At 44.6% G+C, this 288,358-nt stretch overlaps 1 protein-coding gene and 1 long non-coding RNA gene across 4 annotated transcripts; one reads left to right on the plus strand and one right to left on the minus strand.

Moving 5' to 3' along the window:
* The first annotated feature begins 6,573 nt into the window (after positions 1-6,573).
* ESRRB (estrogen related receptor beta) lies at positions 6,574-177,146 on the plus strand. 3 transcript variants are annotated; one of them, XM_075129794.1, is made up of 8 exons: positions 6,574-6,902; positions 69,907-69,969; positions 122,150-122,559; positions 133,857-133,973; positions 149,435-149,545; positions 150,493-150,654; positions 162,514-162,783; positions 172,763-177,146. In XM_075129794.1, exons 2-8 carry the CDS (start codon positions 69,956-69,958, stop codon positions 173,005-173,007), a joined length of 1,329 nt encoding a protein of 442 aa, XP_074985895.1. In that variant the 5' UTR covers positions 6,574-6,902; positions 69,907-69,955; the 3' UTR covers positions 173,008-177,146. The 3 variants fall into 3 exon arrangements, with proteins under 3 accessions (XP_074985895.1, XP_048711530.1, XP_048711528.1); XM_048855573.2 differs by lacking the exon at positions 69,907-69,969; XM_048855571.2 differs by lacking the exons at positions 6,574-6,902; positions 69,907-69,969 and adding an exon at positions 62,936-63,293.
* Positions 108,775-122,297, minus strand: LOC142072564 (uncharacterized). Its single transcript, XR_012669006.1, has 4 exons — positions 122,189-122,297; positions 119,638-119,747; positions 110,105-110,179; positions 108,775-109,136 (listed from the first exon to the last, which is right to left on the minus strand). It is a non-coding gene; the product is annotated as an uncharacterized LOC142072564 (long non-coding RNA).
* Positions 177,147-288,358: the final 111,212 nt, after the last annotated feature.

Raw genomic sequence — 288,358 nt, forward strand, 5'->3', positions numbered from 1 at the left:
TACTGTATAGAGCTGAAAATGCAAGGGTGAACTTTGGGAAGGTAGAATTTAATTTCCTGAGATAACCTCAGTGTCTTGGCCTGATTCTAACACCCCAGTTGTTTGTAAAATGGGATCTTAAATACCAAAATAAAAATTACATGGTTTGACTTGTCTCATCCATAAACTAGCAGCTCCAGCAGCGCAGTTCCTGACTCCATGCTGATACTAGGGTTCACTACTGCCTTATTGAATCATTAACACCACTCCTTGTTCCGGATATTCTTTGGAGGTCTCCCAGTATGGACTGGCCTTGACCCTGCTTGGTATGGGAGATCTGACAAAATGTTGGTTTGAGGCAGTCTGAGCATGAATGCTGTTTTTGCCATCTCACTAGCCTTCAAGAACAGAAGAATGCTCACAGTATGACATATATAGGATTCTCCTTTTCTTTTATGAAACGCCCCGAGAGTGACGCTTTCTTAATTTTGATTAGGAGAGCGCAGCTTTAGCTCCGGATCAGAGATTCAGGAGAGGGCTCTGCCTTGGAGTAAGGGGAGAATGTTGAGAAGTTAGTGACTTTCCTAAGAGATTGGGCAAGGCAGGAAATTCTTGGCACTGCTTTAGAGATGAGCTTTGTGCCCTATGGCCCCCCACAAGAGACTTGCTTTAGATTCTTTCCTTTCCTTTTTTGGAAACCCAGGCAATTCATGCTGGTGACTTATCTCCTTCCATGGATTCATCTGATTATCGTTGATCAGGGAGCTTATTCTTTATGTGTATAAGGGCTGCGGAATTGGGCTTTTCCCAAGCAGACCTCAGAAAGCAGGCAAGTAATTTTGAGTCTCATTTATCTGTTGATTTTCAAGCTTTGTGGAGCTGGGGGACTCCTCCTGGAACTGTTTATTCCTTCATTAGCTAGAAATGGTGTTTGTAGCCAAGGAATGCCCTGCTTTAGGGCTCCCATAGAAGCTGGACTTTGCTTTTGGATGACTGTGACTTGTTAGAGTGTTTGTAGAGTGTGTGGGGAGGATCATTTTATTTCAGTATAAAAGCCCAATCTGAATTTGGAAGTTTATTTTAATCTCTGTGGTGGGCTGAACCAGAACTCCAGATCAAAGGGCCTTCATATATTCTGGAAGTTTGGATCTGGAGCCAAATGTAATGGCTGGGCCCATCGGTGACTGTTGTTTGTTGTTAGAGATGCTCTAAGGGAGTCTGTTCTCAAACAAACCAACCTAGGCAAGGGTACCACCATGTCCCTGGCTATTCAGCTCCTCCCTATTTCCTTTGGCACTAAAACTGGATTAAATCTCTGTCTTCCTCCCCCTTTTTCTGCTATCAACGTTAGTATGGATATTATTACAATAGGTGTTTGCTATAAAACTAGCCGTGCTCTCTCTCCCTCTCCCTGCCCCCAAGGTTATTGAGAACATGAAACAGTATTGCTAGTCTCAAGCTGACCTTATACAAATCTCAGACATACCAGCAGGCTATTAAGTGCCTAGTTAATGCTCTGTCTGCACAGGTGTGTACTTGTTGGTGCTATAAAGTAACAAATAAGTGCTGTAGGTGCTTCACAAGTACATATGTGTTTTCTATATATGATGATAACATCTGAGGCAGATGCCTTCCCCAAGGAGCAAATCTAGGAAGTGGACATTTAAACAATCATATAAACTCACTAACTTTTGTAGGCAGAGTCAATGCTTCAGAATTAAGTGTTTAGGAGGGATATTTAAATATATTGCAGTGTGTGATTGTCCTGCTGCTAATAAGCTTTAGATAGAGCCTCATACATTTTATTTCTGTACAAATTCAGACACATTGAAGTCTTTGAATACACTCCACTTAAGTACTAATATCTAACATGAGTACACTATACTGTGCGTACCGAACAGTGGATCACTAGTGTAATATTGGTGAACTCAACAGTACATAAATTGATAGTAGTATGATCAGGCACAAATACTCTTAAAGTCAATGGCAAAACTGCGATTGGACAGCCACAGTTAAAAATATTTGAGAATTAATAAAATATATTGAAACTAAAGAAGGAATAAAAGTCAAAACTGCATTGAGTCAGTGGTGTTATTTTCTCCAGTGGTACAAAGGACATTGCAAGGTGCAAGAATATCTCATGATTCTAGAGCTTGTTGGGAGAGTGCTGGACATGGAGTTTTATTCAGAGAACACCAAGAAAAGCCCTGTTGAGAATATAGATTACACAGAAAAATGCAAATTAATGTAATGTTAAGGTTACAGCATTAAAATTCTCCAAAGGTCAGGAAACACAATAGCTAGGCTTCCACTGGCATCAGCAACTCCACTGTCTTGTGCATCCTGTGTATGAGGAGTATATTTGAACAATCCAGTTAAACACAAAAACAGATCTGGAAAATACTCCATATTGGCAATGCACTCAAAATTATGTTGCTGTTGGAACCTCTACTTCTGCATTTCTGTCACGCTTAGTGGTGTTAACCAGGCAGCCTTGACATGGGTTTTTTTATTTTATTTTCTTTATATTTCTTCATAATAATGCTAGTATTTAAATGGTCCCAATTTGAAGGCTCTGAAGTTCACACCCCACTGAGGCTTATAGGATGATATCCCACCTATGCTGCAGTTTTTGGCTGGTGAGAGTTCTCTTGTAGATTGTTAAAATGACAACTGAATCTTCCCAATGGGAAAGTTTTTTTAAAAAAACTATTTTTGCTGCATTCTACAATTTTTTTTTAAAAAGATTGTGGATAGAATATCCTAAAACTATGGAATGATTTTTATTGATTTTTTTTTGTTGTAGTTGTACATCCTTATGTTTTCCCTGACATTAAAACAGGTGCGGTTACATTGGGCTCTGCTAAAATCATGGCAGATATGCTTAGCATGCATAGAAGTGATTTTTTGGGTGCTTGCTTTTTTCTACACACTCAGTTCAAAGGAAGATCCCAGCTGTCTGTCTCAGCCATCTTTCAAGCTTCATATATATTTGCTGTAGCCCTGTCTAAAGTATGATTACTTTTCTTTTTTAACATTGGAGGAAAAGTGTAGTATGTTTCATTCTTCCATAATAATTTACAAATGGCTGAAAGGGTTTTGCCCAATTAACCCTTGCTCCCTCCCAGCCACCCACCCACACACTTGCACTTTTCCTGCCCTCTGCCCCAAACCCCTCACCCTTGAGCAGAAGTCAATCACTGAAAATTTCATATACATAAATAATAGTTTTATGAGCCTGTGAAGCAGGAGTTTATAGTGGAAGCTGCTTTCAACTTTAACTACAGTAGGTACTAATGACAGGCACCTTTTAATAACAAATGCAACAGCAAATAACCAGTGAGAGAGACTGCTCAGATACAGTCCCTGTTTTCCAGATGGCAATACTCTAGACTAGGTGTTTGAAGAAAAATATATTAAACTTTATCCACTCTACAAGTAGCTTGTTTTTAAATATATTTTGAGGTGATTTTTTTTTTTTGCAGTCTTCTGGTCTCCTTTCTACAGTGTGTTGCAGTGGGTGTAAAGTCTATGTAGGATTTCCTCTACTATAGGGTTTCTACCCCTGTCTGTCCATGTCTCTGTGAGACTGCCTGACACAAATCATTTACTGCTGGAATGAAGAGGAGCTTCCACATAGAAGTTGACTGGGTCAGGGCCATGAGAGTTCTGTGACAAGAACCAGCTTCAGGCTCAGGAGTGTCTTTCCTGGGCCTCTGACTTCTTTCTCCCAAAGTATAACAACTAAATTCATGTGCTCTAGTAAAAGAGGAGATGAAGATTCAAAGAATTCTGGGCTCTGTTCAAGGCTGTGCCACTGTGTTGCTGAGACAGTGTGGGCAAATCTCTTGGTATCTCTGTGCCTCGGACTCCCTCTCCTCAATACAATATAGGGATGATAATACTGGCCTACCTTGCATGGGCCTTAATTAAGTAATGTTTGTAAAGGGTTTGGAGATAGGTGATATGGAAAGGCAAGGAACGAATTGGTTGCATTTTTATTTATTTGGTTCAGAATGTATACAACTAGAGTTGTATTAAGGTCAAACGTTTCAAAAATGGCCACTGGATTTGGGTACCGCACCTTGGCCTGATTTTCAGAAGTACTCAGCACTAAAAATTCCAGCTGAAGTCTGTAATAGGGTGGCCTGCCCCCTTTAAGGATAGACTTGAGACCAGTCAGCCTAGTTCAGTTAGTCCTGCCCTGTTATACCTGTGCAGGGTTGGACTTTAGAGGAAGACAGTCTGGAAGAGGGGGATTGGTGGGGGAAGCAGACCAGACACACTATCCTGCGGTAGGCAAGGAGCCTCGGTGGAGACAGGAGCCAATGAGAGACTGTAGCCTGTCTGAAACCCTGAGAGGGGAAAGTGTGTGCTAACCCGGGGGCGGTGAGAGTGAAAGCCAGAAACTTGGTCAGTGTTAGTACAGTTTGCAGCTGGGATTAGCCTGCAAAGAAGGAGGCTGGCAGCTGAGCCCAGCTGGGCTGAAGATTCAGTTGTTTTGCTATTTTCTGTTGGACTTCAACTGAAGGACTCCGAGGGCCTGGAAGGGGTTGGACTCTGTTAGATGGATTGGCTGGAGGCCAGGTCACTCCTATGGCCAGAGAAGACTCTGGGGAAACTGAGGAAAGGCTGCTACAATACCACTTCCACCCATGATGGGGTGGGTTGGAGTGGCATCTCTGAGACAGTCAGTGGGAGCCACGTACTCAACATCTCTCAAAATCTGACCCCAAGTCTCTCCCTTTAGGCACCCAAAATTAGAGCACATTCATGAAAATATGGTTGTGTTTTTGATGAAATTCAAGATTTGTTGTCCGTTCAGTTAGATATTGACTTGGTGTTCATCTCAGCAAAAATCAAAGGGCCAAATTCAGCTGAAAGGCATGGGTGCATCTCCATTGAAGTCAATGGCACTATACTAGGGCTGAATCTGGCACGCTGTTTATCATAATGCTAAGTATAGCACTTTTCATCTGTAGATACCAGAGTGCTTTACAATGGAGGTTAAGCATCATTATCGCTGCCTTATGGATGGGAAAACTGAAGCACAGAGCTCAACTAGCTCAAAATCACACAAGGCGCAGCTAGGAACAGAACCCATGTGTCCTGCACCCAGCCCACTGCTTCGTCCACTAGACCATGCTGCAAGAATTAGAATATTAGGGAAATGACATGACATATGTTTTTCATGAAATAAGAATTATAAGTCCTGCCCTCTTTACTCAGGGAAAAGGCCCATTGACTCCAAAGAATGCATTGCCTGTGTCGGCACTGAAAGATTTGGCCTTAAAGTAGGGAAACTGCTTTCAGTTATTTACATGAATAATCACCTGGTGTAACCTGAAACCTGGGCCATGCTGGTGTGTCTCCTAGGCTTATTTTGGGAAATCTCCCACCACTGCACTAGCACTGGTGCAACTTTATGGAAATAGTTGCAATAGTGTAGGTGGGACACTAATTTTTGAACATCATCTTACCTAACCCTGCTCAGAGGAAATCTAGATGACATGGTGGTAAAAGTTTTTGATGAGTGCTGGTACCTGGTTTTCACCACCAGAGCTGAACTGGTCCTTGTTACCACACTGTGTGAGACCCCCCCAAAATGTCTAATGTTGAGAAGATCATTATTCCCTTAGCTTTTCCTTCTGCCCTCTGTATCCCTCAATACACAGCTGCAGTTGCCACCCACCGGGCCATACCTTTGAGTCCAATTGGTATGGAGAGCTACATATCCCCCATGGAGGTCACTACTGATGTTAAACATCTGGGAGTCAGAGAAGGCTTGGAGAATAGTGCTAACAGCCACTTCCTACAGAAGCTTGAGACTTCAACTGATCTGCTGCTGAGACTGATTTGGGAGCAAGTAGAAGAAATCAGAAGTGTGAGAGGGGAAAAGCCCTGTAAAGTCCCATCTAGACCATCCCCACACTTACCAATGCGGGCCAGGCAGGATTGCTTGCTAACGTCCATCCTTAAGGGCTTTATCCAGTCATGCATACGTGTCCCAAAGAACGGGGCTCACCCCGTTCCGTGAAAGACAATTCCATAGCTACACACATAATCACTGGGAGGTTTTTCCAAATATTCAAGGACTTGATCAAACCCCAAACTCCTATACAAATTCCCCAAAGTTTAGTAACTTTTTACTCTGAGCTAACATTAGCCAACAGGGAATTCCTTGGTCTGGGGCTTCCTTTAAAAGTGGGAATTTTGTCAATATCCTGATGTTAGTTGTCAGGGAGTGTCCTGATCAAATGGTTCATGGAGAACAGTAACTTCATTCTCAAGCCCTGAACTCTTTGCAGAGTCCTTCAGGAAGCTGTCTAACCTTGCAGTTACTAACCCAGGTGTCAGCCCCAGTTTATTCTGCAGCAGGAATGCAAAGTTTCATGGAAAGAGTTTGGAATAAAACACAGTTCAGAACTGTACTCAGCTCACATTTTTTCTTGTCTTTTCTTTTTTAACTTCAAGGTGTAAAGGAGTCAAATCCAAGCCAGCATCTGTACTTTTCCTTTTCCTTCTTTTGGTACAGTGAATTTTGTTCACTTGCTTACATACCCAAAGTTGCTGTAATGCTGCTGTGGGGAAATGGTGACTGTGGGGGACTCCTCTCTGGGTGCAGTGCAGAGGTGAAAGTCCAGCTTTTGCTGCTTTCCTTAAGACCTATGGTGTGGTGGTGGTTTGTTGTGTGTTTTTTTTTTTTTTTTTTGTCAGCTGCCTGTTATATCAATCACAGAGCTGGGATCTATTTATAGGTTGGGACTCGGAGTACTGTGTCCTAGTCACAAAGAGGCAGAGACGCAGAGGGGACTGTCGGCTGGTGCAGGCAGAACCAAAAGATATTTAATCCGCAATTAGAAACACCTGAGGGCAAGGGAAATTCTGTTCCAGCCCAGAGCTTCTCTCTCAACCTGCAGCATGTAAGTACTTAACTTCTACCTTTTATTGTGTTTTGGATCCAAATGTCTCCCTGTACTAATCCTTTTATCTGGGCTTAAAATTATGGCAGCATCTCAATGTGATTTAAATTTTTTTTTCCTGTTTTCACACTGTCAAAGGAAGGTCAGAGTGATCCACAAGCAGGCAAGATGATTTCAGAACTTCATGTAAATCAGTCAGTTTCACTATTTGAATGTTGGGTTTTTTTCTTAAAACAAATGAAAGTTTGAGCAGAATGGGATTTGTTTTGGGAATGGAAATAGTCAGCTTTGCTGGTGTTCTGAAAAGGCCACTGTATAATGTAACTCTGCTTTAAGGGCTTACCAAGGACAGGTGATATTTCCCCACCGCTTGTATAAAAACCACATACTTGGAAACTTCAGCAACCAATTACTAAAAGAAAAAAACAACCATTCTCCCAACCACCCCCCAAATCCCCTAGTTTTGGCTCACACCTTCTCTAGCACACACACGAAAATGAAATTTTGTTTCACCAAAGGCGTTTGGCATTGAGCAGCTGACGTTTGCCTAATTTTAAAGGTCCCCAAACAATTTAATTTCGCAATAGAGGGGTGCAAGACTTTGAGAAGTCAGCACAGTGACAATCAAAGGAGGACTCCATTGTGTGAGGTATTTGCTTTAAGGTATCTAAAATGCAAAATAAAACTCATACAATTGGTGTGTATTTTGGTGTGGTTTTTGTTAAAGGAAAAAGTAGGAGAAGCTCTAATTACAAAGGTTTAAAAATGAATCTGAAACTAGTTTTTATTCATTATGTAAACATTTTTTTGGGTCAAAAAACGGAAATAATTGAAATCGTTTGTCTTGTTTCTTACTTTGGGCTCAAAGACTTGGGATTTTTGACGGTTTACTTTTAATATTTTTTTTAAAGGATAGAACAATCTTTATTACAAATGTATGTGGCTTCTTTGAAATTTCTTGCGTTTATAATGTGTCACGGGGGAAAAAAATCAAGATTACAATTTTTATTTTTGCTTTTCCAGTGTGGTACATTTTTGGTTATATACATTGTTCCCAAAGTACACTCTGGCAACTTTTTTTAGGACAGATATTTTAACATTTTGAAAGCAACAAAAAGAACACAAAATGGTTTGGTTTGAAATAATTTGGACTGAACAAACTTCTAATGAAAATATGAACAGAACAACGGGAGAGCTGCCTTTTGATTCAAGTATCAAGTACTAAGAAATAAAGTAGATTGGTGTGGTGGGATTGAGTGTGGAAGGTGACAAACAAGCCAGATCTCGCCCTATAAATATACATCATATAGAACTGTGGCTTTTTATTCAATGCAAATTTTACCATTCCCAAAGTCTTTGACTTGCGAGTGTATTTTTGTTTTCTTTTGGAACTTACTCCAAATTGTTACTTGCAAAGATTTAAACCGTCCATGTAATGACTGAAGCTAACGAACTGGAATTGTAGAGGCACAGCTTGCAGGACAACACTGATAAACATGTTGATTTTCCATAGGTTAGTAACGTTTAAAATAATTGCAACTCAAAGCTTCCTCCAAAAAAGCAAATCAAATAGAATTCTCAACTTGACAATGCTCAGTATAGAAAGCTTAGTTCTGACTGGTAAGATTTTTTCACTTTCTGTTGCTCTTTAATGTATTTTTTTTAATGTTTGTTTGACACAGTATTACATTTATTGTTTCTCTGTTTATTTCCCTTTATAGTTGAATTATTCAAATGAGAGCAGGTTATTCTAAAATGTATTGAAGAAATCAAAATTGTTGTTTTAGTTAAATAAAGAAGGTACTGTACAACTAGTTTTAGATCCTCTTAAAATTTTAAAATTAAAAAAGCAACCTCTTTCTCCACCATGCACGCAGCAAAAATCCAACATGCCTACATTCAGACATGACTGCAAATATCCATGATTAAACACTTCTGCAGAGATCCCAACATTCCTGAGCAAGTATTCCCAATAAACCCTCTATCTCTTTAGTCTTAAGGATTTTTGGAATATTTCTTGGCTGTGTCCATGAAACTGCTGGACTTTACTCCCTTTTTCGCTACAGTGGATCTTTTCTTGTACAATCTGCAGATTCTTTGTTTTGTTCTTGCATTTGGAAAAATTATCAAGTGCCTGCTGCTGTATAGCTTGTAGATCAATAGATTATGGGACATCTTTCTCTTTTATCTCTATGCATGGTTAGATAAATGATTGGAAAAAACTTTGATGCATTGTGTGGAAGAATGCAGCCTGTTATCATTTAGTTTCTGCTTCGCTAACAATTAATGTTATGTGGACTAAGCACCCATTAACCTCATCTCCTCCAAACTGATTCCTTAAATGTAATTTGTCATGGGCCTGTTTGTGATTTTTGAGGAATGAAAAATCTTGCTCATTACACCCTTTTCTGTTCATTTGACTGCAAAGTAATTGACACATACATTCTCTTTTTTGTTGTTGTGAAAAAATACTTCCTGGGAATTTTGAATAAACCTGTGCTAAACCGACTGTACAGGTGTCTGAAATGCAGCATACCAGGTGTATACCTGTAAATCTCTGCAAATTGGGAATAAACACCTGGGGGGAAACACTGTCCTTACTAAAACAATTCTACGCTGTTAGGGTCCTTCCTAATAACCCCCTGCCCAAAAGTCAGCAGCCAGTTAATAATTATTATGGAGCTATCTTTCTCTCCTTTTCTCTCTTCACCTGTACATCTGTCCAGCTATTTCTGATCCCTCTATTTTTACATTTCATTATGCTCATGTTTGCTCTCTCACTCGCTCTTTTTCTTTCCTGAAAACACATTTCTATCTGGCACAGAAAATAAACTCAGATTGCGGGTAGTTATGTTAATCTAATTCAATCCTCTGTGGGTTAGGAGTGAAATTCTAATAGTGGAGCTGTTGAGGGCTTTTTTGTTAATGGCTTGGGGATTACATTGAGTTAAAGGCTCATTTCCTAATCAAACAGAGAGGGAGAGAGTGACTCCGAATATTTATGAGTCTCCCAGCGCGAGTTAAACATTGAACTCCAAAGCAGGATTTCAGTGCCACAGAAAGAGTTAAAACCCCTTAGGGCTGCTATGGAAAAAAAAAAATGAAATCAGTTAAGCCATCAGCATTTTCAACTGCTGTACAACTTCAGTTCTGTAAGAAAAAATAATCATCTCACAAAGCTAAAATGGAAACTGTAGCAAGCTATTTAAAACAAAGTCAAGTGATGCTTCAGAACAGCTCTCTTGTAGGTAGGCAAGATATATGGAATGCATGCAGAGGCCTAATAGAAACTCCAAATAAATTCTCCACTAACGTATAGTTGGGTGGAGGGGCACATGTTTATGAGAAGAGGAAACTTTTATCCATTTCTAGAAGACTCGATTTAATGTTTTAATGGATTAGTTTTGGTCCCGTTTGTCTCATCGAGAATCCTTTTTGTTTTTTAAAAATGTGGATTGGTAAGCTCCAAAATTGTGCTGCCTCTGTAGACAGATTTGTTAGTGGGCCATATTTGACTCTTCAGGTTAGCAGGAGTCTTGGGTCAAATAGTATAGTTAAGAAATCAGAATCGCGGCCACAGGGACAAATCAATGTTTTGTTGATGGGTTCAGTACAAATGCTTAGATAGAGCCTTGTCCCTCTGAAGACAATAGGTGTTCTGATTGACTTCCGTGGGGTAGGACCCAACCCTATTTTGCTAAGTGTTGGTGTGTTGGAAAATAGGACAGAAGGGCACTGGCCTAGGTTGGGTGTGAAAACCAAACCTGCAAAGACTGAAGTGTAAGAAATGAGCTGGTGCTGTGAAAGTCTCTCTGCTCCCTTCGGCAGGGGTCTTTTAGTGTAGCAGGTGTGCTTCTTGGCTCTGACTACCAAATCACTTCTTCTCCGTGTGCCTCAGTTTCCCTAGCTGTAAAATAGGAATAATGATGCTGATCCATAATCTGAGATAGGTAGATGGAAAAACTTTATCTAAACGTTCATCCTATGACAAGCAGATAGATATTGAGCTGCGTTCAGCCCTGGTATAACTCTGTTGACCTCAGTGGCATTGTGCATGAGGTCTGAATTTGTCCTATTGTTTTTTGTTAAGATGAACCTCCAGCTTTATTAATCCAAGAGGTAAATATTTACTAAGGTGAAACCCGTGTCAGTATTTACCGTAAGTAACAATAAATCTTGAAGTTCATCCAAACGCTGCATTGATACATGTATTGTTTTATATATAATATATGTTCTGAATATATATATAACAATCATTCTCTTTGCCTTCTCCTGTGCCCTCCATAGTAGTGGCACCCAGGGAAGATCTACAGCAAAGTATTCCCTTCACAGCTTTGAGGCTGATTTCTGTGGCCAAACTGCATCCGGTAAAGTCTTAAATTTTCTTCTGTTCTCCCCATCACAGAACCCTTGCTTCTTGGCTGGTGCAGGAAGAGCTTCCCCTCCTGTTTCAATCTATTTTAATCCCTGCCTGGCAGTTTCTGTAAATGCAGGGGTTTACCATGGTGTCCTTTAACCAAAAATTTCTCTTCCTTTCTCCCTCCACTGCTGTGCAGCACTCTGTGGATGGCTTTCTGTCCTCCACCCCAGAGGTGGCTGCATTTCAGTGAAGCTGTGTATGTGTACATTTTGTGAAGAATTTAGAAATATGTATTGCCTTTCATCCTGAAGTGCTTCACAAAATACATACACAGCTCAACTGAAACCTTTACAGAACACACAGTGGCAGGGTACGTATGCCATATGTTACAGACTATTTTAAGAAAAATTATTGGGACTGGTTTTTATCTCTCCGCCTGTAAAGCCAAGTACTGTATTGCCATGAATCCAACTGTACAGGATTAAGAGGAAGCCATAACAATTGGAAAATGTCACAGTTGAACAGTCTGAAATCTCAAGATCTAGACGAAAGCACTGAGTGTCCCACTGGGAATTTCCCCTTTCAGTGGGATACCACTCCTGTTTGGTTAAACATCATCCTCTGGATGCAGAACAGAAGATGCCTAACCAGGGTCTAAGTCTCACATGTATCAGAGGGAAGTTTAATTGGCTCTTTATTTTCATTCATTAGAGGAGCCACTGCCATTTCCCTTCCCTTTACCATTTGCCCAGCAGTTGAGAGTTACAGCCTAGGTGTTTCACTGAGGAGTCATGTGATGCTCACAAAGCCAGGAGAGTGATGTTCATGGTGAGAAGAATTTCACCAGCATTAGGGCCTGGACAGATTACCTAGCTCAGCAAGCCAGCCTCCCCTTTTTGTTTGATCGCAATCCTCATTTCCTGCTTTGTCAACAAAAACCCTCAGTCCTCTCCTTCTCCAGATATGAATCCACTTGACTCTTGAACTCCTTTTACTCTAGTTGCATTTCTGTGTAGCTTTATATTGCACTTTTGCTCCCCTTCTTGGAGATTAGATTCGTACCCAAGTTTCCTTCCAGTTTCTCCCTTGTTGGAGTGTGCTCCTATAGTCCAATGCCCTTAACCAGGACCTACTGAGTTCTAATCACACCTCTAATACTGGTTTCAGAGTAACAGCCGTGTTAGTCTGTATTCGCAAAAAGAAAAGGAGTACTTGTGGCACCTTAAAGACTAACCAATTTATTTGAGCATGAGCTTTTGTGAGCTACAGCTCATACTGTCTCCCTGTACTGCCTGTGTCGAGTCCTTTCACTTCTGAGTTTGTTTGCCCATCTATAACATGGGATTAATACTCTTCCGCCTCCCAGGAAGGCTGTAAGGATGAACAAGGGCTTTGGAGGTGTAAAGCCCCATAGAAATGCTCAGCATTGTTGTTATACTCTGAGTTCTCCAGTGTGTTTTGCCTATTGTAACCGTTATCCCGTTTTGTGCCATACAGGACACATCCTTTTTCCTCTCTGCCTGACCTTTTTTCCCTTCCCACCTCCTCCCTTTCTACCTGGCAGTAAACCTCAATTTTGGATCTTTCTTTTTGAAGTGGCCCTGGTGCTGTGGCTCCCTGTAATGCTCACCTACCCCAGCTGTTGCTCCTGATGTCTCCTTTTATGAAATGTCAGCAGGAACTTTGGGAGTGTATTCATCCCTCCTGATGTCAAAGCAGCAGTCAGGCATAGGAAGGCTCTGAAACGGGTTTCTCTGAAGAGGTTAAATGATAGCAAATAAGGGCTCAGGTATCTCCTAAGGAATAAGGACTGTCTGAGAGAATTGATTACTTTGGCTTATTGATCCTTCAGGAAGTAGTTGGCACTGAAGTGACAGTGCTGTTCTTATCACTTTAGGGGATTCTGTACCAAAACCATCCTTCTCTTTGCTGAGGTCAGTGAGGAGAAAGTGCTACTCTTCTACTGGCTCTCCCTAGATATATGCCATCCTGGGCAGCCACACGCTTTGTTTCTTGTCTCTCTTTTTGTGAAGAAGCTCACAGGTGAAATGCGAGTGCTTATAAAGTGAAGGGCAGAGAGCAGGGCATAGCAAATGGATGGGCTGTGAAAGCATCTCTCCCACAGATTTGCTGAAGCATCTCAGTCCTAGCTTGCACACGGCACTGCTGGTGTGCCCCCGTTTTGACTTGCAGCCACCCCAGATACTCCTCCACCCAAATGACTTTCATTTGCAACCTAACACAAGAGCTGGATTCTTGTCTTCAGAGTTGAAAGGCCAGCACACTGATCATTGCGCCCCTTTCTCCTCTGTTCCCTCTCCTGTGCATGTACATGCACTGTCAACTTGTACCCCCTTTATTTCCGAATGTTCTCCTAGGGTTATAAAGAAACTCACTCAGGTCTCACACAACTGCCTATAGCTAGATTGGAAGGTTGTATGTGCTATTTGCAAAGACCCTGACTCTTGCAGAATCCTCTCCAAAACCAGAGGGTGCTTTAATCTAAAGTAAAGTGTTTTTGTACGCTGTCATACAGTTTCTCACTATACACTTTAAAAAAATCAATGTAATTGCCCTATATATTATGTCTCTGTATTTCGCTGTACAGTGTTGCCAGTTCTTCGATGTTATTGCAATATTGGATGTTTTACTTAAAACCTCAGCTCCTGGAGACTAGTGATTATGGGAACATCTCTGTTTTCGTTTTTTAAAAAAAGTTGCTAGCATCATTGTTGCAGAGAAAAGCTTGAAAACATGTTGCCCTCTGATTTTTGGGCCTTTAAGGTTCAAAACAAAACAACCTAACATCTATTTTAAAAAAATCTCTTGCCAATCTTGTGACTTTTTGGGGGGGAGGCAGCGGCTCATGATATTTGAATGTTTGGAGCTGGCAGTACTGCGTTTCCTAGAGCACACAGTACTGCACCATGGTTATAACATGTTAAGAAATGAATGAAAAACACTGCTCAATTCCATGTTGTGTTCTGCCCCTGCTCATTCCTTTGTATTTGTAAAGATTCCCACCTTGTGGCTGAGGCCATTGGTACAAGCCACAACGATTGATGTCGTCCTGTTTTTATTTATTCATTTAGATCAGGATCAGGGTCCTATTGCCCTGGGGACTGCACAAAGCCATAATAAAAGATGGAGTTGAGGGTCTTACATTCTGATTTTAAGAGGAGACACAACCAGAGGGTACAATAAACAAAGTGAAGGAACAAGAGAAGGTGGATGAGGGGAACAGTGAAAGGAAGACATGGTTATGTAGAATCACCTAGTTATTTTATTTCTAGTTCCTTTAGCGCCTCTGCTCTTTCTGCTAAACAAAGTGCTTTCCATGTTCTCTGTGTCCTTGTCCTGAGCTCTTACATGTGCCAACCCTGTTTTCCTATGCTACAGTGCTGCCTTTCCCCTTATTAACATCTCTGGGAGAGTAGTACATTGGTCATCACTTCGTATGCTAATAGCTGAATTACATGCATGTGTGATGTGCTGTTACACAGAGTTGCAACACATTAATCCTAGGGCAAAGCCTTATCTTTGTACTGGATTTTTTTTTTAAATACTGGTATAGTTCAAGCAGTGTACCTGCATCAGTGAACTCTTAGTATAGATGTGCTGCAGCAGTATAAACAGTACAGGGCCCCAGAGTGGGAATGGGGTGATGGTTATGCACAGACTGAGTTTAAGCTGAGTATACTTGTTCTTTCTCTGTCTTCCCCTTCTCCCCCACAACAGTGTGGGCTGAATCTAGATTGGCTGTTGCGAAGGTGTCTGGAGGGCACATGTATCCTGGGGCCCCATGTTAAATATTAACCATTTATAGGAATGGCTCAGAAGCATGAAGATGGTATGTTATAGCATTTTCTGTTATCTGTACCCATGTACAGATTACATGGCAGCCATGGGCTTCAGTCAGTGAAAAATGTCCCACTTCCATATTGCACAGGCCCACAGAAGGTTTGAAATTGAGGATTCAGTCACTTGATGGGTTTTCATCTTGTGGTCAAGGTGTATCGCTTTGCTGAATCACGCATCAGTGGAGTAATGTTGAATTAGCTGTGAACTACACTGTGTCAGCCAAGTGAACACCTATCCCTGAGCCTATCTTTATTCCCTGTAGCTTCAAGCATTACCTTCTGTTGCATGTTTCCTGCATGCAGGTGAGGGAGGGTGAAGCATAAAGATGTTCCTTTTAGCTGTAGCCCAGCCCAAGGCTCCTTTCAACATGGAGGGGAAGCGGGGTTCAGGGAGGGCAGATGAGCACAAGAGGTTCCACTCTTAAGAAAGGGAGCCTAAGCAGGAGAGAATTTGAAGGCCATGAACATTCACAGAATAAGTGTTCACAGGAAGCAACCTCTCATCCCACACCATTAGCATTTAGTGACTGTCTGTGTTGTAGATAGTAGCTCAGGGTCATGTGGTTTCCTCTTCCCCAGTGTAGCCAGCTGCCTTATTGCTATTAGCCTGTGTAAACTCAGAAGCTGAGCTCCTGCTCTTTTGCTGCTTACCATACATATTCTGTAAAACAGGAGTGTCTTGGGGCAGCTGAAAAAATTTACCTTCACAACCAAGGATTCAGCTGTGTGGTAAGAAGGTACCACTTCTAGACTCCTCTTGGGGGTTGGAGTAGGATGGGGATGGGATACCTGTTCTGTTCCCTCTGGGGGATGGGGAAGACTGGTGGTGCTTCTGTGGCTTTGAGGGGCAGCCAGGGTAGCGAGAGTATCTTTATGTGTGTGAAGGTCCCTCTCCTCTCCCTTCTAGGGCAGGGCAGTCGGGATTGTGTTTTCCATGCTGTTCCCAGCCCCTGAAAGTGTCACTCCTCTAAAATGACATTGCTGAGGCTACAGCGTGGATCAGGTATCAGTGAGCCAACTTTCAAGTGGTCCGTCTGGGAGGGCCATCACAGACCTGCTGCTCTGCGTAGCAGGGTATGGGGAGTTTTCCCAAATACTTGAGCACCTAATTCTGCTCCAGCCCTTGTCTTTCTTTGCTCTCATCCCCTGCTGAGTATGTGCATCAATAGCCCAACCTCAGGCACTGACCGAGCTCTTCATCTTCAAATTGCTTTACAGACAGTAAGGGCTGAATGGCCCCCTTCTCTCCTCTGCCTGGAGGGATGACGGTGGTAAGTGTCAACAGAATAGTGTACCCCCTCTGACTGCCTGGGACACCAGGGGAACTTCACTGGGTCTTCCCTCTGTGTTCTTTTGTAGAAGGGGCTAGAAACCAGCTGTCCTCCCTGGTTGATGCTCCATATTTCTGCTTGGGAGTTAATGCTGCTTTCCCAAGGGTTGCTTACTGCATAGCTCTAGGGTAGACTTTGGCCAATGGCAGCATGGCTTCTGAAGGAGGAGCTGGGTAGGACTAGATTTGCCCAAGGTAAGAGAAAGGTTAGATGAGGGCTACTCCAATCTCCCAGGCTTTTCTGTTTTGGGTTATGAAGCTCAGGCCTCCGGTTCTGTTCTGGACCTTGACTACTGAGACAAGCCACAAATCCAGCTATAAGCACTGTGAGGCCAGGCTTTAAAATGGGCCTATTAGAAGTGCATGCTTAAAACAAACTAGTTTCTCCAGTGACGCACTGTGGATGCATAGTTGTTCACTTCTCATACAAGTGCAATTGCAAGCACGAATGCTGTTTTTGTCTGTGCAAACAGATGCCCTTATGAATTTTACAGGTATAGTTTTAAAGGCCTTTTTGAAAACTGGGCCCTGTAAAGCACTGAAATAACTATGGAAAATAAATACATTTAATTTTATTGTCACAAAGTCTAATGCTAAAAACTAAAAATTCCACCAAGTAGATGAGGCCCCTGTAAAAAGGTGACCCGTTCACAATGCTCTCTATGCAAAATGCAGTGGTAATTGGGAAGAGTTTAGTGTCTTGGTGCTTAGTGCTGTGTGCTCTGTAAGTAGCTTAAGAGCACATTGTGGGAATAAGGCACCTCCTGAACTACTACTTTAACATGGTCTTCCTCAAAAGATCCTGGGGCGAGAAAAGGAGATTGGATGGGTCCAGAGTCTGAACTCTCCATTGATGCCTAGGCTGGGCGGCAGTCAGGAACAGCTAATTTCATTAGAAAAGAGAAATAACACTTTCAGAATGATTTGACTCCCCCTCCCCCCTTGGTGGTCCTTGATTGATTGTTACACTTACCTTGTATCTTGTTTCAAATTTAGATTTCAAGTTCTGTAGGGCAGGGACATTCTCTCCCCTTGTGTGTCTGTACAGTGCTTAGCACATCTGGGCCCTGATCCTGACTGGAATAAAAAGCTGAATCTTTAATGGTGTGTGATCTCCTGTTCGGAGTCCTCAAAGACCTGACACACTCCTGGCAGGTCAGGAGTGGTAGGGAGCCACACTACTATTTATACTCCATGCCAAGCCACAAACAGCACTGTCTCCCTTTTTCTGAGCCCAGCTGAAATGTCAGGTAAATGTGAATGCTGATTTGCTGTTGTACAAACACACATTTTTTAAAAGAGAAGATGTTCTACAGGCATGTCTTAAAATGCAACCAAGTGGGAGTTTGTGCTGCTGCTTTCCTGCTCATCTGGGAGCCCCTGCATCTCTGTTAAAAGCACGTTTCTGAGAAGAGAAGCCAAGCTGCTAATTTGTCAGTAGGACCTTATTTCTGGAATGCAGCGGTATTTCACCAGTGGAGGAGCTGTCCTGGAAACTTACAACACAAGGTCAGCTTCCTTCTTGTCTTGCTTGTATCTGTAGTGTTGTACCAATGCTGGATAACCTGCCCCCAAATAGCAAAGTTGAGGCACGAGCAGGTGGCATTAGACTGGATGATAACCTGCCCCCTTAAAACATCTGACCACCTTGACAAGGTGTCGTTGAAGCTATTGATTGTAGGAGCAGTGAGTAAAAGAAGCCTGTACATGTTTCCAGTGGAAATATGGTGGGGACCCTGCTACCACATAAACACACGCATGTCTGTGGGTGCGGGCAAAGGTGAGAGTGAGACCTAGAGGGGCTGGAGTAGCTGCTGCAGGGCCTGGGACTGGGTCGGGGAACAGCGAGAGAACCTAGAGGAGCTGGAACATGCCTGCAACTAGGACCCCTGGAGCCCTCCTTCCTAGCCTGGAGCCGCCGCCCAACTTCCTCCTCCTCCCCCTGCCAAGTCTCAGTACCTGTCCCTTCCCCACAAGTGAAGACATGGTGGCCCAGACTTCACCTTGGGCTGTACAAGCCTGCCCAAAACCTGAGCCCATGCTCCCATTCCTAGCCCATGATACTGAGGACTATGGGGCCCCAATCCCAGTTTGAGGCCTTTGGGTGCTACCATAATATAAATATTAACTATTATAATAATAATAATAAGAGGAAAAGAAGTGATCCTGGACGGATGAGAGAAGTTGTGGCACAGAGAGGCAGGGTTATGGAATTAACTGATTTACAACTACGGTCCTGTGATAAAGGTGACTTTAGTCTTATAACTAAAAGGAAAAAGTCTTTATTTTTTTTTTATTTTTTAGTGGTAAAGTCTCATTGACCACTGGCACATGTTCTGAAAAGTTTGAGTAAACAGAGCAGAACTTTTTAAAATATTTAATCTATTTTGCAGAGTTTCACCAGCCCAATGACATCACAAAACTCAAAACATGGATGAATTTTACTGACCAGTCTCAGTGGTTTTTTTTTTTTTAAATCCATGTGCTGCACAGCATTTAGCACTGTGATATCCAAGTGCTTTAGAAATGCTGATAGATTAGACAGATATTCTCATTGGCATAAACAGGCAATTTTTCCAGGGCAGAGATAGTGAAATATTTAAGAAATTGCCATTCTATGAAAACTAGCTGATGGAAAAATAGAGATGATGGATAATATATTCTCCAACAGCCCTTGTTGTAGGTGAATCCTTTAACTGACCGAAGCAAAGATACTGTGTGGCTTGTACACATTGCACTCTTTCAGATGACTGCTTTCTACAACAATTTCAAAGTGGCAAAATGAATATAAAGTCATAGGGTTTGTTTTCTCCGCCCCCCCCCCGGCCAGAAGGGACCACTGTGGTACTCTAGGCTGGCCTCTGCCATCACACAGGCCATAGAATTCATCCAGTAATTCCTGTATAACTTCTGGTTGTGCTAGAGCATATCTTCTAAAAAGACATTTCATTTTGATTTGAAGACTGCATGGGTATGCCTACACTTTGAGCTGAGGGTGTGATTCCCAGCTCGCGGTGGCATACTCATACTACCTCTCATTAAGCTGGCATGCTGGGTCTTGGATGGTACGTACTCAGGGCAGCTAGCATGTCCCGCCACTTGTGCTGTCATGGCTATATACTATTTTTAGCACGCTAGTGTAATGAGAGCTAGCTTGGTGATGTCTCCTTAAACCAGGAATCACATCCCCAGATCAAAGTGCAGATATGCCTCAAATGATGGAAATTCCAGCATGCCCGTAGGGAAATTGTTCCAGTGGTTAATTACCCTCCCTATAAAATTTGCACCTTAGTTCTAGTCTCAGATTTGTCTAGTTTCAGCTACAAGTTATAGGGTCTTGTGCCTTTTTCTGTTAAAGTTCCCTCTACTATCAGCAATCTTTCCCCCATGTAGGTACTTATAGGCTATGATCAAATCACCTCTTAAACTGCTCTTTGATTAAGCTCAATTGATTGAGCTTCTTAAATCTCTCACTGCACGGTGTTGGTTTCCAACTAGTGTTGGTGTGGTAAATGCCACTCATTCCATTTAATCCAATAATCTAGTGACCCCTCCATCTCTTTCATCTAAACTGTGTCTTCAGTTACTTGTACAAAAGAAGAAAAAATGTTTTAAAAAAGGGAAATATCCCAAATAAGACCTTGTTTAAGAAACCAATTGAGGTGACTAACTGGCAACAGTTCAGTGGCAAATCACATACTTTATAAAAGCCAAGGTCTTAAAAGCAAGGAAGTAAAGAGATAAGGACATTATACATTTTGCGCTGCCTATATAAATAACATATGCACATTATTCACACCAAGTAAAAAAAAATGCATATTAAACTACAACAGAACAACCTAACTCTGACCCTGAAAATGTGATTCTTTCATCAGTAAACTCAAAACATAAATCCTACACAAAGCCCTTCTGGAAAAAGAAACACAAACATTACAGGCCAGATTGCAGCTTTAAGCATTGCCCTGGATATAGGGGCAGTGCATAGCTGGGTAGCCTCAGGAAGAGCCCTGGGGAATAATTGTGACTCACAACTACTGGTTTCAGAGTAACAGCCGTGTTAGTCTGTATTCGCAAAAAGAAAAGGAGTACTTGTGGCACCTTAGAGACTAACCAATTTATTTGAGCATAAGCTTTCGTGAGCTACAGCTCACAGTGAGCTGTAGCTCACGAAAGCTTATGCTCAAATAAATTGGTTAGTCTCTAAGGTGCCACAAGTACTCCTTTTCTTTTTTCACAACTACTGTGCTCCCCTCCTTCTCCCAGTGAGGGAGAATTGGGAGGTAAGTTACTTGGCTCCATCTCACACTGCAGCTTGCTTGCTTTCTTCTCCTGTGCCTGGTCAACTCTTGCAGCACACCTGTGTATGTATGGAAAGTTCAGCAGGGGGTGGGGGGCAGGGGAAAGAGCTCCATTTCCTCCTCATCCACTTGCTCACAAGAAATAGATTTTTGGCCATTCAGCTTCTGCTTGTACCCTCCACCTTGCATGCCAGCTGTGATGCAAGCTACTGTCCTGTTGCCATGCAAGAGCAGTATATATGGGTGGGTGGGGGAGATTACTCCCCTTGGTAGTGTATTAGGGCCAGTCAAAAACCAACTGTGTGTGTGTGTGTGTGCGCATCCATTAATGACATCTATTGATCAATCTCCAATGCAGGTGCACGTACATTCATAATTTTATCATAAGTTGACACTTATTCCTCTTTTTATTAAATTACAGTTCATTAAAAGAACAATTGTAAATATTCTACTAAAAAAAATCAGTCAGCTGATAAACACATTGAACTGATGTTTCCCATTTAACCCATCCTTTAAAAGAAAATACTTAGATCCTGAAATGAAAATAGCCAGAATAATACATGTAAATGACCTGCATGCGTCAGACATACGGCTGTTGTGATGGAATAGGTCTTTCTTTGAATAACACGGTTCTGTTTATGATGTGTGCTGTGTAATACTTATGGAAGCTGATTTTCAGCTGGTATATGTCAGTGTAGCTATGCCAAATTACAGCAATTTAGGATCTGGCCCTTTATTTCCTTGCTTTTAAGTGCTTGGGTTTTGTACACGATATAGATAACTACATTGGTGTCAACTGTAACTGTTTAATGTTTTTTTCTATCTTTTGGAATATACATATGTGTAGGGGAAACATTCTAATAACTGATGTATAGGTGGAAAGCAGTAAAGGTCTAATGGTAGGTAATAATAGTGAGCAGCAAATAGGATCTGAGTTGGCACAGTGGCATGACACCCAAAAAATGAGAGAGAGAATTTTAGTCTTTGAATGGGATTTGTTTGTGCACACAGAAGCAGCACCTCATGGAGCCAGTGAGGTAGAATACTCCCTCTCCGTACAGCTCTGATAAAACTGCCAGTCTTTGCACTGCAATGGCAAAAAGATAGAGGAATCTTGGAGGGTAGTTAAAGAACAAAAATTGTAAGAGAGCTGGAGGGATTGCTCTATGAGGGAAAGATCAAAAGCATTAAATATGTAGAGTTTGGCTAAATGATGACTAAGGGGGAAATGTGAAAACTACCTATAGCGGTTTGAAGGATATTAATGCTGGAGCTGAGCAAACAGTGGGGGGAAACAGTCTGTGAATTTGAAAGGGATTTTCAGCTCAACTGTGTTTGCAACCCTTTTATGATCATGTTCTGCCAAGATTTTCACACTCAAGCTTTACTGAATGAATTCTCACAAAAGATATTAAGCATTTGAGCTAAAAAATATGTGCAAAAGTGAACTTTTAAATGTAGATTCAGTTTTAAAGTTTGCATTGTGTTTAATTACATAAGTCACCTAACTGGGTCTAGGTTAGTTTCATGAGTCACATGGTGAAAGAAACAATAGAGCACAAATTACTGCTCTGATAGTTAAATATACAATTTGAAAATTGTGCTCTTGGTTAGTTGCATATGTGTTGTGGTAGTGGTTTTGTTGCAGGGTTGAATAACTTATGTAACTGACCAACACAGCGTGAGTTGCAAATATTTGCAGTCAAATTTTCACAAACCACCCAAAACCAAGAATGACTGAAGAAATTCACTAATACTTTAGCATAACAAATAAACAGGTGGTGATAGTCTGTTCTGTTGCTGACAGGATGTTTTTTAATGAGTGTGATTTGTATGTTACTCTGTTACTTTTATAGACTTTTTTTTTATTTTTATCCACTGTCAAAGTGACTAGAACCTAGAGCAAGCGCTTTCTATGTATAATGATATTGCTATAGATGGTCTATGAGATGGGGTGTGTGTGTGTGTGAAATAAATGGAACAACTTCACAATCTGTTCTTGGACAATTCACAAAACAACATAGGAGAAATTATTTGTCACATTATTCTTTTAGCTTTAACAACAGAACAGTTGTTTATGGTCCAAAAAGCTGTAATTTACAGAATTGGGATAAACTTTAAGAGAAGGAAAATTCAGGCTGAATACTAGGAAAAATTTCTTACTAGTGGTGAAGTAATATCCAGGTAGAAGCTCCATTGTCCATTTAAAATTAAATTAATTTGTTGTCCATTTAAAATTAAATTGGACAGCAAAACATTGGAAAACTAGTTATAGGGCCCAGGGCTATACTGGGTAAGTGTCGGATGGACTATATGATCTGATAGGTTGTTTCCATCTCTAACTTCAGTGACTCTATGAATTAATAAGTATTTGTATAGAAGTTAGAGATGGGAAAGGCTTGTCTGGACATTAAGTGTGTTTCCCAGTTAATACGGGATTGATGTGTGCTGTCCAGTGAGTGATAGAAATACGCACTGAGCCATATAGATGCACATTTCAAGAAAATGCATCTCTGGAGCTGACTGTGTGTGTGTGTGTGTGTGTGTGTGTCGGGGGGGGCATGCACATACTGTACAGAGAAACTACAGGCTTTGACCTATGCAAACACACACCAAATTATAGCCTCCCATAAACAAATTAGCATGCTTAAAAGGTGAAAAGCGCTATAAAATTGTCTCCTCTGTTGTTTATAGTGTGAGTAGAGGATGCCTACATTGCAGAGGAGCTCACATTCCTCTCTCTCCCTCTCGAAATGGACGTGTGCTCCGTCCATTTCACCATTGTTCCTGCCAGCCCGGTCCCAGCAGGGGTTCCCTAATTAGCAATCTCTTCATTTCCAATCAAAGCACAAAGCGGCCCCAAAAGCCTCTCTTTATGAGGGAGCTGAGCAGCGGCTGGGGACGTGGAGTGGGATAATTGCCTTTGCCACTGGCAGCGGTAAGCAGCCTGGCTAATTCATTATTGTAATAACTTTGCTTGTCCTTGGGGAGGGGGGGTTAGGGTGGAGAGAAGTGAGCCTATTGTGAGCAGTGCTAGCTGAGGACAGGGGGAAAGGGAAGTCCAGCCAGAGTTCAGGTAGGATGGAAACAATTGGCTGGGAAGAGGAGACTATACCAGATGGGGTTTCTGTCCTCCAGCTCCTTAAGCAATCTCAGGAATTCGTTAATTTGTGGCATGATGGCCAGTACTCACTAAGATACAATGTTAACAGAACACCTATACTCTGTCCTTTGTAACATTCACAGAGACCACCACCCTAAAAAGTACACAGTGTGAGCAGGATCAGGATGCTGTGGAACTCAGTTATGATGGGAGAAAGGGTGAGGGAATGCCTCTGAGATCTGATAGAAACCTCAGATGTTTGAGACAGAACTAGAATGGCTGACCTGCCCGCCACCAGCAGTCTATGACACTAACGTAATCATGAGACTAAGTTTCTTCTCGTGTCAGGAAATCCTCCACCATGCTTCTCTAATGGACACTGGCTTGATATGCGTTACACACAGTGATGTAGTAGGGTTTTTTTAATAGTTTTTTCTAAAGTGTCTTTCACCATAATGTCTGTGATGCCTCCTGAGGCCCACAACTTTGTCTTCAGTGGAGCTGTGCCAATTTACAGTAGATACTGAGGGTCTGGCTCAGTGTGCAAAAAGCAAGCTTCAGGCACATGAAGAACTCCAGGAGGTCTAAAGCCAGCCTCATGCTGCAGGAGGCACTGTAGGCAATGGTGTAGGAGTGGTGGCTGTGGGGAGCTGCCTTCTGTTGCATGAAGGACTCTTCCTCACGTGCAGCACTGCACAGTCTGTTGGGGTTGGGTTTTTGACTTCCTAATGAAGCCTTAATTAGTAGCCCCTACTGTAAACAGGACACTGGGGTTGATGGGTCAGTGGCTTGAGCAGGTATGGCAAATCCTGTCTTCCCCCTAGGCCCTCTGATCCTTCCCGTTTACTCTTCCTCTTCAGTGTAGGTGGGGTGGCTCCTCTGTGACAATGCCCAGCAATTGTGTTAGTAGCAAGGAATACACAATCTTTATTGCTTTTATGATTCCTCTTCCTACTTTCTCCCAGCTATTGTTGTTTATAGTACAGCAGTGCCTAGGGGCCCCAGTGCAGGATTGGGGCCCCATTGTTCTGGGCAATGTACAAATAGACAGCCCCTGCCACAAAGCATGTACAATCTAAGTAGCTAAACTATTGATTTGGGGAAAGGTGTCCCTTGGGTAGATTGGCCAAAGGTGCTGGCAAGTAAATGAATAAACATTTGGCCAATCCACCTAATAAACAGATTTTCCTGCATCAATAGTCAGCCTAGTCCTGCACGAGTTGCTAAGTACGTTTCTGGTGGGATCAGTTGGATGGGATCTGTAGCTTACACCATCTCTAACTTCTCTGTTTTAGTATGTACAATTAGCCTCTTTGAAGCTGCTTTGCCTGCAGTTCCCTCTGTTAAAACCAAAGCAATGTCCTCTCGATGAGCCTGGCTGCTCTCAAGTAAAGAGCAAAGCCCCTCTACCCTGTATTGGGACAGGGTGGAGAGGATGCTTATGGCTGAGAAGAAAATATCTGCCTTTTGATTCCTGTGACCAGTGCTCTTGTCTTGCCAGCCTTGTGCTGGGTGGGTGCTACCTAACATAGTATAGATGACCTTGTTCAGGGAGTGGGAGGTTCTGAAGGTCTTGTGGGCATTTACAATGGGCTGAGAGTGCTGTGCCATCTCCAGACTTCCCAGTACTGCTTGCTCAGTACCATTCAATGTGCAACTCCTCTCCATCTAAGGGGTTGTTACAGCTACTCGTTTCCTATCCCCTCACACTCGAGCTGTCAGGACTAAAGTGTGGACCCAAAAAGAAGGATGCATTCCTAAAGAGCAGAAGCAATGATGGGAAAATTGCACCGCTCTCACTACTTAAATTATTCATGAACCACAGGAAGCTGAAGATAGATTAACAGCACGTGTTGATGAGACAAGTCAATGTGGGTCCCAAATGAGCTAGAAATGAGAAGTGTCTCCATTCCTGATTCTCCAGGACCTTCATGCTTTCTGTTGTGTCCTATCCCTTCTTTAACTGAGGTTTCATAGTGGTAGCTGTGTTAGTCTGTATCAGCAAAAACAACAAGGAGTACTTGTGGCACCTTAAATTTGTTAGTCTCTAAGGTGCCACAAGTACTCCTCGTTGCTTTAACTGAGGTTGACTCTCTCAATCAGCCAAACCTTTGAAAGTATATGTGGTGACACAGATGAGTGGGATAAGCATTCTCTTGTTGTTCGAGCAAACAACTGGGAGTCCGGGCTTCTGGGTTCTGTTCTGCCACTGACTGTGTCTGACCTTGGACAAGTCAATTCCTTCTTTGTGCCTTTCTTTCTTTGTAAAATGGGGATAATCTTGACCCACCTCCCTGGAGGATTGAGGCTCCGTGGCCGTGAAGTTCTTCGGGATCCTTTGGAAGAGGAGTTAGAGGCAATGTGAGATGCAGGAAGACATTCTGGACAGAGCCCAGTGGTGCAGCCTGACTGGATGCCAGGATGTAGGAAAAACTGGCTGAAAAGTGATGAACAGAACCTGTTTGGGGTCTCAAACTTCTCCCCCCCCACCCCTGCCACTTCAGTCTTCAAGCCAAAACTGTTGCATTGAAACAATCACTTGTGAAGAGGCTGGAAATCATGGCAATGGGCAGGAGAGGGAATATTAATGATCCAATTTCCAGGTGGGTTCCACTCCAAGGCCTCGCTAGGCGATGTGCATTTTTAATCATAACAAACCAGAATGAGAGGGAGTCATTTACAGTGAGGCAGTCCTGTGTCTGAAGCTGCAGAGTGTGATGTCATCTCACACCTCTGCCTGCTGCATAAAGGAGACTGTGCTCATAGGGGCTGCTGTACAGGATCTGAGATGGAGCACTTTCCAACAGGAACGTGACCGCTCCACACCGGGGCAGGCCTATGATAGAAATGACACCACAATCCAAACTGGACCATATGTCTAATAGAAACTGGATCTCTAATGGGAAAGGATCCCTGGGAAGAACCTTGGAAGAACCTTGAACCAGACTGAACCTCTGGGCAGAACCAGAGGGTCCCTTGAATTAGAGGGGAACCCCAGACAGAGTGGCCAGGGCTGAAAATTGGACCTGATCTGAAATGTGCAGGACCATGAACCAGAACAAGCCCTCCCTCAACAACCAGACAGTACCAAGAATCATAAGTCCTCCCTCAACAATGAATGAAACAGAATCCAGAGTGAACCAGCCCCCAAATTCCATGTCTTTCAGGAGCCCTTTCTTCATAGAATCCTAGAATATCAGGGTTGGAAGGGACCTCAGAAGGTCATCTAGTCCAACCCCCTGCTCAAAGCAGGACCAATCCCCAACTAAATCATCCCAGCCAGGGCTTTGTCAAGCCTGACCTTAAAAATCTCAAAGGAAGGAGATTCCACCACCTCCCTAGGTAACGTATTCTAGTGCTTCCCTACCCTCCTAGTGAAAGTATTTTCCTAATATCCAACCTAAACCACCCCCACTGCAACTTGAGACCATTACTCCTTGTTCTATAGTCTGCTACCACTGAGAAACAGTCTAGATCCATCTTCTTTGGAACCCCCTTTCAGGTAGTTGAAAGCTGCGATCAAATCCCCTCTCCTTCTTCTCTTCTGCAGACTAAACAATCCCAGTTCTCTCAGCCTCTCCTCATAAGTCATCCTTCCAGTCCCCTAATCATTTTTGTTGCCCTCTGCTGGACTCTTTCCAATTTTTCCACATCCTTCTTGCAGTGTGGGGCACAAAAATGGACACAGTACTCCAGATGAGGCCTAACCAATGTTAAATAGAGGGGAACGATCACGTCCCTCAATCTGCTGGCAATGCCTCTGCTTATGCAGCCCAAAATGCCATTAGCCTTCTTGGCAACAAGGGCAGACTGTTGACTCATATCCAGCTTCTCATCCACTGTAACCCATAGGTCCTTTTTTGTAGAACTGCTGCCTACCTATTCTGTCCCTAGTCTTTAGCAGTGCATGGGATTCTTCTGTCCTTAGTGCAGGACTCTGCACTTGTCTTTGTTGAACCTCATCAGATTTCTTTTCGCCGAATCCTCTCATTTGTCTAGGTCCCTCTGTATCCTATCCCTGCCCTCCAGCATATCTACCACTCCTCCCAGTTTAGTGTCATCTGCAAACTTGCTGAGGGTGCAGTCCATGCCATCCTCCAGATCGTTAATGAAGATATTGAACAAAACCAGCCCCAGGACCGACCCTTAGGGCACTCCACTTGATACCAGCTGCCAACTAGACATGGAGCCATTGATCACTACCGGTTGAGCCCGATGATCTATCCAGCTTTCTGTCCACCTTATAGTCCATTCATCCAGCCCATATTTCCACAGTATTCTTGCCAGCAAGTTAAAGGAGACCCTATCAAAAGCTTTGCTAAAATCAAGGAATAACACGTCCACGGCTTTCCCCTCCTCCACAGAGCCAGTTATCTCGTCATAGAAGGCAGTTAGATTAGTCAGGCATGACTTGCCCTTGGTGAATCCATGCTGACTGTTCCTGATCACTTTCCTCTCCTCTAAGTGTTTCAGAATTGATTCCTTGAGGACCTGCTCCATGATTTTTCCAGGGATTGAGGTGAGGCTGACTGGCCTGTAGTTCCCTGGATCCTCCTCCTTCCCTTTTTTAAAGATGGGCACTACATTAGCCTTTTTCCAATTGTCCAGGACCTCCCACAATCACCATGAGTTTTCAAAGATAATGGGCAATGGCTCTGCAATCACATCTGCCTACTCCTTTAGCACTCCCGGATGCAGCGCATCCGGCCCCATGGATTTGTGCTTGTCCAGCTTTTCTAAATAGTCCCGAACCACTTCTTTTTCCACAGAGGGCTAGTTGCCTCCTCCCCATGCTGTGCTGCCCAGTGCAGTAGTCTGGGAGCTGACCTTGTTCGTGAAGGCAGAGGCAAAAAAAGCAGTGAGTACAGTAGCTTTTTGCACATCCTCTGTCACTAGGTTGCCTCCCTCATTCAGTAAGGGGCCCACACTTTCCTGGACTTTCTTCTTGTTGCTAACATACCTGAAGAAACCCTTCTTGTTACTCTTAACATCTCTTGCTATCTGCAACTCCAAGTGTGATTTGGCCTTCCTGATTTCACTCCTGCATGCCTGAACAATATTTTTATACTCCTCCCTGGTCATTTGTCCAATCTTCCACTTCTTGTAAGCTTCTTTTTTGTGTTTAAGATCAGCAAGGATTTCACTGTTAAGCCAGGCTGGCTGCCTGCCATATTTACTGTTCTTTCTACACATCAGGATGGTTTGTTCCTGTAACCTCAATAAGGATTCTTGAAAATACAGTCAGCTCTCCTGGACTCCTTTTCCCGCTCATATTATTCTCCCAGGGGATCCTGCCCATCAGTTCCCTGAAGGAGTCAAAGTCTGCTTTTCTGAAGTCCAGGGTCCGTATTCTGCTGCTCTCCTTTCTTCCTTGTGTCAGGATCCTGAACTCGACCATCTCATGGTCCCTGCCTCCCAGGTTCCCATCCACTTTTGCTTCCCCTACTAATTCTTCCCGGTTTGTGAGCAGCAGGTCAAGAAGAGCTCTGCTGGAGACCCTTGCTGAGTTCTCTGCCAGACCAGGGACCATCTTGCTGCCTTGATGTTGGTTACACCAGGCCTTCTCAGCTTTGTCCACATAATTCCTGGAAAGTGGCTTCTCTGGTTTTCAGGGCGCACTAATTTTCAGTCTAACTGACCTACCCAGCAGGAATCTGTCTCATGACCAGTTTGTTTGACCCTTTCATTCCTAGAGGGGCAAGACTACTGAGGGAGTGTGGGAGAGCCTTTTAAGGTTCCCTCCCCCTTCCATCAGGTAACTTACCACTATTACTCTCCTTCAAGCCACAGAGGACTTGTACTGTCTTTCCTTTGGAGCCCATCTTCATGTGCTTAAGGTGGCCAGAGGGAGTTGCTGTTGGGAGACATTGGCCATGCACTTCACAGGGCTAAGCACTCTTTCTGCTGGTGTTTTGGTGTCTGTGTGCCAGGCCAGGTCTCCTGACATGCCCTTTACTTTCTGTTCCTACTGGGTTCCCATTCTGCCGTTCTGTTGGTTTCCAGGTTCCCCGCTACATGCTTTTGTATGGGCTCACTGAGCATAAGCCCCTTTGTCTCTAGGGTTAAACAGCTGGTAAGCCTTGGTCACCTTGGACTTCAGTTCAGTGGCTACGTCATTGTGTGCCCACCCATCATAAGTGGGGATGGAACTTAGGCCTTTCTGTTTCAAAAGTACAGGCCTACCTCTGCAGTGAAAAAGGAATCACCTTAGCTTTACCAGTGCAGGGTTTATGATGCACTGAAATAGTGGCTGTCATTCCACCTAGCAGAGGGCAGTGGTATCACTTCCCCACACATTAAACACTTCTATAGTTCAGAGGCTTTTGTAAAAGGGAACAACCTTCCACTTCACTTCCACCAACCCACACTTCCTCAGGTAGTAACAGGCCTTAAATCACCCATCACACTGGATGCTGAAAGCTGCCACTTTGTTGCCAATTCTTCATGCCAGTGGATCCAAGGCAGGGAGGAGGGCTAATAGATTTGTGTGTGCCCCTCATGTGACATCCCTTGCCGAGTTTGTTGCAAGGAGAAGAAAAGTGGAAGGGGTGGTTGGGTTTTGATGTTCCACTGCCTCCACTTATTAGTGAGTTGATCCCAGGGAAGCAGCAGATGAGACAAGGTGGAAAGAGGTGAAGGTGATTTGAGGAGGTGAAGAGCTGCTCTTCTGGTCATCATTCCACTAAGCCACAACATGGATGGTGTTAGTGAGTCTGGTCCCTGCTGACCCAGTCAATCCCTTTTCTATGGGCTGGGGGCTAGAATCCCACGCTGCTCTGCTTCCGGCACAAAAGCTGTTTCTTTAGGAAAAGGAGGTCCCTAAAGAACCCTGGTATCTGCAAAAGCAGAGCCTGGCAAAACCACATGCGCCTGCCACTGTACCAGGGAAAATACCAGCAGCTTACAGAATTTTTGCTTTTGAATAAATGTTATAGCATTCACTGGAGAGCTGCTTCCACCTGAGCAGAAAGTGAATGTGCTGAAATGGCCAGGGGCAAGGAGGTGCCCTGTAATATACCCACAGCAGCCACTGCTGCTGGTATGAGGGTTCTGGTTTGAGATGAGATGAGGGTTTATACATGCTATGTTCACGCAGCGAGTCCAGCCCTGAAAGGGGCATCCCTTCATACCCAGGGGCCATTCTTCCTCCTGCACAAAATATTTTTTGGGTTGAGGTGTTGAAAACCTAAATTGTCAAAGATTCATTTGTGTATGTGGGTATGAGAGAGAGTGATATGGGGGGCAGGTATTAAGAGAAGACAATCTTTCCCCCTTTAACAAGTGGATCTGATGAGAGAGTGAATGAAATGAACTGTTTTGAGCCCTTGTAGCTGCCAGCCAGATGCTGCCAGATGTGATTTTTATGATCACTTTTTAAGCAAGATGGATACAGCTTGCTGAGTAGGCAGGCATTTGTAATTGTCATCCAGGCAAAACTATTTACAGCAGCTGTGTGTGTGTGTGTGTGTGTGTGTGTGTCTGTCTATATGCCTGTGTTTGTGCATGCTCATGTATGCCTCTATTTCCATACTCTAGCCGCCTGCCTCTGATTTAAGGGCAGGTTTTATTCCCCAGCTGCCTCAGGGCTCCTCTTTTCTGATTGCATTAAAGTCTCTGTAATTCTCCCCTCATTAATGATTGGCATATTTTTACCTCTCACTAAAGGAGCTTGGAGGCAACTCCCGAGGGGCCCTGCTCTCCAAATGAAACAATTTCATCCTGCTCCAGAAACGCATTAAAAAGGGTTTGTCAGGATCTTATCGCTAGTTAGGGAAAGCTAATCAAATTACTCCTATTTATTAGCTGCTGCAGCAATGTGTCATTCCATCAAGTACAGGTAGTGGGACAGGCTGGGACCGTGCTGAGAGCTTCCCACAGCCAGTGCTCCTGCCTTTTACCTTACAGCACCTCCTGTTGGAAGAGCAGGGACTGGAGTAGCTGTGAGCTTTGCACACTTGTGCTCCAATTTCCGACCTTACACTGCCTCTTGCTGTGCCTAGAGTAGCTGTGGGTTCCCCACAGCCAATGTTCCTGCCTCTGACCTTGCAGCGCCTTCTGCTGGGCCTGGAGTAGTTGAGAGCTTCTATTGCCAGTGCTCTTGCCTCATATCTTAGAGTGCCCCCTATTGTGGGAACTGCAAGTGGAGTAGTTGTGAGCTCCTCCCTGTCAGGTCTGCTGCACTGTTCTCTGCAGCCCTTCCCCCTCCCCCCATTACTCTCCTCTTCCAGCAGTATCTGTGAACTCCATTATAATCAGTGCTTCTGCACTGTTCCCTCTGAAGCCAGTGGGTAACTTGGCACCTGACTGACCAATTCCTGCTGCCACTAACAGTTGCTGATTCTAATTGCGATGTGGGCTGTGGGATTTGGTTTTTGTCTGCATGTTAAACTCCGTGTTAGACCAGCACTAGTCACTTATTTTATAGTTTCTCAAAAAGAAAAGGAGTACTTGTGGCACATTAGAGACTAACAAATTTATTTGAGCATAAGCTTTCATGAGCTACAGCTCACTTCGTCGGATGCATGCAGTGGAAAATACAGTAGGGGAATCTTATATACACAGAACATGAAACAATGGGTGTTACCATCACTCTTGTTCTAGTGTCCGGTCACCATAGGTGGGGAAGGTGCTGGCTCATCAACTCACACCAGCCCCTGCTCAGCCCGGGCCGCCTTCTACCTGCATCTCGTGGGCAGGCAGGCTCTGCATCAGCGGCTGCAGCTCCTGTCCCAGCCCCAGAGCAGAGGGAGTACAGCTGGATGGAGGGATCCAGTAATGTGGAACGGATCCAGTAATGGGCTGGGGGGGAGGGTGGAAGAGCAGTGAGCGATGGAGGGAGCGGGGGGAGGGGCCTTGCAGGAAGAGGGGCCTTGCAGGAAGAGGTGGAGCAAGGGGAGGTTCCTGCACTCCTGCTGTAGTGTCCAGTTTTTAGACATTGACAGAGCTCTGAATGCAGAGCCCAGAACTAGAATAGCAGGGAGCGCTGCAGGTCAGGAGTGAGGGGTTTTAACAGAGCTGCGTGAACAGGAATAGCAGAGGATACCATGTCGCAAACCCCTAGCATTCAAAACCCAAGAGTTAGGCCTTGAAATATTACAAGTGGTGTAAAAATCATGAGATTGTCTTCTGCCTTTTTGCACCATTAGGTATCAAATTTTCAATTTTTTTCTCTGCAACCAGGGAGTCTAGAAAAATTGTTTATTTAAAGTATTAAAGCAGAGAATCTTGGATAATTGCCTGAGTCCAGGAGCGAGCATTTTACGAAACCCTTAAAGTATTGCTAGGCTTATGATGAAATTGCAGGAGTTGGCCACACTGAGGATGCCAAAGATTGGCAGAACAGAAGAGGTGAATATGAACTTTTAAAAGAATTCAAATTCCTACATATGCCCCACACGTAGTACACACTTTATTTCTCTTTCTCTGTCCGTCATATGCACACACTCAGTACGCTTGCACTTATAACCAAATAGATACACGCGTACATTCTTGCATGCAAATATTCCCTCATCCCAGTAAGAGTACACACATACACATACACTCAAAATGTTCATCTCTACATACACCCCAGGGGCACATCGGTTAAAACTTCAAGAAAATACAAAACAACTTGAATTCATGGTTTCTTATGGTCTTGAAACTGGAACCATTTTTTGCAACACAGTTTACTGAGCAGTGCAAATGTTTTGAGCAAGCAGGCTAATTTTCAAGTGAAAATGGGCCCATTTCCTTGTAAAAATGGCCTCGCTTTAAAAAATAAACATGAAGATAGCCATTTTGCTGAAATGTGTGTGAGTACAGTGGTATAGAATTCATGGTAATCATTTTGAATGGAAAAATTCACCATTTCATTTCAATTTCATATGCCCCAAATGCTGCTTTTAGAGGTGAATACAAATGCATACAATGAAATGGAAAAAAATTAAATAAAGAACTTCCTAAAATGAAAACTGCATTTCACACACTAGTAATACAAACACATGCTCCCCCCCCCGCCTCATTCTGCCACGGGTGTATGCTCATAGATGTTGCTTTCTCGCACATGCACTAACACAGGTTTCCTGTCTGAGTGCACTGAAGTTAAAAACATTCCAGTGCCCTGGCATTGTGGACCCTGACGTTTGTGGCTTGTGTAGGTGAGAGGAGTGCAGGTGACAAGCTATTATAACTCAAGTTGAATTCACTAAATGGTCTTATGAGTTGACCCTGAAGTGCTACCAGTCAGCAGGGACTCCCCAGGTGCTGTTTAGCGGGATTAGTGAGGGCTCTTTCGCATCGGCCCATACAGTAAGCCATGCTGCGGCATCCTCGTTATCCGGTGCAGTTCAAAAGGTAGCCTGGAGTGGTCCATCATGTCCCACAAAAGGCTGCATCGATTGGTCTGTCGGAGCATTTCCTGGGGTCCTTTATATCTCTCTGCCTCGTTGTCTGTAATGAAGAGGCCAAGTACTGGGCGAGTCCCAGACTCCTGACTGCTAGGATTTCTTCATCTTCTCATCAGGATTTTAATTAGACACGTCCGAGAGGGCAGCACGTGTGAGGGCGGGGGAGCTTTATCAAGCAGGCCACATCTTTAATTACTGTTTGCTGACAGATAACAAGGCGGGGGTGGGCACAGGTGAAGGGGGAGGCAGGAAAAGGACAGCAACCCCCAGAGTATCTGCTCAGCAAAGGAGAAGGCCTTTTTCACAAATCCTGGGGAAATCATGCCCCATTTGCCATGCTGCTTGCCTGCTGCCTGGGCTGAGGGAGCTGCCGTCTGGCTCCATTCTGAAGGGCTGTCTGGTTTGGCAGAATGGGTATGGATGATAAGTGATGGAGGGTCGGGGCACTCAGAAGGAAAAGTACAAGTTAAATTGGAGGGAAATAAAGAAATCTTCCTGGCTTGCTGCACAATAGCAGTTAAAATAGGGCCCTGCCACTGTTGTTCTGACTGACTTGATGGTTGACCACGTGCCCTCCCTGCCTTGGCCCTGGTCTACACTACGAGTTTAGGTCGAATTTAGCAGCGTTAGGTCAATTTAACCCTGCACCTGTCCACACGACCAAGCCTGTTTTGTCAACTTAAAGGGCTATTAAAATCGATTTCTGTACTCCTCCCCGGCAAGGGGAGTAGCGCTAAAATCGACCTCATTGGGTCGAATTTGGGGTAGTGTGGATGCAATTTGATGGTATTGGCCTCCAGGAGCTATCCCAAAGTGCTCCATTGTGGTCGCTCTGGACAGCACTCTCAATTCAGATGCATTGGCCAGGTAGACAGGAAAAGCCCCAGGAACTTTTGAATTTCATTTCCTGTTTGGCTAGCGTGACAAGCTGATCAGCACAGGTGACCATGGAGTCCCGTGACCATGAAGCGCAAAAGAGCTCCAGCATGAACCGAACGGGAGGTATTGGATCTGATCGCTGTATGGGGAGAAGAATCCGTGCAGGCAGAACTGCCTTCCAAAAGACAAAATGCCAATATATTTGCCAAAATCTCCAAGGGCATGATGGACAGAGGCTACAGCAGGGACACACAGCAGTGCCGTGTGAAAGTTAAGGAGCTGAGGCAAGCCTACCAAAAAACAAAGGATGCAAACGGTTGCTCTGGGTCAGAGCACCATACATGCGGCTTCTATGATGAGCTGCATGCAATTTTAGGGGGAGCCCCTACCACTTCCTCACCACTGTCCGTAGACACCTGCAAGGGGGGAGTCTCACGCAACAGGGATGAGGATTTTGTGGATGAAGAAGCGGAGGAGGAGGTTGAGGATAGCGCACAGCAGGCAAGCGGAAAATCCCTTCTCCCCGGCAGCCAGGAACTGTTCATCACCCTGGAGCCAATACCCTCCCAAGGCGGGCTCCCGGACCATGAAGCCGGAGAAGGCACCTCTGGTGAGTGTACCTTTGTAATATAATACAGGGTTTAAAAGCAAGTGTGTTTAATGATTAATTTGCCCTGAAGACTTGGGATGCATTCGTGGCCAGTGTAGCTACTGGAAAAGTCTGCTAACGTGTCTGGGGATGGAGTAGAAATCCTCCAGGGACATCTCTATGAAGCTCTCCTGGAGGTACTCTCTGTGTTAGCATCAGGAGAGTGATATCATTCATGGTCACCTGGTTGAAATATGGGAAATTTGTTTAAGGGGACATTCAGAGGTGCCCATTCCTGCTGGGCTGTTTGCCTTTGGCTGAAAAGAAATTATCCCCGCTGTTAGCTGTGCAGTGGGGGGCTGACAGGGGTCTTCCCTGATACTAGCCACGCTGTGGGGGTGTGTGTGTGAAGCGATCATCCCAGAGAATTGGGTGGCAGGGTGGTTTGGGCTGTGCTGCACATTCACCCTAAAACCGTAGCCCCTCCTTTTAAATGGCCGACCCAACGGGCTTTTCTTGGTATGGGAAAGGAGGGCGCTGCTGTTTGAAACTGTTCCCACATGTTATGAAGGTTGAAGAAGCCAAAACCCTTTGCCTTACCATGGCTGCCTGCAAGCCAAATTCTGTTGCCTAGCCAAGCGTGTGTGATGTCTCACACCAAACCGGCAGGTACTCAATTATAAGTGGCAAAATGTGACCTTGTACCAAAAGCACATGTGCTATGTAATGTGAATCGCTTGATTCAGTGTGAAATAGTCTTTCCTTTGTTCTCTAAAATGTATCTTTTTAAATACTACTCTCCCTTTTTTTTCCTCCCACAGCTGCAAATGTTTCTATGCTCCCCCTATCATCTCCGTCCCAGAGGCTAGCGCAGATTAGAAGGCGAAAAAAACGCACTCATGATTAAATGTCCTCATAGCTCATGCAGTCCTCCCGCACTGAAAGAGCTCAGCAGAATGCGTGGAGACAAACAATGGCAGAGTCCAGGAAAGCGTTAAATGAGTGCGATGAGAGGAGGGAGGATGCAATCCTGAGGCTAATGGGGGAGCAAAGTGGCATGCTCAGGCATCTTGTGGAGCTGCAGGAAAGGCAGCAGGAGCAGAGACTGCCGCTGCAGCCCCTGTATAACTGCCTGCCCTCCTCTCCAAGTTCCTCACCCAGATGCTCAAGAATGCAGGGGCAGAGGCTACGGGCACCCAGCCACTACACCCCAGAGGATTGCCCAAGCAACAGAAAGCTGGCATTCAATATGTTTTTTGAACTGTAGTGTGGCCTTGTCCTTCCTGCCTTCCCTCATCCACCACCCCACCAAATGCTTCCCTCCTCACCCACCCCTCCCAGGCTGCCTTGTGAGTTTTCCCCCTATTTGTGTGATGAATTAACAAAGAATGCATGATTTTGAAACAATAATGACTTTATTGCCTCTGAAAGTGGTGATTGAAGGGGGGAGGTTGGTTGGCTTACAGGGAAGTAGAGTCAACCAAGGGAGTGAGTTTTCATCAAGGAGAAACAAAGAGAACTGTCACACTGTAGCCTAGCAAGTCATGAAACTGGTTTTCAAAGCTTCTCTGATGAGCAGCGTGCCCAGCTGTGCTCTTCTAATCGCCATGGTGTCTGGCTGTGCGTAATTGGCTGCCAGGCAATTTGCCTCAACCTCCCACCCCGCCATAAACGTCTCCCCTTTACTCTCACAGATATTGTGGAGCACACAGCAAGCAGCAATAACAATGGGAACACTGGTTTCGCTGAGGTCTAACCAAGTCAGTAAACTGCGCCAGCGAGCTTTTAAACGCCCAAATGCACATTCTACCACCATTCTGCACTTGCTTTGCCTATAGTTGAACTGCTCCTGATTACTGTCCAGGCTGCCTGTGTATGGCTTCATGAGCCATGGCATTAAGGGGTAGGCTGGGTCCCCAAGGATAATTATAGGCATTTCAACATCCCCAACAGTAATTTTCTGGTCTGGGAAGTAAGTTCCTTCCTGCAGCTGATGAAACAGACCAGAGTTTCTGAAGATGGGAGCGTCATGTACCTTTCCTGGCCATCCCACGTTGATGTCGGTGAAACGTCTCTTGTGATCCACCAGGGCGTGCAGCACCATTGAAAAGTACCCCTTGCGGTTTATGTACTGGCTGCCAAGGTGGTCCGGTCCCAAGATAGGGATATACGTTCCATCTATCGCCGCATCACTGTTAGGGAACCCCATTGCAGCAAAGCCATCCACTATGACCTGCACATTTCCCAGAGTCACTACCCTTGATAGCAGCAGCTCGGTGATTGCGTTGGCTACTTGGATCACAGCAGTCCCCACAGTAGATTTACCCACTCCAGATTGATTCCTGACCAACCGGTAGCTCTCTGGCGTTGCAAGCTTCCAGAGGGCTATCGCCACTTGCTTCTCAACTATGAGGACTGCTCTCATCTTGGTATTCTTGCACTTCAGAGCAGGGGAATGCAAGTCACAAAGTTCCATGAAAGTGCCCTTACTCATGCAAAAGTTTCGCAGCCACTGGGAATCATCCCAGACCCACAATATTGTGCGGTCCCACCAGTCTGTGCTTGTTTCCTGGGCCCAGAGTCGGTGTTCCACGGCAGGAACCTGCCCCATTAGCACCATGATGTCCAAATTGCCAGGGCCTGTGCTTTGAGAGAAGTCTGTGTCCATGTCCTCATCCCTATCGTGATCGTGCTGTCATTGCCTACTCGCCTGTTTCTGCAGGTTCTGCACATACTGCAGGATAATGCACGAGGTGTTTACAATGCTCACAACAGCAGTGGTGAGCTGAGCAGGCTCCATGCTTGCCATGGTATGTTGTCTGCAGAGTTGTAGCGGAAACGGTGGATGACGACGATGGTTTAGTTGCCCTACTGCACTGGCTGCTGACAGCAGTATGGCAGTTGCACGGAAAAAAAGTGCAAAACGATTGTCTGCCGTTGTTTTCACGGAAGGAGGGACAACTGACGACGTACCCAAAACCACCTGCGACAATGTTTTTGCCCCATCAGGCATTGGGAGCTCAACCCAGCATTCCAATGGGCAGCGGAGACTCTGGGATAGCCATGATACTGTGGACGCGCTCCGCCGACTTAATGCACTTAGTGGGGGGACACACAATAGACTGTATAAAATCGCTTCCTAAAAATCGACTTCTATAAATTCGACCTAATTTTGTCGTGTAGACATACATTTGGATGACTCTGCTGGCTCCCCATTCACTTTAGGATTTGATGCAAAATCACTTTCCTTGGTTTTAAATCCTTCCAGTTGACTTTGCAGGCCTATCTGCTGCTTTCTCTGCTACTGCTTCTCATCCATCATAAACCGCTTCTCTGTCCCTTCATGGATGCGCTCCACTGCTGGTCTGAGAGCCTTCTCCTCTGCAGCTGAAGACACCTAGAACAGGCTCCCTGCAACTCTCCCTCATCTCCTCTCCTTCTGTTTTTAAATTCCATTTGCAGATGTCCCTTTTCTCGCTGGTCTCTGAATCCCCCTCTCCCTCCAGCTGGTATTTATTATCTAACTCTATAACACTGTGGTTTCCTGGATTGTTCTGTTCATTTGCTTTGTGTAATTATGCCCTGACTTTTTTGTGTTGTCTCAGGGCCTGCATTTTCCAGTTTGTTGATGCTGAGCCAGATGCACCTATGTACATGGTGGTGGTGCTGCTGTCTGGCTCATCCAGCCCCAGCCTATGAGGCCAGCATGTATGGGACCATCCCAGTGTGTCAGGTTAAATCTAGAACGGTGACCGTTTCTGCTTGAGCCACTCATTGACTGGAGGCTCAGCTGAATCACACCAATCTGGAGCCAGCTGATTGTTTCAAAAAACATGCCACCAGCCCTGTTCCATTTGGATCCAGTACAAGGCAGCACAGTGATTCCAAGGGATCAAAATGCTGCTGCCTTTCCCTGCAGTCAGTGCCAGGGCAGGCTTCCCCTTGACCCAGACAGACCCTGGCTGATCTGCACAGAGCAGAGCCTGAAGGATGTGCCCAGGATCAGCAAGGACTCAGTAATTGGACTGTTGTTCTTTCATTTTGCTACGCAGTAACAAGCAGATTATATAGCCCACATGCTATAGATTTCCTGTCATCCTTCATGAATCAAGCTCAACTGTCTTATTTACTGTCAGCTAGTGCCTGTGAATAACATCACCTGGGGATACACTCATGCACTTGTGCAAACACACAGTACAGAGCGGTCACATGCACCTTTGAGTTGTAATCCCCCTGTTCTCTCTCCCTCCCTTGTCTTCCTAACAAGACTTCATCAGAGAGAACAGCTCCTTCTTTTCCCATCTGTATGAAATGGGCAGTAACTTGCCTGTGACCAGGGCAGGTATTATAATGTTAAAAGAAAAATCTGTGATATCGCAATAGCATTGAGATCTAGATTGTAATTGCGTGAAAGTCAAAGAATTCAGTTAAGGTTCCTCTAGCCATTTTATCCCTGCCCTTTTGTGCCTGGACATTCCCTCGCTTGCCAGCCATGCGGCTAGATATCACTTCAAGTTCCCTGGAAGCAACATTTCTTACGAAAACTGGAAGGTTTTCATTGCTCATCAGAAAGGAAGGTGGACTTGTGGCTAAAATACCGTATTGGAAGTGAGGACCTTAGGCCTACTCCCAGGCTCCGCCCAGGGGTGGCACTAGACATTTCGCTGATCTTTGGGCACTGCTACCGCAGTGCAAATAGAGAATAATAATGACCCTTTCCCTCCTCCCTCCCCGAAAGGGTTTTCTTGGAAGTTTCTCAACAATTCAACTCTAGGCTGCAAACAAATGTGAGAAATCTGATCCCAAGAGAGAGAATTGTTTTGGGAAGTGTCTCCATCTCTCCTATGACTATATAATGAGAATCGGTAGTGCATCCTGGCAAGAATAATTAAAAATGGCAGGATCTGCTGTAGACACTATGGAATACCAAGAAGGAGGTAAATGAGTAAACATCCACTGCAGGATTAGCCTTGCGTATGAGGAATCCAGCCAGAAATTGAGCTGAGGACCTTGTGCATCCAAAAGCAGTCAGACTACCGACAGAGCGACAGGGTAGTCTGCTTCATCTCTCAGTAGTGGCCCTCTTGGTTACAACTCCTTTTCCTATTGTGTTTGTTTGTGAAGGCTGTGGTCAGAGGTTTGGAGAGCTGAAGTAGGCCTACTTGTAGTCTCAGGATTTGGTGGTTCTTGGGCAAATTAATAACTAAATAATTGAAATCTTGTGCTGAAAATGTGTATATACTTGCCTGTGTAACTGAGTCTGGGATAGGCATTGGATGAATTGGTATAGTTATGTGAAATAAACAAATACTGGAGCTTGTAAGATGGTATGTGGTACATAAAGAATGCATGTTCTAGACACTCCTTTTCCCCTTGGAGGTCTGCAGTACAAATACAGACCAAGCCAAACACTGTTAAGTCTTAAAAACTAAGACCAGCCTGTTTAAACAATCCAACTACTGCACCTTCAGTTGGAACTTCCATAAATTATTTGTCTTGGTATGCGCTTGTAAATTGGGCTGGTAGCACTGCCTTTTGTTAAGGTTGCCCAGGACTTACCTTTATAAGAGCCTATTTTCAGTGCCTTACTACTTTGCCAAACAAACTATTTGTACTGAAATTTTCCATGCCAGGTGTCTGCATCAGGCTGAATATTTTTGAAAAAAAATTCCACCAAAATGGTTCAGTCATAATACATGGTTTTGCAATTGTTTTTTAAAAAAAAATTGTGGTGATCTCTTCTTTGAAAACCACTGTTGCCCTAATGCTTTGGAGCCAGGGACTTGAATTTTGGCAGAGTTGGCCTTTGGGTCAGGTATGTGCCTTCTGCCATCCCCATGGAAATCTGCCCACATCTGGCCAAGTTACCAGCCCTTGAAAAAATGCAGTTAGTACCTGCTCAGTAGAGACGTCTTAGATTTACAGCAGCGAAATTCCCACAAATGCTCTGTCCATTCAGGGCTGAACCTGTCTCTCCCGTGCCCTCTATGAGCCCCCTTGCTATTACCAGACAACAGGAAGAAGGAAGCTGCTAAATGCAGAGGGGACAAGAATGCAGAGTGTTTGAGGGTGTGAGAGAATAGTTTGGGATAAGAAGCTGGGAGGGGCAGTAATTAGGGCTGGAGGGTGGGACAGAGAACATGGAACTGGGCATTGTGGGGTAAGGGGAAGAACTAGGACTGTCTGGGCAAAGACACAGTAAGAATCTTTATTTACATGATCAATCATAATCATAAGGCTGCACAGGCAACCTTATTTCTGGTATTTTGTAACTTTTGAGTGCTTGATTTTGCAACCTTAATAACATAAAATAATGTTATTTTAACATACTTGTGTGTGTAATACTATATCATTGAGTTTAATAGGTTAGGTGCTTGCTCTGCTTATGTGCTTAAGAATCATGTTGCCCCCAATCTATGCCATTAGAATATGTATTGCTGTTTCATGTAGTTGCATATCAGCTAGTTACATATGGACAAATTCCAATATCCTTACTCACACTGAGTGGAATCTGATTCTGTAAGTCACACTATTGAGGTACTCCTCTGCGTGAGTAAGGGTGGCAGAACAAGGCTCATAATTTCGCTACATGCAAACATTATTGAGAACCACACATTGCTGCTTTTAACAGGGTAATTACTCTTAATAAATTATTGGGGATACTCGTGAGCTTTTGTCAATCTGTTTTTTTTTAAATAGTTGTTACTGCTTGCAGCAAAATGCAAGACCAAAGAATGTCACTGGGGCATATGAAAACCTGGAGCTATGACCTGAAAATCTTCACTGTCATGTGGAGAAAAGCCTGGCAAACATTAATTTTCTTAGAGAGAATACAGAACTGTTCAGCACTCAAAATGCCTAACTTTGTGTAAATTGAAAAGGAGTACTTGTGGCACCTTAGAGACTAACCAGTTTATTTGAGCATAAGCTTTCGTGAGCTACAGCTCATTTCATCGGATGAAGTGAGCTGTAGCTCACGAAAGCTTATGCTCAAATAAATTGGTTAGTCTCTAAGGTGCCACAAGTACTCCTTTTCTTTTTGCGAATACAGACTAACACGGCTGTTACTCTGAAACCTGTCATTTGTGTAAATTGCATCTCTGCTTACTCGTTATGTACTTATTCAGAGATATGTGTCTCAGGGATGTATACTGTAATAATAAATGATAAAATGGGTGGTATTAAAATCTATTGATGTAGGTGTCTTATACTGTGCTGATCATTGTGGTATTTGAACCTAGCCTTTGCTGCTCTATGGTACTGTGGTGTTTGTGGAGTTTCCTAAACTTACGATGGAGAAAGTTCCACTTACTGACTATTGGCAACAATTACAAGTAGAAAATAACAATATTTGAACTGTTTGCTTCCATTTGATCTTGTAGGTGATGTTGATTTTAAAGGTTCTAGGCACCTTCTGTAAAATGCACTCTTCCTATATCCTTTCTCCTCCCCTTCCATTGCTCATTGTTTTACGTCTAACTTAGATTGTGTCATAGTTTAATCAGGATAGGAGCTTGTTAGCGCTTTACTGACACATACTAGCTAAGCACAATTCTAGGACTATATAAAACATCTTTCTTAACTAGAACTGTTGACATTTTTTAATATTGGTTAATTTTTGGAAAGTGCAAGTCATGTGCTGTGTCTCATTATTATTGAATGGTGGCAAATGCTCTCTTCCCTCCCATATTTTGTGGATGAATCAAATATGACTAAATAGATATTTTGTTTTAAATCCATTAAATTCTTGAGCACAAGAAATTCCAGGTTAACAGGTATGTTTCTGAGAATGGCATAAGCAGCCTAAAGGCCAAGTTAAGGTTGTGGGAAACTTGTATAATATCTGCCTGCACTGTGCCTCGTTCTCCCTTTAACCTGTGACTCCCTCTCTTTAAAAATTCCTTTAACACCTTTCCCCACTCTCATCCCTTCATCACCCACACACTATTTAAACTCGAAAAAAAATGAAAAGAATCAATCTAGTTCTTCAGTCAGGACAGAGTGAGAGGTGAAGGGGAGGATAGAAATAGTGGTGCCAAAATGCTCTGTAAATTGAAAGCTGCTGCTGAGCAGGAACTCTGGTGAGCATCCCTGCAGGCAGGCAGACAGCTAAGCACGGCATGGCACTCACAGACAAAGGAGAGAAGAAATAAACAGCAAACTATCTGCTCCTGCATTTGGTCAGACGGAAAGGAAAAAAAGTGAGTACCTTCAGGTGGGAGCCACCATCCACATGGGAGCACAAAATCTACAATTTCCCTCTGGGAGAAATAAAACCTGTTCATTAAAATAGTGTTCGGCCAGATCCTCAGCTGGTAAAAATCAATGTAGCTACATTGACTTAAAAGAGCAATGCTGCTTCGCACTGGCTCAGCATCCTGACCAGAATTTCTTGTCATTCTTTGTGGCCTTCCATGTATAGCTCTCAAAACATTTTACAAACATAATCATTGTCCCCCCTTCCCTTGCCTCCTCACAATATGAAGCAGGTCAGTATTATTTTACAGATAGGGAAACTGAGGCACAAAGGGGACTGACTTGTTCAGGCATTCTGACTTCCAGTGTTATTTCTAGCCACTAGACCTGCTACCTTTTTTAATGAGCTACAGTTTTGGAAATGAGTGGCAGAACTCTCCAAATCAGGGAAAGATGGTAAGGGGAAAAACATCATAAAGATGTAGTTACAAAATGCACAGTTGGGTCAGCACAGTGGGCATAGCTTGTCTTACAGACATGGCTATACTTACTGCACTGGCAAACTTGGTCACATCTGTTTTGAAAATATTGCCCATGGGCATCTCCCTCACTGTGGGGCACCTGGTCTTCTGGAGAACTGCATGGAGCGGGTAGACTGAGCCAGTGCAGTAACTGTGGGGGACGGAGCATTTCCTTGCCTCCATCCAGCTCCTTGTGGCAGCATGGACATAAGGTTGGGCCTTGGGCATTGTGGGAACTGCATGTGCTCAGAGGCTGAGTGTCTTGCTCTTTACAGATCTGTCAAGCAGAAAATGTTTGCTTGCTGCTTTGGATCCAGGACCTAGGTGAAAAGAATAAAAGTGATTTTAACCTCTGGTAGGAGGGAAATCATCTGACTGAGCAGGAGGCAGAGGACAAATGGGACCGTGCGATATGGAGGAGGGGAGATACACTGGTTTGAATTAATTAATTATTCAGCTTCTAATTTTTGGCTGCTCTGATTGCACAACTGTTAGAAATAAAGATTCTTTTCACTGTCTCAGTGAATCTGTGACATGGGATCGCGCTCTGTGACATTGGCTGTCTTTGAGATGGGCAGCACCCTCTAGTGGTCAAGGATATTCCAACACCTCCTGTGTCTGGCAGCCACAGTCCCAGCATGCTGGGTTTGGGCTATGTTGCATGGAGATTGCAGGGAGGCTCAGGTTAATTCCAGCTGGCTTTCAGGTTGCTGTTGCTACTGTGAAAGCCACAGCAGCTGGAGAAGAGGGAATAGGATCTGTCAGGGATGAAGGAGGGAAACAGAAGTTTGAAGAATACGTTCTCCCCTTCTTTCTCGGACTTTTGGGCCTCTGAATTTGTAGCCAACCCCTTTTCAAGCCTCTCTGCTCCTCTGGAAATGGATGTTAGGTGCTGTGCACTATCCATGCCACTTAGTCTGGCAGCTGCGCCTATCCAATGCCCCCATAATCCATCGCAGGGGACACACAAACCCAGTTCAGTTTTTGCTCATCCCAGGAGCTGTACCCAGAATCCATTGCTAGTGAGCACCAAAATCCAGTCTGGGAGGGCTGCATCCTGAGTCTATCCTCTTCCTCCTCTTTCCCCAAGGGCATATAAATCCATTCCACAGCTCTCACCAATCCAGGTTTGGTTCTTTTCCTTCTCCCAAGTGCCAGAGTCTGTATAGTCCATTGCAGGGAACACAGGAATTCAGATCAGGTTTCCCTTCTCCTTCCCCTAAGTGGATTAACAGGCTGAGGGGATAGTCTCTGCCTGCCTGACTCAATCTTCATTAGCTAACGTTTCACCAGCCGCAGTGACATCCTGAGCTGGGTGGTTATGTTTAATAGGAGTAGATTCTGGCCCCAGCCTCCATACTAGCAAAGGGCATTGGTCCCCCTCAGAAGATTTTCTTGAGGGCTGGGCCCTGCAACCATTCCTGGTATGGGCCTGGGGGCTGCTTCCCTGGGGAGCAGCCCCCATACCTTCTTGTATTATATTTTCACTGTAATAACTAATCTCTACAAGAGCCTGCTAGGTGAATCTGGCACTTAGGCCTCTACTGCTCACAGTGACATACCGATGTCATTGGAAACAGGGAAATCTTCCTGGTTTTTAGTGGGGGTTTTCTTGCTGTGGGAACTTCTCTCAAACATGGAAGGAACATGGGACTGTTCTGGTGCTCTCGGCTCTTATTATTAGGCTGTTACTTTTGGGCACCATTTCTCCAACAAGTGTTTCTACTGTCGATTCTAATGTGGTGACTCCCACCCCACTGTAAGCAAGTGACTGTCTCTATGCGGGCCCTCCCCCACTAGTCCCCTAGCTAATGCTGCTTTGTGGCTCCGGTTAAATTGATGCAACCCTTTTGTATGGACACTTTTATTTTGGTTCACAAGTGCCTTGTATCAACTGAACTGATTTCAGGTCCTTACCAATTTGAGCTAAGGGCTTATCTGCATGAATAAGTTGCACCAATGTAACTTAAATTGGTTTTAATCTAATATAGATAAGCAGTTCAACCCCCTGTGTGGACCCTCTTCAAACCCCCTCAGTTTGAGGGGTTTATTTTCGTTTATTATACCATTTCTCAGATAATCATGGTTTAAACTGAAATAATAGTTGCCTTTTGCACCAGTTTAACTAAATCAGTTTAAAATTGTACCTTACACTATACTCATTCAACTTTCTCATGTAGACCGGCCTGAGCGTAAGGAGAGTATGTTGTGGGAGAGGAGCATGGCTAATACTAGGTCCCACTGAAAGGCTACCAACCTGCTGCTGATCATTGTAGGTATGTCAGCCCCTTCTGGCAGAAGTCTCAGCCCTTGTTATGGGGAGACTAAACTCAGTGGGGTGGCCTCTCAGAGGAACTGACAACAGTAAAGCCTTCTGCTTGTTAAATGGATGTCATTGTGTTCAGTTTGGGTCTGATTACATTTCTGTTAAAATGAGGTGTAAGTCTAATATGAATGTTGTCATGACCTTTTAAAAATTCCAGTGCAAGGGTTTTTTGAAAAAACAAATGTTTCCCTTCCATTTTTGCAACGCAAACATTGCAGCAGGATGCTAGTGCATGGGAATCTGAAAGCAAGGTTAACTAGAAAATGGCCAGAAGCAAAAGCAAAGCTGTCTGTTTCTCTGTCCAACCTGGGAGAAAAACAAGAAGTAAACAAACCGCTCGATTGGAAACAGGATTTTAAAAACTATTTAGGCATGGGTGGCAGGTATAATAGGCTGGGGAAGGCTGTGCCTCCCCAAACAGCCCTGTGGGGCCCCGCCCATGTTCCGCTCTGTGGCCCCCTTTTCCCTTGGTCCCAGCCCAGGCAGGCTGCTTCTCTTCCAGGGAGACTGCTGGAGCTGGGACTTGAGGTGGCTCATGGCTGGGGCCGCCTAGCGCTGGGTGGGGTGGGGCACGGGTTGCGCTGCCCAGCGCTCCAGGACTGGGGCTGCGCCGCCCAGTGCTCTGGGGCTGGGGGGAGCGGGTGGGGGTTCTCTGGGGTTTGGGGAGGGAAGAAGGGTGGCAGGGCCTCAGGCAGAAGGGGTGGGCTGGGGGCTAGCCTCCCCAAGCCCGTGGTTCATCCACCGCCCATGTGTTTAGGATTTTATATCCTAAAACTGTTAGTAAGAAACATAAGGGATCAACCGACTATCCCTAACAATGTTTTTTAAACCACAAAATCTATTAACCCTGCCACCTAGGAACTGGGAATAGGCTTGCTATGGCATCATGGCCATTTCCAAACCCACAAGTCTTGGTATTCAAAGCAGCAAGACTGTGCAATTTCCAAGAGCGATCCCTGATTCTTTAGCATTCTAAGCTCAGCAGGGCAGAGACAGTCTCTGTGCCTGTCTCTTGTCCTCCAGGCCTGAGCAGGCTATCATCACATGATGAGCACAGAGTGAGAAACAAGGTTTATGTTGACACACCAACCCTACAGATGTGGCTGGTCCCTTCAGAAATGAATGGGTAGCAAAGGAGATGCCTCTGGAAGTACGAATAGAACAGATCTAATTGGATGTTGCCTCTCAGGGGGTCGGGAAGGTTTGTCCTCTCTTCCCCTTTCCCTTCCCTCTTGTGGCAGGCACAGGATTCTTTTTACTTCATTTCTTCCATTTGTAAATCAGTCCACTATATGGAACAAGATTGGGAGAGAAGCCCTATTCTTTGGGAAGAGGGGGAGGTCTGCATGGGTGAGTCCAAGAACATTAGGACTCTTGGAGGCCATCAGACTCTCTGGGGCCATCTTGGATCACCAGGTTTGATGATGATATCTCATTCCAGTAGTGCTTTCCTTTTCAAGGGATCCCAAATATCCAAACTATTGAGATGATTTTGCCCATCACTGAAATGAAGCCACTTCTGGACGGAATGCAGCAGCATTTAACAGCACACAGCAACCCTCTACAATAGTTCAAGATGGGGAGTGAAGGAGAATGTTGTATCCAATGAAAAGTGCTGGCAAAACTCAGGGAGGCAGAAGGGAATCACCAAGATTGAACAAGATGAGCTTTCCACCCATCATCCTTTATTTGCCAGGTGTGTGTCTGAAGTAGTAATTTACAGCCTTCCCCTTCCTCCTCAATGCATTACCTCCTTGCTAATGAATTACAGGCAGCCATAAAGCAGGACAGCATGGTATATCTTACCTACTACTATGTTCAAGTGTAAGGACCGGACTAGCCAAGTCCAGCCTGGTGGCTATTTTGAGTCTCTGCTCCACTCTAGTACCTCCCAATGGAAAAAAACCATGCTGCTTGATCTTCTCAGTGCCATGGTATATCCATGTCCCAGTGACTCTGCAGATGACATCAGAGTCAGATCACCCTGGGAACGCTGCGTCCCTATGACTCTGCTAGCGACATCAGAACTGTGTTGCTGTGAGGATTTGTGTCTCTGTAGCTCTTTTTTTCAGGTGAATTTATCACTGGTGAAAGGTGCCGTGCCAGATACAAGCGGGAACTTTCTGAATTTAGGAAATAACTCCTCCCCAGTCACTGATTTGGTGAAAGGGAAGGAAATTGCACTAGCAATTTCAGAGTTTTCAGGGCAAGAGAAACTCTTGATGTTTTTATTTTATTTTTTTTCCTAGTGTGTCCTAATGTTCCCTCCTGAGCGATTTTTGTACCCCTGCCCTGATATCTTGGTACACATGACAAAATCTGGGCTATTTAAGTATGAATTGGATCTAGGTGACGACTTGACCTGCTTTCTAAGCAGCTGGATCTGGTAGCTGATCACTCCCTGAGTTGCTTTGCCAGCTATGGACTGATTTGAGTGTGTCTGCTAGGAGTGTCAGGTCTTTGTCTTCTCATTGGCGTTCCCTCCATCAAACATGTCTATTAAACACTTGTCGAGTCCCTGAAGGCACTTGCTCTGTGTTTGAAGAGAAGCAGCCTAACCAAAAGCAAAGAGAAAAGCCCTTGTACTCAACCACAGTTGCTCTAAAGGGACTTAATTGAAAGCTAGTCAGAGCCTGCTGCGTATGCTGGGTGCCCAGAGCCCGTGTGTGCTGCATCCCTCAGGAGGCCTGTTTGATGCTTTCAGTGTCCTTTGCTATTTTCTCACTGAGACTCTGGCACAGCCTGTATCACCTGGGCACTCTGGACATGAATTGTGTTAACTTTCCTGAGACCCTGGCCTAGGGAAACCTCTGGAGGATTCCAAGCAGCTCCCCAGCCCTCCTAAACCTTCCCAAGTGGAAATGTCTGGCCCTGTGGGAAAGGGGCTTGATAAATAAATAATCCCCTCTGTCTCTCCTGATCAGCCCAAGAAGTTGAGATTGCCCCTGGGTGCCCAAATTGCTTTGTTTAAAATGGCTTTTAAAGCAATTTCACCCTTATCTGATGACCCAGCTCCTCCTCCTGAAAGAGCAATTGCTTCTTTAGGGAGAGTTTTTTGGATCTCGTCAGCAGTGTTAACCTAGGTGAAGCAGGGGGATATTTAATCAATTAACCCCTTCACTACTACTGGATCCTGTGTATACCTCACAGCCCCCATCAGTTTCCTATGGCAGCTGATCAGTAGAGTTGTGACTGGCAAGTGCTCATGCTGACCACACACAGTGTTCTGCTTAGTACTGATGTGCACAGTACCTTGCCACCCCCCACCATGTCCTAACCACTGCCAGTGGTCGAAATTCCTTTTCCTCTATACTGCGTGCTCCCCTTGTCTGTATGTGTTCAGTGTCCCCTCTTGGTTTCATTGAAGTTGGCATCTCAGCGAGTGCATTTGCCAATCACACAAGGAAATTGTTCCAGTAACGTTGGCTTAGCCTGGTAGCACCCAGGAGATGCAGAGCTCTGGTGCCATATCTCTCTCCCCTGGATATTGCAGCATGTAGCTAATTGTCACCCATTGTGTGAGAAGCTTGCGGGGCACATCTGAGGCTCTCAGGCAGCTCACAGATATTTAATTAATTAACTTCCACAGTGCTCTGTGATGGAAATGTTATACTCGCTATACTGTTGGAGAGAGTAAGGCACTGAGAGGTTAAATTACTTGTCCCAGGCCACACAGTAAATTAATGGCAGATTTAGGAATAGAACCCAGGAGTCCAGCTCCCAGCTCTAATGATGAGAGAACAAAAAATATTTGTGAGAGTTGTCCTGCTCAGTTGAAATAATGATAATACCCAGCTTTTATACAGCACTCTGCATCCATAGATCTCAAAGTGCTTTACAAAGGAGGTCAGTATCGTATCTCCATTTTACAGATGGGAAAACTGAAGCACAGGGAAGTGAAGTGATTTGCCTGAGGTCATCGAGCAGGCCAGTGGTATTGCTGGGAGTAGAACCCAAGTCTCCTCAGGTCAATCCAGTGCGCTATCCACTAAGCCACACAAAGTAAGCATTTGATAACTGACCCAAAAGGAGTCATTGCTACACTAAACTCTCAATATAACGCCCTTCACAATAGTGAACCTTGGGCTATAGTGAATGTGGTCCCTGGATCTCACCTCCAGCCCTGCCTGCTGTGGTGGGGGGCTGAGAGCTCCTCTGGCTGCAAGGGGGAGGGGGCTCCTCCAGTCTGGGGCTGCGGTGGGGGGCTGACAGGTCCTCCAGCCCCAATGCCGTGGATGGGACAAAATGCTCCTCTGCCCACGGGGCTGGCAGCAGAGTGCCCCTCTGGCCACGGGACTGGAGTAGCATTCCATCCCAGTGGCAAGCCCGGGGCTGGATGAGCACTGTCAGCACCTGCAGTGGCCCCAGGGCCAGAGGAGCTCTCTTTCTCTCCCCACTGCAGCCCCAAGGCCGGAGGAGCACTGTCCTGGCTGTGGCCCTGGGAGCCGCCTCCCCCACCCTCACTATCATTAACCCCTGGCTATACTGAACAAATGGCTTGGATCCTCAGGGGTTCTCAATAGCAAGGGTATACTGTAGTATCTTATATTAATGATACATACTCTGTGTGTGTGTGTGTGTGTGTAAATATATGATATAGTACACAGGGAGAAATAGTCCCTGCCCCAAAGAATTTACAGTCTAATCCCAAGGAGCATTTTCAGTGACTGCATTGGAATACAGACAGTCTAGGTCTAGGTATATCCCAGTAGAATGCATGTGCTTGGCTTCTGAATGTACTAGTTCTGTCTGCATAGGAAGAGCACACCTACCGTGCTGCTGAATGTGCTAGGTATGTTCAGATAGAACTCACTTTCTGTGCTCTGTAGTATGTCCCTGTGTTGTGCTGCCATATCGGGGGAATAGCTGTGTTGGGCTGCCTGCCTGGTGAAATTCCCCATGTTGTGCTGCCAAATGGATCCAATGCCTCTGGTTAGAATGCAGCTACCATGCTGCTGATCATGAAACAGAATGAGCAGATTCTGCATCTTGGTCATTAGCCCCGGTGCTATAGTAGCCACTGACCAAAAGTTTTGTTCTAACTGCTCTGCTTTGCTAATAAGATTGAGGCCCCTTCCTGTGCAATTATCACTGACATCGAAATGCAGGGTTTTATTATGGCACTCTGAGTCCTGCCCAAGGATTTTCCCCTGGATATACAGTCAGGGGTCTCCAAGTCACCACAATGGGACTAGTTTGCAGAATCCTAATTACATTTGAGGAAGTAATAAATGACTAGACAAATCTTTTCCAGTCTGTTCTGCTTATCCCCCAGCTCTCTGAGCTCACAAGAAAGAGAAGGTTTAACAAAGAGAAGTGATGGCCACACATTGCGGTGCCTCCCAGGGCATTGTAGAAGCACCTAGTGACACCTTACTCTTGGCGGGTGGCCCATCCTTGCCTGCTGGGCTGCTGATTGTACTAGCTATAGAACTACCTTATGTTCGTCTCCAGGCTGACTGTAAGAGATCTCCAAACAGGACACTTCTTCATAATTGTCTTCTCCGGTAATTTTCGTAAAGCAATCAAGAATGTGGTACCGGTTCTGGGACCCAAACTAGCCACAAGTGACACATGCTCTGTGACAACAAAACAAAGTATTTACTGAGTCATCATACAGCCTGTGACACTGCAGCCCCCTTTGTTGTTGTTCCAGAGAAAGGGAGCTCAGAGCAACTTGAGATTTTTTCAGTGAGAAGCTTTGAAACTTGAAAATTTTCCCTCTCTCTTCCCCATGCAGCCTTCAATGGGAATTAAGGTGTGTTGCCTTGATGGTAGCAGCTACAAAGCATTCCACTTCCTCAGGCCCCTTTGCCTTTCTACATCAGACCCATTAACATGTCCCTTGCAGCACACATGGCAATGACTTTTTAACTCTTTCCTTGCAGCATAGGAGCAAATAACTATTATTCCTTTTGATAACAAGGAGGCACTTCTTTTGATCAGTTTAGTCGAGAGCCTATCATTGTAAATATTAGGGTCCTGAGGTCAGTTTCTTTTAGACTAGTTAGGGTGCAAAGAGTTAAAGACAGAAAACTCCCCTGAACCAGGGGAATGAATGAGCACCCTGCTAACCTTCTCCCTACTCCCCTGACTTTCCATTGTGGCCCTCTGCCCCTAGCTCTTTCAACCTTTGTGCTGAAATTAAAGAGCTGCAGGTGGCTAGATGCTGTCTGCTTCTCTCTGCCATCTGATTGGGTGACCCATCAGCCTGGGGAAGCTGTGTTTGTGATGTCTTGGTGCTTTGTAATGGAAGTCTTGGTGATATCCCAAGTGAAGGTATTTCAAGGCCCCTTGATCTTCTTCCTTTCCTGCCCCGCAGCTGAACAAAGGACCCTGGTGCTGCTGTCTGGACCGTGAGCAGTGACTCTGAGGTCACAGGTGGAGAAGGCTCTGTCGCAGCTCTGCAGGGATTTGGAGATAGGATGGGGAGAAGGGGAAGCATACTAATAGAAAATATGTAACTGTCAGTCTGAATAAGATCACTCACCATTTAATGCCTCAGTTGTGTCCTGTCCTACCAGGGCAGCCTCATCAAGGGCTGAAGGTAATACAGTAAATGGAGGGAATCACAAGGGAGAAGATCACCAATAGGTCAAAGTTTAGATCCAGACCACAGCTCTCATCGTAGCTCTGCCTGGTGTAACAGATCCATCTATTTGCCTTTCTAGCTATCCATCTTTCTTTGTGGGTGGCAGGCTGCTGTCTGCTGTAGTTTGAATGGATTTATGCAAAGATCTGTTACAGCAATAGGCTGCTAAAATATGATCAAAAATACTGTGAAGTCTTGTTAAACATTTCTGGACCAAAAATTCCATATCAAATGCCCCAACAAAGGCAATGATGCAAGAGGGAGCTGATCTTTCAAATCCTTTTTGTAGATTTCCTTCCCACATCCACCTCACCTCCCTTCCATTTTAAAACCTCTTTCAAAGATGGAAAATAAAACCTCCCTCCCAGATACCTTTTATTTTTTTCCATTTGGCAAAATACGTCTTGCTCACCTCCTGCTCTGACTTCTTGTTTTGAATTCAGCAGTTGATGTGCCTCTTTTTGGGATGCTTTTTTGTGTGTACACTTGCATCAGGGGTGTCAGGCACATGCACTGCTTTGGAAATAGAACTTGTCCTGCTATTAGTATTGCAAAGCTGGAATAAAAAGGCAAAAATAGCGTGGGACCTACAAAAATGGGGACTCTTGTTTAGATTGTTTTCTGATTTCTCCATGACAAAGGAGTGGCTATTTTTATCTTATCTCAAGGCTGCTTAACACTCTTGTATCTAAGCGGGAAAGGGGGAAAAAATCAGAACTTCATGACTATTCCCCCTCTCAATTCTACCAATCTTAAAATAGGTCAGATTTTTGGGGAACAGAATTCTGCAACTACAGCTGAGGACCAGAAATCAAGACACTTGGGCAAGTCACTTAACCTCTCAGTGTTTTGGTTTTTCCATCTATAGAATGGGAATGAGAATACTGACTTATCTTCCAGGAGTCTGAGGGCTAATTAATGTTTGTGACACAAGTAGATTTGCAGACAGAAGGCTCTATAGAAGTACATCATAATGGTAATGAACTGGCTGCTGTACATATTCCCTTGTTAAAAAATCATTAATAAAGAGTTAAGGCAAATCCCACTGACAGAAACCCTCAAAATCAAGGAGAGTATATTTAATCTACATACACATCCACCCTCTTACACATCACCACTACCACATCCTAAATGCACAGCACACACCGTTGCCACTTATTGCCTCTACAGTAAATATGCAGCCTTAACTACAAGCATGGTAGCAGTGCATTTCGGATGGATGCAATTAACAAGTAAGGTTAATAATTTTGCTTGAGGAAATGTCTGTGGGGGGCTTGGTTCATGTTAGGAAATTGTCTTTGGAGTGGCAGATAAACATTTCGTACTGTGCAATATGTGTTCTGTGTGATCTGTGCATGAAGAGTTTTACAGGGACAGTTGTAGAGAAAGCGGAGCAGAGTAGGGGAGGGATCCTATGTGTTGTCCCAGTTGGGGATAGCTGATTGCTGTGGAAGGTGATAGAATGGGAGGTGGTGTACTTCTGCCAACAGCTTAAGGGAGGCTCTCCTTTAGCTCAGGAGATTAGGGCCTATCGTTAGGGGCAAGAGGATCTGATTTTACCCACACTGCCACTGTGAAGTTGAGTGATCATGTGTACAACATAGATACATCTGTGAAGCCCTAGTGGGTAATGGTTTTGTTACAATATTATTGCCATAGAATCATAGAAATGTAGGTGTGGAAGGGACCTCAAGAAGTCATCTAGTCCATCCCCCTGCACTGATGCTGGATTAAGTATACCCTGTAGCTCATCCCTGACAGGTATTTGTCTAACCTGTTCTTGAAAAGCTCCAATGATGGGGATTCCACAACATCCCCAGGTAAACAAGTTCCAGGTAACTTGTTCATAAGCAGCATAAAATAATTGTTTATCACATCAGTATGCTATATGCTGTACCTTATAGCATACTGATGTGATATGGTGTCAGACACAGACATGTATACCCAAGTTACTTGCCCAGCTCTCCTAAGTTTTGCATCAAATTTTTTTTCTGTGCAGATGCCACCTTACTAACTTTCTCACAAGAATATCATGGGAGATCATAGTGGGGACTTTTAAAAAAAAATCTAGGTCTGTTCCATCTGTTTGCATTCCCCTTATCTACAAAAAAACATAATTTTATCAAAGAGTGAAATCAGGTTTGCTTGGCATGATTTGTAGGTTGCTGCTGTATTAGACCAAATGAAATTTCTGTCATTCAATCAATCAGCTTGCTGGAAAGTTGACCGTTCTTCCATGATAAAAGTTAAAAAAGTAAAAATTAATCCATCAGAAAATAGCTTAGTCATTAAAGAACAGAAAATAAGTCTCAAGAAAATCTCAGTTCATCAGCTCTCAGAAAGCCAGTAAAAGTACCAAAGATCTGTAGTGATGTGAATTTGCTGTTTTCTTTCTGGGCAGGAAACAGTCTGGTTTAGAGGACTGATATCAAACAATAGAACAATTTGCCTATAGGACACAGATTCCATTCCATCCTATTAGCGAATGAAAGTATTTGCTATCTGATAACTGTGTGGTGGGGGTCATGGATCAGTGTTCACATCACACTTCCTATCAGTACCTGACCCAGTTTGGAGAAGCTAATGATCCAACAAGCGGACCAAATTCAGCGATGAATCCTGGTCTCATGCTACCTAAGGCACATTGTGCATACGCTAAGAAGAAGACTGTTCAGTGAGCCAGGTGTGATATTAACTGGAGAGAATCAAATCCACATGCCCACATCATGAAAACCATCCCCACGGGTAGTGGCTCACTTGTTGGTATTCCCAGCGGAATGACTATGTACTGAATGGGTGGTAGGGTAACTGAATTCATGTCCCTCTCCTAGAGGTGATCATTCAAGGGCAGGGTTAAGATCAGTTGGCAAACCTACTCACTGTTGCCATTGTTGTTTTCCTCTGGGAGGGGAGGAAGCCCCACTGGCAGTTTTAGAAGCTAGAAAAGCTTTATGAGCACTGTCGACATCGGCTTTTTGAAAGCAAAATGAAGCCTCTAACGCTCCACAGACAGCGTCTTGGGTTTGTGGCCCTGTTCCGTAGAGACTTCAAGATGGCAGATGTGGCAAAGCCTATAGTGGCCATCCCCTCAGGTTCCTGAGGAGGGAAGCAGGGCTCCACTTAGCAGCTATGTTTTAGTAGCTAAATTTTAGCTACTCCAGAGGCATGGAAAGTGTCATTTGTCCATTTACACTGGGTCTAAAGTGATTATAATTTTTGCACCAAAAATGGGTCTGCCCAGCCGCTTCACAGATTCCCATCTCATCTTTGCCTGGGCAGTTCCTGTCAGCAGGAGCCCATTATCTGAGCACAAAGCGCCATTGTGTTACTGATGTCAGTTAATTAGACCACATGGAGCCTGTGCCAGCCAATTGGATGGCTCCCTGGCTGGCTCCCCTAGGCCCTGATAAAAGTTTAGACACAAAATGAAAACTTCAGCTATTGGGAAAGTGGCAGCTGCCTGAAAGGCCAGTTACCAAGCTGACCGCTCATTGCCTGAAGCAGCACACAAAATGACTGCTCACTAAATCAGTCAGGGTGCAGCAGGTGAGCAATAGTCCACAATGGGAGACTCGATTTCAGATAAATAAGACCAATCAGAAGCTTCAACCACCCTTGAACCAAATCCTATCCATTCTCAGATTAGATAAAGGTCCCTCCAAACTCCATATCACAGGGCATATTCCAACAGGACCCCTATGGATTTTCTCCAACCCCTCCCATCATCCATCACTAACTGTGCAACATTGGGAATACGTCTTCAAGGGGCAACTGGATGGCCTCTTGCTTCTATTTCATCATCAGTGGTTTCTGAACAGTCTGCTCCCCGCTGTGACCTCGGACTACTTCAGGAAGCATCCTGGTATTTGCTCCCCACCCCTCCTATCAGGTTTCCTCACAGAATCATAGAATATCAGGGTTGGAAGGGACCTCAGGAGGTCATCTAGTCCAACCCCCTGCTCAAAGCAGGACCAATCCCCAATTTTTGCCCCAGATCCCTAAATGGCCCCCTCAAGGATTGAAGTCACAACCCTGGGTTTAGCAGGCCAATGCTCAAACCACTGAGCTATCCCTCCCTCCCTCCTTTGAGGCTGACTAGATTGCCTGCCCCTCCAGTCTGGTGTAGTGGGCCACAGTAATCCTCCTGTTGGATCCCACTGATCTGCCACTTCAAAATATAAAAACACCCCACAGTATGCTTGGTTTTGTGAGATTCTTTGGTAATATCCCTTTCTCCTTTCCCATAGGACCTGCTAATCTCATGGGTATAAAGGGATCTCTCATCTCTCACACAATGTACTCCAGGGTTTTACAATCCCATGGTATACTCTGAGTCACATGCTCTGGCCAGGTTGCTTTTACTGCTTGAAAATAAGACCCACCAGAGGTGTTCCTGGGCTTCTGTGAACCACAGTGGAGAGAACATTCACCCTCAGAACAAGAAGAAAACTTACCAAAGAAGATGGCAGATCATTGCACCTCTTGACAATAGAGAGCATACCAGGGCAGGGGGCAGCCTGACCCAGTTGCGGGGAGGAAGATTGAGAGAAATCTGAAGAGAAGAATGATTGGGAGCACAAAGGTTTGGAAAAATGTGTAAACATATCCATGCTGAATCAACCTGCCTTTTGCAATTCACCTATCACTGACATTAGTACTGTGTGCAACCATCAGATAAAGTGATTAATTTTCCATCAATCATTTGGTCTAATAAAACGTAAGTACCACGTAATAGAAAATTCTTACAGGATCCAGTCCTCTGGCCTTGGAAATAAAACCTCCGCTTCACTTTTTCATTTATGTAGTGCTAAAGAAAGTTGATCTCTGCGACTATACAATGTATTTTATTCTTTATTCTGCATCCTTTAATGCACTGTAGGAACGTACTGTAAGATTTGCTATAGTGGACCAGACAGTTGGTTTGCTATAGTTTGCTATAGTGGACCATCTACTTCAGTTATCCCATCTCTGGCAGTGACAGGCACCTGACAGTGACAATACTTGATGTTCAGAGAGAGGCTCAAAAAGCCATCAATGCATGTGGAATAAGAGGATAAAATCCACAAACAATCCCCTTGTGTCATTAAGCTTGAGATATGATTTCCTCTTATCTCATTGTTTTAGGCTCTAAGCCCTGATTTACGCTACACAGTTAGGTCGACATAAGGCAGCTTTATGTCTGTCAGTGTATACACTACAGCTTTGCTCCCACTGATGTAAGGCCTGGTCTACACTGCAGGTGAGGGGGAATCAATCTAAGATACGCAACTTCAGCTACGAGAATAGCGTAGCTGAAGTTGACGTATCTTAGATCAACTTAGAATCACTTACTTTGCGTCCTCGCAGCACGGGATCAACAAACACCACTCCCCCGTCGACTCCGCTTCCGCCTCTCGCCGTGGTGGAGTTCCGGAGTCGATGGCAGAGCGATCGGGGATCAATTTATTGCATCTACACTAGACACGATAAATCGATCCCCAATAGATCGGTCACTGCCCGCCGATCCGGAGGGTAGTGTAGACGTGGCCTAAGTGTTCTGCTACACCCAACATAATATCTCCACATCCACGAGAGGCATAGGGCTTATGTTGGTGTAGCTAGGGTGACAGTGACCATATAGACGCTCTGTTACTTACTTACACCGGCTGCTGACTGTCATTCTTGTCAATTTCACGGCTTCATCCTCCCCATTCCCAGCTAGGTTGCTGCCCACTGCCTGGGCACGCCGCTTGGAGCTGGGCTGCTCCTGGCATCCCTGGTGGGGCAGGGGGGTAATGAGTTTCTGGCAGGGAGGCAAGGTGGGGCAAGTGGGCCACCGGGCTCCCAGTAGGGAGTGGGAAGGCGGGGGCGGGGGCGCAACCAGGCTCCCAGCAGAGAACGGGGTGCGGGGGAGAGCCAGTGGTGAGCCGGGTGCCTGTGGGGCAGCCAGGCTTCTGGTGGGGAGTTATGAGTGGAGCTGAGGTGCTCCCCACACTGCTCCTCTTAGGTCGGTGGAAGCGCTTCTGGTGTACCACCGACTGAAGGAGTGTAGTGTGGACATGCACCACCTCAGTAATTACTACGGTGGCTGTAAGTTGATCTAATATAGGTCAACTTAAGTTTTGGTGTAGAAATGTCTTAAGAGTTGCAAATGCTATTAATGGTCAGAGTTCCAAAAATCAAGCCACATATTTTGCCTGATGCCTCCTGCATCAGTGAGTTTCACAAGTTAACAATATATACTGCAGTATATACAATAGTATTTAATTTATTTTGTTTTACACTTACTGAATGTACTATTATTCTTCTGGGAAATGGGTAAAGCAGGGAACTATGGGCTTTCACTAGTGGAACCTTTATTAACCAAATCTCACTTATCTGAAAATCCTCATAATTCAAAACAGAGTCCTTTCCCCAGGTCTCTCTTTTTATTTACATGCTAAAGTCTTAGTGAACTGCAGAATTCAGAGGTAAAGATTTAAGTGCTTAAATCTTTATATGCTCCTGTGCATAAAGATGTATGCATGTAAATGTTTATTTCAGTTCATATAAATCCTGTTTCTCAGAACTGTCTATAATCTGAATGCAGTGGTGTTGTGGCCATGTTGGTCCCAGGATATAGAGAGATAAGGCGGGTAAGGTGATATCTTTTATTGGACCAACTTCTGTTGGTAAGAGAGAGAAGTTTTTGAGCTTACACAGCTCTTCTATAATCTGAATGTCACCTGTTATATTCTGCTGTAAATCACCTGTTATATTCTGCTGTAAGTATGTCATACTCTCAAACATCCCATTCCAGTCCCCTCTCCCGTCTCTTTTCCAAACTGAATCATCCTCACTTTTGCAGTCTCTTTCTTTGTAAGCTCCACCATGTTGTACCTCTAACCATTCTTATCACTTTACTTTGATTATTTAGTCTGTTACATCTGAAGGTGAGTTGATCAAAATCAAACACAGTTCTCCAGGTCAGGGCACACCATTATTTTATACAGTACTTTGATCACATTGGGGCAGATTCTTACCTGATGTAAATTGATTTAGCTGTACTGACTTAATGTGGACTTCAGTGGAGCTATGATGGTTTGTACCAGCTGAGGATCTAGCCCATTATTTTATCCTTTCCTCAATATCCTGCAAATACGGATCCCCTTGGCTTATATGAGAAATTTAAACTACTTTAGCCAATGTACATTGCTGAATACTGAACCAAGTCAAATTTCACTTGCCATTGTGCTGTGTAATTCCCCTCATTTGAATAGCTCCAATCTGTCTAGTGCTTTACCTGGTGTATTACACCATAGCCTCCAGTTATGGACTCAGGTTTAATGCTGTGTTATATAATGAAGCAATCTCCTCTTTGCCCTAACTTGGGTTTTTTTCCCCCTTGCAATAGGAGAACAAGGGGTTCTGCTGTCCACAGATATATAGAAAGACTTGTTTGGCTTAAAAATCTCTATTTTTCTTAATTATTTATTAAATTAATTTTTAATTTATTGAGTAGCAAAACTCCAAAGATTAAAAAAAAGTAGAAAGCAGGGCAGAGATAAGTGAAAATAAGATTTGCATGTGTCTGGTTTAGAACATGGAAGATAGCAACAAACAACTAGATCAGTAATAGAACTTTGTAGGAGAGGGACTGCCAGTGTGAGTGTCTGTATAGTATGATCATGTATTAGAGACTCTGACTTTGCATGTGTGGGGTTAAGTGTGAGTGTTTGGATGGGGGTGAGTGTGCCAATGTAACTGTGTGGTTTGAAGGTGAAAATATGTGTGTGAACATGATGGTGTGGGAGTTGGGGGAGATCCCATTGACTCTAATGGCAGCCAATAAATGTGTACAGAGCCTTGGAAATGTCTGTGTGTGAGAGAGAGAGTGAATGTGTGTGATTGACAGTTTGAGTCTGAGATTGAGAAGTTTTGTGAGCACTTCTCTGCAAATGTATGTATCAATGTATTCTGCTGTGTTAACCTCTCAGGGTGTTTCTTTGCACCTCTGGGCGAGAGTTAAAGGTTTGTATCTGGAATGCATGCATTTACCCTGAAGATCTGATTCTGGTCTCGCTTATACAGGTTTTATACCACTGTAAATCCATGGGTTTCATTGAATTTATTTCTGATTTAAATTGGTATGAGATCAGAGTCAGGCCCTATTCTTTGTATGAAAGAGGGTGCATATGTATATTTCAGAATGAATCATTCTGTGTGTGTATTTGAGGGTTTGTATATGGGGATCTGCATATATTAGTCTGTCTGTGTGTATTTTGGGTGGGCTGAGTCACTGTGTGTGTATATTGGTGTGCGCCCAGCACTGAATTGCGTACACCCATACAAGTGTGTGTGTGTGTATATCTGTTTAGCTGTGTGTGTATTTGTATAGATATACAAATGGAGTGATGTGTTTGCATGTGACAGTGCATGTGTCTGTGTGCATAGATGTATGCAAACTGGTACGTATGCATGTCTAGGTGTGCGTATGGACTACTGTGTGTGAATGTATTTGATAGTGTCTCTGGACATGCACTGAAGTACATGTGTGGATGTGCATGTAGATTGTAATAATACATAAAGCACCTTTCACTTCAGGGTCTGAGTGCTTTATGAACACTAAGTACAGTGAGTCGGTAGGTAAGAGGCTGAAGCGTAAGTGTGTGTGCACGCACATGCGGGGAGAGTCACCATGTCACAATAACTTACATTTTAAGATTGAATCAGGTGATGGTAGTTAATATTACTGTTATCATTTGCATTTCTAAATCACCCATCACTGTGGCATTTGACTAACAGACGTCACCCTTTAGTGAGTGCCAATAAATCCAAGAAGTTCTGTTTCCCACATGCATTCAAACTGGTAGTCACACATATTCATTTATGAGACTTTATTGGCATGACAATCCAAGTACTGACAAAGTGTAGAGACAGAACCCTCAGATTTCTGTCAGGGGTGGATAGGATCCTCCCCGGATACAGCTATGCTGTATCCAGCAGTGTCCATTCGGGAGCTGGTGTTGGGCTGCTACTTAGCACTATATTGTGTCTGCTGTGTCTCTCCTTTCTGTTAGGGTCAGTTTTTCCTCAACACTTTCTGATGAGAAGCCTTTTGTGATTCCTGATAACTTGAGGAAATGATCAGGAATTGCTATGAATGCACAAGCAGCATGAGGTTTTGTTGCTGACCCCAAAGTGTTCCCCCGGCAGACACTTTAACAGTCACAGGCATTCAGAGGAATGCACAGGCTATGTATCTGGAAACAAACAAAAAACAAAGGAGACCCACCAGCCACGAGGTCCTGTCTCACTCAGTTCTGCTGCCAATGGAATTCACATTGTAGAAGGCAAGGGGGACTGTGTAAAGGACCGAAGGTCACTCCCTGTCCCCCTGGTTTTGCCTAGCCAACTGCAGGATCACAAGTTCTTTGGCTGTGTGATCAGCATTCTCTTCCTCTGATGCTATTAGCCCATGTGTGGGTATGTTAGTCTATTGAAGTCTCACTAGCTTGCCCCCCACCTCCCTCCTTCTCACCCCCCTCCCTGCCCAGTTCTGCTCTGTCACTTCAAGTCCAGCCCCTGAGTGGTAACCAATAGCAGCTTTGCCATATTCATCAGTCTCTCAGTCTTAAAGCTACAGTGGAGTTAGTGGGATCTAAATCTCTTGTGCCTGTGTCTTCTCAGCTGCCTCCCTTCCCTCTGCCTGCTTCAGTGTGTCTGGATGAGTGTATGTGTGTGGATGTGCATATGTCTGTCTCTCTTTCTCTCCTACCCTCTTTAACTGTCTCCTCTTTTTCTCCCACCCCCTTTCTTTCCTTCCTTGTCCCTTTTCTTGCAGTCTGGTCCCCTTTCTGTGGCTCCCTTTTTTCCCCTTCACTCTCTCTTCACTGTAATTTAGTTGCTTTTCTCTGCCAACTGGGAATGCTAAAACTGGACTGATGGACATTTCCGAACTTTGCATCTCAGACCCTCTCAGCTACCACAACCAGTAGGTGCCCTGTTTGTTTGGTTTGGTTTGGTTTTGCCTGTGCTGGAAATGACAGGCTGGCACTTGTGTGACCCTGAGTATTGTCTGACATTGAGTTGGGAAGGGGGGAAAGCAATTTTTACTTGAGGTTTCTTCCCTCTCCCCCCGCACCACCCCTGAGGAGAAATTCCTCTGCAGATTTCCTATCTTTTGGACAAATTATGTAGAGGTGGGCAGGGGATTGTGTGAGGGGGTATCAATGTTCCTGTCTGAGGCTTGGAGGGAAGCAAATCTCCTTTTAGAACAGGTGCAGACCAAAAAGCCTGCTTAGGTGAAAGGAAAATCTCTCTAAGGAATCCACAACTCAGTTTGATTTGACTTTAGTTTGTGCCAATTTATTAATTTCCTTCTTGCAACTTCTTCCTTTAATGCTTCATCTCTGGGGAACACAGACTGATGAAACAGAAAATCTACAATGCATGTTCTGCTTTCACAGATTTACTTTCTGTTTGTGCTCAGGGCTATGTAAAATTTCTATTAGATGAACTAGTGCCTGGGTGTAAATAGATATATACTGTCCACACAAAGTAGATACAGTACATGAAAACACAGATATTTTACTGGGTTCACTTATTTAAAAGAAAGGCAAAAGCTTCATCTGTGGAAAGCCAGCCTTCCTAGGCTTGCAATCAGGGCAGCCAGCGCGGGGAAAGAGTGGAGGAGAGCTACTGAGCAGGCATCCCAAGCTGGACTGATGACAGATTCCTCGGCACCTGCTGGTGTTCTCATTCTTTGTATGTTATGTTGGAACGTGCCCGACAATGCTTTGTATAAAATCACTTCAGCAAGTAAGTTGGATTTGATCCTTTTTGGGGAACTTGGGAGACAGGATGAATTCCTTTTGCAATTTGTGTCCGGTCCACCGGTACAATTCCTTTTCAAGTACGTTTCTCCTCTCCGACAAATCTCTTTCTAAGTTGAGTCTCCTTTTGTGTATTTGCATATTAGTCTGTGTGTCACCTACAAGGGCTCCATGGTGTCACCAGAGACGGAAATAGTCACTTTGACTGGTTCATTATTTGTTTAATAACTGCATCCTAGTTAGCATGAATTAAAAGAGAATTAAAAAATTATGCCTTTTACTCTGCTCTTCTCATTACAGCTCTCTTTCATCTCTCTCACATCTTTCTGTTTCTCTCCCTCCCTTTTTCCTGACTTGCTCTCATTCCTTCTTTCCTTACCTTACTCCTTTGCTTCCAACAGCGCCGTTAACATGAGATTTATTATTTTAAATGGGAATTACCAGTTTAAGCCCTATGGCTTTTGTGACTGGTGCTTCGCTTTTGGCTGTTCCGCTTTGAATTAAAAATAAACAAACAGATTTGTAAAGGAAAAGTGGATTGCATCCCATTAGGTATTTTTAATACAAAGTCAAAGTTTTGAAAGTGCGCTGTTACCTCCATGAAAAATAGTTTGTAGCTTGATAATTACCATCTGTCATGTCTGCTCTTGTTAACTTTTTTCTGTTCATCCGTTCTACTTGTTGAATCCGGAAAAGCAATTCAGACAGTACCAAAACAATAAAAGTAAATCACTCATTTGATTATTGTTAGTACCTTTTACTATTTAATGGTCTCCCTGGACAGCCCCCAACAATCGTGTATCCAAGGTGCTTCATTCCTGCTTGTGCCTCCCTTAACTTTGGCTTCTGGTTAGACAAATGAAAGTGACTAGGAAATGTGAGAGATCCATGGCTTCAAAATGGGTTGGAGGAGCTATTCTTTGGTAATGATAAACTCTTGGTGTGATCTCTGTCTTCTTTTTCCTGGGCTTGCATGGCTTCTAAGCTCATTTACAATTTTTTTTTTTGGTGTGTGTGTGTGTGTGTGTGTGTGAGAGAGAGAGAGAGAGAAACTAAATTGGGAGAATTTAAAAAACCAAATAAACGCATTTAAAAAAAATTAAAGTAAAGAAAAGTTAAAGGAGCACAAGCTATGGGGCAAGTGCTATGGAAGCCATGACTAATTCAGAATCTGAAGAAAGTCAAGAGGAGAGGAAAGATGTAGGAAGCCTTCCAGATAATGTGTATAAATAAAAATTTATACAATGGCCAGGTTCTGCTTTGGTTTACACCCTTGTGTAACTAAGATCAGATTTCAGTGTGATTGTGTGTGTGTGTGTATCAGTCAGGGCAGAATTTGGCCCAATATATGTACATTTACCTATCTATCCAGTATGTGTAAATAGTACAAGTACACTTTGCAGCAAGTGTAAAATGTGTATGCATGAGTATATATGTACATACGGCATATTGTAGAGTGAGTGTGTGTGTGTGTGTGTGTGTATATATACATTTATATCTGTATCTATTTGCATGAGTGTACTATCCTACATACAGTGGCTTACTACGCTGAATACTGGGTATTGAAATCATGTTATTTTCTGTCCAAACTCTCTTGTTTTAATTATGTTCGCAACGATTGTTTTTGGCAAACTGAACATTACATTGAATGTGAACTTTAAAATATTGAAAGCTGCTCCTTTATTTATGTATTTTAATAGTGGTAAAATGGGGGGATAAGTGTGCATAGCACCTTGGGTGATCCATTGTGGAATGCCCAGAAGTTGTAGTTTACATAGGAGTCAGAGAGAGAGAGAGAGGAAAATGGTCACCTCACCACTTTGGAGTCCAGGGAAAGATCTAAGTTACACAAGTTCCAAATCCAGGATGAGTCCAGACAAGAACTAACTGAGCAGAGGAATTCACCTCTTCTAATCAAACTCCATTATACTTTGAATTTCACCTTCTCTGAGTAGTAAAAGTTCCCTTTTCTTCTGCCTGTATGTGTGTCCTGACCTAAGAAATGACACAAGGAGTTGGGGAGGACTCCGGTTATTGGTATGCATTGTTTCCTGCAGTGCTGGATCGTGCAGTGACAGTAAAAAAACACTTGTTCCTAATTGTTGACTCTGAGTGTGTGTGTGTGTGTGTGTGTGTGTGTGTGTGTGTGTGTGTGAGAGAGAGAGAGAGAGAGTGAGTTGATGTGTTGGAGTTACTGCTTTGAGGGACTCATTGCTGTCTCCATGTACTGGGGTTTGGGAAAGTTCTTCTGTCAGTGGCAGGTGAAGCAGGTCCAAGGAGGAACCTTTTGCAAGGGTAGGATTAGCAAACTATAAAAGCTAATGATTTGAGTCTGCAGTTTGTCTCGGAGGTCAGGGCAGGTGGAATGAACATACTTACACTGTGCTTACGATGTCTATCAAAAGTACAGTACATGTACATACACGTTTTTAATGTATACAGTATGCATACACATATATATAAAATGCCTCTATTGTATCTCTGCGGTATATAAACGTAAGATTTTTTCACAAGAGAGTGAAATCTGGCATTTTATCCTTTAATATTAATTTCACACTCCCAGATGAGAGAAGAGGTTCTTTTTCTGTTTTGTTTTTGTTACTGCCTAAGATGTTGATAGGACTGTAGGAAAATATCATTGCCATTTCTAATTAATATCCTGGAAAGAGAAAGAAAGAGAGACTGACCAAGTTACGTGTGTGTGTGTGTGCGTGTGTGTGTGTGTGTAATTGCCAAATTAGGGCATTCTACTAAAGGTTATGTCTTTCAATGTTTTTCCTTTGATGTAAAAGAGAGATGCACAAATCATTGTCCGATGATGATTCTGAAATCTTATTGTGCAATTAGAAAACAAAATTTAAAAGGAATAAATTATCTGTATGATCATAGAAACACAGACACAGAGAGATACTGTGCTGGAATTTTGATATAATCAAAGAGCAAATTCAGAGAAAGACTTTGTTTTCATTTGTTTTTGTTTTGTTTTGTTGATTCTTATTTACAGATTGAGGAAATGTCACTTTGTTTCCAGTAACCTCCAAAATCTCCACAGTCTGTGAATGGAAGGAAATTGGTGTCAGATGCTGACTGTAGCTGTGTACTTTGAGCACTTCTGAAGGACTAGAACAAGGAGTTGTTGTTTTTGGTTTTTGTTATATTTTACTGGCAGCATAAATTGAGAAGTGTCTGTAATGAAAAGGACTGAGTATCTGAGTTCCCTGAGCAGGTTCGCATCACAGGATGGGGTCCTGCTTTACTGAGCTTATCAAGAATCTGTCTGGCACTGGAATTTGGGAAATTATTTTATAGGATTTTTATTAACATCCCCTTCTCCTCCTCCCAACTTCCACTTTAAAAAAAAACTTTAATCATATTAATTATTGAGAGATATGGAAAGATCAATTTATTAAAGAAAACCCAACCAAACAGATCTTTCATTGTATTGATTTGAAGTAATCAATAAATATTGCATTTAGCCCGAGAGGGAAAAGACTTTGGAGGGATTGCGTTCAAAGAAAGTTGCTGTGACAGAGATTTCATATCCCAGACCCTTCTTCTCAGAGACTACATTGCTCACTACCAACTGCCCTGACTCAAAGACTCCCAGCCCCATTTCTGCTGAATTATTACCTATGCTTGATTCCCATTATTTTTAATTTCATGCTTCCCGAAATTTCTTATGCTCTTTGAATAATTTTAGTCCATTAAGGAGGTTTGTGTGTGACATCAACAACTCTCTACCAAAGACTTCATGTTTTGGGAGGATGGAATCTCTCCAAAGAAATGTAAAAAGGAAAGGGGGTGGGGGAATGGATATATCTAAACCGAACTGCACCTCATGGTCTCTGTGTGGGTGATGGACATTCTTGGGAGACCTCTTCAAAGCATGTAAAATGTTTTGGCTGCATTTAGTTAAAGAAAGAAATAGCAAAAGAAGAAGATGATGGTGTATGCTGGATATAAAAGCCAAATCCCTACTCTCAAATTCTGTCCTTTCTGTTCTGCATCCCACAGTTCAGAAGTTGGGAAGTGCTAACAGCAACCAGATTTTGTGTGTGTGTGTGTGTGTGCGAGAGAGAGAGAGAGACTTTATTGTAGACCTCAGAGACAGGGCAAATTCTTCTCCGCAAGTCCATCTCCGCATCTTAGATAGTTAGTTATTTGGCAGCTGGGGAATACAAAAGGTTTTTTACATTTATTTTTAGTTTGCATGAGTAGGTAGGTATAGCATTTGTACAGTGCCTAGCGTAAGAGGCCAGGAACCTTGATTGAGGTTCCTAGGCACCACCGTCAAATAAATAATAAACAGAAATTCCATAGGTAGCCATGAATCTATTGGCTGTTTGTCTGAAGAGGCTGGTGGACAATGAAAACAGCAACAGCAATCAGATTTGTGTATTTTGCTGAAAACAGGAAAAATCTTGCACTGTTTCTGCCCTCCAGGATCGGCTGCATTTCAGCAGCAGGCGAGGTGATTGCTCCATGTAGTTTGTGGGTTAGTCTGAATTGCAGTGTGTTCTGGGATCTGCAAGTGGAAATGTAATGTAACAGCCTTATTATTTATTAATAATAAATATTGAGCTGGATAAATTATTATTTATTGAAAATAATAATAACTAATTACCTGCAGAAATCTTAGCCAACTTCTGGGGAATTTATTGTTGAGGAGCTAAATTTCAGTAACTTCTATCAATATCAATTTCTGTACCTGTCATGTCGCTTCTCTTTAAAACTCTGCCCTGCCTCTTCAGAGCACTAGAGATGCCCACAAAGTGACCCTTGGTGCTGAAGCACACTTTACTTTGTTGATCATGTAGAGCTTTTGAGAGCTCTGCTGCTGGAAGCGACTGTCCGTGAGGAGAAACATGCTTGCTCAAGGTGGAGCGGGCTGTACAATAATATATTTGTCATGTTTGTAATTGCAAATGTAATTAGCAAACAAGCTCTGGGGGATAGAGGACTTGAAACTTTCACTGCACATCATTTGACCCTGTGCTGGCTGGACAGGAGCTTGTGTATTGTTAACCCTCACCATTCCTGCACACCGCTCCTCTCTGTCTTCCTAGGGTTTACTAATGCTAAATTTTCTTTTCCATAGGTCTGACCTTGCTTTGATTGGGTGTGTGTGTTTATAATTTATTTTATTGCAAATGATTACGGTCGTTTCACTAATATTTCCTATTCCCTACTGCTTCTGACACCCTCTGGAAAGCATTCTGTGATGCCCTTTACAAAGAGCACTGTGTACAAATAAATACTAGCACATTGCACTGTTCAGTGCATTCTGATCACCGCAGGCAATGTTCCCATTCAGTGCCCCCTTACATTTCGCAAAGGCAACTTGTGAAAAGCAGGTGGCAAGCTGTTATCACACAACCTGTGTTGGGTTTGTGTCCCTGCTGAGCTGAATTTTTCTTGCTCCCTTCTTCTAAATGGGGGAGCCTACTCAGCTCTGTTTCTTTCTATTGGGAGAGGGGGAACGGATCACAAGAAATCCAATTCAATTTTTTGGGATCCCAGAAAATCCCACCCTAGTCATCCTTAATCTGACTTTGTCAGTTTGCAAAGAATATACTTGGCCCATGAGAATGTTATGGACAATAGAACCAGAATCCCTTCAGAAAAAAATCACTAACTTGTGTGTGAGGGGAAGAGTGTCCTTTGCTTTCTCTTGCAAATTCCTTCCTTAGTTGCTTTTCTGCTCCTTTCTGCGCTTGGGATTTAAGTTGCAGTAACGTTCCATGACAGAACTGTTTTTGTTTTGTTTTTTAGTGTGAAAGGGAATGGATTGAGCATAGAGAGAGGCGGCCTGTCTTGTCCGATGCTGCACTGCCGGTGAGGTGTTCATTCTTTGGGCATCTCCCTGATTTTACATCCCATTTGAGAGGGGTGGGAGAAAAAGGAAACCTGTTCTACATTTGTTCTTTGGGAGGCTAAGAGCATTTGGTGAGAACCCTTCTCTGACAGTCCCAACTTTCCTTTTCTGTCCCAGGAAATCATGTCCAGTTCACCATACATTTTAAGTCTCAAACACTTTCTTTAACATAAGAAAACTAGGCCATCGGATGGGTTAGAGAGAGCCAGGTACTTTCAGTTGGGGAGCCTGTGAAAGAGAGTCTCTTTTCAAAATGCCATTCATTCTGAACTGATTGTGCATTTTTAATACAGCTGTTTTTATTAGGAGATTTCTTGTTGCTATTTTTCTCCTATTCTTCCAGTCTTTCCCACGCGTATAGTTTCACAAAACATTATTTTTTAATTCCTTCTGTTTTTCTCCTAGCACTTTAAAGTTCCCTTCAGTAATAATGAGCCTCAATCGCTGGTGATGAAGCCATCACCGTGAACGATACCGGTGAGCGTATTGTCTCACTGTCCTTTGACTCAAGAGAAAGGTCAAAAGAATAGCCTTAAAAATGTTTAATTCTGTCATTATGATTTTGCATATGGAGATGATCATTTTAAGAGCATCTAGTTTTTCCTCCTCCACAAAGATGTGGGGAAAAGTAAAGGACATAAATATAATTTTATGTCAATTGCCTTCAGTAAATAAAGATTTTTTTGAATATGTCTTTAAATGTGCTAGCAAAAACAATTACAAAACATCCTTCCATTGCGCTTTATACCAGTTTGTAGAATTAAAAAAAAAAATAAACACACAAAAAGAAGGACAGCAAATAATTTTGGTTTTCCTGATTTTATTTTTAAAAAGTTTTCCTTGCATTTTTTTGTTCATTCAATCTGACATGTTTTGAAACATCAACAGTGTTGTTTTATTTGCTTATTCTTAAAAAAAAATCTTTATGGGATTTTCGCAGACTTAGAAATAGAACAGTTAAAAATATAGGCTTGTGACATTGAGTTCAGGGGCTCATTTTATAACTGTTACCACAGTACTGGTAGCCAGGGTTAATCCCAAAATTTTGTAAATGTTTGTGTGTGTGTATTCATACTTCGTCTGCTTTTCATTTTTTTACAAATTATCCTTGATTGAAAGACTGTTTCTGAGAATTACCTTTGTCTTTCATTTGTTCCTTGTTTCACAATTGGGTATGATAGGCAAACACTGCCTGATATATATTTTAGCTGTCTAAAAGGTGGGGGGAAGGTCAGATTAATATCTTTACAACACTCAGATTGCAGTCCCTCTCTAGCCCCTTTTCAGCCTCTCTGGGCATTGCCTTCCTCTCTCCACCCCTCTGACTTGCTGCTTCATTCAGCCTCTCAAATGTTTCTGTTTTTCTGCCGTTTGCATTTTTGGTCATTGTGAGGGAGTGTGTGTGGGGTGGGGGGGGAGGAGGCGCTGCTCTGTAGTGAGATGCAGGGCAGCTACTCCTGTGAAACCAAAGACCTTAATACCCGTTGCCTGACACTCTTTTAGCAGTCAGTTTGCTTATCGGATTCATCTGTAGTGCAAAGGTATCAGAAGGGAGCAAGGCACTCTTTACGCTTAACTGGATTATTAAGCAGTGATTTCCAGGCAATTGAGTGTAGCCTGCAATGCAGTCTAACCTGGGATCAGGGGCAGGGAGAGGAAGCACAGCTGTCTGATAGAGTCAAAACTTACTTTCAAAGCCAAATTAATCCCTATACGGGAGCCTGTAACAGTGGCACTTCAGCTTTAGAAAATATTTTACTTTCACTCCTTGTGGGCTTTTTCTGCCTTAACAGATCGAAGCAAGTGTGACCTTTTGAAAATGATGGTGAGATGTACTGATGTGTCCATACATTCTACCTTATACAAATGATACCAGACAGGTCGCCCTTAGAATAATTGATGAAAATTGTGCTGTTGCACCTTACACACTACACAGACTTAACATGAGTAAAGATGAGAAAGAAACAGTTTTATTCTCACATGCATGTGAATAAGTGTTTATATGTATAATCTGTGTGTGTATATATGTGTGACCTGAAGAAGAGCTTTGTGTAAGCTCGAAACCTTGTCTCTCTCACCAGCAGAAGTTGGTCCGTTTAAAGGATAGTACCTCAGCCTCTTCTCTCTCTAATATCTTAGGACCAATATGGCTACAACAACATTGCATGTAATATATTATAAATAAACAAGCACACATACCATGTGTGTATGTGTGTGTGTATATTTCTATATAAAACAGGTACATATACTGTATATGTGAATATATGTGTATATGTATACTCTAAATATAGTGTGTGTGAATACTGTCTATAAATGTGTATATCTACAGTGTGTGTACATAAAGTATATATGAAATACTTCCTTCCTCATAGAAGTGTTCTATGGCTTAATTAATTAATATTTCTAAAGCTTTTGAGATCTTTGAATAAAAGGCATTCTAGAACTAAAAAGAAATTTAATGGTATCTAGATACAGTGTACATAACATCTGTATTTATAGATTTTTGTAGTCTGAATTAGAGCAGATATAATTAGATCGTAGATAATAAGATTAGATATCATTGGATAGCTAAATGTGGTTAGATATTTTGTTTATAGATTTCCCCCCCACATCAGGGTTTCTGATTTTAAAGAAATGCAGTGATATTTACTTCTATTAAAATGCGAGAAAGGATGAAAAGACAAATGTGCAAAATATGGAGCAAACCACAAAGTACTGTTTGGATGAAGCTGGGGACTTGTGCCGAAGCCGGAAAAGTCAACACTTTGGTTTAATCTTTGGTTTACTTTTGGGAACTTTTATTTTGTTTTGGGGAGATTTTAAGCATGACGCTTATGGGAGGGCACAAAATGTAACATGCTTCCCACTGTATAGTTCATCACTTTTGAAAGAGTTTGAATAAGGAATTTGAATAAGGAATAATTCAAGTCACACCCTATCAAAGCAAACAGCATTTCTGACCATCCTGTTATAACTGTTAGGAGCCGCTTGTGATTTAAAATGAGAACTATTTGCTTTTGGTTCCAGTAAATTACAGTTAAAAGGCTGAAAGAACCATATGCCCTAAACAGTGCCTATACCCGTTTCTCCCATTCCAGAACAGATCCGGTCTTCAAATTTCTCCCCTGCCTCAAGACCATTGCCTTTTTAAGCCCCAAAACTGCAGTTTATTTCCCTATCATCCTTCATTTTCCCTCTGTGTATATTTGCAAAAGGAAATGAATTCCCCCAGCTCAGCACTACAGTATTATGTATATTTTTAACGTATTCATTTTTTCCTTTAAATTTTCACCTAAGGTGTTTAGGAAAATAATAGACACAACCATTTTTTAATGGTTAGTTGAAAGGAAAAAAATCTGCTTTTGGCTGTTCTGCTCTGTCGACGTAGAGCTTCTTTGCCTCAATTTGTGGGAAATGTTATAGATTCAATTCCCCTGTTGGACCAAGAGTTAAAAATTAATTCATGAATAATAAAAACCAATCAATCTGGTTGAGTTTAAGAAGGATTAGAAGAAAGGTTTTTGTACAGAAGCAGTTATATATCTTGGTGCTGATGTTGAACTATTAGATATTGTTCTGGTCTCCGCTGTTTATCTGATAAAGGTACTTGATTTGCAAATAGGATTGTTATCCTGATGACTAGCTGGATCCAAATCTCCAGCTTGCTGCACACATTCCTGCCCCATATGGAGATCACCAGCTGGGAAGGGTCAGTCTTTCAAGAGCAAAGTTTTGAAGGTGCTGGACTAGAGAAAGTATGAATTGGATTAATTAAGAAAGGTCAGGTGGCTGGTGTCATTACAAGTTCTCAACCACTGCTTAGCAGATAATTCATTTGATTAAAAATGTATGGATGGTAAAGGGAATGTAACAAAATACATGTTTTAAAAATAATTTAAACTCATTATTTGTAAAAGCTGGGATATTCAACAAAGCCTATGGGATTTAGGCATCCAAATCCCCTTCAACTCCAGTGGGACTGTGGCAAATGTGCTGGGTTCTGTACAATACACAGCAGGCAAGGTAGTCCCTGCCCAAGGGAGCTTACGGTCCAGTAGACAGGCATAGAAAGAACAGACAAACTGGCAGAGCCAGAGGAAAGAGTTACTTTCCATAGTCTACCACCTTCAAAACTTTGCTCTTGAAAAGTGGAGACTCCCCAGCTGGCAGTTTCCTATAGCGTGCAAGTGAGTGGGCAGCAGGCTGGAGATTTGGATCCAGTTAATTTATTTGCTTCAGGAGGACTAGAAAGAAAATGTTTTGGTTGTTTTATTTTTCAAAGGTTGGGCTGCAGTTTTGGGGAGTTTCTTTGCTGTTGAAAATAACTGATAAAGAGCAATGTATGCACAGTTATTCTCTCAGAGCAGAGTCTTGCTGTGCAGTGGTGTGGAATAGGGTATGGGGTAATTGCACGTCTCGTGAGATAGCGTTGGAGCTCAACACAAGAGTGAATAAGGCAGGCCAAGGACAGAAGCACTACGTTGTCTTTCCACACCACAAAGCGATTCACCGCAATCAGTTAAGAAGATGTGCTTATGTGGGTGAGGAAGAAAGACATGACAGCGGCATTGGGTAAGGCAGAGTAAAGGGATAGAGCCAGTATAAGCTCCAAAAAGTCTGCTCCTGTAAGAGCTGTTCAAGATTATATAGCACTTTGAGTTAAAAACAACTGCTCCGTTAACAGGAGTTTGAGGTTAACCCCAGCTTCAGCTTCAAATAGCCACAGCACCTTCTGCTTTGGCAGTTCGCTATGGAAAAATTGTCATTGCAGAATTTTTCTGAGGTTACAGGATCTGTCAGTCACTAGTTTAAACCTGAAGGAGACTTGATGTTAAATAGGAATAGGAGAGAGACCTGAGAAAGTAGTGTCATTTTTCCAAAACAAGAATGGAACTGCATACCTTACTGGGAGATCAGTCAGTCAGTGCCCATCATCTTTGCCTCAGCCTGCCTTAAAATAGCTCCGACCATTACGGTACTCCAATCCATGCACCAGATGAGAAAAGTCAGAAGAACTCTACAGCCCCCTGCAGGACTTGGTTGATGCTGCATTGACACATCAGAGTTGATGAAGTACTGGGAAGGGTTACAATCACAGATTACTTTTTACATATGTAATTCTGGGAAATAATCAAATTACTTTGTGGTCTGAGAAGTAAATGTGGATTCCTTTCAGCCACTTATCTTGGCAGTTCTTTAATTCCTGTCTCAATCACAGAATCAGATATTAGAGATGTAACTATTGGGTCATCCAGCCCATCTTCCTATGGCAATGCAGGATTCTGCTCTATGGTACATTTTCCAGTATTCTATCTAGTCTAGTTGTAAGTGTCACAAGTGAGGAGACTTCCATCCCTTCCCTCCAGGGATGATTCCACAGCCTAAGGAGTTCTCATAACAGAAAATACTTTTTCCTAATATTCAGCGCAAAAGTTTTCCTTCTTAATTTCATCCCATTCCTCCTGATTATGTCCTCTACTATCATGCTAAGCAATTTCTGTCCATCCTTCCTGTTTATTCTCTCTTCAAATATTGGTATATTGTTATCCCCTTAGTCATCTGTTGATCTCTCTTCCTAATGAGTCCAGACAACCACCTGATCACTTTTGGGTGCTCAAAGCTGCATCCAGTTTGTCAGTATCATTCTGATAAAATGATGCCCACAAATTAACACAGTATTCCAGGTACAATTACAGCAGAACTGTGTGGAGAACTGTCACCTCCATACTTCATGACATTGTAAGGCAATATCCCTGGAGTGGATGGTTGGCAGTGGAGTTAACACACAAGACTTCAGGATCTGAATGACTGAGCTAGAAGACTCAGGTATGTTGCTCAGTGTCTGTAACAGGCTCTTTGTAGTCCAGACACTAGAGGGAGAGAGAGAGAGATTCATTGTGTAAGTGTGGTATACACATTCCCCATGACTTTTCCAAAATAACAGTCTGTGGAGCCAGATGTTTGTTAGCTAACCCCCTGTCTGTCATAAAATACATTTTGTTCAGAACAACTAATGAATATATATTCTTAAGTATTCTTTTACTTTCTTTTTATTAATAGCTGGTTTAGCAGGGTGCTTCTTACTTCCAAAATGTTTGTTCCTCTTTTATTTCTCGTTAAAGGCAGATGTTGAAAAGCAGTAACCCAATCATTTTTGGCTTGCCACTAAACTAATCCCCCTATTCAATCTTTAATAGTCCTACTTCCTCCAAGTACTTCTACCATGGGGAATGACGCCATGAAAGTCATGCTGTCCAATATGAGCAATCTCCGTATGTAATGATCATACAACACCAGTGTTACAGCTACATTAGAGCTTTGATACTTCTCATGGCGGACCATCAGACGAGACAAAAGAGCCTCACAAACTCAAGAAGGAATCTTTGTTGCCTTCTGAGATGGAAGACCATACTAAATGGCAGTAACTCACAGTGATTCACTTTTCCCCACGCAGAAGTAAACTAATCAGTACTTCACAACTTCTAGGAGTGACTAATGTGTAACTGATTCCATTTTACATCCAGCAATGAGTAATTTGTAATAGATTACTGCACATTCTCAAAGTAACTAACAACCATGAGATGCTGTCAGTGCATGTATAGTATAGAAGGATATTGTTGATAAGAATGTAAATAGGAGACTAAGATAGGAGAGGTCAGTAAATGACGACACTATCATCAAGTCTTTTGAGTTCTGCATCTGAAGATGCTTTGGGCGGATTCTTATTTTCACTGGGGTAAATGAGGAGTAACTCAGTTGAAATCAGTAGTTACCCCAGTGTAAAACTGATGTGAGATCAATATTAGGCCTTTCAGCTTCACATCATAGTAAGGGAAGATACACCTGGAATTGTTTAAAGAGATCTCTGAGAAGCAGACTAATGCTCCCACTGTACGGGGAAGACAGAAACTAGCATTCTACGCTCTGCAAAACTGCCAGGTGCTCTTATTGAGTCAGATCACCAGCTGCTTCTTTCAGAGTTCAGGTTTCATGCTTCTAATGCATGAAACAATTCCTTCAGTCCTTTGGGAATAATTTGGAGTATGCTGGAGGAAGCTACAGAGTGGTAATTGGGGATGAATTTGATGCATTGCTGAAATGCACAGAGGACAAAAAGGCAAATGAAGTGTGAGAGGAGACAAAGTGTGAACTCACTGAAGTTGCAAAGAATATTATTGGGATAAAAACATGGCAGAGAGGAATAAAACAAGGCTCAGAAGAAGTATTCTGTCATGTGGAGAATCCCTGAGAACTCCAGGCAGGAAGGTGCTCTGATGAGAGAATGAGGAAGAAATCCATGTGGAGGGAGTTGACCCATGCAAATGCTGTTGAAACTCTATAGTGCCACCAAACTGAGCAACAGTAAAGCCCTCACAACAGCACATGAAATCAAGAAAAAGTGAAAGAAGGATGATAACCTCTGCTCTGAAACAAGGCAGGCTGCCTGATAGCCCCGACTGGGGAGGAATTCCAAAAGAACTCTCTAGCCCCTTAAAATCTGAAATGAGCAACGTGTGAACAAAATCCACAGAGACAAAGCTTGGAAGAGATGACAGCTCTGCTGCTGAAAAAGGGATGAGTTCTTTACACAAGATCTCTCAGGCCAGAAGGGAAACCAGCAATGGTTGGATGACTGATACCAGCTGATAATCACACCTCTGCCCCTCCACCCCAGACAGGTGGTCTGAAGGAGAGTTGGAGTTACAGGCTAGCATCACACAATTCTCATGTGAGCAGCACCCTACAACCAGTTACTCTAGGAACAGTGTTTGAAGATGGAATGCAAACTGGAGGCAGAACAAGCAAGGGCAGAACTGAGGTCAGGGAGCGTCGGATCAGACATGTAACCTAGACATAATGATTGGGGGAAAAAAACAAAGAAAGTGAACCCAGTCCTCATGACTGTCTTATTTGTGTAACCAGGGTTTCTGGTTTTAGGTTGAAACTGATAAACTGTGACAAATTCCCCACATTTAAGATAAAGTTTTATAAAATATACACTGCAAATGCCCAGGCCAGGGGCAGTTCATTCCAAGGAAAGGCGGGGTTTTGAGTTTGTATCTATAGTGAGCTGGGGGGAAAGGATTTTTTAAAATGCATATTAGAAAAACCGACTTTCACAAAAACTGAGTCAGGATTTGCCTAAAAATAAACATTAAATCCAACAAACAATAATAACAGCACTAACCTTTGTCCTATCCATCTCACGAGCAATTTCAAACCAACACCTCAGTATGCCTCTGAGCCACTCTGCTGGAAATGGGCTTTCCTTCAGGTTTGAGGAACATGTCACACTGAGCAAGTGGCAGCCAGATCGGTGCAAGGTGTAGCACTGCAGAGAGGTTTCGCCACAGCGATTAAGCTTTCATAAAAATATACAATGTCCTTTGTGCTCGATGTCTCTGATAGTGCCAGGTCATTTGTGAAAGCAGAGTCTGCTACCTGCAGCCTTCTTGATGAGTGACATTGAGATCTGGAACTATACGCAGCCAGAGGTGAATTGTACCTGAGAGAGATGGTGAGACTTGGGAAGCAGGATATTCCAAAGAGCGGAAGAGTTTGAAATGGAGCCATTGATAATGGAAAGAGTTATAGTGATGGACTTCATGGAGTTTGAGGAATAGGGATTGCCCTCATCAGATCAGGAGATAATTTATTACAGCATGTTTAGTGTCCTGGAAATTGGAGAAGACACACTAATTGGAAGCTGATAGAAGCTCTATCTTATGTGGATGCTCCAAAGGAGTGGGAGGAGACAGGAACCATGTCCCAGTATGAGGCTTAATGGAAACTGATGGGAATGGAATCCAAAGGTGGTGTTCACGGTGAGGTGGAGCACATGGCCTGCTGAGTCCTGGCTTGGCACTTGGAGGGAGCAGAAGCTCAGAACCATCCCGTTTTGTCATTTTTGCCTCTGTGATGGATAAAATAAAAATAGCCATAAGAGAACAGACAGGGAGGAAAACTTACAGTGAATCAATCCTAGAGAGAGAAAGGTGATTAGCTTATCTCAGGGTTTTCTTTGACCTGCTCAGTGGGCTCATGCTGACACTTGCAGTGGCTTTAACTCTCTGTGCTCTAACCTAGTGCTTAGTCCTGCTCCGTGGAATTACTGAGTCCTCCAGTTGTTCCATTGCGGTTTAACAGCAGTGAATGGCAGTAGCCAGCCTCACTCTCACCTGGCCTCTCTGCTGATTTGAAATATTTTATACTGAAAATAGAGTGAGTGAGGTGAGAGTAGAACATGACAAAGACCCTCTCTGCTTAAAGGGTCATTAAAGGGCCAGGCTGATTTGCGTTCTGGCCATTTATATTTGCAAAGGTGCTTGTCACAGAGTATGTAGGTTTGGGTGATGTGGGGTATGGGGGGTTTTGTGGAAAGTGTTCATCTGTATGTGTTTGTTGAATGCTTTGTTTAATGTCTTTATGTTGGTGTTTAATGTGAATGTAGGAGTATGCATGCTTGTGTACATATGGTGGGTAGTGGCGTATATGTCTCTTTGTTAGCATTAATGGATTTCAGTGTGTCGATGCATGTGTGTATTGTTTGATGCTTGTGCATGCATCTTGTGCACACTCATGCGTGATCCTTGTGCACATATTATTCTTTTAAGACATGCAAAATGCAAGTTACAAATGAGGCCTACTCAGTGTGGCCCAGCTATTTCAAGCAGCCAAGGTGCTTGCAGCCATCCCAGCTCCATGCAGTTCCTATTATCTTGGCCAGAGGGAAGGCTCCCTTTGGGCTCACCTGGAAAAGCTAGCGCCTGAGGGTACGGGAAGACCTAACTGGAGTGTGAATTGCAGTACTGTGCAGATGCTCATACTTGGGGACTCAGCCATGAAATGGGGAACTCCAGGAACCAGAGGCCTCCACTCCAGTGTCTGGCCCAAGGCTAGCGATAGAATAGAATCATGGAATTATTTATTCCGTAGTGCCTACAAATGAATTTATTCTGTAGTGCCTGTCTAATCCTATGTCTGTGAAGAACATAGGATTAGACAGGTGTTTGCCCCTCAGAGTTTACAATCTTAAAGGACAAAGACCAAACAAGGAACGGGGGAAAGGGGAATAGCAGTCTAGAAATTAGTGAAGGAAAAGCCCACTGGGTTCCATCCAGATCTTGCTACCAGAGCAGAATTGTTCCCTACAGCACCTTTTCTACAGTTTTGTTGTGCCTGGATTTAAAGGTGCAGAGTTCTGAGTAAGCAACAAATATCTGTGCATGCGAATGAAAGAGCAAGGCACTGTTGCTCCATGGGGAGTGAGGAGGTGAGGTGGCAACATGCACTCACAAGTGATTCTAAGTCCCTTGCAAACGTGGTATTGTCAGTCGGGTGAGTATTTTGACATTTACTCGTCACTCTGAAAGAGAGGACACAGCCTCTGTCTCTGACAGCAAGTCTCTAGAATGGAGTTAATATTGTTCTGTGACTGAAAGGGCCAGTTAGTCTCCAAGAGACACCAACCAGCAGCACTCAAAAATATTAACAACAATAAAAGTACATTATACAATTCGTCAATCTTTTTGTTTCCTGCATTGAAGCGATACTGCTCAGGGCACTCTGGTTACACAGAGGTCAAAACTTTCATTAGACCTCCCCTCCACCCCCCACCCCCCCACACGCTCGCATACACCCTTTCCCATGGTGCTCTAGAACTTTCCTATAGGAATGGGTGCAGCTGGCAGCTTGGCACAGGCGCACGGGGCCAGGAATGATTGTTTAGTTCAAGACAAAGTGAAAGATCGGTCTGTTAGATAGGAGTGAAAATATTACACATTTCCTCCGTGTCAGTGCAGGCCAGTTCTGATTTTAAAAATGAAATATGGCAGCTAATTAATCTAGATCACAGCTTAATCGCCTGTGGTCGGTTTTTAAAAAAACATTTTTGTGTGAATTTAGTGCTCATGAAAGTGAGAAACTCATATCATTGGGCAGACCAAGGCACGGTGTGAGCAAGCCACTTCCCCCTGCCTCTCCACCAGTGCACCTCAGTCTTGACCTGCCACAGCCTCTGCTGTTCAAGATCTGAGCCCACCCTTATTTTACTTATGTACCTTAAACCTAGTGTGCAGCAGATTTCCACAGCTCTGCCAATGAACTTTGATCCAGATCTGCAGCACCCCTGTACTTCATTAATCTAATCATGAAGATTCCAAAGCACAGACTTGCAGTTGTGCAGATTTATAGTTTGATGTTGGTGGGCAAATATCCGCTTACGTATTTGCATTATAGTAGCACCCTGAGGCCTCCTACCAGGATTGGGGCTCCATTTTGCGGCATGCTGTTCAAACACATGGTCAGAGATGGTACCTGCCCTGCAGTGCTTCCAATCTAAAAGGACAAATAATTGACAAAGGAAAGGGGAGCCGGTTAGAACACAGCTAGTGATCAAGGCCCTGATAGGTGCATATCTTGCCAGTTCCATTCTTCCCTCAGAGAACATTCCAAGTGTAAGTAGCAGCATGGAGGAAGGCTTGTAGACATTTATGTGAGGGGCTGACAAATTGGTGGAAAGCGCTGGCATAGCTGATGGACTAGAAAAGGTGGGCTGGGCAACATGGTAAGTTCTGTATTAAATTCTTTACGGTGGTTTAAAAAAATCCTACAAAAAAGGCAATAATTTTCTATTAAATTCTGTAGGACTGTTCATTGATGGTTACATCATTTAAAAACAAATAATTTGCTCCATCCTCATGCTTGCGGTTATCCTTGCCTGGGTTATGATTTTGGCTGATCTAACAGGCTAGGCAGAGTTAAACCCGATTAGTATGCTGTGGGAGGCCTGCAAGGAAAACTTTAGAGCAGTGTAAAAGGTGATGCTGGTGAATCAAGATCTTCACTCTCGAAGAGTTGAACCACAGCAGAGTACTGGTGTTGGGGGGCTGTGCAAGAGGCCATCGTCTTTCAGATGAGATGTGAAGCTAAGGTTCTGACTACTGTGTCCTTAACCATCCCATCATGTTGGGGTATTAATCAGTTGGGGCATTAATTCCAGTGTCCTGACTAAACTTCAACTGGGGTAATTCCATTCTTGCTCCTTGTGTTCCGCTGGAGTTGCAACCAGACACAAGATTCTTCTTTTCCTCCTATCTTAAACTGTCGTGCAGCATTGATATGTACTATAAAATAGCTGCTGTGTTCTGCCTCAGAGGTGGCTACATTTCTGGAGAGGATGAATGGATCCCTTAATGTGTGATCAATTTGCAGAGTGATTTGAAAACCTTTTGGCTGAGTGGCACTGTGTAGTACGTATAAAGTTATTGCAATAATATGAACACCACATTCTGTCAATTTTTTTTTTAAATGTCCTTCTTATTGAGTGGATAACATGAGTGCTTCCATTTTGTGAGGTAATAACTGTACCATAAAGCTAAATAAAATCGAAGGCCAATAACTTTGTGTTAACAAGAAGTTGTTAATATATTAATAAAACTTCGCAATAGTGCTTGATATCCTTTATATTAACTGATTATACTTATCTGTCTAAGGAGTGAAATGTTTTGAGATGTAATGGGGTAAAAATATTGTCTCTTATTCTGTCATCTGGATGAAACAAGATGATGAGGTGGCTGTTTGTTGAGGGCACATGGAAGGTGAGCCCTGAGGACTGCAGCAAATCAGAGTGCACGGATATGAAGAATGGATGGTTAATATACAACTAGAGCCTTGATTTGTGGAGAGAGATGCACCTCAATATAGTAACTAGGATCCAGACAAACTACCATAACCCTGAAAGCACAATACTAATGGGGTAAATTTTGCTAGGTAGTGTTTGAGCCGTGACTCTCCCATTGGCTTCAAGTGAGGGTCGTGTGGCTATCTTGGGAAATGGTTTGAGAAGTTCAGGGTACGAGTCAGAGAAAGGGCAAGAATTCAGAGTTCACAGTTATGTGGAACAGAGCAGTTTCACTGTAGTCTAACTATTGTAACAGGTAGAGCTGCAAACACCCTTAGCTCAGACCGAGGGCACTAAAAGTCATTTGTGATGGCTTCAGGTAAGGACCTGTCTGTTAATCAGGACATGGGCAATAAACAAAAATTCACAGAAGCCTGTGACCTGTCCCTGACTTTTACTAAAAATAACTGTGACAAAATGGGGATGGAGGAGGATCCAGCATCCACCACTGCTGGGGCTCTGGGGTCCCCACAGTGGCTGAGAGGGCCAGGGTCTCCCTCGCTGCCTGTGGCAGGTGGGAGCTGTGGCTTAAAGCCTGGGGCTGAAGTGGAGAATGTCACGGAAGTCTCTGGAAGTCACAGATTCCATGACCTCCGTGACAAAATCTTAGCCTTAGTCATGATCTCTCTCTTTTCCATCTTCTGACCTAATTCCATCTATCTACAAGCTACTTGCACTACTGTACAGCCTCCACCTCCATAGTATCTCAAGTCTGTTGGGTGTTTAGTGGGAGGAAGAATAGTAATATTTATATGGGTTTTAGTATTACACATTATTAATTCTTACAAAACAGGGCTGCCAGGAACCCTGGGGGCGTACCGTAAACTGTTTCATTTTATTGCAGCCCCCTGGGGAAGAGTCTGGGTTTCTGTCTCTGGAATTGCTTTGTAAAGGTGATGGCTACTTAGCATTTATCTAGAACATTTGATCTTTGAAGCTCAGTCAACTGTCACTCAAACTTTGTCCAGATTAGAGGAGGAGAGAAAAACAAGACTGGGCTAAGCACCAGTGAACTGACTTACGGAGCCGTCCTACACTGACCCCTTGGGGTGCTGGTGGACTAGATGGAACTTATTGGGCTTTTCCAGCTCTAACTTCCATGATTCTATGAAAATTAATGAGGCAAGGCAGTCAGCAGTCTTGGAATGAAAGAAATCCGAGGACTTCCAACCAGTGTTCTCTTTTGTTTTCTCCATCAAGGGGAGCTGATTAAGAGGCAAGAGCATCGCAGCAGGTAACAGCGCAACCGCCCCAACCTCCATCCATAAAGTCATTATTCATGAAACTGAGTTCACACTGGCGTAATGGAAGGATCCTTTTCCCTTCATTGCTTATTTCTGTCCCCTACCCAAGAGTCTTCCATTGATGTTATTGCTGTGCAAAACTCTTACCTGCCTTCTCACCAAGAGTCATTAATTTAGCTCGAGGACAAAATTTTTAGAGAAGAAATGGCAAAAATTTGACCTTCAAGAAAACTGAAGGTTTCCTGTGTGATGTTGGACAAGTGACTTAATCTCTCTGTGCCTCTATTCGCCATATGTAAAATGAGGGTCATAGTGTTTTCTTTTCTCTACTATTTGTCTGTCTTCCTACTTAGATTGTCCCTGCCCTAATAAGTACAATCAATTAGTAGGAGTGTGTACAGTGCCTAGTGCAGTGGGGCATCTAGGCACATCTCTATTAATACTAGTAATGATAGTGATGATGCTTTTAATAAGAGACCTTTCTGCTCCATCCATAATCCCATAAATCAGATTGTTTTCCATTCCTGTTTTGTCAGGACTGGAGTTTCCAGAGATGGATGCCACGAATGCTGGGCCCTGTGCCCTCAAAGATGCATTTCTGAATTCAAGGGGACAGCTTTCACATTGGAGACCTGCGCATGCACTACCTTGTCATAGAAACTTTAGGCAAAAAAAGCAGAAGCTGACCTTGCTCCTCTAAAAATGGCTTTGCAAATATGGCCGGTATTTGTGTGTGTACTCCCCTCCCTCCTCCCACAAACATACAATGAGTCACTTGCATATGGAGGCACCTGATTAGCACATCAGGTGATGAGGTGCGTGCATTTTCCAGTTTTAAAAAATATGCTCCTATCTATTCTTTCCCTTCCTGCTAGTAGCTATACTAAAAATAACCAGGGCCCTAGACTAACCTCTGTAGGCACCTGTGACTAGGACTGGAACTGTTTTGGGATTGTGTGTTTCTTAAAGTTATGGACAGAGCTGTAGATCAGAGGAGCAATCACATTTTTTTTTAATGTCAGGAAGCTGCTGGTCAGTTGACTATTATTATTAATTTGTATTTTGGTTGCATTCTACTGGTCCTAATCAGGATATAGGCCCTAAAGTACTGGATACTGCACAAACATAAAAGTCAATCCCTGCCTGGAGTTGCATTGGTGCAGCTGCACCACTCTAGCTTTTAAGTGTCGAGAAGCCATTGGAGTCTACAATCTAATATAATAAAAGATCCAAGAAAAGTATGTAATGGACAAAAGATGGGAATTGGGGAGGGAGGATGATGGTAGCAATGGTATGAACACACAGTACAAGGGTAGTATGCGTTTCATAGCACAGAGTAAAGTGACAGAGCTCAGTGGAGCCTGATGTGTTGCCAACTCTTCTGAGTTTATTGAAAGTCTTGCAGCATTTGATGTTTTTTCTTATAGCATCAGCTCCTGGACTCAGTTTTCTCCACTTTCATTTTAAAAAAGTAACTCTCTAGCCCTCAGGAATGCAGAGAAAAGTTTGAAAGCATGACTCAAGAAACCCCAGAAGGCTCAGAAACATAGAGGCAAATAAAAAGAATCTAACATTTATTATTATTTAAAATCTCATGATTTTGGGGAGCCTGACTCATGATTTTTGCATGCTTGAGTTGCCAGTAGTAAGGCTGAACAGTGTAGGACAGATCTGAGCTGGGGAGTAATGGGTTAAAGCAACAGAGTGGCGTATGGAATGAGTACTGTAGGACAGGCCTGAGCTGTGGGAGAAGCCCTGTGGGAGGGATCTGTGCTCATCCAGAATCCCTTTGACCCAAATCCACTGGCTGCATTAACCCATGCAGATCCGTAACTAGAAAGCGGGAGGTGACTCTGCCAGTGTTAGGCTCTGTATTGCTCCAAGCATTCAGGTGATGCATGCAGTGTCCTCAAAAAGATCCCGGTTCCTGGCTGCTCCCACCTGGCAGATTGAGAAGGCTGGAAGCCTGGGAGTCAGTCCAGGAACTGCCTCTCCGAGGCAGGAGGTGGGCAGCATCTTGCCTTTGTACCACACACAGACTAATCCTTGCCCTTCCCCAGCCCTGGAATTGATGCCTTGTTTCCTCCTGAGCTCTCCTGCCGTGTGGGGTACATTCCTGGAAGAACTTTGCCTGTGACACAGCAGATCGACGGGCCCAGGCTCAAGTCACCTCTCCTTCCTGGGATCAATACAATGTTGGCGTGTGATGCTGGGGCTGGCATCACTGCTCCTTTCAGGTCTAGCATTGATTAGCTGCAGCCTGCAAATAGAACTAGAGCGGTAATGCTGTGTGACCTCGATAACCCCTTCTCAGGAGCCTGCTGGAGCCAAGGGGCTTCTCACCACCATCGCAGCCAATAGAACCATTTCATTAGTCTGGAAAGGTTAATTGCATTGAAAACTGGCATAGTCCTCAGTGCGTGACCATCATAAAGCTGCACAGCAGTGCAAGGCCTGGAACCTTCCCAGGGAAGGGGGAGCACATCTGAGCTCTGAGCATGAACCCAGCTCCACCCAACTGCACTTCTGAACAGAAAAAGTCAGACCCCAAGTTTTCCTCTCTTGTCTCCATTCCATTCCTCCTGCTGCTGCGCATCCTCCTCTTCACTTCTGCTTACCCTTTGTCTCTCATCCCTCTCTTCTCTGCCAGGGCACATCTTGCTATGGGGAGGTGGGGGGTGGGGGAGAATTGGCTTCTGAGCTGGTGAAAGATATTCCCTTGTTATGCATCAGTCAGAATCCTGTCATGCAGCCCACAGCTGCTTGAATGGTTAATACAGATGTGTGGCCAGTAGGAGCATTGCAGGCTGGGATCTGTAGTCTCTGTGAGCCACAACTCTGTGCTTATGGTAAGGCAATTGCATTCTTCTCTATTTTATGCCAGTTAGATATAGACCTCGGGCTTCTGGCAAGTTGTTGCTACAGCTCTTGGCTGGGTGTAGTTTGAGTTCCCCCTGCTGCAAAATGCCGTATTTACATTTTGTATCCTTCCCAATTCACATTACAATCACCACCTCTGTGGAAAACAATAGGACAAGCTGATTTTATTAAAGGTTTGCCCTTCATCTCAGACATTTTATTGATAATATAAAATAAAAATTATATATTTTGCAAGATGAAAATTCCTCCCAGAGAGAATTGTTAATGAATCTGCTCTAGGGAGCATGTATATTTATTTACATGTCTGTTAAAAACATATTATTTAAAAAAATACGAGGATTTCCTGGTCTGTGGGAGAGCTGAAGATGGGTGGGGAGATGAAGTGTAAGGGCTGCCACCTTCTAAACACCATCCTCTGTGGCAGACTCAGTCACATCCTTACTCTAGGATGTGTGTATTGTGGCATCACAACTCAGTGTTATGATATCCTGATGTAGCCAGCACCACATCAGGTTTAATATCTTGTAAGCAGCCACTGGACAGCTCTTTTGAAACTGAGACTCCCCTTCAGCCACAAGCAGGATGGCTTGCTATCTGGGACCCCTGCCTGCTGGAGATGCAGCAGTGTTGGAATTTAGCTGTCAGAACTAGAAGGATCCCCACTTTGTTACTTTTAGCCCCCTTCCCGGCAGGTACTAATGCTCAGTAATTCCCACGAAGAGGAGAATATGGTGTGCAGGAACCTCCTGCAGCAGCTTGAAAGGGAAGGAAGGAAAGAGAGAGAGAGCCAAATGGAGGTCTGAAGGATGAAAAGGAGAGAGGAGGATGGGGGGACGTCTTGTCCGTGTCAGGAGGGCTGTTTTTGTATTTTGAATTGCTGTTCCCATGTGCGCTGGGCTCTCAGTGGGAAGGGCACAGCGAAGAGCTCTCTCTTTAATACAGTATGTGTTTTATCTCCACAGACTTCTTGCAGACTTAGTTTAAAGATCTCAGCTCAATACCATTAGTGTATCTCTGCTGAAGGCCCTTTATAAAATTGATTAGAAAGTGGGCTTTTGCATGTGTGTGTGTGTGGGCTCTAATCTGATTTGAGTCCGAGATGGTATCTTTAATTCAGTGCATCGCAGCAACTAACTCACGAACTTCACCGAGAGTCAGGGCCTCTAATTTGGTTTGAGAATACATTAGCAAAACGAGCTCAGAAGGCCCCTTTTGGGAGGGGATGCTGTGGGGAGGTGGGGGTGGAGTGACTTGATGGAAAAGAGCAGTGGATTTAACCAAGATCCTGGGCATGATATTCCTGCAATGGTTCCTAGGGAAAAAAAGAGAGCAAGATTGATTGATTGCTGGGCTTGCACAAATCATGGAGAACAAAGTGAACCTCAAAGCAGGCTTAACTCTTTCCACTCCAGGCAAACAAAGGCCTAAAGAGCTGTTCATTCAGCACTGTTTTCTCCTTCCACACACTTTCCTCTCCTATCTGCGAAGATGCCCCAAATAGGTGCCAAATGGTGTAGAATTTAAGCTACATTGCTGCAGTGACATACGGTCCACAACGTCAAAACCTTTTGGGGCTGTTCTGATCACAAAAAAACCCCAGCCATGCTGTCATTGCTGGGAGTGACCGTGAAAACCATAAGGTAGCCGAGACCCATTTCACTAAGTTTAGTAAGCAGGTAGTGTGCGATAACCAACTTTGAGGGAAACTGACTTAGCCCTTCGGGGAAGTCGTTGCACACAATAGCTGCTTTATTGCTGCCTTTCACTTTTAAATTGATTATTCATTGATTGTATGCGCCAGGGATTGTGTGTAACATTGCATACCTCTCAAAACCTACATTTCAGTGTTAAAAAAAAAAAAAGTTGGGGACAGGAAGTAAGCCTGATTATTCCCCTTCCCTTGGGGAAAAAAAGATCATGTTCATTTAAAAAAAATAAGTGTGCAAAAGGTAGGAAAGCAATTAAGTGTTAGATTCTATAGGGTGATATAATGATACCTAAGATAGAGGAAAGTAAATATTTATTTTGAAAAGTTAATTACCGAGTTATTAAATATAAAACCTATGGTATATTAATTTTAATTTAATGGCTGAGGTTTTACGTACACAGGATGTCAGGAAACTCCAAGTTCTGCTTCCTTTGGTAACCATACTGCAGTCCCCTTGCAATTAGATAATATTTTGTATTACTATGAGTGATGATGACTTTAGTGTTTTAGAGCTAGCTGCCTAGCTGTTGTAAATCATCCCTGCTACATTGTCTTCAAGGGACCTATGCCAATTTACACAAGGTGAGGGTCTGGCCCTTAATGTGGCATGTGTGCCAAATTTTTGAACATAGGTGTCTAAATCATGCCTGCAAAATATTCACAGGCAAACACACAAGTATTTGTATGCACAAAGACGTGTGCACATAATTGCACATGCAGATACATGCTTGTGGGCAGTTGAGTCTGCTTTCATTTTTGAAGCAAAAATGCATATTCATACAGGCATTTTTTATGGATGCAATTTAGGTGACTGTTCGAAAATATGGCCCTCTACGCAATGTGTCCATGTCACACGTGTTTTGGAAAGTGTAATATTGAATTTCCTGACTTCAGTGCACGTAAAAGCTTCATCATAATGTTCCTTTGGGATTTTTTTTTTGCGCTTGAATCCCTGATTAAAATAACAAACAAAGATCAGAGCTGTCCCTGAGGGCATGGCATATTCAGTGACTTGCTCTTATAGTTTTCAGAGGCCCTTTGCTCTGTGATACTTGTAGATCACCTTTTGTGGGGAGGGAGGCTGATCTACTATTTAAAAAGAAGGAAAGTCCAGAAGTGATCCTCAAAATCAGGAAGATTCTTTGATATCCTGGGATGATCTGACAGGTGGGCCTATCACTGTCACTTGAATTGAAACTGGATATGCTGCTTGATTTGAACATATCCATACATGGCCACCATATTATTTAGCCTGACCAAGTAACTCCATGCCCTTCAAATTGTATCCCCATATGGTTAGATGATTTCCCTGTTTCTACCTTCCCTGACAAACTGCTGAGGTCAGCTATTTTAGTTCAGTAGCTTGCTCCAATGAATTTGAGTTCTATACCAACCTACCCATCCAGTCAGCACCGCAGTGCAGAGAAATAATCCAATTTTACTTGATTATTAATAATTACTCTCTTCTGCAATTTTTTTAGTTGATTGATTAGAATAAACACTGATCCAAAGGGACTCCCTCCCCTTCACTTCCATCCACCCTGATCTTTGGAGGTACAGAGACCGCACAAGCAGCAGGAGCGGAAAGTGGGTTACAGGGATATTTAATATTTGGGAGAGACAGATGAAGGGTTCTTTCAGTCCTTTGTAGCCTGAAACTCTATCCAGCAGTTCTGGAGCGTCAGAGGAACTTTAAAGCATTTGCAGATTTGCCAGAAACCTAAACATCTCAGCTAAATTACACACACAAAAATAGAAAAAATAACACTGATAGGACTAGCTGTTTGTGCTGGGCAGGAGCAGCCACTGGAAATGGCCCACCTTGATTATCACTACAAAAGGTCCCACTCCCTCCCCCCCCCCCCTCGCTCTCCTGCAGGTATTAGCTCACCTTAAGTGATCACTCTCGTTACAGTGTGTATGGTAACACCCATTGTTTCATGTTCTCTATGTATATAAATCTCCCCACTGTATTTTCCACTGCATGCATCCGATGAAGTGAGGTGTAGCTCACGAAAGCTTATGCTCAAATAAATTGGTTAGTCTCTAAGGTGCCACAATACTCCTTTTCTTTTTGCGGATACAGACTAACACGGCTGCTACTCTGACACCCAGGATTGCATCTCAATCATCACAGCTCCCTTGCTGACCCATTCTGTACTGTATCAAAGGCAGTACCTTCATACAAGTTCCCTGTATGTGCCTAGGGATGAGCAATGATGCACTTGGTATCTCAGCAGTCTACAACAGGTGATTTGCTAGGTAGCTGGTGTGATCTGCAGTTTTTCTGTTGAATAGCAGTTGTCACTGCATACTGGGATGCTCTCTTGTCAAGTGGCTGGTGCTCTGTTCTGGTTAATTCTTGTCGTCTGAGCTTGGGGACTCACTTGAGTTCCTTCTGTTGTGAGGATATTGCTGTTTTTGGAAGGAGAAAGTTGTTTGGACTTGGACTGAATTTTCTGCATCTGTGAAGGCACACCACTTGTCAAAGGCACCTGGAGCTTGGGATTGGTGGCTGTTGTTTGCTTGTTATGAACTCAAGTAAATAAAGGAGTCATTCATAGAGGGACACTTTTAGGGTAGCTGTTGCTGCTGAAGATTTCTTCTAGAGTGATCTGCGCAGGGTGGGTGAACTTGCTGACAGCTAGTGGTGAAATGGTCTCCCTGGGGTCATTGTACTACTGGATGTCACCAGAGGACTGGGACGTGTTAATTGACTCATTACTTCCAGTAATACTCAAAGGAGTTATACTGCAGTTGCCACCAGTTGGGTATCTAGCACCCTCAGCAATACATGCAGCGTGACTGACACTACAGTTTGTTAGCAATGTTTATTAGCATTACTAGTGACTTCTGACAAATTTGTATCATTGTGGCAGGTCTGCTCACGCCCTTTCCTTCCTTGGAACAGCCTTGCCTTTGATCTAAGTACCTATTTCAAGAAGAGCTGGTTCAGCTCAGGCATGGTAGGCAGACGGACCTCCAGCAGGAACCTCAGAAATCTGACCCTCCAAACTAAAGGCAATGGATGGCACTACTTTTTACCATATCCATCCGAGTACATGCGTCCTGTATTCTCAGGTCCAACTCCCACTGGAGTCAGTGGGATTCTCACCATTTAACTTTAATGGGAGCTGGTTCAGGACCTAAATGCAGATGTGGGTATTTCTCTTACCTAATTTCTGATGGTCTTCCAGTGGAGCTATAAACGATTTGGGTAGGATTTAGGTGGTAGATAGTATATTGCTTAACAACCATTCTTCCTCAACAGATTGTAAAATTCACTATTGTTCAATGGCTCACACAGCTTCTGTAGCTCCTATCACAAGTGGATGAGGAAGAAGTTTCATTCAAGCTCATTTCAAAGGGGATAAAATGTTCAGGTCACTTTTGCAAGTCAATATGCAGTCAGGATTTCTGAACCTCTTACCAGATACTAGCACCAAGTTCATCTTGTAGCAGGAGAATCGGTGTAAAGCTTAAATGGCACCATATGGAAAAACAGACTAGGATTTCTCCATGAGCACTCAGGTTTCAAAACAGGGTGTTTGGTTTTAGCTGTGTGAAGCCTACGACATGTGGCTAATTCCCCTACCCTTACAAAGCTCTGCATAATAGAGGGTGACCATTTCACATGAATTAAGGGCAGAGCATCCACTGTACTTGTGAATTGTCAGGGTTTCTCTTTTAGCATTAGAACTTTTAAAGTTATTTCAATGTAATTTGTAAGCCTCCCTCTTTCTTCACCATTGATCTCCCTATTTATATAGATAAGTGTTGAAATAGAAGCCCTTTCCATACACAATACATATGTAAAGGGGGACATGAAATGCTGCATCTTTTGTACTGCAGATAAGACAGAACAAGGCAGGATTCAGATACAGAATGTGTCACAGGTAGATGGAGTTGGGACTGGAGCTGTTCAAATAACAGATTTTTCAGTTCACTGGCAGTCCCAAAATATTGGGGGGAGGGATAATTTCAAGTTGACCTGAAAACTACTTCAGGTTAAGCTAAAAGTTTTGTTTGATCCAAAATGAATATTTTCATTTAAATTCTGAGCAATTATTTAAAAATATAATTGAAGGAAATTCCAAAATGGAAAGTCTTTTTGACCCAAAAAATCAAAACATTTGGTTAGAACACGTCAAAACAAAACATTTTGATTTCTTTGGAATTTTTTTTTCCCTTCTAGACTAACAGTTTGGCAAAACTGACACAAAGCCATGAACCAACTCAGCTCGGAGGAAGAATTTAATTAAAAAAAATGTTAATGATTATTGGAAATTGTTTAAGAACACTTTACTAGATGCCCCCAAAGCCACAATCAAGGAAGAAGGCTGTATTGTCAGGAAGAAAGCTAATGTTGTACCAATATTTAAAAAGGGTAAACAGAATGACCCAGGTAATTCTAGGTCTGTAAGTCTGATATCGATCCCAGATAAAATAATGGAGTACCCGATATGGGACTAGATTAATAAAGAATTAAAGGAGGGTAATATAATTAATGCCAATCAACATGGGTTTATGGAAAATAGAGCCTGTCAAACTAACTTGATATCTTTTTTTGATGAGATTACAAGTTTGGGTGGTAAAGGTAATAATGTTGATGTAATAGACTTCTATAAGGCTCTTGACTTGGTACAGCATGGCATTTTGATTTTAAAAAAATAACTAGAATGATATAAAGTTAACCTGGCACACATGAAATAGATTAAAAGATGGCTAACTGATAGGTTTCAAAACATGACTGTAAATGAAAAACCATTCAGTGGATGTGTTTCTAGTGCAGGGGTGGACAAACTACGGCCCATGGGCTGTATCCGGACTGCCAGCCGTTTTAAACCGACCTTTAAGCTCCCACTGGGGAGCGGGATCTGGGGCTTGCCCTGCTCTGGCACTCCAGCTAGGGAGCAGGGTCCGGCACCGTTCCGCGCGGCTCCTGGAAGCAGCAGCATGTCCCCACTCTGGCTCCTACGCATGGGGCAGTCAGGGGGTTCCGCTCCACACACTGCCCCACCCCAAGTGCTGCCCCTGCAGCTCCCACTGGCTGGGAACCGCAGCCAATGGGAGCTGCAGGGGCGGCGCCTGCGGATGGGGCAGTGCGCAACAGAGCGACTTGGCCATGTCTCTGCGTAGGAGCCAGAGGGCGGACATGCCACTGCTTCTGGGAGCTGCTTGAGGTAAGAGCCACCCAGAGCCTGCACCCATGAGACACCCCCCGCCCCCCCCCGCATGCAGCTGCCCCAGCCCTGATCCCCCTCCCACCCTCCGAACCTCTCGGTCCCAGCCTGGAGCACCCTCCTGCACCCCAAACCCCTCATCCTCCGCCCCACCCCAGACCCTGCACCCTAAGCCAGAGCCTTCACCTCCCCTGCTCCAACCCCCTGCTCCAGCCCTGATCGCCCTCCCGCCGTCCAAACCCTCTGTCCCAGCCCAGAGCACTCTCCTATACCCCAAACTCCTCATCCCCAGCCCCACCCAGAGCCCGCAGCCCCAGCCAGAGCCCTCACCCCCCACACACACCCCACTTCCCCCTGCCCCAGCCCAGAGCCTCCTCCTGCACCCTGAACTCCTCATTTCTGGCCCCACCCCGGAGCCCGCAGCCCCAGCCAGAGCCCTCACCCCTCCCTCACCCCCAACCCCAATTTCGTGATCATTCATGACCCACCATACAATTTCTATACCCAGATGTGGCCTTTGGGCCAAAAAGTTTGCCCACCCCTGTTCTAGTGGGAGCCCACAGGGATAGGTTCTTGGCCCTATGCTATTTAACATTTTTACCAATGACCTCAAAGAGAACATAAAATCACTTCTGATGCAGTTTGCAGATGACCTAAAAATTGGGGGAGTGATAAATAATAAAAAGGACAGGTTATTGGGCACAAGCAAACAATATGCATTTTAATATATCTAAATGGAAATTGTATACATCTAGCAATAAAGAATGTTGGCCTTACTTACAGGATTGGGCACTCTGTCCTGGGAAGCAACTCTGAAAAAGATTTCGGTATTGTGATGGATAATCAGCTGAATGTGAGCTCCCAGTGTGAAGCTGTGGCTAAAAGGGCTAATGCAATTCTTGGATGCATAAAGAGGGGAATCTTGAGGAGCAGATGTTGTTTTCCCTCTTTATTTGGCACTGGTGTGACCGCTGCTGGAATATTGGGTCCACTTCTGGGGTCTGCAGTTCAAGAAGGATGTAAATAAATTGGAAAGGGTTCAGAGAAGAGCCACAAAAATGATTAAAGGATTAGAAAACGTACCTTATAGTGATAGACTCAAAGAGCTCAATCTATTTAGCTTAAGAAAGGGAAGGTTAGGAGATGACTTGATTACAGGCTAGGAGTACTTACATGAGGTACAAATATTTAATAATGGGATGTTCAGTCTACCAGAGAAGGATATAACATCATCCAATGGCTGAAAGTTAAAGCTAAACAAATTCAGACTGGAAATAAGGTGTAAGTTTTTAAGGGAGAGTAAGTAACAACTGGACGAATTTACCAAGAGTCATGGTGGATTCTCCATTACTTCCAGTTTTGAAATCAAGACTGGGTGTTCTTCTTGAAGACCTGCTCTAGGAATTACTTTGGGGAAGTTCTATGGCCCGTGTTATATAGGAAGTCAAACTAGATGATTACAATGGTCCGTTCTGGCCTTGGAATCTATGAATCTATAAAAGTCAGTAAATGTTTGTTTCACCAAATCTGCATTTTTTCACCAAAAAATGTTTGTCTGAGAAGTTTTGCCCAGCTCTAGTTGGGATGTAACAGAAGAATGGGTTGTATGGAGATGGGGGTCAGGAGATGGCTGGAATCTGAAATGGGACCCGGGGAGATAGAGGTAGAATGAAGTTCTTGAGTGAGTTTAGGGTGTAGTGAGATAGTGGTGCAGGCAAGTAGAAGGAAAACCGAGTCGGTCTGAATGATGCTAATACTCATTGTAAGATGTTTACAAAGTATATGTAAGGCTTCTGTTTGTCAAAGTTTATTAATTTCATTTTTCAGGGTTTATTTTTAGCAATTTTAGAGTTTATATAGGTGTTTAAAAACTGGGGTTTTTTGGGGCTTTCTCTTTGTATATTCTGTAATGAGTAATCTCTTTGTAATGTCTTTAGTGCATTTTAACATAGTATATTTCAAAAAGTACTGTGTTAACTAAAGGTTCCCAAGTGCATTTTCCCCAGCAGGGTCTACATGGACCGATAAATGCTCAAAGTGTTAGTGTACTTTCAAAATCACAGCCCTGTTGTCCACATTACTGCTCCGCATAGACAAGCCCTTGGATACAAGTAACCATTTCCAGATTTCATTGTTTTTTGTGTCAGGGTGTTTTATGTTTTTATTGGTTATAACCTAAAATAAGAAGTCCTAAGTATATGTTGTATTCCCATCTAGTGGCTAGTCCACATAGAAGAAACCTGCTTACTACTACTGCCGGCTAGTGGAGTTACTCCTTTAGTTGAAATGGTAGAGGTCTGTGCTTTGGCGCTGAAGGAATGGGTTCAAACCCTACTGACAGCTTGTCGTAGAGGTCATTATGTGAGCACTTAAGATAAAATCTAGCCATCATGTTTAATTAACTCATTCTCATAAAATCTATATGCTTCATATTTCCAAGCACTGTATAAACTTTAACGGATTAACCCTCACAATGCTCCTGGGAGGTGGGTCAGTCAATTTGGGAAACTGAGGAACAAGGTGTTGAAATGACTTGCCCAAGTCTACAGAGGAGGGTGTCAGAGTTGGAATAAGAACTTAGAATTGATTCCGTGCTCAGTGCCCTATATCATGTTGCCCCACTGTGATGATGAACAAGAGAGAGGGAACTGAGTTATATAATGGGTCTCAAGGGCATGCATGGGGCTAGGGAATACAGTGCTCACTGGAAAAATAAAAGGTTAGGGTGCAGAATAAGTCACACAGAGAGTATTTGCAATAGAATGATGAGTCAGTAGAGGACACTCAGAGGGAGTAAGACGTACTAGGGTATATGGCTCTGGGGAGACAGGGCTTAAGAGTTTAGAAGAGGTTGGAAGGAGATAGGGCTGGGATAAAGCTTAGTCTCAAGAAGTCAGGGCTGGGCTATAGATCAGGTCAAAGATAGCTGGAGGTTGGCTAGACACTGTAGATGAGGTCAGAGGGTGTGGAGTTATAGATTCTGTCTTTACACATCACACTGATCTCATTCCAGTGTATTATACTGAGAGTTTCATTTATGTAATGTGGATGTTTTATATGGACTTGTTTATTTTTAATCCCTAGGTGGCCAGCAGTTTCCCACTTTGTCAGACACACAGACACTCAATGTGGCTGGACTGGGAGGCAGAGTTCAGGTCTGGATAAAGATTTTGCAAACTGGCCCTTAAAAATTCATAACCTCCACAAAAATGGCAAGTTCAAATGTTCTGGACTGAGTCAGAAGCAGAATATCTGGGGCCTGATTCTCCATTGTCTGGCACCTTGTGTTGCCATTTATGCAAAGTGAGTGTAAAATGCTACCAAATCATAATGGCGGTATTATACACCCATGCTGAATGGATGTAAATGACTACACAAGGAGCAAGGTGAGGATATCAACCTTGTTGTGATTTTGACTCTCCATAGCCAAATGTAGAATCCTGACTGAAGAGATGAGGTTACATGTTTTATAATGCACTTGTCTCTCTCTCTCTCTCTCTCTCTGTGTGAAAAGTTGCAGTCTGTCAGCCAGTTGGGGCATGTCGGGGATGTTCTTGTGGCAGAGGAAAGCTCCTATTGCAGTGAGCATGTTTATTACTTAACCCCACAGCGAGAGCTCGTTCTGTGCACTAACAAAGTGATCTTCTGTCCCTCCATTTGAGAATACATCTGTGTGGCATTGGAGGATATATTATCTAGTTGATCCCAGAAGAAAGGCTCTTTCAACATCAGTGGGATGACAAGGCAGTGGACAGAAGCTTTCTGTGGCAGACCCACCTTATCAGCTTTATCTGCAGAAGGAGCTAAGTTTTTTGAAAACAAGAGGTAGCCAGGCAATCAGAAAGTCATTGCCTTCCAGAGAAGGTTGTTGTTGACAGAAGCAGGCTTCTGTGTGGTAGTTTAGGGCTGATCTATATGTGTGCACCTCCCTTTGTGTGTTTTTACAAATAGTCTGTGTTAGTTTGGGATTGGTATTTTTAGTTGGCTTTATGTTTTCTTTGCATTTGATTTTTTTTTTTTTAAAGAAGGGACAGTATAAAAGAAGGTACTTGTGAGGCTGGATACTGACACCTGCCACTTGACAGGGTATGAAACTTTTGGAATTCTGACCCGTGTCATGTGATTTAGGCCAGGAACTATAGAACAGTCTCTTACCAGCACTTTTGTGTGTCATGTTGTTACTACGCCACCTCCAGAACTCGCCATGTTTCCTCATCTCTTCAAGGCTGTAGTCAGGAGTTAAACGGATTCTCTTTCCCCAAACTTGAGTGCAATGCCTTGTGTGCATCCTGTGTGTTGCTAAACCCCAAAATAGCCAGGAGAAAAATAAAATCTTGGAAGCCACCCCATCTGCCACTGATTGGTTTTCAGTTCACACTGCTGGCCCGTAATCACAGATTGATCTCCAGTTCTCATATTTCTGAATTCTCGCATGTCTCCAACCTAGTGAGCTCAGTCCCATCTGGAAGATGGACCATCAGAACCAGCCATTTGCAGGCTAGAGCTGACTTACTCCCTGGAGAACTCCAGCTGGCAAATGCCTGGCAAACTCCTGATGTCAATGTGTTCATGCTCCTGCTTATTCCTGCACCGTCTCCAGCCCCCACACACTTCCCTTTCTGCACATCTTTTCCCCTTCATCGCAAGACTGTCTGTCCATCACCCTTTCTTTCTACGCACCTAATGGAGGGTGGTAATCCCGTTAGGTGCTTGCAGCAGGCGCTGCCGAGTTTGCTCGCAGCGCCTGTGCCAGGTCGAGTGTCATTGCCAGCAGCGCTCTTGGCGGGATGAAGGTTGCATTAGTGAACAGTAATTGAAATGCAAAATAACATTTTGATCGAGCGAGCAGGCTGTTTATTTATCAGATCAATAGCCAAAATGCCCCATCTGGAGAAGTCAGCGTGATAATAAGTGATAGCATTCCAAGGGCAAACGGAATGCATGCACTAGGGAGGACCCGCCATCAGGGTGGGCTAGGGTGTCTCTGAAACATGCTCTCCTATGACTCCCCTTCACCCTTCCCTGCAGAGGGCAGCCCCTTTCCTACCAGCAGCCACTAAGAGCTGCGCCCTCTTTTCTGTCTCTCAGGAAAGAGAATGACCATCTCTAAAATATCAGATTCAGTGTAGTGCAGATATATGGAAAATCATGTGAGACATTCTCCCTTTCATGTCCCGGTAGACACAGGGCTCTGACGCAGGGTGCTGCTCACAGATATTGTGGCGCTGGTAGGCAATGATTTTCTTCTTTACTTAGTATGTTTTTGTCTGTTGTAAAGCTCTGTGTACAATTATGCTGCTATATAAATATTAAATCATAGTTTGGCAATGCAAGGGACCCATCACCATGGTATTTAGACACATGTAGAGAGGGCGAGCAGTGTGTGTGTAGCATAAATTTATATTATACATGCATGGTATATATTTACCACGTATACACATATGCGCACACACACGTAACATCACATACACCTCTTCCTCAGCATATCTGTATAATGTGGCCTGGATACTATGGTGGTGGATTCATTACAAATTCCTAATTGATTTAATATTTATACCACTTCAGTACGTTATATTTAGATATACATGCATAAGTATAGAAACTGATTTGTTACAGATTAATTTCTATCTGTTTCATTCTCTTTCATTTATGTGGCTGATCCAAAGTCAGGTCAGTTGTTATTTGCTTAACGGAGCTGCCAAATGTTAGGAAAATCTGGCCAAATCTCCATTATCTTTCTGTGCGCCTCCTGGCCTGAAGTCCCAGCTGAAAACCACCTTCTTCCATATACACTCAATGAAGACCATCTGACCCACAATGCTCACCTTAGGCAGATACACAGTGGAAGTCTGTCTCTGCCATATAAGCAGATGCAAATCTCCTCCTCCCTGGGTTTTCCATCTGTGTTATTCTGTCTCTCTGGCTTCTGTTTGTCTGTTAGTAGAAATATTGAAAAAGGAGAGCAGGAAGTGAAACTGACATTGAAGTAGTTGTGAGTTTGATGCGTTTCCCTTTCCTCCCTGAGGAATAACACAAGGCAGAGTGACAAATTCCAGTGATGGGAGAGAGGATTCCAGCTTCTCAATTTAAATCATTGCTTTGATATTTTTGAATTTGATTATTTTTATTTTCCATCCAGTGATGTCATCTGCTTTGGGAAGGCACAGGGAGAAATTTCATGTTTAGTTTGGGTTTTTTTGTGTGTGTTGGTGCTCAGAGACGTGAAAGGCACCTAGAACTGGCTAAAAATTAAGGCATGATGTGGGCATTTGCTGTGCATTTTTCCTTCACACAGCTATCCCAAAGCACTTGAGACCTGACTTCAGAACCCTTTTCTGTTTCAGTTCTGGGTGCGCTGATGAGCCTCAGTCATGATCTGCAGATCCATTACAGTCTTGAACTCCATATTCTGTATATATATGGATACAGACATGTATAGATGTAAAACCATTAAGAACATAAGAACGGCCATACTGGGTCCATCTAGCCCAGTATCCTGTCTTCCAATAGTGGCTAGTGCCAGGTGCCCCAGAGGGAATGAATAGAACAGGTAATCATCAAGTGATTCATCCCCTGTCGCCCATTCCCAGCTTCTGGCAAACAGAGGCTAGGAACACCATCCCTGCCTATCCTGGCTAATAGCCATTGATGGACCTATCCTCCAGGAATTTATCTAGTTCTTTTTTGAACCATGTTATAGTTACATAGATTAGATATAACACAAGTATAATTTGTAAAGGTCTGCAGAATCCTCTGAGAGGAAAGGTTCTCTATACATGTAATAAATTATCACTATAATAAAAGGACCTGCTCATTGTGAGGGTGAACTTTCAGTAACCTCAGTGGACTATTACTGGTTTTGAACTTTGTCAATAACTAGGCATTCTCAGTACCAGATTATATTGCATAAAAAATGAAAAAGGTAAAATGCTCCTGCAGTTGTCTTTGTGATGCTTTCTAATCATCTATATTGGGCAGCTGGAATTAAAGGTATGTCTGTTTTGTAGTCAGAAGATATTTCTACTCTTTTTGAATTTCTGTTCTTTTAGTCCTAGGATAATTGATATTTTAGGGGCCTGGAATATTGAAAGTTTAGTACATTCTTTCTGACTGTTTCCGTAGAGACTGTGTTTTTCATTGTTATTGGCCACTTCACACTCTGTAACAAGGTGACTGTCCCATATCACAGTTCTAGTGACATCTCTCTGATTCCTCTGTCGAACAGTTGGAAGCACTTGCAGTATTTATGAGTGTACAGAGGAGAGAATGAATGCATGCGCCATAAAATTCCAGATTATGGAATTATCGAATAGAACAACAGTTATCATGACCTATGGCTCCTTCTCATCTCTTCGATCAGTCAGGCAAGAGTGCATCGCATGGTGTGGCTGAATTCGGACTGGGCTTGAGTGCGATGGAAACTTCTTTGTCAGTACGAGGGAGGAGTGAATAGACAGACCGTCTGGAAGGTGGATGGATGAGGTGGATTTAAAATGAAATTTAAAATTTCAAAACCCAGACTGAAAAGGACTACTTGTGGCACCTTAGAGACTAACAAATTTATTTGAGCATAAGCTTTCGTGAGCTACAGCTCACTTCATCGGATGCATTCAGTGGAAAATACAGTGGGGAGATTTATATACATAGAGAACATGAAACAATGGGTGTTACCATACACACTGTAACGAGAGTGATCACTTAAGGTGAGCTATTACCATCAGGAGAGCGGGAGAGGGGGGAGGGGGGGAACACCTTTTGTAGTGATAATCAAGGTGGGCCATTTCCAGCAGTTTACAAGAACGTCTGAGGAACAGTGGTGGTGGGGAGGGGGAATAAACATGGGGAAATAGTTTTACTTTGTGTAATGACCCATCCACTCCCAGTCTCTATTCAAGCCTAAGTTAATTGTATCCAGTTTGCAAATTAATTCCAATTCAGCAGTCTCTCCTTGGAGTCTGTTTTTGAAGTTTTTTTTGTTGAAGAATTGCCACTTTTAGGTCTGTAATCGAGTGACCAAAGAGATTGAAGTGTTCTCCAACTGGTTTTTGAATTTTATAATTCTTGACGTCTGATTTGTGTCCATTTATTCTTTTACGTAGAGGCTGTCCAGTTTGACCAAGGTACATGGCAGAGGGGCATTGCTGGCACATGATGGCATATATCACATTGGTAGATGTGCAGGTGAAGGAGCCTCTGATAGTGTGGCTGATGTGATTAGGCCCTATGATGGTGTCCCCTGAATAGATATGTGGACACAGTTGGCAACGGGCTTTGTTGCAAGGATAGGTTCCTGGGTTAGTGGTTCTGTTATGTGTTGTGTGGTTGCTGGTGAGTATTTGCTTCAGGTTGGGGGGCTGTCTGTAAGCAAGGACTGGCCTGTCTCCCAGGATCTGTGAGAGTGATGGGTCGTCCTTCAGGATAGGTTGTAGATCCTTGATGATGCGTTGGAGAGGTTTTAGTTGGGGGCTGAAGGTGATGGCTAGTGGCGTTCTGTTATTTTCTTTGTTGGGCCTGTCCCATAGTAGGTGACTTCTGGGTATTCTTCTGGCTCTGTCAATCTGTTTCTTCACTTCAGCAGGTGGGTATTGTAGTTGTAAGAATGCTTGATAGAGATCTTGTAGGTGTTTGTCTCTGTCTGAGAGGTTGGAGCAAATGCGGTTGTATCATAGAGCTTGGCTGTAGACAATGGATCGTGTGGTGTGGTCTGGATGAAATCTGGAGGCATGTAGGTAGGAATAGTGGTCAGTAGGTTTCCGGTATAGGATGGTGTTAATGTGACCATCGCTTATTAGCACCATAGTGTCCAGGAAGTGGATCTCTTGTGTGGACTGGTCCAGGCTGAGGTTGATGGTGGGATGGAAATTGTTGAAATTGTTGAGAGCTGGCTGTATTTCAAGGAATCCCTGTTGAGGTTACAGGGACAAACCATCCCGATGAGTCGAAAGAATAGTAAATATGGCAGGCGACCAGCTTGGCTTAATGGTGAAATCTTAGCGGATCTTAAACATAAAAAAGAAGCTTACAAGAAGTGGAAGGTTGGACATATGACCAGGGAAGAGTATAAAAATATTGCTAGGGCATGTAGGAATGTTATCAGGAGGGCCAAATCGCACCTGGAGCTGCAGCTAGCCAGAGATGTCAAGAGTAACAAGAAGGGTTTCTTCAGGTATGTTGGCAACAAGAAGAAAGCCAAGGAATGTGTGGGCCCCTTACTGAATGAGGGAGGCAACCTAGTGACAGAGGATGTGGAAAAAGCTAATGTACTCAATGCTTTTTTTGCCTCTGTTTTCACTAACAAGGTCAGCTCCCAGACTGCTACGCTGGGCATCACAAAATGGGGAAGAGATGGCCAGCCCTCTGTGGAGATAGAGGTGGTTAGGGACTTTTTAGAAAAGCTGGACGTGCACAAGTCCATGGGGCCGGACGAGTTGCATCCGAGAGTGCTGAAGGAACTGGCGGCTGTGATTGCAGAGCCATTGGCCATTATCTTTGAAAACTCGTGGCGAACCGGGGAAATCCCGGATGACTGGAAAAAGGCTAATGTAGTGCCAATCTTTAAAAAAGGGAAGAAGGAGGATCCTGGGAACTACAGGCCAGTCAGCCTCACTTCAGTCCCTGGAAAAATCATGGAGCAGGTCCTCAAAGAATCAATCCTGAAGCACTTGCATGAGAGGAAAGTGATCAGGAACAGCCAGCATGGATTCACCAAGGGAAGGTCATGCCTGACTAATCTAATCGCCTTCTATGATGAGATTACTGGTTCTGTGGATGAAGGGAAAGCAGTGGATGTATTGTTTCTTGACTTTAGCAAAGCTTTTGACACGGTCTCCCACAGTATTCTTGTCAGCAAGTTAAGGAAGTATGGGCTGGATGAATGCACTACAAGGTGGGTAGAAAGCTGGCTAGATTGTCGGGCTCAACGGGTAGTGATCAATGGCTCCATGTCTAGTTGGCAGCCGGTATCAAGTGGAGTGCCCCAAGGGTCGGTCCTGGGGCCGGTTTTGTTCAATATCTTCATAAATGATCTGGAGGATGGTGTGGATTGCACTCTCAGCAAATTTGCGGATGATACTAAACTGGGAGGAGTGGTAGATACGCTGGAGGGGAGGGATAGGATACAGAAGGACCTAGACAAATTGGAGGATTGGGCCAAAAGAAATCTGATGAGGTTCAATAAGGATAAGTGCAGGGTCCTGCACTTAGGACGGAAGAACCCAATGCACAGCTACAGACTAGGGACCGAATGGCTAGGCAGCAGTTCTGCGGAAAAGGACCTAGGGGTGACAGTGGACGAGAAGCTGGATATGAGTCAGCAGTGTGCCCTTGTTGCCAAGAAGGCCAATGGCATTTTGGGATGTATAAGTAGGGGCATAGCGAGCAGATCGAGGGACGTGATCGTTCCCCTCTATTCGACATTGGTGAGGCCTCATCTGGAGTACTGTGTCCAGTTTTGGGCCCCACACTTCAAGAAGGATGTGGATAAATTGGAGAGAGTCCAGCGAAGGGCAACAAAAATGATTAGGGGTCTGGAACACATGAGTTATGAGGAGAGGCTGAGGGAGCTGGGATTGTTTAGCCTGCAGAAGAGAAGAATGAGGGGGGATTTGATAGCTGTTTTCAACTACCTGAAAGGGGGTTCCAAAGAGGATGGCTCTAGACTGTTCTCAATGGTATCAGATGACAGAACGAGGAGTAATGGTCTCAAGCTGCAGTGGGGGAGGTTTAGATTGGATATTAGGAAAAACTTTTTCACTATGAGGGTGGTGAATCACTGGAATGCGTTACCTAGGGAGGTGGTAGAATCTCCTTCCTTAGAGGTTTTTAAGGTCAGGCTTGACAAAGCCCTGGCTGGGATGATTTAACTGGGAATTGGTCCTGCTTTGAGCAGGGGGTTGGACTAGGTGACCTTCTGGGGTCCCTTCCAACCCTTATATTCTATGATTCTATGATTCTATGAAATCATGGTGGAAATCCTCAAGGGCTTCTTTTCCATGGTCCAGATGATGACGATGTCATCCATGTAGCGCAAGTAGAGTAGGGGCATTAGGGGGCGAGAGCTGAGGAAGCGTTGTTCTAAGTCAGCCATAAAAATGTTGGCATACTGTGGGACCATGCGGGTACCCATAGCAGTGCCGCTGATTTGAAGGTATACATTGTCCCCAAATGTGAAATAGTTATGGGTAAGGACAAAGTCACAAAGTTCAGTCACCAGGTTAGCCGTGACATTATCGGGGATAGTGTTCTTGACGGCTTGCAGTGCATCTTTGTGTGGAATGTTGGTGTAGAGGGCTTCTACATCCATCGTGGCCAGGATGGTGTTTTCAGGAAGATCACCGACGGATTGCAGTTTCCTCAGGAAGTCAGTTGTGTCTCGAAGATAGCTGGGAGTACTGGTAGCGTAGGGCCTGAGGAGGGAGTCTACAAAATCTCCCCACTGTATTTTCCAGTGAATGCATCCGATGAAGTGAGCTGTAGCTCACGAAAGCTTATGCTCAAATAAATTTGTTAGTCTCTAAGGTGCCACAAGTACTCCTTTTCTTTTTGCGAATACAGACTAACACGGCTGTTACTCTAAAACCCAGACTGGAATTTGGGTCCAGTGTAAATGGCTACTTGTTATCGCAAAGACATGTGTCTTAAGGGAACTGCTAAATAGCTACCAAAGATGGGTCTTTAAAGGTGAACAAAATTGCACTGGAAACCTTGGGATATCTTAAATTTGTGGCTGAAAACAGTGCTGTACATTAACAGTGGCCTCTGGTACACATAGGTACATTGAGTGTTTTAGGGACACCAGCAAAGGGATTGGGTTACAAATTTTCCACATTAAGCAAACCCCTCTCTAGCTTTCAGTATTGCTTGTGAAATACTGAGAGAGGCTGAGAGAAAGGGCGAAAGCCAGACACAGAGTAGGTATGTGCCATGCAAGTGTACTTCACACAACTCTGCCAATGCATCTCAGTCCTTATCTGTAGTGCCACCCCCACCCTCCACTTCTTTTCTAGACCTGGACTCACCCCACAGCCCTACAGCTGTACTTCAATCCTGATTTGCAGTATTCATGCCCCCCCGCCCCGACTCTGCCACGTGCCACGTCTGTAGCACCCCTGCTGTTCCATTCCTAATTACCTATACCATTCTGGCAATAGCCCAGGGGTTCTGTGGAAGCCAGACTATGCCAGTTCCTATACCCATGTTCACACCCTCACCCTACTTTTGTGCCCTCTCAGTCTGATGACTGCTTCCAGGGAAGTCAGAGAGAAAAAGGTCTGATTGAAAAACACTAATTGCCCCTTGTTATTTTCCATGCCATAATTTGTGTGGAATGAGATTTCAATCAGTTGTCCAGCTCAGGCTGGTTTTGACTAATCTTTATAATGATGAGAGGCTTAATTATAGATTTCTCTAAGAGCTCCGGGTGGAGTCTAGGCCCAGCAGACTGCCGCTTACTGGTTCACTTCCTCGGGTGGGTGGGGAGGAAAGATAGAGAGGCGATGTCTTGCTCCTGCTCTGGATTGGGGGGGGGGGGGTTGTAATGGAGGGAGACTAAGAAAGGACAGAAAAAGAAATTGAACAACAAACCAAAGTCAGAGAATCCCCGAACACAGTGAAGTTGAAGAACAGGAGTGCTGGGGTTTCCAGCCTGCCTATGTCTAAATAAATCCAGCGTCCACTTTTCAGCAAATACATAGTTAGAAGGTAATTCTTTAGTCTCTTTTCACCTTTGTTCCTGGTTTTGTGTCCCTGATTTCTCCATCAATTCAGTGCCACTTCATTTTGTGTAGTGTCTTTTCTCCCAGCTTCTTACCCAAACATTCACGGAGTTAAATAATCCCCCACCTCCCTCTGCTATTGTTCAACATGAAGCATAGGCAAAGTTAAGGGGAGATGCTATCAAGGGAGATCTAAAATGTGATAGAGAACTGGTGATAAGGAAGGGAGGAGCAAGAAGGCTGGTCCAGACTGAAAGAAGTTGCAAAGGAGGAGGCCTTCTCACTGACAGTGCGAAGGTGGTACTGAGGGAAGGAGTGCTAAATGAGCCAAGGGAGCAGGGCAGAATGCTAAAATGAATGGGATCTCGGGGAAGGTGTTGGAGGGTGGCATGTTTGCCTTGCTTTCCACATTTGAGAGCGTGGACGCAGAATGCTGTGCATGCTGGAGATGAAAGGTTCTATTTTATTCTGTTAGGTTCTTGTATAGCACGTATTACCATAGTGTTTGAAGGACATTGGGAAGGACACTTTAGATACCAAGGTGAAAAGTATCTTGTAAATACCATAGATAAGTAGACTGTAGAGCTCATGCTCAAATAAATTGGTTAGTCTCTAAGGTGCCACAAGTACTCCTTTTCTTTTTGTAGAGAAGGGGACTCCAAGAGGAGATGAAGGTTTGGCTGAAAATTTCAGCAGGGGCTGAGTTGTGGCCTTGGGCATTATATGAGCAGTATTGTGGAGGTGGTGTGGTTAGATTTGCAGATACAGGAATGATTGCAGAAGGCGCAGTGTAGTAAGAAGCAGGCAGGCTAGAGACATGAAAAACAGGATTTTAGGGGGGAAATTGGGGTCTTTTTGGATAAATAATGATTTGCAAGTCAGTCTTGGTCTTCATTTTGTTGGGATTTCACCAGTAGCTCTCCGTTAAAAGCATTAGCCCACATAATAAAGCAATTTACTTTGGAGGAAATGCTTGCAATGCACCAGAGGGCAAAGTAGCATCGGAAGCTGACCTGCTAATAAGAGAGTGAACTGATAATATGTGTCACAGCTCCAGATTAATTGTCTTAATTCATCTGTATAATTCTTCTTACAGTTTACAAACAAGAGAGTACTCTTAAAGGTGAAATAATGAGGAGTAGGACTGGGGGGTGAGGTGGGGAGGGGGATAAAGGCTAACAGGAAAACCAGGAAGTCTCCTCACTTCAAGAAGACTCTTATTTTTTCAAAGGCATCCAGACAGCTTGTGGGGCATCTTTTGTCAGTCTGATCAGACCTGGGCTATTGATGTGTAGCTGGGATCTAGTTATACAATGGATCAGAGGAATAAAATGTTTCCTGGGTGTTAGACAAGTGATTATTATTTGTGCAAGACTCTGAATTTGAGCATCTATTTCTCCATCCCCCAATTTGCTAGGAAGCGTGGATTTAAGCCTCCCCCTGGCCCCATGCCAGGAATCGATTTCTTTGATCCATTTGCAGGAACTGGGTCTCAGCCAACAGCCCATATCAATAGACCTAATATAACCCAGTTCTCTTGTGGCCACCAGTGAGACTGCCCCCTGGAGACCTGCCTCAAGATAGACTTCTCAGGGTGGGGAGCTGTTGGGTTTACTGGCAAACTCACTTGTTTACAGTTTCAATCCATCTCTTTCAACCTCTGGACTCATTAGCTTTTCCTCCCTACAGGAAAATATAAGGCCAAAATTTTTTTTTAAAAAACCCCACCCAAAAAACCAGATCACTGCACAACAAATCAGAGACAAGGGGGCAAGGTGGTTGCAATGTATTTGTACAAAAGAAACCAGATCCAGATCAATAGCAAAGAGAGAAGCAATAGAAAAATACTCCAGGTTAAACTCAAAAAGTCTGGGCTTTGTTACAATCTGGAACTAACTCATTTAGCACTTGAGGATTTTTACCCCAAATCAGGGCAAATTCAGCAGCCTTCTGCTGTGAGCTGTTCTTTGTGTATGAGCCCAAAACAGAAATCTGATATTAGTGAGTGTACAAAAAAATCCATGTGAACACAAACCCCTGCAACCTGAAACCGTGGGGATTTGCACTACTCTAGAGAAGAGGCACAGGAGACTCAGGAGAAATAGAAAACCAGACAATCCAAAGGGAGGAGCTGCTGGGGAGCTGAAAGAGCTCTTAGAAAAGCATCTGTAGTCCAGGCCAAAAACACATAAATTAAATTAAAGTTGAGACTCTCTTGACCTTTAAAGCAACCTAAGCAAAGTGCTTGAGTTTAAAAATCCCCAAGCCCTACATGCTAGAAACTCAAGAACGTCACCGTTAAGATCCAATTTATAATACCATCTCTAACTTTGCCCTAAACCCTGTCCACTTACAGCCCAGAAACTCTTCCCTGCTGCCCTACAAAACTGAAGTTTGCCCTGCTGAGCGCATGAATTCCAACAGGATGCTCTTTAGTTGTAGAACGGGTTAACCTACACCAGCCCTTCCAGCCTACACCAGCTATAGCAGGATCTCTGCTAAATAACTGTAAAGTGTCCAGACCAGATCCTGGTATTTTTGGGATTCAGACCTTGCACTGAAAAGGGCCACCAAGTTTGTCAGGAGGTGGTGCCCATGTGATGATTCTCTGCCTTCTGCCAGTGTAACATGCAGGGTTCATAATGAGTGGTCAGAGGAACCGGGAAGACTTCAGGAGTATCTGCCCTTCAGATGACATTAGTCATTTATTGACAGACCTGAAAGAATGGAGAGCATGTGGCAATTATGAGCTATCCAGAGGTGATAAGCAGGCCTACACACATGGCAGCTTCCCTCTCACCTCCCTTGCTCCACGACATCATCCCTTTGCATATGCAGCCCAAAAATTTCATTGGCCATTGTTGTAGCCACATCACATTGCAAACTCTTTTCTGATCTGCTGCCAACGCTCTCCCCTTGGTCTCTCTCGAGTATTCTTCATAGACTGATAGATTCCAAGGCCAGAAGGGACCATTACGATAATCTAGTCTAACCTCCTGTATAACACAGGCCATAAAATTTCCCTAAAATAATTCCCAGAGCAGATCTTTTAGAAAAACATCCAATCTTGATTTTAAAATTGCCAATGATGAAGAATCCACCATGACACTTGGTAAGTTGTTCCAGTGGTTAATTACTGTCATGGTTAAAAATGTACACTTATTTCCAGTCTGAATTTGTCTAGCTTCAGCTTCCAGCCATTGGATCATATGATACCTTTCTCTGCTAGATTGAAAAGCCCATTATTAAATATTTGTTTCCCATGTACGTACTTATAGACTATAATCAAGTCACCCCTTATCATTCTCTTTGTTAAACAAAAGAGATTGAGCTCCTTACTATCATTCTCTTGGCTTTTCTCTGAACCCTCTCCAATTTATCAAAATCCTTCTTGAATTGTGATTGCTGCTGGAATATTGTGTCCAGTTCTGGTGTCCACAGCAGTGCCAAATACAGAGGTAAAATAACCTCTCTACTCCTACTCAATATTCGTCTGTTTATGCATTCAAGGATTGTATTAGCCCTTCTGGCCACAGTGTTGCACTGAGAGTGACTTTTTCAGAGTCTCAGCTTCCCAGGATAGAGTACCCATCCTGTAAGTAGGGCCTACATACTTTGTTCCTAAATGTGTACATTCCCATTTAGCCATGTTAAAATGCATATTGTTTGCTTGCACCCAGCTTACCAAGTGATCCAGATCACTCTGTATCAGTGACCATTCCTCTTCATAATGTACCACTCCAATTTTCGTGTCTGCAAACTTAATCAGAAGTGATTTTAGGTTCTCCTTCAGGTCATTGATAAAAATGTTAAATAGCATAGAGCCAAGAAGTGATCCCTGTGTGGTCCCACTGGAAACATATCTGCTTGATATGATTCCCCATTTATAATTATGTTCTGAAAACCTGTTAGCCACCTTTTAATCCATTTCATGTGTACCATGTTAATTTTATACCATTCTGGTCTTTTGATCAAAATGTCATGCTGTACCAAGTCAAACGCCTTACAGAAGTCTATTATGTAATCACTATTACCTTTATCAACCAAACTTCTAATCTCATTAAAAAAAAGATATCAAGTTAGTGTGCCAGAATCTATTTTCCATAAATCCAAGTGGATTGGCATTAATTATATTCTTGCATCTGGGTTTCTGACTACTTTTTCTCAAGTATAGTTACTACACTTTTCTAAGATGACTCTCATTTTCTTTTTTCTTACTCATGTTAAATCTCTCTAGGTCTGTTTGGATTGTTCCTTTGTCCTCATGAGTATTTTGCAACTCCTCCCAGACTAGCATCATTTGCAAATTTTATAAATGTTTGGGATTATTTTGGTTATAAATCTGTTAGACTCTGTTAACGTAGCTTTAAAAAGCAGCCACAGCACCCTGAACTGAGAATTTCTTTACTTTTTCCAACCTTAATAAAAATTTAATTTATTTCCTACTTGTATGCCTGGACAGACTTTGCTTCTGACTTCAGTGCAGTTTCTGTTTGATTGGTGGTGTTTATGAGGTTTAAAAGTTCTGCAGCCTTTGCTGGTGGAGCTTAAAACTTCTATGCTGCTGCAAATGTGCTTCTCAGCTCTCACAAGTTGGTATCTGATGTGAGTTGAACAGAATTATAGTGGGGGCCCCACAGACCTTCGCCAGAAAAGCCTGTCACCCCTATGAACTCCCCCCCCCCCCATTTGAGGCTTTACAAAAGTGGTAAATTCCACCAGTATAGCCATAAGCACATGGAAGTTAGATGCTTTACTGGTATATTGCTTGCAGAGGTTACAAACTTTATGGCAGAGTTTAGGATTAAATTAGGGATTAAAATAATCAAGATTTCACACAGTTTAGAATCCAGATCCCATAGTGGGAACCAATGAAAAGGCCCCTTTTTGACTCTTTGCTCTGCCAGAGTATCCAGAACAGAGAAACCTCTGCAAATAGATAGCAATCTTACACCCCCACTTCAGAAACACATGAGAGAATGTTCCTTCCACCACTTTTCCCATGCCCAGAAATGTCTGCAATTTCTTATGGGAAATGGTTCAGTGTTTTTCCCTTTTAACCATGATTTAAATCTTGGTCATGGAAATCTCGACCACTTTGGGTCAGTTTATACATGACTTGGGCACAAGACCCTCATGACAGACCTGGCCTATAGGTCAGAACTTCCAACAACCACGTCCTGCTCCCTTACAGGAAGTTGGAGTCTAGTATTAGGCTTGGGTGATGAGATGCCACTGCCTCCTCCCTGTTCATTTGTCCATGTGGTGAAGACTCAGCCACTGAAGAAGTTAAGCAGAATTATTTCCTGTAGCCTCCAACCCCCCGCCTTCTTGGTATTGTTGGCAGGAGGTGGAGAGTTGGGGCCAGATTTTTGGTCCTGCTCCCACCACTTTGTGCTGCTCAGATAGCAGAGAGTAGCTGGATTCTGGCCAAAAGTAGCCAACAGAAAATCCCTCTGGTGGATGGGAGCTCCCCTCTAACATGAAGCCAGCTATTGTTCCAGCTATTTCACACTGGCATAGAGTTTGTGCCGGGGGTATGGATGTGTCTTTGTTCCACTGATCCTCCACTGTCCTAAGTAAGAGTGTGTTACTGGAGATTAGAAAATGTTGGCCTTTTGCAGGAAGAAGTCTGGTATTCCACAGCTATGTGTGTGGGGATGGGGACGAGGGTAGGGGAAAAGGGTGACTTCTTACAGACATCACCATGAATAACGTGCCAAAAATTGGTATGGGAGCTTTAACTGCACATATCCTGAGTTTTTGCCATTTATATATTATTTCTGAATTCGAAAATTCTGTTAAAGGGTGTGTTAAAGGGCAGTGTTCACTACCTTAATGTTATAGTGAGAATACTTTGCCTTCTCTAGCACTATCTATCTAGCAGCCTTTCCAGCTCCTAACATTGCTCTTAAGAGTGTGTTGAGCCATTAGCAATCCAGCCATTTCAGGGAAGAGGGGGAGGATAAAAGGCAGGAGAAAAGCTAGTAGAGAACTGGGAGAACTCCTAACTCCCATTAACCTAACATCACTGCCTAGAAAGATAATGCAACCAATATTAATAGATGGAATCTGTAAGCTTCCAGAGCCCAGTTCTGCCCTCATCTAAATCTGTACAGCTCCATCCAAAGTCAATGGGATTTGTGCACGCGTGTCTAACGGCAGGATTGGGTGTGTAGAGGCTAACAGCATCATGAGCAATAAACAACAATGGGTTTATGAAACAAGTTCAACAGCCGTTCTTGATACAATTAGATAATTAGTGGGCAAAGGCAATACTGTGGATAGACTGTCTGACTTTACTTAGGCATTTGACATGGAGCCATACAAGATCTTATTAGGGAAATTAGATCCAATTGGTTTGGATGCAAATCCTGTGAAATGGATCGCAGACTGGCTGACAGACTGTAAAGGGAGGGGTGAGAGAAGTTCTTTACCATGCTCGGGATGAAATGTTCAAAAGGTCCTGAAAGAGTATGTGAAAGGCACAAGTTGTTATATTCACAGACAGTCCCCAAGCTGGAAGGTCCTGGAAACAAGTACCTAGCAAGTGAGGAAGCTGTGCTAGAGGGGTTTGGTAAAATGGATAGAAATTAGAAACATGAGGCTGAAAATGGCAGAATCCCCTGTGCTAATGGAAGCAAGGTGGCTAAAGCTGTTATGTTCAGAAAGACCAGGGTGGGTTAGTGCAGAGGTTCTCAACCTTTTTCTTTCTGAGGTCCCCCCAACATACTATAAAAACTCTACGTCCCACCTGTGCCACAATAATTGGTGTTCTGCATATAAAAGCCAGGGCCGGTGTTAGGGGGTGGCAAGCAGGGTAATTACCTGAGGCCCCATGCCACAGGGCCCCCCACGAACTATATTGCTCAGGCTTCAGCTTCAGCCCCGGGTGGCGGGGCTCAGGGACCTGGGCTTCAGCCCTATGAGGTAGGGCTTCAGCTTTTTGCTCTGGGCCCAGCGAGTCTAATGCTGGCCCTGCTTGGCGGACCCCCTGAAACCTGCTCAAGGCCCCCTAGCGGGCCCTGGACCCCTGGTTGAGAACTACTGGGTTAGTGGTTACCAAGTGATAGCAGCCTATAATGTGATCCAACCGCTAGAAAAGCCAACACTGTAGTGCACGGCCAGGAAAGAGACTCTCCACAGAGCCCTGGCATGATTGCACTTGAAGTTCTGCATGCAGGTCTGGACACCTCACTACAGGAAAGACTGGCAAATTGGAGAGAATCCAGAGAAGGGCAACAAAGATGCTAACAGGATTAGAGGGAATGACCTATGATTAGGAAAGGTGAAAAGAACGAAACGCTTAGAACCTCTAAGCTTGTTACATGGGCACAGAAATAGTAACGGAGCGTCCTGTGCCAGGTCGGAGGAGAATTGGATCAAGTCTCTCTCCTTTTATATTCCCAATAAGACCAGGAGTACTTGTGGCACCTTAGAGACTAACAAATTTATTTGAGCATAAGCTTTCGTGGATACAGCTCACTTCATCAGATGCATAGAATGGAACATATAGTAAGAAGATATATATACATACAGATTTCAGAGTAAAAGCCGTATTAGTCTGTATTCGCAAAAAGAAAAGGAGTACTTGTGGCACCTTAGAGACTAACCAATTTATCTGAGCATAAGCTTTCGTGAGCTACAGCTCACTTCATCGGATGCATACTGTGGAGAGCACAGAAGATCTTTTTATACACACAAACCAACATACAGAGAACATGAAAAGGTGGAAGTTGCCATACCAACTCTAAGAGGCTAATAATTAAGATGAGCTATTATCAGCAGGAGAAAAAAACTTTTGTAGTGATAATCAAGATGGCTCATTTCAGACAGTTTACAAGAAGGTGTGAGGATACTTAACATGGGGAAATAGATTCAATTTGTGTAATGACCCAGCCATTCCCAGTCTCTATTGAAGCCCAAGTTCATGGTATCTAGTTTGCAAATTAATTCCAGTTCAGCAGTTTCTCATTGGAGTCTGTTTTTGAAGCTTTTCTGTTGCAAAATTGCCACCTTTAAGTCTGTTGCTGAGTGACCAGAGAGGTTGAAGTGTTCTCCTACTGGTTTTTGAATGTTATGATTCCTGATGTCAGATTTGTGTCCATTTATTCTTTTACTTAGAGACTGTCCGTTTTGGCCAATGTTCATGGCAAAGGGGCTTTGCTGGCACATGATGGCATATATCACATTGGTAGATGTGCAGGTGAATGAGCCCCTGATGGCATGGCTGATGTGATTAGGTCCTATGATGGTGTCACTTGAATAGATATGTGGACAGAGTTGGCATCAGGCTTTGTTGCAAGAGTAGGTTCCTGGGTTAGTGTTTTTGTTGTGTGGTGTGTGGTTGCTGGTGAGTATTTGCTTCAGGTTGGGGGGCTGTCTGTAAGCAAGGACTGGTCTGTCTCCCAAGATCTGTGCAAGTGAGGGATCATCTTTCAGGATAGGTTGTAGATCTCTGATGATGCGTTGGAGAGGTTTTAGTGGGGGCTGAAGGTGACAGCTAGAGGTGTTCTGTTATTTTCTTTGTTGGGCCTGTCCTGTAGTTGGTGACTTCTAGGTACTCTTCTGGCTCTGTTAATCTGTTTTTTCACTTCATCAGGTGGGTATTGTAGTTGTAAGAATGCTTGATAGAGATCTTGTAGGTGTTTGTCTCTATCTGAGGGGTTGGAGCAAATGTGGTTGTATTGTAGAGGTTGGCTGTAGACAATGGATCATGTGGTGTGTCCTGGATGGAAGCTGGAGGCATGTAGGTAAGTATAGCAGTCAGTAGATTTCCGGTATAGGGTGGTGTTTATGTGACCATTGCTTATTAGCACAATAGTGTCCAGGAAATGGACTGATTGTGTGGATTGATCCAGGCTGAGGTTGATGGTGGGATGGAAATTGTTGAAATCATGGTGGAATTTCTCAAGGGCTTCTTTTCCATGGGTCCAGAAAAGCTTCAAAAACAGACTCCAACGAGAAACTGCTGAACTGGAATTAATTTGCAAACTAGATACCATTAACTTGGGCTTGAATAGAGACTGGGAATGGCTGGGTCATTACACAAATTGAATCTATTTCCCCATGTTAAGTATCCTCACACCTTCTTGTCAAGTGTCTGAAATGGGCCATCTTGATTATCACTACAAAAGTTTTTTTTTCTCCTGCTGATAATAGCTCATCTTAATTAATTAGCCTTTTAGAGTTGGTATGGCAACTTCCACCTTTTCATGTTCTCTGTATGTATATATATCTTCTTACTATATGCTCCATTCTATGCATCTGATGAAATGAGCTGTAGCCCACGAAAGCTTATGCTCAAATAAATTTGTTAGTCTCTAAGGTGCCACAATTCCTCCTTTTCTTTTTGCGAATACAGACTAACACGGCTGCTACTCTGAAACCTATTCTCAGTAAGGTAACCAGACTCAAGCAAATAGCTGCTGTTCACTTTGTGAACTTGCAGGACAGGTGGATCTATTTTGCAGTTATTTCTGCTGTTCAGAATGCCTCATTTTGTGCATTTTGCTGCCATCACTTTGAGTCAGCTTAAAAATAACAGGTTTCAGAGGAACAGCCGTGTTAGTCTGTATTCGCAAAAAGAAAAGGAGTACTTGTGGCACCTTAGAGACTAACCAATTTATTTGAGCATGAGCTTTCGTGAGCTACAGCTCACTTCATCAGATGTTTACCGTGGAAACTGCAGCAGACTTTATATACACACAGAGAATATGAAACAATACCTCCTCCCACCCCACTGTCCTGCTGGTAATAGCTTATCTAAAGTGATCAACAGGTGGGCCATTTCCAGCACAAATCCAGGTTTTCTCACCCTCCACCCCCCCCCCACTAATTTGTGGGGGGGGGTGGAGGGTGAGAAAACCTGGATTTGTGCTGGAAATGGCCCACCTGTTGATCACTTTAGATAAGCTATTACCAGCAGGACAGTGGGGTGGGAGGAGGTATTGTTTCATATTCTCTGTGTGTATATAAAGTCTGCTGCAGTTTCCACGGTAAACATCTGATGAAGTGAGCTGTAGCTCACGAAAGCTCATGCTCAAATAAATTGGTTAGTCTCTAAGGTGCCACAAGTACTCCTTTTCTTTTTTTAAAAATAACAAACATTCCTGGTCCAAAGGGGGGATTTTTTTGTTAGGAGTGTTCATGGAACCTATGGAAGGTCAGAATTTGTCAGGCTTTGCTCAGCACATGGAGCTTTTTGGGAGACCCAGAACAGTGCTAACCCTGGGCTGTGATGGGATGCACAAATTGTGCCATAGACCAGAAAATAAAAATATAGGCTCAGTTAGTAACAAAGATGTCCTGATTGCCAGTTCTGTTCCTCAGTGGCACATGCAGCCTTTTACTCCAAGTCACTGATGCAAATCTGGCCTAGTCAGCAGTCACTAGTCATTACTTATTACCATCTATTGGCTAGTCGGTGTCCCACGTGAAATGGCTTGGGGAGGACTCAGTCTAGATCCTAGAGGACTGGTGTCAATATCTCGAAAACCACCATCACAGGTGGCACTATCCGGCCCCTGTGTGTTGGTCTCAGCACTGAGTCAGAGGACTGAACTGGGCCAAGGAGACTGAGCTCCCCTCACATTCCTCCAGCACAAGAAGGCAGCACATTGATGGGTCAGCATGTAGGGAAGCCCACCCTGCCTCTATTCGTGGCCTTCCTATGCTGGAGATAAACAGAGGCCTTCAGTCTCCAGGTTTGTCAGTCCTTTAAATACACGTTTGACTATTAGGGATTATGATTTTGAGAAGTGGCTGCAAACTAGAGTCATCTCTGGGCTGGGTTACGATTGGCCCAGACAGGGGCATGAAACCTAGATGAAACCTCACTTAAAAGCTATTTTTAATAAACGAAGACTCAGTATGGGAATAAAGTAGAAGATGCTTCTAAATGTTCCTGAGTCTCAGCCAGAGAGAGTATATCTGGATTTTCTTGAACTATTATGGGGGAAGTCTCACTAGTACTGTTCTCCTAACAGTCACAACTCTATTCCTTCTAATAGGGGTTTGCTTTATATTTTTGAAAGCTACCATTAGACTGTGTTGCAGCAGACTGAGTATGTTTCCTATGATTCATGTGGAATGTGCTCTTCCCAGGATGTGGGTAGCTACCAGCTCAGACACAATATCAGAGTATTCTCCATCTGTTTTGTTAGCCTCTGATGCTGTCTGTCTTCCATTAGGGGTGTTTGGTGCCTGACTATGGGGTACGCTAACCTGGTTGTATTTCATTTCTGTGTTTGGCTTATATTTTCCCAGACCCTTAATTTATCAGCTTTCAGTATCCTTTTCCCAATTCATTGAAGGGTCTAATTTGTATTCCTGGGGGAATTCTGCATGACTGTGCGTGCACAGAATTCATGGCCCCCGCAGATTTCTTTGCTTCCCCACAGAAAAATGACTTCTGACGGGGAAGCAAAGGGAAGCCACAAAAGCGGTCATGCGCCCCTCCTTGCAGTGCAGACAGGTCAGTTTGGGTGCCTGGAGCAGCCAGTAGAGACATAAATCACCAGCAGGACAGGAGGGCTGGGCAGTCATGCATTTGAGAGAGAGAAACACTCTGTCCCTCTCGCTTGCTATTGTGGCATACTCATCATGGAGGGGCAGGGCTTTGGGTGTTTCTGGGGAGGTAGGCATGTCCCCTCAGGCAGAGCAGAATGTAGCAGCTTGCCTGCTTAGTGAATTGTTCCCATTGTTCTTAGTGAATTCCCCCAGGAGTATAAAACTGGTGTAAAAAGTTTAAGGCTCCTTTACGTTGCCAGAGTGGTCTAAAGGAGCCTTATTGTAAAGGACAGGGTGGCCTCATAAATACTTATGGTGCTTTAGTGATTAGAACTGGTCTAAATTTTTGGACCGAAAAAATTTCCTATCAAAATGTGCTCCATGAACTGTTTGCTACTGACCTTTCTGGGGATGGTCAGTAGCCAATATAAATTGTGAGTTTGAGTTCCCAGCCCTCCCTTGTTCTTCAGTTGCCTATGATGTAACACTGAGCATATTTGTTGACTAATAATTAGAAGTAAAGGGTCAATACTAGCTACATTACTATTAGAGGGGATTTGTGGGATTTCCTCCAATGCTCCCCTCTCCCATTCTTCATCCATTGGATTGTAGTTTACATAAATTACCAAAAAAATTGAAACCAGAGTGATTATATGGTGTTAATTTAACAAATAAAATATGCAGAATTTTGCAGACTTTTAAAATATTGTGCACAGAATTTTATTTTTTGGTGCAGAATTCCCCCAGCAGTAAATTTGCCTTCCTTTGTCTCCCCTTCCCCTTAAGCATGTGAATTACAGTCTTCTTAAAAGAAGAGGCTGGGATTCTAATTCACCTGTTTGAATTTGGGAATGTGGCTCACATCCCAGTCTGATCTTTTTCATAATCCCCAACATAGTGTGGGGGCCTTGCCTATATGCACAGCATCAGTCCCTCCATCTGGTGTTATGACACAGCCTGTTCTCACCTGTGAGCTCCTTTGTGCAATAAAAGGCAACCAACATTGTTTTTTGGTGTCTCTGCCTTCCATTGTGACCCTCACCTGATGATATTGTGCCAGCTGCTCTTCAGATCAGAGCTGCATCTGGACTCCTTTCACAGTGGTGGTCAGATAGAGTGAAGCCGGGAGCTTTCAGCAGTGTGATCACAGCTTTCATCTTTAATACAGAGATGTGGCCATGGAGGATAGAGGTGGGTCTCAGCATGCAAAGCTGTATTTTGACCAAAACAGACAGGTAGCTTTGCATGCTGAGATCTGTGGTTGCTGTAGCTGCCCTCTCTACTTCAGATGAATGCAGCTGCAGTCAGCTACATTTTTGCAAACTTTTGATGGACCTTAGTCCATTGTAGTCCTCTGCTGGGCGAGGCTTGGGTTGGCCTTAACTCTTCAGATCTTGTCTCTGAGTGGGACTAACAGTTGGGCTCCTCTTTAGTAACCCTGGCACAGAGGAGCCCATCAGGCCAGGTATGGGAGATGCCTGCCCACACTCTTGAGGTCAGAAGTCTCAATAGGTAACAGAGTTGTTGGCAGATCTAGATCAAACATATTGGGCTAAACAGAGAGTAGAGGAGGGAAAATTAGGAGAGACTTGGTTACAATGAGGTTATGAAGATATAGGATCCTAAAGCTGCTGCATCTCCAATGTGTAGCTGCATGTACATAAATACACAGGCATGAAGCACATACACATTGGAATAAGTACTCACCTACTCATGCATACTCTAATTTTGGTACATGAGAGAAGCTCTGTCGTGTTGTCTCTTCTGGGTTTGACCTTCTGATGGCTGGATGGTGGTACATTTAACAGGTACCTGGGCTGAAATTAAAAACAGAATGATAAAATACCTAGATGATTAGGGTATGGCAACCATGAAGGAAAATTATGTGTCACCGATCAGTTAGAATTCTTTGGGCATGTCAACAAATTAGTGCACACAGGACAACGAATTGCTATCATTTATTTGGATTTAAAAAAAGCTTTTGACAAATTCCTTCACAAGAGGGGAAACTCAGTAGTTCTGGAGTGAGAAGTTAAGTACTAGTATGGATTAAAAAGTGTCTAAGAGGCAGAAGACAAAGGGTAGGAATAACTGATTAATTTTCAGCATGGCAAACGAAGGTTAACAGTGGGGTGCCTCAAGGTTCATACTTGGGTTGTTTAATGGGGAGAGCAGTGAGTTGGCAAAATTTGCAGATGACATAAAGTTAGTTATTTAGGTTATTCAAGACCAGAGAAGACTGTGATGAACTCCAGAGAGTCCTAACAAAGCTGGGTAAATGGGTAGCACAATGGCATATGAAATTAATTGTTGACAAATGTAGGATGATGTACGTTAGAAGGAATCATTCAATTTTTCATACACGTTGATGGATGTAGGCATAGATCTTGCTGGGCATGAGTAAACTTGCACATAGCTTGATTTGAGTGCAAGGTTAAATTGTAAACAAGGGTGTGACAGGCTGTGTGCTGGAGATGGCATTTTCGGGCTATTTGAGATAAGTGGGAACACGCTGAACTGATAGGCTTGAAAGGTAAATAAGGTGAAGGACATAAAGCAATTTCTCCTTATGTGATCTGTGTGATGGCCAAACCAATCAGGTCAAGAAATATGGATGTTAGTAGTTAGGAAAAATATATATAAACTGTGTAGTGTGTGACATGATTTGGAATTGTAGTATCACTCTGTTTCTAAATCCCTGTGTCTGGCCCTGGCCTGTGTGGGCATAGGGTACAAGCCTAAGTGATGAGGGGACTTGAACTGAGTTTTTGGATCCCAGAGAACTGGATGAAGTGTTCTCCCAGAACTGGACGAGGTGTTCTGGATAAGCTGTGTAGAAAAGGTCTCGGATGGAATCCCAGCAATGAGTTCTAAATTAACTGTAATAACTCAGAAAAAAGACTTAAGCATCATTGTGGACAACTCAGTGAAAGTATCTGCTCAGTATGTAGCAATGGTTTAAAAAAAACCAAACAATGGTAGAAGGTATAATAAATGGGATGAAAAATAACACTGAAAATATATAATGTCCTTATATGAATTGGAGATTCATCCTGATCTAGAACACTGGGCTACACCTGCAGCTGGAGAATTGATTTCAATGTAGTTATGCTGATTTACATCAGCTGAGGATTGGGATCATTGAATTCAGTTCTGGTCACCCTCTCTAAAAACAAATATAGCAGAAATGGAGGAAGTTCAGAGATGGCTGATGAGACCAATGAAAGGCCTGGAAAGACTTCTGTATTAAGAAAGATTGAAAAGATAGTGGGGAAATGAATAAGTGGGGAAAATGACAAAGGTACACCAAGTAATGAATGACATAGAGAAAGTAGATTGGGCACTCCTCTTCACCCTCTCACAACACAAGTATAAAGGGTCTTTTAGTGAAATTGAAAGGCAGCAACTTTAATACTGATACAAGGAAATAATTTTTCACAAAGTGCACAATTAACTCATGGAACTCACTGCCACAAGATATCATTGAGGCTGACAGTTTAGTGGGATTCAAGAAAAGATCAAACATATCTATGGCTAATTAAAATATTCATAGATACTATAGATGAGGTTTTGTTTGTTTGTTTGTTTCTAAAAAACCCTCAACAGTTGGGAGGCTTTTACAAACTGTTATCTGCCAGCTTCTGAAGCCTCTCTTCTATAGGATTCCCAAATGTTTAAGAAAAAAAGAAAAAGGTGAAAAAGAAAACAGTGGGCATAATAACCCACTTTACTGCAAGGGAATTTGCAAACAGAAGGTGTCCTCTCTTGTTGATGTCCTACTATGGAATCTGCTAGTAAACTCTGTTTGCCTGGAGCAGTGTCTGGGAATCCCAGATTGAGGGATCCCGCACCTCATCTGACACCACTACAGACCTGCTCAGTTCCTGATCTTCACCTGTCCTCCATGGTAGTGAACTCCTGCTCTGGATAGATTATGACCAGCTGGCACTGCTAACAACATAGCCGCTTCAACAGATTGTTCACTGAAATTTGGGACTGTCTCAAAAGGTGACCTACAAAAAATATCATGGTGCTTACTTACCCATTGCTCAGGTCAGTGGAGAGTAGGGAGGCAGCTCGTAACAAATTGGACTGATGTCCATTAGGAAGTCAAAGGGAGTGGGTTGAACTAGACCAAAGGTGGGAATGGGATGGACTCTGTGGTGACTGCACCCTGCCTGATATTTCTGTGGACTGATAAGTTTCCGTCTTCCTACAGGCTGCTTGGCAGAATGTCCACAGAGGAGCGGCATCTCACCTCTAGCTGCGGATCCTTCATTAAGACTGAGCCGTCCAGCCCATCTTCTGGCATTGATGCCATCAGCCATCACAGTCCCAGCGGCTCCTCTGATGCTAGTGGTGGCTACGGCATCGCCATGGGTGGCCACCCAGATGGCCTGGACTCCCCACCCATGTTCAATGGTGCGGGGATTGGGGGTGGGTCCTGCCGTAAGCGCTATGACGACTGTGCCAGCGCCATCATGGAGGACTCGCCCACCAAGTGCGAGTACATGCTCAATGCCATCCCCAAGAGGCTGTGCCTGGTGTGTGGGGACATTGCGTCTGGCTACCACTACGGCGTGGCCTCCTGCGAGGCATGCAAAGCCTTCTTCAAAAGAACAATTCAAGGTACAGTGTGGTGGGAGAGGGAGCTCACACGTTCACTCCATGGGGGGCTGGGTTCCTGTGGTTGAAGAAGCTCTTGTACTCCTGTGGCACTTTAAAGGAGAGAAGGACAAGCAACAAAAATACACATAATCTATCCTCTGCTCCCCAGCACAGCTCTGCCAAGCCTCCTCCACCTCTCCCCCACCCCTGGATGTGACCCAAAGCCTTTATACTTGGTGACTCTGGGAAGCTTTGCTAGGTTCCCAGCTTTCAACATCATCATCACACGTGGCAAAGCTGTTTTCAAAATGTTGCTGCAGGAAATGTAATTCCAGGGAGTTCTCCAGTTTTGCAGTGAAGAGGCAGCACCCCTCCCCACTCCTGGAGTCACCCACTGATTTGTAGCTGGCAGGGGGGTTAGGGTTTACTCTGGGAGGGTATTCGTTTGGCACAGGCTCATCTGGAGAGCAGAATCCCTGCCTGCTGAGGGCATCAGGATAGGGCTGGGGCCTTGTTAGTAATGTTATGCATCTTGTGGGGAAAACAACAGTGCTCCAGGAAAAGAGGTTTTCACACAAACCTGTCAATCCTGTTTGCATCCGTTAAGTTCTGAAGCACTATAGGCCTCATGGAGATGCTGTATAGTGCACGCAGATACGGAGACACACTGATACCTCTCCCTTCTCAGCAGCACAGCACATGGTTGTAAAGATTTAGATGAAGATTTTCAGATGCTGGGGGTGGGGGGTTTAGACACCCAATTTCTGTTTAGTCTCAGTCAGAGTTGCAAATTCCTTAATGTTCCTCACACATTCTTGTTAACTGCTGGAAATGGCCCACCTTGATTATCACTACAAAAGGTTCCGCCCCCCCCTCCCCCCCCCCCGCTCTCCTGCTGGTAATAGCTCACCTTAAGTGATCACTCTGGTTACAGTGTGTATGGTAACACCCATTGTTTCATGTTCTCTATGTATATAAATCTCCCCACTGTATTTTCCACTGCATGCATCCGATGAAGTGAGCTGTAGCTCACGAAAGCTTATGCTCAAATAAATTGGTTAGTCTCTAAGGTGCCACAAGTCCTCCTTTTCTTTTTGCGGATACAGACTAACCCGGCTGCTACTCTGAAACCTGTCATTAAGTGGTTTTGAAAATTTCAGCCTTGGCGTTTCAGTGTAAACAGCAGCGCACGCACCACAGTCCCCAAATGTGTGCATGCATGGACACAGACACAAACATACAGCCAGATATACCTGCATGCGTACCTACATGCGCACACATATGTACACCTATTACATACCACACACACACAAAGGTACACAGAAGAATTGTACATACACCTCTACCCCAGTATAACACTGTCCTCAGGAGCCAAAAAAATCTTACCGTGTTATAGGTGAAACCGCATTATATCGATCTTGCTTTGATCCACCGGAGCGCGCAGCCCCGCCCTTCCCCCCTCCCCCTCCGGAGCGGTGCTTTACCGCATTATATCCAAATTCACGTTATATCGGGGTAGAGGTGTACCTGCAGGACCAGTGATGCATACCAGCAAAGGCACACGTGTATACATGTACACAGATATACCATGCAAATATAGACAAATACACACACACTTACAGGCAGGCTGCCATACACAGATACTTGTATGTCCATTCATATACATGTACCAGTATAAGCACACATGCATAGACATGCTGTACATACATTCCCCCCCTCTCCAATTGAAAAGATGGACAGCATCATTCAGCCTGCAATAGAAAGTGAATTGAATTTACTACAAAGACACCTTTGACTCTGATTAAATTAATTAAATATGTATGCGGGAAGGACACACGTTTTATTTGTACTCAGTGAGTGGTTCCCTCATATCTGATCACACCTCATTGCTGAGGATGCTGGAATCTGGACTGGACAGAGCTGGGCAGGGAACAATCCTCCATAGGTCTCTGTGGATAGACTGTTTCTATCTCTGATCTCTCTGATTCCAGGCATCTCTACTTACTGTTACACTCCCTGGAAATTAACTCTCCATTGCCCCAGACTGACATGGTCCATCTCCCTCTGCCTGGCTTGTCCTCTCTCATCACACCATGTAGAAAACATGAACCACTATGGAATGCCCAGCTGTTCATATGCAATATTTCTGTGGCTTGTCATTGCAGAGTTTTCATGGGTTGAATGTGAACTTTTACATCCAGTCTCGCTTAGCAGCGCTGAGTGTCATCCCTCTCTTGATCCATTCTTGGTATTTCAGTTCTGAACATTTGGGCAATCAACGCTAAAGGAGGGACTTGGGGAGGGGGACGACACACCAGGGGATCTTTGTATGGAAAGAGAGTAAAGGTTAACCCTTTAGGGGAGCAACACTGGGGAATCTCTGTAGCAGAGGAGAAGGCAGTCTTTACCGTACCCTAGAAAACTACCAGTCACAATAGATCAGGAGAGATGGGGAAAGACCAGCAGCTGTAGAGTTTAGAAAGAATGAGAGAAAGCGAAGGGGGAAGAGACAGAGTAATCAGAGACTCCACCAGCCTATGTAAGCTATCAGCTGATTTCATCCTACAGCAGAGAGAGACCCGCTGAGTGCAGCAGCCTTGCTGGCTGCTCCCTAATTGTAACGTGTAACAGATGGGGAGAAGGAATAAGTGGGGATTTCTCTCACCCTGTCATCAGCCCATCTCAGGCAGCTTCACATCCCTCTCTCCATCGGCTGGTCTAGCAGTTAGGGCACCAAAATGCTCTTATTCATCTGAGCTGCAGAGCTCGGTCTAATGCAGTTGAGACTGAGGCTTTTATTCCATCATGGAGATGAGGGGCAGAGGCAGAGAAGGTGATCAGATTGGAGGAAGCAGGGCCTGCTTGGGAGCCAGGGCGGTCTGCAGATTGCACGATCAAAAAAGGCTTTGCTGCAGGACATGTTGAGCAAAAGGAGAATGAGCTCTCAAGTGTGACAGGGCCCTATGTAGGGGGCAGTAGGAGGGAAGAGACAGAGGCTCTCTATATATCAGTAGCAACAGCAAACAGGTTTCCAAAAGCCTTATTCATCCTGCAGGTTTATTTCATTCACTAGATTTGATAACAAATGAGAGAATTTAAATCACCATCCAAGCTTCTTAATATACGTGTGCGCATGTGTCTGTGTGCACCCGTGTGATGTATTTGTGATGTGTGTTTTGGTCTAACCTATTACATTGCCTGCCAGCACAGATCATCTTTTTTGTGGCTGTGATGTCAGAGAGAGGTGCTGTCTGATCGTGCAAGCACAGAATTGGGACTGGGGATGCAGATAGCACAGTGATGTGCATACTATAAGAACCTAGATAGACAGATACTGCGGATAGATTCTGTACTCAGTTCTGACACTGACACCCTTATGGCCTTGGACAAATCACTTCACTCCTCTGTGACTTAGTTTCCCAATCTGCAGAATTAATGACTTCATTACATGCATTTCTAACCTGTCTTCTTTACAGGCGTTACATGGGGAGCTAAAGTAGTAACATGCTACTGTACTGTTCTCTGCATGGTGCTAAATTCTGATTCCTGTGAACAGTGAGACCGAGTGCAGCATGTGGCCTCGGATTGCAAAGCAGAGTTTCATGCTGAGAGCACGTCACTGATGCTCCCTAGCCGCACTGACTCCCTGTTGATTTCATAGTGGAGTTGAAAGCTGCCGACCCCTAATTGGTTTGGGACTGAATTACTTGTCATATCCTCTCTCCCGATATGATACTGCCATAGCTGTGATCAAACAAGATGCCCAAGCTGAAGATCTTTTGATTTAAAGGACTGGCAGAGTGTTTTCTGTGAAAGCCCATCAGCTTTGGACCTTGCTTCCCTCTCCTAAACACATTGCAAAGTCCATTTCTTTCAGGCTCGGGAAGGTGATGGGCTGGGGGATTGGAGGGATAAGCTGTTTGCTATGTAGTTATCATGAAAGCTGGTCAGGAATTTTCCAGCTGAATGATTTTTCCAACAGAAAATGCACTTTCCACCAAAAACAAAATTGTGGGAAAATTTTGTTTTTTCTGGACATTTTTTATTTTTTTTCCACTGGGGAAAATCTAAATGAGATCTTTCATTTGGGGTAACAAAATATTAAACTGAATTTCCCAATCAGTGTATTGCCATGTAGGAGTTGTAGTTTAGGCCCCCATCCTCTCATCTTCCACAAAGCTGGGCTCCACGTGTCCAATAATGCAATGCAGATTTCCCTCTGGCTGAGTGTGCAGTGCATCATGGGAGTAACGTGACTGTGGGTGCACTGTGGGAGATGTAGTCCAGACACATAACCTGGCACGCAAGGGGCGAATGGGGGTGTTAGGCTCCCAGACTACAGCTTGCGTGAGGCAGTGTGCCAGTGTTAGAATATGCAGTGCGTTATTGATCAGATTCAAAGTCTTTTGGGTGAGTTCAATAAACTGAAATGAAACATTTTGATTTTGCAAATGTTGAAACATTTTGTTTTGATATTTCACAATTGGAATTTTTCAGAATTTCCATTCTGCAAAAATGTTGACTTTTCATCCTGATTTGGGACAAAAGCAAATGTTGAAATGTCAGAATTTCTCTCACAATGGAAATTCCAAATTTTGCTCTGCTCTAGTCATTATTAATTTATTCGTTTGGGCTGGTATTTTGATATATTTGATTTTTTTTTGAATTGTTAAAAAAAATTAGGGTTCTGGGTAGGCAATAAAATAAATGTAAATTGTTGTATTCTCCTCCCCACAAAATCAGCTTGTACTATGCTCTGGGTCTCCGACCCTCAAATCTAGCCAGTATACTAAATGACAAGAGATACCAGAACCTACAGCTAGTGAAGACACAGACAAACAGAAACATTTTACATCATATTTTACCTGGCCAGGTTCTGGATCAGCCATATCTCTGAAAGTGAATTCCAAAGTGGAGAGCCCACTCATATGAATGCCCTGGATCCTGTAAGCATCACCCTCAGGACAAATAGCTGACTGTAACTGCTATGGCAGGACATAGCAGGATGTGCAATTTCTGGAAAAAACATAGGTGGAGTTTACACCAGTTAAGGCTTAAAATGTGGATAATGCTAATCACCCACCTCATAGGGGTGGTAACAAAGTGCTTGTAACAAATCCGTGGATTTCTAGGGCTCTGTGGTTGTTGCTACAATGCTCAGAGAGGCCCCTGGGAACTTCATAGCAGCAGCAAGGATAGAATCCAGATCTTCCTGTTCCAAAATTCCAAGCCACTAGTGTTTGAGCTAAAGGAAATTTCCCCCTAGTGGTTGGCCCTATAGGGCTTAAGACACACAATTGAACAGTTCTGCTTCCATCCCGTAGAGAGCAGTGGTATGCATGCATATGCACACGCTAGCCCTCTTGTAAACTTATCCTCAGAGATTTATATGTTCTTTCTCAGCTGAAAGGTCACAACTTAGAAATAGGATTTTTTTTGAAAGCTCAGAACAACTTTTCCATTACAACCAATAAAATTGCATAAACTAATGTCAGCTATGTAGTGATTGGCTAAGTTATATCTTATGTCACAGTCAATGTTCCCTCTAATTTTTGACAGGCCGTGTGTGCAAAAAATTTCTTCTGTGCAAATTTTTGACAGGCCGTGTGCACAAAAAATTTCTTCAGTGCAAATTGTTGTGTGCGTGGTGTTTCGCCGTGTGCGCGGGGTTTAGGATCCGTGTGTGCACGCACACATGCACAGCTTAGAGGGAACAGTGGTCACAGTCCCTCCACCCATAATGAGAAGATGTCTTGAAATCAGCTGCCTTGAAATCAGACAGCATCTCGGACACCCCTGGTTTTCCTTTTTCTCTGAGGAGAAGAATCATGCAGACTGGCTCCATGCAGAAGCATATCTTCCCTGGGACTTTAGTAAAAATGTATTTTACTTGTTAAAATCCTGTGATAGCATTAAAATATAAACAAAGCAGACACATGCTGGTGACTCAAGCTTGGCATTTGTGGCTACTGTCAGCAGACGCCCTTGATGGTATCATGCCTTATAAGTGTTTAGAATCTCACCCTTCCCTGCCATGAGACCTGGTTAAATGAAATTCTTGGTTAACCAAAGTGCTATTGCACAGAATCTGCTTTCTCAAAATCTCATTGTCCCGAAGATTACACCCATGCACACACTAGTCCTTGCCAAAATTTTCAAAAATAGGCTGTAACTTTAGGCTCCTGAATCCATAGTTAGACACCTAAATAAATGGCAGTCGGGAGCTGAAAGGTGCTCACCAGTTTTGAAAATCAGGTCACTAAAATATGAATTTTGGAGCCTAATTTCAGGCTCCTATTTTTGAAAATCATAGTCACAGAGTGTATTTCCCCGCCGACACAAACACACACACTCACCTCACTTGAATATAGCTGAAGGGATTTCCTTCATATTTTCATAGGGAGCAGAATATAAAGTTTCAACCCAAACAAGGAATGTGTCTGTAAATGATGCATGTGTAAAAGCAGTGGGTTAACACGGAATCAATTCTGCAAACTGTCACTTACACATAGTATCCGCGTTAACGTAAATCTGAGTGAGTTACTGGGAAGAGAGCACTGCTGAACTTTACTGGTACAGGGTGCCGCTGTATCATTTCCAGGTTCTTTTTGTGGTGGACAACCTTGATTGATCCAAGTGAACAAGTTCAGGAACCAAACTGGAACCCGAGATAAAAAGTAACTAAGTAAAACACTGATGGAAACTGGAATGACTGTGTCCCCTGACTTAGTTGCTTGTTGAATAGTCCAGTTTTATTCCCATTGAACTGTCCAAATGTTGGGACATCCAGGACTGTAGCCTGTATGGCTTTGTGCAGTCCTGACCATGCAGAACTGCTAAAGTGTAGATGCAGTATTCTGCACATGACGTGTTGCTCTTTGATTGAACAAAATAATTTGTCTGCTAAAGTAATCTCTTATATTTAGGCCATTTTGAAGCTATTTCTGATTAAAGAAAGAAAATGAGAGGAAACTTCTCTAATGTTATGAGAAATGGAATAAAGGAAGAACAAGTGGTGTGATCTGAAATGGATGTGAGACCAATCCTGATGGGAAATCCTGCTTCCCACTTCCCATGCTCTAGGGGACCGAAGAGTGGCATCATGCCACCCTAGCAAGTCTATGGCAGAGCCAGAAACTGAACCAAAGAGTCCTGCTCTAATCACTAAACAACACTGCCTCTCCTGTCTTTTAGTTTCATAAGTAATTTCTGATGTAAATAATGTGCAGATCTGTTTGGATCAGAGGTAAATACTGTTCTAAAGTGAGGAAAGCCCCTGTAATGAGAGACTATTCAGAACTGTTTCTTGGGAGCTTAGGTTAACCCATCTTCTACTCTTCCCTTCTGGCTCATATAATATTAAACACACACGAGGCGCACACACTCACCACAAATTCAAACACATGCAGATACAGACTCACATGCAGGAACAAACACGCACCCTTGCAGCTGCTCATTGACACGCACAGCCTCCTCCGCTGGCTGTCGCAGAGAATCGAGTTCTTTTAGCCTTCCTTCCCCAGAGCACCCAGTCTGTGGTGACTGAGCTGGCAGCGTGACCGCCAGCCAGCAGGAGGCTGCCGGAATTCCGATGAGTTAATCTCATCACTTTATCACAGGGCACTTACAGAAATTACAAGCCAGCGTGAGCAGCTCAGCTGTGCTGGCAGCCGGCCCAGGACCCATAAAAGAAATTGAGAGGAGAAAAAAAAAAGTCAAAGAACTTTGCTAAAGTTTTGAAGACAGTAGCTTTTCTTGGATGAGTTTTGCTTGGCTAACACTGACTGCGTCTTTCTCTCCTCTGTGGTGTCCTCCTCGCTTCACCCCCTGCAAAATGAAGAACCATTTTAGGCAAAGGTACTTCATCCCTGCACATCATCCTGTTTACAGCAGAGAACAGATTTGGGCCAAGTGACATCTGGTGTAATTGCACAGAAGTAAATGGAGTTTTACACTGGGGTGAACTGGCATGAAAGGGACATATTGAGACTGATTCTCCACTGGCTTGCATGTTTGCACCTGTACAAGTGGATATAAAATGCTGTTCTGACTTAATACTTTGCCAGATGTAAATGACGACGCAAGGTGTGTGGCAGGGAAGAAAGGGGCACAGAAGCATGGATAGAATTAAAAGAGAAGCCAGGAAATGAAGGATCCGCTATGCAAGGGACTACTGCATTCCCATCCTGAAGGGTCGGTCTGAGAGATGAGCACCCTCCTTTTGCTCTGCTATGGCTATTGTACTGACTGTGGGGAGCCACTGGCTCTTGCATACAGACTGTAGCATTTACAGGCTGGTACTCCATCTGACAGTGTCAGAGCTTTCTCAGGGTACCTTCATGTGACAGTCCCAATTTCTTACATGACAATTGGCTCCTCAAATTGGGAGTAATGTGAAGCGGTGGAATCTTTGCCTTAATCCATCTGTGATGACCTTGAGCTGCAATGTGAGGAGCCCTTGTCATCCACAGATGCAAAGTTTTGATATGAAGACGCACAAACCTCATAGCAGCATAGTGCAGTGTTGCTGCCTCATGAGGTGACTGCTGAAATCCCATAACATTATGGTGCTGTAGGCCTCTTAGCAGGAGGTGGGGCCTCATTTGGGAGGGCTGGGGTTTTGCTTGTGAAAGAGAGGCTTGGAAACAGAAAGACGGGAACCACCCTGACAAAATGAATCTGCCACGTTCTTCTCCTTCGGGGTGTTACTGCATACTCCTCATATGTGGGACACAGCAGCTGTGCAACCCTGAGGGCAGGGACGCTGCACTCTCCAGTCTGTGGCTCACTGGATGTACAGGAACAGAAGTGGGAGTTCATTTATTACCTTGGGACCAAGCCTGAATCTCAATTTCCAGTTTTCAGAGATATTTGATACTTAGACGGCTATTGAAATTCAGGTGTTGTACAATGCTGAGGTATATACTGAATGGAAGTGGCTTGTGCAGCTCTCTCCGCTTCCACACAGCGTCCGTGTCTCCGATCCAACTGTGTGATGGCAGTGCTGCGAGCATGCAGACGAGCGATGGCTGAGAATTTAACAGTGACGCTGGAGATCACTGTCAGGGTGCAGGGCTTACAAGACAAGAATCTGAAGGTGAAAGCTCTACATACTGCATGCAGACATCAAGTCTTTGTGCCTTTGGGGCTTACAGTGCTCCTGGCCCCATGCCACCAGTGTGGGACTGAAATTCTCCCACATAACACTGTGAGCTAAACAGCTGGTGAATCCTTCACTTTGAATTTCCCTTCTCTGCCCATCTTTAGCCCTCTTCCACTCAGATTTTCAATGGGCTTTATATGGGGTTGGTCTAACTAAACTTCACCTCTCACCCCATCGCCATGCAAAAGGTGGGTATTAGAGCATCCCCATTATACAGTGAGCTGTAGCTCACGAAAGCTTATGCTCAAATAAATTTGTTAGTCTCTAAGGTGCCACAAGTACTCCTTTTCGTTATACAGAGGGGGGACTTGTTGAAGATCACACAAGTCCACTGCAAAACCAGGAACAGAACCCTGGAGTCCTAACTCCCAGACTTCTGCTCCAACCCCACTAAATCAAACTCTCCCTCCCTGATGTGGTTATAGAAGCCAGGAGTCCTGACTCCCTCTCCCCTCTGCTCTAACACTAAATGAGTACTCCTTCCCAGGGCTACCAATGAAAATCCAGGAGTCCTAAATCTCAATTTCTGCTCTAGCCCACCAGAACAAACTCCCCCCACAAAACTGAGTATGGAACCTGGGACTCCTGACATAAAGCTGCCTGCCTTAACTACTAGACCTGCATTTCTTGAATACATTATTGCTGTCGATGTATCACTATCAAGCTTAGATTTCCAACCCCCTCTCTTCATCCCTTATACTGAACAGTCCTGTCCAGAAGTATCTTCTGAAGAGTGGTTGGCAGGAGGTGAGACAGCCCCATTTGTTACAGTCTTTAACAGTAGGGTTAAAAAAGTTCTGTGATGCTGTGACCGGGCATTACAGCACTTACATCCTCATGTCAGGTCATTGTACCTGTGTCTGAGGTTGTGTTCTTGCTTCATGATAGTGCGCCATGTGGCAGGAAATAAATTTGGGGTGCTTTCTTTGCCCTTGGGTGTTGCAAGGGATGAACCAGAGCCCTGGCAGCTGGAGTGGGAGGTGACCTAAAAGAAGAAAGTGAGAGGTGCACCTGGAAACATGGGGGCTCTGTGTGCTGAGCTCAGGGACTAGAGGTAGGAACTGACAGGATCAATATCCCTCAAATGCAGTAGGAAGCCTCCATCCCTCTTTGGAGCAAAGTCCTCAGAAGAAGTCCCTGTTTGTAACAAAACCAGATTCTGTTTTCATTAAGAAACCAGAGTCTCTGGCCAGGTTTGCTGAAGCCCATGCACCTTTTGCCAAGTCCAGCGGCCAAGTTTCAGGAGATCTGCGTTCAGTTTCTAGTTTCCATGGGAAACCATTGGAAATGTGTTTGTCCTTGTGATTTTGACCCAAAACCAGGAAAAAAATCAGTATTTTTGGATAAATTTGACTTTGTGTTGGGGGTTCATTTGAACTCCAAATAAATTCAAAGACAAGATCAGGGGACATCAGTGGCACATCAAGTGAAACCAAAAAGGTTTGCATTATCCTTCCTGTAACCAAACCTGGGGTATTCCACAGGAATGTCCTACTCCAGATCGAGCACTTCCCTGCCCCTGCTATCCCATTGTACTGTGCCAGATCATAAGCATAAGATCATTAGAGTCAGTGTGTGACACAGTGAAGAGAAAAGTCACTTCCCCAGCTCCCTGCCCCCCAAAAACAAAAGGTGGAAAAGATCAGCAAGAGTCCCAAAGCCCTGAGGGAAACACAATCATCACAGGAAAGGCTGAGACTAGGGCAGCAAACGGAACAATCCCCATGGGTTGGGCTCCTGGGGATACGGTTATAACAGTAAGGGATATGTGCCAATAATAACGCCAGGTGCATTGATTAGACTGGTAAGCAGTGCATCTCAGAGACACTACATGGCTGAAGGCCAAGCACCCCCAGCTGGGCTTGTACTCTAATTCCACCTGCAAGTACTGCTTTTTATTTAATGTTTTCATTTTGCTTTTCTAACAAAGAAGCCCAGCCTGTGTGGTAACCCCAAACATTTTCACAGATGGAGTCGTCATCACAGTCCCCTAGTGTGTGAATGAAGGAACGGACAGTATGCATCTGGGTGGTGTAGGGGGTATAAGGGTATTACCCAGTGCAGGCAGGAGGCATTGTACTCTGGCCATGATAGTGATTCCTGCTGTTAGAGGGAACAAGGCCTCTTGAGTGACCATCTCTGTGTTTGATTGCAGGGAACATTGAATACAGCTGCCCAGCCACCAATGAGTGTGAGATCACGAAACGGAGGCGCAAGTCCTGTCAGGCCTGTCGCTTCATGAAATGCCTCAAAGTGGGGATGCTGAAAGAAGGTAAGATAGAGGGTACTAGGGACTTGGGACCACTCACTACCTTTGAGCCTGGGCCAGGCCTCGTACCAGCTTCCAGACTGACTGCACAGGGGCCTCCCTGGCTTTCCCAAGGTGCAGCCCTTATAAAGGACTCAGGAAGGACAACAATCTGTTTCTGCTAAGTGGGAAGATGGACCCTATGAGGGCTAGTTTCAGGGTATGTCTACACTTACCTCCGGAGCGATCAATCCGGGGGGGATCGATTTATCGTGGCTAGTGAAGACGCGATAAATCGACGCCGAGTGCTCTCCCATCAACTCTGGTACTCCACCGGAGCAAGAAGTGTAGGCGGAGTCAATGGGGGAGCATCAGCAGTCGACCTACTGCAGTGAAGACACCCCAGTAAGTAGATCTAAGTACGTTGACTTCAGCTATGTTATTCACGTAGCTGAAGTTGTGTAACTGAGATCGATGCCCCCCATCTCTCCCCTTCCACCCCCATCCCCCAGTGTAGACCAGGCCTCAGTCTCCAAAGGGCAGGGTCCTTATGTTATATTTTGTATGGAGCTGCAAATCTGACAATTAGTGAGAGCCTGACCCATGATAGTGTACATTCCCCTTCTAAAGGAACCCCAGATGGGGGCACATCCCTCCCTCCCACAGTGACTTGGCTGAGTAACTGTACTAGTACCTGTACAACTGGAGGGAAGAGGGAATTATTGTTGTTAATGAACAGGTTGGGTTGTTTGTAGGGGAGGGTGAAGTTGGCATGAAGACATGTCACAGAGTGCAAGGAGGGTCTGACAGCTATTCCATTCTGAGGGGAGGCTTTAAGAAAGTGGTGGGGAAGAGACCTTTGTCCCTGAGCAGGTGGGTCCCTCTGCCCTGCATGCTCAGCCTGTCTCTCCCCTCTCTGAGCCTATTGATCTGCGCAATGTTCTCTGAGCAGCGCTCGGCTCCTTTCTTGCGCTGCTCTTTCCCCTCATCCTTGTCTATTCAAGGTGAACCACTGGGAATTCAGTGGCAATTAAACACATTCTTATGGATTGACTTTAAAGCTTCATTTCCCCAAGTTCCTTCTGGGAGAGGAAGGGAGGAGAGGCACTGCTTGTAATTCTCTGCATTGCTGTACCTGGCAAAGCACAGCGGCTTCAGCCTAACCCCAGTGAATAGCAGCCGGCAGTTGTCTGTGCAGGTCCAGCACGCTTGAGCCAAGGATGCCAGCACTTCACACTACTCACTTCCAGGCACGCCATCCTATGAGCCAGTGATGAATTGTAAGCTCTTGCCAGGAGGGTGTGTTGCTTTGCTGTGGGGTGCTGATACTTATCTCCTGGGAGACAGGCTGGTGGCAGCCAGTGCTGTTAGGAATGTAGATTAGATTTTAAACCCTTGGCTGTTCTTTGATGGATGTGTAATGTCTGGGGCTAGATATCTTCCTACCACAGCTCTCCAGTGACTGACTTTGTGAGGGTGTGAGCAGTGTACTGTCTGACCCTCCATGGCCTTGCCTTAGAAGGTGATGGAGTCTGAAGGATACATCAATCTGTTTATAAGAGGGATGCACCTACTTTTGGGTTAGGGGTTGACCCCCTTGATACCACTGCATTCAGTACTGCAGAAAATGAAGTATCCTCTGGTCTCTTTTGCTATTTCATGTTTATTGACACTTATTTGCTGTCGTGTCTTATGATACCAAACAGCCTTAATGGCAGAGTTCCTTACTGTTCTTCTTATAGGGACTGAAACTGCATCATTAAAATCAATCAGAGTTTTGCTACTGATGTCAGTGGATCTATGACTGGACCTGTAATATTTTAGATACGTAATATAAAGGTAGTTCAACAGTAGTATAATATATGTGCATATAATAATCTACGCCAGGGCGGAGGAGATTGGTTGAGTGATCTGAAAACAGATCTGGTATCCAGGATTCCTGGTTTTGACACAGACTTGCTGGGAGAGTTAAGGCATGCTTTTCCACTCAGTTCCTCAGTTTCCCCATTGTAAAATAAAGATCATACTGACCTGGTTTGCAGGTGGACTCTGTGGATTGATTAGTTAACTTACGTAAAGTCCTGTGGAAATACAACATATTATTATATAGAATTCAGTCAATGCACATTTTTAAAAGCCAAAGCCAAAAAGGGGAAAAAAATGGTTTTATAGTACATGGTCTCCACAGAGTCAGGAGTTTCTGGAAAGAGGAAATCCATAATTGTTTGACTTTCTGCTCAAAAATGGAGAATTGACAGAGGATTTCGATTATAAAAGGTTCATTGGTCTTTCCCATCTCTGATTTCTGTGATTCTATTAGATCATCCACTCCATCTCCCAGCCAGGGCAGGATTGTTCCCCTTTGTACATTTTCTAGTGCTTTGTCCGGTCTAGTTTTTAAAGTCCCAAGTGGCAGGGTTTCCCTGGAGAGATTGCTCTGATTTCTTGAAGAGCTCACTGTGAAGAAGTGTATCTGGATACCCATGCTAAGTTTCCTCCATTTTAATAATTTCATCTAATTATTCCTAGTTCTCCCCACTCCCTTATATCACACCAAGTAACTCCCCTCTCTCTTCTTGGTGTTTACCCCTTTCAAAAGACTGTTAACACATTTCTCCCCCCAGCTGCCAGGAAACGAGGTGGGCACTAGAGACTACAGATGGTCTAATGGTTAAAGCAAAAGATCAGGGAGTCAGGACCCTGGTTCTATTCTCTGATGCCCCTGTGGCCTTGGGCAACTATTTTCTGTAATGGTTCAGTGTAAAGACACTGACCATCCTCACAGGAGGGTTGGGAGACTGCACTGGTTAATATTTAGTTCAGCTGCTTTGAGATCTTTGAGCAGTAGGTACTACAGAGGGGGAAAGTATTAATTTTAATTTATTGTATTACATATTTATACCTTCCTGCCTGCTCGGCACTTGAGTTAAGCCAGAGGGATGTCTGGGGACAATATGTAGAGGTGACACGAAGAAAGCTGGTAATGATTCTGAGCCTGCTCCTGTTGGGATCCATGGCATGATTTCCATGGGAGCAGGCTCAGACCACAGTTGGTATGTGTGGGCATGAGCAGGAATACACATGCTCCCCCCTGCATCAGGTGAAGATGGAATGATCCAGTAGGATGCATTGATATGACTGTGCCCCTTTAAGACCCAGCAAGACTATCCCTGGGATGAACACAGCAGTGCAGGTTTGTTATGGGGGAAAGTGAATGAGAAACAGGCAGGAAGGGAGCCAAGTGAGAGATCAATAGGTTTCTCAGATATCCCCAGGTCACTTTCTTTAAGAGAGCCCTGATCAATGGGCTGCAACCAGGGAGTTGCACAGGCACCGGAGTTTTGACATCTCAGGTTCTTCCAGCGTGATGCGGCAGAGCATGGGAGACTTGCTAGGGAGAATACAACATGGTGCAGAAAACTCTTTTTGCAGAGCACATCTGGCTCCTATTCCTAAAGCATTTGCTTTTTGTAGCTTTTTTGCCTGTGAATCTCTCTCTCTTTTCATCTAGAGCTTACCCCAGTTAGTACTAATTGGCCCCCTTGTTGGCAGTCTCAGCAGAGAAGCCAAGGCTGTGTGGACCTGAAATTCTACCTAACCGCCAGAGAAAGGCATGTAACCTGGGAACTCTGTGCTACTTGTGCTGTACTGTTTGGTGTCCCTGCCTGAATGACATCAGGGGACAGTGGTTGAGAACCTTTCACCATCTCCTGTGCAGGGCCAGGCACTATCCTGGTCCATGTGTTCCTACTGTGCAAAGACTGGGGAATCTAGAGCAAACTGGTACAGATTCCTGTGTACCCCACACACAGGACAGTGGAACTGGGCCTGTAAAGGGAGAGCATATGCTGCTGCTTGCAAAAGAGAGGGGATGTTCAGGACTGTGCGCCCCCACCGGCATTGTCTGTTTCAGACACACAATTGCTGGAACGTAGCTCCTCCTTATCCCACTCCAACACAGGCAGTGCTTACAGCACAGTCTTGCCTGAAGTGCTTATACTTTGCTACCTCCTGATCATGGATTTGTGGATCTCTGGAGTGCTGCAGATATGACTCTTCTAATCCCTGTCTGTGCCGTATCAGCTATGGGGAGAATAAGCCTTTGCTACTCATCCCTCAGTCAGCTGTTGTGTTTCTTTTTTCTAAGAGTTTTTCAGTCATGCTCACAGTTTCTTTGTCTAAAAGTGGAGGAGAAGGATGTAATTTCAGACAATGTTCATGTAAATGGGTTCAGAGAAAGGGGGATTGGTTCCAGATGGAAGCTGATTGGATAAGGTCTCCCAGCCCAACTTCTCCATCTTTCTGATACTGCACTGAGGTCACAATCCTATGTTTGTTACCTCATAGGGTGTTGCTATGGAAATGACTATGGTGTCAGTTTTCCCTGAAGGAGCCAACAGGAGAAGAGGGTGCCAATCCTTTGTTTAAACATAAACAGCGTGAGCAGCTACAAGACATGGGAAGGGGGATGATGTATGGCCAGTGAGAAGCAGCTGCATGTTAAATTCCCCCTGGAAAAATCCCTTGTTGAGGGGAAAGGGAGTGGGAGGAGGCCTGTTTGCTGGGATCACTGGAAACCTCACCACAGACAAATGCGCAAAGTGAAGAAGGAGAGGAGCTAGAAGTTGCCAGAAGTATTGAGGGCACAACAAAGATACCCTCCAGCCCCATACTAGGTGAGCTCACAGGCAGCTTATTGAGCAGAATGGCCCTAGGAGTTCCTTGTGTGGTCATTCAGCCCTTTGTGATATCCCACTGAGACCTTTCCCCGCAGGGAATGCTTGCCTTGTCCCTGAAGCCGCGTAAACGGCAGGTGGCTGCCACTGCTCACAGTTCTGTGTTGGTGCCTCTTATTCTCATTGCAGCTTGGCACACGCCTGGCAGGCTACCAAGGCTCAGCCCACTCAGTCACTTTTCACTTTGAAAGAGAAACTGTTTAATCTTCCAAAGGCCCCGTCCTTTCAGTGCCTGCTCCCTCGATGCTGCTTTTAGCTCCACTGCACTTCTGCAGCAGCATTTCACACATCTAATAGGAGTCAGAGAAACTCTGAAGGGAAAAATGCTCTGAAGTCAGGAGTGCCAGATCCCTTCACAAAGCACATGGGTGGGGCAGGGGAAAGAGGAGGGGTCACCAAAGTGCATAGCCCTCTAATAATCCTGTCATGCTTTGCTGGCTGGCCGGCCATGGAGAGCACATCCTGCATTCTTGCTGTTTTCTTTCTCAAGTGAAGCAGTAAGAATCTGTTTTATGTTGCTAAGACTTAGCCATCTTCTGCTCCCTGCAAGCAGTGTGCTGAGACTCATCTCTTTTGAGTCCTCACTCCCTGTAAGGACTGGGAGCAAGTCTCTGAAGTAGGCTAATGGCCTCCATCCAGTTCCTCGTGGACTGGTAAAAACTATCATTACAGTTGGTACTAACTGGCTCCTACACTGGCACTCTCAGCAAATAAGCCAAATATTGATTGGGCTATGGAGCCAGGAGCCCCTCTCACTCTAGAGATGGTCCCAGAAGACCACGGGTGGGGATTAACACTACCACTGCTCATGCTGTACCCATTATTCTGTGGATAAACAGAGGCGCTTTGCTCTCCACAGATGTTAATTACACACATTTCACCAGCCTCAAATTTGCTAAAAATACTGCTTGTAAAGGACTGAGAGTAAGTTGCTCAGGAGGGGCAGTTTCTGAAGCTGCTAGTTCAGGAAAAATGATTCCATAAAAGGATCTGAAATCTGTTCAAACTAAACCTGGTACTCTGGGGAATTGCAGATTGGTACCAGGATGATGGGGTTTGTCAGATGCCCCTTCTGATCTGGTGCCTCCATGGCCACTGCAGGAACCTGTATGCTGTCTCACCTGGCAGGTATAGTATGAGGGAAGCTTTCCCCTGAGGCAAAGGAGTGTTCAGCTATTGCATAAAGCAGACAACAACTGTAGTCTCCCAGATTTCCAGCATTTTACCTATAAGAACTAGAGTAATAAAGGCAGGAATGGGAACTTCCATCCTAGGGCAAGAGCTTTTGCTCCGTGAAGATTCTCCATACTTAGCGTGTCTGGGAAGGGAAGTGTTCTTCTTACTTTCCTGCACCAATCGCATTGCACCAGGATTCTGAGGACTCCCCCAGTGACTGTGCAACTTGTGTTTCTTTGTGAGATGGGATGTGGTGAGACTGACAAATGCAAAGAAGGTTCTTTTCATAGCAGAAAGAAGAGGCTGGGTCTCCAGGAGCAGAAGAGGGACTTTCATCAACAATAAGAGACTCCCAGAAGACACTCTGACTTGGCAAAAATGGGATATGATTTATTTTCCTCTCTACATATTCCATTCTCCCAAGAACTGGAACTTCCATGGTACAGGAATCCCAGTTACTGAGATTCCAGAATGAGCCTTTCCTTTGCTACCTTTTGCTACTTGTCACACTCGTGAATTTCCAAAGGACATGACAGAAAATACGTTAGGGCTTGTCTACGCTGGCTTGACTGTCTACGCTGGCAGTGAAAAAACACCCCCCTGAGCGCAGCAAGTTGCAGCCCTGTAAAGCGCCAGTGTAAACAGTGCCCCAGCTCTGAGAGCTACGCCCCCCGTTGAGATGGGTTTTTTTAGAGCGCTGTGCCGTGACCACACAAGGAACGTTAAAGCGTTGCTGTGGCAGAGTTGCCAGTGTAGACTAGCCCTTAAAATTCAACAGTGCGTCCAAATTCTTTCTGTTGCCAATCTCACAAGCTCTTGGACTCCTCTCTTCCTAATCTAATCTCTTTCTGGTGCACTCATCACCTGAGTACCACCATTGTGGGGCCAGGTAGTGAAATAAAATCTGAATGGGAAGTAAACAATGACCACAGAATTGACCCAACTATCCTTTCTGTTAACTGTATACCTTCCCAGCACATTTCCAACTGCCATGGGAATGGTCTCAATCCTAGGACCTTCCAACCTTATACCAACTCGATCTTTTTGCTCTCCAAGCCTCTCCATGTCCATGTATTTGGGAAGTAGTCACTGTTCACTTTTAGTGATGAGAAGAATGGAAATCAAACTCATCTCTCACCCCAATCAACTGTTCCTTGCAACTTGACCTTCTTTCTGTGAACCCAGTCTGTGAGCTGTGAAGTTCTGTAGACAATGGCACTTTACTCAGGTTTAGCCTCCATTTTGCTGTTCCCAACCCAACCAGCTGCATGGAATGGCAGGTGCCACCCAGTGTTTGTAACAGAAATAGATTCACTTCTCACCCATGGCCAACCCACATCTCTCGTGATGTGAATAGAATATGGTGGTCTTGTAACTAAACGGGAAATGGCAGGCATCAGTGATCTCAGTCCACTTCCATTTAATAACCCTGCACAAAGCCCCAGAAAGCTGGATAAACAGTAGAGCTTGCTTCCAGCAGAGTAACCGAATCTGGGGTGTCTCTTTTCTGTTTAAGTTTCAGAATCTCTCAATAGAGCAAAGTGTTTCCAGAAACCTCCCTCCTCCACCTCCTGCCCCCATCCTTGTTTTCAGACCATGAGTTTCCTAAATGATATTTGATTTCAGTGAAAGCTCAGCTGGAATCCATGCAATATGCTTGGGCTGTCTCGGTGCTTCGTGGGAAGGATGAGGACTCCTCTGGGAATTCTGGGTAATTGGGTTAGTGGCCAGCTCATGTCAGGAAATTAAAAGGCAGCCCCGATCAGGTTGCTGCTGCAGGGATTTAATGGTTTTGTATTTATAGAGTATTCTGCCTCTAGCTCATGCCAGAAATATCACTTTTCTAAGCATCCAAATGAAGAAAGAGAATGAAAAACAATTTTTCTTTCTCTAAAATACCCCTGTGCTTAAAAACAAACAAACAAACAAACAAACTCCATGCCCTTTAGAGCAGGAGCCAGGGGCAGTAACACTTTGATGTCTGTGTCACCCACACCCTGAGTACCTACCATTGTAGGAATACAGAATTTATATACTGGAGCCACATCATTGGTCCATCTGGTCTGGTATGTCAGCTTCCTGCCATAACAGATCAGACCACTGGCATACCTGAACAGACTATTAGGTTACCTGGTCCGGTTTCCCCCACTCTGTGTATCATTGAGCTGTCTAGTTTGGTATCTAGTCTGCTGCCAGAGTGAATTGGACCATTGCACCAGCAAACCTGGTGTCCCGCTTCCATTAGTGGTATATAGCTCTTGTTTCAGAAAAAGAGCTTCATGTCTGCACCAGGCACTCTGCAAGTGGCATTTATTTTAGGGGACTTCAGAGAGCTTAATAGATCTAACTCCCATCCCCCCTCTCCCCCCCCCCCCCCCCATCTGCTTTTCCCACATCAGGGGGATTCTATTCAGTACTTCGACAAAATGGACATTGGGAAAGGAGACATCTGACATCCTGGTGAAGGTCCCAGCTCTGCAGAGATGTCCAGGCCCATATGGCTACATGTTGTTAGCCAACTAAAACCATTTTATGAAAGCAAGACTGAGCTCCAAAAAGGGGTGGGATTATGCTAGATACCTGCTTCTCTGAGCCAGTTAAAGGCACTTGGATAAAATTTTCAGAAGTGCCTACTAGGTCTCATTTTCAAAAGTGACAGACACTCGGCAGCCTATGTCCCATTTATTTTCCAAGTGTCTAAGGCCCCGATCTTTAAAGGTACTTTAGTGCCTAAGTTCACCATTAGCTGCCACTGACCTTTTCAAAGCTGCTGCCAAACCCGTAGGCGTCTGAGGCCCCAGGCGGCTAAGCTTCCACCAGTCAACATTTGCCTAAATGCCAAATCCATCCCAGTGGCTAGCGAGCTACTTGGAGCCTTAACTCAAGCCAAAGCCACAGTGGCCCCGTACCTAGATTCTCAAACTCAGGGGAATGCCTATCTTGCCAGCAGGGTCTGATCCCATGGGCATGTGCAGAGCGTGCCTAACACCTGTCACCTGCCAGCCACCACATCAGGAGGGCCAGAGGCAGACCACCAGTAGGGGGTGGGACGGCCGGAGGTACATGCAAATGCAGGGCGAGCACGAGAAAGGTATTGAGTGTGAGCAGGAGAGAGAGAAAGCAAGAGATATTTTCGGCTGCTAGGGTATGGGATACCTAAGCTGCTGATTTGGCATAGGTACCTACCTCCAGGAGGGGGGCTCACAGCTATGGCATTGTATGAATACCAATGGTAGTGGTGCACGGGAGTAGAAGCTGTACCTGATTCCAGTTAGCCTGTGAAAGCAGCTTCTGGCCTCTGTATCCAGGGAACAGCCATGCGGTGGTGCAAACACTAGGGCATCACTCCCTGGCCTATGCATTTCTCTTAGAGCTCCATTTAATTACGTTTTCAATCTGGGTACCAATCATCCCATCAAAGCCACTTGGCAAAATTCTGCTGTGAGCCCTTCGGGCTGGGATAGGTCGCTCTGTTACTATCAGTTCGGGAGCATGTGACAGGACTCTATAGAAAGTGATGTGAGGCTAGTAATTCGGGGTGACAGCTGATATTGGGCCGAGGCTGCATTTCCCACTGGCCAAGGCTGAGCTTCACAGAGCTTTTAAGAGTATTTTTAGCCCCCAGAATATAAAAGAGAAACTAAACCTGATTTCCCGTGCTGCTGCCTCTGCACACTCGGCTATTTTTACTTCCGACGGACTAGGCGTGGGTCCAGCTTTTAAAAAAAACGCTGGAATTATTTTACTCCCATTAAGAAAAAAACCCCAAAGCCTGATGTTATCAAGTCAGTGAGGGGACATGTGATCTTGAACTCGTCAGGCAGATGTCTCTCTGAGGGGGCACAGCAGAGAATTGCAGGGAGCTTGAACAGATCAGCAGATTGGCTCTTGCACTGCAGAGGCTTGGCACTGGTACAGACTTTTTCACGTGAGCTCCTGGAACACGAGTGGCACCAACAGGATGGTTAGAAAACTGACAGCCCTAACCAGGGCAGAATGATGGGTTGAAAAGGACCAGGCAAACACCCAAGTCCAGGGCCTCCACCTTCCTTCATCCTGGGACCCCCTTTGGGATAGGGCAGGCAGGGGAACTAATAACATACACCTCTAATCAAAGAAAGTCAGACAAACATGGCAGACGCTGGTCAGAAGGGAGTCTCGTATACGTGTCAGGGCTAACAACAGGTGTTCCCTTCAGAGGCGACAGGACTGGAGTGTGCCCTTCCCTTTGTTACTGCACAAGTAGATCTGTGGGATTGTTTACAGTCTCAGCACAGAAAGCATCCATGTCAGAAGGAGCCCCTGCCCTAAAACTGGAATAGAAAAAGCAGACTTCCCCCCAAACTTTCCCATGCCAATGTGCCTCACACCTGATGCGGAGGGACTCCCTCTAGGTGTGAGGAAGGAATTCTGAAGCCCATTCTGTCTATGCCTCTCTGCTGAAGCTGCCAACATGGGGGCCAGTGAGTGCCAAGTCCTGGTGGTGATTTTGTGATGGGTACATCTGTCCTGCTGGGAACTGGACTGTGGTGGCCCCTGTGTGAAATGAGTTGGAAAGTCATAGAGCAGCTGGAGGGTAACAAGTTTCCCTTGCTCCCATCCTGGGATGGGTTGAAGGCAGCAAATCATGCGTAGGTGTGTCCACTAAAGGCTTGGCTGCCTCCCACAAGTATTTGCATACCAGGTGTCACAGCCTGCAATTCAACCTCAAAGGAATTAAGCAGAATGCTTAACCACCATGTGATTTCGGATTGACATCCATCTATATGTTTCCAGGCCCTGCACAGCCTGGTGTCCTGGCTCGTCTGTGCCTCTCATCTCATCTCTGTTTGCTTCCTTTACCCTCCTTGTTCTACTCAGGCTCACAATTTGTCTCCCTTTTTGTTTCTTTCTCCCATTCTTATCTCATCTGACTGCTCCGGGCCTGGCACTGCCTCTCTAGCCCCACCCATCCTGCTTTGGACTTGACACTGCCTCTCTGTGACTGCACCCATGCTGCTCCGGGCTTGGCCGTGCTTTTCTCACCCCACCCACCACACGTCCAGTCCTTCTTCACATCTCTCTTGGAAACCCATTTTAACACCCTTCTTCTTCCCTCCCCGCTTCCTTGTAAGAGGCAATAACAAAATCAGACAATAAACAAACCAAACAGAAAAGTAACAAAACCAGGGAAGTGAAAAGTTCAAGAGAAAAGTAAGCGCTCTTGTTATCAGCTGAGCTGCCTTTGTGTCTGTATGGGACTGTTAAGACTGTAAGCTCTTCGGGGCAGAGTACTTCTCTTGTTACTTGTCTCTCCAGTATCTTGCACACTGTTCCCAGGATCAGTAATAAGACACGTAACAAATGGATTGACGTGCAGTTAGTTGCTTGTCACGCCTACAAATCGCTCCGATTAACGATTGGAAGATGGATGAGATGTTTCGCATGTGGGTCAGTCTACGCACTGTCTCTTTAAGGCTAATGCTTGTGTTGCTGAGGCAGAACAATGGTTGTGACCTTATTTAAAGCGTTTGCCTCAAGGAGTGTCACACTGGATGGGGAACAGGAGGAAAATACAGTCTCATTCAAAATTAACAAGCCAAAGTCCTTGGAGGAACAGGCCTATATCCACTCAGCCAGGGAAGGAGGAATGGAGGGTAAATCTCCTTGTCTCTCTCTCTTATCTCTTTTAATGCACTTAAGTCCTTTGTGTCCCTATAATCTGATTGAGGATCCCTAATACCTCTGCAACCTGTGCAGCCATTCCACCAGCCAAATGCTGGGGACGATGTGCCTGTCTGCATGTCTCTTTGGTAAAAGTAAAGTGACTCCCTCCCCAGGTTTTTTTTCCTTTCGCTTCATCAAAATGTGCAGAGAGTGCACTCTGGGGAATTGCAGATTGGTTCCCAGCTTCCTCTACTAAGCGGATAGGTGATTCCACCCTTTAATATCATATCTGCCCATCAGCACAGAGAAGAAACAGGAGCTGCGAGCCTCTAGTGAGAGGGAATGGGAAGTTGTGTTTCATTTAGAAAGCCCTGCTTGGGCCAGGCAATTCAGTCATATTCGTGATGTTTGTCACTTTCACAGCCTTTTCCCCATTCTGTTGCTGACTCAGCACTTCCCGGGGAGGCATATTTTCTCACTGACTGACTTGAGGCACTGCTCATTCAGCACAGCGTGCAGTGGAGGCCTCATGGGATTTCTGTCTTTTGAAATCTGAACACATTTATCTCAATGGAGAAGTCAAAGGATAGAAGCCAGTCTTGGGGTCTCCTGGCTAATACAGGACTCCAGGTTTGTACTCACACAGGTCTACCATTCTTCCTGGGTCTCCCTAGAGGCTCCCTAGGCTCCAAATTCTGCTGTTTTCTTTTTCTCTTCTCTCCCTGGAACTTGATGGGACATCAGAGAAGGAGCTGTCCAGCCAGGCTCCTCAGTGCTGAGCAGGGAAATAAGAAACACCCGCTAAAATTTTCCAAGGTGCCCCTGTAATATGGAAGCCAGGTCCTATCGACTTTCTGTGAGTTCAGTGGGTCTCTTCATTGGATCAGTGACCAGCTTAGAAAATGTGCCAGTTGCAGCAAACTCGCTCAGTATGCTCTGACTCCACACATTTCACTTCCTGGGCTTTCTTCTGACATATCTCTGTCAAGCCATCTAGCCTCCCTCCCCCTGCTCAGCACTGGTACCTGAGCCCCTGAATACTCTGACTTAACTCACAGGAAAAACAACTATTTGAACTCATTGGGGCTGATTGGCTCCTGCCTTGCACTTTGCTTAAGATTCTCCAGTCCGCGAAGGCCTCTTCGTGCCAAATAAGTTTGCACCATGTAAATGACACAGAGTGGCCTTAAAAGAAAGCAATATAAGTGAACTCTCTGCTGGTTGAAAGCTCTGCCACCTCTCACATCAGTCAGCTCCCACACCCCATGCACAAGGAGGGAAGGGATGTATCAGGGCATTTGTGGGGAGTGATGTGGGCAGCAGGCATGTGGTGGAGTAGAGCCGTACCATATCTGTGCATCTACAGGCATTGGTCTTTACATCAGCAGTGGAAGTTAGAGTAAGCCCTGTGTGGTTCTAACTTCTGCTGGGGCCAGGTGGCTGAAGATCAGTCTTTTACCCTGCTCTATGCAGCCACCATTCCCCGCTAAGACATCATCAGGGCCCTTGTGTCATCATTTGCACCTGTGCAAAGTGGGTGTAAAATGCTGCCAACTCAGAGTGATTGTGTGGGACACGTACTTTGCGCCCCTCTGCACTCATGTAAATGACAATATGAAGGAGAAGGCAGTGGAGAGAGAGGCCTAACATCTCAATTAAAATGAGTAGTTCCAGGGCCCAGACTGATGACTTAAACTATAGTTTTAGGGCTTGATTCTCTACTGTGCGGGGCCTGGTGCAGAGAGGGGCTGACATGGAGCTGATCTCATCCTGATTCTTAGCAGCCCAGCCTCATCTGCAGGGAGACAGCTTTAACTTATACCACTCGGGCAAGGTCCGATGCCAGTGGAGAACCAAGTGTAACAGAGCCCAACTCAGCCATGTTCCCTCTACTCCCCAACAGCCGCATCTCATGCTCTACCCCTCTCTTTCCTGCATGCTGGGCTATGCAAGGGCAACTCACAATAGCAATTCCTTTGCTCTGGGGATTTCAAGGACTGGTCGTTTCTGCTTCTCTCCACACGGGAGCAGGACTCTGAAAGGGAGCAAGGTGGGTCTATGGCTCCTCTCGCTACAATGCTGGCTCCTGGAGTGGGGATGGCATACCAGGGGAATCAATCTGTTCCATCAGATTGGATGGCACTGATTGAATGTACCTATCTACCCACGCCCAGGCTCGTGTGCAAGAAGCAGCGCTGGAGAGCTGTGCTTCGTGAAGAGGAAGCTCCTTGTGCAGCCCCAAGAGCCTTGACATGCGTACGAACAGCAGCACCAATAGCAATAACTAGGCACCCCTGGCACACAGCACGAACAGCACTGTTGTCAGCAGAAGCCTCGCCCACAACTGTGCTCCTACATCGGTACCACAGGTGCCACTGCGCGGCAGCGGGGCTCGCCCTCGCGCACTACTCAGGCCTGTAGCTTAAAAACCACCCCGTAGCCCTTAGGTGGGCACTGATGTTGGGCTTTGCCAACAGCCCTGGGTAGCTCTATACGGGGTGCTGTAGGAGAACGGTTGTGGAGCGTGCCGGTGTCGATGTATTTGTACCACTAAGCGTGTTGGCGCTGGTGCGTACAGACATGCATGGTAAGGGACGGTAGGGCTAGCAGCAGGGTATGACGGCTCGTATTGGGCAGGGGTATCACTTCTTCTGGCCCGGCTTTCATATAGCTCCTCCCGCGCTGTTGGTATTGGTTAGTGACCAAAGTGCTGATCTGAAATGAATAATTTACTTGTCAGATTAAGTCTCTTTCTTCTGTAAAATATCTGTGAGCAGACTGCAGTTTCCTCAAAGGTACGTGTTGTTCAAAATTTATTCATCTATCACGTTCTCTTTTTTATTTTTTACTGTATGGATTGATCACCAAATATTTGTTGCTTATTATGATTGGTCAGATAAGTCACATGGTGTTGTTTCTGTACTCTGGATGAAATCAGCACACAAATATTACAGGTGTGAATACTTGCATTTGCAAATTTTAAATTCAATTTCCATGTATACTCACAATTGACTTTCAACAGCTGTTTGTCCATGTAAAATTCAATTCCCCCAATTTCATAGAAATTGAACACAAAGGACCAAGGATCCAACAAGAAAGGAATTTATTTAATAATCTGGACAACTATTCATGGTCTTATTTTTCCACCATTTGCTCAAGTCTAGTACTGATGTAGAATTTCAGCTGCTGTTCTTGTATCGATGCTTGATCCTGCTGTTGCTGTTTGTATAGGTATAGTGATTTCGGTGTTGTATTTGACGCTTTGTTTGCTGTTTAACTCATTGTATTTGAGGCATTGTTGCTACAAATCTTCGCTTTCTGCCTAGTTCAGTTTTATTATTGCCTTACTGTGGTAGAGGTTGCATTTGTTTCTGTTTATATTTAGTTCTACTTTCGTTACGGGTTGCCTTGCTCGACAGATCTTGGTTCTATTCATATTTCATAATCTATTTGTTATGGGAAGCTTTCCTCAAATATAGACAGTGAAAGGTCACAGAATATTTAACTTTTCATTTTTAAGAACAATCTAAAGGGGTTTTTTTATAAGCGCAGGTTTGATTGACATTTCTGAGACTTCCTTTTTAAAAACATGATCATCCAGAGAGCACTGAAATCTGAAGCCCTCAATTTATCTACCAAACAGACGATGATTCAAGAGTTGAGGTGGGTTGGGTTTTGTCTTCATTAATGTTTTCAAGAGAGGTAACTATCCCAGTGATGTGGTCAGAGCAAGAGGCTGCCCAGCTGGCATTGTTGGGACAGCTGTGCTGGATTCAGTGGACAGGCCAGGTGGCCTGGTCAGGGAAGTTCTGCTGGGTAAGGAAGAATATCCAGGCCTCCTCTCTTACAAAGCTGTAGCAGTGAAATTCCAGGATTCACTACGACACTGCTAGGGGATCATGAGTTTCTTTCCTCTCTTACCCACAGGGGTTCGTCTGGATCGAGTCCGCGGAGGACGCCAGAAGTACAAGAGAAGACTGGACTCTGAGAGCAGTACTTATCTGAGCTTACAGATCCCTCCTCCAGCCAAAAAGCCATGTATGTACAAGCTTCCTATTGTTTTCCTTAAGGCCAGCACAGCTTCTTTTTCTGTTGGTGCCATGGATGCACAAATAATGTTGTGTGGTTGTTGTCCCCTTCTGTTTCCATTACAAATCACCATTGTCAGATATTCATTTTTTTTCCAATGAGTATAGTGTGTGGGTGGAATAGTGTCATCTGAGGTTGTGGCCCGTTGATGATGGGATTCTTTGGATCATCAGTCAGAGCTTTCTCAGAGAGAGAGACTAACTGTATAGCTTCAGTGATGTTCTGGTCTTCCCTGCACCCAAGATCCACTAAATCAGCCCCACACCCTGATCTCTCTCTACCATGTCACCAACTTGTTTTCTGAACTTCTCAAAATCCCAACAGTTGTTTGTCCATCACATTCATCTTAGGCTTCTCTCACCCTGTCATATCCCCATGGGATCTACCTGGTATAACTGAGCCATGTCTTAAAATGGGCTCCTGCTTTTTTCAGACTTCTACAGGTGTTGGCTCAGTACTGAAGAATCACAGATTCTAGTTTCCAACCTCTACACCAGTGTTTTTCAAACTGGTGTACACATACCCATAGCAGTACGCAGGCTCTATCAGGGGATTCATGAGAAAAGTCCTGTAATGGCGGACAACGCATTTTATTTAGGAAGACTTGGCAATCTAATCATAGGTCTATTATTATCCTATCTCAGATGGGGGTATCTGGTAGACTATATTATTTGGAAAGGGATATGCAGCCAAAGAAGTTTGAAAACTCTACTCTTAACTACAGTGCAGTCTCCCTCCTGCTGTGAACAAAACACATTTCTGAGATCCCAAATTGCAGGCCGTATGGTACGAGAACTCCTATCAGTTGTGTATCCTGCTAAGTGTTGTCTGAAAGCTGCTACATACACACCATCTCCTGAAAGGTACAGTAGTAACTTCTCCTTTGACATTTGCAGTGACTAAGATCGTCTCCCACTTGCTGGTGGCTGAGCCAGAGAAGATTTATGCCATGCCTGACCCCACTATGCCGGAGAGTGACATCAAAGCACTGACAACCCTCTGTGACTTAGCAGACAGGGAACTGGTGGTGATCATTGGATGGGCAAAGCACATCCCAGGTAATGAAGGGGAAGTTACGGATGGGGGCATTAGTGTGAAAGACAAGGGGAGGTGATTATTTACTCTGTGAGCATCACTTTATCTTGGCACTCTGATGGGTTGAATCTACTTCAAGAGAAAGCTGCTCATGGTGAAGCCTCATTAACATTGAGTTCCAATACAGTGTGTATTAATTTGTGTAAATTAATTATTATATACACGTAGTGTCCTGGGATTATGTGGTAGCCTTAGAGATGATATTGTACAGCAGTCAGTAGTGCTTGTGACCGAGTGGTACAGCAATAACCCCTGCTGATTAACCTTTGGGACTAGGTGGTACAGTGGTAGGCTTCGGTGATTTTGCATGACATTTGCTGCACCACCACAGAATAGGGAGCTCACTGCCCATCTGAAGGGGAAGCTTTCCTAGCCATAAGGAGCGAAGCCACAGAGCAAGGCCCACTCATACAGGACACTGATTAAGGCGCCACTCTGGAGCTCCTGTTTCCTGTGTTGATGGAGGCTGGGAACACTTTGACTGTGATGTGATCAACCTCTGACAGGAAGCTGACTGGAGCATTCACAGGACTTCCATACTCTTCGTTCAGCACAGCAGCAGCAGTCCATGTAGAATATCAGCACTACAGTAACAGATCCAGGACTGAAGGAGTGGCCGTCTCCCTCATTCAGATATTGGGGGCTCCCATGTGATTCCTGCTGTTGGAAGAGTTGCATTCTGAGTCCACGGCTTGACCTTATGTAAAGCTCCATAACATAAAGTATCAAGGGGAGATGCCCTGGCACCTTGAACAGAAGTTCTGATTGCAAAGCAAAAGTGCAGTGGCTAGTAGGGAGGGCTTTCAGAAAGTGTCCCCAGGGCTCACTTTGCTGCGTTGCAGAAGACTGCTTCAGATAGACATGCGGCATGAATAATCTGATACAGCAGTCTCATCCCCTCTCCCTTCTTTCCCCCAAGCCCAGAGGAACATTTTGTACTCAGCTACTGGACCTAATCTGCTGCCAAATCTTGCACATATTACTCCAGCTTCAGTACAAGTTCACACTCTCCCATCCCGCTTCTTGGTTCATCAGTTCCTTGCTTCAGCCATGCAGCATGTTTCCATGAAACATTTTCGACCCCATCTGATCATTTGGGAATATCTGCTATAGGTCAGTTGTCCTAGCCTAGCAGACATTTGGCTCACACAATGACTAATTTCTGCAGCTTGTCCTTGTTCTCTCTTTGGCTGCCGCTCCTCTTTTTTCTAAGTGACTGTTTCCCTGTAAAATTTGTCATCATTGGATTCTAAGGTTGGAGGCTCCCCTTGAGAAGACTTCCTGGGCTGTTTGAAGTGGGTACCTTGGGCCTAGATCCACAAAAGGATTTAGGCACCTGAAGTGCAGATTTAGATAACACTGTGATCCACAAAATCCCCGCTCAGCTATCACCCAATTCTATATGCGCCTAAACTCACTTGGCACCTACGTTTCCACTGTAAAAATTCCCTAGGCCCCTCTGGGCATGTGCACTGCTGCATCCGGCAGGGGTCCAGACGCCTCTCTCATGCCTAAACCCCAGCAAAATCCTCAAACAGGGGAAGACAGGCATTCCCCCGCCTATCTCCCCCAGGGCCCAATCCAGTAGGTGTACTCAGAGCATGCCAAACATCACAAGGGGGCCTCCCTTACATCCAGTGGTTAGGGTACTCACCTGGGATGTGGGAGACTCCAGTTCAATTCCCGCACTGTCCAATGAGAAGGGTTTTGAACAGGGGTTTCCCCATCTCTCAGGTGAGTGCCCAAACCACTGGGATATAGGATATTCTGATGAGGGTCTCTCTTGTTGAAGTCATTCTACTTTCATTAAAAAAATATATTAATTGGCCCTAGAGTGTGAGGAACACTCTCCAGTTCAGTGGTTAGGGTACTCGCCTGAGAGATGTGCAACTGCTGTTCTAATCCCTTCTACCCATCAGGCAGAGAGGGGGGAATTAAACATGGATCTCCCATGTCCCGTGTGAGTACCCAAACCACTGCGCTAAAGGTTGTAAGGAAGGTCACCACTGTCACCTCCTCCTCACAAGAAATGGCTGAGATGGCGACACCATCTGACTCTAGACAGCGGGTCCTGGCTATGGATTGCAAGCAGAAATAGGTGCCTGCAGCCTGGATTTAGATGCCTATCTCCATGATGTGGGTGGGTGGTGGGGATTAGGACACACCCCTCTTGCTGGCATCACCCACTGACTACTTTACATGGCTCTCTGCCTAGCGTGCAGGCTTTTATGGATCCCATTCTTAGGCACCTACCTCTCCCCCATTCATTGTATAGGGAGCTTAGGGGCCTAACTCAGGCTTTGTGGCTCCCACTGTTCTTCCAGTGATTTGCTAGATGCCTACGAGTTAGGTGTTTCATAGAGCCACACCCCTGATTATAGAGTTTGAAGAAATAGGTCTTTCTGCAGGCAGTGTTTCTGAGCGGAGGTTAATGCCATGGGTGCCCTTCTTAAAGGAGATCTTCAGTATCAGGGATTACACCACTTGCTAGCTGTGGAATCCACCTGAGGCTGATTCAGCACAAACAAGGCTATGTTGCTGATTGAGGAATCTCAGCCTGGATTGCTCCATTAACCCAGCAGCAGGGTTAACTCCATTAACAGAAAGGGCATTATCACAATGCAGCTGGGGTATGGCTCCACAGCCTAAAAACCCTACAACAGTGAGTCTCAGAGCTCAGGTGAACTGATTCAGGCTCACGCCACAGGGCTAAAAATAACAGTGTAGATGTTCCTGCTCAGGTGGGCCCGGGCTCCAGCCCCAGCACAAATGTCTACACTGCTATATTTAGCTCCTGAGCGCAAGCCCAAGTCAGTTGACCCAGCCCTGAGAGTCCTTGCCATGGTTTTTTTGTTTTTGCTAGACAGACATACCCAAACACAGTTACTCACAGATTACTGTCACTGTGGCTATTAGTTCCCAAATACCTAGGTGTTGCAGGCCATTATCACTGCTACGCACTGGGGATGCCCTACAGTAGCTCAGGGATCTCTTGCTTACACCTGTGATGAATAGCTACTCCTCCCTGAATTTCATTTTGGAACCAATGCACTTTCCATCTTGCTGCTGCTCCTGCTGCTCTCCTAGAACGGGGATGTAAGCACAAGGTGACTACTGCTCTGTAAAAGGGGCGGTTTTTTTCTTCCAGAAGGACAGGGTACTCCTGCAACCTCCTCTGTTTTCTCTGTATTTCCCTTTCCGGCAAAAAAAAAAAAAACCCCAGTGTGGCAACCCAATCAACACAGCTCCTGGGTCGGTCAGAGGGCTCAGTCCAGCTTTATACAAGAGATTTTAATATATATAAAATAGGATACAGCCTTTTTATTTTAATCCCCCATCAGAAATAGAAAATGACTAAAACAAACTGAGCACATCAGGAGCACGGGGAAGGGGACTGACTCAAATGGGCATGTCAATGCAGTCTGTTCCCTTGAGTCTGCACTCCCCGAACCCCAGACACCAAGGAGCTCACACATCAGGGTGATCGCATGCTCAGGTTCCCACACAACTGCGCTCATAGACATGTGAGGCTTGATTCCCAAGGGGCACTTAGGCTGAGCATTTGCAGTGCATAGCCGTTAGGCACCCTGCCACCCAGTAGAATTCAGAGCCTCAAGTTAGGCACCCAGGCCTGGGGAGAGTTCGGAGCAAAAAAGGGGATTAACAGAAGCCAGTATGCTAAGGGGGGAGCTGCCTAAGCTAGGCCCTCAGAGGTAGTTAACTCAAGTCAAGGCTGGCCAGAGATGCCTTCCGCCACTTGGGATTCTCTTGTTGAAGCTTTCCCATTTTGTATAAAAATACTTAAATCGCCCTGGGGCCAAGGGGAAGAGCCCAGCAGACTCCTTCTTACAAACAGCTTGTTTATGATGTTAAACTGATCTCCCATTGGCAAATCCAGGCAACAGCATTCTGGCACGTGGCTCACACATTAGGAGTGCACTATACCAGAGCATCCTGAAGGAATATTTTTCGTAACATCATTCCATAAATTTGAATTGTCTGCAAGGTTGTCTTAGTGGGGCACCGTGGTTCATTTGAAATAATAGAGTTCTCTTCAAGTACAGGGATAGACATTGGCAGGTATGTCACCAGAAATTGTATGTCAGAGATAGCTCACAAGGGAAGTACATAGTAGATAAAGGCTTCCCCTAGGACAGAGGAGACTGTGGGTTCCCGTGCACTGCAGACGTTCCTGCTTGGGCTGGAGCCCAGGCTCTGAGACCCTTCCCCCCAAGCTCCAGCCTGAGTGGGAACACCTACACTGCTATTTTTAGCCTCGTTGTGCAAGCCTTATGAGACTGGCTGCCACATGGCTTTTTCTGCAGTGTGGATACACCCCATGGCACACTTCCTACTATTCTGCTCCTTTAATGGCCACACTTGGGATCTTTTGGTCTGAAAAGGAGAGTTCCACTGTTGCATGGCCAGACTTATGGCCAATTGGCTTTTGAACCTTTTCAGACACCAAAGGATTTGGTATCTACCTTGATAAGGTAGGACAGCCATTTGCTGTGTATTTTCTTTGAGCCTCTGGCAGTTGTTACTGCAGTAATTTTATACTACCTCTGGCAGAGCTGCAGGTCAGCCCGCTTTCAGGCACAGAATGCCTTACCTGAAACTCTAGTTCACACTATTTTTGCAGTCATTCAGTTGCTCACAATGGCTAAGGAAAAAAACAGATGAATTTGGCAAAATGGCAGCCTCAGGATGGCCTATGACATCAAATTGACCTCTTAGTTCTCAGACCAAATCTGGGATGGGGAGGAGTTGGCTGGTTTCTTTTCATAGCTGTGATCTGTCCCATTTGTGACTGTGCTTTTTGTTTTGGGGTTTTATTCCATAGAGGGTTAGAGTTTGAGACTGACTCAGTGGGTGGGCACTTGTGGAAGAGTTCAAATCCCTGCTCCAGTGACTACTTAAGTTGTCATTGCCCCCCCACACTTGAGCAGCTGGGGACATGCGCACGGCCCTGGCAGAAATTTAGATGCCATGGGGACCTTATCAGTGGAAACTTAGGTGCCTGCAGTGTTAAGGAGCTGCTGGGAATAGGAATTTTTGCAGCTCTAAATGTTGGACTTAAAGGCTATGTCTACACTATGCAGCTTTTAGCGACACGGCTGCTGACAAAAAACTTCCACCCGCAACAAGAGCGCTCCTGCTGACAAAGCGCTGTTCACACCAGCACTTGTCATTGACAAAACTTTTGTCTTTTGGGTGTGTGTGTGTTTTTTTAAACACCTCTGAACAACAAAAGTTTTGTCTTTCACTTGCCAGTGTAGACAAAGCCTTTGGAACCTAAAGTGGCAGTTAAGTGCCTAAGCCCCCCCTCGTGAACCTAGCCCCTGGATCTCAGACACTAAGAACAAGGCGAAAGGACTAAAGATCACATCTGTCAGTCCTGTGTTAAATTAGAATGCTGTTTTTAAAATCAAGGCACAGGATTGCCTGCACTTCAGATACCAGGTCCCAGAGCAAACTCTTATTCTTTAATGTCAGCAAAATGAAACTGATTAAGCTTAAAGCCACTCTCCTGCAATCAGGAACATGAAAACATGATTTAAAAGTGTTCAGCAAACATTATTAGCTCAGTGTCCTCCCCAGCCAGCTTGGAGTCCTTGCCCTTTGGATGAGGCTCTCCTTTTTTTTTTCTCCTTCCACCCAGCCCCTCTGTCAATCACATTTGTATTTCATCTACCTTTTACATGTGCTTTTCTGCGGGACGAGGAGACTTCTCTTGAGGGACAACAACAGAGGCTGTCCCAAGGTAGCCGTTGTGCTGTTTTCACTAGGAAGCTGATAGCACCAGCACAGAATGAAATATGGCAAGTGGAGTGACAGCAGCTGTGTCTGGAGTGGCCTTAGATCCTATAATTACAGCTCCCTTTATTACCTCTGCTAATGGCCCTCCAGGATGACAGAAATGATAATAAATTAACAGATTATGAACTCCACTTGCCACAAATTATGTGTGTGGGTTTAAAAAAAAAATTCTGGGACCTCACCCTGCCAAATCACTGAAATAAAAAAACCCAAATGTCACTACATCAGCTAGGGCAAATCAAATAACTTTCCACAGGGGATATGGCAACCTGCAGCTGGAATACATGGGAAGGAAATGCATGTGTGGCTCTGTGCTAGAGGTGACCAGGTACAGTGCTAGGGTATAGCAGAGCGAACGCAGCTGCAGCACATCACGGTAGATTCCTGAATGCTTCAGTACAAGGGCATAAGCAGTAGGAGTGGTGTCAGGAAGTTGAGTGCTCAGCACCCTTCAGGACCAGGCCCTAATATAGTAGCACGGAGACAATCATGTCTCATTGCTGAAGGTTCCCCAGTGTCGTAATCTAGTGGAGGCGATTTACCTTTCATTGCTGGGTCTTTCTGAAGGCTGTGCTGGCAAACAGCACAGGTAATGCAGTCATATTGCTGGAAGTTCTTAGATGCTGTATCATTAATGCAGTTGGGCTCTGTATATTAGAGAGCTGGTCAAGGTGAAACCAATATATACCTCTCCACACAGCAATTGCAGCATCAGGGCCCTAGGCTGTATAATCTTCGGGGCTCTATCTTTCTGATTGTCAAGCAGTGCCCAGGACAACAGAGCCATGATCCTTCTACTGTAAAACAAATAAATAAAATTGGGGAACTGGGGGCCCTAGCTTGCAAGCCAGTTGCTGGCCCCCCACTGTTGTGCTTCTATGCCAGTCTGCTGGTGCAAAGCTGCTTAGTTGGCTTCCTGAGAATTCCCCTGTCACAGGGGGATCTCCAGGCAGTATAGGCCTAGTGTAGTTGGCTCTGCACCACCAGTCTTGTTTGCCTGGCCTAGGGAGCATTGCTATGGCAAAGGATGCATGACCAACAATCCCCAACTGCCATAACTATCCCTTGGGGGCCATTGTGGCTGGGTGGAAGTTAGAGCAACCCTAAATAGTGCTCTAACTTGCACCAAACAGCCTTTAGCCAGCTGCATGGGTGACATAAAACAGTTTCTTTGCTCTGTGTTGAGCAAAGCTCAGGCAGACCTGAGCAGCTAACCCTGTATCTCTATTTTTGCATTCAGTGGGGTTTTGTCTATGTACTGTTTCTTATCATTCCTGCCTCCCTAGTCTTGTTTCTTCATTGGTATAGGAGGCAACTGGTGAGTTTGCTGTGCATATAGATTAGGTCTTTATGGCCAGTAACTCTCCCAATTTTAGTCCAACTAACAGAGATTCTGGAGAATGGACAAGAACAGAGGAGATGGCTGAAGCTGGGTGTAGAGTCCATGCTGATGCAAACTGACTTGTAACCTCACACTGCTACTAACTAGCTCCAATTGAACAGGAAGCTTCCTTCTTCCTGGGGACAGGCTTGCTCACTGCTTCTAGTTCTTACCACAAATCTCGACCTAAACTCCTCGGGCCACGTTCTGATCTCAGTGACACCAGCGTAAATCCAGAGTTCACTTCGCCTGGGGTCCATGGAGTTACTTAATTTATACCAGTGTGAGATCAGAATCTGGCTCTTTAAATCACAGTTCTCTGGTAATGACTGATCTCTGAGGGGGTAAGAGAGACAGGCACAGGTGCCATAGGTCAGTGGTTCTTAACCAAGGGTCCATGTACCTCGGGGGTACACAGAGGTCTTCCAGCGGGTATGTCAACTCATCTAGATATTTGCCTAGTTTAGAACAGGCTACATGAAAAGCACTAGCACAATCAATACAAACCAAAATTTCACACTGACAGTTTATACTGCTCTGTGTACTATATCAGAGTTTTTCAACTGGGGGGGAGGATCATAATTTATTTTATAAGTATATGGTAAAAATGAGAAAGTCGGCAGGTTTTCAGTAATTGTGTGCGGTGACACTTTTGTATTTTTATGTCTGACTTTGCAAGGTGAAACTTGGGGTACACAAGACAAATCAGCCTCCTGAAAGGGGTACAGTAGTCTGGAATGGTTGAAAACTACTTGCATAGGTCCATCTAATATACACAGTTCATTTCCAGCGAGCATACTTTCTAGCAGTTTTCCACAAGTGCTTGCCATTTGTACAGGCCATGAAGGAGGCACTGTATGTAACAATACAATGGCAGTATAGGAAGCAGGCCACATTTCGCTCTTACGTGGGTGCCTGTTGTAGTCAATGGAGAGCATGCCTGTGTGAAAGGGGAATTTAGACCAGCAGCTGCAGGTGGGATGGGAGTTAGGGTGCAGAGGCGACACTTTGGCGAGAATGACTGAGCCCAGGGGGAATCAGAACCCAGCAGGAGGTGGGGTTCCACGGTGTGTTTTGAAGAGAAAGTTTAGGACACAGTTCTGTGCAGGAGCAAAGGGGGCTGTTTCTGATGGTGCTGGCATAGTGGGGAAAGGATGTACTGCCTGCTGGGACTGGGGACAAGTAGGTCAAGCTGGAGATGTCATGGATGACATCGTGGGAAGACTGGTGATTAATAAGGTGTACTTACAGAGGTGGATGCGTCTGAGCATTGCTCTGGGAGGCCAAAGGAATCAAAGCAATGCACAAGATCCATAGAGAGCAGGATGGACTTTGTACACGCACCTGCAAAGCCACATACTGTGCACACCAGCAGCTGCAAAGAAAGGAAATAACTTGGAAGAACTGATTGACACTATCCAAAAAGAAAAGCAGGAAGAAATTCTGTGTGTCTGGGCCCCATTACCAGATGGCTGAACACCTCAAAATCTTCACCATATTTATTGTCACAACACCTCTTTTAGGGAGAGAAGTGCTATCATCCCCATTTTACAGATTGGGAACTGAGGCAGAGAGACTAAGCAACTGACCCAGGACAGCTGTGAGAGTTGAATCTAGGGCCCTCAAGGCTAGAGCCCGAAGCACTGGACCAGCCTTCCTTTCCGTAGCTGAATGAATGGATAATGCCACAGTAGTTGGACTGAGGGTAGGAATGGGGAGTGCAGATAGGAGAGAGAGAGAGGCTATAAACTTTGGGAACCGAAGCTATAACTACTCTGCACAGCAGACGTCCTCTCTCCCAGAGGGGATAGCATCAGCTCCACATGCAGTAGAGGGCAGTGTCAGCAAGGTGTCAGGAGATCAGGAGCCTGATACGCACTTCACCTCAGCCCATTCTCCCATTTACTCAGAATACTGCCTTCAAGGGCTGGGGTAAAGGGGACTGTATACTAACTGCCGAGGAGGGGCTGAGGACAATGAAGAGGCAGATCTAAGAGAAATAGATTTTTTAAAAGAAGGAACCCATATGTTACTGTTCTCTTGGCTGTGACAGCCTGCAGTAGGGGGCACCAAACTTTACTAATGTGAAAACTGAACCCTCCAGGACCTCCACGCACTCCTGGCGGAGCACAGCTAACTCAAGAACGCAGCAGGTCCTTCCTATACAAATATATCCAAGGCCTGGAACAGGCCTGGATTGTTATCTGGAGAGAAGCCTGTGGCAATGGGGATTCTGCGCGAGCATCCCTCGCATAATGATGATAGACCAGACGCTGTTGGGCAGATAGCTCTCAGCTAGGGATTCAATCTAACTCATTTCACTCTCTATTCCAGCTTGTCTCCCTGGTGGTCTTTAGCTGTTCCCTTATTCCCTCTGGCACTCCTCCCCAATGGATTATCGATTCCTCCCTCCCACGCACTGCTACCCCCAGACCTCTCACACACACACACACACACACAACACGTGACAGCTGATTGGTATCTGTTAATTAATGTAGCCTGGGGCCTCTTTTCTATTCAGGGGCCTGATAAGGGAAATTGGATGTCCAAGGGCTGCCATGCCATTATCACCCTTTTCTTCCCCTGGCAACACAAACACAAAACATGGCGTAGTGATAAATAAATAAGACTAACCCATCCCTCTGCCCTCACTTCCTTGGGCTGAGATAGCACAGATAGAAAAACAGAACCCACAATCGGTCAATACAGCAATCACCAGCTCTTTTGTTAATTGCTGACTTGATAACAAGAGAAATCAAATGATCACTGCAGTGGCTGGTGACCTGGGCCCAGACACAGCGACGTGAGCGGTGAAGGCTGTGGGAATAAAGGGCATCTCACTGCACACAGTTTGCAGCCTGCCGGGCTAGGGAGTCTCAGAGGCAGAGGCTAATGAGCTCAGACAGGGCTGCAGGAGGAGAGTGATCCAGGGGCAGAGGATGCTGAGTTATGAGAGAAAACTGGAGGGAAAAAAAAAGCCAGTGTTGGAGAGAGAGGCAGCAGCCTGAAGGTGAGAGAGGGGAGAGAATGCTACACCAAGTCTTAGGTGTTCCTGCTGCTTAGAAATACCCAGGCCTTCCCATTTCAACTCAGTGCTGTGAAACTCTATTGCCAGGACAGGCTGCCCTAGTGCTGCCCAAGTGTAAACAGAGACAGACACCCCGCTCAGGTCTCTGTCAGGGTGGACAGGGACACTACATACCGTGATTTCTGACAAATAGACGCAGGGCAACTGTGTCCATTCAGGATCCAATGTCAGGCTGCTACAGAGCCTGAGGCCATCTCTGCCATATCGCTCCTTTATCTGAGGCTCCAGCAGAGTTTTTCCTCATTGCTTTTCTGATGAGGTCTGATCATTTCTGGAGAAATCTTTCTCAAACTCCCTTTTATGTCAGACACTGGAGCAGAGAAAGCCTCTCGTCTCACTCTCCTCTGTCACGTGGGTTGTGAACTCACTCTTCTTTTGGTGTGAGCAGTGCTTTGTGCCTCCCAGTTTATGGTCTTTTCGTCTGTATTTGGGGAGGGTCTGCCTCAGGTCTGCCTGTCTCTGTAGTGAGCTCTATTCATGTGGGCCAGGATCTATGTCTGTGGAGGGATCTGTACCTTCTTGCTGCTTGGTTTGTTCATACTGATGCATCTGTTGGTATTTTAGGGTTTGGTCTGGCAGCCTGAGCATTTTTCAATATTGGGTGGGGCTCTTTCACTAGAAAGCTGGAGTCGCTGAGTGCGGGGAGTCGTGATGGTCAGAAGTGGATAATGTTTTCATATGGATTTAACTTTTGATCCTCCAGTGTGCTACAGTGGAAGAGAATTTGCCACTTGGCTGAGATGGCATTTTGATCATGATGAGCTTGAAACTCAGGCAAGCGTCTTCTCTTCCTACCCCATCAGGAGTCCACTCTCTCCCTTTGGAGTGCTTCCCTGTCAAGTCAGCAGAGTTCCTGGCTGGGGTGTGGAGACAATGGGTTGCATTACATAAAATACAGCATGAGGAACAGGGAAGAAAAGTACCTACCAGGCAGTACTGCAGGAGGAACAGGGTCAGGGTACATCCCACCATGGTGTGGCCTGAGGACTTGGCTGTATTCAGGACAGCGCTGCAAGGAAAAATGGGGAACACAAAGGATGGATTCCAGGCAGGGCTTCAGGTGGACTGGGAAATAGAGAGATGGGTGAATTCCAGAGGTGCCAGACACTACATGATAGGGCCACGTAAGTACCTAGACAGGGCATGTCTACACGGCCCACAGCAGCAAGCCTTCCAGCCCAGGTCAAGAGACGTGGGTTCCCAGTACCACACTAAAAATAGCTCTGTAGACATAGCAGCTCAGACTCTGAAGCCTGGGGGGAAGGAGGTGGCATTAGAGCTCCAGCCCAGGCCACAACTTCAGAGCACTGTCTCCACAGCAGTTTTTGAGTGCTAGCAGGAGCCCCACAAACCCAAGGACGTTGACCAGAGCTGGCAGGCTCACCACAGGCTTTGGAGAGGTGCTCAGAGATTCCATGTAATGAGCAGGGGATTGGGAAGATGGAGTGACTCCCAGAAAAACTGGGGAGCTGTGGGGGATACAGCCTTTGGAGCCCATCCCAGTTTGACCCTGCTTGTCGTTTGCCCTGCCAGGTTTCTCAAATCTCTCCCTGGGAGACCAGATGAGCCTCCTGCAGAGCGCCTGGATGGAGATCCTCATCCTGGGCATTGTGTACCGCTCACTGCCCTACGAGGACAAGCTGGTCTATGCCGAGGACTACATAATGGATGAGGAGCACTCGCGCCTCACGGGGCTGCTGGAGCTCTACATGGCCATCCTGCAGCTGGTGCGCCGGTACAAGAAGCTGAAGGTGGAGAAGGAGGAGTTTGTCACACTCAAGGCCCTGGCCCTTGCCAACTCAGGTAAAGCCATGACCCGGTCTGGTGTGAGGCTCAGGGAGCCAAGGCCAACATGGATCTAGCATTCTAAGATGCTCCTGAGGAGTCAGAGGACTAGTGCCTGGCAATGCTCTGCCTCCTGGTAACAATGAGTCTCTCCAGTGGGTCTAACACAGCACCCACTCTCCCACACTGTTTTTCCTTCAGTTTAGAAGAGAATTGAGTACCTGGTGGAAATGTAGGCCTTATCTCCAGGGGGTCTGGAAATAGAGTATTGACCCTTTTCCCTCTTAGAATGCTGCTCCCAATATGGGCCCTGGTTGGAGAGGAATGACTGGCTGGGACAGGAGTTGAGGTATGAAATATGAGCCCTTTCACTCGCGAGTCCCCAGCTCCAATCTGACCTCAAGTTTGTTGAGAGAAGGGACTGGCTGGCTTTGGGAGACAGAACTACTGAATATGGAGCTTTTTCCCACTAGTGTACTGGATCCAATCAGACCTAGGTCAGGGGGACAGGCTGGATCAGGGAATGGGATATGGAACCCTTTACCTTGAAGTCACCAGTTCCCATTCAAGCCCAGGTCAGAGGGAGCCAGATGGCTCTTGGAAAATGGGATTCAGCACTTTTTGTTTCAAAGGCCCTGTCTGAATCTGGTCCAACTCAGTGGTGACTAGAGAGAAGTCAGACTGTAAAATCAGATTTTATACCCTACTCAAATGTATGGGTGTATGCTGGCCAGTGTGAAATTAGTTGAGAGTTCCAATCCCAGTTGACAAGTGGCTACAACACCAAAACCACCACTACAGTCGGCACTGACTGTCCCCCTTCGTTAGCAGCCTCACCAGAGAAGCCAAGGTCTGAACAGGCCACGGAGAGTAAACTCCACTTTAGCCAGAAAATGGGGAGAGGCCCTCCAGAGCAGAGTGAGGTGCACTGGTTGGGATTAGGGCAGAGAAAGCTTGCCCCAAATCATAACAGATAGTGTGTGCTATGTTAATACTGCCCATGCAGCTGAAAAGGTTGCTACTCGCACATCTGTCCACCAGGGAACAGTGAAAGTCATCAGAGCTAAAGCTACTGCATGATGAGACCTGCATGCCTAAGCTTTCAGAGATTCATAGAGCTTAAGGCCAGATGGAGCCATTAGATCATCTAGTCCAGTGGTTCTCAACCAGAGCTCTGAGGTCCCCTGTGGGGCCACGAGCAGGTTTCAGGAGGCCCATCAAGCAGGGCCAGCATTAGATTTTCTGGGGCCTAGGGCAGAAACCCAAAGCCCCACTGCATGGGGCTGATGCCCCGAGGCCTGCCACCTGGGGCTCAAGCCAAAGCCTAAGCCTGAGCAACTTAGCTTTGCAGGGCTTTGCGGGGACCCCTGGAGTGTGGGGATCCAGGCAGTTGCCCTGCTTGTTACCCCCTAATGCCAGCCCTGGCTTTTATATGCAGAAAAAATATGTTGTGGCACAGCTGGGTTGTGGGGTTTTTGTAGCCTGTTGGGAGGAGCCTCAGAAAGGAAAAAGGTTGAGAACCCCTGGTCTATAACACAGGCCATTTAACTTTACCCAGTTATTCTGCCTTGAGCTCAATGAGCTGTGTTTGTAATAGTCTAAAGCATAGCTTCCAGAAAGGCATCCAGTCTTGAAGATATCAAGAACTGGAGAATCCACCACTTCACTGTGTAGCTGGTTCCATGGTTAATCACCCTCACTGTTAACAGTTTGGCCTTACTTTCTCACATGAATTTGTCTGGCTTCAGCTTCCAGCTATTGGTTCATGTTATGCCTTTCTCAACTAGATTAAAGAGCCCTTTAGTGCCTGGTATTTTCTCCCCGGGAAGGTACTCATACAGCTTAATCAAGTCATCTCTCAAACTTATTTTGGTAAGCTAAACCAATCAAGCTGTTTAATCTCTCACTGTAAGGCATTTTTTTCAGTCCTTGAATAATTTTGTGGCTCTTTTCTACATCCTCTTCAATTTCTCAACCTTCTTTTTAAAATGTGGACACCAGAACTGTATGCATTATTCCAGTTGGTTTCCCCAGTGCTGTAACAGAGGTAAAGTCCTCCCCCTGCTCACTACTCCTGTTTATAAGACCACATTGGCCCTTTTTGCCATAGCTTTGGAGTGGCAGCTCACGTTGAACTGCTTATGACCCTCTAAATTATTTTCAGAATCACTGCTCTCCAGGATACAATCCCCCATTCTAGCAGTATTGCCTGCATTCTTTGTCCCTACATGGATAACTTGACATTTGGCTGTATTAAAAGGCATTTTGTTTCAATGGTTGCTCTGTATGACCACACGGTCCTCATCATTAGTTACCACTCTGACAATCTGTATCACCCACAAGTTGTATCAGCAGTGATTTTATATTTACTGCCAGATCATTGATGAAAATGTTGAACAGCATCAGGCCTAGTTCCAATCACTGCAGAACCCCATTTGAAGATGATTCCCCATTGACAACTACTTTTTGAGATCTGTCAGTTAGCCAGTTAACATGCTTTATTGCTATCCTACAGTGCTAATTTTTTAATCAGTGTTGTGTACTACTAAGTCAAACACCTTACAAAAGTCTACGTCTATTTTTTCTATGCAGTTACCTTTATCAGCCAAACTTGCAATCTCACCAAAGAACAAAATCAGGTTTGTCTGACATGCCTTATTTTCCATAAAATAATGCTGACTGTCAAATGTTATATTCCTATTCTTTATTAATGGAATCCTGAATCAGCTTTTCCATTATTTTTCTTGGGATTGAACTCAGGATAACTCGCCTGTAATTCCGAGTCATCACACTTGGTCTTTTTGAATATTGGCATATTAGCATTCTTCCAGTCTTCTGGACTTTCCCTGGTATTACAAGATTTATTAAAAAATTATCAGTGAGCCAGAAAGCTCCTGAGCCAAATATTTTAGGATTGTTGGGTACAAGTTATCTGGGCCTTCTTATTTAAATTTTAAATTTTAAAAATGTTCATGCCTAGATGTTGTCTAACGTTGTCCTCAGTTACTCAGGGACTGAAAAGTAGTTCTTCATCCTCAGATAATGAGATTACATCATTCTGCTTCTTTCCAAATACAGAACAGAAATATTTATTGAATACTTCTGCCTTTTCTGCATCATTATTAACAAGTGCACAATTTCCACATAGTAATGGAGTACTGTTGCTAGATTTTTTGTTCCCTAATATACTTTTTAAATAAACCTTCATTATTGTCCTTAGCCCGACAGCCATAGATTTTTCTCTGATGTCCTTAGTTTCCCTTATCAATTTTCTGCACTTCATCACTTCTAATTTATATTGATTGCCATCTATTTCCCTCTTTTTCCATTTGTTATGAGTTGCTTTTATATTTCTAATTGCTGCCTTCACTTTGCACTGGACCAGGATGGGCTTTTAGCCACAGTGGACCTCTTTCTTGATTGTGGCTTTTTGGCAATCTACTAAACTCTTTATGAAGAAATAGCCTCTAACCTAAAAGGAAGGTCCCTGCATTACACTGGGAGCAGAAACCAGAGCAGTGATGTGAAGGAAGCTACAGGCCCTAACACCCACCCAGTTGGGCTGAAGTGCTAAGGAGTACCACAGGAGGTTGTTTTGTGGGCTATACTCTAAGTGGGGACATATGAGCTCGATGCTGCCATCAGGGTTTTTTGCAATAGGCGCTTCAGTACTCAGTGTTGCTCTCTCTCTCTTGACCATGCTCATGCCTGGGGCATAAGCAGGGCAATGCCCAGCTCAGGATGCTGGAGCAGACAGTCTGTGGGGTCAGTTACAGTGTGTGAGATCTCCCTGCATGCCTCTGTTTTTTTCCTGTGGAAAAAATAGGATGTGATCATGTAACTAAAAACTGCATCACAATCTATACACACAGGCGTATGAATTAAGGTTGCACAGCTGACCTTAGGCTGGCATTTTTAAACTTTTTAGTACTTGACTTAACCTTAATGTCCTTGTAATGTCACTATGGACTCAATTTCCATCTCGAGGGGCACACTTGCACAAATGCAGGGACACACATAAATGCCTTCATGCAAATGGCCAACACCTGCACCTACAGATGTACCTCTGAGCCAGTCCCCAACTCTACTAATCATGAGCTAATTCAGTTTAAACTAAGTGGAAGGATAAACAAAAATAAGTCTGCAACTAGGGACTTTGATTTCAAAAGGGCAAACTTAAGGGAATTAGTTAGGGAAGTGGACTGGACTGAAGAACTCAAGGATATGAATGTACAGGGGGCTTGGAATTACTTTGCCAAGTTGCAGAAGCTATCTGAAACCTGCATCCCAAGCACAGGGTGGGAGGAAATTCAACCAAACTGGATGAGCAAGCACCTCCAAGAGGTTATTAAGAGAAAGCCGAAAGCCTACAAGGAATGGAAGATGGGACAGATCAGCAAGGAAAGCTACCTCCTTGAGAACAGAAAGTTTAGGGAAAAAGTGACAACTGCCAAAAGCCAAATAGAGTTGGACACCTGTAGATGAGGGGAAAGCAGTGGATGTGTTGTTCCTTGACTTTAGCAAAGCTTTTGATACGGTCTCCCACAGTATTCTTGAGGGAAGTTAAAGAAGTATGGGCTGGATGAATGGACTATAAGGTGGATAGAAAGCTGGCTAGATAGCCAGGCTCAACAGGTAGTGATCAATGGCTCCATGTCTAGTTGGCAGCCGGTATCAAGCGAAGTGCCCCAAGGGTCAGTCCTGGGGCTGGTCTTGTTCAATATCTTCATTAATGTTCTGGAGGATGGCGTGAACTGCACCCTCAGCAAGTTTGCAGATGACACTAAACTGGGAGGAGTGGTAGATATGCTGGAGGGTAGGGATAGGATACAGAGGGACCTAGACAAATTAGAGGATTGGGCCAAAAGAAATCTGATGAGGTTCAACAAGGACAAGTGCAGAGTCCTGCACTTAGGACAGAAGAATCCCATGCATCGCTACAGACTAGGGACCGAATGGCTAGGCAGCAGTTCTGCAGAAAAGGACCTAGGGGTTACAGTGGACAAAGAAGCTGGATATATGAGTCAACAGTGTGCCCTTGTTGCCAAGAAGGCTAACGGCATTTTGGGCTGTATAAGAAGGGGCATTGCCAGCAGATCAAGGGACATGATCATCCCCCTCTATTCAACATTGATGAGGCCTCATCTGGAGTACTGTGTCCAGTTTTGGGCCCCACACTACAAGAAGGAAGTGGAAATATTGGAAAGCGTCCAGCAGAGGGCAACAAAAATGATTAGGGGACTGGAACACATGATTTATGAGGAGAGGCTGAGGGAACTGGGATTGTTTAGTCTGCAGAAGAGTAGACTAAGGGGGGATTTGATTGCTGCTTTCAACTACCTGAAAGGGGCTTCCAAAGAGGATGGATCTAGACTGTTCTCAGTGGTAGCAGATGACAGAACAAGGAGTAAGGGTCTCAAGTTGCAGTGGGGGAGGTTTAGGTCGGATATTAGGAAAAACTTTTTCACCAGGAGGGTGGTAAAGCACTGAATGCGTTACCTAGGGAGGTGGTGGAATCTCCTTCCTTTGAGGTTTAAGGTCAGGCTTGACAAAGCCCTGGCTAGAATGATTTAGTTGGTGTTGGTCCTGCTTTGAGCAGGGGGTTGGACTAGATGACCTCCTGAGGTCCCTTCCAACCCTGATTTTCTAAGACTCTATGATCGCAAAGGAAACTAAAGCCAATAGTAAAAGGTTATATAGCTATATAAACAAAAAGAAAATAAGGAAAGAAGAAGTGGGGTTGCTGAGCACTGAGGATAGGGAGGAGATGAAAGATAATCTAGGCATGGCCCTCTGTTTTTAATAAGGCTAATAAGAGCTTTGGGAATAGTGGCTAATGGGAGTGAGGATATGGAAGTAGAAATTACCACATCCGAGGTGGAAGTCAAACTCAAACAGCTTAATGGGACCAAATGAGGGGACCCAGATAATCTCCACAGAAGAATACTAAAGGAACTGCCACATGAAATTACAAGCCCACTAGCAAGGATTTTTAATGAATCTGTAAACTGGGGGGATGGTCATACCCTTTACCTGGAGAATTGCTAATACAGTACCTATTTTTAAGAAAGAGGAAAAAAGTGATCTGGGAAACTACAGGCCTGTTAGTTTGACCTCAATTATAGGCAAGGTCTTGGCACAAATTTTGAAAGAGAAAATAATTAAGGATATAGAGATAAACAGTAATTAGGCTAAAATACAACATGGTTTTACAAAAGTTAGATCATGCCAGATTAACCTGATCTCCTCCTCTGAGCAGATAACTGAATTTTTAGTAAAAGGAAATGCAGTAGATTTAATCTACCTGGATTCCAGTAAGGCATTTGATATAGTTCCACATGGGAAATTATTAGTTAAATTGGAAAAGATGGGGATTAATGAGCGAATTGAAAGGTGGCTAAAGAACTGGTTAAAAGGGAGACTACAATGGGTGATACTGAAAAGTGAACTGTCAGCCTGGAGGGAGGTTACTAGTGAAGTTCCTCAGGGATCGGTGTTGGGATCAATCTTATTTAACATTTTCATTAATGATCTTGGCACAAAAAGTGGGAGTGTGCTAATCAAATCTGTGGCTATCACAAAGTTGGGAGGTATTGCTAATATGGAGGAGGATCAGAATAGCATACAAGAAGATCTAGAGGATGTTGAAAACTGGAGTAATAGCAATGGGATAAAATGTAACAGTGCAAAATGCAATGTCATGCATGTAGGGACTAATAAGAATTTTTGCTGTAAGCTGGAGACACATCAGTTGGAAGCAACAGAGCAGGAGAAATCCTAGGTGCATTGGCTGACCACAGGATGACTGTGAGCCACCCATGTGATGCAGCCGTGAAAAAGGCTAATGCAATCCTAGAATGCATCAGGTGAGGTATTTCCAGCAGAGAGAGGGAAGTGTTATTGCCATTACATAAGGCACTGGTGAGACCTCATCTGGAATACTATGTGCAGTGCTAGTCTCCCATGTTTAATAAAGATGAATTCAAACTGGAACAGGTGCAGAGAAGGGCTACTAGGATGATCAGAGTAATGGAAAACCTACTCTACAAGAGGCAACTCAAGGAGCTTGGCTTGTTTAGCCTAACCAAACAAAGGCTGAGGGGAAATATGATTGCTCTCTATAAATAATGGAGAGGAGTTATTTATGTTAAGCACCATTGTTGACGCAAGAACAAATGGATATAAACTGGTCCTCAACAAGTTTAGGCTTGAAATTAGACGAAGGTTTCTAATGATCAAAGGAGTGAAGTTCTGGAATAGCCTTCCAAGTGGAGCAGTGGGAGCAAAAACATAACTAGCTTCAAGACTGAACCTGATCAATGCGGAAGGGCTGGTATGATGAAATTGCCTACAATGGCATGTGGTCCATCTGCAACTTCTACTAGCAAGAATCCACAGTGGCCAGAGATGGGGCACTAGCTGGGGAGGGCTCTGAGTTACTACAGAGAAATTCTTTCCCAGGTGTCTGCTTGGTGGGTCTTGCCCACATACTCATTTTCCCCAGGTCAGATTGGAAGAGATCCTGGGGTTTTTTCACCTTCCTCTGCAGCATGGGCATGGGTCAGTTGCTGGTTTAAACTCGAGTAAATCGTGGAGTCTCTTTAAATTATGATTTGAGGACTTCAATAATTCAGCCAGAGGTTATGGGTCTATTAAAAGAGGGGTGTGTGTGTGTATAGGAGTGCTAGTTTTGGTTGTACATAGTCCTGGAGGTTTCAGCACATTAAAGATTAATCTTTAATTCCTGGATACTCAAGGAGGATCCTGGAGGGTTGACACTCCTATGTGTGTGAAGTTCTGGGGCCCTCAATGTGCAGGAGGTCAGACTAGATGACCACAATGGTCCCTTCTGGCCTGAAAGTCTATGTGAAGAAGCTGAGTGATTCAGCTGAGCACAGACAGGAGATTGCTGGGAGACAGCTTCCATTGCTGGAGCCCTGGCAGATCACTGACCCTTTTTGTGTGTAAAGCTTCAAGGAGCTGCTGTGTGGGACTACTGGAGAGAAGAAGGAGTGTGGTTTTATTTGGAGAACAACAACAAATAAAGAGCAGTGAAGACCATCATTTCCCAAATACTTCATTTGAAACATCCCGGCAGGGAGCAGGTTCTGAATCGCCTGTTGCCCTGTTATTCTGTGCTGTGTGTGCCACAGTGTCGGCCGTTACCACCCAGAGCCTAAGCATTCAGAGGAATTCTAGTGCTGAGGGGCTCCCCACAGTTGAGCCCTAGTTAGTTTGGGGGATCTCATCCTGTCCGTAACCTTATCCCTTTATTCCCTGCAGCTGCCCTGCCTGAAGACATAGTGCTGAGGTGATTTGAGCACAGTTCTGCAGCAAGGGGTGAACAGTGCCACAAATTCTGTGAGGGTAGAACATGGAGACCCCTGCTCCTATGGGGCGCCAGGGTGCCAGCTTAAACTAAACTTTTGTTGTTGGGGGAGGCAATAGGCCCTGTCTACAGCAACTTCAACAGACTGGCTGTCCATTATCACACGTTCACTCTGTCCCCCCATTCACGGAGCTCTGCAGAAGTGCAGGCATGGCTCTTGCTGAATGCACACGTTAGGAGGGAGTCCTTAGATTACCATGCCGTATGCCCCTGTGGGCCACAGCCTGGCAGCCTCCCTCCTCCTTGGTGCTCTGGCAGCTGTAAAAATTCATAGCCATTGATTTTGTAATTAACAGTTTATCAATGCAATCAACGCTCGCTTGCTGATGGATTGCTGGGAAATTAATCCTGCACTGTTATTTTAGTTTTTGCAGGCCGCTGCAGATTTGGAGCTCTTCTCAGCATAGAGAAGGGCAATAGGCAGAGCGGGTTTGGGGTGCGGCTGGGTCTTTATAAAAGAAACAGAGGGGAGGAAATGGGAAATACATTGCTGCTGGGGTTCTTCGGCCTATAGAAATCAGCTGGCAAGGAGAAGCAGCGCTGTTACTCTGATTCACCTATCACACAACAGCAACCCCACTCCAAGAGTACCTGGTATATAAAGCGCAGTAAGGTACATGCTTCCACCCGATCCCACTGCCCCTAAGGGAATGAACACAGGGAGTGTGAGCTGGGGCATAGAGCTAGTGATAAGGATCAGATCTGGTGTTCTCATTTGAAGCTGACTCGCTGTATCTTTGGACAAGTCACTTAGCAGCTCCGTGCCTCAGTTTCCCCATCTGTAACACACCTCCCTCTCAGCTGGGGTTTGAGGCTTATCTGTAAAGCATACAGACTGGCAAAATACGATTGTAAGCACTCACCTCAAGGGCAAAAGCTTGCTGTTAGCAGCTGCCCATGTGCCTCAGATAGACTGTACAGCCACTCCAGTCACACTGCTCAGCAAAAGGGGGGAGCCACAAAGCAGCTGTGGAGAAAGGATAGTTTTGCTGGTTAAAAGCCACGCTGTTGCCGCTCTGTGACCCTCTGCTCCACCATGTCCTGAGCTGGGTATGGCCCTGCTAGTACTCCAGGAAGTGTTTCCGTCTCTCTGCCATCCCGAGCAGCTGCACAGCAATTAGTTCATACTGATGAAGCTCTATGGAAGTGTTAATTATACCTACTGCGATCACTCCTGATTGATGGCACAGCAGCAGCCCCTCACTGTTCATGCCACTCCCCCTCGGGAACATAGAGGGCTGGTAGGCACAGGAGTAGCCAAAGTACCCATCCTAACTTCAAGCTAGTGTCGTTCTTGCACAGCTCTCTAGCCCACCTGTAGAAGTGGTTTGGTTATAATGCAATTCACCAGCCACCCTTTGCAGCCCTACTGGCCCCTGAGCACCCACCGCTAGAGTGCTGCAAAGCCTGGCACAGGGAACCACACTGGGGGGCGCACCCACCACTTCCAGCAGCAGCCCTGCTAGCTCTTCTCACAGGGGCCCTGATGCTTCCTACCCAGGAGCTACTTTCCAGAAGCCACAGCATTGACAAAGCCTTAGATTCAAATTAAAAATGCAGTTCTGTTTTTTGACCGTTGCTCTTTGCTATCTGTCTGCCCCCTCACAGATTCCATGCACATAGAGGACATGGAGGCGGTGCAAAAACTCCAGGACCTTCTCCATGAAGCCCTGCAGGACTACGAGCTGAGTCAGCGCCACGAGGAGCCGCGGCGGGCGGGCAAGCTGCTGCTGACCTTGCCCCTCCTGCGGCAGACGGCCGCCAAAGCCGTGCAGCACTTCTACAGCATCAAACTGCAGGGCAAGGTCCCCATGCACAAACTCTTCCTAGAAATGCTAGAGGCCAAGGTCTGACAGCCCTGGTGCCAGCCCGCAGAGGCCGGGGAACAAACTAGAAACAAAGACGCAGACACAAAGCAATCCAAACAGCAGCAGGGGCCGGCTTTTATCTCCAATAATTTATTATGGAAGAATTATTTAATGTCCAGTTGTCGGCCTGCTTGCCTGCCTGCCTGCCTGTCTGCAGAATCTCATGTACAGAGGGGGAAACTCTTTTAATCAGTCACCTGTTTCTCTGTTTTTATTTTCTCTGTAGGAAGTACCAGAGCGTGCACGCGCTCTTGCACTTGCAGAAGGGGCTGAAGGGAATGTGGGCCCCTGAGCAGTTACGCTCTCTGCCCTATCCGGGCCAGCCTGTTCCCCAGCTCCCTCCACCAACTCTGGAGGGGTGATGTGGGGGGTTGAAGCAGGACATGAGGAAGAAAAGAGGCAATAGACTTCATCTCCTGGTGTTGTGAGGGAGGAGGCAGAGAGGGCAGCTCCTGCTGTTTGTCATCTCGTGCCAGCTTGCAGGCCCATGGGGCAGGTGCTTGTTTAGAGAAGAGCCTCATGGGACCTCTTCACTCGAAAACGGTTGCCTCCTGCACGCCTCTAGCCACATAGAACACATGTACATAGAGGCCCCACTTCCGATGGGGAAAGATGTTCCTGCCCATGGAAGATATTTGGCGATCTTGTACAGTGTGTCATCACGCCTGGCTATTCCACGCCTGGGGCAATCCCACATTCCCCCAGGCTTGGCAAGTGGGAGGCTACATGTTTCTGAGAATGCGAGATCCCCCCCCCCCCCTCACGGGGAGGAGCCTGACATTTTGCTCCGGTGCTGGATTCATATGATAGTCTCTGCAACCTCACCCATGGTGCTAATTAAAATCCCCCCATTTCCACCATGCAGTGCGTCAACTCAGTAAATAGTCCTTCCCCCACTCATGTGACACAAATACCTGTCTGCAATAATGGGGCCCAAATGTAAATACCCCCCTCTCCCACCCAAGGATTACCCATCCATTTTTGAGAGAATGGATGTTTGCCCCCAGAGATGCTGGGACTTTACTCCACCCACTAGTTGGGAACAAAGGGAACTGTCCTTTGGAGAAAACTATGTACCGCAGGCCTAGGAAGCTGCCAGTTGATGCCAACTGAAAACACATTTAAATGGAGTCATTTAATCCCTGACTCCCACATACAATTGGCCATGTCCCTTGCCTCCCTTCCACCCCAAAAATAATCAACAGCCCATCTCAGAATGCTCTGTGGCCTCGTGAGGCCTCATGGGGCTGGCTCCAAAAGAAAATATTTCTTTTCAGGAAACTTTCATGGGGAAGGGTTTGTGCCTGTCCCACTCCCCACCTTTAACCAGGTTTCTAGAATGGCTTTTGAGGTGGGAACTACCACAACTCCAGCCGTCAGAGGGGAACTTCGGTGGCTGAAGAAATCGGGGAAGGAGTTTCAGTGACTACCTTTTCTAGGGCACTTGTTCAAAGCCAGCCCGACACAGTGATGGCTCAAAATTATCTTCTGGCACCAGATTTGGGGAGGGAGGGCGAAGAGTCTTGGTTAATTTATGCATCCTAAACCTACCAGCACGACTGGCACTCAGTGAGCCCTTGCTGGCAGTCTGAGGAGAAAGGCCATGAACTGACTGAGCAGGTCATCCCCTAGAAGTAGCACCTCTGAGGCAAGGCTGAGGCACATTAGCACACAGTATCGTGGAGCTTGATCTCCATGAGAGCAGCAGGCATCATTGTCCAGGACTGTCATTCAAACTACATTTGCCACTGCTACACTCACTCCCTTTCTGGATCAACCACGTTAGAGAACAGACAGAACCACCCAATACAAGGCTCAGGTGGGAGAGCCAGCAGCCACTTGGGAGATGTGCATCCACTTCCTCAAGGCCAAGAATGGACAGCAGCCTTGTGCTTGGAACAGACTCCGGTGCTGATCACCAGCTGCTCTCGAAACAGACTTCAGCTGTATAAAACATCCATGTAATGCTCCGTGACCTGAGCTGGGAAACACGTATGGTTGGCGTGTAGCCAGCTCTGAGTACATGCTGCATTTTGGCAGCTGGTTCTGGCTGTGTAGCATCAGGTAATTTTACGCACAAGCTGGGATGGACTCTACCCAGCACTGTGGCCAACACCCTGGATTCACTTCCTGTCAATGCCACTTCCACCTGGAGCTCTGCAGGCAGCTGCACTGATCTGTGTTCTGAGCGAGCATGGCCATGCCTCTTTTCTGTGCACAGCACCCAGGTACAGACCTGGCTGTAGAGGCCCTCAGAAGCGGTTAACATCAGTGGCCTCAGCCACAGGTCCCTGGAAGGAGCCTTCTCTTTGTTGCAAAAGGGCTTGTCCTACAGTGCTACTGGTGGGACCATTTTTGAGTCACTAAGGGAAAGTTGAGCCCCACAGGAGGGAGAAGAGAGGAAGGAGGGAGCTGCTGAATCTAGGTCCCATCTCCCCAAGGCTGCTGGCTAGTTCAGCCTGAATAGTTTAGTGGTGTAATTTGTGTAGTGAGAGGGGAGTGTAAAACTTCTGAAGTGCTTTCTGCGGTTATCGCCTCACCCTTCACCCCTAATGTGCTACCATTGGAGATAAGCAGAGCCTAAAGCAGGCTGGATGGATACATGCTGCCCTCAGAAGAGCTGCAGGACTCTTTCTCCATTTTATCTGCATAATCCTTGTGCCCATCACGTCCCCTCACACTCTAAGATGACAGACCCTGGACCAAGCCATATAAGTATCTCAGTGGGCTGGAAAAACCAATCAGTGTGTTAATGAATCGCTTTGCCTCTAAGCAAGGGCTGTGATCTCTCCCCTGGAAATGCAAAGGGAACACATGCCGGGAACAAACCCCAACAGCCGCCCCACCTTCTTTAACTAGGAAACTAGGCCACAGCTCTTTAGCACGTGAGGTAGTCATAGGAAACCTACATCCAGGCTTACTCTAACCAGCCAATATGACAGCAGTACTTAAACTATGGGGATGGATGCCCAGGCGAGCAAGACAATGGCATTTGGGTTTATGGGTGTGTCACACTCCAGGCCTCTCACACTTAGAGAGCCTGGGGGGCTGCAGTTACTGCTTAGGCTAGTGTATGCTCAGCAACATCTCCCACACATGGTCAGCAATGTAACAATCTAGCCTTTAAATAGGAAAGAGGTTCTAGGACAGATGCCCTAGAAACCCTGTAGGGAATTCATGCCTTGTGTAAGAGTCATTGATCCAGTCCTGTACTACTGTAACTTCACATGGTGTAGGAGATGCTGGAATGCAAACTTGGGATGCATGTGGTTACTAAACACCTGAGATTAGTTTAAAACAAGACACAGAGGTAAGTGCCTCAACAAGTGTGCATAAGCATGAAGCCGAGTCCACCATTCATTCACACTAATGAGAGCTGCATCACACAGCTCCCACTCACTATGTACCACACACAGCAAAGCTTTGCATAGGCAGATAAACTAAATAGCAGGCAGCTGCTACAAAAGGTAGTCCTACTCAAGAGGGGACAGCGCCTCTTAGACAGTCACATTCCTCTTGGGAAACAGAGGTCTCTGGCCTCTAGAGCAAAACAAATTGCACAGGGATCAATTCAGATAAATGGTGAAACGCTGCATGGAACTATGTTTCTGGGCAAACACGGGCATTACCTTACAGTGAAACTATGACGCTACGGAAGAAACACTGAATCACAGCCTGGCAGTATAGTTCATGCCGAACAGGGGGCATTATTCTCTCTCATTAACCTGACTGCATCAATTTTTGAACTATTACAAACATATTATAAAATCATGCTGCACCAGAAAATATGTAGGAAACGATTAAAGGAAAAGTCACTGAGAAAGACCCTAAAATGTAACTGGTTGAGCTGAGAAAGAGCTTCCACTGGGTATCCACAAGCTGCAACCAGACACATGGTCAAAGTCCACCCTGTTTCTGTGGCTGCGATTATATGGGGAAGCCGGAGGGAGAGTGAGGCTGTACGAATGATGCAGGGAGTTATAGTCAGACAGTGCAATAAACAGTATCTATTTTACTCAACTATTATCTGCTCCTGAAAAACTGTTAAATAAATAAATTGTATTCTTGTGGTACAGGGCATTTCAAACAAAACAAGAAATAAAACACAGACATGTACAAACTAAGCCAGCCAAGGTGATGTTTATTGGGTTTCTGAAATGCTCCTTCCCCCTTTGCTGAGGGGAGGTGGCATTTTGCAGTGCACTATAGGGAAACTATACCCATTTCACTTTGTATAGAGCACTATGATAAAAGGTTTAGAACAGACTGAACTATGAGAAAAGATTAAAATAAAACTGGGCATGTTTAATCTTGAGAAAAGATGCCTGAAGGAGGATCTGATAACAAGTCTTTAACTATGTTTAAAGGGGGTTATACATGGACTGTGGTCAATTGTTATCCATGTCCACTGAAGGTACGTCAAGTAGTAATGGGCTTAATCTGCAACAAGGGAGATTTAGGATAGATATTAGGAAAAGCTTTCTAACTATAACACAGCAGGGCACAGATTATCCAACAAGTTTTTGGAATGTATTGGAGACAATTTTTTATTTCAGAAGGTGGAGAAAGCTACTGGGGAGAGGCTGTTCTGGATTTGATTTTGACAAATAGGGAGGAACTGGTTGAGAATTTGAAAGTGGAAGACAACTTGGGTGAACGTGATCATGAAATGGTAGAATTCATGATTATAAGGAATGGTAGGAGGGAGAACAGCACAATAAAGACAATGGATTTCAAGAAGACAGACTTTAGCAAACTCAGGAAGTTGGTAGGCAAGATCCCATGGGAAGCAAGTCTGAGGGGAAAAACAGTTGAAGACAGTTGGCAGTTTTTCAAAGAGACATTATTAAGGGCACAAGAGCAAACTATCCCACTGCGTAGGAAAGATAGGAAGTATGGCAAGAGACCACCCTGGCTTACCCAGGAGATCTTCAATGATCTAAAACTTAAAATAAAAGAGTCCTACAAAAAGTGGAAACTCAGTCAAATTACAAAGGATGAATATAAACAAATAACACAAGTATATAGGGACAAAATTAGAAAAGCCAAGGCACAAAATGAGATCAGACTAGCTAGGGACATAAAAAGAAACATGAAAACATTCTACAAATACGTTAGAAGCAAGAGGAAGACCAAGGACAGAGTAGGCCCATTACTCAAGGAGGGGGGGGAGACAACAACAGAAAATGTGGAAATGGTAGAGGTGACTTCTTCGTTTTGGTTTTCACCAAGAAGATTGGTGGCGATTGAACGTCTAACATAGTGAATGCCAGTGAAAATGAGGTAGGATCAGAGTCTAAAATAGGGAAAGAACAAGTCAAAAATTACCATACTTAGACAAGTTAGATGTCTTCAAATCACCAGGGCCTGATGAAATGCATCCTAGAATACTCAAGGAGCTGACTAAGGAGATATCTGAGCCATTATCTTTGAAAAGTCATGGAAGACAGGAGACATTCCAGAAGACTGGAAAAAGGCAAATATAGTGTCCATCCATAAAAAGGGAAATAAGGACCACGCGGGGAATTACAGACCAGTCATCTTAACTTCTGTACCCAGAAAGATAATGGAGCAAATAATTAAGCAATCAATTTGCAAACACCTAGAAGAAAGTAAAGTGATAACAGTCAGCATGGATTTGTCAAGAACAAATCCGCGTCAAACCAACCTGATAGCTTTCTTTCACAGGTAACAAGCCTTGTGGATGGGGGGAAGCAGTATATGTGGTATATCTTGACTTTAGTAAGGCTTTTGATACTGTCTCACATGACCTTCTCATAAACAAAATAGGGAAATACAACCTAGATGGAGCTACTAGAAGGTGGGTGCATAACTGGCTGAAAAATCATTCCCAGAGAGCAGTTATCAGTGGTTCACAGTCATGCTGGAAGGGCATAACGAGTGGGGTCCCGCAGTGATCAGTTCTGGGTCCAGTTCTGTTCAATATTTTCATCAATGTTTTAGATAATGGCATAGAGACTACACTTATAAAGTTTGTGGACAATACAAATCTGGGAGGGGTTGCAAGTGCTTTGGAGGATAGGATTAAAATTCAAAATAATCTGGACAAACTGGAGAAATGGTCTGAAGTAAATAGGATGAAATTCAATAAGACAAATGCAAAGTACTCCATTTAGGAAGGAACGATCAGTTGCACACATACAAAATGGGAAATGACTGCCTAGGAAGGAGTACTGTGGAAAGGGATCTGGGGGTCATAGTGGATCACAAGCTAAATAAGAGTCAACAGTGTAACACTGTTGCAAAAAAACCCCAAACATCATTCTGGGATGTATTAGCAGGAGTGTTCTAAGCAACACACGAGAAGTAATTTTTCTGCTGTACTCTGCGCTGAGTAGGCCTCAACTGGATTATTGTGTCCGGTTCTGGGTGCCACATTTCAGGAAAGATGTGGACAAATTGGAAAAAGCCCAGAGAAGAGCAACAAAAATAATTACAGTCTAGAAAACATGACCTATGAGGGAAGATTGAAAAAATTGGGTTTGTTTAGTCTGGACAAGAGAAGACTGAGAGGGGACATGATAACAGTTTTCAACTACATAAAAGGTTGTTACAAGGAGGAGGGGAAAAATGGTTCTTCTTAACCTCTGAGGATAGGACAAGAAGCAATGGGCTTAAATTGCAGGAAGGGCAGGTTAGGTTGGACATTAGGAAAAACTTCCTAACTGTCAAGAGGTTAAGCACTGGAATATATTGCCTAGGGAGGTTGTGGAATCTCCATCATTGGGGATTTTTAAGAGTAGGTAGGACAAACACCTGTCAGGAATGGTCTAGATAATTCTTAGTCCTGCCTTGAGTGCAGGGGACTGGACTTGATGACCTCTTGGGGTTTCTGCCAGCCCTGCATTTCTGTGATTCTGTCAAAATTCTCTTGTGAGCAGGTAAATAAACCTGGCTGTTTAAAGTTTGGCCAGCAATTCTGCTTTTAACCTATGGTGATGTATGCATTGTACTTGGCACTGGCTTGGGAAAAGTCCATCTCTGTTATTGCACTTTTGTCCCTGCAGCCTGAGCTGCACTTTCATAGGGCATAAAAATAAGCAAGTGATGAAAAAGCTTGAAGCTGTTCCAGTGAAACAGTGACTCGCTAATCATAAAATACACAGTAGGCCTAAATGCAGCAGTGACATGAAGAATGATGCAAGCTGCATAGCAGCTCTAAGTTGCTCAGAAAATCAAGGGGAGCAGTAAAGTGGTGTAACTTGCCCTCATTTGGCATTCACAGGATGTGAAAATCTCACACATTGAGCAGATGGAGGAAGAGCGATTCACTGGCTGAGGCAGAGAATGGGGAGTCATCAAACCTGGGTTCTGAGCCTACTGCTACCACCAATACTGGGACCCAGGGCCAGTCAGTTCCCCTCTCTGTGTTATTCACTCCAGGCTGAGTGCATCTTGCACCGTGCATGGTATGAACTCAGCAGCACTTTGGGGCAGAGCTGTAGTTTCTCCTCCAAGCCACCCATGACCACTGTGGTACCTGGTGCCAGGTAACTAAGGGTATGTTGGACACTGCAGCTGGAAGCAAGCCTCAGCATGGGTAGACAGGCCTGGGCTAGCACTGGAAATAGCAGTGTGGACCTTGCAGCTTGGACAGCAGCTCAGGCTCTCAAGCCTACCCAACCCCACGTCTGAGCTCTGGCAGCTAGCTCCAGTCTCTGCTGGGGCTGCAACGTCCACACTGCTATTCTCAGCGTCCTAGCTCAAGCCTCACTTGTGCGAGTCTGTCTACCTCTGCGCTGCAGTGTAGACATACTCCAGGAGGCCTCTCTGGCCTGTAATCCATAGAGAAGAGGAGAAGACACCAGTGGTGGCTAGAGGAGGAAGGGGGCAGGATCTGAACAGGATTAGTATGGAAAGCAGGGGCTGAAAGAGGGTTGATCAGAAGAGTAGTGTGAGTAAACCCAAACCCCTCACACATAGCCCCAAGATGCTCCCCCACCCATAACTATCTTTGCACCCCCCCAAAATCTATCCTTCTTCCAAACTCTGTCCTCCCACCCCCACCCCCAAACACACTGGTGATCTCTGCATCCCCTCACCACCACCAAAAGTGTTAAACTTTGTTCTCCTGTACCAGTAAATGACAGAGCTATGACTCATTCCACATACCGCATCCAAATGCTTCATCATCCAAGGAAATTTTCTCTCATTGCCACTGACCTGTAACTGACACCAGCCAAAAAACTGGAAAACTAATTATGGGGAATAAACTGAAACCCAATGACCAGGATGGGCGGGAGAAACCTAAAAGTAAACTAGGGGTGGCTAAGAAAGACTAGGTAACACAACATTGTCTGTATGGTAGCTGTAATGAAACACAATGGGCCTGATCCTGAGGCCTTTTCAGCCAGTTGAGAGACTTCCATCACCTGTAAACAGATTTAAATCAGGCTCAGTATGATTTTGGCCTTTATATGCAGAGTTCAGCTCATAGAGCAGGGAGGGGATATTCGCTTTCCACAGGGCTCTGTATCAGAAAGATGTTGCTAAGTGGGAGGAAATTCAAAGAAGAGCATCAAGAATGACCAACAGACAGTAAGGACTGATGTGAGAAAAGATTACAGAAATGAGGGGATCCAACACCAGCTTGGCATGAGGGCACTCAGCAGCTCTCACGGTGACCCTTCTGGCCAGATTTTCAGAAGAGTTCAGCATCCAATGTACTGAGCTCCTTTGAAAATCTCGTCACTCAGTTTGTGCCTAAACGGGAGCTGAGCTCTTGAAAATCTGACCCCAACAGAGGGTGCTGAGAAATGAGCACATATGAATACCTGGCCCATAGTGGCCCCTAGAGACCATTTTGATGTTGATGATTGCCAGAATGCAGGACTTTTCTCCCTTCATGGCCCCTCTACTCTGAGTATGTGTTAGGAAAATGAGTGGTGCAAAGCTAATTTGCCCTTTAAGGCAGCTGTCCCGATGATTTGCTCTGCCTGAGCTAGATACTTTATGGACATGTATGAAAGCAAGGTCCCGCCTAAGAAGAGATTACAGTTTAAACAGTATAGAAGATAGAGATCTTTAGTCATTCTTTCATGCACAGTACTGTATGCAGTTAGTGTGTATCTTCAAAGCAGTTTACAGACAAGAACTAATTAATACCATACTTAGACTGGTGATTTTTTCTGATTTAAGAAACAATATACCCTCCTTCCTTTTTTTATTCATTTAATCCTTGCCCTAATAGATTCCTTTCCCACCTGAAACTGAAAGAATTATAAACTCACCTTGCCCTTTACCTGGTAATCTCTATTACAGTACAAATGAAATGTTTGGGAAAAGCCAAGTTTTTAAAGTATTTCTTGAGGCTGCTGTCTCTCTACTAAAACTGATTTTCTGATTAGAAATCCCACTTTTTGTAAATTCCATAATCAAAATTCTCTTTTCCAAAACATTTACAATGAAAACATTTACCCTTTTACAAAATAGTCTGAGCCAAATGCATTACTGGAATGAATGGAGTTACACCTGGGATGTATTTACTGCTCTGATGAATTGGCACATTTTCAGTAAGCTTTATCGTACACTCCCAACATGGCTGCAATTGTAGAATAATAAAGGTAGAGCAACGATCAGATAAGCAGAAGCTAAAATAGAGCAAACTGAAACCACTTTACCTAAATTGCCCGGAAATCAACACAAAAACCAACCCTGTATTTAATAGATCAGTTAGAATCAAACCACGTAAATCACCTTTTTGAGGAGGGTTAATTTACACCACCTGTCAATTAAATTGAGTGCAATGCATAGGTTATTAATACATTTATTGGGGTGAGAAATACTATATTTGGAAGGAAAATGATCCATCTGAAGCCAAAATTATGATCACCTCTGATCATTACATTTTCAGAGTTGTAAAATTAATTTCTATTGCAACACTGAAATCAGTCAACTTTGCACATAATTTTCTCATACCATTTACATTATCAAACCCAAACTCATTAACCAAAACATAAACAACCATTTTACCAGCAGTTAATGCCACTGCTAACCAATGATCCCCTGGATCTGATTTAGAAGACAATGTAATCTCACCACAACCCAATGACCAACCAAGCCGAGCAAATGTAATCGGGGCTAACAAGCAATTATTTATCTCCCATTAGTTTTTTCAGAGCTTTAAAACATTCTCCCAGGAAAGCACACCAAAACCTCACATGATTGTACTGTGAGAATAATTCTATCCCCAGCCCTCTCACTACCTCTTTGTGCCTCAGTTTTTCCAGCTGGAGATAATATTATGCAATAAAGGTGTTAGAATCCTGGATGAGTTTCCCCAGGCAGATGCTCACCAGGATGGATCCCCTGTGCCCTCAGACTTGCTGGGGGTGGACAGAGACTAAGAACTGGCTCTGGGCCTCCAGACACAATCTCAGGGTGCATATCCTTTCTCCAGCTCCCCTTCTGAGGTATTGGACTCTGCAGTCCAAATGTCTAGGGCCTGAAACTAGTACCAACTCTCCCATGTTTCCCTAGTGGCTACTTCACTCTATCAGAGTTTCCCTGAAGCTGTGGACCCTCTGGAATACTATTTCACCCGTCAGGGCTACTTGACAATTAAAGCAAGTAAGTAAAGCAACACAGACTTTGCACAGGAATCTCTAAACCCATCATACTTCACTCACAGACAAGCATAAGAGATATACAGATCTATGGAAAAACAACAAAACCCACACGGAAATCCCTGCCTCAGCTTCCTCGCAGCTACACGTGAGGAGTGATAAGGATTTTGTCATATAGGGAAGATGAGGATTGGATCAGTGTCCTTTCAGGGTTCCGGGACCCTCCTATCATCATCTTCCTCCTCCTGTCCCTTCTGGCTTCTCTGGGCAGCAGCTAGCTCTTTCATTTGACCATCCAGGTTAACAACTCTTGATTGTGCTCCATTGTTAATCCTCTCCTAGGAAGCACTGCTAACACCTCCTAGAATCCCAGTCCAAAATGGAAGGTAAAAAACAACAGAGAAGGCACGATACAGTTTTACAATCAAAATGGTGTTCACAAAACAAAGTGGAGTTTGCAGACTGAGACAGAGACATGCAGATGTATACTAATCTGGCACAAAAGGGTTAAGCTTGAAAAGAAATTTCAAGTTGCCACTCATCCTGCAGGACGCTTTATGGGGCTACACTGCTGTTGAGTCTTACAGACACACATGCAGACTGGAACCAGCTGCAGGACTGAGACAAAAACTACAGCCAGGATAGCTCACAAAGTACATGCTGCTCAGATGCAGTTAACAGTTATTTCTTGTTGATCATTAGATAAATCAGGTGTCCTAAAACCTGCCTCAGTTATCAATGAAATACCACATGTAACCAGATGTGAAAAGAATGGAATGCTGGTAAATTGCAACTAGACTGCAAATGTTTAATGGAAGTAAGTGACACAAATTTCAACAATGAGAACGGTGAACTAAGAATGGCTGCAGTAAACCCTTTGCAAATGCAACATATAAATCTCATAGCAGCTCTTGTAGGGGATGCTGAGGAGACCTCGAAAAATTCAAATAGCAATTTCAATTGTAGCTGAAAGCCAGAAGAGTTAATAAAATGGAAGATAAGCCATAAGTATTGCACATTTTTTGATAATGGCTATGCTGAAGTGTGGCATATCCACAATGCATTTTAAGGGAGAGGAAGTTGTGAAGAAGCAGTGATCGGTTTAAGAATAATTGTACCCCTAGAAAAAAAGTGTTCCTTATGAAAGATATATTCCAGATAAGGACTCAAAAAAGGAACAATATTAGCAATGTGGCAACTGTCAGGAGGACAGCAAATGTCAAGCATTTGGGCAAACGCAGAAATAATAATAAGTCCAACCTTTTTGCAGAAATGTGAAGACAAAGCAGAAAAGTGGATGATGGGCTAAAGGAAGAATGTGAGAATCCCTCAACTAAAGATGAGCTCTTCATAAATATAAAAGACTGATTCTGCCAAATCAAAATAATAGCTACTAAAGATATGCACAAATGGTCTACATACAAAATATATACAGAAGTGCAAGTGAATGTAATAAATGGAAGCAGAGCAACACAAAGCAAATATTTAACTTCAAAGTCAAAGTCAAACAACGAGAGGAACAAATGCCAGCTCCCAGAGAGTGAGTGAACTGTCATTAAGGTACAAGAGCTAAACAAGACAAGAGTTTGTCATAATACACCAAGGACAGCCATCAGTTGGGCTTGCACACATGTGATGTGCTTGGCTTAGTCAAGAGAGAGAATGCCACAGAGAGGAGTCAGAACAGCAATGCTGGTAACGAGCCAGAACCAAGATGTGCCTGTGTCCCATGAAGATGCGTCCACAGGAAAGTGATGTCTCCCAGCAACAAACAAGATGCAGAGTCATTTGTAGACTAGAAGAGCCAACAGATGGCTTAGAAATTCCTTAGAAATTGTAGAGGGGAAAAAAGGATGCAGAATGAGGTAGTGCATTGACACCCCCCTCCCCCGGAGCTGAATGCAAACACTAAAAAGGAACATTTCCACATGCCTACAAGGAACAAAATGTTTGCTGAGGTGGCAGGAGCCACATTCTTCAGAAGATTAGCTGCACTGGCAGGGTTTTGACACATTTCCTTGGACACAGAATGCTCCAAGATTTGCACTTTCAAAACACTCTTTGGCAGACACTGCTTTTTTAGATTGCCTTTTGGAATACATTCAGCACCAGAAGCCTTTTACCACACAACGTCCCAGAATTAGGGACTCTCCCGGGAGCGAGTGTGGGTGTAGATAACCCAGCAGCCTCGTGCAGCACTATAGCACTTCTACTCAACATTAGGAACGAGTGTGAAAATTCCTGGGAACTGCAAAAAACTATCTTAAATGGAACAAGGCTATGAGTGAATTTCACACAACTGAAATTTACTTAGGAGAGAAACTGACCAAAAGGGTATAATGCTCGATGAGTTTAAGACTCCAGTGACAAAAATATGCAGCGGCCCAAAGATAAAAAAGTAGAGACAGCAAGGTATGTTGAATTAGTGAATTCACATCCAATTATGCAGCTTGGGCAAGTCACTTAAGAAAATTCTTTTATAAAGATTCAGAATGGGCATGGAAGCCAAAGCATGAAATACTAAGGGCTGGTCTAAACTACAGCTGTAAGTCCACCTCGGTTACACTACTTCAGTTAGGTAAGTTACATAACTGAAGTTGATGTAACTTAGGTTGACTTACAGTGGTGTTTACACCATGCTGTGTCAACAGGAGACACTCGCCGGCCGACTTACCTTACGCTTCTTGGGGAGCTGCGGTACAGAAGTCGACAGGAGAGCGTTCTGCCATTGATTTAGCAGGTCTTCACCAAATATGGCCACTGTGGCTACATGTGGCCACAGACTTCTGGGTGGTGACTGGGGAGGCGGGGGAGCGCAAAGCAGTGTTAACAAACATACAAACAACACTTTTCACAGAAACAGACTTACTAGCTAACAAGTCTAAAATAAAAAACAACCAACCAAACAAGCAAAAGAAACAAACAAACAAACAAACAACAGACAAGAACATGCAAAGCACATTACTTGTTTCTATTCTGTTTAGATCCAGTAAAGAACAGAGACAACTTACATTATTTTTTATTATTGAGTCCGCAATAAAAACCTACATAAATAAATTACAATGATCTGGACCTGTATATGTGCATATCTATTTGTTTTTCCTTAAAGTGGCCACCAGCAGGAGTTAGTGGCCGCACTCTGAGGCCACCAAAAAATTTCTTGTGAGACCCCCTGCGCTAAATCGACACCATTGCATCAACTGCAGCAGTGCCGATCTAGCTGTAAGTATAGACATGTCCTAAAAATATCTGAAGGATGTACTGAACTCAGCACAGTGCTGCTACTTTTTGCCCTACTGAAAGGGCTCAAGACCTCCACAAGATTCTTCAAAAGGAGGGTGGAGAGCTGTAGTGTTACCGAGATGAGACAGTGAATGGCTGGCTGTAACGTTTGGTTTGAGAACCATGACAGCAGCAGAGAATACATATGTACAAATTAAAAGAGAGATCCTAGGCATCATCACTGGCTGTTTAGAGTGTCATAATTTTCTCTTTAATCCTCACTTCACAGCTGAAATTAATCAGGTCATCTAGATGAAAGTACTATAACGGGAGTGCAAATTGATTGAAAAAAACAAACTCAGAGAGCAGTTATCAATGATTCACTATCAAACTGGGAGGCCATATCTAGTAGGGTCCCACAGGGGTCTGTCCTGGGTCTGGTACTAATTCAGTAGTTTAATTAAAAATTTGGATAATGGAGTGGAGAGCATGCTTATAAAATTTGTGGATGACACCAACCTAGGAGGGGATTGCAAGCATTTTGGAGGATAATATTAGAATTCAAAATGACATTGATAAATTGGAAAACTGGTCTGAAGTCAGCATGATGCAATTCAATAACGACAAGTGCTTACCAAGGAAAAAATTAAATGCACAAATCCAAAATGGGAAATAACCGGGTGGGCAGTAGTACTGCTGAAAAAGATCCGGGAGTGGATCACAAATTGAATGAGTCAACAATTTGATGCAGTTTCAAAATAGGCAAATGTCATTCTGGGTGAATTACCAGAAATGTCATATGTAAGACATGGGAGGTAATTGTTCTGCTCTACTCTACTTTCCACCTGTATATTCCCAATATAAAAAAGTGAGCTTTCACTGATTAAAGAAGTTCCCATCAAAGTACAAATATCTTAATTCCTACAGTGAGGAGATGGAAACCATTGGGAAGAATTCACAAAGAGCACTTTGGGATGATGAAGTCCTAAAGAAGAGCTGGGAAAGTCCCATTCTGGCCACAATGGAACAGTGATATTGCTGAAATGGTGAGCTAGTGTGGGACCTGCCCGAAGTACACTGATATATAACACCAACAGAGACCCTATGACACAAGCGCCGATTTCCCAAAGTGCCGGGGGGAAGGGGGGTTGCCCTCAATCCCCGGCTCTGCTCCAGGTCCCGCCTCCACTTCACTTCTTCCCCAAGGCCCCACCCACACCCTGTCTCTTCCCACCCCACCCCCACCGTGCCTCTTCCCACCCAATTCCGCCCCTGAGCGCACTGCGTCCTCGCTCCTCCCCCCACTCCCAGCCTCCTGCATGCCACAAAACAGCTGATTGTGACGGGCAGGAGGTGTGGGGAGGGAAGGGGAGATGCTGATCCACGGGGCCCGCTGGTGGGTGGGAGGCACGGGGGGTGGGGCTGCTAGTGGATGCTCAGCACCCACCATTTTTTCCCCATGGGTGCTCCAGCCCCGGAGCACCCAGGGTGTCGGCACCTATGCCCTATGATACCCAATGATCAACCAACATTTCCAGAGGACATATTAGAACTACCAAGGAAAACAGGACCAGCTGCTTATAATGAACTGTTCTAGCAGCCTTCCAGAATGGTGACACTTGCAGATACCACAGCTGTGATCAAAGACGTTAAATCCATCTTTTCACATAACAGACACCCAGAAAACAACAAACATTGGACCATGGTCCAAGAACAGCGAATTTCTGGATTTTTCTAAAAAGTATGGATTTCAACCTGAGATATCTAGCCCAAGTTATATATAAGCAAATGGACTAGCAGAATGTAGAGTCCATCTAGTCAGACACTTGGTCAAATAAGTAAGCGATGCAAGAGGAGATCCATATTTAGTACCACTCAGGTTCAGAGCAACACCGCTGTAATGTGGAAAATCACTGGTAGAATTGCTATATAACTGACTTATAAAACACACTCAATTACCAGAAATGAGACTAAAAACCAAAGCATGACAAATAACTCTGTTATCTTGTCCAAGACATTAGTCAAGTCAAAACAAGATATAACAGAGGCATAAATCCTTCATACAGATTAAAAACAAAGTTTAGAATTTGGCAAGATGGTTGTTGACTTGAACAAGTTACAGCGATTGAAGAAGTGACACCATGTTCACATTCACTGATCAAAGAAAGTGGGACCATTTTATAAATGAATCAAACATCTGCTAAAGGTGCCCAGAAATGGAAACATGAAAGAAAACAAGCAGTTAACAGAGAAGAATGAAGGGAGAACAGATACGCTGGAGGAATGCTTCATGGATTGATCCTATTCTGGATTAGGTGAAAGAGACCAAGTTGTCTGATAATACCACTGGCCATCATGCTGCCCAGTATCATCTCATTGTTTTGTGCTCTGCTGCCTGTACCCCTCTGTTGTCTATTGTCAGCTCTTTGAGGCCGGAACAGCCTTTTTTGTGTTTGGACAGCACCTAGCACAGTGGGGCCCTGGTCCACAACTGCGGCTCCTAGGCACTACTGCAATATAAGTGAATGAATAAAATAAAATAATGGACATGCCTAAATATATTTTGCTTTACAGCAGATCTGGAATCCTTTTGAAATATTGCAACACATTGACTAAGACCTCTCAAATACAAAATAAAAGATGTTAAATCGCTGGGATTTACAAGCCAACTGTTCAGAAACCAGTTTGTTAAAAGGGAAGGTGTCCAACATAAGAAGTCTAAGCTTTAGTAGGGAGTTTAAAGATGCCACACATCAGACAGGACACTGTGCAGTTCTGACACACTCACAGAGACAGAGAATACAGCCAGGCTAGACAACAGCAACAGGAGTGCTGTGTTTCTAACTTAACCCTTGTTGTTAAGTTAAATATAAGTTATCCTACAACCTGCTTCAGTCACCAATGAAATACTACAGCAAGTACGAACACTGTCGCCTCCTTGGTACCACATGTATACATGGCTGGCTTCATGCACCCACCCACCCATAAGTCATTAAGGCAGGTGCCTTTTTCACTGACTCTGGCCACTGTGTCTTGGTGGCATGAATGGTTTATCTAGCAATGATGCAGTATTCTTTTCAAAAATCCAAACCACCAAAGGAAAGGAATTGCAACAGCATCTGTCTTGGTCATTTATATGACTCAATGAGATTCTGATGTGATATCCTTGAGGAGGGGGCTGACCCAGTTTAAGGTGCTGTGGTAGGAGATGAGCAGTGCTGGCTGAATGTCCTTCAGGAAGGTGTTCTGGTGACCTCCCAGATGCAATTGAGAAATGAGATATACATCAGGTAACTGGCTACCCAGCAAATCTGGAACACACAGTGCCTCAGAAACAAAAAAGACAGAGGGGACAGAACGATAGAATGATAGCATATGAGGGAAAAAAGGAGGTTTCAGCAGTTCCTCAGAATCTCAGCATCTCAACTTGGCTGAGGATTCAACCCCTTTTTGAGGTTAGCTCTTCATTTCTCAATGATTAATGCACAGCGGATTAAAGAATATTGACCTCTCTAGCTCTGCTTCCTTCACCCACCTTCCTGTTTTGTTTCCTGTCACGGGTTCTATCACCACCTGCCTTGTAACTTCGGGTGCCTTAATGCTATGCTGATGTCGCTCAAAGCCTTGACACCAAGAGCCAACTCACAAGCATAAAAGTCTCACCCTGGCTTCCACCAGCCAAGTTACTCTTTGGAGAGTGACCTCAACAGCCCTTCCAGTCCCGAATCTCCCCAAATCTGTCTACACCGAATTCTTAACTACCAGACACTTAGACTTTTCCCGTGTGGGACATCACCCCCAAAATTGTGAAATAGGCCCCCAATTGTCAGTTAACTTTGGGGGGGGACACATGCCACACTGTTTGCACAACAGACACCTATTTGGGGTAAAAATAAACAAAAAGTTGAACAGAAAAAAAAATCACAGATTCCAAGATGAAGTAATAATGCAAACACATACAAGTTACACGAAAACAAAGATTCAACCTCAAGTTTTACACTTCTATATCAGCTAAATTCCCTTTTCTAGTACAGGCAACCTATTGCCTCTGAAAAGTTTCCCAGCGTTCCCTCTATGCTAGGGGAGCCAGTGTTTCACAGACAGCACCCTGCTTAGATGTCAGCCCTCAGTTTCTGGATATCCCTCACTAAAAAGAGAGGGGGTTTGAAGTATTTCTTTTTTCTCTCAGACTACGGTGGTTCATGGTGGGGCAAATTCCCTCCTCTCTTAGGCTTGATCTACACTACATACTTACTTTGGTATAACTATGTTGCTCAGGGGTGTGAAAAATCCACACCCCTGAATGATGTAGTTATACTGACCTTAACACCCCCCCCCATAGACAGTGTTAGGACAGTGGAAGAGCTTCTCTTGCCAACATAACTCCACCTTCACAAGAAGCAGTAGCTATTAAGATGATGGGAGAGCTCTCTCCCGTTGGCTTAGAGCGTCTTCATCAGATGTGCCGCAGCAGCTCAGCTGAATAGGTGCAGCTGTGCTGATGTAAATTTGTAGTGTAGACCTGCCCTTAGTTTTTCAAGACTGGGATTTTCTTTTCAATTTCAAGTTGTTTCAATGTTTTCCCATTGGCTTTAATGGCCCCACCATTGTCTCCTCTGGTTGGGCAATGGTGGGGTACTTGAAGTTGGTTTCATGTAAACAACTAGACTGGGAGGTGCCCCTCCCTGCTTGATTGCTTCCTCACACTGTTGTGAGGTGATGCTGTAGTTGCACCACCATTACAGTTACAATGTTACACACACACACACACACACACACACCCCCATAACCTGCATACCTATTTTCTAATGACCATCAAGTTCACATTACAAGATTTCATAAAAGACCTTACTGGATACATTTTTATACTTAATAATATTGTATATAACCAGTTGATTCAATGGCTTATTCTTCAGGGTCCAGCCCCCCTGTTCTCCCTTTGGGGTGTCTGGACCCTGATTGTCACACTAATTCCACGTCTTAAGGAGATGTGGGTAGACACTGGGCATAATGCAATTTCCCATCAAGCCAGGTTCAACATGGACCCAACCAGCTTGCCCAGAAAGAGATGACCTTTTTCCTGCACCAGCAGAGCCACTTCCTGTGGAGAATCCTTACTGCATTAATGTACACCAGCCCCGTTTTGCATGGTGCCTTCTACAGCCTGTGTGGGAAGCTAGGTTCCCAGCTAATGGCTGCCAGGTCCTGCACAAAAAAATATCAGAACACCATCCAAGTGCTCAGCTGCCCCCTCAGAGTGGAGGGGAGTCTCACATCCCAGGTGGTATTTGGGATTTAGCTGGAGCCAGTGGTGGTGTTATCTTGGTCCCTCTCTCTGGCCTGGCCTGGCTGGAACCTCTCTCTGGATTAGGACAAAGAAGGTCCAGGGTCCCAGAATATGGTAGCGGTGGTAACTATGACGGGGAAGATTGCTCCAGCAGTCAATTTTTCTCCCCAAAGTTGCTCTCTTTCAGGAGCCCAAAAGAGAATGGTGGATAGAATAGCCCATCCCCTCATTATTTTGTCCACCAATTAGGCCTAATTTCCAGCACCAATTCTGGTTCAGTGATTTTCTTGTTTACTAAGCGTGATCAAACAGTCCTTGAGTTATATCAGTAGGTCTTTTTGTCTGGACTAATTCTGTTTGTCTCACTTTTGCGCCTTTTCCATACATTTATTATGGGTTATTGTGACATCTTATGAATTTACATTCACTTTTCACAGGTAAAAACTCACAATTAGGATAAATTTGTAGACCCAAGTATCACAACAGTGGAAAGAAGAATGACAACAGTGAGAAGACAACACAGCTTCCCTCCCTTGTTAGTTGGCTGATGCAACAAGTTTTGCCACTTGCTACATGCTTAGTTAATCAGAAGAGTAAATGGCATGGATTTTTTATAGCCTTTTATCCTATCCCCATCAAAAAGGCTGCCACAAGTAAGGATATGGCAAGAAAATGGGAGACTGCCATCTCCTCAGAGGAGGGAGAAAGAGGAACCACTGGCACTGGGGGAATATACTGCTACCTCCCATCTACACGGATTCCATCTCTGACTTTTGCCTCTACACAGCTGCTCTCCCCTTCCATTTCTGGAGCAAGACTTAGATGATTTCTGCTGCCACCCTGGGTTACAGAGAAACATGTCAGGTACAGATTAGGACATCGCCTTGTGCCATGCCTTGAAGGTCAACTGAAATGATCAATGCTGATCAAGGTGGACAACAAGTTCCAGAATCAAGGCACTCTCACAGAGAATGCTCTCCCAGCAGCTCTCTAGTACCAAAGGGCTGGCTGACCCTGTGCAGGTATCACATAGGGAGAAGGGCTCTCAGGCAGGCAGCTCCCATGCCACCTAGGGCTTTATAGGCCATAACCAACACCAAAATCAACAGGCAGAGGGTTTCTTTGCACAAGACTTCACCACAGAGGATGTCAGGGAGGTACTGCCTCCAGAATTACTCTTTTCGGGTAGGGAAGATGAGGCATCATCAGAGATCAAGGTATCAGAAGAGGTGGTGCTGGAACTAATTGATAAATAGTAACACATCACCAACACCACAGATGTATAAATCCAAGAGATCTGCATGAACTTGAGAATGAAGTAACTGAGCTAACAAAACTATACACTCTCTTATTAAAGTCAGCTACTATTAGCAAATGTTGTAACGTCCTGGATCATGCCAATACTTTTAAAGAGATATTTACCATTCACTTAGCCTTACTTCAATACTAAGGTACATTAGTTGAATAAAGTTAGGACCCTAGGAATGGACTGATGCAAAGAAATCATTTAGCTTTGCTGCAATGTCCTTCTCCTCCTTCCTCTACTCCCCGCTAGTCCAGGGGACCGCCCCCCAATTCTTTTGCAGGCTTCTTGCTTCTGTGGTATTTTAATAATTTGTTGTTTCTTTTTATGCCTTTGGCTACATGCTCATGAAACTCCCTCTGAGTCCTCCTTAACTTCCATCCTACACTAATCTAACACTGAACTAACAAAAGATGTAGATGGAAAGTGTATCTTTATTTATTCAAATAATATATTAATTACGGTCACTCAAAGGATCCTGGGCCCTGCCCAAAAAAGTCAATAGTTGAAAAATCAAACTATGCTCAGTGCCCTACAGCTACCAAAACTCCAGCATCAGACCCTTCCCCTGGCTCGATCTCAATGGAAGGGAAATGGAAATTGTAGGCGGTTACTTGGAGAAACTGACCCAAATAGGATTTTGCCAGGAGTTCTGAAAAGAGCCACGGAGGAGATTGTAGGAACATTTTCAAGGAAGAAGCTTCCCAGAGAGCCCATAAACTGCCTGATCCAGGCTGAACTTCAGGATAGAGAGTAAAGCTAGCTGATCTGTTTCCTGGGCAGGACCCAAGGCAAGAGATAGTCCTGCAAGTGTCTTGGTCTTGGAAGCCAACTGTCAATCAAATGATCAATGCCAAAAAAAGTCTGCAGAGCCGTTTTCCACCTCTTCTCCCAAGCTGCTAAGAAGGCTACCAAATGCCTATTTGAATGCAACATCAAATATAACTCAACACAGGCAATATGTGATTAGCAAAACTGTACCTGTCACAGTTGCAAAATTAATAAAATGTAGTTGGAATGAGGTGCGTGGATCTTCACAGGCATGAAGCTTTTAGAATCAAAATGGACAACATGCAGAGCCTCTGAGATCCCATGAGAATACCAGCCACAAACACTTAGAATTAGTGAGTGAAAAGGGTCGAAATAGAGGTGCTTTCGCCATGAGCCGTAGCAGGTCTCCCCAGGGACTGGTGCCTAATGGGCCTTTGTGAATTTCATTTGGAGAAAATTAAACTCTTGCATCACTGCAAATCAAGGGAGGGAAGAACACCTGTCAGGGACAAAGGATGAAATGTCTGTTGCCATGACACATTCTGTATTGGAGCAGTGTCATTTTGTTGGTTTGTGGACAGTGCAATACAGATTATTAGTATTTATTTACCCTGGGCATTGATCTCCACACTATGCAGACATAGTGGATGCCCTGGTTTCTGCCCCCAAGAATGCTGCAATCTAAATTGTAGACTAATCCTTTGTGGCTTTTTGTTGCTACTCTCGCGCAGTTTCTCTCCAGTCAAAACTGCTTCGCTGTGCAAGGAAGGAAACATTTAGGAAATTTTGAAGAAAAAAAAATAAGTCGGAAACCTGAGCTGGAAGGACCCCCTGAAAGAACGTGAGAGGAGTTTAATCCCCAAGAACAATTCAATCCTTGGCCTCTCTGCTGAGACTTGGAAACCAATTGGTACCAACTGTGGTGGTTGTGTGGATAACTACCCACCAAAACCAGGACTGTGCGCACCAACTCATTTCATAGGCCACCAGACAGCAATGTTTGTTTCTTTCTATTAGCCTGAGGCTGGACTGGAACAAATGACCTCAAGGTGAAAGGCTCCCCACCCCACTACCAATTCCTCCTTGGAGAGGAGAAAAGAACCTTTAAGAAAGGAAGACAAGCCCTTTGCTGGCACTGGAAATTCCCCTGAGTGACAGGGAGCAGTTCTACAGCAATTGCTTTGTTTAAAATGCAAAATGTGGATGTGTTTAGAGGACATATCAACATCAATCACTGTATGTAAATGCCAACCATGGAGAAGAGCTTCCCCTGTAAGTCACTCCTCACTGCCCTAATCGAGTTAATGCTAGTGGCTGAGGGCAGTCTGAATGCTGATCGGCTGCTGATAGCACTGTCCCAGGAGAAGATTAATAAGAGGCTGCAGGAAGCAATCAGGCCCAGCTTGGGGACACAGCTGAAGGGAGACAGAAGCCTCTTCCACTCTAGCACTCACAACCCACAACTACACCGCTTCATCCTGCAGAAGGAAAGCAAAGCTTGCAAGCCACTCCTCCAGCCCACGACACACTCACAGAATGCCAGCGAAGTTCATGTCAGGTGAGCTTGAATATAATGAACTATTTATAGTACTGGAGAATGAGATCCTCAGTTGTTCCAGCACATTGCAAAGGGTTTGCATTCCACATGGGCTCTGCCAACACTGGGGATATTTTTGAAAAGATTCCCACCATTGCTAACGCTGGCTCAGCTGAACTGGCATGAGCAACATTGGGAGCACTAGAGTAAAGGCCCAGCCAGGTGCTGACACAAATTTTCAGCATGGTGTCAACTGACAGAGAACCTGGTGTTGGAATTTGGTGTCAGCCGCGGGCAGTCTGTCTAACCAACACAGATAAACTCGGCATGAGTGTTCCAGCTACAAGTGGTTTCCTCTGTTAAGTGCAGTGGTGCTTTGCACTTCCCGAGCAGATATGAACAGAAGCGTTGCTAATGATGTCCATTAACATCACATCCCCCCTCCTCACATCAGGCAGAACAAAAGGGAAGAGCGGGAAAGCAGGAGGAGTGCAGATGTTCTCAGCTCCTTCTGCAGCAGCAGAAGGATAAAGATGAAGGTAACGGGACTGGCCAGGTTGCTCTAAAGATCGTTGCATCCTCCCCTTCGTAACTCCACTGTTGCCTACGCTTTTGTTCCCATTTCCTCTGTTCACCTTCACTCGACATGCACCTCTCAGGCCTCCCCCCTTATCACCCCCTCACTAACTAATTTGTTCCCCTTTCAGCGTCACACCTTCTTCCATGCCAGCCCCTACTCTTGGGTCAGCTCCAAGCTTCCGTGCCATGAGGGTCTTCCCTCTCCTCCACTGAGTCCCTCCTTCAAACGTACGTCTTTTGCAAAGGCTCCCTTCTTTATCTCTTCTGCCTCGTCTGCCCTCCTCAAAGTCTGAATTACTGTCCCATGTCTCCTGTATGTCTGAGTTGCACTGGCAGCCTGTCAGCTCCTCAGAGAGCAGGAATCTTGTCTTTTATGTGTCTATAAAGAGCTCTAAACATTTATGATACTCTATAAATAAGGATAATAAGAAGTCTGCTGCCGGCAGCTCCAACAGATGCATAAGGAAATTATGGTGCCTGGCCCAGAAGAAGAGAAAACTGAGCAGTGAGATCATTCTGCTTACTGTGAAGATTTTTTTTATTTTTTATGCCCAAAAGGCTGCCCTTTATACGGAGTCCAGTGCGCATCAAAACTCCATTGACACCTGGGACATAAAAGCAAAGTCTGTGTTAGGGAAGCATTAGCAGCTGATTCAGATGGAATGATTTGTACTGCTGCACTTCTCATTTGCACAGTGCATTGAAGGAAACAGAGCTCAGGTAACAATGTCTAGTAACTTCCAATCACACACAGAATCATAGAAATGTAGGGCTGGAAGAGACCTTAAGAAGGCATCAAGTCCAGCCCCTGCCTCAGGGCAGGACCAAATAAACCTAGACTATCCCTGACAGGTGTCTGTCCAACCTGTTCTGAAAAACCTCCAGTGATGGGGATTCCACAACATCCTTTGGAAGCCTGTTCCAGAGTTTAAGTACCCTTATAGTTAGACAGTTTCTCCTAATATCTAACCTACATTTCACTTCCTGCAGATTAAGTCCATTCCAGTCCAACTCTCCACATGGAGAATAATCTATCACAGATTTCTTTATAACAGCCCTTAACATATCTGAAGACTGTTATCAGGTGTGTCCCCCTCCTTAGACCTCTTTTCTCAAGACTAAATATGCCCGGAGTCTTTTTTAGCCTTTTCTCATAGGTCACATTTTCTAAACCTTTTATATTGCTCTCCCCTCTGGATACTCTCTAGTTTGTCCATATCTTTACTAAAGTGTGGTGCCTAGAACTGGACACAACACTCCAGCTGAGGTCTCATCCGTGCCCAGTATAGCAGCACAATTGCCTCTTGTGTCTTACATACAACACTCCTGCTAATACACCCCAGAATATTATTAGCCTTTCTCACAACTGCATCACATTGTTGACTCATATTCAATTTGTGATCCATCAGAAACCCCAGATCCTTTTCAGCAGTACTACCATCTAGCTAGCTATTTCCTCATTTTGTAGTTGTACATTTGATTTTTCCTCCCTAAGTAAATTACTCTACACTTATCTTTATTGAATTTCACGTTGTTAAATTCAGACCAATTCTCCAAATTGTCAAGGTCGTTTTGAAATTAATTCTAATCCTGTTCTCCTAAGTGCTTGCAACCCCTCCCAGCTTGGTGTTGTCTGCAAATTTTATAAGCATATTCACCACTCCATTATCCAAATCATTAATGAAAATATTGAATTGTACTGGATTCCTGACACGTGGAGAACAACTTCTGAACTCCTGAAAAACATCATATTTGCAGGGATAGACTGGTTCTGGGGATTGCGAATGGGATATGGACCCATCTGCCCCTAGTGGCTGTGTCCTACCTGAAATGAGTTGTTGGTCTGAACCCAGTTCCTAGAGAGAACCATCAGCACAACTGACAGGAATCAATCAAGGAATGAGTGGGCCATGGAACCTGAACACCTTTCTCACTGCTATAAGCAGTGTATCCAGGGCATTGTGGGTGCATATCAGCAGGACAGCATGGGATACCATCCTCTAGAGTGAACACAATACTCCCAGTAACACAATGCAATGATCCTTATGTTACTATGGCAAGAGCAGGCAGGATGGCGAATGATAGGAAAAGTAGACCCTTCCAGCACCATGTTTCCACAGTAGTTTATGGAGCTGTCACATTCTGCAGCTCCAAAATGTACCTGCACTATCTTCTGATTTTTAACTTAAAACATTGCCAGAGCAGATGAGGGCAAGGGATAGTATTCAGCCCCTAAGTTACCCTTCCCTACCACTCCATATGCCCTAGAGATATCCCTGTTTCCCTCTAGGTTATCTAAAGTGATGCTGGGGAATTGATGGGCTGTTGGTCTGCAATTAAAGGGGTGATTGTAGATTATTTCTTGGGTGGGTATAGAAGGGGGGTTGGGCAGGAAACTCTTCTTATAGTTATGTCCCTCCCCAGCATATCCCCCATCCATGCACATACTTGATTCAACCCAGTGCTACACCATAGACCAAACAACGAATATACCAGGAGGTGGAAGACTGGGAAAGGCCCTACTCACAATCTGTCATTTTAAATTGAATATTGATGTCCTTACTCAGGCATCAGCCTCAGTAGGAGATTCCCTGAGTAAATCCTCATGATTTGGCTCTTACCAGCAGTCTTTCTCCTTGAATCAGGTCTGTCTCATTCCTCCCAAGCCAGAGTCCTGACCTGTACAAACCATGACTCTTGGCCCTGGGGAGCTGAGAGACGGACAGAGCAGAAAGGGCGTCATTGCACTTCCAGGCCTGACTTCTTCATCCCTACTGATGGAGAGACTGTTTGCTTCTTGGATACAAGACATCTCAATGCTGGGGAGGCGGGGGAGCAGAAAGCCAGGATTGGGTGGTGGGGGGATGCGAGCTGACAGTTCCAGCTTTACAAGAGGATGATAAATGATAACAGCACTAGGAACAAAACCAAACATCCTTCATGCTGTCAGAGCAATGAAGCCAGCACATAACAAGACATGGGCACAGGGCAGCACAGTGCTTTCCAGAGAGGCACACAACTATCAAGTTACTTCTGCTCAGAATCAACAGACCAATTCATCTTCCCTGGGTTCCCATGGAACAGGGGCAGGGTGGGGGGAGATGCTTCTCTTTGGTTAGTTCAGCGCTGCAGCCTCTCCACAGTATATTGGACGCATCATCTCTTTGCAGAGTCAGGTCAGTCCTGGGAGCTGGTGCTGAAGGTTCCAGACACGGAGCTTCTATGAGAGACTTAAGTGTGCCGCCTCTCTTGTACCCCCTATATCCCTCGCAGCAGTCAGCAAGGGCACTGAGGAAACACCATCACGAGAGAAATGTCACAGAATAGGTTCAGCCCCCCGGGAAGAGGCAGACCCAGGGGAACCTGGCCCACCAGAATGTGTTCTCCCCACAACTGAACAGATCACATCAAACAAACATAAAACCCAGGGCCTCCCCTGATTCCCATCACAACTCAGCGGGTGTGAGAGGGTGAGCAGGGCTGTTAGTACATGTTATTGGTGCTAGCTGCCTATTTTTCAAATTGAGGGACACAAAGAAGTTGTTTAGGCTCAAATTCCAACCTCCCTTACCAAGATAAAACTTTGCATTTTTCATCTTACAAACAGTTCATCTTCACCCACCATGGGAGAGACATGGGTGACTATCATTATCCTCCTTTTGCAGATGGGAAAACTGAGGCAGAGTGGGGAAGTGACCTGCCATGGGTCATAGACAGCAGGGGTTAGAGTCTGGGTTTTCCTAGTTCCCAGTCCTCCATTTTGCTCACAATTTTCTCTCTCAAAATGGTTTATAACCTCTCATACCCCATAGTATGTGCTGCCAGCTTTTCCACAGGCTAGGTCTCTACCTCTCCTGGTGACAGGCACACGCCCAGCCTCTCCCCACAGGCCCCCAAAGTGTGGGAGGGCTCAGAGATACCAGCAATGGGGCTGGGCCCAAGGCTATTGGCACTGCTGGCTGTCTTCTCGCACTTCGGGGGCAGGAGCATAGGGAGGCTGAAGTGGACAGAATATCATGACTGAAAGCACGCACTTCTCACATGGCTCTGGCAGGAATGCCTGTGACACAGGAGAGCTCATGAATATTAAATGAATACAGCCTTTGGATTCAGGCATAAATATATTTTGCCATTTAACAAATCTCAAAGAGATTATTCAGGCCCAGAAAATGGAAATCCAATTTAAGCAGCGCCAGTAAAAAGGACCATAAATAGTAAAATGTAAGATGGACATAGAATGTCAGGGGGATTCTGAAACAATTAACCACATTCATAAAAATATAAGACAAGTATATTGGAAGCAGGAAACCTGTGAGAGATTTGGTGGATCTGCTGGATTACCAGAGGAAAGGGGAACAATTAAGGAGGATAAGGACATTGCAGAGATGCTGAACGGCAGCTGGGCAGATACATACCCCAGAATTACTCTTTCCAGGTAATATAGACAAGACACTGCCAGAAAGGTAGGTGTCACAGCAGAAGGTGCTGGAACAAATCAATAAATTAAATAGCAAGACGTCCACAGGACTGGATGTCATTCACCCAAGAGTCCTGAAGGACATCCAGAATGAAGCAGCTGAGCAGCTAACACAAAACACACTATCTAAATAAAATTCGCTATTATACAGGAGAACTGGAGGGTAGCAAATGTTGACCACCCACACCACTTTTACACTGCTGTAATTGTGACATTGGAATTACTGTAAGTTACAGCAAAATCAGGCCCACACACAGAGGAAAGATTTCCCAGAGTGCCATTAGATGTTTAGGGCATATATCCAGCTGTGCATTTCCCCTCAGCCAGATATATACCCATCTCTCCAGACACAACAAAGCCCACTCACAGCCCCATTACTCATCATTAGTCCTGATTAGAACTTTTCAGAGTGACCATATTATTCCAATATTCTCAGCAATGATTAAGAACATTGGGGAAGTCTCCTTAGCCACAGACCTACAGCTTTGGGTTCATTTTGCCCACTCTGAGCCTGGTCCTTTACTTGCTCCACTCACTGCTTTTACAATACATGGCAGCTAAGCTCCCCTGCATCCCTCAGGCCCTGGCCTTTCCACCTTACTCCTGACAATAGCTCCCAGATATTACTAACCCAGAGCAGAGAAGTAGGAGCTTCAGATGTCATCCCATGTCCCACACATCCCAGACAAGCTTGAACCTGTAGCACAGAATCCTGCACATGCAGATGTTGAAGGCTAGGGAAAAGTCTCCTCAGCTTGGAAGTTAAAAGGACGTCCGTCCCTAACCTAATAAATCCCCAAATTTGCCAGGAGAATTAATTAGGAAGGGATTCACGAGGGAGACAAACATAGGTGCCGACTCTTGTCGGTGCTCAGGGGCTGGAGCACCCACGGGGGGGAAAAAAAAAAAACAGCCACAGCTGTTTGGCGGTGCCCCCGATGAGCTAAAAAGCTGATCAGCAGGTCAGGTAGGGGCTTGAGGGAGGGCGGAGAGCAGTGGGCAGGCGGGGACCTTAGGGAGGGGATGGAGCAGGGAAAGGAAGAGGTGGAGTGAGGGCAGGGCCTCGGGGAAGGGGCGGAGTGGGGGCAGAGCCTCGGGTGGAGCACACCTGGGGAAAACTAGACATCAGCGCCTATGGAGACAAAGGTGTTTGACTGAGAGCTCTAGGAGCAGGTTGATGCACAAAAGCATCGTTTTTGTGAGAAGTCTGGGGGTGAAGCAGTCCATGAAAGCAAGAGCTCTCATAGCTGGTTCTGAGCAAGGGGAATGGGGCACGTAAGTGTTGTGTAAACTTCCACCATACTGCTCTGCCAATGTCCCTCAATCCTGAACCACAGATGCCCCTTCTATTCCAATCCTGGTCTCCTCAGAAAACTCTGTTAGTGCACCTCAGTCCTGCCCTACAGCACCCCTTCTCATTCCACTCCACTATCCTACATCCACCCACCCAGCTCTTCCAACACCTATCTACCTTTCATCAGTTTTCTGGGCTTTCCTTGCCCTACAAAAGATATTTTAAGAATTTATATACAACTTCCTAGAATTTACAAGTCACTAAGGAGAAATTTGTATTAAAAAAAAATTAAAAAAAGAAATAAAATACTGTCCTTGAGCTAAGCTTTTAGAGATAAAAAGAAAAGGAGTACTTGTGGCACCTTAGAGACTAACCAATTTATTTGAGCATAAGCTTTCGTGAGCTACAGCTCACTTCATCGGATGCATACTGTGGAAACTGCAGAAGACATTATATACACAGAGACCATGAAACAATACCTCCTCCCACCCCACTCTCCTGCTGGTAATAGCTTATCTAAAGTGATCACTCTCCTTACAATGTGTATGATAATCAAGTTGGGCCATTTCCAGCACAAATCCAGGTTTTCTCCCCCCCACCCCTCCCCGAAACACACACACACAAACCCACCTGCGGAAATGAAGAAACAGATTGACAGAGCCAGAAGAGTTCCCAGAAGTCACCTACTACAGGACAGGCCTAACAACGAAAATAACAGAATGCCACTAGCCGTCACCTTCAGCCCCCAACTAAAACCCCTCCAACGCATTATTAAGGAACTACAACCTGTCCTGAAGGATGACCCAACACTCTCACAAATCTTGGGAGACAGGCCAGTCCTTGCCTACAGACAGCCTCCCAACCTGAAGCAAATACTCACCAACAACCACATACCACACAACAGAACCACTAACCCAGGAACCTATCCTTGCAACAAAGCCCGTTGCCAACTGTGCCCACATATCTATTCAGGGGACACCATCACAGGGCCTAATAACATCAGCCACACTATCAGAGGCTCGTTCACCTGCACATCCACCAATGTGATATATGCCATCATGTGCCAGCAATGCCCCTCTGCCATGTACATTGGTCAAACTGGACAGTCTCTACGTAAAAGAATAAATGGACACAAATCAGATGTCAAGAATTATAACATTCATAAACCAGTCGGAGAACACTTCAATCTCTCTGGTCACGCAATTACAGACATGAAGGTCGCTATCTTACAACAAAAAAACTTCAAATCCAGACTCCAGCGAGAAACTGCTGAATTGGAATTTATTTGCAAATTGGATACTATTAATTTAGGCTTAAATAGAGACTGGGAGTGGCTAAGTCATTATGCAAGGTAGCCTATTTCCCCTTGTTTTTTCCTACCCCCCTCCCCCCCGACGTTCTGGTTAAACTTGGATTTATGCTGGAAATGGCCCACCTTGATTATCATACACATTGTAAGGAGAGTAGTCAGTTTGGATGAGCTATTACCAGCAGGAGAGTGAGTTTGTGTGTGTGTGTTTTGGGGGGGGGGGGAGGAGGAAAACCTGGATTTGTGCTGGAAATGGCCCACCTTGATTTTCATACACATTGTAGGGAGAGTGGTCACTTTGGAAAAGCTATTACCAGCAGGAGAGTGGGGTGGGAGGAGGTATTGTTTCATATTCTCTGTGTATATATAAAGTCTGCTGCAGTTTCCACAGTATGCATCCGATGAAGTGAGCTGTAGCTCACGAAAGCTTATGCTCAAATAAATTGGTTAGTCTCTAAGGTGCCACAAGTACTCCTTTTCTTTTTGTGAATACAGACTAACACGGCTGTTACTCTGAAACCTTTTAGAGATAAAGTCTCAGCTAGGATGGAATACTCCTCTCTCAGTATGGGCTCATTATACAGTAAGTATACAATTCGTAAGTGCCCAGCATGTGACCCACTGGCCAAACACAGCCCACAGAGCTGTATGATACCCCCTTTATCTTTCGATATCGAAGAAACTCAAGGAAACTATAGGTACCAAGATGCAATACTCATATAGATCCTGGCAGCTGGGTTCTCCATGGAGCACTGTATGCTGGGACATGTAGTCTTCATGGGCTGTACCTCCATCCTGAAAGTGAAGAGTACTGCAATCTGCTCCATGAATGGCCAGACAATTGACTCACTGCTCCAACTATCTGGGAGCTCAACAACATAGGGCAGCCTAATGCACAACACAGACACCCTTGTCACCTGCTATCCCACTGTCCAAGTTTCCTGGGCTCTCTCAACAGTAGGTGCATGTGCACCCCAGAGGAGCACATACAGGGTTAACTTTCTTGAATTCCTGCCCAGAGACAAATGGTTTGTGTTGAGGAACTGCTGCTGGGAAGAAAGAAAAAAAAAGCCCCTTTTTTATTATTCTGAGGTGCATTTTAATTTGCACAAGCGACATTGTGTCTGTGATGGATTACACAGAGGGAAACATTACAGCCCAGCAAGCTCGGCAAGGGGAAAAAAAATAAGGGAGATATGGAGAGGATTAAAAACAACCTATTGCAATCCTGAATTCTGATAAGGGGTCCGAGCTGCTTTCAGAATGGGAGCAGGTGGAGTTCAGAGTGCAAGGGAAAGAGAGAGGGACATGGGCAGAGACAACAGAGTACTCCACTCCTGTCCTCTCTCCTTGTCTAACCTACTGCTGCCTCCTTCTCCCCCCAATACCCTGCCTCTCCTTTATTCTCAGCCACCCCATGTACCCTATTTGTGCTCCCCTCTCCACTGTCGCAATTAATAATATTTTGATCTTCGTGGGTCTTCTCAAAGTGCTTTGAAACACTAGTGAATTAAGCCTCACAACCACCCTGCATTATGGGTCAGTATCTTTATCCCCACAGCAGCCGAGAGAGCACTACCAGTCTTTGGAGTGGTGGGAAGAAACCCAACCCAGAATCATAGAATATCAGGGTTGGAAGGGACCTCAGGAGGTCATCTAGTCCAACCCCCTGCTAAAAGCAGGACTGATCCCCAATTAAATCATCCCAGCCAGGGCTTTGTCAAGCCTGACCTTAAAAACTTCTAAGGAAGGAGATTCCACCACCTCCCTAGGTAACGCATTCCAGTGTTTCACCACCCTCCTAGTGAAAAAGTTTTTCCTAATATCCAACCTAAATCTCCCCCACTGTAACTTGAGACCATTACTCCTTGTTCTGTCATCTGCTACCACTGAGAACAGTCTAGATCCATCCTCTTTGGAACCCCCTTTCCGGTAGTTGAAAGCAGCTATCAAATCCCCCTCTCATTCTTCTCTTCCGTAGACTAAACATCCCCAGTTCCCTCAGCCTCTCCTCATAACTCATCATTCCAGTCCCTTAATCATTTTTGTTGCCCTCCGCTGGACTCTTTCCAATTTTTCCACATCCTTCTTGTAGTGTGGGGCCCAAAACTGGACACAGTACTCCAGATGAGGCCTCACCAGTGTTGAATAGAGGGGGATGATCACGTCCCTCAATCTGCTGGCAATGCCCCTACGTATACATCCCAAAATGCCATTGGCCTTCTTGGCAACAAGGGCACACTGTTGACTCATATCCAGCTTCTTGTCCACTGTAACCCCTATGTCCTTTTCTGCAGAACTGCTGCCAAGCCATTTGGTCCCCAGTCTGTAGCGGTGCATTGGATTCTTCCGTCCTAAGTGCAGGACTCTGCACTTGTCCTTGTTGAACCTCATCAGATTTCTTTTGGCCCAATCCTCCAATTTGTCTAGGTCCCTCTGTATCCTATCCCTACCCTCCAGCGTATCTACCTCTCCTCCCAGTTTAGTGTCATCCGCAAACTTGCCGAGGGTGCAATCCATACCATCCTCCAGATCATTAATGAAGATATTGAACAAAACCGGCCCCAGGACCGACCCTTGGGGCACTCCCTCTTGATACCGGTTGCCAACTAGACATGGAGCCATTGATCACTACCCGTTGAGCCCGACAATCCAGCCAGCTTTCTATCCATCTTATAGTCCATCATCCAGCCCATATTTCTTTAACTTGCTGGCAAGAATACTGTGGGAGACTGTCAAAAGCTTTGCTAAAGTCAAGGAACAACACGTCCACTGCTTTCCCTTCATCCACAGAGCCAGTTATCTCATCATAGAAGGCAATTAGATTAGTCAGGCATGACTTGCCCTTGGTGAATCCATGCTGACTGTTCCTGATCACTTTCCTCTCCTCTAAGTGCTTCAGAATTGATTCTTTGAGGACCTGCTCCATGATTTTTCCAGGGACTGAGGTGAGGCTGACTGTCCTGTAGTTCCCAGGATCCTCCTTCTTCCCTTTTTTAAAGATGGGCACTACATTAGCCTTTTTCCAGTCATCTGGGACTTCCCCCGATCGCCATGAGTTTTCAAAGATAACCCAGTCATATACCCGAGAGCACAATACCTCCCACTGGTATTAGCAGGTTTGTCACTTTGTGCAATCATCTCTTTCACATCTCCCAAGAACCCCAGAGGATGAGTCTGCCCAGGCCAGGATCTGCATAAGCAGAGGTGGGTGCAAAGCATGAATCCTCAGCTACTTGTCTTATCTCTACCTTCTCACCTGAACCAGACTAAAACCAGTGATGACATAGCTATTGCAAAAACACAGGACGACGCACTAGAGAAACTGTAGGGTGACCAGACAGCAAATGTGAAAAATCAGGACGGGGGTGGGGGGGTAATAGGAGCCTATATAAGAAAGACCCAAAAATTGAGACTGTCCCTATAAATTGGGACATCTGGTCACCCTAAGAAACAGTAATGCTTTTGTAGCACAAAAGCAGCACTGTTCAACTCCACATATAGTGAGGCCCAACGGAAAAATTTCTTCGATGATGATGATGATATTTCAGAGAAGGAAAAATAAGCAACTGTTAAAACTGCACACACAACAACGCTCTTGTGATGCCCATGTACACGTCTAAAATTCTGTGGCCCTATATTAAAAACGTAACTTACATTTGTGTAGGCCCACAAAGGTACCTTCCCAAAAGGCAGGCTCATACCACACAGCATCTCTAGATCAGGCTTACAGACCATAGAATGTGCCACCCCAGATCAAACCATCTAGTCCAGTATCCTGTCTCCAGCAGTGGAGTCCATTACAGTATCACTTCTGGAATATATCTGTGCATTGGAAGAGTGGGATGGAAGATGCCTTCTTACCCTCTGGAGGCTTCTGTAGTGCAATGAACACATGGCCACTTGGGACTTTAGTTATCATTATGCAACATACCATGGCCCCTTGGAATTTCACAGTCACAGCAGGGAAAGAACTCAGATCCTTCTACTTCAAAAGCACAGACTCCTACCACTTGAGTAAGGGAGAATCTCAATTCACCATTAGCTGTAGATGGCCTCTGACATAGTGTTAAACAATTCTGATTCCATGAAGTAGAGAGCAGAGTGACATTTATACTCTAGCCAGTCATTAGAATATGTATATTCTCCTAAATGCCCAATGGTCTTTTTACTTCCTCTCTTTTTCTATAAAGACTAACTATAAAGGCATATCCCCAGGAACAATACAGCATGGAATTAAGGAAGGTGCATTTTGGGGCCTAAAGAGATTGGGGGCACTTGACAACAATAATAAACATACAGCTCAATAAGCATCCTTCGAAACCCACTAAGTAGCCAATGAAAGTCTAGGAAGTAAACTGAATTAGATACACTTGGTGTTAAACCAAGCTAACAAATTCTTTGTACTGTGTATTGTATAGAGGATTTTGAAGTGACTACAATAAAGATTTATGTTTTAATTTATACAGTGCATCTTATTATAAAAACTCAGGGCATGTGTACAAGACTGAAAAGAAAAGAAAATCCTCCCAGAATGTCTACAATAATAAGCACATAAATAAAAAGCACAGGCCTGTCTCAAAAACAAACTAAGCCCTGCAACTAGCAGCTATTTCTATGGGAGTTATAGATGCTCAACATGCCTTTTGATCAAATCGAAATACCAACCCCCAAAGACTCCTTAGTCAGGGAAAAGTCTGATGGAAGAGAGGAGCCCAGGGGAATTCCCTTAAGGTCAACAAAATTGGGCTCTATTGGGCCAAGCATATTCTAGAGTTTCTGCTAACAACACTTGTCCTTCAAGGCATTTACATTTGTCTATTTATATATGCACACAAAAAACCACACCCACAACCACATATAAAATGCCAGCACAGCAGGAGGTTTTATGTTTAGGATATCTCAGTGATTCCAGGTCAAATGTCCTCAGTTTATACATACAATTAGATTTTTACTAACTGCCCCTAACACAAACTTCTTCTGGGCTCTGAGAGTCAAACTGGGTTCTTTACGTCTCACGCATCATCAATCATAAAGATTCTGCAGACCAAATTTTGCTCCCAATGACACTCACAGCTGCCATCAATGGATTTTCACAGAAGTACCTGACTGGACACATTCAGTTGGTAGGGCTTGAGAAGGAACAGAACCTACAATCCTCTTTTATAGCCGTGTTGACTCTACAGCACTGTGGGAGATTTGTGCACTATTTTTGTAATATTATGTGTGACTCAGTTTACCTACCTACTTTTGTATTGTGGGCTACAAAGGGACACAAAGGCTGATTCCTGCCTGGAGCTGTCCTCCCAGGAGAGAGACAATGATCTGAACTAACTCTGTCACTCAATACTTCATCAACCACACAGGTGATCAGGGCTGCAAAGTACGGTCTCTACACAGGTGGGCAGATGCCCTGGCTTGGGATAAAGGAGGGGGAATTATTGAGGTAGGAAAGCTGAAAGTAAGGGATTTGATTCTGTTAAAAAGAAGCCCTGACAAACTGGACGAAGAGGACTCTGAGGAATGTCTACACAGCAACGTAAGCCCAGGTTCAGACTCAGGCTTGAGCCCAATCCCCTATTCCATCTAAGATCTCGTACGGGGACAAGCCCGAGTCAAGCTGGGACCCAGGGTCCAAACCCTATCACTTTGCAGTGTAGATGCAACCCTGCCCAGACCCAGGTCCTAGGAGTCTGTCAAAAGTCTCCCACAATCCCATGGGCCAACTTCCTTTGTCCTCTCCCCGAATAATCACCAATTGACTCCAGGGAAACAGAAATAACCTCCTTTGTTGTAGTACAGCAGCTCAACAAGTCAGCGTTTAACCCTTCCATTTTATTCTGACCACCAAGCTGCTAACATCCCTTCAGAGAAGCTTCTGTGTTTGCAATGGACACCATCCAGAAGTCATCCTTTGCAAAGGCGTGCTGCTTCATGGTGACAGGAGCACAGCCGAACAGATTAATCACGGGTGCGAGGCGCGCAAAACAGTGGATTTTAGTAAGAGTACCATGAATGACCACAATTATCTTCAAACAGCAAAGAAACAGGCAGCACTGGAAATTTACTGGACCAATAACCAGTGCAGGGAGTGGATTAGGCAGCTCAAATCTGAATACTGGAAAACCAGGAACCAAAACGCATCTTGGGCAACTCGCTGACCTCATGCCTGTTTTATGAGTTTAACCAGCTACTGAATACTGTGTCAAGCTCAGAGCCTACAGCAATTCAGGATGACCTGGTCCGTCGGGATGGTGATCTACTGGCTCCTGTGGAAAAATCTCCTCTAGGACTGGTAGCAGCAGCAGCGTCACTAGCTGATCTCATTCGGCACCAGCTGCTGCCTCCCATCAGTTCCCATGCTGGATTCTGGGGCCAGTCATATTTCAGGAAAGAGACTATTTTCCATGGTCCCCTCAGTAGCTGACCAGCACACTCCACTCATAGATGAGCTGTTCAGTCACTGTATTTTGAATACTTCAAGGGTATACACTGCTGGTTTCCCACCGGTAGCTTATTAATACCTCTCTTTGTCAGTCAAGCACCACAAGGACGGTTATGTCCTCCAAAATGTGGAAGGTCTGAAACAATAGAGAAATTTTCGTAGTATGGCCACCAACTGTCCACTATCTACCCCAAATCCAAATTATTCTGCAATTTTTAGGGTGGGAAAGGCTTTGATTTTTAACTTACCATTGTCTCTGCACTTCTTTCAGTGCAATTAACCAGGCTATGTCCAGGGCATGTCTGAGGCATCCCTCTCACAAAATATTGAAATTCAGATTGGAAAAGTAACATTTCATGTCCTTGAAATTCCACCTGGATTTTTGCTGTGCTTCCGCACTGAGCTATTTGAGACCATCGGCCTCTGTGTCTTGTCCTGTTCCAGGCCCCTTGATCTCTACAGGCTGCAGTACCTCCACAGCTTGGCTCACAGTGCAGGAAGCCTGGCCCAGCGTGCCTTCACGCACTGTTTCACAGGGAAGCATTTCATGATGAACTTATGGTTGAAGTTCTGGACGGGGCCAATAAGCAGAGAGGCCAAAGATAGAGAGACTTAATAGCCAGAGGAAAGGCTCAGGCTGGCTGCACAGCTTGAGGACACAGTTGCAGCACAGAAGCAGGTACTTGCTTTGCAGTTCCTGGAACAGGAATGACAGCTAAGAAAGGAGGACAGAGCTCAGTAGAAAGAACCATTTGAGTGGCTGCTATCACTAATGGCTACAAGATTGCCAGCTCCTGTTGCATTCACACCCTGGCCTGCATCCCCTCCACAGTACCGCGATACAGTCCAGGAACAGCTTGGACAACTCCATGGCTGGGTGAACCTGTGCAATCAGGCCCTATGAGTGGCTGGGCAGGGAAACTGCCCCATGCCGTCCTCCATATTGATCCCTTTCCCTGTGGAGGCCTCCACCCCCTTCCCCTAGCACCAAATGTGCAGAAAATGTGGAAGGAAAGGAAAGGAAAGAACAGGCAGCCGGGGCACTGTCTTGTACATGGTTTCACTGTTTGCTCTTGCTCATATTAAGCCAGTTTATTGCTATCACTGTATCAAATCATACAACCTGTATTGCAATTAATAAAGGTAAACACATGACCAGGGACAACTGGGAATTTGTATGCAAACACTATTTCTCAATCAATGCAATTAGCTACATCAATCCATACACCAATCACTTCTGTACAGCAATCCATACTGTGAATCAACCCCCTTACCTCCCTCCCACTTGATAACCGGTCAGGTCATTCATAAGTACATTGCATGGCAATCAACCCCAACATCCATCCCAAACACTGACCCTCTCCCCTCCCCCAATCACATTCAGGTCTGCATATTGCAGTGTGGATGCCACAGTCCCGGATTTGGGCCCAGGATAAAAAAAATCTTATCTAGGATCATAGGCGACGACTCCATGGGTGCTCTGGGACTAGAGCACCCATGGGAAAAAAATAGTGGGTGCTCAGCACTCACCGGTGGACCCACTGATCAGCTCCTCTCCCTTCCCCCCCATTGCCTCCTGCCTGCCATGATCAGCTGTTCAGCAGCGTGCAGAAGGTGCTGGGGAGAAGGGGGTGGAGCAAGGGCAGGGTGCACTTGGTTTCAGGGGCAAAACGGGGTAGGAAGAGGTGGGGTGGGGCCTTGGGGAAAGGGGTGAAGTAAGGGTCGAGCACCCCCTGGGAAATGACAAAGTTGGTGCCTGTGCCTAGGGTTGGCAACCCGTGTAGATGCTCAAGCGCCTGGGTTCTCAAACCCAGTGGTTGCTGACTTGAGTCCCACTAACCCTGAGCTTACATTGCAGAGTAGACATGCCTTGGAGAGATGCTGGCAGGAAGTCAGAGGTGGGAGCTGCAGGCTCCCTCCCCCAACCCAAGGCTGAAGGCTCCCTAGGCTAAGCAGGCCTGCTTAAGTAACCAAGGAGAAGCTAACATGTAAGGCAAGATACATTCATTCTTTGTTTTTTGAATCCACATCTCTGCACAGTGTGTTCCCGTTGACAAATACCTGTTTTTTAAAAAGGCTGACCCATGTCATTGCATATTACTTCCAGTTACCAACTGCCTAGAGAAAAGACTCCTAGGGGCAGCCCAGCCAAATTGGCCCTGCTGAAGCATGAAACAGCGATGCTGAAGCTTAGGGACCTACAGTCCCACGAGTAGCAAAGTCCTGGAAAGCCACCTTGAGGGACGTGGAGGCTCAAGGCCTATCACAGGAAAAGACTCATGAAAGACTGTAGAAGAGTACAAGGCATAGCATGCTCCATGATCTGTGACACAGACTAACAAGAGTAAAACATTGTCACTAAAAACAGCAGATCCACACAAAGGGCAGATCTGCCCAGTAAGAAGATGCCTTCCTTATTCAAAGTCATTTTTTGGAGCAGAACTGACTTTGATAACACAAAGCAAAGCTCTCATGAGTCAAGAAATGCCAGCATTAAGGCTGCATGTGTCATGTCACAACAGTAAAGAATCACAGAAAGTTACTTTCTTCTAATGCTGAACAAGGAACTTTATTGAAATAAGAAACCAGGTTATCTGTAAAGCCTCTCTCTCTCTCTCTCTGCCTCACTACACAGCTTCTGCCCAGAACCTTCCACAATTCCCCATCTTGCTACAAATTTAAAGAAAGAGTACTCACATCCTTACAGCACACAAACACAACTTTAACTCTGCTCCCAGTGTGGGTCAAATTCATTCATATGAACTAAACTATTTGTCAGAAAGTAACATGCAACAAATGACACTTGGAAAATTCAAAGTGAGTTCACCTACAAACAGAATAATTTGAACAACTTAAGTTCCAAGCCTGGCCCCTTTCACCAGTGCTAAATTCACTTAAAAACAAACCAACCTAACATTGTCAGGCAGGGATTCTGAATTGAGTTCAACTCCCTCCTTTCCCAGTTAATCCCAAACATTGCTGGCTCTTTCCCCAACCAAGCAAGGCTTAAGGAAAGCAACCAGTGCAGCCTAATTGGTTTCCTGCTGTGACGGACATAGGCTAAAGAGCCTCTGAGATAACCTTCCCCACTGAGATTTGTTTTAGAGACAGAATGAATGTGGCAGGAAACATTAGTGCTGCCTGGAGATCTCTTGATAGGAGAAGGCTCTTCTCTTGCAATGATGGTATCACTGGCACTGGGTCACCTCAGCAGGGCCCAGCCTATTCCTCTTATCCTTTATTTTTCTTTTTTAATTTAGTTTTATTCCAATGCTTAGTGGCTCACAATAAAGCCAGGAGGGGAAGACACAGTAACACAGACTAATGTTTGGGTGAGAAAGGGAGAAGCGTCTCCTGAGAAATCACCCTCTGAATGGCTGTCGGGCTGGGACAGAAACAGCATCAGGATGTATTTTGTTAGGGGACTGACTGGCTTAGGAAATTGGGAATTGGCCCCTGAGCCACTCGTCTCTAAGTCACACATTGCAGTTGGCAGCAATTGACCCATTAGGCTCAACTGGCTCAGCAGGGAGGCCAGGGACTCATCGGAAACAGAACTCTCTTTTGACTTTCCAGAGGAAGCCCTCCCCTAAAGAGTCAACATACACTGTTGGGGCAATGGGTGTGCATGAGTGGGAAAAGCTGGCACTGCCCTTGCTGTACCTGCTGTGAGGATAAAGCCCCAGGCACAGCCTCTTCACAGCAGTCAAATCCAGCATCAAACCTATGCGCACACACAAAATTGAGTGGATTTTTAGCAAATTATTTCATCCAATATCCAACAGGAGTAGGTGAGTTACATCTATGAGCAATGTGCTTCAGTCTAACCTGACCACTCTGACCTGACCATACTCTCTCTCTTCCTGTCCCACCTCAGGATTGTCTGCTACACTCCTCTGGATGGCTGCCAGGTCAGCATGGACAAGGACTGCTTCCCATCAGAAGTTTCCTGAGGAACTTTTGCATTTGTATCACGCTACCAGCACAGAGGCACAATGGCTAGGAAAGAGGTGAAAGGAAGGCACACTGGGTCAATTATGAGCCACTTGAAGGATAAGCCAGTCCAGCCCCATCAGAGAATCCTGTAATGCGTACTAAGGAGCCCCTACAGTCCAGCGTGTGGAGTGATAACTGCTGGAGGCACATCTGAGGGGAGCAGTGTCACTTTGCAAGAAGCAGCAGAATCTGTGGTTCTGACACCTCTAACAACAAACATGCCAAGTCTTACACCTTAAGATGTGGCTGAGCTAACAATAGTTCAAGAACCTTAAACTCTTTAGGCACCTGACTTAGGATGCCTAAGTCTTCAAGCCTTCATGTTGCTCTGCTCTAGAGCAGGGGCAGCCAGCCTGAGAAGGAGCCAGAATTTACCAATGTACTTTGCCAAAGAGCCAAACTAATATGTCAGCAGCCCCCCCCCCGCCCCATCAGCTCCCCCCACTCCAACCTGCAGTGCCTCCTGCCCGCCAGCAGCCCCACCAATCAGTGCCTCCCGCTCCCTCCCCACACCTCCTGCCCGCCGTGATCAGCTGTTACGCAGTGCGCAGGAGGCTTGGGAAGGGGGGAAAACGAGGGCATGGCAGACTCAGGGGAAGGGGTGGAGTGGGGGCAGGGCCTGGGGCAGAGCAGGGGGTTGAGCACTGAGCACTCCCCAGGGTTGCTGTGAAATAACAGGAAATTGTGGGGAAAGTTTCTAGTATTAAACTACATATTTAGGATTTTCCAAATATGAAACAGAGCAGGATAGTGGAGCCTGTCATTTCAATGTTCCAGGTGTACCAGGTTCTCAGGAGAACTCAGCCAGGAGATTCCCTATTCCCTAATCCCCTTTTGGGAGGAGGGGGAAGAAAAATGTTTAAAAATAAATAAAGCCTCAAAAATCCTTGCCTTAAAGAGATGCGCAGGGCTCCCCTACTTCTGAAAACAACATGTGGGCCACACTAACCCAATTCCTAATAGCTGCAGAGGGATCTCAATTACCTATGCTCAAGACAGAGAGTAAGAACTACGTCCCCACCTTTGACTGGGCATTGCCCAACTTTGGTGAAGACCAGTCAGATTCTTTACGTAAAGCAACACTGCCAGGTTAATAATTACTGAAGCGGTCCCAAGCCACTCAGGACTTTACAGGTTAAACCAATCAATTTGCCAACGCAGCCTCTAGGGTGGGCAAGGTTTGGGTGTCCATGCAATTGATTATCCTCCTGTTTGAGAGGTAAGCAGCGAGACATGTTTGTTGACTGCCTCCTTGTGGGCTTTCAAGAATGTTGCTCAGCACTGATTTCTGTTCCACTCTATGGGAAGTATGTTGGGTTTCAAACTCCTTCCGTGCAATTCATAGGGTTACCTTTCCAGTTCTTGTGCAGCAGATTAGCTTTGCCCCACCAGAGGGGAATATATCTGTTCTTCAGCTCTTGTTATGAACCTGAACAGGGGACACTGCCAAATTGTGCTTCCTACATGTTTTTCCTGGGGGAGGCAGTGTTGCCAACCCTCCAGGATTGTCCTGGAGTCTCCAGGAATTAAAGATTAATATTCAATTAAATATTATATGTCATGTGATGAAGCCTCCAGGAATAAGTCCAATCAGAATTGGCAACCAGGGGGGAGGGGGAGGAGAGGAAAGGGAAGGGAAGAGAGGTGTGTTTTTGCTCTCACATCAACACCCGGATGGACATTTGAAAACACGGCATCCTTCCTTCCACATTTAGTCCTATTCTCTTTGGCAAATACGGATTTAAAAAAAGAATCTCCCTTGTGTTTTGAATGAAGCTGAAATGTTGTCAAACATACTGAGTGCCTCATCTTCACCCTGATCTGTGAGCCAACAGCATTTGCAGCCTGTCAGCAGTGTGGTGTGGAGCAGTTAGTACATTGTGGCTGCAGAGCCAAAGGGGAGAATGAAATGAAGGATCTAGTAGACAGTAGCATAGTCCCTCCCCTGGGAAGTGGGGGAAGCTCCATCTCTTAGAACATTTAAAATTAAACTAGATGCTGACCTGGAGAATAGACTATAAGGAACAACACTATCCTGGAAATGAGCCAAAAGACCTAGAAGTTAGAGATCGAAAAGAGCTTATATGAAGTAAGGAAAACCAGCTAGCAGATCGTCTTTCACAGAATCACAGACTCACAGAATCACAGACTATCAGGGTTGGAAGGGACCTCAGGAGATCATCTAGTCCAACCCCCTGCTCAAAGCAGGACCAATCCCCAATTTTTGCCCCAGATCCCTAAATGTCCCCCTCAAGGATTGAACTCACAACCCTGGCTTTAGCAGGCCAATGCTCAAACCACTGAGCTATCGCTCCCCCCCTTTCCCAGCTCTATTTCTCCCAGTCTACCCCCATGTCCCAAGTTCATTTCACCCCCATTTGGAGTTGTATCAGGTTTAGGACGTGCCCAAGTCTACATGGGTATTATCTGTATCCTTTAGATAAGCTGGAAAATGTAAAGCATTTGTGTGGTGTTTGGGTGCATGCGGACTTCCTCAGTGCAACATCATCCATAGGGCTGAGGGAAGGAATTGGAGGATACAGGCTAATTTCCAGTAGCCACAAGAATCTTCCCTGTAAAATTTATAGAATGTCTGCATCCTGTGAAGCAGAATGCATGGAACTCTTATTTAAAGCATCAGTGACTTCAGGAAAGCAAGGAGGGCTACTACTACTGCAACATGCTGTCATTCAGGAGGCCCAAGCTCAGGTCCCTGGGCTGGAGGGGACACTGTAGAGGAAGTGCACACAGCCCCCGTGGGAAGGGAAGGACTTGTGACTAGCTCCTCTGGCCAATCTGGCATTGACAGGACCCAGTGAGAGATGCCTCCCACCCTCCTTGGTCAGACAAGGGGATGCAGTGATGACACAGGGTCTTTGAAGGATAGGAATAAAGGGTGAAAACAAGAGCCCAGAGGCCTGCCTCACATAAAGGGGTCACAGGAAACATGTGCCCAGATAGAAGCACAAAGAAAATGCTCCCTTTTTCACATCTGCTCCCATGTAAAGTCCTCATTCAACGAGCAGACTCTAATTAACTCCTGTTTATATCTCACAGTGGCACATTTAGAGAAGAGCACTCCTAGGACAGAGATGGCAATACCCATTGCAGTGTGTGCTGGAGCGCCCCTCGCTCATGAGTTCTGGCATCAGCGATTCCTCCATGTGATTTATCACTAGGTAATCCATCTCCTCCATCCATTATCCAGCTCGAAAATCAGCTCTGGGCAGCAGCCTTCTCAGCAGTAAGGCAGTCGGAGCTGTCACTTTGCCTATCCTCTCTTCTGTAGGGCAGGGGAATCTCCTTTTTCAGATTCAATAAGTTTCATCCACTTTGATTTAATGTCTTACAGGAATTACTAACTCTTGGTACGTACTGCTAGGCTGTATACTCCTTATTCAGATTAGTGAGCACTTACCCACCGGAGCAGCCCCAATCATTTCAACGGGACAACTCATGTAAGCGCTCACCAACGTAAATAAGGGTGTACACATGAGCCCTTAGTAAGCTCTTCTTGTTTTCTACACACTGTATCAATATCATCTAATTAACCCTTCAAAGACCATGTTATTGTCCATATCTTGTTGATGGAGAGACAGATAATTTTTATGGTGTCTTACCTATCAAGCATTTGTAACGGACCCACTGCTGTGGTTTCTAGGCACCACTCTCCTGGAGCACAGCATCCACCCAACCTCTTCCCCAGTGGAATCTCAGCAGCTGTTGGATTCCCATAGATTTTACCTTATTGGTATCCTTACCGAAAAACCACATTACTTGCATGCTGAACTAGTGAACAAAAAAATGCAGTTATGTGAAACATATAGACTATAACATAGACAAATATGACTCAACTAAATATGGAGTAGTCTATGCTATGAAACAAAATATACAGGCAAGACAACGTTTCAAGACACATATATTTTAAACACTAGAAGAATAAATTTGCTGAGATTTTTTTCTCAGATTTGAAATCATACCCATCCAGTGCCTACATAGTATGAGGATTCTCACTATATTAAGTCCTTCTGTACACTAGAAAAATGTTGTGGTATAGATATGCCAGCAAACCCTCCTAGAGTAGACGCAGCTTATGCTGTCAAAACAGGGCAACTACAGCTTATACCACAAATGAAATAAGCTATACCGGCAAAACCCCTTTTCTGCCAATATAACAGTGTTTATGCTAGGGTTTCTGCTACTATAGAAATGTGATTCAAAAACCCACACCCCTAACGAGCATTGCTCCACTGGCAAAAGTTGCTAGTACAGACCTATCCTAAGTTACCTGTATTAGGGCCCAGATGCGCTCTTCCTATATGTTTGTACAGCACCTAGTACTGGGACCCTGCAGAAGAAGCAATGCATTGCCACGGAGCTTACAATTCCCACAGTTGCAATCAGTGCAGCACAGAAACTCTTTCAAGCAACCATGTTTTACAGAGAACTGAAGCTATACATGCAATATGCAGTATCTAGTTCAAAGAAAAACACAAACTGATAGAGAATACAGGGTTTTCTATAAGGTGAAAAACAACCTTTCACCAATAAGCCATTTAGGTCTGGTATAGATTTGATGGATCTAGAATCTGCCATGCACCTAGAAAAAGGACACAAAAAATTCAAAGACACTCCACGTTGGCAGAAATAACTAATTCCCATATGCCTCCTGCAATCCAGCTAGCTTCCCAGTTGGGAAGTGCCAAAAAGAGATCTCTACCCTACCCTTCTTATTTAAAAATAAATAAATAAAAATATAAAATAAAAAAATCAGAACAAAAGAACCTGGGGCGGGGGGGAAGGGGGATAGTGGGAGAGGAAGAAAAAAGCACTTGTAAAATTAAAAGGCAGGGCCCCATCAGATTGTGTTGGGCAGGGGAAAGCGTGTCGTAGGAAGGAGTAATTGGCAATCGGAGCAGAAGTGAAGAAGGGGATGATTTATGGGAGCATGGAGACAGGGGTGGAATAATTTTTGGAGCAGAACGGGGAACTTACTGAACGCCTGAAACTCAGCTACTTATCCACTCGTTCTCTTGATAAATTAGCTCTTGTTTAAAGTAACTGGAGCTCCATTTTTCATTCTGATTACTACACTTGATATCTCTCTCTCTCTCCCTCTGTTTCTCTCTGACCACTGCCCCTTAGCGGGTTCTCTGAGCTGAGGCAATGGGTTTATGGAAATTCTTCACCCTGCCATCACACGCCCCCACCCCCATACAATTATTATAAGGTTCTCTCTTTAAACATCTCTGTGAAACAGAACGACTTAAACTCTTCCTCAAGGTGGACCTGAGAGCATATGGGATGTTGTTTATCCCTATCCATTTGTAGTGTGCGTAGGATGATGTGTGCCTGCGTTAACATGTAGAACGCCTACTGGTATGGGATGGTATGCAATGTTACATTTGCTGTGCTGAAATGTAACAAGGTGTACACTTCAGTGCATATCAGTTACTATGGATCTGTTTTATGGCACAACTCGGAGGCTACAGTCAGGCTCTGGGTCTCATTGTGCAGTGCACCATATAGACACATACAAAGACTCAGGGCTTATCTTCACTACCGCGCTTTTGCGGTGTCAATTTAGCGCGTCTGGTGAAGACGAGCTATGATGACGGGAGCAAGCTCTCCCACTGACATAATTAATCCACCTAAACAAGAGGTGGAAGCTAAGATGGCGGGAGATGCTCTCTCACCGACATAGTGTGGTATAGATGCCGCTTTAAGTCAAAGTAAGTTGTAATGCTCAAGTGGGTGGTTTTTTCACACCCCTAAGCAACATAACTTACATCAACTTAAGCAGTAGTGTAGAGGAGCCCTAAGTCCTTTACCAAAGAGCTTACAGTGCAGTTTTGGACAAGATACAAGGAGTAACAAACAACTGGAGGAAAAAGAAGAGAGCGGACGGGTTAACAGAGATAGGCACATATAGTTACATAGACTCCCCGTGAGCACAACTAGATGGATTAGAGCCAAAGACATTTAACAGTAGGCTTATAATAAGTTATAAGGCAGAAATAAATACTAAATGAATCTCCTTATTGGCATTCACAGAGCCAGTTAGCGTCCCAAAGGCATCACAGTATAGGTCTGTCTTGAGGAAGCATTTGAAGAAGTTGAGGGAAATGGCTCTATAGGTAAGTTTGTGGAGGATGTTCCATGAATGAGGGGCAGTGTGGGAGACAGCGTCACAGTGTTTGTCTGTCAGCTTCTCCCACAATCAAGGCTGACATCATTAGCAGAGTAGAGAAGACAGCAGGAAATATGAGAAGATGTAAGAATGGGCCAGTGGGAGGTGGATTTATTATTTGTCTAGCTCTGTAACATACAAGACCATGGGGGTACTCAATGATTTTGAAAGGTAGCAAAAATTCAAAACTGATTATATGAAATACCTTTGCTACACAATGCATGTAATTAGCCAGTGGAACTCATCGCTACAAAGTTAATTGAAGTCAAGAGTTTAGCATAATTCTAAAAAGGATCAGACCTTTACATATAGATAACAAGTACCTCTAGAGATACTACTAGTAAAAAAAACCAAGAGTTTTGGAAAGGATAGTCACTGTGCAGCAATAGGGCACAGGCCAACCTCTAACTATTGGGAGTTAGGAGGAAACTATCCCCGTGAGCAGATTATCTCATAACTGTCTCCTGCAGGAATCCTTGCATCTTCCTCTGAAGTATCTGGTACTAGTCACAGTCAGTGATAGGATACAAGACTAGATGGACCATTAGTCTGATCCAGTATGGCAGCTCTTATATTCCTACATGATACTGTGTAGTTACAAAACAGTGTCAAACAAACAGGTTCTCTGCCCCGCAGGGCTTGCATCGTATAGACATTATTATGTCAGTCACATATGCCTATTAGACTGCATATGTGGCTCCGTCAGTGACTGTGTTCTTGTGGAGGAGTTGCAGTCTGGTAAATGTTGATGGGCTGGTGAGCCTGCCTGACTATGGGAATTAGTGGACTCACTGGTTGGGAAGATGTATGTTACATCTCTTCATCTCAGGAGCACTGGGCTCAGTTTAAAGCCCTAAAAATGCACAGGATGACTTCAGAAGCACAAATTCTATTCAACAGCTATGAACCACACACTATTCTTCATACAACTTGCTACCAATGTCTCAATATGTTCAGTTACGCACACAAAAATTAAAGATACTCTACTATTGGACTTAGCATTTATTGAGCCCTTTACACCTTCTAAGCAGTTTGCAAACCTTGCCCCTGATTTTCAGAAGGGTCTTGACTCAGATAAATGTGGGCACAAAATTGAAAGTTACTACTGAAAATGCAAGGCTGTTTTATGCAAAATCTTCACAGCCTTTCAGGAGCTAGGCAAAACCCTGTGACTTACCTTTACAGACAAAGCATTTCTTCAATGGAAATTTCACAGAAAAAAGCTTTAGGGGCTAAGGGATTTTAAACAGTCTGTCCTCACCTACACCACATGCATCTGGGAATATTCAAGCCAGGAGCAGGTACTCATAGACATTAAGGTCAGAAGGGACCATTATGATCTAGTCTGACCTCCTGTGCAGTGCAGGCCACAGAATCTCACCCACCCACTCCTGCAATAAACCTCTCACCTATGACTGAGCTACTGAAGTCCTCAAATCATGGTTTAAAGACTTCAAGATGCAGAGAATCCTCCAGCAAGTGACCCATGCCCCATGCTACGGAGGAAGGCGAAAAACCCCCCCAGGGCCTCTTCCAATCGGCCCTGGAGGAAAATTCCTTCCCGACCCCAAATATGGCGATCAGCTGAACCCTGAGCATGTGGGCAAGATTCACCAGCCAGATACCCAGGAAAGAATTCTCTGTAGTAACTCAGATCCCACCCCATCTAACATCCGAATCACAGGCCATTGGGCCTATTTACCATGAATAGTTAAAGAACAATTAATTGCCAAAATCATGTTATCCCATCATACCATCTCCTCCATAAACTTATCGAGTTTAATTTTGAAGCCAGATAGGTCTTTTGTCCCCACTGCTTCCCTTGGAAGGCTGTTCCAGAACTTCACTCCTCTGAGGGTCATCTAATTTCAAGTCTAAACTTCCCGATGGCCAGTTTATATCAATTTGTTCTTGTGTCCACATTGGTACTGAACTTAAATAATTCCTCTCCCTCTCCAGTATCTCCCTCTGATATATTTATAGAGAGCAATCATATCTCCCCTCAACGTTCTTTTAGTTAGGCTAAACAAGCCAAGCTCCTTGAGTCTCCTTTCATAAGACAGGTTTTCCATTCCTCGAATCATCCTAGTAGCCCTTCTCTGTACCTGTTCCAGTTTGAATTCATCCTTCTTAAACACGGGAGACCAGAACTGCACACAGTATTCCAGGTGAGGTCTCACCAGTGCCTTGTATAATGGTACTAACACCTCCTTATCTCTACTGGAAGTACCTCGCCTGATGCATCCCAAGACCGTATTAACTTTTTTCACGGCCATATCACATTGGCGGCTCATAGTCATCCTGCGATCAACCAATACTCAAGGTCCTTCTCCTCCTCCGTTACTTCTAATTGATGCGTCCCCAGCTTATAACTAAAATTCTTGTTCTTAATCCCTAAATGCATGACCTTACACTTCTCGCTATTAAATTTCATCCTATTACTATTACTCCAGTTTACAAGGACATCCAGATCCTCCTGTACGATATCCCGGTCCTTCTCTAAATTGGCAATACCCCCCAGCTTTGTATCATCCGCAAACTTTATTAGCACACTCCCACTTTTTGTGCCAAGGTCAGTAATAAAAAGATTAAATAAGATTGGTCCCAAAACCGATCCCTGAGGAACTCCTCTGGTAACCTCCCTCCAGTCTGACAGTTCACCTTTCAGTATGACCCGCTGTAGTCTCCCTTTTAACCAATTCCTTATCTACCCTTCAGTTTTCATATTTATCCCCATATTTTCCAATTTAATTAATAATTCCCCATGTGGCACCATATCAAAAGCCTTAGTGAAATCTAGGTAAATTAGATCCGCTGCATTTCCTTTGTCTAAAAAATCTGTTACTTTCCCAAAGAAGAAGATCTGGTTGGTTTGGCACGATCTACCTTTTGTAAAACCATGTTGTATTTTGTCCCATTTACCATTGACCTCAATGTCCTTAACTACTTCCTCCTTCAAAATTTTTTCCAAGACCTTGCATACTACAGATGTCAAAACTAACAGGCCTGTAGTTACCAGATCACTTCTTTTCCCCTTTCTTATATAGGTTCATAAGTTGTCCTTATGGAAAACTGTGTAGTGGGGGTCGGAAGTGAGGGCATTTAACTCCGACACCCTCCTTGCTAAGGTAACAGTGACCAGAAAAGCAACCTTCCATGAGAAGTAGAGAAGGGAGCAAGTCACCAGTGGTTCGAAGAGGGGCCACATTAGCCTGTGGGCACACCTTCAAAAGGCCTGTTTTGAGCTCGACAATGGCTTGGTCAGGCCCTGCCCGGGAGCAGGAGGCTGGGCAGATGGGAAGGCTTGAGCCTGCCATTTCTACCCCTCCTTCTTTTAGGCTGTGCAGCCTGGAGTCCATCTGCTCTGAGAACAGGCCTGCCCCATCAAAGGGCAAGTCTTGTAAGGTCTGCTGCAGTTCCAGGTGCAACCCGGATGCCTGCAGCCATGAGGACTTTCTCATGGCTATCCCGGAGGAAAGGGTGCAGGCGGCAGAATCCACAGCATCCATCATGGCCTGCAAAGAGGTTCATGCCACTGCCTTCCCTTCCTCGACTATTGCCGCAAACTCAGCTCTGGAGTCGGACCCTGATGACCCTGTCTCTCTTGTTTACCACAGACACCACCAACAAAGAGCAGGCTGTGGGTGCGAGAAGAGGCACTCATGCTCTTTACAAGGTATAAAGTATTTCCGCTCAACCCCTTTTGCAGTAGGTGGAATGGATGCAGGGGTCTGCCACAGGGTCTTGATATTGCTCTAGATAGTTTTTATCAATGGCAGAGCAACTCTAGATAGCCCCTCTGGTGCCAAAATGTCCACCATGGGGACCACAGGTTCGACCACCTCCTCTGCCTGCAACCCCATGTTGCGGGCAATCCTGCGGAGTAGGTCTTGGTGGGCTCTGTGGCCAATCAGGGGTGGTCCTAAGGCCGAAGCCCCTGCCACCACCTCATCCGGGAACAAGGATGATGAGGCCAAAGGCGGTGCAGGGTCTTCCTGACCCTCCAGCTCTCTTGCATCCTTCTGACTAGTGCTGGAGACATTGGCAGTGGCCAGTGTCATGGTAGCGGTGGCCTGAGTGGGAGACGGTCCTTGTGCCGGCGTTGTCTCAGAGCCCCGAGGCATAGGTTGGTCTGCAGGCAGTGGTGGAGCCCACCTACCTGCAGCCCCTGGAAGGAGCGCCCTGGGCCTGGTGATAAGCCCAGGGGGTCCAAAAGGGCCACTGTGCAGGCAGCTGCCACTGGAGGTGTCAGGGGACCACTGGTGCATCATGTCAGTGCCTACCTGACCTGTGACAGCTGCTTCTGGAGTAGAAGGAGTCCGCATCAGAGTCCAACAAGGCCGATCTCAACTGTGAGGACCATGGCGGCGCCAATGGATATTGCGCCAGGGACTGGTGCTGAGCCAGGGATTGGTGCCTAGGGTCTGGTGCCAAAGACCAGTGCCGTGGACCGATGCTGGTCCAGTGATCATCGCCCCAATGGTGTCGGAAAACCTCGCCTGGAACCCAGTGCCAGTGAATGGTGCTGCGACTGAGGAGATCAGGAGTGGTGCTAAGCCAGGGAGGGTGACCAACTCATCATGTCCGACTTGCCTCTAGACGGTGCCGGTCGTTGTGCAGGCTGTTTTATGAAACAAAGGGAAATGGAGTCTCTTCCCTGGAGATCTTACACAAATCTAAGGGCTGCATCCTGCAAACACTTATTTCTGGGCATGTGGTCTGATCTAATTCCCACTAAAATCCAGGGAAAGACTCCTACTGATGATGGGAGATGAATCAGGCCAAGTGTTTTACTACCATGAGTATTGCCCTACTCACTTCAACGCACATATTATAGCAGTAAGCACTATACTCTGTAGTAAGTGATTACAGAGTTGGCCGCTATTAAAAAAAATAAAAGACATCAGCAAGAGAGGACAACAACAAGAAAGGCATTTTGGGAAGATAAGGTGCGGGAAATAAGGGTGAAGACAATAAGTTCATGCAGTTTCTTTTAGGTGAGTATGTGTTACATAACTCCTGTAACCTTGAAAGATCCTGAAGGAAAGTGGAGGGAGGAGGAAGGTTTAGGGTTGCTAATATATTTTTATTATATATTTTATTATATTAAGTAGAGGGCAGACCAATCACTATGACCAGACAAGGACAGTTGAGATTAGCCTTACTGCAGTGTGGGGCGGTTTTTTACCTGGACTCCAGACAGCTTATCTACCCATCAAACTCCAGATAGTGCTCACCTTATCTGCAGGTAGGAGCCAGGCCCTTTTCTCTTTCTCAAAACCTTTGATATCATCAAGGGACTAAAAACTTTTTGACCAAGATTTATAAAAGCCAGATGGATGAAGCAGGTGAAATCTCTGCAAGTTTTGCTTTTCTAAACTGCTATTTTAATGCAGGAGCAAATGGGGTGGTATCAGCAAGGAAGAGCTAAATCTGAGGAGGCCACTGATGAATCCAGCTTGAACATTTATGTCCAATGGGCTATTTTTTTTAACCTACTCAGGCTAAACTGGGTGTCTTTCAGGCAGTGACACAGCAGGCTAACAGGATTTTCAATGGAGAATCTCTTGGAGCTGTGGCTTTCGCTCAGAATCATTGGAACCATGGGGTCAGGGAGCAGAAAGGTTGGAAATCAATTAGATGACACTTCAGTTCCAAATAATCCAACATGGGACCCTGGTATCAGAAAGTGAAAAGGGATCAAGCAGATAATTCTCTCTTTTCCCTTCCATTGTTCAGTGCAGCTGCATATTGGCTACTGCCATCCACCCAGGAAGTGGCTGCACTGTAGGGGAGATGCCTATCCATAGTCTATAACATGCCTTGGGGTACTTCAATGTGAGAGGCACTAATGAAATGTACGATGACATCCCTGGGGGAGAAAGATTGGTCTCTTGTACATAGGCATCAAACAGGACCCAGTTTCCCATGTTCAAATCTGAACAAACCCAAATGGTGAGGGATGGAATAGGGCCCCCATTTTCAGTCCCAAGAAAATACCACATTGCTTGGCTAAATAGTTTCTTGTTTCTGACCACCAGCTGGCAGACTTAGTATCCAAGATATGACACTTGAAGGCAGACAAAGGCCAAAACCAGAAGCCCCATTTCTTGGGACATTTCAAGTATGACAGGACACAACCTTGGAGTATAGGGTATAAGGAAAAACCCTGGCCTGACCCCCAGAAGATGAGGCCTAACAGAGATGGAAAAACTCTGATTTATCCAAACCATCATTAACTTTTTGAGGATGTAAATACTGGGAATTGAATCCAAACCACCTTTAGTTTTGCAAAACAAAACAACCCCCCAATTTTGCCAATGTTCACTTAAGGAATGAACCTTACAAGAGAGCCTCTGCAGAGCCAATGCAGTTCTAGAAGGTCTCCAGACAGGGACAGAGAGAGGGGTCCTCGGTTACTAGGTAATGATCCTTTTACCTGTGACTGCATTTTAAATGGGATCATTGCTGTGGCAGCCTACAACATATAGAGATACCATTTGCTCATATACTAGTAAAACCACATAATCAACATGCTCTTTGACAGACAATTTTCCTTTGTTGTGACTAGAGCACTAATACAGTGCGCAAAACTGGCCTCTGAGGAGACTGAAGCTTGTATTTCCCCAGAACAGGCATAGCATAGCCAATAGCAAGGCAAACTTCTATTCACTTCTCCCCAACACGGTGGTTTTCCACAGACGTGGCACTGGGTCCAATAAGAACTCAACTGGAACTTTAACTCATTTTACACAGGCCAAACTGCCATCAGATGGGAGTGACCTACTACTATAGGAACTGCCAAACTAAAGGTAAAAAGATGCAGGTCCCAATCCCTTCAGTCACTCGAATATTTTAATGTGATAATGTATGTGCTAATGTTACCCACTGGTCAGTGTGTGCTGTGTATACCTCTCCGTGCCCGATCCACAGAGGATGTGAATCTGTTACCGCCCCCCAGCTACATAGCCAGGCACTTTAGCTCAAGCTGTAGAGACTCAAACTTTTAGCTCTTCAAGTCCCTGGTTCTATCCCTGGTGGCAGCCAAGATGGTAGTTGGCATGCTAGTGTAATGGGGGACAACTCTGCCCCACTTACTCCAGCACCCAAGGAAGTATTGAGAGAGAGTCCCCAAGCAAGCACATAACCACACTAGCTGTGGTAATACCCTTCTTGCCCTTGTCCTCCAGCCTTCACACAGCACTCCACACTGCCAGGGATGGCTGAAAGGCTTCTGAGCAAATGAGAACAATCCTTCCCCACAAAGAGAAAAAAAATCATTTTCAGAACTCAAACAAACCTTCGTCGCTCTAACACCATTGGCTAAGTCAGTTTTCTGGCCAGCACAAGAACCGGAGATGCCAAGTACCATAGAAGTAGTTGTTCCAATAGGGTTTCTACAGCACTTATTTCAGACCCAAGGAAGCAGGATAAGTATCTGAGCTTTTGGAAGCTTAACTGAACCCAATCACCACATCTTCAGAGCTCCATCCATCCCTACTCAATGCCTGGACCTAGGTGAGCTCCAAACAACTTGTACATTAATTTTAGGGGCTGCAGAATGAGGGGACCATGTACTGGGTAGAGGGGAAATAATTCCAGGAACACAATGGATATATTTTTTTAAAGAGCTATCATTGCTTCTCTCCATGCCTCCTCCCCTGGCAAGGGTGAACTGCATATCTTTAGTTAATAATTAACTTGTCATGAGTTCCATCAATATCCCATCACCCAAGTGACAGAGGGAAGGGAGGCGATGGGGGAGGTGATCAGTACGCCGTGCCAGCTCTGCCCGCAGCCCGCGATCTCGTCTCGGCCATAATAAATAGGATGAAATGCGCTCCTGATAAATGCCCATGTCATGGAGAGATTTTACCTTCACTCAGAAACAATGTAATATCTCAGCTATTACCCAAAATAATTTATCAATGTGTAATAGCTTTGTGCAGAGCTCAGATAGGAGGGGAGCAGCACTGCCCGAGATGGATGGATCCTACCTTCTGCTTTTAATTTTTAATGCTTGTAGGCAGCTTCACATTAAAGGCCAGGTGTCATATATAGACTTAATGTAAGAACAGAGTTCATGAATTCTAATCAGGAGAGAATCACCCTCTCTCTTCTCACTTAAGTCACCTTTTTTTATTTATCAATTTTCCTCTCCTCTCATTCTCTTCTCTGCCTCTTTTTGAGGCTGTTTTCCCCTATTCCTTCGTTTGTGTTTTGCTCCCTGTCTCAACGTTCAGATAGCTGTCTGCCACTTTAGGTCCAAGAACTTCCCCACAGTAGTCCCCATTCTCATCAGCTCCACTCCTTGTGTCCTCATTTAGATCTGGACAAAGCAAGTGCCCAGCAGATCCCAAAACAGAAGAGTTGCATTTTACACCTGGGGAAAATGGGCATCACTGCCAACAAGGTGATTAGCCTTCAGGCTGCAAGCCACAGAAATTCACAGAGGAATTTAAATAAGGTGCTGGCCTAACTAGCTAAGTGGGCGAAAGTGAGTCCCAAGGCCCAAAGCAAGTGGTGCCAGTAGTAAAAGAGATTTCTTAACTGGCGAAGATACAACTATGAAAAAAGGGGTTTTGAATAATACAGAGAAATTGCTGCACTGGTGTCCCATCACTGCCAGTGGACAGTATGAGGAGCTTTACCAGCAGATGTAAAATCCCTATTATGCTGCTGGTGTGCTGAGATCACAGCCAATCATGCTGACCAATAGTCTCATTGCTTCCTTATATTCCCCAATCTGTGTGTACCCATTTGTTGTCTCTTGTCTTATACTTCAATTGTAAGCTCCTTGGAGCAGGGACCCTCTTTTAGTTCTTTGTATGTACAGTGCCTAGCATAATAGGGTCCTGGACCATGCCTCGGGCTGCTACACTTCTACAATAATAATAATAAAGAACAATCGTGCAATGCCAACATCACAGTGAAGACACCAGTACATCCCACGCCAGAAATGCTGGTAAGTCACATCACTAAATCACATCAGAATCCACACCAAACACCCTGGGCCAGAAATATCTGAAAGTGGTTGTAACTGTGCCTCAGTGGGTCACAACTGAGGTTGCCAAATTCAGGACAAACTGCTGGAAAATAGGGCAGATAGCCACCAGTCTTGGGGTGTAAGCCCCCATAGGATATACCAAACCAGCAACAAAAGTAAACTTCTGTTTCACCACACTGGCTAACAAGAAGTCATAAAAGCAGTCTGCTTAGGCATTCCAGTCCTTGTATTATCCCCGAGAACATTAGACATAGAGATGAGTGGTTCTTTAAACCAATCTCTTCAAATAAAAAGGTTCTTCTGATCCCAAAGGACAAGCCACACAAGCAGGCCAATATATAACTTAGATCTTACCCAAAAATCATGCTGATGCGAATCTTTTAGTATCTAAAAGGTTTATTCATAAAAAGAAAGAAAAAGGTGAGTTAAAAAAGGTGAAAGGAATCAAATACATAGAGTAATTGCAAAGTTCTTGGTTCAGGCTTGTAGCAGAGATAGAATAAACTGTTGGCTTAAGTCAAGTCTGGCTGCTTTCAAATCATTGGAAGGTCCTCAGTTCCTTGGTTAGAATGCTTCCATTAATATAAGTTCATAGTACAGAGGCTGGAGCAGAAAAGAGACAAAATGGAGGGGGTCTCCAGGGCCTTTTATATCTTCTGCCATGTGGAGGGAAACCCATTGTTCCAAACAAAGCCCTCAGCATAGCTAGTGGAAAATTACAAATGACAAGATGAGCATTCGGAGTCACATGGGCAAGTCACCTGTGCATGCCTGATTTCACTTAGTCATTGCAGGAAGCCATTACCTATATTTCAGATGGAACGTCCACTCAGTGTAGATGGGCATCTCCCATGGTTCATTGTGAGTTAAGTGTTCCTTGATGAGCCACTTAATTTGAATAGTCCCTTCAAGATGTGCTGGCTAACTACCTTGTGGCGTTACCCCAGGAGCAAACATTTGAAATACAGGTATAGAGCCAATACTCATAACTTCAAATACAAAAATGATACATGCATACAAATAGCATAATTATATTCAGCAAATCATAACTTTTTCATAGACATCTTACATGCCACATTTTGCACAAGATTTGTTGCAAATATGTAATAGTGGTTGCAACAATGATCTATGTGGTCATATTTTAATCAGATAACGTTACAGTGATACTGAAGCAAAATGGTGCTTCTGAGTTCTGCACAATGACTAGGAGGCTGGGCAGCCCAGGAGCACCAGTTACAGTGTCCAGGGTGAGACTATTGGCACCTGCTCCACATGAGAATGAACACAAGCAACAGACCCAAAGACCCATGAAGAACGGGAGGCTACGCAAGGCAGGATGTGTACACGAAGAATCTGGCTGATGGGCCTGCTCACCTTGTTTACACACACAACTACAAGAAAATAAACAGGCACCTGGTACAATGTTGTCTGTGGGACCTACACTACTATTTGCCAGGCCATGCTGCAAGGGCCATAATCCTAAATGTTGGTTCCATTATCCCCAGTAGCCCCCAAATCATTAAGCCACAGGAGCTGAATGGAATCTGGTTTGATTCTGCAGCTGATTTTCAGTGGCACTCACACTGCCCAGGTCCTGGACACCAGTCCCAAAGGCTCCACTGCTGGCCTGGGGTACTGGCCACTGGCCCCGTCAGCCAGGGTTCCATCCACTGGCCCCACTCAGCCTGCTGCCGGCCCCAGGTTCCGGCCACTGGTCCAGGGGGGCTCTAGTGCCGGCCTGGGGTCCCGGCTGCTGGCCCAGGGCTCTGCTGCCACCCCCAGATGTGGCCCACTGGTCCCAGCCTGGAGCAGTGAGGGGTGCAGACAGGGGCAAGAGTGAACACAGCTCATCGCCCCCACCTTAAAAATTGTTCCAGTGCCACTGTGCTGGGATATTTTTAAGTCCGGATTTGCTGCTTACATCACTATGGCACCACGTGGAACAGCGCCCTGCGTTTTTCGCTGAGATTAGAATGTACCTGCAAGAACTGGAATCAGAATTTTCTGACAGATTTCAAGATTTCCAGCCATTTGGCCCAAAGCTTTCTTTTCTAATTAAACCTGAAAAGTTCAACGAAAGCGACTTGGATTTGTCTGTATTTCAGTGGATGGGTGTTGAAGATTTCAAAATGCAGCTCATTCAGTTAAAAAGCTCAGAATTGTGGGCATCAAAGTTTGGAGATCTGCGGCGTGCACTTGAAGCTACCGAGAGAGATCATGGGGCCTCTATTCTGACCTGCTGGACGTCCCTGCCAGTGAAATTTAACTGTTTGAAGAAAATTGCATTTGCAATGCTTTCAGCATTTGGATCCACATACCTGTGTGAACAGGTATTTTCACACATGAAACCTGTCCCTCTCGGAGCTGGTTAACAACTGATCACTCAGAAGCCTGTGTGCAGCTTAAAGTATCCAAATACGTGCCAGCCATTGGAAAACTCAGCAAGGAAAAGCAAGAGGAAGGATCATGCTAAACTGATAAGATCTGCATTTTAATTTAATTTTAAATGAAGCTTCTTAAAAATTTTAAAAACCCTATTTATTTTACATACAACAATAGTTTAGTTATATATTATAGACTTATAGAAAGAGACCTTCTAAAAATGTGAAAATGTATTACTGGCACACAAAACCTTAAATTGGAGTGAATAAACGAAGACTTGGCACACCACTTCTGAAAGGCTGCCAAACCTTGTGCTAGGCACTGAACAAACACAGCACAAAAAGATAGTTCCTGTCCCCAAAGAGCTCACAGTCCAAGTAAGCGGAGGAAGCTTCCACTGGTGCCGCTTGGGCTAGCCCTGTGCTGTGGAAAAACAGTGGGCAAAAGCCTGTAGGGCTTGTATTGCTGGCAAGTTATTTCTCTTTTCCTCACCCTTCATGTGTTTGTCTTTTTAAAATGTAAGCAATTTGGGACAGGGACTGTCTTTTCATACATTTCTGTACGGCACCCAGCACATTCTTGGTGCTACTAGAATACACATCACTATAAACAACAGGATTGCCTCGCTGTACTGTTCACCAGCACAACATTCATTAAAAAACAAAACTCTCCAAAGGAAAAAATCCCTTCCTGCTTCCTGTATTTAGCAAGGACTGTTCCAGTGCAAATCACATAGGTGCAAATCACCTAATCTTCCCCTGATGCTTCAACCTTGCTCCTGTACCCAGCTTGCAGATCACGCACTTCTGGAGCCCAGGGCCTGTCTCCTTTCAAATCATGACAATTCCCAGCACCTCATCAATTTCACAGTTCTTTTCTCCAGTTGACTGATGCTCCCTCGAGGGGGTGAAAAGCTCCCTAACAAAACCGTCCTAACAAATCTAATTCCGTATACCTAAAAACCAGTTTATAACTACACCCCTATATAGCGCTAAAAACAAAATCATATACAACAGAAAATGAAAGGCTAGGTCTGGGCAGCAATCCCAGGGATTTCAGGATAAGACGATTTCAGGGTAAGACTTCTGGGCAGCAGATCTGGAGATTTCAAGGTCAGAGAGAATGTCATGCTGCCTTTGGGCAGCAGCAGCTCCAGAGGCTTATGGGCAATAATGTAGTAGTGGGCTGGGTACTAGGGAACTTCAGGGTAATAAAGGATGCACAACTGGCTCCAGGCAGCGGCTCTGGAAACTTCAGTCTGTTTATTCAGGTGTGACAATTCCTACATGTTCTGGGAATGCGCTTCCAAGCTTCCCTGCCTGCTAGTGCATGCTGAGCAGATTTTTCACTCCTGCCTCTCCCCATATCATAGTGAGATCCTGTGCTGCACAAGGAAGCCAAGACACTAGCATCTCTGGGAGCAGCAACCCCAGGGTACACTCTCTGATCTACACTTATCTAAACTAATAAGGAAGAGAGATCTTGTTTGAAGACAGAAAGAAAGATAGTGTTACGCTCCCTGAACACTACTCACTTAGTGGCTTTGGCCTGGCTCCAAGCCAGCTGGATTGCATCATGCCCTGGTCTGTGCAGAATGAAGGTCCATTGCTGGCTGCCAGATAGCCTCAGGCAGGCTGTGCCTCCAAGAGTTAAACTGAGATCACCACACTCATCTCATCTATGGCCTGAGACTATTCCCAGTCCGGGGGGGGGGGGGGGGCAGTAGGGAGAAGGAAAGGCCATCCTGCAGGTAACACTCCTTTGCAACACACAACCTGAGCCTAATCAGGGTCTATTGCCGTCTCATTCCATCACTAACACTGTGACTCTAACTGCCGTGTACTACAAATTAATTCATTCCTTCAGGCCTTGCTGTTCAGTAACTGGCTGTCACAGCAATCTCCCAAGGAGCTAATTGAGAGTTGTGATCCGTGCAGTATTTCCATTAGTGCTGTAATGACAGGCAGCCAGACACACACACACACACAGAGAGACGCTAACGCACAGCACAGGTTCCTCCATCCCGACAAAGGGAAGAAGATAAGGGGCAAGCACCATCTCAAGTGTTAAGCACGGGCTGGGAAAAAGGAAAAGCAACAGAGGCAATGGCAGCTTCAGTGACTCAACAGATCAGGGTCACCCAAACTTTGCCTAACTGGGAGCCTAACCAACAACTTGACAAAAGCCTGCACACAGGACCTAATTTGCATTAATGGAGCAGATCCCAGGCACCCTCCTTTTCAATACAGTGGTGCAACTCCTAGAGACTACAAATTCCAGCTGGCAATTCACCTCAATCCAAATGACCGTCTTCACTGCATGCTAAGACCTCTACTCTCGATAGGCCATGCCTCCTGTAAAAAAATGATGGTAGTTGTGGGCTGCATTGTAGGGTTTGGGAATAGCCAGATGGCAGTATTACAGATAGCCTTATAAGTGCTGCTTAGCTCACCGTACAGACAGGGTTAATGCTGAACAAATGCTTTGTGTCAGTTGTGGCGCAGTTCATTTAAGAAACTGTGCATCTCACCAGTGAAGTCTGTTTGCTGCCTTAGCCTCTCTCTGACTGATATTCTTGTATGCAGCTGCTGCCTGCAATCATATTTCATAAACTTTTGAGAGCTAAGCTTCCTGCAGGAAAATTAAACTGCTACAGCCCCCTTACAACCACAGCATTTGTTGTTAAAGGCCGTACCCCATGCACCCATCGCTTCTCATCCCCTGGGTGGGGGTGTACCCCACACTTGAGGGAAAGTTGGCCTATAGGATATGAACTTAGCAAGCAAACAAAAATAAAGTAGCATACAACAATGGGCCTGCAACCTCACTTGTCAAGCTGCAGGTGGGAAGTGCCTGATGAAAATAGGAAAGGCAGTTGTGGGTACTACAAGTCAATGACATTTCACTAGAGTTGGTTAAAACACAGGAACAAAATTTCTTGAAAACTTTATCCCAACTAGCTCTTGTATTAACTCTCCCGTCTCTAAGGCCTTGTCTACACACACAAAAAAAGTGTGCCTAATTAACTAAAGTGGTTTAGAAACTGGTTTAGTTAAATTAATGCAAACCCTTGGGGGAGGGGACTCTTTTTGGTTTAAGTGCTTTATTAATTATGGAGCCAAACCACCAGTGCCTCCATAAATAAGGTGGAGTTTCATTTTGCCCTTAAACAGGGATTCAACTACTGTTACATATGAAAAACCAAAAAGTACAGTTTTTACTTAATGAGTTTAAGTTACCTTAAAATGAGTTCTTTAGGAAATTTCACATTGGTACTGTGGTTTTTTTGGGTTTTTTGTCCAGAATTATTTCAGTAACAGAACAACAGACTCCTCAAACTTTCCCTTTCACTACATTTCATTGAAATCTTGTGCACAATCCATATTTGAATAAAATAAATTGCAATTACATCAAGTTATTAACAAATTCTATATCCAATTGTTACTATATAGGTTACAGACAGGTCAGTTTTAAACTAGGGTCACTGTACCATCAGAGGTAACTCAGCTATTCTCTGTACACTGAGGCATAAGTGCCAGGGAACCCTGAAAGTGCAGACACATTGGAATTCAAGACTGGGCTCCTCTCACATAGCCCTACTCTCTAACCCAAGGGTAGTCAATAGGCAGACCAGCAGACACTTTTGAATGGACCCCGGAATCTGTTTATTTGCTAATCATCATCATCGTTGTTTTTTATTATGTTCTTTGGAATCTGGACCTTGACCATATCATAGAATCATAGAATATCAGGGTTGGAAGGGACCTCAGGAGGTCATCTAGTCCAACCCCCTGCTCAAAGCAGGGCCAATCCCCAATTTTTGCCCCAGATCCCAAATGGCCCCCTCAAGGATTGAACTCACAACCCTGGGTTTAGCAGGCCAATGCTCAAACCACTGAGCTATCCCTCCCCCCTTGACCAAGAAATGTGGACCTTGACAAAAAAAAAAAAAAAAAAAAAAAAAGAATTGACTACCCCTGCTCTTACCCAATAAGTCAACTACAAATTATGGGCCAGTTCATTTTGACGGCTTTGCACTGCTCTGGCAATGTAAAGAAATTGTAATCTCATTTTAACTGGTTGGTGCATTCTGGCTGCTTTGTGCTGCTCTGGCATAACAGTGAGTCTGCCCTTAATAGCTAAATTTTTAAACATAATTTAAAGTTGATACTATGTATCTTCATATCATTAGAAATGGTAGCATTCACCATTTCTTTTGCTTAGTGGTCACAAATCAAATTTTTTTTAATTAAAAAACAACAGCACAACAAGGAACTGCAGACACAACATTAACTCTGCCCTGTAGCAACACCATGAGAAGAAAAAACATTGGCAGGAGGGGGGGAATGTTTTTTAAAAATACTTTAATCTAATCTGGGCCCACAGAAACTAAAATGCCGTTGTTATAATCATATAGTTGTTGTATAATCACTACAAGGCAGAGTTATGGTTGCTTGGGTGCCTTAAGCGTGCACTTCCATACCATAAAATGTTTGGATTTCTTTTAAATGTAACCTTAAATCTGAATATCCTGTGCTTATGCTGCTTGATTTAGGGATAACTGCAAAAGCCCCCCCCCTTTTTTTTAAACCTTAAGCTTCTGATGTATACCCTCAACCTTATCACCATCTTAATGTCTTTTTTTTTAAATCTTGGAATATCAATTTAGCCAAAACTGGTAAGGAATCAATGTAAGCTAAATTAACGTAAGGCACTCTTGTAAACTGAAATAGAAGTGTCCAAACTAGAGGGTTGCACTAGGGTTGCCTAGTCACAAAGAGGACCGTGGTGGCTTAGCAGGCCACTAAAAGTCCGGTCGACGGCACCGCGGGACTAAGGCTGGCTCCCTGCCTGCCCTGGCTCTGCGTGGCTCCCAGAAGCAGCTGGCACGTGGCACAGGTGGCCACTGGAGCTCCCAGCGCTGCTCCTGCCCCAAGCACCAGCTCCGCCGCTCCCCTTGACCGGGAACCGCAGCCAAGGGGAGCTGCGGAGGCAGGCAGCACCTGCTGGGGTAGGCAGTGCGCAGAGCCGCCTGGCCGTGCCTCCGACTAGAGGCCCATAGGGACATGCCGCAACTTCCGGAACCTGTACAGAGCCATGGTAGGCAGGGAGCCAGCCTTAGCCCTGGTGTGCCGCCAACCAGGAGCCACCTGAGGTAAGCGCCGCCCAGCCAGAGCCCACACCCTGAATGCCCTTCCACACCCCAAACTCCTGCCACAGGTCAGAACCCCCTCCTGCACCCTAACTCCCTCCTGGAGCCCACACCCCAACCCCCCTTCCCCAGCCGCACCCAAGCTCCCTCCCGCACCCCAACCTCTTGCCCCGGCCCTGAGCCCCCCCTCCTGCACCCCAAACCCCTCATCCCCAGCCCCATCCCAGAGCCGGCACCCCCCGCCGGAGCCCTCATGCCCTCCTGCACCCCAACACCCTGCCCCAGCCCGGAGCCTCCTCCTGTACTCTGAACCCCTCATTTCTGGGCTCACCCCACTCTATGTAAGAGCCCTCAAGCAAATACACCTTTCTTCTTTATTGGCAAGAAAATGAACTCCACTTACTCTGACTGAACCCAAAAGAGCAGGTCAGTTCCTTGCTAAAGAATCTGACCATAAAAGTATGATAGGCCCAGCTAACTCTACACTGCCACTGCACTCTTCTTCTTTTCTCACCTTCTCCAGAGTCATTAGGGTTAACAATTCACCAAAGCTGAAGAGCAAATAAATGCCATAAAACTAATGCAATGTAATAACTGACCTCAGATTCTGAACTGTAGTGCAAAACTGATCAGTCTTCTTAATTTTACTCTGTGGCTGCTGCTGGGCAAATCTCAGTGCAGCAACACAAGAAATGAAACTGATAGTCTGCAGACTCAGGAATACAACACTGCATTGAAGACCACTCTATTAATAACTTCCTGATAAACCATGTAGTTGCTGGTGAAACAGCTGCATCCACATTGTATCTTGATCAAGAAAAGCTTAGCAATAATACACAGGCATTGTCTACATGAGAAAATTCTACATAGGTTTTGAAACTGATTTAAATTAAACCTGTGCAAACCCCTTGACAGGTACTCTTATTTCAGTGTAAGGCACTCTTATTTTGCTTTAGCTTAAACCACTTAAGCTAAACTGAAATAAGCCACTCTTAATAGGAATTAAGAATGTCTGCAGAAGGATTACCACCAGTTTGACTAAACTGGTTTAAAAATCACACCATCAATTAAGCCAGTGTTTCCCAAACTTGGGAAGCCGCTTGTTCAGGGAAAGCCCCTGGAGGGCCGGGCCGGTTTGTTTACCTGCCGCGTCTGGGAAGTGGTGGCCAGTATGTCCCTCAGCCCGTGCTGCTTCCTGCAGCCCGCATTGGCCTGCAGCAGTGAACCGCGGCGGGCCAAACCTGCAGACACGGCAGGTAAACAAACCGGCCCAGCCAGCCAGGGGCTTTCCCTGAACAAGTGGCATCCCAAGTTTGGGAAACACTGAATTAAGCCAATGCAATTGTCTCATAAAGACAAGGCCTCAGCACTTCTGCTGTGTATTGCACCCAGTGATGAAAGCCTCATTACCCCTCTATGAGGTCAGTCAGTATCATCCCTGTTTTTAAAAGGGGGAAACAGAGGCACAAAAAAGAGAGTCGTTACTTACCCAAGGTCACACAAGGCAGCAGTAGCAGAGCGGGGCCTGGAATGTGAGTGTTCCTGGTTCTCAGTCCTATGCTCAGACCACTATGCCAGAAGGCCTCCCTAAACCAGTGTTATATCTCAAGCAACAGCTTTATAGTTTATCCTGAAGTTAGTTCTGTATTTGGTTACAAACAAATACAAAGATCTCTGTCACTCACCAGGACTTATACCTGAAGTTTCCCCCTCTTTTCTTTGGTTTTTTTCTTTTTCTTCCCCTTCCCGTCACCCCAAACTCACAGTGGATTTCCTTTTCTTTGTGTTTGGTCTAGGGGATTTTGCAGTTGTTAAGACTCTGCCCAATGTACCAGCTTTAACTGGCTCAATTTTAACGGCTCATACCTGAAAAGTTGAGCCATCCCTTTGCAAGCACATAGCTCGTTCCCATCCCTTCTGTCCCATCTTCCTCTCTGTCCCAGCACAGTTTACAATGTACAGTCCAGTATGGCCAGGTCTACACTACACATTTGCTGGCATAGCTATACTGGTCAGAGGCATGAACAGGTGTGATCCGTGACGTGATCCCTGATCGCCAGAGCTCTACCAACAAAAGCTCCAAATGTAGATACAGTTATACGGGTAAAACTGCACTTTTACTAGTATAACTTGTTTCATTCGTGGGGGGTGCGAGGGGGGAGATGGGGGCAGTGGGGATGGGGGGGCTGAAGTAGGCTACACTGGCAAATGTGCTGAGTTTTGCTGCATAAGATGTGACCACACTAGGATTGTTTTGCGGGTGTAGCATACTGGTATAGCTATACCGGCAAAGCCTTCCAAGTGTAGAGCTGGCTGAAGAGTGGTATTAACTTCCATAGAGACTGGAGGTTCATCAGGTGACATTTCCGATAGTTACACAAACACAACATTAATGTTAAGTACCAAAACAGGCTTGCAACTGTACAACCTTCTAATCTAGAAAGATACAGTCCCTGTCTTTAGGAGCTTGCAATCTGAAGAGAGACAAAAATACAACACAAGCACATTCAGTACACACAGGCCTTAGGAAACAGGACAGATATTTTACTTAGTTGATCATTTAAATGGCTAATATTGTCCCATTTATTTTTCCCCAAAAGATATTACACCTGCATGTAGGTAAAAGAAAGCAAAGAAAGATCTGAACTAGCGTCCATTAGTGCAAACAAAGCCCTGAACACCAAATGCTTTGCTATCAGTTGAATTCTAAACCAAGTCCGGCATTAAAACACTCAGCCTGAACTAATTATTCACTAGGATTTGGCCAACGGAGACAGAATAATAAATAATAATATTAATAATTTATAATAATACTTAGCACTTATATAGCACTTTACATTTTCAAAGTGCTGTACAAACATTCACTAATTAATCTATTAATCAAGAAGTTATAAAATTAGCTACATTAACTAATTAATTAATCACAAAGCTATTAAATCCCGACTGAGAGGCTATCGATTGTAGCTGGAAATAACAATGTAATTACAATGTTGCTGCAGAAAGATAAGAATTCTGGATCTAGGAAATAAAATTGAAGCTATCCATGTGTTAAATGTGGATGGATTAGAGATGTGCCAGAGAAATCCGTGATGAGGAATCTGAAAGGATTCAAAGTTTGGATTAGCTGCTATAAGTGTGAATGTTTATTTGAACTTGTGAAGCCCCACAACAGACCCCATCCCCAACTCCAGAACAAGCTGGATGACTATCAAACGCGAATGACTATGAGACTGCAAGGAATCTGCAAGGAATCCCTGATGTGAAGGAAGCAGAGTGCATCAAAGCCGCTTGGGGCCAGGACTGCCTCTTTGTTCTGTGCTCGTACAGTACCTAGCACAATGGGGTCCTCATCCATTACTAGGATTCCTAGGTGCTCTGATAATATAGTAATCAAACCCTGAGAAGAAAAGAAGTGAAGATGAGCGAAGGATCTATCTAGTCCTCCATCCCTAGTATCAGCTGCTGTCTTTACTGTAGGGTCTCTGGGACCTGCTGGAATGAGAAGTAAAACTGATGATTTTTGCAACTACATTTAACAGCATCCCCACAGAGGTTAATCCCCTGTTCGGTGTATGCCACTCACCCTGTGACAGTGCCTAAGCTAAACCTGAGAAGCATTTGTAAGCGTCTGCTTGCTGGCCTGCAGCAGCTCCCTCAAAAGAAGGGGAGATGAAGGGCTGCATTCCATCTGGCATAAAATGGAATAAACTGCAGGAACTTTAACTCAATCTTTAACACTGAGAAGTAGATCATGGAATCGGCAGGCCAACACAGGCTATGCTCCGGCTTGATCTGAAGGCCGATCACTTGAAGAATGGTATGCTATCCACCCAGGCATTTATACCAGGCCCACCATTTAGTGATGGAGCATCTTACTAAATTATAAAATACAAGACATTTACAACTAACCCTGAGTTTTCTCTTCTCTCTCCCGCCCCAGGATTGGGCATGGTGCCTAGGACTCAGGAGGTCTTTAATGATCTAATCCTTCTAATTTTATTCATTTCTCCATTCGGACAACAGGCAGAGTGGTAGATTTCCACACACACGCCTCCCACCCCCCCACCCCCAATAATGATTGTCAATGTTATGCGGAAGTGTTGGTAAAAGGTGGGTCTTACATTCTGTCCTGAAGGCAACCACACTTCATCCTGAACTCATGTGCACAAGATTTCCACAGCCATGGACTGGCTGCTGCTAACTCTCCATCTCCCAGTCTTACAAGTCCTTAGCCTTCATTCAAAACTGGATTGCAAAAGCCTTGCAAAGTCTTGATCATAGAAGCAGTGTCTGAGATAGCTCAGTCCCAGCTCACTTAGCTTACTGGGACACACTAGGACCTGTAGCATCTGTGGGCTGCACTTCTGTATTAAAGATGAAGGTGGCTGCAGGCTGAGACATAGAAAGTGCAGACCATACCTGGCCAGCAGTCCTCCACTAAGAAACTGAATGGCCCGTGTTATGAGCAGACAGGAAGTTACCTGCCATTCCTTTCCTGAGCTGTGGCTCCGTGCATTATGTACTTTTACTTGCCTACTGTCTTATGCCATTCCCCCCTTATATTTTATTAATTTTCAATCTCTCTTCTATAATAGTGAACAAACAAAAGAGAGCAGAATATTATATTTCATAACACCTCAAGAGCTTGAACGACAAAAGCATTCTCAGCACAGTCAAAAATCATACTAGACACTGCCTTCCCTCACAAGACAGAGGACCTTTTGTTCTAGTCCACAGTTAGCCTTCAGCTGATACTGGATCTCATAGCACCGAGTACAGGAGCTTCCCACGCTTTACCCTTTCCAACTGGCATAAAATGGAACAGATTGCAGCAGTCCTCATCTTCTATAAGGGTTAACAGCCAAAAGAGACTACAGATCTCAGCATCCTGTTCTCTATTTGAGCCAAGCCTCCTCCTGGTTAGATCAAGATGGAGAACAGCATTTTGGGACCTGTAGTTTTATATAGGCCACACCTGCATGCTAAAGATAAGAGTGACCAAGGCGGGGACTGGCAGGGCACATTTGGCCTGTGGCTGCATTGTGATGTGATAACTGGAATGGTGTCTTAATTACCTGCAGAAGGTACAGCTCAATCCCCAGATTTATAGCCTGAAAAGTTCAACAGAAAACCAAACCAGATGGAATAAAAGGTAATTCTGAAAAGAATATACATAGTTTTCTTAGCAAGCCCCTACTAGATGTGTATATGGCTGGTATACCATCTGGGAGGGGTCTGTCTTTTAACTCCTATCTCCTGCACTGTGCAGCCCTGTTGGACTTTGCTGTTCAGGAAAAGCCCATGCTCCCCAGTTCTGAGATCACTATTTTTATTGGACACCCATTAATTGCATTGCTTGGAATGATTTGCTGTGGGTTCTCTTTCTTTTTTATTCTAGCTGCTTTATTCCGTGATCTGATGATTGATTGGGCCTTGTGAGCAATCATGAGCCTCAGCCTATTGCTGCTGCTTGATAGAGTGTATATCTCTATTTCATATTCAATAATGATGAATGGTCACGACTTACATTTATATAGAGCCTTTCATCCAGAAAGATCCCAAAGCGCTTTACAAATTGATTTACTCTGCAAACTATGGGGTTTATTCTCCGCTTCATAAGCTCATATAAATCCCATTGAGTTACTTGCACTTCATCATGGTACTCAGTATTGCCCAAACAAAACACATGAGCTCTTTAAAATACACCTAGGAGACAGCCAGTTATAAAAATATGCAAGCATTCAGGGTCTCAGTTTTGTGCATCACCCAAAAGCAGCATCTCTAGCAGCTCAGTGTCTCCTAGGGCTGGGAAAATGCCACAGTAAACCACCAATAGGACTTCCCGTCTCAACCTATTTCTTGAAGGTCTCCCTATCCAAGTATTGACCATGCCAGATTCTGCTTAGCAAGGTGACAAGATCATAGCCCAAGGTGGTGGTGCCTGCATACAATTGGAATAGCAGGTATTTCTCCTCTTAATAATATTATTATATAGAATGGTGTCAATGGCTGCATGTTCAGAGTCATTGATGTACAAGTAACTAGGATGAAATTCTACAGGACAAGTTAAAGATGCCATGCAGTAACTGTCCCCAGATAGTCATTAAGGGTATTGTACAAATTAAAGCACTCTTTTTTGTCTGCCAGTTGAAACTCTGAGATGCCTTTGTGTCACAAAACATCTGCACAAAAGGAGGACAGATGCCCAGGCTCACCTTCGTAAGCCATAGTCTCACTGAGCAGCCTTTTACTAGGGCTTTCACAGGTTGAAAGGCAGGAGCTGAGTCAGGGTACGTCTACACTACAAGTGGAACAGACGCAGCTATGCTGCAGTAGCACAGACACCTCCCACTGTGATGGAAGGGGGCTTTCAATCGTTGTAGTTAATCCATCTCCTTGAGCAGTGGTCGTTAGATTGACGAAGGAATGCTTCCATCAACCTAGCCGTGGGTATAGCAGGGCTTAGGTCAACTAAACTCCGTCTCTCAAGGATGTGAATTTTTCAAATCCCTAACCAACACTGTTAGGTCGACCTACATTTTAGGTGCAGACCAGGCAGTAGGAAGAGGAGCAGAGAGCATGTTAACCAGAGAGAGACCTGTGTGAGGCCTTCTCAGACTGATACAGAGTACAAGCTGCTTCTGAAGGTGCCTTAACTGAGCTTTCCGCTAGAGCAGTGGTTCTGAACATTACCAGATTACTGTACCCCTTTCAGGAGTCTGATTTGTCTTGCGTACTCCAAGTTTCACCTCACTTAAACCACAACTTCAGCTTCATTAACATGCTTGCATGCATCAGTAAATGACATAAAACAGGCATGTCTAATACAGTGCATATATGCACATCACATTATCATATAATAGAGTATATACAGCAGTATAAACAAGTCGTATGAAATTTTAGTTTCTACTGACTTATCTAGTGCTTTTTATGTAGCCTGTTGTAAAACTAGACAAATATCTACATGAATTGACTTACCCCCTGGAAGACCTCTGTGTACCCCCAGACATACACATACCCCTGGTTCAGAACCTCTGGGCTAGAGGGAGAGGCCTCCGTTGTCATTTGTTATCACACCAATTCAAAGAATCGGGAATGTGCACATCTGGTAAATAAACAAATTACACTACGGAAATACCTGACTCCATGTTACCAACTTTTCTCCATATAGGAAACTGAATCACAAGGCTCCAAATCCTGCTAGCTTTTAGCAAAGGGGTAACTGTATAATGACAAATAATATTACCCAAGGACTCTGAATCTATACAAGATCATTAAATTCACCTACTGGTGCCATCTAACCAAAGCTCTTCTCAGATGGATACCCTGAGAAATAGAAGCAATGAGCGATGTCTGCCACTGAACTGAGGGATGAATGAATTGATAGAGGGGCTCATCACTTACACAAAATGCAAATGACCTTGTCAGTAGTTTTGCGTATTCCCAGCTATTCAGTCAAATATCTGTGTTGGAATAAAAGCATCCCTGCTTCATTAATTTGAAAAAACACAGTGATTTTGGTGCTGATGAAAGTGAGGTGCTGATAGTGTTTGGTTAATGCAGGCATAGCATGGATGTGTGTTATGCAAGATTCCCACACAGAACTTTACCACTGGTACCATGTCTACAGCACCTGGTACTGTTCCAGTCCGGATCCTCTTCTGATCACAGATGCAGTCATGTCAAGTTATGCAATGCTTGTGTGGTGTAAAAACATCCCCAAGGGATCAGGCTAAGATATCCCAACTCATTTCACTTTTGACCAAGAAGCAGTAGTTTTCAGGTGCCCCAAGACAAAAGGAATTAACACACTGTTAAAACTGCATGTGCCACCTGTTTCCCAGACCGTCTCTTTTCCTCCTTGATCTGCCATTGAGATTGTCCTCAGATTCCACAGTGATGGGCACAGTATAACAAACATGAATAGAATTCTATCAAGTTTATTATGAGCACAGACTGTTGCCAAGCTTATCATTACTGTGGGATCAAGGAGGACGAGGAAGAGGCAGGCTAAAACAGACTGAAAATGAGGCTGAAAAGGCAAGTACCTTGAAAATTACAGTAACTAGATTGTCAAAGACATTTTGAGGGATTATCGAATTCTAAGTGCATGCTAGAAAGAGGCAGACTACATGGGAAATGTTGATGGTCTCAGAGAGAACAACTTGGGGGAGATAAACAGATGCAATAGGATGCAGATCCTTAACTACACCCCAATAAGCAAAGGGTTAACTCTTTGTGCAGATCTCCCGCAAGTGTACCCTAATGAAGCCAGGCTGGGGACTGAAGGGCCAGTCAGGCACTCAAAGACATTCTAGAACAGCTACTGGAATGTAGGGGTCCCTCAAGAGGCAGAGGCCCACACCCAGTCATATAGCTACTGGATCATAGCCCAATCTTGGCTTTTTCTGTCTGAACCTGTGTTTATGTAAAACCCTGTTGTTTCTTTCCTTATAACTTAGCTCAGGAATAAAAAAAACAGAGAAAAAAACCTCACTTGTTTAAGACCATTGGGCAACATTTAATTGTAACTAAACACCACTGAATTTCTTTAAAAAACAAAAACAACAACAACAACCCCAAACCAACATTAAAAGAGCATTAAGATGGCAAACTCATAAGAGTTAGGAAATGCCAGAATTAAGATTACCCATGCAACCAGTCTTTAAATTGCATAATCACAAACTGTTTCTCCCTGGGACCCCTGTTTCACTTAGTGAATGGGTAGTTATTCAACACTTCTTTTTGCCCTCATTCAATGTGCAGCCCAGGTCTCATTTAAAAGGCACACAATCCAAAGCCCACACTGAATATAAAAAGTATTAATTTCCTCTTGGGTGTTTCTACCATAATGTCTGAACACATCACAAATATTAATGAATTGATCTTCACAATATCCCTGTGAGATTAGGTGGCAGAAAGTCCTACTTAGCATCTGCAGGCCTGTGGTGGAGCATACTCAAGTCACTGTGAGGAAGACACCTGCAGTGCAGTCAGCAGGCAGGTGCTGTAGGAGGCTGAAGCATTCTCAATGCACACAGGCTCTTCAGAGAACTTAGCTATCCAAACTCTAACCAGTTGCTATTGAGCACATGCAAATAGGTTTTTTCAGAGCCTTAAAACTTGAAAACTCACCCAAATTTGGCCAAAGGGATGTCCTGGACTCCCAATTTCAAACCCCAGCTGGAATGAATAGAGGTACTAGAGCTTCTCAACAAAAATATTACAAGAATTTTTTTTAACACCAGCAAAACAATGTGTTTTTCCATGATCTTATTCTCAGAAACAGCTTAACTATTTAGCTGAAACCTTTGTAGAAAATTTCAGCCAGAGGCAGACACCTGGCATGGAAAATTTCAACCTGAACAGTTTAAGTTTGGCAAAGTTATAAGCAACTGAAAACAAGGTCTTAAGCTGGAAGAGTCTGGCATTCTTAAAGAGAGGTGGCTCTCCCAGCTCTGCCTATAATTATTTTTTGAGCATCTAAAAGCATGCTAGAAACAAGTAAACAAACCACCATTTTTAAAGTACACAAGAAACACGCTTACTTACAATACTGCAGGTGGGGAACATGCTGCTTTATTGAGCTACCTAACAGAGTGGGGGAACGCACACTAATTATCAAAAGTAAGAGAGGGGTGGAGCATAGCTCCAACCCATAATAATCTAGTAACCCAGTTAACCCCTTGATGACCACTTTACTACATTCCTCTCCTCTCAATGTTATATCCTGAATGTAAATCTTTTAAATAACCAGGGGCTTTTCTCTCTCTCTCTTAGAGGGTACCACCTGCATGCAGCAGCCTGAGCCTCCTCCAGGAGCAGAGACCCCCTTTCCTCAGTGCCCTGGTCCAGCAAGTCTGTCAATACCCCGTCTCAGCTATTTCCTGATAAAACTGCATCCTCTCCTGGCCTCAGTTCCTCCAGATGGTCATCACCCAAGGGCAAAGGCTCTGGTGCTTGCACATCACTCTGCAAGCAGACATGATCCTGATATCATCTTACGACTTGCCCATCACTTAAACAGATTTTAAATAACCAAGGTTCAACTTGCTCTGGGATAGTACCCAGAATCCATGTTGGCTGGTGAGCATTGAAACTTTTGGTATAGAGCAGATTCTTTGTGTCCAACTCCCTGTCTTTAGCATGACTGTCATGGCTTTTTGAAAAACTAGCTTCCTTAACACACCCCCTTCCATGGTAGGATGGATGAAGTCCCAATTATCTTCCATTCCATCAACAGCTGGGCCAGGTTCATGCTCCCTGTAGGTGGAGGAGTGGTTCTGTATTTCAGAAGAAATAGAGACAGCTTTGTCCCCAAGCTCCCATAAATCTTCTTCTCCAACCCCACTTTAAAAGTCCTTACAGCTGTCTCTGCAAGGCCACTGGATGATATGGGGATGTTTTAATATGTTTAATCCCATTCTTGATCAGAAAGTCTTTAAATCCCATGCATGTAAAATGTGGTCCATTGTCTGTGACAAGTACTCCTGGTAGCCCAAGTATGACATCGGTCTATCTGAGCTTTTCACAGGTAGCAGTGGAGGTCACCGAGGTCATCATATGGACTTCTAACCATTTCAGATGTGCATCCACTATGATTAGAACCATTTTTCCCATGTTAGGTCCTGCAAAGTCTATACATGGGCAGAACCATGTGGGTCCTGGCCACTCCCAGAGATGAAGGCATGCCAGCACAGAGGTCTGCTTGTGTATTTAACATTGATGACATCCCTTTACTACTTCTTCCCGGTAATCATCCATGTTTGGCCACTATACACAGCTCTGAGCCAAATATTTCATGTGTGAAATGCCAGGTTGTGCTTCAGATAACTGTCAGGACTTTACCCCATCCTGGTGGGGGGAATAATAACTCTTGTGCCCCACAACATCCATCCATTCTCTATTATTCAAGTCAGTACTCCTAGTCATAAACAGAGAGAACTCTTCCCCTTACCGCAAGGCTGGCCAAATCAGAGAAAGTGCCAATGCATTTAGGACAAGATAGGAACCTGTCTAGTCCATTTCCTTAAAGGGGAAGCCTTTGCCAGAGGCCTTCCACAATCTCTCCTAGAAGCTCCATGGAACCAGATTGTTCTGATTATGGCAATTGATTGAGTGCACCTTTTTTGGCATGCTTGTGCCTTGCCTTTTAGACTATCCTATAGTCATAAGTGACTACAGTCAAAGCCTAATGCTGGAGCCAGGCAGCTGCAATGGCCGGCAAACCCTTGTTTTCACTAAAGAGGCCACAGAGCCACAGCACAATCCAAGTACTGAATCTGGACACAGCTTTCCCTCTGCTGTACCCAGAGCAGAGATTCCATGACCTGACCAAGTTGTTCCAGCTGGATGGCCCCAGATCGAGATCATCAGCATAATTCTCATAGGCCACCAAATAGCAATCTGATTGTGGCAATTGTGAGTCGGTACCAAGTCTGTACCTGTAACACTGAGTCCCATTCCAAGCCCCTGGAGTTACCTAATTCTGTTGCTCAAAACAGGACACTAACGTCCCATCTCACACAAGAGCCATCACAGACTTGAGGTGAAACACGCTCCCTATTTTCAAAAACCTCCGGAAGTTACCAAGCACTGTCAAAGGCATATCACACAAAGAGAAAATGATGGGTTTGTTTTTTCAGCATTTGGCTGGCAGGATTTTGCACCTGCGAAAATGGGAAAGTGTCTTCAAGATTGCAGAGCTGGTGATAGGGAGACCTTATCAAATTAATTAAAGGTGCTGGGTCTGAGTTTAGTTCCCAGCAGGACAGCTGTCTACATCACATAAACCACGAGGAGAAGTGCCAATAATTGCCCCCCATAATGGCACTTAGCAGAAAAGCCAAAGACTGAATGGATTCCAGAAACTGAACTCCTTTCACCCCTTGGAAGATCCACTTCACTCCAAGCTTGGAGTGAGTCACATTAGCAAGGGGTGGTGTGTATGGGAAGCTGTATTTACCCTAGGGATAAATAGAGGATTCTGACACCTTCCAGAGCTGTCAATACAGCCTCTTTCACCAGCACTGAATTCACACAAAACTAATTGTGTAAAAAAGAGGAAGAAAACACGAACACTCTTTCACAAACTTTGTGAAAAGAAAAACAATTACTAAGCAAAACACCAGAAACTGAGTTGCTGCATATGTACAAGAGAGAGAATGAGAATGGGACTGTCAATTCTTTTAACCCTTTGCAGATCACCTTGCTGCTAATCCCCAACCTCCACCCTTCATGTCCTTCTCAGTCTCCCCACCCGCAGTTCTCAGTTGCCTAGTGCTCCTGGACACTTTGTCAAGTGGACAGAGGAGCGGTATGCATGTCAATTCATCCACCATTAAATCAGAGCTCCTTGTATAAAGGTGCTTTAAGCCAGTGATTCCCAAACTTCGTGGGTGTTCAGCTTAACCAGTCTAAGACCTTGCCTGTTCCAGTCAGAGTGCGCTGCCTCCCATTCAGCTACATGTGTTCCATCCCTCACTGCTGCCTGAGAGCTGCTAGTAATTGTGTGACAGGAGTTTAGAGTACCCCATGGGGGTTAGAGCCTTCCCAGCTGAGTGGGAGGTGGGCAGTACCATAGCAAAAAGTCCAGGGGTTGCAGAGTGTCATTTAAAGGGGAAGCATGTGAGGGGTGAGGGCCCAGTTCTGCCCTGGGGGTGGGACGCTCTGGAGGGGGAAATGGTGCAGAACAAGCCTGACCCACATTCACCCCACAGTGACTTCTATCCTATGGGGCTGGCCTGGTTCCCCACTCTGGCCTATTGCCTCTTGCCACAGTGTGCAGGTGGAGCCATTTGTCCTGTGCGAGTTGGAAGAAGCTGAGCCCAGGAGGAACAGGCTGTTGGCCCTAACTCTGAAGCATTTTGCAGCAGGTTAGTGATATTTTTAACCCTCTAACAGGGAAGCATGGGCAATGCTAATTAAAGCAAGGGGAAATTGGGAGGGAAATATAACAACTTCTGTTTTAATTGTATGCTTTGAATGTTGTTTTGATTTTAGCCAAACTGTTCTAGTTAAATTGTCTCAACTAGTCTGATTCACCAACTTTTCTTTAAAGGCAGTAACGGGGAAAGAGTCATTTATATTTTGCTATTCTCAGTTTTGTATTTGCTTGTAAGAGGGTGTTCTTTTAATCTATACACTTAACTGAGTGTCAGTTAGCTGACTGGCTAGCAGTGATTCAGCAGAGGAAGAGTCTGCATGGATTCCAGCTGAAAATTCCTACAAGCAAGTGGAGGGAAGATGTTGTTTTAGACTCAGCAGTCTGTATAGATTTGGTGATCAAAGACTCTAACTGAGACTTAGGTGAACAAAACCTAGGCTTTTGGGAACTTTCAGTTTCTTCTCACTTTTTCTGTATTTCTGTGGGGACTGAACTGTTCAGATTTTAATTAGTTTTCTTTATTTATGTTTATATATAACCAAAACGGTAATGTCTGTGGATTATAAAATAGATATGTCATGCTGTAAAAATTAAATTATTATTTGTTTCTTTATCTTTATAGTCATTTATCGTTATAGTTATTTAATTAAATTCATTTCTTTAGTTCCTTTTGGGACTTGAATGTGGTTGACCCTGTGCAATCCTTGCTGAAAATCCTTATGGGCTGAATTCTGGATCTCCAGCTACTTTCTATGGGAGCTGAGGGTATCTTTAAGGCACTGGAGATGGGAAATGAAGTGAACTCTAGCCCACCCAAAAGTTACACCAGCACAGAGGATAATCTCTAAAGGAGGGAGGGGAGCCTAGAGCACAAACATCAATACACGGATCAGAGCCTGCAAACAAACTGCTTGACAGGACCTTATTACACAAAAAGGAAGACACTGCTGTGGGGTTTCTTCCTCCCCAAGCAAAACAAATATCCGAAAGTGGGAGCCCTGCATACATAGGAAACCACAATCCCCTCCAGCTTTCCAGCATGGAGGAGCATGTTGAACTTCCCCATCCCCCTGCAGCCTTTCCTCCCTCAGCTCCCTCCCACTGTAGATATACAAGGCTAAGTTGATGAGCTGTTCAGCTTAGTGTGAAATGTGTTACATTTTCCCCCCAGCTGCTTCCTGATTGCAGTATTTACTTTTAATCTCCTCTGCCTCAATGCCCGATAAAAACTTTGTCACATTAGATGGTGACAGATGGGAAAGAGAAGGGGGGGATCACTGCAAAGGAACGTCCTGGCTTCCCAATAATTTTTCACAACGCCAATTATGTCCTTCAGTGCTTCCCGGCATGTGCACCCATGTCAGCAGAGAAGGAAATAGAAAGGCATAAATAAAGACAAAACCAGGCGCTGCGTGGCTTTAATCTGCACAATAACATTTCTCATTTGGGTGAAATATTGTTGGATTCTCTCCCTGCGCTGGGGAGAGATGCACACACAAAATTCAGGACTGCCTGCCCTGTTCTTGGAAAGCATCTACCCTTGCAAGTGGCTCCCCAGCATCACGAGCAGCAGAGTAGGCATGTGCCTTGCCTTCTGTAGTGGTTCCTATTTCCAGTAAGCCAAATTTTGAGATCCTTAGGCAAATTCCCATGGATTAAAGGAGGCCTCAAGATTAGCTGCAAATAGACTAGCACAAGAATTCTTACAACCTTTAAAATCAACCCCTCAAGAACATACTGCATTGTTGTGCTAGAGGGTGTTGGTAGCTGCTATCAAGTGGGTCTTTGATTTATGGGCAAATCACAGGTGTCACTGACGCTGATGGGCATGCTAGGCCCCTTTCATTCAGGCTAAATGTAAGAACAATTAAGCTTCTTTATTGATTAAGACAGAGAAAACAACTGAAACCACCATCCAAGGTGCAGGCCACATGAGAAGGCCTGAGCAAATACCACCTGAAGAAGAATAAAAGGGATTTTCCTGGGACTGAGTGAAAATGCAGCGGGTTGGGCATTGATTGGTGAGACTGAGTCTGTCTGTGCAGGTCGAAGTAGAAAGGAACCAGAAACCCAGAGAAACATGGGTAGCATGACCATAAGAGGAAGCAAAGACAGAGATCCTTGGGGCACAGAACTGGCTAGAAAGCAGGCTTAGATTTTTGAATAAGGAAACTGCCTCCTTTTAGTTCCTGTTGTGTTCAGGGAAACAGGATGCTATTTACAAAGAATGCACACGAACAGGATTTAATCAAAGAAATAACTGACCATCAATATCCCCTTCAGATGGAAACAACCCAGGCAGGCCCTGGGCCACGGGAATATTGGTATTCATCATAAACCCTGGTTTATGACATCAGCACAGTGCAACAGAATTAGAAACATCAAATATATGTAAGAGCAAATGGTACATGGTGTGGATGGCACTGTGGGTTAGTATAGTGGCTGCTCACTTCTTCATACCAGTATTCAAATCCTGGCCCCATCGCACAAGAGATGAGAGCTTGGTGGTTTTCCTGCTAGACACAAAACCTCACAACAGTCTGACAGGATAGCACCCAAGGAAGGTGCAGTAGTGAAATAGCAGAGATTGCTGTAGGTCAGAATTGAGGTGTATCAACTGAGCTACTGGTGGGAGGGGGTGTCAAGGTCTAAAATAGCAAGGGGTGGATCACATCAAAGAATAACACAGTCTCCTGACACTAACCGAAGTATCAGCAGGTGGAAGATACCAGCATGCATTGTGCCAGTGGAAAACTAGGCATCAGCCAAGGAGCAGAATTACAGATTCAGCCAGGCAATGTGTGAGTGCGAGGGGTCTGTATGCACAGACAGGGCTAGAAGTACTGATGGAGGGCAGGGAAGGAAAGGGTTTGTAAGCCACATGAGTGATGATCAGTATTCTGGGAAGAAGTCAAGTGAGCTGTGGGTATGACCAGGCAGGCAGACAGAAAGCTACTGGCAGAGGGAAAATAGTTAGGGCAAAAGTATGTGGGGCCATTTAGTTAAAACCCTTTTGCTGTAGGGTCAATCTGTAAGAAACACGCTGGCAACAGAGAGGGATTCACTTCACATATGGCTTGAGATGCAGCCTCCTTGTGACTATATAAGGCCAGATTTCAGCAGAAGTATTTATATTTATGTGCCTGTCAGTATGGACATGAGCATGTGTACGTGCAAGTGTATGTATGGGCAGGTTTACAGACCAAATTATGTCAGTGAACCTCCATCTGGCTGCGCACAGCTAACATGGGCATGGATGGATGTTGCCGCAGCAGCAAAAATGTCTCCTCCTCTGTGGGCAGAGCCACCAGCCAGGGAGGAAAGATGCATTGCTTAGGAGCACTCACACTGCAAAGGAAATAAAATACAGTAGAACCTCAGTGCTACGAACCCCAGAGTTACGAACTGACTGGTCAGCCACACACGTCATTTGGAACTGGAAGTATGCAATCAGGCAGCAGCAGAGACAAAGATAAACAAACAAACAAAAAGCGAATACAGTAAACTACTAAAAAAAAAATAAACAGAAAGCAGCATTTTTATTCTGCATAGTAAAGTTTCAAAGCTGTATTAAGTCAATGTTCAGTTGTAAACTTTTGAAAGAACAGCCATAATGTTTTGTTCACAGTTACGAACATTTCAAAGTTATGAACAACCTCCATTCCTGAGGTGTTCGTAACTCTGGAGTTCTAGTGTACCCCCAGGCCAGCTAAGATTCAACAAATGCAGGTACAAAAATTGCTGAAAGCCACAAAAGACAATGACTACAGAGCGAAAAGATAACAAGGCAATGGGACTTAACAATTAGGAAGCTAGGAGAGAAGAACATAGAGTCTATCCAAGACATTTTTAAGCACCTACCACTTTTTAAATTGTACACTCTGTGGGACAGAGGCTGTATGTTTGCACAGGCCTACGCCTGATTGGAGCCCCTGGGTATAATGGTTATACAACTACTAAGTAACAGTACCATTTCTGCAAGGAGAGCAATCTAGAACAACCCCTGAAGTAGGAACCTCAGGCCACAGGGGGACTGTTATAGGGATTTTATCCTCTAAATCATAAAGTTGGCAGTGCCCAAATGACAATCAAGGTTCTAGATGCAGAATGCAATAACTTGCTTATGCAGATGAGAACTGCCATTTCGATCAAGCTGAGGGCTAGGTAGCCAGGACAGAAATGCTGCCATACCTCATAAGAAATAACTGCTTCAGAGGGGGGAATCAAATCTGGGTCTCCCACTTCCTAGGTGAGTGCACTAATCACTGGGCTGAAAGTTATAGGAATGGGTGGCACCACCACCAGTTTTGTGAATCTAGCCTTTCATTTTCTTTGCTTTTATTTTTGAAATGCTTAGCAAGGAAACAACACATTTTGTTCCATCTGAAAAGATGTTTTTCCAACTTTTTTCAATTTACCAAAAATTCTGAAAAAATGTTGCTTTCAATTGGGGTTGAACTGAATTTCTTTTCCTGGTTTTTTGGAACGGCCAGATATTCACCCAGCCCTACTGGTAATGTCTTAGCACCCTCATTACGCAGTCGTAAATGAAGACACACGGTGCAAGGCAGGGGAGAATCAGGTCCAGCCTGTTTTAACAGCTACCTGTGTGCTCAGCTCAGTCTGATGGAAACATTAGACTGGGACTTTCAAAGAGGCTTGAGATAGTTAGGCACACAAGTCCCATTGACTTCCCTTAGGTCTCTTTAAAGATTCCAGCCTTAGTTCACACTGGGCGTGCTCAGAGGTTTCATTCCCACAGTGTCCTTACCTTAATTTAGTTGTATAAATAAATTATACCCCATTCTACCAACTTGATGCCTTCCTTATTCCTCTGGCATAAGCAGTTTGAGGCGGCTGGTAACATTTTACTCAGCTGGTAACTTCCAGCTATTTAATGATATTGCACATACTAATCAGTGGCCAGATAATCATAATATGCCATCAACATAGAAAGTGTATTTGTTAAGTACAAACTTTGTGCTCTGTAAAAGAAAACAGAAGAGAGGACACTTCCCTGCCTTGAAGAGCTAATTTACAGTCTAACAATACCATGTAATCAAACCACCTAAATATGACAAGCACCACACAAAGAGAGTGTAAATACATGATCATTTCTTCTGAACCAGAGAGCAGGTCAGTGTATTATACATGGAAATTACTGGACCTACTACTCAATAACCTGCAGGAGCCTAATGGTTGTAGATACAGAGTCCTCAACAGTAAGTCCTATTAAATTACAAAGTTTACTAAAGGGTAATTAAAAGACATTTGTGCTGCTGTCATTGAAAATATTACATGTTTCCTTAAAGGCCAGCCAACCCCTCCTGCAAAACTTAGACAAATATAATATTTAGAAACAATTGCATCAACATTTTTTGTATTTTCCATTCCTGGTTCTTTGTTATATTAGGATATATACATGACAACAGGATCTTTGTTCTGTTCCAAAGAGACTTAATATGGATAAATGGTGGCAATACACTTGGGGGAATAATACCACACACAGAGAGAAGCCAGGAGGGAGCTGGTTAGAGAGCAGTGATCCAGAGAAGGACCTACAGGTCAGAGCAGATACCAAATTAAACAGGCATGTGCAGCGTGACGCTATTACCAGTGCTATTTTGGGACGTATCTAAAGGGCTATCCTTTGTGAGACTGAGAGAAAGTCATCATTTCTCTTTGTTCAGCCTTAGGAGAGTGCATAGGAGTCTTGTGCTCAGTTCTGGCCCCTGCCTACAGCAGGCACATAGGAACACTGGAGACCAGAGTCCAAAGAAAGGCACCAAAAATGCTCAAGGAATTAGCATATCCCAAAACTGTTCAGCATGGGAGAGAGGAAGCAAAGACAGCAGCTGGGCACAGACTCTAAAAACCTGAGGCCAGGATAGTTCTGAAAGGATGGAGAGGAGAAGTTATTCGGGAGTAATGGCCTGAACCTAAATAAAGGATTTCAAGCAGAGAACTCCTGACCGTGAGGTCACTGTAACCAGCATTTCCCAAGCTACCTAGCAACTGGATCAGTTCAATAAACAAAGATCACAGTGATAGCAGCTAGGACCTACTGCCTCCTGTTGACCTGTATGTCCCCTAACCCACCAGGCAGCTTTTGAGAGACTGGGGTACAGAGCAGCCATTGAATACACACAGCTGAATGGGAAGTGGGCAGCTGTGACACACAGAGGCCCAGCACAAAGGTCTGACTCTGTTTCTCTTGAAGCCAAAGGCCATAATCCCAGTGTCTTCAATGGGTGCAGGATCTGTTAGGGAACCTAGACTACCAGCCCCGAAATAGCAGCCCTGGGATGTGAGCACATGGCTAGGAATCACTCTCACAAGCAATGAGAATATCCCTCTTTGCAGAAGTTTTTAAAGTGAGTTTCATCTCTGTGGCTTTGTTTGCAGCTAGTTGAGGAGTCAATCTGAGCATCTGCTGGGAGTCGGGTAGGGGGGCCTTGAGCTTGTCAGGGTTCATGTAGGGGAGGGGGCAGGTTTCAGAAAGATTATCTCAGAGTTCGAACTCGTTAATGAAAGAAATAAATTAACCAGGCTCATTTTTCAGGGAATTCTTGTGTAAACTGGAAATTTTCCAGTCTGTGAGCCCCGCGCTGGACTAACCCATAAATCACAGAAAGCAGGTTGTCTGTATAGCGAGAGCAGCCAGATTCAGAGACTGGGGGAAAGAACCCAGCATATGTTCGTGGAGAAAAAACTACAGAAGCAAGACGGAAAAGACGAATACCTCCCTCACCCACTGTTGGGGAAAAAAATAAAAGGGTTGGCCTCAGGCACTGGAACATACGCCGTCTCCAAAGAGCTCCCCAAATCAGGGGAAGGCACCTGAAACGGGTCAGCTTTTAATTGAATACAATATTAATTACCGTGTGCACCATTAACGGTTTGTGGGATTTGACTAATTAATGTAACAGTTTCTGAGTCACGCTCATTAAATATGAAAATTACGCCGGTGAAAGGTATCGGTTTCATTATCAATCTTGTATGGACAGGGGTTGGGGGGGAACGAAGGAACGATTGAGGGGAGTTTCCCACCCTGACTTATTGCATTATCAGCTCCTTCCTCCTAGAGCTCATTGGTATGGGGAGGAGGAAGAGCAAGAGTGGAAAGGAAAGTAATGAAGACGAAAGGAAGGTGGGAGGATCAGTAGTGAAGGAAGAGAGAAAGAGAGGGAATGTAGTCTAGTAGTTGGAGCCAGAGACAGTCAGGACATAGGGGTTACATTTCACTCCTGGGATGGAGTAAGGTTTACTGGTTAGAGCTGGGAAGAGCCAGGACTGCCAAGTTCTAACCCTGACTCTGCCACTGATTCGCTGTGTGACCCTGGTCACTTCATGTCTATGCCTCAGTTTCCCCATCCCCTAAAATATGGGTAAAGATACTAACCCACTTCACACAGGGTGTAGGCAGGCTTAATTCAATGGTGTTTGTAAAGTGCTCTGGGATCCTCGAGTGAAAGATATTGGGTAGGGACAAAGTGTTAACTTGCTATTAAAAACCAGGACTGGGTGGCAATACATTGGGCTGTACCCACCCCTCATGGGAACCTGAGATCATGTGCCCTTCCCACACTGGGCTGGCTGTGCTGCAGAAACAACACATTCAGCCTTGCAAGAAGAGCTGAGGTGGGTGGCCTATCTCCCACCACTCTGCAGCAGCTCCCTTCAGCCAGACTAGCAACTCCAAAGGGAGTTGTGGCAAGTTTTTTCTGGCCAGAATTGGTGACCCGCATGTGGAACCTTAGTGGAGGGAGGCAAGGTGGAGCGAGGAAATGGTGAGATTCCAGACTCCCACCTCTCCCCAAAAATGGAGCATAACGAAGAGGCAGCCTTCTAGGCTAGAGAATACAGAACTGAGAATACAAGCATGATGGTCGGAGACAGCCAGAGGGAAGAGCTCGGGAGTGAGATTAAAACTCTAACATCACAGGGTGACATTTTCCAGGCACCCTGGAGGGAGTTAGGGGCACCATCCTTGTTAACGATAGTGAATAAATGCAGCCCAGGGAGCCCTGGAGGAGCGAGGAGTGGAGATGATGCCAGCTCTATTGTTTTTATTGCAGTCCTTTTGGCTGATTCCAGAAGTGTTTGGCATGTGCTTCTGGAGGTGACTCCATGCCAAAGCTGCAGGCCCAGGTATCCACCCCCTTTTTTCTGGCTACTAGGCACCTACAAAGGGGAGAAACGAGAGAGGGTGGGAAGGGGGGAAAAGACAAAGGAAGCCAACAAAGAGGAGGAACAAAAGACAGGGTTTTCCTTTAAAAGAAAAAAAAGGAGAGAGAGAAAAGATACAGAGTAAATGGAAGACCTGGAAAGAAAGATTCCCAAGAAGTTAAAATAAGGAAACCTCAAAAGGGAGTGGGATAGGAAATGTAGAAAGTGGGAGAATCAAGAGAGACCTGGGGTCATTTTTTTTAGTAGCTGTCAGCGGCTTCATACAGCTGGGGCCAATTTAAGTAGCTGCCTGTCTAGGCAGCAGCAACTCATCAGAAACCTGAGGCTGGATCCACTGAGAGCTGGCGGAGGACCCACAATTAGTTATAGTCTTGGGCTTGGAAGATGAGACATTATTTAGCGTGGGTAGCCAAGGCATGGTCCACAAACCAAATACAGCCCACGAGCTTCTGCAATGCAGCCCAGTAGTTCTCTCATCTCTAATATAGATGTGTGACCTGCAGATCTTAACATGCAATGCTCCACCTTGAACGAGCAGCCAGGCCAGGTCCTGTAATCTCCAGGGGCCACCTATACCTTGGTGTGAAAGAGAAGGGCGGCTACAACCTGTTGCATTTTATGCAGATTCCACAGCTCTTGGGCTCTTAGCAAGATGCCAGGGATCTGCTTTTGGGTGGCCAAAGTTTGGGCTTCCCTAGTATAATATATAGCAAGGCCTTGGTTAAAGGACAAGTTAGTTCCCCTTGTTAACATCCATAGCAAAAGCAGGGTAAACTCATTCACATTTTCATGGCCACATTTGTCAAAAGGACAATTAACTGTTCTTTATTTATAGATTTAGGTCAACTTTCCTCTATGAATTTCCACCCTGAACCAGAGATCTCCTGTTCTGAACTAACTCACTACACTGAGGGCATCTTTTGGAACAAACAGGCTTCAGACCAGACTGGTAAATCACTACGCTCCCTCCTGGTCCTGTTTGAAAGATGGCTTTTGAATTTACTAGCCAAGTTCACCAAAACGTCACCAGACTTTAGTTTTGGATGTCAAACATTCAGGTGCCCATCAGAGCTACAGCCTTGAATCCTAATCAGCTCATACTTTGGGGATTGCCATGTAAACACACACACACAAAAATCCCAAATTTGAACTTTGACCTTTATGGCATTAAAAGGCATCTAGGTCATCAGTTAAGTGTATTTTAACCAAGAAAACAGTGAGCAAATATGCTACAGACACCAACATTGGTAGCAGCAGCCTTTTGAAGGGTGCCAACTGCTAGTATTAAATAGTATCCGAGTCAGAAGTTAGGAGGCACATGGAAGGAAGATGACAAGTGTCTTTTCAGTTAAGACTGGAAATGAGATGGAAGATTCACAAAGGATAGCATAGAAAATGGCAATTCATGGTTTTCCACCACTGCTTTGCCGGAGTAATAGGGCAGGGCTGAGGAAGGACCCCCTCCACAGGTAAGAGAGGAGTTTGATTTTTATGGCTCATTCAAACTCTTGTGACTGGCCTCCTTGACAGTTTCACTGGAAAAGCCAAGGATTGAATTTAGATATTTACCCACTAGGAACTGGACCGAGACTTCCCCAACCTGTTATCAGACGGTAAGAACTTCTGCTCATAATCAAACTGGAGCCAGGTTCAGAATGATGCCCTAGAGACAAATGGGAGCCTGTCTCCCTCCCCTTACATAAGGGCGCAAACTGGGATGTTAATTGTGGGCCCAGAGAACAAAGTTTCAGACCAGACTAGTAAATCACTACGCTCCCTCCTGGTCCTGACCCAACCCAACCGCAGAACATCCAAAATAGAGAATTCTGCCCTCAGACATCCCATGCCAGGTTTTTACACTTAGGCCAAGCACATGGTAGGGACAGGACTTTGAGAGTTCACTTGTTCCTGTGTGAATAGCCAAGTAGTAGAGATCAGATCAACAAAGCTCATAGTTACACATCTCTCTACAGTTCTCAAAACTATGCCAGTAACAGTACAGGATGCTGAAGGGATTGAGTCCTGCAGCCCAATGTAACGTTGTCACCAGCTTTATAACTAAGTTCTCTTCAGTTTAGAAATTTCTTACAGCACAGATGTATCCTGTGAATAAAAGCATAATATTCCCAATGAACACAGCAACTTAAACTTTCAACTTCAATGACTGGAAAAGGGTTAAAAGTAAAAACAATCAGCTTCATACTCAGCTGCTAGAGTGAAGCTGTAGAGTGTGTAACACAATAATGAAAGCTACTTAATAGTTAGTGAGAAAGAGCTGCCGAAAGCTGTAGAAAACAAAGTATGTTAATACTTAATGCTAGAAGCTATGGTCATATACCAGTGCTCTAGGGCAGAACTAGAAAGCAAAACTAGGTCAGCGTAGCATCGCTAGGAAAAAATATAAAAATAAAAACGTTTACTAGATAAGTTCACGAGAACTGATAGGGGTTTGTAAGACTCAACACTGGGTGGAGTTTTGCCTCTGAACACTTCAGTGAGGATGGTTTGAAAAATTAAACCATAAGAAATGACAAAACATAGAAGTCAGTGAGTAGGTGTTCTGTGTTTCTCTGTGATCACGACTACTCATATTTATTAATAACAAATCAGCGCTTACAGTACTTCTCATAAAAAAAATCTCAAAGTGTTTTAGTAAGGAGAGTAAGTAACAGTATCTTCATTTTACAGGTGGGGAAACTGAGGCACAAAGACATTAAATTATTTGCCAAAGTCACGCAAAAGTTAGTGGCAGAGCCAGGAATACAACCCCTATCTCCTGACATCCACTGTTACTTTTACTACTTCGCTATTTGTTTTCTGTCACATTTTCCCCACAGACACTGCACTTGTTTAACAACCATAGCACAAGTTCTATTAGAAACATTAGGGAGAGCTCCCGATTGGTTAAGAAAAATCGGTCCTTACCAAAGCCCATTGTCAGCATCTCTTGTGTCCAGGCCAAAGGAAGTCCAGCAGCCAGTATTGTTTGTTATTTCTATAATGCCATACACGTGGGTGGTGCCTTGCAAGTAGATACAAGACAGAGTTCTTCTCCCCCGCCCACAATTTACAACATTAGTGCCCTATGCTAACAATCTCACACAGAGCTTCCATTTAAGTCAGCTCTACATGTCAAGGGTTTAAAGGATCAACCTTTCAGAGAGCATGTTCCTCTCCCCTTGCGGTCTATCATGGCTCTGCAGGCATATTGCACTCAGTGTCCCTTGGGTCTTTTCAGAAAATTACCCAGACCAGATCAGCTCAAGCCCTCTTTGCAGGGACTGGTTTATTCACTCATTCTACAGAGGAAGAAGAAAAGGCGTACGTGTGGCACCTTAGAGACTAACAAATTTATTAGAGCATAAGCTTTCGTGAGCTACAGCTCTAATAAATTTGTTAGTCTCTAAGGTGCCACAAGTACTCCTTTTCTTTTTTGCGATACAGACTAACATGGCTGCTACTCTGAAACCATTCTACAGAGGGTAACTCACTTATTTAGCTGCTCCAGTTTATACCCACTCTGGGTCCATGCAAGAATCCTGATCAGTTTCCTCCCCTGTTCAGGAGGTTGCAGCCCTCCTCTTGGAGCTGGGCTGTACCTCATATAATCCCACTGTCCCTCTCCTTGCTCTCTTCCTCAGAGTTGGCTTTGTACATTAGGAAAGCTGTAGAGCCTCAGTCAGCTCCTCCAGCTGGCCCTTTTCCCAGTCAGTCCCTCCAGCCTCAGGCTGGGAGGGTTCAGCAGCCAAACCCCTGCCACAGTCTTTATCCACTAACTCAGGGCCCTGCAGGAGCCTTCTTACTCCCTGCAGTGCCTACAGGCATCTGCCCTGGTGTGAGAGGAAGGAGGCTAACTCTTCCAGCTCCATTCCTTATTGGCTGGGTGAGAGGGAAGCCCTGCCCCCACATGCTGCAAGGCTCCAGGTCCCAGCCCCTTACAGATTCAGTAACAGGATGCCTTCTAAATGCTACTTCTTCCCAGGACCCCTTTCCTATTTCCTCAGACTGTCTGTATCAGCCTACCCCCAGTCTCTTAAAGGGCCATGCCATGTAGCAGGGAGGACTGGCCAGTAGGCAGTACCCTGTCACACAGGCATCCATAGCTAACAAAAGCAGTGGGTATGGGGGCAAATGACCAGGACAAAGGCATTCAATTCTAGGATACTGAGGTTTGGCGCTCATCCTGTTTGTTTTTTTAAACACTATGTTTTAAATTATATAGTGCTTCCTCACCACACATATGGGCTGCTGCTTCTTTCGTATGGCTGGTGTAGAGCAGCAGCTACAATTTCACCTGAAGTTGATCGAGCCAAGTGGCTACATTAGGAATAGCAGAATTTACTACAGTGATGACTTCTTCATATTTATAGATAAGGCAGTAGGTGGTGATGTTTGATAGTCTATTGTGCGGAGCCACACTTGTATGCTGGGGAGTCCTTGATTTTCCATTTGTGCATTAGATGTCTGCATCTACCATAGTTAGTTCGGATTTGCTTCAGAGTTGACCAAGATGACCATGGAAGGGTGAACCCAGGAAACTGCTGTGTGGTATCCTGTACAAAGTGCTTATTTTTTAGCCCAATCTGCTTTCCAAACCTCCTTCTGATCATAGCCCGATTGCATGAGGCTAAGCAAATGTTCCCAGAAAGGCTTGCAGGACTTACGGTGTTGGGGGGGCCATTGTCAAGGTCTTGGTGGATAGGAAGACATCTGTTTTCCTGGATTCACTGAACTTCGCAGAGTGTCGCAGCAGTTCGGTATATCAGTCAGGAAGCGAAGTTAGACAGAACAGGTAGCCATGGTGTTGGAGTCGACTGAAAGGTTCTGGTGATGCACCACATCACTGTATTCAGCTGGTTGTCAACAAGTCGCGTGTGGTGGCACCTGCTCTGTACCGGAGCACAATATTCAGCCACCAAATATACAAGTGTCAATGCAGATGTTCTCAACACGGAAGCCGATGCACCCCAGGTTGTACCTGCTAGTTTTTTAATTATGTTGGCTCTCGTTTTTATCTTTGCAGCTACCTTCTCAAGATGATCATGGAAGGTGAGGGTCTGGTTGAGTTTCACTCCGAGGTATGGAGGGGTGTAATCATGTGGCACATTTTTACCACAGAAAGCTACTTTCAGTGTGTTTTTGGCACTCCTATTATCAAGATGAAACGCACTTACTACTGTTTTTCCAGACTTTGGTTTGAGCCTCCATTTCTGGAAGTATTGGCGATATGGGCAATAACCACATAATAAACTGCAGGGCCATTGTAAGCTCCTTGGGGCATGCATTATGTCTTGCAATGTGTTCGTACAACACAATGGTGCCCTCAATGATCCTGCCCAAGTACTGCCACAGGACCTATAAAAATAACATGATGAATGGCATTGTCATGCACCTTTGGAGGCACTTTGCACATTAATCCATTGCTACCGGGACTACATTCAACATTCCAAGCCTCTGCACAGCTTCAAAAAATTGCCATGTCCTTTCTTGGATATTATGGACATGTTCAGGTATAACAGGTTTTTACATAGAATATCAGGGTTGGAAGGGATCTCAGGAGGTCATCTAGTCCAACCCCCTGCTCAGAGCAGGACCAATCCCCAATTTTTGCCCCAGATCCCTAAATGGCCCCCTCAAGGATTGAACTCATTACTCTGGGTTTAGCAGGCCAATGCTCAAACCACTGAGCTGTCCCTCCCCCCAGGAGGGATATTTTCTGCACATGAAAAAGATCAATTGGAAGAGAGGTCATTCCAGCCCACCCATTGTTCAATGCTGGATTGTTCCCTACCATACATTTTCTAGTGCTTTGTCCAGCTGAGTTTTAAAATGTCCCAAGCAATGCAGCTCACACCATTACCCTTGGGAGACTATTCCATGGCTAATAGTGAAATCTATTACTAAGGCTCTTCTCTGATATTCAACATAAAAATTTTCCATTAGTCTTAATTATAACTCCAGGCCCCACCCAAAAATAGTTTCCTTTGTTCCTTCATCTTTAGGCTTGCAGACCTTTATGCCATCTCCTAAACATATTTAGCTCTTTAAATCTTTCCTCATGAGTCCATATTTCCATCCCCTGATCAGTTCCGTTGACTCTCTTCATTTTGACATATGCACCTTTCCGACCTGCAAGAGGACATCCTGCTATTGCCAGTCAAAGACAGAGACTGATGCTACACAGCGTCCAGCTGCAGAGGGAGAGGAATTTCTAAACTTCTAGCTAAACTTACCATGGTACAAGACAAGAAAATAGCCAGAGATGTCTTTATTTTCCTGTTCATCTCAAAAAGACCCTGAGAATTCCCCCACTGCCCACAACATGCAAATGACACTGATCCCAGAATAAAAGTTTTGCTGCTTTTCCTGTGCTGTGCAGCAGTTTTAGACTCTTGTGCTCTCACAGGCATCAGGGAGCTGTAAACCAGTAATTTTATAGGCAAGGCAAAGTTTTGTAGATGAAGGTTGCCACAAACTGACACAGCCTTTTCAGAAAGAGGCCCAGGAGTATTAACATCTCTGCATCAAGACAGAAATGTGCTCTGTGTGCCTTTGGGGGCACAGAATTGTGTCCTGTTCCTTTAGTCTTTAGTTACAAACTCTTTGGAGATTCATTCCACAAATGGATCTCACAGAGCTATGTAAACTAGGGATCCTTTTCTTAAAATGAACAGACCAGCCACACCCAACTGTTTAATACAGTTTGCAAATTCTGAAGGACGCAGCGTCTGACAGAAAAATCCTTCCTGCCTTATTTACCACTGATCTCTATTTAATAGAGCCTGTGAACAGTTTATACTACACACCTCTGCGGTATCTGAACACCTACCTTTATCTCTGCTCTTCATACTTACCCTTACCTGAACTGTTGTGCTGTGCTTTGTCTTGTCTATATTAGATTGTAGACAACACAGGGCAGGGATTATGTAGTTTCTACGTTTTGCAGAGCACTGTGTACTTTGTTTCAGAGTAGCAGCCGTGTTAGTCTGTATCCGCAAAAAGAAAAGGAGTACTTGTGGCACCTTAGAGACCAACAAATTTATTTGAGCATAAGCTTTCGTGAGCTACAGCTCACTTCATCGGATGCATTCAGTGGAAAATACAGTGGGAAGATTTATGTACACAGAGAACATGAAACAATGGGTGTTGCCATATACACTGTAACAAGAGTGATCACTTAAGGTGACCTATTACCAGCAGGAGAGCGGGGGAGGTGGGGGTGAGAACCTTTTGTAGTGATAATCAAGGTGGGCCATCATGGCAGTGACCATGAGATGGTCGAGTTCAGGATCCTGACACAAGAAAGAAAGGAAAGCAGCAGAATACAGACCCTGGACTTCAGAAAAGCAGACTTTGACTCCCTCCGGGAACTGATGGGCAGGATCCCCTGGGAGAATAACATGAGGGGGAAAGGAGTCCAGGAGAGCTGGCTGTATTTTAAAGAATCCTTATTGAGGTTACAGGGAAAAACCATCCCAATGTGTATAAAGAATAGTAAATATGGCAGGCGACCAGCTTAGCTTAACAGTGAAATCCTTGCTGATCTTTAACACAAAAAAGAGGCTTACAAGAAGTGGAAGATTGGACAAATGACCAGGGATGAGTATAAAAATATTGCTCGGGCATGTAGGAGTGAAATCAGGAATGCTAAATCACACCTGGAGTTGCAGCTAGCGAGAGATGTTAAGAGTAACAAGAAGGGTTTCTTCAGGTATGTTGGTAACAAGAAGAAAGCCAAGGAAAGTGTGGGCCCCTTACTGAATGAGAGAGGCAACCTAGTGACAGAGGATGTGGAAAAAGCTAATGTACTCAATGCTTTTTTTGCCTCTGTCTTCACAAACAAGGTCAGCTCCCAGACTACTGCACTGGGCAGCACAGCATGGGGAGGAGGTGGCTAGCCCTCTGTGAAGAAAGAAGTGGTTCGGGACTATTTAGAAAAGCTGGACATGCACAAGTCCATGGGGCCGGATGCGTTGCATCTGAGAGTGCTAAAGGAATTGGCGGATGTGATTGCAGAGCCATTGGCCATTATCTTTGCAAACTCATGGCAATCGGGGGAAGTCCCGGACGACTGGAAAAAGGCTAATGTAGTGCCCATCTTTAAAAAAGGGAAGAAGGAGGATCCTGGGAACTACAGGCCAGTCAGCCTCACCTCAGTCCCCGGAAAAAATCATGGAGCAGGTCCTCAAGGAATTAATTCTGAAGCACTTAGAGGAGAGGAAAGTGATCAGGAACAGTCAGCATGGATTCACCAAGGGCAAGTCATACCTGACTAATCTAATTGCCTTCTATGATGAGATAACTGGTTCTGTGGATGAAGGGAAAGCAGTGGATGTGTTATTCCTTGACTTTAGCAAAGCTTTTGACATGGTCTCCCACAGTATTCTTGTCAGCAAGTTAAAGTATGGGCTGGATGGATGCACTACAAGGTGGGTAGAAAGTTGGCTAGATTGTCGGGCTCAACAGGTAGTGATCAATGGCTCCATGTCTAGTTGGCAGCCGGTATCTAGCGGAGTGCCCCAAGGGTCGGTCCTGGGGCCGGTTTTGTTCAATATCTTCATTAATGATCTGGAGGATGGTGTGGATTGCACCCTCAGCAAGTTTGCGGATGACACTAAACTGGGAGAAGAGGTAGATACGCTAGAGGGTAGGGATAGGATACAGAGGGACCTAGACAAATTGGAGGATTGGGCCAAAAGAAATCTGATGAGGTTCAACAAGGACAAGTGCAGAGTCCTGCACTTAGGACGGAAGAATCCAATGCACCGCTACAGACTAGGGACCGAATGGCTCGGCAGCAGTTCTGCAGAGAAGGACCTAGGGGTGACAGTAGACGAGAAGTTGGATATGAGTTAACAGTCTGCCCTTGTTGCCAAGAAGGCCAGTGCCATTTTGGGGTGTATAAGTAGGGGCATTGCCAGCAGATCGAGGAACGTGATCGTTCCCCTCTATTCGACATTGGTGTGTACACTGGAGTACTGTGTCCAGTTTTGGGCCCCACACTACAAGAAGGATGTGGAGAAATTGGAGAGAGTCCAGCGAAGGGCAACAAAAATGATTAGGGGTCTGGAACACATGAGTTATGAGGAGAGGCTGAGGGAACTGGGATTGTTTAGTCTACGGAAGAGAAGAATGAGGGGGGATTTGATAGCTGCTTTTAAGTACCTGAAAGGTGGATCCGAAGAGGATGGATCTAGACTATTCTCTGTGATAGCAGATGACAGGACAAGGAGTAATGGTCTCAAGTTGCAGTGGGGGAGATTTAGGTTGGATATTAGGAAAAAAATTTTCACTAGGATGGTGGTGAAACAGTGGAATGCGTTACCTAGGGAGGTAGTGGAATCCCCTTCCTTAGAAGTTTTTAAGGTCAGGCTTGACAAAGCCCTGGCTGGGATGATTTAGTTGGGGGTTGGTCCTGCTCTGGGCAGGGGGTTGGACTAGATGATCTCCAGAGGTCCCTTCCAACTCTGATATTCTATGATTCTATGATTTCCAGCAGTTGACAAGAACATCTGAGGAGCGGTCGGGGGCGGGGGATAAACATGGGGAAATAGTTTTACTTTGTGTAATGACCCATCCACTCCCAGTCTCTCTTGCAGCCTAAGTTAATTGTATCCAGTTTGCAAATTAATTCCAATTCAGCAGTCTCTCATTGGAGTCTGTTTTTGAAGTTTTTTTGTTGAAGTATTGCCACTGTTAGGTCTGTAATCGCGTGACCAGAGAGATTGAAGTGTTCTCCAACTGGTTTTTGAATGTTATCATTCTTGACGTCTGATTTGTGTCCATTTATTCTTTTACGTAGAGACTGTCCAGTTTGACCAATGTACATGGCAGAGGGGCATTGCTGGCACATGATGGCATATATCAGATTGGTAGATGTGCAGGTGAAGGAGCCTCTGATAGTGTGGCTGATGTGATTAGGCCCTATGATGGTGTCCCCTGAGTAGATATGTGGGCACAGTTGGCAACGGGCTTTGTTGCAAGGATAGGTTCCTGGGCTAGTGGTTCTGTTGTGTGGTGTGTGGTTGCTGGTGAGTATTTGCTTTGTATTTGTAAGCAAGGACTGGCCTGTCTCCCAAGATCTGTGAGAGTGATGGGTCGTCCTTCAGGATAGGTTGTAGATCCTTGATGACGCGTTGGAGAGGTTTTAGTTGGGGGCTGAAGATGATGGCTAGTGGCGTTCTGTTATTTTCTTTGTTGGGCCTGTCCCATAGTAGGTGACTTCTGGGTACTCTTCTGGCTCTGTCAATCTGTTTCTTCACTTCAGCAGGTGGGTATTGTAGTTGTAAGAATGCTTGATAGAGATCTTATAGGTGTTTGTCTCTGTCTGAGGGGTTGGAGCAAATGCGGTTGTATTGTAGAGCTTGGCTGTAGACAATGGATCGTGTGGTGTGGTCTGGATGAAAGCTGGAGGCATGTTGGTAGGAATAGTGGTCAGTAGGTTTCCGGTATAGGGTGGTGTTTATGTGACCATCGCTTATTAGCACGTAGTGTCCAGGAACTGGATCTCTTGTGTGGACTGGTCCAGGCTGATGGTGGGATGGAAACTATTGAAATCATGGTGGAATTCCTCAAGGGCTTCTTTTCCATGGGTCCAGATGATGAAGATGTCATCAATGTAGCGCAAGTAGAGTAGGGGCATTAGGGGACGAGAGCTGAGGAAGCGTTGTTCTAAGTCAGCCATAAAAATGTTGGCACACAATCATCAGGCCAAGCAGGGATTGGAGCATTTAATCACTATGGGATTGGATTTTCCACCTTCTACAAAAAGGATTGGTAGATTTATTGAGTACTAATGACCTAGTCACTGACAGCCAATAGGAAAGCTTTGTCCATGTCCCCTATTCCAGATCCACTTGATCATATCAGCTGAAAAGAGTGCTCTCTGATTTCTGTCACACAAAGGTCCAGTTCTCTCTCATGACAATCCCAGCCTGTTGGCTGCAGCATAGAAATGAATGGCAAGTGGCCTCCTGGTGTGCCATTACCACAGAATCCAAGCATGGTAGGAAAACACTGCCGAGCACAATCCCCTGTACAGGGTGACCAGACTTTCATGGTAAAAAACAGGACACCTGTTCCTCAGAAAAGGGCATGGAAGTGTTAAGGGAGCTGAAAAGGAGAGAGAAAACGGAGTCCACAATTCAGCAAATAGCTACCACCTTTTACTCCCCAGGCCTCCTTTCAGTATAAAACCTGAGCCACATGATTGTGAGAGGCCAGGTGGGAATTGACAGTACTCACCCATGCTATGTTCCCTTTGCTGTATTTCCTACTTGTATCTGCTGGCTCAGGTTTTTTGGAATATCCTTCTTGTCTAAGCTGTCGCTTATTTCCTGCCTTTAGCTTCGTCCTTCCAGGCTGTCTAATATTCTCCTCTCTTCTTCCCTTTTCCCCCTCTTTGTTCTTTTGTTCTGTTGCTGTTTACTGAGCACCCCTCATGGCCAGAGGTGCCTCTGGAGCACCCTCTGTTCACCCTCTTTGGGGACCCTTAGAAGCTTCCCACACTGTTCGAGATGTCCACCACCAACTACCTGGGGCTGGGTTAACCATCAAAATCAGTTCAAAATAGTCCTCAGTGTCCCAAATGTAAAGTCCATTTCAGCAACACAGAACTTCATACTCATCTCTAGCTTGTCTGCCACACACAGAGCTTTTATTCTGCCTCAGACAGTTCTTCATGGAGCTGCCAGTCCTGTTGTTCCTAGCTGGGGCTGGGGCTCTGGCTCCCTTCTCCCTGTCAGTGCGGTCCCTGTTCTGAGGGAGAAGGCAACATATATACTGTACTGCCCTCCTTTCAGAGCTTCCCCCTGTCGGTTGGGAGAGAGGGGAGCCCTGTTCCAACCTATAGGGCTCCTGGTCCAGGGTCCTTAAAGGGACAGTGTCTTGGTTTTCCCCATCCAACTACTAATCCCCCAGGACCACTTCTCTTCCTGCTACCAGGCCATTTCCATGGCCTCTCTTTATTCCAACGTTCCTGCAAGGGAGTCTCTAACACTAGAGGGGGCCAAAAGGCCAGTATACCCCATTACATGATTACTTTTCTGCTCATTCCTTCTCTCTTTTTGTTCCTTTAGTTGGCTCCCTCTTTCCTCTTCCATACCCAGCTCTCATGTCTTTCATCCTGCTCTCTCACACCCTCCTCATCTTTGTCCCACCAGACTCCCTTTTGGCCCCATTCCCCACACTCCCAATATAATCCACTGTAGGGCAGCTGAGAGTAAATGAGTCTCTGACTCTATGCAGGGTATAGGGGCACACAGAGCATCATTTCCTACAGAGCCTGCTGCTGCGATTGGTGTACTGGAACCTCAGCCAGAACCAGCACCTCTACCACATTCCTTATAGCGCCTCCTGCTAGAAGAGACTAGGACTGCAGTAGTTGAGAGCTCCCCCACAGCCAGCACTCTCACCCTGTTCCCTACAGTGCCTCCTGCTGGAGCGAGCTGAGCTGCCCTCAGCTGGAGCTCTATGTCGTTATCTACTTGGACACCTCCTGAGAGACACGAGTTTAGAGACATGAGTGTTTAGAAAGCAGACAGCATTCTCTAACAGGACAGGAAGTGGTTTATGCCCATTCCCTGAAGGTCCCCCTAGGTATTTCCACCCAGAGGACTTGAAACATCTCCATTTATAATGCTGTGAGAGGTTCTTTGGGACTGACATTCTTGTGCCAGTCTGTAAGCATTGTATGACATTCCAGCAGGGCATCAAGCAAGCGAGGGGGCAGAAGACAAAGAAGAAGTTAATTTCAACTGGATTTTTGGGACCGCTATAATATGCAAGATCATATGGAAAAGAAAAGAGAGAGCTGGAATGAGAGAGATCATCCAAGCTTCCAGGAGCCACTGGAGGTATTAGAGGATTCAGAGTAGCAGCCGTTTTAGTCTGTATCCGCAAAAAGAACAGGAGTACTTGTGGCACCTTAGAGACTAACGAATTTATTAGAGCATAAGCTTTCATAGGCTATAGCCCACTTCATCAGATGCATAGAATGGAACATATAGTAAGAAGATATATATATACAAACAGAGAAGGTGGAAGTTGCCATACAAACTGTAAGAGGCTAATTAATTAAGATGAGCTATTATCAGCAGGAGAAAAAAACTTTTGTAGTGATAATCAAGATGGCCCATTTAGACAGTTGACAAGAAGGTGTGAGGATACTTAACTTAGGAAAATAGATTAAATATGTGTAATAACCCAGCCACTCCTGACTGAGATGCAGGCAGGGCTGTTTCTTGACATTGGGCCACAGTTCCTTACCCAGGCTTCTCCCCCATCTAAAGGAATCTAAATGTTTCTACTTGTGGAATCCCCTCCCAGTTCTTTTAGTTCAGGGGGTGATGATGCCACAGAGGTGGAACCCTTCCACCAACAGGGATCTACTGAGTTTCCATCCCCTCCCTGTATGGAGGAGACAATATGCCTCCTGTTATTTCTGTAAGACTACAGCGGAGCTCAGGAAGTAGTGGTAGAGGTGGGATTTCGTTACTGAAAGCCCATTTCAAAACAAGAGCTAAAATTTCATGACAGGAGTGCCACTCTCCAGTGGAAATAAAGCTACTGGGAATGATGCACCTCCCCCCAAAATGGCAGCCCCCACAAAGGTAGGACAAGTTCCACAGCACTCTTTCTGACAAGCTACAAAATACCCTTCCTGCCATCATGCAGTTCTCAGAGACATGTGGATCACTATTATGTATGAGCCCCCATGCCCCGAGCCATGATTTCAAACCCCATCTGGCTTGGTGCATGGATTCCATGGAGAATCTTTGCTGAAGAAAGTTTGTAGCCAGCCCAGCCCTGGCTGAGCTTTGGCATCCCCACCAAATCTCTCTGTTCTCCATTTGTCAATTTTAAGTGATCATTTCTATTCAATCTGATACATATTATAAGAATATAAACAAATGCCTCTTGCTATATCGGGGCTGGGATCACTTTCCTTTATAGCCATCATTTATTACGCATGGACAGTTGGCCGTTCCACGGAATTCCAAAGAGGCTATCACCTGAACTATCACCAGGAAACACACTTGCATTTACATTCTGTCCAAACAGATAGGTAGGAGGCCTGTGATTTATATCAAAACTTCAATGCGCTCCAAAATTTCTTCTTCCTTTATTCCCCCCACTCTATTCACATCTTCAGAGTGAATTTGAATCCCATCAATATGGCTCATCAGGACAATCACAAGACACTGGGGTAGAGGGAGGGGGAAATTCTCTGTTTTCTTCCTAGTTTGTTTTAATTTCCCTCTCTCCCCACCACCACACACACACTCTCTCTCCCTTCCCCTCTCTCCCTCTCTCCCTCACACACACACACACACACACACACACACACACACACACACCCTCTCCCTAGAAAGGCCCACAGCTATTGGCCAAAGATGTTTGCTGGGGTATCATCCAAGATGCTCTCTTCTCCTGAGTACTGAGTGTGATGCCTTTCTAATACTTCTAGACCTCAGCTTTGCTAATCAGTTTGAAAGAATGTGTCTGTCATCTATTACTTGGTAATTATCCTATAATGCCTTTAATTACAACAAATCACAAAAATCGGTAGAAAAATCACAGAAGTGAAGTGTAGAAAAATCACTGTAACAATTAAATGCAGCCACCTCTGCGGTGGAATTTGGCAGCTGTTTAATAGTTCACATAACAGTTTAGGACAGAAAGTGAATAATAGTATTGTATCTAACTAAAAATGCAAAGAGAATTTACAGAAGGAGAATATAATTAGCATGGTTAGAATTTGACAAAGACAAAAGGATTAATGTCAACACTTACATAAACATCTCATGAGATTTGTAATGGCCACACATAGATGGGGCCTTGGTTTTATATTGCCTCTAAAAAATGACACTCCGAGAAGCACATCACTGTCAAGCACCATGACAGGACAGTTGGTCAGTATGGATTCAACAGAAAAGCAAACACCAGTATCATTGCAACAGGACTCTGGGTTTTCTGGAGGGGGCTTCCAACTAAGTATAAACTAGCTCTGACCTTGCTTAACTTGGGACATCTAACAAACCTCGAGCCTTATATGCAATGACTGCAAGGGAGAGAAGGGAGCAGTGGAACATAAGGATGCTGTTGGATCCCATCCCAGACCAGAACTCCGATTCCAATGGGCATGACTCAGAGATTTTTTTGTCATGAAGTAGCATTATCAAGCTGTTGTTCAGCACTTCTCCTCTCTCATATCTTTATGGGCAATGTGGTCTAGTGGTTAGCATACATGATTCGCAATCAGGACTCCTGAGGTTCTAGCTCAAGTTCTGCCCCTGACTTTATCTGCAATCTTAGGCCAGTCACTTAATCTTTATGCCCTGATTTCCCCATCTGTAAACTGGGTATAACACCTGCCTATCTCCAGGGTATGTTGTGAAGTTACATTATTAATGTTGGCAATGTGCTGTATGAACCTCTGATTAAGGCTGCCCTAAACATGCTAATTATCACTATGCATTTTACCAGATTGCTGTGATGCATCCTGTCATGAAGGACATCCTTATAAGAGATGTGATACAACCGGAAAATGACTCCTCTGCCCTTTACAGCTCCAGCTGGTAACTTGGATGGTACCATTTTGGCTCAGAGTACATTTTCAGTACAGGTGACCAGTGTTGGAATTTCATCTCTTGGTGGGTCGGCAAGGGCACCAATTCCCCTTCCCTTTGATTTTGCGGTGATCCTGTGAAACAAGCTTCCAGGGCAATATGCAGAATAACCAGTAGAATAACACCCTACTACACATGGGAGCAGATTTACAACTGGGGGGAGGCTCAGAAAGGCAATTCTTTGTCCCTCCTACTTAAAAGACCTTGTTTTGAGTAGAGGGGGAGGAAAATCTTCAGCTTGCCTGCCACCTCCTGTGCTCCAGGACAAGTGCTGGGCTGTCCACATAGGTGGCAACACTTAGACTTTTTCCAAAGGACAGCTGGGGGCTGCCAAGCTCCATCCACCACAGGTGAGGGCAAACTATGGCCCATCAGGGCTTTCAATCTGGCCTGCAGGATTGCCAGCCCATGGCACAGCGGGGCTAAGGCAGGCTCCCTGCCTGCCCTGGCCCCACGCCACTCCCAGAAGTGGCTGGCACCACATTCCTGTGGCCCCTGGGGGAGGGCGGTGGCAGAGGGCTCTGTGCACTGCCCTGACCTGCAGGCACTGCTCCCCACAGCTCCTATTGGCCGGGAATAGGGAATCATGGCCAATGGGAGCTTCGGGGGTGGTACCCGCAGGTGAGGGCAGCGTGCAGCAGAGCCACCTGCCTCACCCCACCCCCAGGAGCCAGACATGCTGACCACTTCTGGGAGTGGCGCAGGCCCAGGGCAGGCAGGCAGGCAGGGAGCCTGCCTTAGGCCTGCTGCGCGCCACTGCCACCCCGGAGCCGCTCAAGGTAAGCAGTGCCAGGCCGGAGCCCGCTCCCCGAACTCCTCCTGCACCCTGCACTCCAACCCCCTGCCTTGAGCCCCCTGCCACACCCCAACCCCCTGCCCTGAGCCCCCTGCCGCACCCCTCCTGCACCCCAACCTCCTGCCCTGAGCCCCATGCCACACCCCTCCTGTATCCCTCCTGCACCCCAACCGCCTGCCCTAAGCCCCCTGCCGCACCCCTCCTACATCCCAACCTCCTGCTTTGAGCCCCCTCCTGCACCCCGCACCCCCTCCCACATCCCAACCCCTGCCCCATCCCTACATGCATGGCCCTGCATACAAAATCCCCACCCAGATGTGGCCCTTGGGCCAAAGGGTTTGCCCACCCCGATCCAGCAGAAGGTTTTGGGTGCATTCTGGTGAATGTTAGCTCAGATATAGTAACACCTTACAAATATAAACTGATCCACCCCCTAGTCAGTACCACCCCCTAGTGAGGTAGTCAGTGTGATCCCCCTGGGGTGCGGGGAAGCTAAGGCAGAGAATAAGTAGCCTGGCCATGCTACAGATGGAGTCATTAGAACACAGGAGTCGCTTGCTTTCAGTCACATACTTCACCCCATACACCACGCTGCCTCTCACACTCTTGAGCTGTCCATCTTTTGTGACCAGAGGCTGGACTAGTTCCCCTGCACAGGAACCAGCTCAGCCACAGGCAACTATCTAGGATACAGAACACAGTGGGCTAGAGCCAGCCTGAGTGAAGCCACCCTCACAGTTGTAACTTGTTTTAAGCCACCAAACCCCAAACTCCAAAAAATTGAGTGACCCATGTTTGTGGGATATAAAAATCTCAGAGGCCAGCCTGACAGGCTGCAAGGGAGAGGTGTGTAAAAACAGTGAATTACCTGGGATCTTGAGGATAAATTAGTGAAACCCTCAACACTGGCAATCAGTTTAGATTTGAGATTATTCCCATAACATAAAAGGCTAAAAACATACATTTTAACTGAAAGCGGAGAGTCTTCTTTGCATGTATAGGTCTCCTGAATCAGAAATTCTGGGCTTTGCAGGTCCCCCAAGATTGACCTTGCATGGGAACAGTTCCACAAGGAGCACAGGTATATGCGAACATCCAAGCCTGTGTTACAAGCTTTATAAAGGATATGGCGACTCCCTTGCGTTCAGGCACCTCAGGTCACAATTCTTTGGTTAAAAGCTTTAGTGAAGGCTTAGATGATGAAAATATCTACAGGGTAGCAGGTGCTCCCTCTGCTTTTTAATAAAGCATTGACCCATCTTGCCTCAGTCCCAGCCTGAATTCAGAGGATGCAAGCAGCAAACAAAGCCTACAGTGGACCCCCAGGGGTATCGGTGGGTGACCACAGGGAACATCCAACTGTGATTAACCTAAGTATTGAAAGGAACCTGACTGTAATTAACCTAAACCTAATGCTGAATAGAAATTAGTCCTGGTAATTGACAAACGGTGAAGTGGAGTTACCAGGCAGTGATGCGTTGAATCCACTGATGGATGTCTCTCTCTCTCTCAGGGGTCCTCCGCACCAGCAATAATGAAGTGGAATCTCTTTTTGTAACAGATTCTTTCAGCTAGACTATGTGCATGCCCATACACACTCACTCCGTGCATCTCTGCCCAACTCAAAGAAGTCAGAAGGAGGGGATCAAAAAGGGAAAGACTCTGTTCTGGAGTGGGAAGTCCCCACAGAAAAAGGTCACACCCACATGCTGGTAGTCCAGAAGGGGCATCTATGGGTCTAACAGATTAATATATGGTTCCCTGGTTGACTGTCCAAACCCCTCATCATTATGTTCCACTGTAGGGACCTCCAACATTCCAGCCTCTCTCCCACACATTGCCTATGAAAGTCGCTCTTGCATCTCTCTCTCACAGGGAATTTTGGTGCTAACACAACATACCAGCTCAAATCTAAAGATGCATGGCCAGAAGCAGAACAGAAGATAGGGGGCTATCAATCAATCAAAGCAAAGAACCTCATTTTCCATGAGGTCCCCTATAGTGTCCTCCTGGAAAATGTCCCAGGGACAGCTCTCAGTATCTTGTCCATGTATATTCATTTTGGTTTGCATTTTTATCCTTCCTTCCCTTCCCTCAATGCACAAGTTTGCACACCCTCCTTTCATGCCCATTTTGAGGCATGATCCTGTTCTCTTACTATTCCCTGTGCACACAACTTCTCTGAACATTAGCATATCTCAGGGGGAAGCGATCTCCATCCATTACATAGAGACAGCTATACTGAATCAGACCACTGGTCCACCTAGGCCAGTATCATGTTTCCAACACTGATCAGTATCAACTGACTCAGAAAGCTGAAACAAATTCTGCAGTGGGCAAATATGGGATAGCATAACCCCAAGGAAAATTCTCTCCAACCCTCATAGATAGAGGATGGCTTATATCCTGATACATGAACATTAATATCCCCTCCAAAACTCCTCTGTTTTAAAAAATATTTATTATAACAAACTCTGGATATTCTTGTTATCCATATAGATCTCCAGTCCTTTTTGAATCCTGCTGAACTCAGTGATCTCTTGTGGCGATGAGTTCCACAGGATGTATGATTTGAAAAAAAAAATATTCCCTTTCACCAGTTTTGAATCTGCCAGCTCTCAATTTCATTGAATTTCCCCTTGTTTTTGTATTTTGAGATAGGAAGAATAAAAGTTTCTGATGTAGCTTCTCTAGATCATTTATTATTTTATATGCTTTTATCAGGTTCCCTTTTATTCCTCGTTTCAAAGGTAAACAATCCCAATCTTTACAGTTTCTCTTCATATGATAATTTTTCCATGATCTAATCAGTCTTGTCAATAGGACTGTATGAAAATTTTCTGTTGAAACTGTTCTTTTCAAATAGTAGACTGGATTTTCAAGACAATTATTTTTTTTCCAGTAAGTGTCCATTTTCTGCATAAAATATTGAAGTATCATAAAAAATAAAATAAAATCCTCACGCAGTATCTCCTGGGAGGAGTTGTTTGATTTCCTCATGTCCCACTGTACTCAATGGCCCAGGCTCTCCAGCCAGACTACATCTCCTATTATGCAGCCCAGCCAGAATACTCATGATGCAACTGCCTTCCTGAACTTCATGAAGGGTGACCAGATGTAGTCCAACCAGGGAACCTGGCCTGAATGGACGCATGAGCCGTCTGAACTATAAGTTCCCATGAGGCACCATCGCAACATTTCTGAAATAAATTAGTTCAGTTTTGGGTGAAAATATTTCAGTTTTCAAATTTTTGCTGAAAAGTTGAACTTTTCCATGGAAACTTTAGACATGTTTTTTTTCCTTTTTGCCTTAATATTTTATAGGAAGAAAGGCTATTTTCCAAACAGCTCTACTCATTACCCCTCTCTGAATCCCTTCTATTTCTGCTATATTCTTTTTAAATGTGAGAGACCAGAACAAAACGTGTTACTCAGAAGAGTTGGGTTGGGGGCAGAATAACAAAAGGAATCTGAGGCCTCATCAGCTGACCAAATAAAGTCAGAGGATTGTGAATATTCCAAGCTAATTTTTGGATTCACAAATCTAGGTCAAGTTACCAACCATTCCCCTCCCCCATTCTAATTAAAAAACATCTTTTAGAGGATGATTTAATTTATTTTTGTAAAAAACCATGTTTTTCTGGTTACAGTACAGCTGAATTAGGTATGAGAGAGAGAATAACCCCCTCAAATGGGTCAGATACAAATAGATACTCTATAGACAACAAATAGACTGTCATTAGAGCTTATCATAGAATCATAGAATATCAGGGTTGGAAGGGACCTCAGAAGGTCATCTAGTCCAACCCCCTGCTCAAAGCAGGACCAATCCCCAACTAAATCTTCGCAGCCAGGGCTTTGTCAAGCCTGACCTTAAAAACTTCTAAGGAAGGAGATTCCACCACCTTCCTTGGTAACGGATTCCACTGTTTCACCACCCTCTTAGTGAAAAAGTTTTTCCTAATATCCAATCTAAACCTCCCCCACTGCAACTTGAGAAAATTACTCCTCGTTCTGTCATCTGCTACCACTGAGAACAGTATAGATCCATCCTCTTTGGAACCCCCTTTCAGGTAGTTGAAAGCAGCTATCACATCCCCCCTCATTCTTCTCTTCTGCAGACTAAACAATCCCAGTTCCCTCAGCCTCTCCTCATAAGTCATGTGTTCCAGTCCCCTAATCATTTTTGTTGCCCTTCGCTGGACTCTCTCCAATTTCTCCACATCCTTCTTGTAGTGTGGGACCCAAAACTGGACACAGTACTCCAAATGAGGCCTCACCAATGTCGAATAGAGAGGAACAATCATGTCCCTCGATCTGCTGGCAATGCCCCTACGTAAACATCTCAAAATGCCATTGGCCTTCTTGGCAACAAGGGCAGACTGTTGACTCATAACCAGCTTCTCATCCACTGTAACCCCTAGGTTCTTTTCTGAAGAACTGCTGCCTAGCCATTCAGTCCCTAGTCTGTAGTGGTGCACGGGACTCTTCTGTCCTAAGTGCAGGACTCTGCACTTGTCTTTGTTGAACCTCATCAGATTTCTTTTGGCCCAATCCTCCAATTTGTCTAGGTCCCTCTGTATCCTATCCCTACCCTCCAGTGTATCTACCTCTTCTCCCAGTTTAGTGTCATCCGCAAACTTGCTGAGGGTGCAATCCAAACCATCCTCCAGATCATTAATGAAGATATTGAACAAAACTGGCCCCAGAACCGACCCTTGGGGCACGCCGCTAGATACCGGCTGCCAACTAGACATGGAGCCATTGATCACTGCCCGTTGAGCCTGACAATCTAGCCAGCTTTCTATCCACTTTATAGTGCATTCTTCCAGCCCATACTTCCTTAACTTGCTGTCAAGAATACTGTGGGAGACCGTGTCAAAAGCTTTGCTAAAGTCAAGGAACAACATGTCCACTGCTTTCCTGTCATCCACAGAGCCAGTTATCTCGTCATAGAAGGCAATTAGATTAGTCAAGCATGATTTGCCCTTGGTGAATCCATGCTGACTGTTCCTGATCACTTTCCTCTCCCCTAAGTGCTTCAGAATTGATTCTTTGAGGACCTGTTCCATGATTTTTCCAGGGACTGAGGTGAGGCTGACTGTCCTGTAGTTTCCAGGATCCTCCTTCTTCCCTTTTTTAAAGATGGGCACTACATTAGCCTTTTTCCAGTCGTCCGGGACCTCCCCCGATCGCCATGAGTTTTCAAAGATAATGGCCAATGGCTCTGCAATCACATCCGCCAATTCCTTTAGCACTCTCAGATGCAGCGCATCCGGCCCCATGGACTTGTGCTCGTCCAGCTTTTCTAAATAGTCCCGAACCACTTCTTTCTTCACAAAGGGCTGGTTATCCCCTCCCCATGCTGTGCTGCCCAGTGCAGTAGTCTGGGAGCTGACCTTGTTTGTGAAGACAGAGGCAAAAAAAGCATTGAGTACGTTAGCTTTTTCCACATCCTCTGTCACTAGGTTGCCTCTCTCATTCAGTAAGGAGCCCACACTTTCCTTGACTTTCTTCTTGTTGCTTACATACTTGAAGAAACCCTTCTTGTTACTCTTAACATCTCTTGCTAGCTGCATCTCCAGGTGTGATTTGACCTTCCTGATTTCACTCCTGCATGCCCGAGCAATATTTTTATACTCTTCCCTGGTCATTTGTCCAATCTTCCACTTCTTGTAAGCTTCTTTTTTGTGTTTAAGATCAGCAAGGATTTCACTGTTAAGCAAGGATTTCACTGTTAAGCCTGCCATATTTACTATTCTTTCTACACATCGGGATGGTTTTTCCCTGTAACCTCAATGAGGATTCTTTAAAATACAGCCAGCTCTCCTGGACTCCCTTCTCCCTCATGTTATTCTCCCAGGGGATCCTGCCCATCAGTTCCCTGAGGTTGTCAAAGTCTGCTTTTCTGAAGTCCAGGGTCCGTATTCTGCTGCTTTCCTTTCTTCCTTGTGTCAGGATCCTGAGCTCGCCCATCTCATGGTCACTGCCTCCCGGGTTCCCATCCACTTTTGCTTCCCCTATTAATTCTTCCCGGTTTGTGAGCAGCAGGTGAAGAAGAGCTCTGCCCCTAGTTGATTCCTCCGGCACTTGCACCAGGAAATTGTCCCCTACACTTTCCAAAAACTTCCTGGATTGTCTGTGCACCACTTTATTGCTCTCCCAGCAGATATCAGGGTGATTGAAGTCTCCTATGAAACCCAGGGCCTGCGATCTAGTAACTTCCGTTAGTTGCCGGAAGAAAGCCTCGTCCACCTCATCCCCCTGGTCCGATTGGTCTACAGCAGACTCCCACCACGACATCACCCTTGTTGCTCACACTTCTAAACTTAATCCAGAGACTCTCAGGTTTTTCTGCAGTTTCATACTGGAGCTATGAGCAGTCATACTGCTCTCTTACATACAGTGCAACTTCCCCACCTTTTCTGCCCTGCCTGTCCTTCCTGAACAGTTTATATTCATCTAGGACAGTACTCCAGTCATGTGAGTTATCCCACCAAGTCTCTGTTATTCCAGTCACATCATAATTCCTTGACTGTGCCAGGACTTCCAGTTCTCCCTGCTTGTTTTCCAGGCTTCTTGCATTTGTGTATAGGCACTTGAGATAACTTGCTGTTTGTCCTGCTTTCTTAGTATGAGGCAGGAGCCCTCCCCTCTCGCACTCTCCTGCTCGTGCTTCCTCCCGGTATCCCACGTCCCCAGTTACCTCAGGGCTTTGGTCTCCTTCCCCCGGTGAACCTAGTTTAAAGCCCTCCTCACTAGGTTAGCCAGCCTGCTTGCAAAGATGCTCTTCCCTCTCTTCGTTAGGTAGAGCCCGTCTCTGCCTAGCACTCCTCCTTCTTGGAACACCATCCCATGGTCAAAGAATCGGGGTTGGACTAGATGACCTCCTGAGGTCCCTTCCAACCCTGATATTCTATGATTCTATGAATCCAAAGCCTTCTCTCCAACACCACCTGCGTAGCCATTAATTGACTTCCACAATTCGACGGTCTCTACCCAGGCCTTTTCCTTCCACGGGGAGGATGGACAAGAACACCACTTGCGCCTCAAACTCCTTTATCCTTCTTCCCAGAGCCACATAGTCTGCAGTGATCTGCTCAAGGTCATTCTTGGCAGTATCATTGGTGCCCACGTGGAGAAGCAGGAAGGGGTAGCAATCCGAAGGCTTGATGAGTCTCGGCAGTCTCTTCATCACATCGTGAATCCTAGCTCCTGGCAAGCAGCAGACTTCTCGGTTTTCTCAGTTGGGGCGGCAGATAGATGACTCAGTCCCCCTGAGGAGAGGATCCCTGACCACCACCACCCACCTCCTTCTCTTGGGAGCGGTGGTGGTGGAACCCCCATCCCTAGGACAGTGCATATCATGCCTTCCAATCGGCGGAGTCTCCTTCTGTTCCCTTCCCTCAGATGTATCATCTAGAACATTTCCTCTCTCCCTCTTTTCATAGTGTTTCCTCTATGGAACATGAGCCCAATAACAGTTGCATTCAAGTGGAGTTTTTGAACAACTGGATGTTCAAAATTAGGCAAATGCAGGATTGCCAATTTCTGCCATTTTATCATTAATCTCTCAATATTTGGGTCTCTTTTTAAAGCCCCAGCTCCTGGAGTCATGGGATAATGTGAAAATCTCAGCTTTCATTTAAAAAATTGTTTCTATTCCTCCTATTTGCAGAGAAAAGCTTGAAAACGTGAAGCATGAAGGCTCAAAAAACCAGAAGGCAAATAAACAGAACCCCAAATTTGTTTTTAAAAATGTCATGATTTTTAAACTATTGATTTTTTTGGTCCTGACTCATTATTTTGGATTGCTTGAGGTTCACAATATTGCCAAAATAATGCTTTCACCCCTTCCTGCTCTAAATGACACCTGCCTCCAATCAATCACTCCTGCCCTGTAGTTGAAGGGCAGAAGAGTGGTAGCCATGACAGTAATGTGGAACCCAGGATGTCATTATATGGCAGGATCACCGAGAAGGGGACAGACTTTATTGCTCACTTTTCTCCTGCACAAAGTACAAGAGGGGAAAAAAGGAAGGAGGGAGTGAACATGTCCATAGAGGTCTCCATCTAATTTGTAATTGACAGAGATATAAATGCAACATGATTCACTTCGAACTGGCCACCTGGATTAGATGAAAGTTAATTAAAACAATGCCTCATTTCTCACTGTTTAAAACTTTTTAAGACTTCCTAGAGGAGGGATAAGATAGGACTTTTTATTACTCTTAGAGGGTGTTGGGAAGGCCCATAAATACATCTCTGCTTCCTGTGATCCCATTCATCTTGCTGCCTCTCCTAGTCCTCTTTGCCAACAATCAGATTTCAGTAAACAACCTCAAGTGAAATTTGCAACTGTCAGATAAACATTAAAAATGCTTCCCTTGTCCTCTCCCATTGATAGTCCCATTAATATTGTAATGGAACAAAAAGTTATGAAAATGAATGCATGCTGGGTTTGGGAGTGAATGATGCAGTCTGCTGCTGGGAAATATATATATATGCATATGCATGGACAAAGATATACAGTGTGCACACACAGATATGTGAATATTCACATACGTGTTAGAAAAAACACACACAGGGCCAAATTCTAATCTCACACTTGTAAACCCCAGGAGTAAGTCCATTGATTTTACACCAATATAAAAATCAGGATAAATTAAATCAGAATCAATTGGAAAATTTTGTTGTTTTATCATTGCTTTTGTAACCCTTCTGCTAGGTGGAGCCAGCAGCAACCAGAGTCGGGTTTAATATCTACGGGTTCCTTTTCAACAACATATCACAGAGCCTGCTTGGGCCCCCACCCAGTAACCTGGGAAAATTACACACTGCCCCAGATGACTCTGAAAGGCAATACTTCCCCTCTCGCAAGCACAGAGTCTGAGTGTAGAAAAGCAACTTTTAATGAAAGGAGGGAAGTCACCCGACATTAATTAGGGAAAATGCCACGAGCAGGATTCATAATCGCAAAGCTGTGAGCAGAACACCCACGCCAGAGTGCGTGGGGCAGTGCTTTGTGCCTCATGTTCTTGAGTTCTACAAACAAAAGTTCCTTTTGTGTGCCCCTCTCTGCTCCCTTACCATACCCCACTCACAGTGATTGGCCTTGGTCAGTGAGGACCCAGAGTTCAGAGATGCATCTGTATAAGTTCATCTCCCACTCGGGGAAGAAGACATCTTGCTTGTTCCACCATCTAAGCACTTGCTTTGGCTGCCCCCACCCCAGCCAACGTTTCGCTCCACTGGCTGCCCTGTCAGCCTCTTGTTCCTCTCCACTGGCTGTCCCACCATCTGCTCATTCCGCCCCACTGGGAGAAACAGGTTAAACCAGACCAGGGACCCTTAGGGAGAGTCCACACCTCCTGGCTAGGACACCTGTCTCCATCCCTCTGACTTCTAGAGGGGTCTGGCATTCAAGCCCCTGGCTTAACAAGGTCCTTTCAGCTGAGGGCGACTCTGTCATTGGGGACAGGTTAAGCACAGCTCTACTCCCCTTTATTCATGCAATAAAGACAACATTGATAACAACATTTGACTACCCCTGCATTCAGTACTAAAGTGATTTGTAACCCAACACCAGCCAAAGTTGATCACTTTGAGCAACACAACTCTGTCTGCTGGATATCTTGGCAGAGTAGGTGTGTTTATGTAAATACAGTTTGCTCCTGAAATCTCTCCCCTTCCCAGTTAGCTGTCAGGGGAAAACTCATTCAGACCCTGCTTACACTTTTCTCTATCTTTATCTATTTTCACTTAGTGGTTAGAATTATAACCAATTTCTCCCCCACTTAGGATTTCCTGATAATGCACATATTTTGGATTGTACACTCAAATCATTTGCTAACAAAAGCAAACAACTCCATGGAATGCTGGACCTCAGACTTGAGTTCTAGTAGCTGGCATTAAAAGTAAAAATAATGAGCCATGAATATCCAGATGAAGCTGCTTTACCTTTGAATATCCCAGGACTTGTGCAGTTATCAAGCACCCCCAACTGACACATATACTGTTCCAATAGTTCCAGTCTCCGGGTCTCAGGAAAGGATCAACTCTTAGTTCCTAATCCTGCAAGAACTGTGTGGGTGGACCTATCTGCCCATGAGAATCCTGACTGGAGTCAGTGGCAGTCTTGCAACCCTTAGGCTTTCAAAATTCATGAGTCAGGCTTCAAACAATTATAAGATCAGCTTCAAAATCATGAGATTTTAAAAAAATACATTTTGAAACTTAATTTGCCTTCTGATTTTTGAGCCTTTAAGGTTTGCATTGTCAAGCTTTTCTCCACAACTATGGTGGCTAGAAACTTTCATTTAAAAAGAGTTACTACTTGAAAATCTCATGACTCTAGGGGCTACCACTTTAACAAAAAGACCAAATATAATGACATTTGTGATCAAGTCATGAAGGCTGGCAACACTGAGTCATGGAACTCCATGCAGGCACAGGGGTCTGCCTTGGTAGTTCTCCTTTCAGGACTGGGGCCTTTGTTTCCTTAAGCCAAATCAGAGAACATCCCAGCCCATGTTCCAATTCCCAGCTTAAGAGTTTCATCAGGTCCCTTTACTTTCTCAGTCTGTGTCTAGACTTTACCTGCTTGCCTATTCCTCAAGTTCATGAACCTTACATTCCTAAAATTCTCCATCTCCCAAATCTGGACATTCTTCTCAACCACAAGCCTTGGATGCCTTAATTCTCTGTATGCAAGAAAGAGATATTAGGCTGGTGATATCAATTGATTCTTTCAGTTCCTCATTCTCAGTTCAAGTTGACTCTAAAGTTTGCACAGGAACTGAATCCAAGTTCACTTATGCTTAAGTTATGCAAGCTTTTAAACACAAGAGACATGGAAGGCACTATAATGATTTTAGTTAACATCTAATACAATGCAGATACTTGTTACAAGGGGATTGTCTGACAATTAATTTCCAGGTTCCCACTAAACTATAATCTTGAAATGTGGTACGCTTATTTGTTATAAACCACGGAGTACAGGAGAAAGTTGGCCTTTGACTTTTCCACCAGAGGTCACAAAAAGGTCATTAGTCTTTATCAGATTTCACCTGTTCTGGTGCCTCTGAACTACAATATTGAAATTTTGTTCACTCATTTATTCTGAATTGCTGATGACAGAAAAATCTCAAATTCAAAGTTCAATATTTCAATCATAGCTTCACTAGAAAGTAATCAAACAATTTACAAAATTTATATTAAAATTTCTTCTGTGTGGCAGTTAAATTAGGTATGAGGCTTCCAGGCTGGAGAAATTAAACTCATTTGAGATCATCAGTTTAATAATTTTCAGCCAAAGAAAATTGTTGAAGGTGTGTGAATGCACTGCAGTAACCAAGGTTGATAGCTACAATAAGACAAAGGGTGCCCTTGTCTGTCAACTTGTAATTCTATATTATTACTTCAAACACAAATATAATAACTAGAGCTGGTCATTTTTTTTAATTGGTTAATTTTCTTCATGAAAAACTTTTACAAATATTTCATCATACATGTTCACCATGCTCCTCAATGACTATTTGGAAGTAAGTTTCAAAGTCCAGCTGTTATAGTTAAGAGAGAGTATAGTAATCACAGAGCCCTGCATTCTAACATAGAGAGTCACCTTCTAGCCTCTGCAGACACCACACACAACAACAGCTACTCCACACACCTTCCATCCCACAGGTGGTTAACTTTTGGTTCAATGTTTGTACACTCCCTAGCACAATGGAGTTCTGGTTCATTATTGGGGCTCTTATTAATTTGTAGTATCATAATGCCTAAGAAAGAATAAAAATAAATTTCACTGGTGGGTGAAGTCCTTCTTGAGAAAGATTTGTAAAGTACATTTAGATACTTCAGGATAAATTACGTATTTGTTAACAAAGCAACTTTGTGATTTAATTGGGGATCGGTCCTGCTTTGAGCAGGGGGTTGGACTAGATGACCTCTTGAGGTCCCTTCCAACCCTGATATTCTATGATTCTATGATTTGGATGTTAAAAGTTTTTATATGAACATAAAAGGAGTACTTGTGGCACCTTAGAGACTAACCAATTTATTTGAGCATAAGCTTTCGTGAGCTACGGCTCACTTCATCGGATGCATACTGTGGAAAATATAGAAGATGTTTTTATACACACAAACCATGAAAAAATGGGTGTTTATCACTACAAAAGGTTTTCTCTCCCCCCCCTACTCTCCTGCTGGTAATAGCTTATCTAAAGTGATCACTCTCCTTACAATGTGTATGATAATCAAGGTGGGCCATTTCCAGCACAAATCCAGGTTTTCTCCCCACCCCCCCAACAAACCCACTCTCCTGTTGGTAATAGCTTATGTAAAGTGATCACTCTCCTTACAATGACAGGTTTCAGAGTAACAGCCGTGTTAGTCTGTATTTGCAAAAAGAAAAGGAGTACTTGTGGCACCTTAGAGACTAACCAATTTATTTGAGCATAAGCTTTTGTGAGCTACAGCTCACTTCATCAGATGCTGTAGCTCACGAAAGCTTATGCTCAAATAAATTGGTTAGTCTCTAAGGTGCCACAAGTACTCCTTTTCTTTCTCCTTACAATGTGTATGATGATCAAGGTGGGCCATTTCCAGCACAAATCCAGGGTCTAACAAGAACGTTTGAGGAACAGTCTGGGGGGGGAGGGGGGAAAGGAATAAACAAGGGGAAATAGGTTACTTTTTATAATGACTCAACCATTCCCAGTCTCTATTCAAGCCTAAGTTAATTGTATCTAATTTGCAAATTAATTCCAATTCAGCAGTCTGTCATTGGAGTCTGTTTTCGAAGTTTTTTTGTTGAAGGATAGTCACTTTGAGATCAGAAATCGAGTGACCAGAGAGATTGAAGTGTTCTCCGACTGGTTTTTGAATGTTATAATTCTTGACATCTGATTTGTGTCCATTTATTCTTTCACGGCTAACCTGGTGGCTGAACTTTGTGACTTTGTAACTATTTTACATTTGGGGACAATGTATACCTTCAAATCAGCGGCACTGCTATGGGTACCCGCATGGCCCCACAGTATGCCAACATTTTTATGGCTGACTTAGAACAACCCTTCCTCAGCTCTCGTCCCCTAACGCCCCTACTCTACTTGCGCTATATTGATGACATCTTCATCATCTGGACCCATGGAAAAGAAGCCCTTGAGGAATTCCACCATGATTTCAACAATTTTGATCCCACCATCAACCTCAGCCTGGTCCATTCTACACAAGAGATCCACTTCCTGAACACTACAGTGCTAATAAACAATGGTCACATAAACACCACCCTATACCGGAAACCTACTGACCGCTATTCCTACCTACATGCCTCCAGCTTTCACCCTGACCACACCACACGATCCATTGTCTACAACCAAGCTCTGCGATACAACCGCATTTGCTCCAACCCCTCAGACAGAGACAGACATTTACAAGATCTCTATCAAGCATTCTTACAACTACAATATCCACCTGCGGAAGTGAAGAAACAGATTGATAGAGCCAGAAGAGTTCCCAGAAGTCACCTACTACAGGACAGGCCTAACAAAGAAAATAACAGAACGCCACTAGCCGTCAACCTTCAGCCCCCAACTAAAACCCCTCCAACGCATTATCAAGGTCTACAACCTATCCTGAAGGATGACCCAACACTCTCACAGGTCTTGGGAGACAGTCCAGTCCTTGCCTACAGACAGCCCCCCAACCTGAAGCGAATACTCACCAGCAACCACATACCACACAACAGAACCACTAACCCAGGAACCTATCCTTGCAACAAAGCCCGTTGCCAACTGTGCCCACATATCTATTCAGGGGACACCATCACAGGGCCTAAGAACATCAGCCACACTATCAAAGGCTCATTCACCTGCACATCCATCAATGTGATATATGCCAGCAATGCCCCTCTGCCATGTACATTGGGCAAACTGGACAGTCTCTACATAAAAGAATAAATGGACACAAATCAGATGTCAAGAATTATAACATTCAAAAACCAGTCGGAGAACACTTCAATCTCTCTGGTCACTCGATTTCTGATCTCAAAGTGACTATCCTTCAACAAAAAAACTTCGAAAACAGACTCCAATGACAGACTGCTGAATTGGAATTAATTTGCAAATTAGATACAATTAACTTAGGCTTGAATAGAGACTGGGAATGGTTGAGTCATTATAAAAAGTAACCTATTTCCCCTTGTTTATTCCTTCCCCCCCTGCCCTTCCGCACTGTTCCTCAGACGTTCTTGTTAGACCCTGGATTTGTGCTAGAAATGGCTCATCTTGATTATCA

The sequence above is a fragment of the Caretta caretta genome, chromosome 6 (genome assembly GCF_965140235.1).
Source record: "Caretta caretta isolate rCarCar2 chromosome 6, rCarCar1.hap1, whole genome shotgun sequence".
Taxonomy (NCBI): Eukaryota; Metazoa; Chordata; order Testudines; family Cheloniidae; genus Caretta; species Caretta caretta.

Bases quoted from the DNA above. Each gene is read 5' to 3' on its own strand.
- ESRRB (XM_048855571.2), top strand. From the start codon at position 63,244: ATGGACATTTCCGAACTTTGCATCTCAGACCCTCTCAGCTACCACAAC. The intron at 63,294-122,149 runs GTAGGTGCCCTG...GTCTTCCTACAG, and splicing joins CCTCTCAGCTACCACAACCA to GCTGCTTGGCAGAATGTCCA. The intron at 133,974-149,434 runs GTAAGATAGAGG...TCTTACCCACAG, and splicing joins AGTGGGGATGCTGAAAGAAG to GGGTTCGTCTGGATCGAGTC.